The sequence below is a fragment of the Delphinus delphis genome, chromosome 15 (genome assembly GCF_949987515.2).
Source record: "Delphinus delphis chromosome 15, mDelDel1.2, whole genome shotgun sequence".
Taxonomy (NCBI): domain Eukaryota; kingdom Metazoa; phylum Chordata; class Mammalia; order Artiodactyla; family Delphinidae; genus Delphinus; species Delphinus delphis.
Window position 1 is genome coordinate 48,336,928 of NC_082697.1, and position 288,358 is coordinate 48,625,285.

Sequence of the window (288,358 nt, forward strand, 5' to 3'; positions counted from 1 at the left end):
TACCTACCAGGGACACTCTCGCTCCACCTCTGGGCAGGCGGGAGGGTTGGGTGGGTGGGTAGTGCCCCCTCCCCGGGACCCCACCACCATTCGACAAGCCGCCTTCACCTTCACGCAGGTGTTAGACTCCTTGGTCCATGTGGTGCTTTAATGTTCTCTTTTGCTTTTCTAATTAAGAAGGCATTACGTCTTTATACTCAGTTTTAGTGCTTTATATTCCGTTCCCTCTGTTAACATCACCAGTGGGGTTTCTGTCCCCTGACTGGTGAAGGAGAGGGAGTGAGACTGGGAAGAGAGGTGACTGCACAGGCACCCACGGGGAAGAGACCAGGTGGAACATCTTCAAATTGTCCTGACAGGAGGTGAAGAAGCTGGGGTACCTGTGGACCAGCTCCCACCCTTCCTCAGGTGAGGGCGGCCATGGGGCACTGATTCCCTGGCCCTTCTGCTTGTGGTACACGAGGTCTTCTGTGCAGCCAGAGAACATCCCTGGCAGAGAGAGCATCCTTGGCATGTATAGCAACTGTCTACAGGTGACCTCTGGGGCCACCCAAGGAGATAGATACAGGACAGAGGTTGGCAAACGTTTTCTATAAAGGATTATAGGTTGTACAGCCTCTGTTATAACTACACAACTCCGTTGTATTAGCATGAAAACAGCCACAGACAATACAAAAGGAAATAGGCATGATTGCTTCCAATAAAACTGTATTTACAAAACAGGCAGTGGGCTGGATCAGGTGCCTGGGCTGTAGTTTGCTGATCCCTGCTGTAGGACAGGCACCAACAAGGTCTAATACAAAATCCAATTTGCATAGCAGAGGACATGTCTTACCTGGCATCGCTGCTTGTTTTTTCCTTCCCTTTTCATGTTGGAAAATTCCATTTAGCTCTCTCCTTGACTTGAAACTTATATTTTGAGAAAGGATCTTCAAGCAACCACCACAATCAAGTTTATCCTGAAACGGTTGTATCCTGGGTTTGCAGATGGGATGTTGCTGGTGAGAGAAGTCACCTCAAAACTCACACAGCATTTAGCACATTGATGATGAAGAACATTATTCAAACCCCACAACTAGTGCAAATGCTCGACTCCCATCTCTCGTGCTTGGATAAAAGCAAATAAATGCCACAAGAAAGCCACGCTGACTTACGTTTTATTCAGAGACATGGGGGTTTTGAGTAGAGATGTGTATTCTATCTATCAAGAGATTATATCCCTGGTCAATAGCTCACCTGTCACACCTGCCCCTTCACCTGTGTGCTTGTGACCAGGAGTTACCTGGTGGCTTACCTGTCACCTGTGGCCAGTGGCTCCAAGATATGGGATCAAAAGAGAAAAAGATAGGTTGCAGCCTCTGCCTTCCACCCAGCTTGGAGTAGACCAACGGCGTCCTCTTGGGTGCAGGGGAACATCTTCCAGGGCACTGTGATGTGGGACCCCTCCATGCTGGGAAGGTGAGGGTGGGGTGGCCTGAAGCCTCCATGGTAGGAACTGGTGACAGTTCATATGATAACTAAGGAATCCCCAGCTTCATTTGGCTCTTCGGGCATCTGCAACCCTGTGGGCTGAGATTTCTGATTGCCCCCATCCTACCCCACACAGCGCAGGGCTGAATATTAGGAATTTAGCAACGCTGAGTCTGCATCTCCTGGGCCGAACACATTTCTCATGGTCAAGTTCATTCTCTCCTCAGGTTCACAGTGAGTCTCCTCTACGTCCTGAGAGAAAAATGAAGCCGGCAGGCTGGCTTGGAGAATTTGCCTCGGGTCAGATTTTGATTCTTGGCGCCTTATAAACTCAAAACCAAATTCAACCCATGTTTTTGAAACCCAAGGAAAGGGACAATTAAATGCACAAGAGATTAGTGGACCAACTCAAGTACGAGTTTATTAATTTGCAACGCAAAGAGGGAGCCTCCTTTCCTAGAGCTCCAGGAGCTGGCCACCCCCTCTCCTGGTGTCAATGTCCTTGGGAAGCTGATGAAGGCGTCAGGAGGCTGTGTGTGGGCTTAGAATCCCCCCTGGCAGGTGGATGGGGTTTCAGGGTGCTCGTCTAGGGATGGCCTCCCCGTGCACAGGTCTCTGTCCTCAACAGACTTCAGCTCTTCAGAGGATGGAATCCCCCTTTATACCAGCGTCTGCGTTTCCCTACGCTGAGCACTGCCAGATACGATTCCTGACTTCCGGCCTCCACTGTCCATTTCCTAAGCTCCCATGTGCTGAGTACCGGCCCCCCTTTCCCCACAGCTTGTTCCTTCTTTGGAGACAGGGAACCACCTGGCAGCTACAACCAACACCCTTCACTGGTGCCGGACACATCCTGTGCTCATGTTACTTCAAACTCCCCGTGTTTTTCAAACCCCTTATTCTCTCCCACAACTAGTGCCTCTAATCTTGGCATTCTGATTTTTAGAAATTTCTATCAAATTAGACTCTGCCTCCAAAAACTGACTCTGGCTACGTGTTCACCAATTCTCTTAATGCATTCAGCGTTTTTCTCTCTAAATACGAAATGCTTGGCTACGTTTCCTAAAGGTTTTGTAGTGTGTGGTTTTCGACTCCAACCAGTGAAGGCATTGATCCCATGACAATAAAAATGACACATAGTAGTAACTCTATAAGAATGATCAGTTTTTTAACTTAATCTTTGGGAAATCATTCTTTGAACTTAAGTATTGAAAAGAAGCCTTCAGTCTGTCACAAAATCAGACGGGACTTTACACCTTTCAGTATGTGTTTTCAGCCTTTGGCGTTCTTAAGATTTTACAGTAGTGTATCATAGGATAAAACTGGAAATTGTTTTTACAGTGAACTATGATAAATATAATATATTTGTATTTTATTAATACTTATCAAGATTTGCTAGAACTGCCTGTGGTCTCATGGGTAGAGCTGGTTTGTCATGCTCTTCAAGGTACTGTCCTATGAGGAGAGGCTGCCATGTGAATCAGTACCTAAGAATATGTTTTTTCTTTCTTTTTTTTTTTTTGCGGTACGCGGGCCTCTCACTGTTGTGGCCTCTCCCATTGCAGGGCACAGGCTCAGGACGCGCAGGCTCAGCGGCCATGGCTCACGGGCCCAGCCGTTCCGCGGCATGTGGGATCCTCCCGGACAGGGGCACGAACCCGTGTCCCCTGCATCTGCAGGCGGACTCTCAACCACTGCGCCACCAGGGAAGCCCTGTTTTTTCTTTTTTGAAAGAGATCATATCAGTTCTTTTTAATAAACTCCTCCACAAGTCACAGGATTTGCAAAGTTGGTAAAATACCATTTTCCATTTCACCTGGAAGCTTGCTTAATTTTGTGACTACTAAATCCAGTTCTGGATCAGGAAAGTTATAGCAAAATAAGTACCCTCTTGACACTGAACAGACCCTGAAGTCAAGCTGTGGTGTTGATGCAGGGGTATGCTGTCATTACATAGTTTATGTTATAAATACATCCCCAGTTACGCTTCCCTTATATTTTCCACTCACTTTACTTTCTTTACATAAGAATATGTTTTAAAGTGGCATCAAGTTATCTCTATGGTAGAGACCCCAGGGCTCACCAAGCATTCCACTAGTTGTCCTATAATCCCTCAGGTGCTTCCCGTGCAGGCAGGGTCATTGACCAGTACTGGCCAGTGCACGGTGGGTCAAGTGACATGTGTGTCTCCTTCAGGGTGAACGTAGAAGAGTGAACAAATCTTCATGGGTTCTTTTCTCCTGCCTGCTGTCGCAGCCTCGCGTTGTGATGATAAACCTAAGGTTGAAGGTTGAAGCAGCTTGAATCCCTGGGTCACTGAATGGAGATCTCTGGCCTTGGGGAGTCACCCAGATCCCCCGTGAAATTTGTGTAAATCATAAATAAACTTTTGTTGTGTTAAACCTCTGAGATCTGGGGGCTGTTCATCACTGCAGTATAACTTAGTCTAGCCTGGTGAATATATTCTAGAATAGTGTTTCTGAAAGATCTTTGACTGTGACCCCAGTAAGAAACGTACTTTACATTGTGAGCCAGTACACACACACACACACACACACACACACACACATTTCTGAAAAAAAAACTCAGAAAACAATAGTTATCATTAATATGCATGATCTATTCTATTCTATTCCAAAATTGCTGGTTTTAACTCCCTAAATTTATTTTACAACTACTAATGGGGTGTAACCTGAGTTTGAAAAATGCTGCTATAGATCATAATTTGGGTATGATTTATTTGCTAATTATAAATCTTTCATGAATATTTATGAAAGAAAGATTTTTAGATCTCTTTGGCAACTTTTAATGATCTGCTCCCAGAATGGATGGAAGTGTTTTTATGTAATACATATCACATCCCACGTAATTTCTGGAAGGTAATGTTTTATTGTTGAATCTCCTAATTTACATCATGTACTTTTAAATTTACTTAGAAAATTTTGTCACAGGGAATAGCAATGTTAACTTGATTAATTATTATTCACTTATTTTCATTTTTAAAATAAATGACTATAAATAAGTATCTCTCGCATTAGAATCAGGATGTCATAAAAACCTCACTAGGTAGACATATTTTCGTGTTAATACTGGTGTAAAACATGAAGTAGAGACCGAATAGTTTTAAATAGCACTGTATATATCTTTATGGACTGTATACTCATATCAAAACTTGCCATTTCTATTAAGAAGCTGATAAGTTACTCTCTAATTTCACAAATTATACCATAACTGTGAAAATATGGACAACTATTTTATATCTGTGCTGCTATATAAGACACTTAATGTTTATACAGAGAAGCAAGATTACAGAGGTGAAGTAATGGGAGCTGACGAACATTTCACCTGAATTTCCACCAGCCTTTTCCTTCAGCCAGAATCATCTTGATATCCTCTGAATATTCTTTTAGAGATGAATGTGGTGTCTGTTTCTTCAATAAATACACATACACACATTTTATGTATATGTGTGTATATACAGTTATACAAGTGTATATAAAGATATATACACATATATACACACGTGTATATAGTCTACATATGTATATATATTTCTGTGTGCACTTATACACACATGCACACATAACGTCCTTTGGTTTATTTTCAGACTGTTAATGTGAAATGAAATTTTGATGATTTCCATTTATTTTTTCTTTAAGTCTAAACTGGTTTAAAAAGACCTTTGCCACATGTAATAAATTTCTTTTAAAAATCATAAATAGTATTACATTGTAAAGCATTCTACAGAGAAGGTCATATGGTGTTAGAGAAGACAGAAATTCATGCCAACATGGGGGGAAAAAGAAAGAAAACGGGTTTTCCAGACTTTTCCCTTCATGTTGCCCCCTTCAGGGGACGGAACCTCCTGCTCTTGTGTTGCTGGCTTTAAGAAAAGGAACTCCAGGCTGAGCTACCCGCTTCCATGGGAAGAGAGAAGTGTGAACAGAAGTGGTTGATCAGTTCTTTGGAATCAAATCAAACGAGCACATCGTTTCTCGGGAGCGGGTGAGCATTGGGATTGGTGATGAAGAGCCAGTCCTCGAACAGGAAAACGAAGTGACAGCTGCTCAGAAAGCATTTCTATTTGCTGATGAGACGGGGTCTTCGGGGGTTGACTGGGGAAGAGGGTGTGTCACCTTTAGATTACATGTAGAACCCCCTCCTGACGGCTTAGCTGCCGAGATGGTAACTGAGTGCTTCCGTACAGAGGCCTCCTCCTGCTTCCTTCGGGCCTCAGGTTACTAGGGGCTGAGCTGGCTTCAGCAGAGGGGGCTCCATACAAAGGGAGGGTCCACGTGAGATGGCTGCCCCCTCGCCCTGCACACACCTCTTCTGGAACAGAGGCCGTTTCCCCAACTCATCAGAGAAATCACAACACGCAGAAGGTGTTTCCCTCTAGTCACGTGCTTTGGAAATCAAAGCCCAAGCAGAAAGCTCTTGAAAACACTCAGCTCACCTCTCACTTCCATCAGATGAGGAAGCCCCAGAGTGACTGCAGAAAAGGAACATTCCTGTGTTAAAAACCACTAAGCGACCCTTTCCCAGAAGTGTTGCCATCCTGCCCTGCCTTTCTTCTTTTGGATAACTATGGGAGGAACCCCAGAAAATTGGGGCTGGGATGAAGGCTACACACACAGGGTAATTTGGGCATCTCTAGCAGAGTTTACCGTCACTCAGAGCAGCAGCTGGTAAAGGGCAGCCAGGCTACTGAGTTTTTACATGTATCACGCTGGCCGAGTGAGACTAGCTACGATGTGGGCGTTAGTGGCAAGATTTCCAAACCTTCATGCTTTCTGACTCTCTCTTCCCCATCTGGTAATTAGGACACCTTCCCATTCATGCCACCTTCATTTACATCCCTGAAAAATCTTGCTAAAAGTCAAAAGCATCTTTCCCCAAAGGATTTACAGCATCTGTGCTTTAAGAGACTCAGAGCTCACCTCTGTCATAACCTTGGATTCTCCTTTTAAGTAACAGGTCCTCAGCTGAGACCGTGAATGAACGTCCTTGGCGTCACCGCGCCTGGCTTTTTAAATGCATTCTCTTCTATGAAAGAAACCGAGGGGACAGCGGTCCCAGGTTTGTTGGCAAGATATCACCTATCTGAGTGACAGAAATAAAGAACTTCGAGTCACAAATAGGACAGAGGTGTTGGTGGGAACACTGTATTTGGGGCACAGAATAAAAAAGGTTGCTTCCATGGTAATGAAAATAACCACTGACAGTGAGCAAAGCTTCGGAGCAAGAAGTTGGAGTCGCTTGTGTGGGGGGAGGTTAACCGCTAGATGCCCGGCTGGGGCGGCGGGCCGGCAGCGGGGAGCGGGCGCCGAGGGGCTAGTTCTCGCCCAGGATGCTCTTCAGGCTTCTCTCCACCGCTTCGTCCAGCTCTTCCTCCAGCTCCTCCTTCTTGGACATGGCCAGCTTGGACTGGTAATCCCTCACCACCTGGTCGATGTACGGGGCGCTCTGCGTGCCGTGGAGCATCAGTGTCCACTCCTTCAGCACCCCCTTTTGGGGCGCGCTCCCCACGAAGCCCAGCTCCAGGGTCCATGTCCCCCGGGCATCTTCCCCCCAGGTGTGGGTGGTCATGAAAGGCCACTTGTCGAAGCCCACCTTGGCGTCGTCGTCCCGTGGCCGCCGGCTCAGCAGGATGGACTTGGTGCCCATGGGGGACGTCATGTTGATGTTCAGGTCCCCTCGCCTGGTCGCGTTGACCGTGACGACAGCTTGCACGTGCTCCAGGTAGCGCACGAAGTTCTCCTTCCCCTCGCAGGCGGCGGTGGTGAGCTTCAGCACTAGCTTGCCGGTCGGCGGTATTTTCCTGAGGGCAGAGGGGAGGAGACCGTGAGGGCTGGGCACACTCTCCCAGGGGCAGCTCTGGGGAGCGGGGAGAGCAGGGGCTCTGGAGTGAATTCGTATTTTTTTTTTTAGGTAACTGAAAATTTTATTAGAAAATTAAAATGTAGAACTCTACAGTAGGGACTTCCTTGGTGGCGCAGTGGTTAAGAATCTGCCTGCCAGTGCAGGGGACACGGGTTCGAGCCCTGGTCCGGGAAGATCCCACATGCCACGGGGCAACTAAGCCGATGCGCCACAACTACTGAGCCTGTGCGCTAAAGCCCACGAGCCACAACTACTGAGCCCATGTGCCACAACTATGGAAGCCCTCGCGCCTAGAGCCTGTGCTCCACAACAAGAGAAGCCACCACAATGAGAAGCCCACGCACCCCAAGGAAGAGCAGCCCCCGCTCGCCGCAACTAGAGAAAGCCTGCACGCAGCAACGAAGACCCAACGCAGCCAAAAATAAATAAAGAAATAAATTTATATATATATAAGAAAGAACTATACAGTAGGTTTGCATTAGTTACCTGTCTTATACATAGTATCAATAGTGTATATGTGTCAAACCCAATCTGCCAGTTCCTCCCACCCCCTTCCTTCCCTATTGGTGTCCATACATGTGTTCTCTGTGTCTTCGTCTCTATTTCTGCTTTGCAAATAAGATCATAGGAGGAATAGATAAAGATGTGGCACATATATACAATGGAATATTACTCAGCCATAAAAAGGAAACGAAATGCAGGGTTAATTCTTACACTTGCTGTGTGAGCCTGAGCAAGTTACCCACACTCTCAGAACCGACTGTGTGTGGACGGGGCAGGTGGCAGATGCTGTGGACACCGTTCCTGCTTCTCCTAAGTCACTGCTGGGTTTGCCTGCAGCTGAGGCTACTGTGGACCCTGACTGCATCCACCACGGGTAACGGCATCTCCCAGCTTCTCTCCTGGAGCCTTTCCCTGCCTCCTGGGAGCGTCCTCAGCCTGCGTGCGGGCCGGCCCCAAAGTGTCGGGGATTTAACCCCACAGGGAAAGCCCCCTACCGGCGACTGACGGAAGGTGGTGAGTACATACACCTGGCTTCCTCACTCCTGGTGGGGACAACTCAGCGTTGCCCAGGGTGGCAAGGTGTTGGTCAGGGGAGCATCAACGCATCTTTATTGGATTGCTTCCTCTTCCCTGCCTACAGCTGCACCTCCTCACTTGTTTCCCGAGATCATCTCTCAAAACATTGTCAGTACCCAAGTCCCATCAGGGTCTACTTTTGGGACAACCCAGACTGAGACAGGAGCTCATATACTTTTCTTTTAAAGTACTCGCTACCTTGATAAGGAGAAATTATTGCTAATGTGGTTGTTAACACTATCATAAAAAAGCTGAAATTGGGTTAATTAATCCTAGTGAAGCACAGTCCTGTGACAGACCAGGGGAATTTGGGAGTCTCTTCGCTCATAGAGTTGGAGTCCCATGGACGGTCAGTCTAAGATTCCTCAGCTGTCTTTCCATATAACTGATCTCCTTTCTGGAAGTGGCCTCCTTTGGAGATGAGATGCTCAAAGGTTCTTGCACTAGAAACATAATACAGGAAACTCCATTTGAGGAGTGCATGGTATCATGGAAGGACTCCAGACTTCGGGAATAAACCTATTTGGCTTAGAATTCTGCTTCTATGCTTACTGGTCAAGAGAGCTTGGGAAAATTTTTCAAATACTTGAAGTCTCATTGTCATTGTGAGTGGGTTTAAATAAGACCATGTCGGAAAACACTGAGCACAGTGCCTGGACCATGATACTAGCTCCCTTTCTCCGGCCCTTTGTCTATGTTAATGTCCTCCCTGGACATGGCTTTTATTTTGGAGCATAAAATGGTGTGTATTTTTTAAATTTTTATTTATTTTATTTATTTATTTTTGGCTGTGTTGGGTGTTCATTGCTGCGTGTGGGCTTTTCCCTAGCTGTGGCGAGCAGGGGCTACTCTTCGTTGAGGTGTGTGGGCTTCTCATTGTGGTGGCTTCTCTTGTTGCGGAGCATGGGCTCTAGGCACATGGGCTTTGGTAGTTGTGGCTCACGGGCTCTAGAGCGCAGGCTCAGTAGCTGTGGCGCACGGACTTCGTTGCTCCGCGGCATGTGGGATCTTCCTGGGCCAGGGCTTGAACCCATGTCCCCTGCACTGGCAGTGGATTCTTAAACACTGCGCCACCAGGGAAGCCCATGGTGTGTATTTTTAAACACACATCTTGTAGAATACATCTACAAAAGGATGCTGGTCATACGCCCAGCTCAGAGCCAAGCCGTGGTTCCACGTTGCCCTTGGAACCAAGGCAAAGAATCTGAGGGCTTGCTGGAGCTCCCCTGCAGCTCATTGATAAAGGCAATACTCTCCCAAGGAACTTAAAGTATACACATAGACAGTCTCATGGACCGTGTGTGCTCTGCGTGGACTCTGATGCTGAATCATGCATCCACTGGCCATGGAGATCCAGTGATGGTGCAGGGGCAGAGGGTCCCCAGCACCAGGTTCTGGGGAAATCATCCAATTTGGTGGAAAGCAGGCATTAGGCCAGCTTTGGAGATGTGAGCATGGCAAGCCACTACCTGGACCTCTCAAAGAAGATGCTACTTACTCAGAACAGGATCAGAAACATGACAGGTGAGCTGATAAATGATTAACGATCACATGGGCTCCAGCCCCTGGGCAGAAAGCTAGATGGGTAGACTAAAGGTCCAGTTGTGGGTAAGGAATTTGAACTTTCTGAGCTCACTTTCCTTACCTATACAATGGGGATATGACTTCCTACCTTGAAGAGTTGCTGTGAAGATAAATACAGACACACACTCATATACGTTGTACATTGACAAATGTCTAGACCAGTGCTGGCCAACAGCACTACCAATTCCTGCAAGGATGGAAATGTTCTACATCTGTGCTAATACCGTAGCCACTGGCCACATGTGGCTTTGGGCACTCGAAATGTGACAAGTATGAGTGAGGAACTGACTTTTTAATTAATTAAATTTAATTTTAGTGATCAATTTAAATTTATTTAATTTCACTAAGTAGCCACACGTGGCTAGTTGCTTCTGTTTTGTACAGCACAGATCTAATTGTTGAGAAAATAATTGGAGTTTTGCCATCCACCTGGGCAGGTTGGCGTGGGAACAAGCACACACACCTGTTAGGATTTACAAATTGTCCTAGAAGCCTTGGGGTTGGGGTGTGTGCCAGGGTCGGAGGCCCCTCCGGGGACCCCTCGGCCCCTGGGAGTCTGGCTTGTTTAGCGTCTGGGGGACTTGCCTGCTCCCCAAACCCCCATCCCCACCTGCTGGCTGAGGACCTGGGGCCCTGGGGAGAGGACATTTAACTGCACTCTTCTTGGAATGTTGTCACTTTGAAATTGACTTGCATTGTGAATTCCAGAGGCAGCAAGCTTGACAGAGAAAAGAGAACACCACCTCCTCTCACAGGCGACCTGGCGTTCGTTGGTCGGGAGAGGCAGGGAGCAGCTCTCGCGGATTTTTCTTACCCTCTTCTTGCTGCTTTGTATGTTCTGACTTTCCTCCAGTGCCATATATTGCTTTTAGAAGAAAAGGAGTACAACTCATTCTTATTTTAAAAGAACAGGGACAGGTGCTCAGGAAAAGTCAGTTTATCAGAAGGTTGCAGTAGGAGATGGCTGTTTGTGGAACCAAAGAGGCTCTTCAGAGACCCTGATCTAGCCACACAGCCACGTTCGGGAACACACTCGCTGCTGAAAATGAGGCGCCCATCAGAAGGTGTGAGCTACTCTCTGAACTTTCAGAAACAAGTACAGAAGCCTGGTGCTCAAGTCCTATAAAGACAAACATGGCTTATATCTTTGTCTTACTGCATGTTGGTGCAAAATGAGGGCTCAGTGACTTTGTGCCTAGAAATAGGCGTTGCTTCCCAGGGGGCCCTTGGAATGCTCTTTGGGTTCTCAATCCTCAGCTGTATGATAAAAACTGTTATGAAGCCGTAGTTGTTTTGCTAGAATAATAATAGTAACAATGACAGCTGCCCTTTCCCGAGTATCTAAAACACCTGCCATGTGGTTGTCACTGAAGAACACTCAACAGGGGTCACTTGATGTTTGCTCTTCCCCACGTCACAGTGTCAGATGGGCATTAACCCCCACAGAAGACACTGCAGCTCAGAAGTGACCAGTCCACAGCCACCCGGCCAGCTCTACTATGCTGCTTCAGGCATTCGGATCAGGTTTGAACGTTGATCTCCAAATTCACTTAAAATCCGGAGTTCGCCACAGTCTTCAAGGAGCTGAGTGAACAGGGGAGGGTGGAAGTGGCCTGTGCCTGCCAGCATGCTCTGGGGACACGCTGGCTGATGGGGTGGCCTGGGCTTCCTCTGCTCACGGCCCTCGGCTGGTCCAGCACAGATACTCACAGCCAGTTCTATTTTTCCCTTTTATTTTAGTCCAGCATCCTTTACAGACTCTCCTGATAAAGCCTTCTTAGAAAATTGCTTTTCGAATTGACTGCTTCTCTGGGAAGATGAGTGCTGAGGAAACTCATAACCCTGACGGTTGCCACTGACCTGCTCAGAGGCCGTTTCTGTACAGCCCTGCATAGAAAGTGGCAGCTGTCAAGCCTGCGGATCCCTCCGTCCCAGCCCCTGAGAAGTTGGATTCCTGGTGATAGGGCTGCCTCTACCAGAGGCACAAGCTGGCCTGGGTGTTGCCCTCAGGACCCCCTGCCCAGCCTGAGTTCTTCCATGAGCACATCTGCCCCAGACCGCACTCACCTGCATCTGAGAACAATTCAGGTGTGGGTGGACAAGGGGACACAGAGCGCTTCCAACAAGGCTGCCTGCCGCCTGCCCCTGAATCTCCCTGGCTGGACTGGTGGTCCTATTGCCACCGTGTAGACATCTTCCTTGTGCCCAGGTGATGCTGGCTAAATGTTCATTCATTCATTCATCCCACAAATATTGATCCCATGACTACTAAGTTCCAGGCGCTCTTCTAGGCCCTGAGGACACACCAGCAAACGAGACAGATGAGGTCCCTGTCCTCCTGGAGCCCAGCTGAGGTAGTGCTGAAATAGCTCTCGAGTTTCCTCTCATTAAAATAATGCTGCTGAGACCACCCACAAACCTCCATCTTCTGGACCTTACCCCAAACCTTAGAAATAAGAACCTCTGTGGGGTGGGGCGTTGACATACGTATTTTCACACACCAACCAAGAAATCCCTCTATACTTTACATTTTAAAAATTGCTGTCACAGTGTATGTGTACATGTGTATTTTGTTTGGAATAAAATTGTCTCAACTAACAGAAGGTCATTTGTGGAAGGTAAATTCTCAATGGATTTGCATAAAAACCTGTAAGAAATATGTTTTCTATATAGACAAGAACATCTATAGATATTGTGAAATAAATTTAACCTAGTGAATCAACTGAAATATAATAAAAGATTTCTCCAGATTAAAAAAAAATAATGCTGCTGCTATTGGATAAGTTCCCAGTTAGTTGTGAGCCATTGGGACGGTCACATCTCAGGGCCTCAGATTCCTTAACTAAAATGAGGCGTCAGACAGCCTATTTCCAGTGTTGCCTCTGGCTCCGAATTCCAACCTGTACCTGGATTATGACAGAATGTTCAGTGCACTCGGAATTGGGAGAGAAACGGTCATTCATCTCGGCATATACGTTCCGCATCTCCCTCTCCCCTCCGCCCCCCCGAAGCACAGAGCGTGAGGATCAACAGAGACCCATCCTTCTTGTCCAGGGCAATTGCGGAGAACAAGGTCTGACATCAAGGTGAACCTCGACTAAGCAGGCCCCAATGCCCGTTCCCCTAAATACTGCAACCGTGCCACCTTTCTGTTAATCTCGAATGTAGCCAGGAGGCAACTAACTGTACATCCTGCTCTGGTCACACTGCCCATGGTCCCCACCTGCTGTGGCCCAGCGTCTGCAAAGGCACAGACGCCGTAAGTCTTCCCCTTGGCAATCCCTCTTTGTAAATCTCTCCCTTTTTGCAATAAGGGAAAGAAGTTCCAGGCCCCAGGGCTTTGTAGACTGGATACCTTAGAGTTGTGCAACACTGCAGCTCTGCCTGGAAGCTGGTTGTCCCTGAATCAAATCCAGTGCATCTCAGGATGACGCAGAGAGGGAATCTGTTATGGTCACCAGTGCAGTGGCGCCATCTCTGGGTATTTTCCACAAACAGCAGTAGAACTGCTGCCCCCACTTACTCAGGGTCCTGCACGGAGCCTCCCACACAGTGGAACCTCTCAGGCACAGTTTTCCAGTCTTTGGCCATTTTCACCATGGCGCCTGCGTCAAGCACCCCGTAGCCAAAGAGGTGATTAAACTCCAAGCCGACCCCGTTCCTCCGCCACTGATGGACCTCGTCATGAAGCTGGTTCCGTTTGGAGGTGAGCACGGTCAGATGCTGCATGTCTCTCCAGGTCAGACCCAGGCTGGGTACCGGAGGCAGAGAGTTTGAGAGCAAGGGCGGGGGAAGAGGGGAGAGAGAGAGGGAGAGAGACACAATGACTAAGGTAGGACATAGACCCCTGGTAAGATGTTGAAATATCTATGAACCCACAAGTCAAGGGAGGATTTCCATGCACTACTGAGAATATAGGTATAGATATATGTCAATTAAAAATATCTTGCCTTTCTTACTTAAATACATTTCAATTGTGATATCTAACACACACTGGAATGGCTAAAATGAAAAAGACTGACAATACCAAGTGTTGGCAAAGATGTGGAGCAACTGGGTACTTTGGTGATGGAAGTGTAAGTTATTGCAGACACTTTGGAAAATGGTTTGGCTCTATCTTCAGCTCTTGCCCATGCACTTAAGCTATGGCCCAGAAGTTCCATTTTTAGGTATGTATCCAACAAAAATGTGTGTATATATTCACCAGACATATACGTATTGGAATGTTCATAGGCCTAAACTATGAAGTCCTCAAATGCCCATCCACAGTAAAGTGAATAAACCAATTGAGGTGTGTTTATAGGAGGTGGAACACTGCACTGCAATGAGAATGAACTACAGCTACTCAGAATAACAGGGAGCTCACAATTGTGTGAATCTCACAATAAGAATTCTGACCCAAAGAGGCCAGACACAGAGGAGAACATAGAGTATGGTTCCATTTGTTTAAAGTATAAACACAGGCACAATGAATCTGTGCTGTCAGAAGCCAGGTTAGTGGTTGATCTTGGGGTGGCAGTGCCTGTAAGGGACACAGGGGGCTGCTGGGTGCTGACAGAGTTCTGTTTCTTGATCTGGGTGTTGGCTACGCAGGAGTGTTCCATTTGGGGACATGAAGCTGTCAGTTCTTCAAGGGCAGAGACAACAGCTTCAGCATATTTGTCTCCCAGTGCCCAGGACAGCCCTCAGCATACTCTTCATTCGGCAAATAGACAAGTTTGCTTGCAGACTTGTCTTTGGAAATTAATGTCTAATAGTCTGTGCTATTGACATTAGTGTCAATGTCTGTGCTTTTCAAAGTGTTAAGTCATGACCCGTTTGTGGGCTAGGAGGTCAACTGATTGCACAGGCTATGTATCTGGGCTGCACAGTAAAACTGTCTGGTGGGAACATTTAAAACTCCACTGCTCAGGCCACATCTCAGACTATTTAAATCAGAATCTCTGGGAGTGGGACCCAGGCTTTGGAAATTGTTAACACTTCCCAGGTCATTCCAGTAGACAGCTGAGGTTGAGAACCAGAGATTTAATGGATGGGGCCATCACAAGTGGACTAGAACAGAAAAGAATAACAGTGTGCACGTAATATGGGAAACTCTGTGTGTGTGTGTGTGTGTGTTTGCACACACTCGTGTGTGGTATTGTAGTATGTGTTTGGGTTGCAATGCAAAATTAATTTCTCACTGAGAGTCACGGTCACAAAAGTTGGAAAACCCTGCACTACGGTTCTCCTTAGACTCAAATGATTCAAAGAACACCATCACTCATTTGATAAAATCTCAGCACAAGCAGCATTCATTGGTTCAAAGCTTCAAAACAGAGTCAAAAGATGATAGCGATTCATATGCTCTTGAAATGCAGGACCTTTAAGTTCTTTTCCCATTTAGGTTTGTACATAATATTGAGGAGAGGGAAGTCCAGGAAGACCTTCAGCTTTTAAAGAGAAAGTTTCAAGGAAGGTCAATGCTTATTTGAGAAATTTAAGAACATATCTTGGACATATGGTCCCCTGGACATGTGGACTAGGTGAACAGTGTGAAATTTCCTGAAGTTGATTATGGCCGAAAGCTCATTGTTTTGCTGGAATAGGATTCTGAATTCATTTAACTCAAAAGTGTCGATAAACGAGGATCTGGTGACCTCAAGGTGATCCAAGGGCTGGCTGGCAGGTGGAGCATCTCTCATCTTTGCTAGGGGTTCTGCTGCAAAAATGAGCCATGCTTCTAACCCCACTAGATGTTTCTCCACGGATTTATTCTCATCGGGTCCATAAGAGAGAAAGAATGTGCTAGAACAAGGATGTTCTACTTCTAAAATAAATCAGAGCGTGCTCATACTCCAATGTCACTGAATCTGTGACACCATTTGAACAACCATTTGCTCATGTCTGAAAAGTAAAACAGAGTCCCTCTCATTTTCCCATTCTGAGCAACTTCTGAATTGACCGAAGATACCATTGTGTAAAATAATTATTTCACCAACGTGCTTTAGGCTTTAATCCTACCATAGCAGCTCAAGGATTGTAGGTGATACCTATTAAATAATAAAAAATAAATTTACAGAACATCTACAATATAAAAATCACTGTGTTCAGTGCTACAGGACAAGGAACATGACATTTTCTCAAATATTTTATATGATAGCTGGGAAAGTAAGACAGATATATGGAAAGGTATCATGTCCAGGCTCTGCACTAGTTCTGGGCAGGTCATAGGAAGGTCCCTGCCCTCTCAGAGCCTACAGCCCGGGGGACAGACACCTCAAGATTTTAAAATGCCAGGGGAGCCAACAGTGGAACCCTGAGTTATCCCAGCCAGGGAGTCTCACAGACTGTGGTCCTGCATCAGAACCGCATGGGGACTCGTGACAGATACGGATTCCTGGCCTCAACCTCAGGTCTCTGGAATCCTGGGGGCTGTGGGCCTGAGGATGTGCCCTCAAGACAAAGCGCAGGTGGTGCTTCTGCACACGGGGTTTGAGAACACGGGTCTGAGATGGCGGTTCACAACCTCGTCTGCACATGTGAACCAATGCGAACACAGTGACGAAGTCAGACAGGACCCAGAGATGCTGATCCCGTGGGCCTGTCCAAGCATCTGCCAAAGGCTCCAGCAAACCTGCTTGGGGTGGGGGCGGGGGTGGGGGGTGGTTCTTAACTTCCTGGCGGCACTGGGGGTGCTTGTTACAACTGCAGCTTCTGGAGACTCTGAGTCTGTGGACCTGGCGTGGGCTTGGATGTCTGTTCTTAGCAAGCACTCCAGGGATTCTCAGCAGCAGCAGCAAATTTGAGAAACTCTGGTCCAGGGGGTCAGCAAGGGTCTCTCAGGAAGTGGTATTTTTAGCTAAGGTCAAAGGGACGAGTGGGAGTGACTGAGTAAACACAGGGAAGGGGAGTTCCTAGGGAGAGAAGGTTCTGGAAGGAAGGATCTAGAGGCGGGAGAAGGCCTCTTCTTATCAGCACAGCACATATCAGCACAGGAGGTTGGGAGCCCTGTATGAGTCAGGGAGGTAGAGCCAGGAACAGAGACGTAGAGGATGACACAGTAGAATGTAGGGACTTTATCTTAGTGACAGACAGGAAGGGCAGAGAGACCCGTGATCCGATCTCCAGAAACATCACCAGGGAGGAGGAATCAAGACGTGGGACTGGAAAGAGGATGCTGCAGGAACCTGGCCCACAAACAAGTGACCACGAGGAACGAGCCGCGAGCAGTAACAAGGCCATGTACGAGGAACCCCCGGTGAACTATTAGTGAAAATGGTGACATCTGTGCAGCTGCAGGGCACCTATTGGCTGGGTCCAATCACTCATAGGACTCTGTGATGTTCCGGGGTAAACGTTCAGCTGTCAGCAGACTGGTCCTAGGCCACTTGGGATGGGCCATCTGCCTCTCGGTTCAGAGAGAACATCTCCGGAGGTCAAAGCCAAACCCATGGCTTCTAGATAAGATGTGAGGACAGGCCAGGGCTCCAAGGAGAGAGGTCACTCAGAGCCTGGCCAAGGTGGCAGCCGTCTTGAGCAAGAGAGTGTGGGATCTTGGAAAAACCAGTGTGAAGCCCAGGGAGAGACTGACCCCGCATGGCTGGAAGAGGAATCCTGCACCAGGGAGACCTCGGGATGGGCTGTTTCCTAAGCCTCTAAAGCTGGTCCTGGCAAGTGAGTTTTTGCCTGTGAATGATCCGTAGAACCATATCTCCTACAGAGCCCTGCACTTACGATTGGTGTACTAACTTCCCACTGGTGCAAAATAGTGCCCTTTTTTTTCTTTTTTTTTTTTTGAGTTCCCTATTTGTGAGGATTACCCCTGAAAGACCATTGTTTTTCAGAGTTCTTCTATTTATGGTATCAAATTCTCTGGATTCCAATTCACATTTTCCTCCTGATAATCAAGACAGCAAAGGGAATTTAAGGAGAGAACAGCTACAAAACTACATTTCCCATCCTCCCTTGCAGTCTGGGGTGGCCACGTGACAGTTCTGGCCAATAAGAAATAAGTCCCTGGGTGATTTTTTGAAAAATTTTTAAACAGGGATCACTCAGCTGGTGGATTTCTTTTTTCCCTTTGCTTTTCCCCTCTTCCTGCCTGACATGTAAACATGATGGCTGGAGCTCCCGTGGCATCTAGATAACATGAAGGTGTAGAAGAACAGAAATCTAGAGACAGAGTCCCTGATTCTTGGTGGCCACCCTGCACTTGCCGGGGCTCCTCACCTCTGTATTATCTTCTGCATGACAGAAAAATAAACTCCTTCATAAGAAACTTATTAAATAAAATTAATATTCTATTTAAAATATATTGTTACTATGCTATTAAAAAAAAAGGAAAAGAAAAGAAAAATAAATTCCTGTCTCAGTTTAGCTGTTGTTTTTGGATTTCCTGTTTTCAGTCTAATACGGGCACCTAGTCAAAGGCAGAGTGCGATGTTCATATTCCGCAAACGGCACCTGAGTGCTAGGTTCATAGAGCCCTTGCCGTACTCTTGGATGCCACACACTCCAGGCCACAGACCAGCACGGGGCTGGCTGCTCTTGCAGTCCCTGAAAAAGGCATTGAAAAGACAGATTCCTGGGCCATTCATCCCTAAGGATGTGATTCAGTGACCTTCGGCTGAGTCTTGGGAATCTATCATTTTCAAAACTCCCCAGTGCTCAACTTCACTAGTTATCAGGGAAATAAAAATTAAAACTACAGTGCAGTTCCACAGAATGCCCACAAGAATGGCTAAAGTGTAGAAGACAGATAATAGCAAATGTTGGCAAGGATGTGGAACAGCTGTAACTCTCATACATTGCTAGAGGGAGTGTCAGCAAGTGCACCAACTCTGGAAAACTGCTAGACCTGCACCTGTGTATACCCCATGACCCAGCTTTTTGAATCCCTAATATACATCAAACAGAAATGCGTCCACATCTTCACCAAAAGACACGTACAAGAATGCTCACAGCAATGCTACTCACAATAGCCCCAGTGTGGAAACAACCCAAGTATCCACTTATACGATGGAGTAATATTCAACAACAAGTATGAACTACCTATAAGCACACGCAGCAGCATGGAGGAATCTCTCAGACATAATCCTGAACCGAAAAGCGCATACTGAGACTTAGGTAATGGTCTGTTTCCTGACTTGGGTGCCGGTTACATGGATCTGTTAACTTTACAAGAAGTCTTTGAGCTGTACCTAATATTTGTGCACTTTCCTCTGCATCTAGTAGACTTTGATGGAGCTCACATGAAAAAATCCATCCCTTGGAAGGTCAGTTTTGGAAACACTGCTCTAGTCCAGTATATGGGCCGCTTTACTGTGGATGGTTCTCCTGGGTCACAAGTTTGCCGCTTTTGACATCTACCCCTCAAACCCAGCTCAGCCCTCTTGAACCATCCAGAAAGCCTGGGTTATGGAGAGAACCCCAAATATTTGAAGGCAGCAGTAACTCCCCACTAAAGAAATTCTTCAGAATGTCTCTGATATTGGTCTCACTGGGAAACGTGAGCAATGTTCCCGACAACTCAGAAAGGCATTTTCAAGCATTTGGCAGAAAAGCATTTTATGAGATTAAACAACAAGGTGATGACTGGTCAGAACAGAGGCGTGGTTTCCCTTTGTCCCCTGGAGCCACGGGGGTGGTCATTCTCCCTCTTCTGTAGTCCGGATGGGAATTCATTTAGACAGGATAATTTATTTACTGTATTCAAGTTGCTTTGGAAAAGCTTTCTTATTGGACCTCTGGGTGGGAAACAGCCCTCGACTGCTGCCACATATGTCACTAGGGACTCCCAGCTGCCTCATGTGAAGATAAAGAGAGATGAGCTGTAGGAGATGAGCTGTACGAAGTGTTCGTGGAGAGTCTTTCCCTCCTCCGCCCTCCGGGCTCTCTCCTGGGGCTATTTCGTGCTGAGCAGTGGTTTCAGCTGCTGGCTGTTGGAGCCTTTTGGCCCACAGAGAAGACTTGGAGTTTACTTTCCCAGGTGGGGCTCTTAGCCAACGGCCAAACAGTACAAGAATATGGCAGCCCAGCTCCCTTGCTTTGATGTGGAACAAACTCTGAGGCATAATTTACCCTCCAGAGCTCTCCCTGGGATCAGGCTGAGGCCAGAACTTCTGAAATCGCATCCTTGCTCAGCTTCTTCCCCAGCCCGAACCTGCTTCCTCTCCTCCCCAGTGGTCTCTGCCGGGATCCCTCTCTTAATAAATCACTTGCATCAAACTCTAATTTCAGGGCGTGTTTCCAACTCAGGTGATTGGTGTTCTGAGGAATTTTTGAGGACTGGCTCCCAAGACGGGCTTGAACCCCCTACTGCCAGGTATCATTTTTTCCCTCTTTATGCCAATAGACAGCACTCAATTCATGACCATTTCTCCAAAACAAAGTGTGCCTAAGTGGTGATTGCATTCTTTTCTGTAAGGAAATCTGCAAGTGTGCTAAAGAATGGAGACTAATTGGTGCAGAGCCCATGCATCTGTTTAAAGTCCCAGCAGCCTGCTCCATTACTTTGATGTATGTAAGGGGTCACTTTGTAGGCATAGAGGCCTGGGAAAGTGACTTTTTGCTTGCCAGAATCTAAGGAGACTTTGAGTCAAGTTCTGCCCTCTTGGATTTAAGAGGAGGCCAGGAAGCCCTTCTTGTTCCCTGTCCTCTGCAAGGCTCTGCGGCAGGCAGCAGCCTCTCTCTGCTTGTCTGCTCGCAGCTGGAGCGAGCGAGGCTCAGACTCCAGGACCCCACAGGCCCTGAGAGAAACAGCTTCGTCTTCAGGAAATACACATAATACGTAAGTTTTGGTCTCTGTGCTTAATAGGAAGGCTTTGACCAGTGTCCATCTCTTTCCTAAAATTTCCAACTGACTTCTGTTAAAAGAATCAAAGCTTGGCCTGGTCCAAAAGAGAAGTCACTCCCAATTTGGGGCCTTATCTGTGAAAGGGGGATAATGATGTCTTTTCTGCTTAAAGGCAGAGGGGTTGGACTAGATAATCTTTTGAAGTCCTTTCCTATTCTAGGAATCAGCTCTTACCTCCTTTGCAAGTCAAAAAATGCACTGCATATGTGGAGAGTCAAGCAGGGCTGCCTGAAGATTGTTGCTAGAAGCTCCGGTTGCCTAGCAATGGCTGACAGGGACGGGAACTCAACTTCCCTTCCGCAGGAGCCTGAATTCAACTTCTTATAAGTTGCTGGTTCTGTATTCTTGGATAATTCCCTGCCTAGCGGGCATTTGCACTTACACCACATGGGTGGTGCCTGAAGCCACAAGTTCATTGTTCAAACCCAAGGCCAGCCTCTGGTTTGCACTGAGAGAAGACAGGGGAGTGGGTGGGCAGGGACCTCTGCTGATGCTCAAATCCAAGGTGGGTCCAGCTGTACTGACCTGTGGCCTCTGCGGAGGTGGTGAGAACAGAGGGGATGGTCTCCCCTCTCTGGTAGCTGGATGGTTTCCCAGCAAAGCCCATTTCTTGGTCTACGTTGTGTGACTTCGCCCACCTTGTCTCAGCGTTAAAATGGGTTCAGCCTTATAAGTTAACAAATCTGGAGCGAGAGCATCCTGTCTAACACATGTCTGAAAACCTTGCTGGATACCCGGCTTGGCAATGGTTTTCCTTCATGTAGCTGTTTGGGAGTATTATTAGAGTAAAACAGCCACGGGGTCCATAGAAGATAAAAGGGTGTTTTCACCAAGAAAACATCGATGTGCCCCTATGTGTGGTTGGATGTTGGGCTCTTGTGCTCTCTCAGGGATGTAGTTTTGTGGTGTGTGTGTGAGTGTGTGTGTGTATCATTTAGCAATGCCCACCAGAGTTCATTGGCCCTGACTATTTACTGACTCTCACACCCACTTTTGCCTCTGTGGACACCTAGGTGGGGAGACATGTCTCAGTCCACCCTGCAGAACCGGCCCTTGGTCCCGAGATGGAAACATACTTAGCCTCTAAAGCCAGTGCAAACACTCCAGCTGCCTCGGGAGCAGCTGCGGATGTCCCAGAATGCCTCAGGGTGCAGTTGCCGTACAAATCTGTGGTTGCCTGGAGGGGAAGACAGTGAGTAATGAGTGAGTCACACTGCTTTAAACCCAAAACGACCTGGAGCAGAGGATTTTCTATTTCTTTTACTTAAACTCTGCCTTGTTCTGAAGAAGATTAAGATGAAGGTAAGGATAAGCTTGGCACCCATGTATCTATTTTGCCATGCATTTTATCTGAGATTCCTAGTAGCCCGTGCAAAAAGGGAAACACAATCAGTTATAGTTACAGTGTCCACAAGATAAAAGCAAGTCAATTGTTCATAGAAGCTATTTGCAGCTATTCTGGAGACCAGAGAGACATTTATCTTCTGGATCCTAAAAGGAAACATCATAGGTGGAAAGTGACAAGCCAATATCACCACCATAGTCAAAGCAATGGTGAGTTTTGTTGCATTGGGATTGGCTCAGAAAGCTCAGGGCCAGTCCATCAGCAATTTCCTTTCCCTTCAGGAAAAAGGGTGGCATTCCCAAAGAGGAAAGACAAAGCAGGCTCAGCCACAGTTTGCCTAGAGGGACAGGTCATTAAAGAGAAGTGTTACATTCTCTACATCTAAAATCCACGGAGAGAATCTGGAACACACTGAGCGACACCTCCGATACATGAGTGATCACCCCACGGGAGGCTGATCAACTGAGTTTTAAAGGATTTTACAAAGAGAAAGTCCCCATTTGCAGTGTTTGCGAGAGCCAGGGTTTTCATTAAGATCATTTATAAGCCACGAGAATACTCCTTCCTCCTGTTTGTCTGTAGGCTCCTCAAGTGGGCCTATTATTTTGGGGGACAAAGTACCAGGGAGGTTTAAAAGCATCTACTTGAGGAAAATGACAATATTCAAAGAGAACTCAAGGCCCCTCCCCAGCCGTAGTAGAAAGAGAGTATAGACAGGAGCTGAGGACAAAGTGACACCATTGGGAGGCTCTTGGGGCAGGGAGGGGAGCTTCTTCACTTGTCCCTTTCTGCCCATGTAGCTTGTAGGATGAGAGAGGTGAAACCTCCTTCTGCTTGGGAGGAGCTGACACGATCTCCGTCCTCCCCAAGACCAGGGGGAGCCCCAGGCTCATGGAGGGAGTCAGGCTAAGGTCTGTGTCTCCTGTAGGTAAAGGGCTTCTCCTGGGTCACGTGAGAGCCTGGCCAGCTGGCCAGGTGGAGCCCAGGCAGGCACCTGGGACTGCAGGACTAGCTGGTATTGGTGACTGTGTTCCTCCCAACCCCAGAGGAGGCAGTGGCCGGGCAGGATGTATCTCAGCAGGACTCCTGAACCAACCACTAAATTCCAGGCTTGGAAGACTGAGGAAAGGCCCCTATGCGAGTGAAATACCCAGAGAGAGGAAGAGATCCCAAAATGCTCGTTATGCTTTACAGACATACATTTCTAGGGGCCTTGGAAAATTCACTATTAAACCTCGGTGCCCAGGAAGGAAGAGTTGCTCAAAGTGCAGTAAATAAGTTTGTGATTCTTAACCTTTTTGTTTTCTCAATCATGGACCCATTTTAAAATACGTTGGAACACACTACTCTTCCTTTGAGAAAACACACATGTGCCCACTTTGGGGGTTCTATGGACCCAGAAAAGTCCGTCCACGGCTGCTATTTTTAAAATACTGTAATAAATGGACGAGCTCTTGGCTCAGATGGGTGCGGGTGTGATGCCCCAGTTCTTAATATTAGTTATCCTTATAAGTGACGTGCTGGGGGCAAACCAGAGGTCATCATTATTTGTAAGCCAAAACAATGAACAAGAAAATCGATGGTACATGAGCGGGAAGGAGGTCATCACGTTCTTGTTTATCGTGGGTCTCTACCTTGATAACAAGGCATCATCAGCCTGGAAGAGGGTAGATCTCCCCCGGGGACAGGCCCTGACTCTTTGAGGGAAGGGGGGGTGGGGAGCTCCTCTTCCCATGACGTCACTGTGTCTGCGCATGACGTCAGGAGTGTCCACCCACCCGGCCTCGCACTCACCACTCCGGCCTCGGGGTTGCGCTTGCGCCCGTTGCTGAAGGTGGAGGCCAGGGTGGAGGAGCAGCTCTCATCGTACAGGGCGGTCCTGCCGTCGTTGATGGCCGAGTTGATGGAGATGGTCCACATGCTCGAGGCGTAGCCGTCGCAGTTGCAGTCGTCGTAGCTGCCGCCGTCCCCTGAGGCCCACACGTAGATGCTGCCTTTGCCCCCTCGGCCCTGGGGTGGGGGGCGACAGGGAGAGATGCGTGGGCTGCAAGGGGGTCCCGCCGGGGCTGGGGTCGGGGTCCGGGTGGGGACCTGGGCTTCTTCAGCAGCTGAGAGCAAGGACTGGCTTCCTTTCTATCTGCCCTTGAAAACCACTATCCTTCTGGCCGGGCACCGTGAGAATTTTTCTTTTCAGGAAGGATTCAGTAGAAAAGTCATCCGAATTTACAATTTAAGCTGGGGATAACAACGTGAGAAAAACTGGAAGAATCTCCTTAAAACTGACAAATGAACTGCTTTTAAACATAGTACATTCTCATGGTAAAAAGTCAAAGTATATGGAAAGGAAAATGAAAAAAAAATACCCCTGCATGTAATTCTTATATATTCTTTCAGGCATTTTTCAGCAAAAATGCAAATGTACTTGTATATTTATATCAATACTTAGCCAAATAAGATATAAAAGATATTTATAGCTTCTATTTTATATATTATATAGATTTTATATAAGTTTACATATATATGTAGATGTTGTAAGTATAAAATACACATTTTACTTACAGATTATATATATGTTGGGGTGTGTGTGTGCGTGTGTGTGTGTGTGTATATATATATATATATATATATATATATAAAATACACTTTTTTTTTACTCAGTTGGATCATACTAGAATTCTTTTAAGCAAAATATTATATATTGTGCCTGTGTAAGGGAACACCAAATATATAAATATAAGAAGAAAGTCTAATATGATCAAGTAAAACATACAGCAAAAATAATTTTAAACATAATGATATGCACAGTGATTACTGCCATATGCTAATTAGTTATAACCAGCAAGCTTAGTTGTAGGTACCTACAGTTTGCATTGCTTTTCTGTTTAAACCACTTTCTTAGTGCTTCTGTTTTTCTTTTCCTGTTCTCTGTCTTCTAGGAGAATTCTCTCTGCCTCCACAACCTGGAGTGGCCATTCCTTCCGGCTTCCTATCTTCTGACCCCAGGGGCAGGAGGGCCGGGCTACCCTGCTTTGACCCGCAGGCTGGGTGGGCGGTGATGAGGGCAGGGTTGCCGTGTGGCAGGTGAGCAGTAGGTGTCCAGCCTGGCCAGGACTCTGGGTAACCCTCTAGGGCGAGGACAAAAGTAGAAATCATGGCAGAGAAAGTCTGTCCCTGCGCGGCCACCAGCAGTCCTCGGTCCTAACTCAGTGGTTTAAGGGCGGCGACGCCAGAGGAGAGAGGATGATTGGGTCACCGCCAAAGTCTCTCTGCCTCCTGACAATGAGAAGTGACATTCTGATTGCTTCTAACAGGACTTGGAGTTAATTAGCCTATGACTGACTGAGTCAATACATCAACAAAGGTTGATTCAGCCACTAGCTGAGAACTGTCTTCAGCACCTTGATATATGTGTCCTGGAAAACTCTATCCAAATGAGCAACTGCTCTCAGAAACCAGGACACAGAGGGAAACAAACGTATCATCCTTACAGCTGGTGCAGGGCATCACCCTCTCAAGCAGACTCAGATTTGGGCTCAATGTCGGGAAATGGCACCCCGGAAAGTGAAACAGACATGAATCAGGGTAAATGGGTGAGGCTGCCACCTGAGGAAACTTCCTCTGAACCAGCCCACAGGTGGGCTGCTAGTGAGACAAGCAACCTCCGCTAAAAGGAAACCAGTGCTAAAAGCGTTCTCAGTTTGGTGTAGGGAGAAGGATCGTGACTCTGACTTGTCCGGCTTTCTCTGTATTCATGCCCCCTTTACTGTATGATTTGCAGTGCTGCCCATCAAGAGGAGAGGTCCGTTTCCCACTGCTTGAATCAGGGCTGGCCTCCTCTTTTGCTTCGGCAAACAGGATGTGGTGGGAAGTGGTGCTGTGTCGGTTCCAAGCATTGGTTTCAAGGAGATCTACCCACTTCCGCTCTCCCTCAGAGCACCATGGGAACCAACCTGAGTTAGCCGGCTGGTTGATGACCAACAGTCCAGTCAGTTTCACTGTCACAGCCAACAGCTGCCAGACAGGGGAGGCTACCTCAGACCAGAAAGTCTGTAGCTCACCCCGCAGCTGACCACAGATGCATGAGTGAGGCCACCTGAGATTAGCCAAGGATGGCCCAGGTCGGCAGACCTGTAGACCCATGATCAGACTTAAATGGTTGTTATTTTAAACTACTGAGCTTTGGGGAAGTTGTTATGCGGCTTTGCTCACTGATACACAGAGAATAACCATCAGCGTGTTTCTGAAGAGTGAGCAGCAAACATTAGTTTTGTTTTGGATGTAAGACTTGCCAACAAGAATACTTTGATTGCTAGGAATATTAAACATCATTTTCCTAAGATGTGTGTGTGTGTGTGTGTGTGTGTGTGTGTTTACATGAGGCAGTAATAATTATATTCTTGCTTCTAATGATTGGGTATCAGCACCAAATAGTCCCTGGCTTCTGGGGAAGATGGGCCACTGAGGAGCAGACCCTGGTTCTGAGGGCAGGTGAGTGGGGAGGGGCATCTATAAGAGGCTGAGAGCCAGCTGTGGGATGAGCCTGTTATCAGCATGCCACACTTTTCTGTTGAAATGACACCCCAAGATCCACTTCTGCCCCCCAGCTTCACCTGAACAGCAGCTGGGCTGAAACCAAGATAGAACAACTGCGACCCGCATTCAAGCAATCATCCACTGGCGGGTATGACAGATGATAATCACAGCAAGCACTTCTGCAGCACTTACTGTGCGCCAGGGACCGCTCTGAGCACTTTACACAGTAACTCACTGCATCCTCACAGCAATCCTGTGCAGGAGCACAGTTCACACCAGCCACACGAAGGATAAAATACTTAGGCAGAAATTCAACAAACTAAAAAAAAAAATAGGACTTTGAAATTCTGTGGAGGGACACAGGTGGAAAGACACACCAACACTGTCATGTTCTTGGATAGAAAGGCAGCATCACAGAGATGTCAGTTTTCCCCAAGTTAACTTACAAATTTAACTTGATCCCGACAGATACACTGCATTGATCGAGATACTGCCATGCTGGGCAGTTCAACAGAGGGAATTTTATCCAGGGAGCAAGTGGTAAAGAAGAGCAAAACCCCAAACGGGGTGTGGAAGGGTCACCCAGAGATGAGGGGGTAGATGGCCCAGAGCCTGCACTGCGCAGGGGTGGGCTTCCTGCTGGGGGTCTCCCGCCCTTACTCTGTAACGCATGCTCAGTGGAGACTGGTGGGCACACTTGCCCTCCATGTTATTCTGGTTGACAATGGAATTGCCTTCTCTGCCTCTCCTGCCACTCCTGCTTTTTTTTTTTTTTTTTTTTTTTTTTTTGTCAAGTGTATTTATATGTGGTGCAATTCCACTTTGAATTCTGTCTTTGTATTAGTCTTCTGGAGTATAGTGGGACTAATGTCTCTCAAAAGTTTTCACAAAAAGAGAATTTTTCACCAAGGCACTATTGGCGGTATTTAACCACCGATGTTGTCAACCGGAGGTGATTTTGTGCCCCAGGGGGCATTTGGCACCGTTGGAGACATTTTTGGTGGTCACAGCCAGCATCTATTGGGTAGATGTGTGTGGTGTATGTACTATTAGCATCCAGTGGGTGGAGGCCAGGGATGCTACTAAACTTTCATAATGCATAGGGCAGCCCTCTGCCTCCTGTCCCCACCAGCTACCAACTAAGAATTATCTGGCCCAAGTGTCAACAGTGCTGAGGCTGAGTCTTTGCTCTGACCTATTGGCAAAGGGCAGTGAGTTGGAACTTGCCGATTTTAAAAGCATATTCTAAAGCAGCCTTTCACAGACTCACATTTCTTAAAAGTTCTTGCCGATTTTGTATTTTGCTTATAATATAAAATAATGGCACAAATTGCTTACCATCGGCTATAGTAAAGTTCCAGCTTGAGGCTGGTGCGGTGACTCTGTGTACCCTCAGCACATCACCTGTCCCAGGAGGTGAAGATCCCACTTTGAGAGACTTGGGGCTAAAGTGAGTCGGTCCCTTCATCCTCCCCAGTGCCTAGTGACCCGGACTAATGAGCCCCCTCCCCAGGCCCTGGCCCAGTGGTGGTATCTGCCTGCAGACACTGGTGAGGACAACCTGATAAAGTTTGTATTTCCTAAACACTCGATTACACTCATTTTTATTTTCCAGTCACCTCGACATCTTAATACAACACTGACATACTTTAAAAAAGTCATTATATTTTTATAATGAAAACCATATTCATTGTGGAAGAACTGGAATCTAGAGCATGAAGAAGAAAATAAAAATCCCATGTGATCGCCCATGAACAGAAAATCACTGGTGATATGTTGTGTATTCCTGCCAGTTATATATATAAATGCAAAGTATAAGAACAGGTTTAAGAATGAAATTGGGAGTGAAGTAAGTCAGAAAGAAAAAGACAAATACCATATGCTAACACATATATATGGAATTTAAGAAAAAAAAATGTCATGAAGAACCTAGGGGTAAGGCAGGAATAAAGATGCAGACCTCCTAGAGAATGGACTTGAGGTTATGGGGAGGGGGAAGGGTGAGCTGTGACAGGGCAAGAGAGAGTCATGCACATATACACACTAACAAACGTAGTAAAGTAGATAGCTAGTGGGAAGCAGCCGCATGGCACAGGGATATTGGCTTGGAGCTTTGTGACAGCCTGGAGGGGTGGGATAGGGAGGGTGGGAGGGAGGGAGACACAAGAGGGAAGACATATGGGAACATATGTTTATGTATGACTGATTCAGTTTGTTATAAAGCAGAAACTAACACACCATTGTATAGCAATTATGCCCCAATAAAGATGTTAAAAAAAAAAAAAGAATGAAATTGGGATCATAAAGTATATCTACCTTTGTGGCCCTGCTTACAATGTATTTCTCACTTACCATTACATTATTAACATTTCCTCACATAATTAAATATTACTCTACGTTATATGTTTTTATTAGTCTTCTTAAATAGCCATTCCATAATTTATTTACTCTTTTTCTTAGACGTACGTGGAAGGCTGTTTCTAGGTTTTAAAGTGCTGAAATGAACATTATTTTATATATGTCTTTGTATTCCTGTTTATTTCTTCAAGCAGAGTTTTTAAAATAGGGAATTTTGGGTGAAAAGGAATGAATGAAGATTCTTTATCCATAGTGCCATATGATTGCTCTTTATACCTCTTATTAATAATTTATATCTTCACCAGCAGTGCACAAGAACTCCACATCCAGCCTATCTGGGTCAAGATTTAGAATCATTAAAAAAATAGTTTTTCCAGCTTGGTGGAAAAAATTGGTACCTCATTGTTTTGAGTTATATATTTTTTCCACTATGAGCTTATCTTTTTATACCTTTACTGCTTATTAGTATTCTTGCTTTATGAATACCTTAGTAAAGCACCAAGCCCCCAAAGATAATGTCCTGTACCTATTTTTTCTTTCATGATATCCTTTTTATTGATTTGTTAGAGCTCTTTCTATATTAAAGACCTTAACCAAGTTTTTGTCATCTATATTGCATATATATATTTACCCACTTTTTTTTCTTTTGTATTTTGCATTTTGACTTGCAGAAAAATTTCCACTTTATTACTTATGTCTATTATTTTTTACAAATATATATTTAAATACCATATTAAACTATGCATTGATTTACAAGCACTGCTTTTCTGTACTCACAGTTCATGGAACAATTTTATTCAACCTATTCACAAACACATTTGACATTTGTGTGTTTGTCCTCACAAGATCACTGGTCACCCAGCAGTTTTTCTGGGCTCATTGTAGTAGCTATTGGTGCTGATTGTCAAATATTCCTAGCTGCCCACTGTCTAGGCCCATGATAATGCCCCCTTGTGCTTGGGTGGGGTCTTATAAGCTGTGTTAATCAGTGAGTTGTGAGTGGGAGTGACAGATACAAGGTATCATTCCTCAGCTGAACCATTTACCGGTCAGTGCTAGCTGTGCAGAGCTCTTTCTTTCCCTCTGCACAGTGAGTAGCAATGTTCCAGGTGTCGGCTCTGATCCCCAGGAGACCGTGGTGAGCAGAGCCTTCTACTGACCATGATGGCTGAGCAGCTGATTGAGAAATAAACCTTTGTGCTTTCAAGCCCCTGAGCTTTGGGGGCTGTTTGTTACTGCAGCACAATGTAGCCTCTCCTGACTGATACAGTTCATCACATTTGGTTCCATTTAGTTTATATAGATATAACATTAAAAAAAGATACAGCATTAAAAAAACCTCTCTCTTTTTAATATAGTCCCTGAAATATATATATTCAGGGAATATAGTATAGTCCCAGAAAATTTTATCCCAAGCCATAAGTAGCCATTTGTATAATATTAGAACAGTTGCTGTTTTCACTTTTCTCTAAATGTATATTCTGACTCTTGACAACTTAACCACCTACTGAATTGCTTTTTGCTTTTTTAGTGTGAATAAAAACCTTTTAATTTGAAAAACGTTAAGCGTCACGAAAAGTAGAGCGAATGGTATAATGAATCTCCCTGTATCCATTGATCATTTAACAATGACCAGAGTTGTAGAAATTTTGGAAGGTTTTATGAGTAATACTTATTACTCTTTTTTGAGGGGTAAATATTTCCTCTTTTACGTGTAGAAAGTCCCTCTCTGGCACAGTATCAGTGACTGCATTATATTTCTGTGTAGCTGTTTTATGTTTTCATTCTTTATTCCCTTCTTTTCTGTACTTGGAATGTTGGGGGTAGCAGTGAAGTCACATAGAACCTTAAACAAGGGTGACAGATGAGCGGACCCCTCCTGGGAGCGGGGGCTCACTCTCAGAGAACTGCTGGTCACGCCTACAGGGAGAAGCAGTGGGTCCCAATTTATGCCCCTTCAAAAACAGATGCTGAGACCAGGACTTGGGGGGCGATCTCAGGAGACACAAGTGAGCATGAGATGGGGATAGAGGTGGGGGGAGGGAGAAGGGCCAACCAAGTGTGAGCTGATGAGGAGCCTCCCCCCAGCCTCTGGAGACCCCTGAGAACCTGTCCCCAGGACAGCGCGCCGTCGGCCGCCCCACAGTCCGGGCTGCGCGGCCTGGGACTGGGAACGCCTCCCGTGGGGTCGGCAGGTCCTCAGGCAGAGGCGCAGGGAGAGGCGGCTGGTGACGCGCAGGAAGCCGCCCCCGGGCCAGGGGACTGCAGCGTCTGCCTCGCACCCCCGTGGGTTCCACGGAATTCAGCAGGAGTGGGTGGGGTGTCAGATACCCAAGAAAGCCGAATGGAGGGTGGCACTACGTAGCCTCTGCTTAAATCCTTCACTTGAGCCCGTGTTTCCCCACACCTGCAGTTGCCCCTGACTTGTCCTGCCGTGTATCCACCTTGGAGGTAAGGCTCCTGTGCCATCCTGTCTCTTTCTAGCAGGATCCAAACACGCCGTGATGAACCTTTCTGATGTCACAGGGGCTGTTGAAGGCTTAAGTCCACATCAGTCCCTTAACCTGGTGGTTGGGTTTCTCCCTGGGCGCAGATGGGTCGCCACCATCAAGAAGGCTTAAAGGTGAGTGACAACTGCCTCGGTTGGCCCGGGATTGGGTAGTTCCCGGGAAGTGGGGCTCCCAGCGCAAAACCTCGGAAAGTCCCGAGCAACCAGGACGGTTGGCCACCCCACCTGGGGCTGGCCAACGCTTAGGAAGGGTCACCAGAAACCCGCCAGCTTTTCCTCCCGCTTCTCCTTCTCAGAGGTGAAAGGAGGGACTGTAACTGAGAAAGGCGTCTCAGAGGCCGAACCGCAGATTCCAAGCAGCGGCATCCCCTGTGCAGTTGGGAACCTTCGTTTGGTTTCAGAGCATCAATCAGGGCTCCTGGAGGAGTCCTGAGAGCTTCTTGGCAGGAGGCATCGTTGCCGCCGGAGGCCCCGGCACTTGTGCCACTGTGTCAGGCCCACTGCTCTGATTAAATTTCAGCAGGGCACCAGGCTCCTCCTCGCGCGTGCTGATTAATCACTGTCTCCTTGGGCAGCCTCCCCCACCCCGCCCCCCTTCCTGGATGGTGGCTTTTGAGCCAGTCTTGCAAGTGACCCCTAGTACAATATATTCCAGCTCCAGATCTGGGATCTGTGTTTGAGCCCTTTGCAACCTCCCATCCCCCGCCCAGGAAATAAAGTATCAATGCTCTGTCTCATCCGTGCCTGTGCCTCAGAGGATTTTCTGTTCCCTTGTCTTTAAATATTCCTAAGATGTTCCCTCTGGTAGCAACCCTGAGGTGTGATTAATAAGAGGTTGGGGTGTAGTCATCAGAGCCAGCCAAAAACGTGCCAGAGCTGCCCTGGGTGCATTTCCTTAAGATGTGGAAAGAAGTTCATGAGTCAGTCATCACTCTCAAGACCCTCTAGTGGTCTCTGAATTCCTCTTCTGGTTGTCAGAGTGATGTAAGATGCCATATCCCATACCAGCTGGGCTTTGCTCGCCATCAGTCTCTCTGTAAGGGCTACATCCTTTTCTGACCAGCAAACACATCGCCATATTGGTCCTTTATTACCCAGAGAGAGATGACTCCAAGTTCAGATTAGGCTTTGCCCAAATTGCACTTGGAGATTGTGGTAGATGGTAGTGGGTGTCGCCCGTATTCCTTCGAGCTTGTGGCTTCTTCTGCGCTGGGGGTTTCCAGATGTCAGCACAGGCGTCTCTTCGTGTAAGGGATTTCTCCCCAGAGGCTGAAGGCTGCCCTGCACACCTCCCTCCCGGCTGAAAGTGCTGGGACATTTACACCCCTTGGGAACAACCTGAACCACTGACTTTTCCGCCAGCTCCCGTGCCGCCGGCTGGGATAACTTCAGTGTGTGTTCTGCATGGTTTCCCAGTTTCCCCGTGGGATTAAGCTCCAGTTGACGGTAGTAGCTGACTTGATAACAAATCCTTTAATAGCCCCTTTCTTCCCTGTTATACCTCCCCACTCACTCCCTTTACCTCCCAAATCAACTACCTGAACTCAACCCTCACCTCAGGGTCCACTTGTGCGGGATCCTGAACTAAGTCAGTTCCAAGATATATCATAATTCAGGGGTCTCTGTCTGTCATCTACTCCCATATGTAATGTGAAGAATGTCTTAACTGTAAATTCAACACATAGACTATAAAGAGGAAAAAATTGAAATAAACGAACGGGGAAAAGGTTTCCTTCTTCTCTTACTTCATGCCAGCTGCTTGCTGTCTCCGTTAAGTATTTATTGAGAAAATTTAGGAGATGCAAACTCAAATCCCTAAGGAGCCCATTTATGTGAGAAGCAGATGTCATCCGATAGGGAGTGGTGGGGTCCGTGGCAGATGGTACATCCCTGGAAAGTTGTCTTATCCTCTGTTTCCTCTTCCTCTCCCCTTTTATCAGTACAGTGTTGGTCAAACAAAACCTATCTGCAAGATGCTAAAATTCAAAGACAAGCATAAGAATTTCTTTAGTGTAACAGGTAATTATCTGACTCCTTTGTTCAGGTGGAGATCACCTTTCAGAGGTACATTTTCCTTTAGACCTGACCAGTCAGCTGAAATAACTGAGAGGAAGTCTTTTTTGCTCATGTATAATACCCCATTGCTCACACAATTCTATAACACTGTCCAAAAAAATTTCACCTTGAAATAAGGAAAGAACCCTTCCTACAGCTTGGGGGAAAGTCAAATGAGAAACTGTATTTTTCACCATACTCCACTTTGTAAAATATTTACGTGCTGTCAGCTGAAGATAAGTCATAACAAATTATTCTCCTAAGTTCTGGTGTACTTGGCATGCTTTGCAGAACAATCATACTTGAAAGAGCCTTTTTAGTTGCAGCAGGGGACGCTACAGATGGAAAGAGAGAAGTACCCTGCCTTGAAATGTGATGGAGCCGTTCAGAAGCTCATGGAGAGTGACAGGACTCGCCCGGGGATGTACTGCACTGAGCCCATCTGCACTGTCAACCCTGACAGAGGCCAGATGTCACCTACTCTCTGACTCTCTTTTGGCCTCAGGTGTCAAAAAATGCTTCTCAGTGAAAATCCGTGTCTGATGGGGAAGGGGGGCATCTGCCAGGTGTTCCCCTGGGTAATGTGCTGTCACTGTCACCTGGTTCCGGGCCTGGATGTGCAATCTTCTCTCTCCAGCCACACCATGAACAATGCGATAAGGAAATAGCTGTCTGTATGTCAGAAGTCTCACCCTATAAACTCCTAAGGGTCTGGGCATTGAAATGGGGCAGCAGCACTACCTCCTGCCCCTCCCCCACCATCCTATTGGTGACACACCCCCCCACCCCCGTAAACTGCACTGTGCCATTCCAATGCCAGGGATCTTTGTGGCTGTCTCAGACGGGCTGAGGGCAGGGACAGGGCATCGCATCAACCTGATGGAAAGTCCAATCCTGGGAAAAGACTAAGACAAAGTGACTGAGTGCCCCGAGGAGACGGTGCCGTGGCACCAATGGCCAGTAATTCAGCCCCTCGCAGGGGCCTGCAAACACACACCAGCCTGGTGATTCAAGTCCCCAGACTTCCAGCTGAGGCCCAGCAATTGTGGAGCAGGGACAGGCTATCCCCACCGTTCCCATCTGAATTCTTGGACCACAGAGTCCACAAGCCCTAGTGAAACACTGTGCATTATGCCTCAAAGTTTTGGGGCGGCTGGTTAAGAGTCCCTAACGACCCAGGCAAACACCAGCCGTTTGTGGGGCCTCCCAGGGCCAGCACTTGCATGTCTATCTCACACCTCACAGCGACCCCAGGAGAAATGCACCGTTATCACCATTTTACAGGCAGGAAAACGGAGGCGCAGTGAGGTCAGGTCACTGCGGATAGACACTCAGCCCCTGAAGAGCGGACCTGGGACCTGAACCCAGGGAGACTCTGGCCTGGCTGTGGTTTGCAGGGGGACTCTGCCCTGGGATCGCAGAGGCCACCTCCTGCCGCTCCCCACGGGCCGCTCACCCGCACAGGGACCCGCGGCTCCCGGCTGCCTCCCTTTGAGGTGCTGCTTTGGTCCCTGCTCCTTGGCTCTGTCCATTCCCGGACTGACCCCAGGGATGGGCAGCCACGAAAACGCGCGCTGACTCCCCCACGGGAACATCTGGACGCAGCTCCCCTGCTGTGCTCTGAAGACACCCAGTTTGCGCGGAGACCCCACTCCCAGCCACGTCTGCACGGTGGGGTGCTAGTGCAGCTCCCTGTGGGACCCTCCTTCCCCACTCCCTTCGCAGGGGCCAGGATAGCGTCGCCCTCCGGAGGGCCCCCGCCCCCTTGCCTTTGTCCTTCACAGGCGCCCCCTCCAATAAGTCTGGACCTCTAACCCAATTTGGGGTCCATTTCTCGAAGGACCTGAGCTAAGGCACAGGGTAACAGCCCCACCTCCACCGCAGCCCTGCCCCTCGCTGTGCTCAATTGGCACCAGCGATCCGCCCCTCCCCCTCCCCCACCCACACCCCGTACCCCTCCTCCCCGGGTGTGGCTCAGGGCTTCCTGGCGCAGGAACGACCTTACCTTGTTCACGCCGTCCGCCATCGCCTGGAGTGTGAGCTCCCGGGGCCCGTCCACCGTCTTCCCGTTGTCGGTGGGGCCCCAACTGGCGCTGTAAATGTCTATCAGCTGAGGCATGTGGCTGATGGAGGAGGCCTCGATAATGTCCGTCATGAAGGGCTGGTCCAGCATCCGGATCCCTGTGGACAGTGAGGGCCGGGGAGCTCTGGGTGCCGGTCCCCGGTTCACAGGAGGCAAGGTTGGGTAGGGGGCTGGGGTCCTGGGTGTGGTTGGAGGTCTGCCTTCCTGGTGCCCTGGGCTCAGCCGGGCGATCCTGAATCCAGCCTCACGCTGTGTGTGTGATCAGAGGATCAGGCAGGTGCACTGACCGATCCACTCCATCCTTTTGGACCCCACCCACTCCTTTCCTTATGCAACTATTTGAAGACAATTTTATCCCCCTCGCAAAAGTTGCTAGAATTCCTAATGTGGTCTGTTTCTGATGGGAAGCTTGGCTTCCAGGGACTGGGGGGGTGACGGGGGACACGTTTCAGAGGAGAAATAAATCTACTGGGCATGACAGTGTGGGGAGGAGATTGCTCTTAGATATTTAAGGAACAATTCTAGAGGGCAGGGGGCAGGGGCAGAGGGAGGGGCAGGACAGTGCAAGGGGGAGGGGCAGGGAAGGAACTCTCAGTTGCATGGTAGCTGAGAAGGGGCTTTGGCTAGGGGGACAGAAATGTTGAAGGGGTCATTCTAAAATATATTTGCAGTGGGGTGCAGGATACACCCCCTCCTCCTTCTCCCCTAGGCCACCTTTGTAAAGTGTGTGCTTCTATGATGCCTTGTAGGAGTGACTTCTCGCTGGGAACTTTTCTCTGATTGTGTGACTGTGTGTACAGGGACTCAGGAGGAGCCCAGGCCTGTGGCACCCACGGTTCACATCACCCTTGGGCTGTCTGGAAAAAGCCTGTCCACTCAGCAGCAGCCAACGGGAAGGGCATTTGTTCCTTCATCATTACCCTCTAAACATTGCTGTTTGGGGCCAAGATTGTTCTCTGCTTGATACGCTATTTCGTAGCAAGGGACCTAGAGTGCTGCTGAAGCTGACCTAAGTCTTTCCAAACTCCACGGGAGTTTTGAAACGAAGGGCTGGTCTGTACATAGTCGGAGGCTGGCTTCTGACCCTTCTTACTTGTCCCTGGTGGTCAAAGGACATTATTATACAAGCATCACCTAATGTGGTGTGCACACCAACCTAAGGAAGGGAGATTGATATACATTGGTTACCTATGTACCTGTCACCACTTTAAAAAATCTACAGACAGGGACTTCCCTGGTGGCACAGTGGTTAAGAATCCGCCTGCCAATGCAGGGGACACGGGTTCGAGCCCTGGTCTGGGAAGATCCCACATGCCACGGAGCAACTAAGCCCACGCACCACAACTACTGAAGCCTGCGCGCCCAGAGCCTGTGCTCCGCAACAAGAGAAGCCATTGCAGTGAGAAGCCCACACACTGCAACAGAGAGTAGCCCCCACTCACCAAGAGAAAGCCTGTGCCCAGCAACGAAGACCCAACGCAGCCAAAAATAAATTAAAAAAAAAAAAAGGCCCCAAATCTACAGACAGTTCATGTGGATGAGAACTAACTGCTTATTGTTGAATAAAGTTATAGGGCTGCCTTCGCATCTTGATTTTCCTTTTCTAGTTGCAGGTAATAGGCTTGTATATCTTAAAGCAGTTCCCAATTATAGGGTCATTTGCAGAGCATTTCCTAAATACTGTTCCTGGGCCGCTTCTCCCCGGTCCCTGGAGTTTCTGAATATTTGCACGGGGCCTAAGCAGGTATTGGTCTAAGGTGGTTTTGAAGTGCAACCTGACGTGAGAATGGCTGTTTAGGTAATTGGGACATTGGGGGTAAAAAGTTAATGCTTTTACATGCATGTTTTGTTAATTCTGAGATAAACATTTTTCCAGAAAAAAATATAAAGCAGGAAGATTCAGGCTCTTACAGGGCCCATGAAATTGACAGAAAATTGTCTTTTCTCTTAAGGTTCTCTTTCCTCCTCCCACGTCTCATGGCCCCTCCCTTGCACTTGCACTGCAATGTTCCCCAGAGTTCACCCTCCTCCTGTCTAACCTATGATCTCAGTAGGCCTTTCCCCTGAAGTCTTTGTGGGTCCAGCTCTGCAGGTCCTCTGTTAGCACTGCACTGGCAGCCTCCTCTGTTAGCACTGCACTGTCAGCCTTCTCTTACAATTGTTGATTTGTGTGTTTCATTTACCACCAGACAGCAAGGTCTTTGCGTACAGGGCATGTGTCTATTCTGTGTACTTCTATGTCCCTGGGCATCAGCATGGCGCTTGGAATTTATCTTAAGCTTGATAAATATTTGGTGAATAAATGCATGATATAATTACCTAATTTAGTTGAGTTTCTCCCTAGCAGGGATAACAGGTCCAAACTTTCCATCCTCTAGTCATAAATCAGGTCACCGTTTTTGCCAACAAGTCTAATTATTAGTTAATATCCTTTCTCCTGAAGAAAGCTCCTACAGCGTAAGCATAGCCTTTGGTTTCAACTTTCCAGAAGCTAAGTTTTATGGTTCACTTCGTTAGGGATAGGAAATCTAAAACTCCACATTTCACTTTTGGCCCACCTATATTTTGTTCATTTAGAAAGTCTGTTTAACAAAGGTGGCCGACAGCTTACAGAGTAAACTGAAGAGCACAGCTTCTTCTCACAAGTCGTGTCCACTTTGTGGACTGGAAATGTCGCAGAGAGGCTGGTATTCACTCGTCTGCAAGGAGGAAACTCAGATGGTCTTGAACTCATCCAGTGCCCGGATGACCAGCACTGAATAGCCTGCCTCCATTGAAAAGAGGGAGGAGTTCAACTCTGGCCAAAGCGCACCCGGACCGTCCCACGTGCCAAACAGTGGCGACTTTGCATTTTGTCACCAGCTGGTGCCCTTTGCCCTCTCTCTTTGCAGGTCCTGTCTCTCTGCCTCTCTCCCTCTTCATCCCGCCCTCGCTCCCTTTGTGCCGCCCAGAACATCAGAGCTGTTGTGTATTAATCTCCGGACTGTTCAGCATCGAGGGAGGCAGGGGCGGCCACGGGCTGGGAGCAGGGCTCTCATTCACATTCAGGGCCCAGGCCCCCAGCATTCTTTGAATCTCATTAAGCTGGAGGGAATGAGGCATGCATGAATTGAATGAGATACAGTATTAATTTTGGCAGGCAACTGCCCCATTAGTGGCCAAGACCCAGGCTCAGGGTGACCCAAGGGTTTTTAGGGAGGGACTCTGTCCCTGGATGGTCTAGGGGGGTGGGGAGGGGGAGAGAGCGAGAAAGATGGGGAAGGCAAGAGAGTGAGAGTGAGAGGCAGAAGGAGAGTGGGAAGCCCAGGGAGCCAGGACTCGGCATCCTCACGTTTGCACAATGCTCTGCTGGCTGCGGTGAGGTGATGGCAGGAGAGCCTGCACGTCAAGCATTTCTGTCCCCTGCCCTTCCGCCAGCCTGAGCACCGCATTCATGACCAGCAGTGAATCTGTGAGTCCCTCCTGCCTTTTAGAACCTGAGCCTCACGCCTGCTGCATGGCTTGCTTGCAGCCCTGGGCTCTAGGGGCTGCACAGCCCAGGGGTTTGAGCTAAATCCTCTGCCTCTCCTCCTGCTACAAAAGGTGAGCTTGTACGGACACCAGGAAGTGCTACGTCCGTCCGCACACCTCAGTGTCGATCATCGCCACTGTTGTGTTCACTAGTGTTCATCTGCAGGCTAGGGAGCCGACGCATGCTGGTCTAGATCTTAAGGATCTGGAAACATGTTAATCATTGTGCCAACAAGCGATTTTTACTGATTTATTTAAAAACTCAGATAAAATACGTACAAACTCACTGGACTATTAGGAGTTTTATTGGCCAAATATGTGGAAGCAATTCATCGCTGGTAGAGAAATTTCAGGGTACTTTGATAATGGTCTACAGTGCGGTTTTCAAACTCCTCTTAGAATCTTTGCTCAAAGGAGCACTCGTTAGCAGATGCATAAGTCTATCTGCTCTGCCTTCAGAGGAAGGAAGGTAAGGCCAATGCCACCTGGCCTGGCCCCAGCCTGGGGCTGCTCTGAGGGGCTTTGCAGACGCCCAGGGGTGATGCTGTAGGACCTGCCCTCAAGTCACTTGCTGTGCCCCGGCAACCGGCAATCATGATCGGATATTGTCGTGTTTGTTTGCTCCTTGTCTAGGTCTCCCTTTAGACTCGAAGCTGTGTGAAGGCAGGTGTCTTGTCTGCTGGCTCACTGCTGCATCCCTGCCCCCCAGCAGGACCGGCACATGGTGGGCACCCAGCTGCAACTCCTGAGTCCTGGAAGGGGCTGAAGGCAAGAGATAGCATCTCCCAAAAGGCGTGATGCATTTCGAGCCTTTTTCATACTCTCAGAGGTATAAATCTGACAAACTTGCAAGAAACATCATTTGAAGGGTTCATTATTTATATTGGTTGTCCATTTATTTGGTTTTGTGAATTTTGAATAATACACTGTCAATTTCGATTTTTTGTCTCAGTCCCTTTTGGCTAAAGATGCCAAACATTGATTTAAAAATTAAAACTAAGAAAAGAATTAGGTTGTCTTAAAGAGTTACTTTAATAAAGTCATGTTTAAAATAAAAAATGGAAATTAACCTTTCTCTTCAAAACGTATAAATAAGTGGATAAGGAAATGTAAGTAATTAAACTTTCAAAAAAGTTTTGAAGTTATTAAAGCTTTGAGACAGCACCAAGACTTTGGGACAGCCCGGATGTACCGGTCCGCGTGTTACAGAGCATTTACTCTTTGGGAGTAAATGCTCTCTCCTTGCCATGTGTTAGCTAGAAGAAGTGGTAACAGCTGTGCTCATGGAAACAGGTAACAGAAGTTAAAGAGAGAGCTCATCTTAAGGAAGAAGTTTCTAGAGTTACCCATGTCCAAAGGCAGAACAGACTTTGTTGTGAGGGAGTGAGTTTCCCGTCACTGGAGGCGTGCCGTTCCAGGCTGGGTCCAGGCTACATCAGGAGAGCAGGAAAAGAGAAGCTGTTCGGGACTTCCCTGGTGGCACAGTGGTTAAAAATCTGCCTGCCAGGGCAGCGGACACAGTTTCAAGCCCTGGTCCGGGAAGATCCCACGTGCCACAGAGCAACTAAACCCGTGCGCCACGACTACTGAGCCTGCGTGCCACAGCTTCTGAAGCCTGCATGCCCAGAGCCCGTGCTACGCAATAAGAGAAGCCACCGCAGTGAGAAGGCTGCACACTACAACAGAGTAGCCCCCGCTCACCGCAACTAGAGAGAGCCCACGCACAGCAACGAAGACCCAACGCAACCAAAAATTAATTAATTAATTAATTTAAAAAAAAAAGAGAGAGAAGCTCTTCAAATGTTTTAGTGCAGGGACCCAGGCTGCGCTGGATACTAAATTGTTTTACAATTTACTCGCTGTGTGGCCCCATGTTCAGTTTCGTTCTCTGTAAAAGAGGGATAATAATATATAATAAATGTTCTCTTTATAAAATATATAATAATGTATGATAAAACTGTAAAGAGGGTTGAGTTAAGGGTTTTGCATCGTGCCAGACACACTGGAAGAGACAATATGTTATTATTATTATTGCTACTGTTATTGTTGTTATCATCATGCAAGTGTCAGTGGGTGTTCGGACTCAGGGAACTTTAGACCCTCTTTGGGGCCCAAGATTTTGCGATTCTGACAGGTAAATGGAAAAGGTGAGCCGCTGGGAATTCACACGCTCTATTTCCAGCATCCAGATGACACACAGTGGATGGACGGCCGTGATGCTCGTTAGCCTGGAGTGGCCCAGGGTTTTGATGCAAAGGGGTCCCCTGCCTGTCTTCACTGCTGATGGACATTCCCAGTGTGCCCTTGCTGGGGAGGGGAAGTGGGTTATGAGAAGGCCCAGTTCTCTTTGGAACTAATTTGAATGGGATAAAGTAGCAAAGGTGAGACGGTGCTGGTAGAAGGGGAGATACCTGGTAGAAATTCCATCAGCTTTGGGTCCTTAGATCTTTATGCCCTTAATCCCTTAACTCCATTCATCCACCGATTCTTTTATTCAGTGATTAATCTCTACTGATTATCATGGGTTTATCCACAGCCGCTTCCTTCTCTTTATTCCTTCCTTGCTTTCTGTCACTCAGCAAATAGAGTTTGAGCATCCTCTGTGCGCCAGACCCTGCTGTGGGTGCGAAGGTGAGAGAAAACAGACATGGCTCCTGTCTCTGTGGACACTGTTGTCTGCCTGCGGAGAATGATACTGATCAAAGAACCAGGCACAAGAATTTGTGATAACTGACAGTATTAGTGCTGGGAAGAGAAGATTCAGCATCTTTATCTGTGGATGGGGACTGGCCTGGGCAATGATGTTGGAGGATGCCATGGGGACCCGCTTGCTGCAGGATGAAGAGGTTGTGGCCAGGTGGGCCGTAGGGGGCAGGTGTTCTGGGCAGAGGGAGAGCACATACAAAGGCCCAGTAGAGGAAGGAGTGTGGCTACACTTCCTGACTCACAGTTGCTAGGAAGTTTCCTCTAAATTATATTTACACAGAGACTAACCACATGTGTATGGGAACTTAATATACAATGAAGGTGGTACCACAAATCAAAGGGACGGGATGGATTATTAAATAGATGGTATTGGGGATGTTTGCTCACTATTTGGAGAAAAATAAAACTTGATCCCCAGCTGGCATGACATACAGAGGTGGAATCCATTTGGACTAATGGCCTCATGTGAAAGTTTGGGAGAAGATCCTTGCGCTGATTAAAACTGATCAGGGGCTAATATGTGGGACATACCAAGAACATGTGCAAATTAACAGGATAAAGACAGGAACCTCCATGGAAAAATGAGAAAGTGTATGAGTAGAAGAGAAACCCAAAAGGCTCACGGGCCGATGAAGAGATGCTCAATGATTTTTTTCCTTTTTCCCTTCAGAGGACTCATTTTATCATATCGTCTCCACTTTCCTTTCTTTCTCTGGACTGAGATTCTGCAGCACCTTAACTTTAGCCTTTTTTTTGAAGACAAGAGACCCGGGATCCAGGGGGCAGTTGGGACATCGCCTCCCTACCCTGTGACTGAACACCTTGAGACGAGCAGTGATATGGGTCGGCCACCAGATGGCGCTCCAGACCTCCCCAGCTCAGAAAGCTCGGGAAAGGAAAGATTCTCCGGAGAGTATAGCCCATTTATTAGTAGAATGAGGAAAATCAGCCAACTTTTGAAATTACCAGCCAGAATGAACAAAATGTTCCCCCCAAATCTGTAAGGTAGAATTCTGCTTCTGTTGCGATTCCTGAGTGCCTCTCCAGGGCTTTCTCAGGAAGAATTCCTTTCGCTCCCCCGGGGGAGCCCTGAGTCACTGGATGTCCTGCCGGGCACAGGGTGGGGACTGGACCTTCCTGCCCCTGAGCGCTTAGGACCCGTAAGAGTGGCTACAGAGGAACCAAGCTGGGGTTAAAGGAGCGCAAGAAGGCGGCCCCTTTGCTCAGAGCCTCTGTGGGGCTGGGCCTGCCTCACCCCCGGCTCTGGGCTGGGCTCCTGGATCCTCAGAGCCTTGCCTTGAGACCTGTGAGCTATCGGGGTTCACGGACACGGGTCGGGTCGTGTCTTTGAGGTACCGGGCTGCATCCGCTCGCCTTTGGCATCAGGGGCGAGTCAGAGGCTGTCACTCTGCCTGGATCTGCCCATCCGAACGAGGGGCTTGCCTGGGGCGTGTCCTCTGCCTTGCGGGTGGAGCTGCAGGCGGGACAGCCCAGGTGCTCGAGGCTGAGGTCCCGACCCCCACCCGACCCCACCCACCGATGAGGGATGGGAGTTGGTGGATAAACTCCCAGCCTCCTCCTCTCGGGGGGCAAGAGCCCCCCAGAGCTCCAGTTAGGGAGCCCCAGCTCATCTACACACCCTCTGTTGGTCTCTCTTCCCACCATCTTTCCCTCTCTTTCCCTCACTGGCTTCCCAGGGTCACCTTCCAAAGAAACTCCTTGCACCCAGATCCTTGCTTCAGGTTTGCTTTTAGGGAATTCAAAGAGAGCAGGAGAATCAGGTACATTTGATAAGCAGCTTAGATGTTTTCAGAGTGCAAATTACAAGAGAGAAAAAGAAGCAGATGGAGAAAAAGACCCCAGCGGACCTCCAATTGCCATGAGCTAATCCCAACTCTTCATTGTTGCAGGCACTTGTTCTGAGGATCCCTTGTTCAAAAATCCAGTTACTTTGGGCATGCAGAAACTTCAAAACTCTTTTGAAGACCGTCATTGTGAATGAGAAATCCACGTTTGACATTTTCAGTTGCCTCTACTCTGCCCTGCGAACAGGGAACCCCCCCCCACTCAGATAGCACCTGGAGTGTGAGCCTGGTTTGTAAAATATTAACCAGGTGATGTTCTTTCCCCTGAGCTCATAATGCCTTCTGACATTCTGATGCCAGCATTTTGGAGGCACACAGAATACAGAGAGATGAAAGCCAAGGGGCAAAGCCGCCCCAGTTACATTTCAGAACCCTCTGGATGTATTCGTTTGAGGAATTCAGCACCCAGCTCAGGCAAACCTCTTAGCAGACAGTGTTGAAAGAGGTTAATGGTGGGTTTGTATAGGTTGCTCTTGCTTTATTTAGGTTCCTGGAAATGCAAGTGTCAGCACAAAGTATGTTTATGGTTCTATTAAATCACCAGGAAAAAAATATCAAGACAGTTGTAAAAAAAAAAAAGCAAGGTTGGATGACTCAGCCTGAATAAATTAAGAACCAAATTTGATGCAAAACTTGGAATAAGCCAGGAGCCACTCCATTCTCCAGCATCTTGTTGGAAGCTTATGAACCCCTTTCTCTCATTTTCTCTCTCCCTTTCTGTCTCTCTCTATTTTTTTTGGTGGGGGGAGGTGTTGGTTTCTAAATTTCTGGTGACCAGCCACCCTTCTTTCTAAAGGCCCATATAGAGGAATTTGTTAAATGTTTCCCATGGAACTTAATAAAAAGGTTCTAGGTAGAATATTTTCCCTTAAAGATGAGAGGCACTGTGCAAACAAACATACAAAAAACCCCACCAAAAACATTTGGAAGAGTTCTGAGTATGTTTACAATAATCTATACACACCTCCTTATATTCTACCGTCCTTATTTGATTCCTATTAAAATGCTATGGTTACTTGGACAAAATTATAATTCGAAAAGATAGGGAACTCCCTTAACTGTTGGTGGGAATGTAAATTGGTGCAGCCATCATGGAAACAGTATGGACGTTCCTCAGAAAACTAAAAATAGAGTTGCCGTATGAACCAGAAATCCCACTCCTGGGCACATGTCCAGACAAAACTGGAATTTGAAAAGACATGTGCACCCCTACGTTCATAGCGGCACTATTCACAATAGCCAAGACATGGAAGCAACCTAAATGTCCATCGACAGATGAATGGATAAAGAAGATGTGGTACATACATACAATGGAATACTACTCAGCCATGAAAAGAATGAAATAATGCCATTTGCAGTAACATGGATGGACCTGGAGAGTATTATACTAAGTGAAGTAAGTCAGAAAGAGAGACAAATACCATATGATATCACTTATATGTGGAATCTAAAATATGACACAAATGAACTTATCTAAGAAGTGGAAACAGACTCACAGACATAGAGAACAGACTTGTGGTTGCCAAGGGGGAGGGCAGGTGAGGGAGTGTTGGATTGGGAGTTTGAGATTAGCAGATGCAAACTAGTATATATAGAATAGATAAACAACAAGGTCCTACTGTACAGCACAGGGAACTATATTCAATATCCTGTGATAAACCATAATGGAAAAGAATATGAAAAGGAATGTCTATACACACACACACACACACACACACACATATAAATGTATAACTGAATTACTTTGCTGTACACCAGAAACTAACACAACATTGTAAATCAACTCTACTCCAATAAAAAAAAAAGATGTTATGGATACTGACACACAAAGAGTACAGACAGTACAATTCCATTTATATAAAGTTTAAAAACTGGGAATAACTGACATTTGCTGTTAGAAATCAGGGTCGTGACTGTTCTTGTGTGGATAGGCAGTAACTGGGAGGGGACACGAGGGCTTTGGGGTGCTGGTTGTGTTTTGTTTCTTGATGGTTACTTGGATGTGGTCAGTTTGTGAAACTTCATTGACCTATGTGCTCATGATCTGTGCACCTTAAAACTTTTTAAAGTTTATTGATCTTGCCATATAGGTTAAGTTAAATAAATGTTTTTCACTCTTGCTAAGTGTACCACTCCCCGCTCGCCTGCTCCACTGGGAATCTTTGCCACGCAGTGGCCAGGCCCGAGACCCGAGTGTGATGCCTCCTGGGATTGTTTGACAGCCACAGCCTACCTGCGACCTTGGAGCCGTAGGCCACTCCGACCCCGCAGATGTTGTTGTTGGCGACTGCAGAAACTTCCCCGGCACATCGGGTCCCATGGCTGCAGAGAACAGTAAAAACAAGTCAGATACAGGGTCAAACGACTTGGAGAAGATCCCTTAAATTCTATCTATGGTTCTTTTCAATGGTTCAGTTAGCCCGGAGCCCACCCAGGCCCCTGGATTTTCCATCTGTGTCTCTCCTTTCGACCCCTTCCAATTCCCAGCTGCCCTTCCTGACCTTGGCTTGTTTCTACCGTGAAGAGTCTTCTCAGAACATTTTCAACCTTGAGAGGTGATCTTTACTTTAAAATTGGAAGTGTCTTACTGCGGAAGACAGTTATAGGCTTTCTGTGAAAAGGAGACAATCTAAAACAGGTTGGTGCTGGTCGAAACAGCTGATTTTTTTTTTTTTGAAACGCTAGAATTGTGGGCTGGTGTTTATTTTCAAGGCTGGTTCTGTCCACAGGCAGGGGATGAATGCTGCCTGCCAGTTGTGGGATGAAAGTTATTTACCTTTTTGGATTATAGCCTCCTTGAGGACATACTGAATGCTACAAATCCCCCACCTTGCTCTGGAACCAAATAAACCCACACTGGCAACTGTCTGCATTCAATTTCGAGGGGTCCACAGAAACTTTGAGACCGACCAGATTAAGAATCCCAGGCATCTATTAGATAATCTTTCTGAAGTTTGCCGGCCTTACAATTCCTAGCAAGGCCTTCTCAGGGCTTATGTTCTAGAATGTTCTCTGCAATAGACACTGGAATTTCATTAACTTTTTCCCTTTTGCTCCCTTTTCTGTTACACCAAAGGAATCCAAACAGCTCTCCCCTTGAACTGGGCCAGCCTGGTGGCTGGCTTGGACCCATGGGAGGCAGCGGGAGGATGCCCTCTATCCTCTGGGCCAGGGTCCGTACAGAGGAGCTTGGGCTACAGCTGAGGCCACGTGGGGAGTGCAGCCGGGCAGCCCCCATTGTTCCAACATACCTCAGGTGAGGCCCCTGGAGGCCTCCCTCCCCCAGACCCAGACGGGTTACCCCGTCAGCAGCACATGGAGAGAGACAGGTGCCCACCTAAGTTGCAGGACTGTGAGCTAGTAGATGTTCTCTTTTAAGCCACTAGGTTTCGGGGCGTTTGTTAAACGGCAACGGGGAACTGAACCCCGCATAAGCTTGAAGTCAATCAGAATGCCGTGTTTTAACCCCAAACAGCATTCAAGAGGAGGAGTGGTCCAATGTATACATCACTGGAAATGGCCAGTCCCAACCTGGAAGTCCATCCTAATGGCCCATGAAGCAGCTAAATATGAAGTCGGCTGCAAAAGTGTCAGCTTGGCCTGCAGAGGGACGGTGGTGAGGGCTGGCTTCCCCCTCACTATTCACACAGCGGGTGCAGGAAGGGATGTGGGGAAGGGGACTTATTGGCTGCGTAGCCCAAGAAGTCCTGATTTCTGCAGTGTAGACGCTTTGCCACATTCTCTCAGGGCAAGCAAATCTCACACCCGCCGTTAAAAAATCACATCGGAGGACTGAAAATATACGCACATATTTTCTCTCTATATGTGAGCAAAAGGGAATCCTGCCTCCATGAAGGCTACACATCTCACAGACGCAAAATTCCCTTTGGAACAAGAATGAAATCTGTATGTGGTGTCTGAGGAGACCTCGTCGTGACTGCAGAGGTCAGCCCTGTGGTGGAAGCTCTGTGAAGACCCCACGTGCTGACTGAGTAAACCCCTGTCTTCTTGCCTGTAAGTTTTTGGTAGATCTCATGGGAGATTTTTGAGAAGGGACTTAGTTATGGTTTAACTTGATGGGAGAAGCTACCATGGACGTGGATTTCATGGCCCCCATCTTATTCTCAGTGCTGAAGAAAATGGTAAATAAAATTCTGAAAAACAGCATGGAAGTGTACACCCATGTATCTATATAAAGTGAAACATACACATTTTATATTGATTCGTATGTAGACTTTAAATGTATATATTCAAGTATATAGTTGTACTTATATCTACTTATGTATTTGTAATTATATACTTCTATATTCATATGTATATATACTTACACATTATATATAATCCACATATTAGATATTTAAATATATAAAACACATGCCATATTAAGAGGACATGCATATACTTTATATATACACACATATATATTTAAAAATGGAACTTGTGCGGACACTGATTAAATTTGGCTGGCTCCCTTGCTGTTTGGTTCATGCTGAACAAATATTTGTTTGATTCTTTATTTTTCTTTTCGGTATACGGGCCTCTCACTGCTGTGGCGTCTCCCATTGCGGAGCACAGGCTCCGGACGTGCAGGCTCAGCGGCCATGGCTCACGGGCCCAGCCGCTCTGCGGCATGTGGGATCTTCCCGGACCGGGGCACGAACCCGCGTCCCCTGCACCGGCAGGCAGACTCTCAACCACTGCGCCACCAGAGAAGCCCCAAATAAATATGTGAAGAAAAGTTTAAAAAGCAGTGCCACCTCTAATTCGAGTGAGCACTAATTTCCTTATTATTTAATAATCAGCCCTGCCAGGCTCTCCTTTCCGAGGCCTTGCCTGGAACAGTCGATGCTTTGACCGACATCTGTGAAGCACACATTATGCTGGTGGAGGAGGGGCCCTGCTCTGAGGAGCGAGGAGGGCCAACAGCACCTGCTGTGGACGCGGCAGTCGTTCCTCACCAGGGACCACAATCAGTGCTTTTCTTGTCGCACCCCATTTACCCCTCGCGGGAGTAGGTACTGCTCCATTTCACAGATGTCAAAGCTGAGTATCCGAGGATCTGGGCCAGGTCTGAGACCGAGGGTCAGCTACTGGACCCCCCATCACCCTCCCACCCAGTGACAGACCTTCTCTGCCCTAAAACTGCTCACGAAAGACTGGAGGACAAAATCGTGCGAACTTCCTTGAGCAGATTAAAGACACTGAATGCTTCCATATCCTTAATTTTGGCCTTTAAGTGGGGAGATGACTGTCGTGGTCCCTCCAGAGGAACATATGGGAAAAAACACTTCATTGCTAAATTAGGCAACACTAATTATAAGCGGGTAGTGGCTCCCTGTAATTGTTGGTGACACCAGGCCTCTTCGCACCCCTGGGCCTCTGTCGGCTCCGTCGCCACGGCCTTGAGTGCCTTCCCTTCAGTCCTGTTTTCCTGATCATCTCAGAGAACGAGCTTGCTCTTCTGAATATCAGGAGAATCCTTTTCCAAGTCCATATTCATCTGGCCCCTTTGCTCTCCCGAGAACATTCAGTAGCTCCCCTTTGTCTCTAGAGTAAAACACGAGTCTGTCAGAAGTAGAAATCGCTGTGGGTGTGGGGAGGAGGGACAAAGCTCGGTGGCTTGATTGGCCTCCCTTTTTTTTTTTTTTTGAAATTCAGTAAGTGTTTATTGATTGGCTGATTGAATAACACAGTCCAGGTGAGAAGTCTGATTAGCTCACAAAAGAGTGGGATTTGGCAAAAAAAGATGTTATCTAACAAAATCTGAGTAAGTTATAATCTTTTCAAACGTCTTCAACGTATTCAGAACAAAAGTAATTTAAAAGATAGATTACTGAACAGTGCTCCACAGGAAGGGCAAGAAGACTGGTTTTTGGATCCAACACTTGCATGGACCCATCGTCTGGCCCCTGGAAGACCTGACGAGGAAGACCTGGAAGACCTGAACCGCTGACGAGGGTTAGTGAGTACTCTCTGGTTCTACAGAACCAAGCCCATAAATTTGTGCTTTAACTAATTAATGGCCTCCTTCTGACAAAGGTCACCGGGGGCAAGTGACAGGAGTCAGGGGTATCATGTTGCCAGAACGGCCTCGATCTACTGTTCCCCTGGGCCTGTGCTCTTGGCAGTGTGATTTTCTAGCTGCTTCATGAAGAGGGGAAGCACAGTTCCCCTACCTTGAGTCTGGCTGGCCTGGTGACTTGTTTTGGACAAAAGAATGTGATGGGCCTGGCCCTCAAGAGGACCACAGCTGCTCTTTCTCCTGCAACTGCCCTGGTGCCACGTGGACAAGCCCAGGCTGGCCCATTGGATGGTGAGAGACTGTAACCCCTCATGCCCGTCACCCAAGCTGACAGCCAGCTGTCCCCCAGACATGTGAGAGAGGACACCCTAAGCCAGCTAGCCCCCAGCCTCCCTGCCAACCAACCCTGGATGCAGGGGCGAGCCAGATCAACAGAACTGTCCAGCTGACCTACAGACTTGTGAGCGATATCAGTGCTTATTGCTTTAAGCTACTACTTCTGGGATGATTTTTTATGTGGCATTACTTGGCAATAGATAACTGATACTCTGGACAAGCAAGGCTGGAGGGACAATCCCAGGTTAACCTGTGCAGGGTGGGGTTTAAGCCTGGACCCTGATGATGGCTGCACTGGGGCTTCCCTACAGCCGTGGTGGCTGCTGAGATGTCTGAGAAAATCCTGAGGACCTGCTCTGACTCGGGGAGGGGGCACATCTCCAGAGAGACTGTGCCCCTTCTTCCACATTGCTGACCTTTCACTAGAGTGACTCGCCACCCTTCTTGCCCTTTCCAGCCAAAGCATGCATTTCTATGTGACTCCATTCAGGGAGAGATGGACGGGGCAGCATGCATACAGCACCTCTCATTTACTGACACCCACCGTGGGTGGGCACCATGCCGAGAGTGCCGCAGGCTTTGTTTTATTTAATTCTCACAACTATCATTATCCCCATTTTAAAGAAGAGGGAGTTGAGCATCAGGGTACTAAGTCACTTCTCAGTTCAGAGGCAAAACCAGAATTCAGATACAGGTTTGCTGCTTCTGAACCCTGTTCTTAAGCATGACCTTTATAAACAAGATGAAAAGACAACCCTCAGAATGGGAGAAAATATTTGCAAAGGAATTTACAGACAAAGGATTAATCTCTAAAATATATAAACAGCTCATGCAGCTCAATATTAAAAAAACAGGCAACCCAATCAAAAAATGGGCAGAAGGCCTAAATAGACATTTTTCCAAAGAAGACATACAGATGGCCAAGAGGCCCATGAAAATCTGCTCAGTATCATTAATTATTAGAGAAATGCAAATCAAAACTACAATGAAGTATCACCTCACACCGGTTAGAATGGGCATCATCAGAAGATCTACAAACAACAAATGCTGGAGAGGGTGTGGAGAAAAGGGAACCCTCCTGCACTGTTAGTGGGAATGTAAATTGATACAGCCACTATGGAGAACAGTATGGAGGTTCCTTAAAAAATCTATAAACAGAACCACCGTATGACGCAGCAATCCCACTACTGGGCATATACCCAGAGAAAACCATAATTCAAAAAGACACATGCACCGCAATGCTCATGACAACACTATTTACAATAGCCAGGTCATGGAAGCAACGTAAATGCCCATCGACAGACTAATGGATAAAGAAGAGGTGGTACATATACACAATGGAATATTACTCAGCCACAAAAAGGAATGAAATTGGGTCATTTGCAGAGACGTGGATGGACCTAGAGACTGTCATACAGAATGAAGTAAGTCAGAAAAGGAAAAACAAATATAGTATATTAATGCATATATTTGGAATCTAGAAAAATGGTACAGATGAACCGGTTTGCAAAGCAGAAATAGAGACACAGATGTAGAGAACAAACATATGGACACCAAGGGGGGAAGTGGCAAAGGGGCGGGCAGTGGTGGTGGTGGGATGAATTGGGAGATTGGGACTGACATATATACACTAATATGTATAAAATAGATAACAAATAAAAAAATAAAATCTTAAAAAATATATCATGTATTCCTGATGCTCAGAAATGTGCAGATAAAAAGTGTGATGGTTAAATTCATGTGTCAGTTTGGCTGGGACCTGGTGTGCTCAGATATTTGATTAAGCATTATTTTGGGTGTTCCTGTGAAGGTGTTTTTTGGATGAGGTTCACATTTAAATGGGTGGACTCTGAGTAAAGCAGATTGTCCTCCATAGTGTGGGTGGGCCTCATCCAATCCGTTGAAGGTCTGAATAGAACAAAAAGACCAGCCTTCTCTGGGTAAGAGAAAATCCTCCAGCACTGCCTTTGGACTCCAGCTCGTCTCTCCTGGGTCTCCAGCCTGCCAGCCCACCCTGCAGATATTGGACTTGCCAGACCCCATAAACAAATCTCTTTCTTTTTATATACATATCTGATTTGTTCTTTTTCTCTGCAGAATCCTGACTAATTCAAAAAGTAACTTAGTGGTTTAACCAACTTCCACTGGTTCTTTGGCTCACTCACTGGTTAGGGTCATTGGCTTAGGTTTTCTTCTACAACACGGACTGTCTTTGCCACGTGATTTTTGGTGGTGACAGAACATACTAACTGGTAACCAAGCTCATTTTCTTTTCTTCCTGGGATCTGGTTAGGCTCCATTTCCCAGCATCCCCGACACGTGCATGTGGCCAAGTGACTGAATTTCAGCTGATGTTATGTGGGTGACAGGATGTATGCTGCTTCCAGGCCTGGCTCATAAAAATCCCCAGAGCCATTGTCCATGTTCTGTCCCTCTAGTCCGTCATGCAAACCTCCAAGGTGGAGCTTTAGTTCCATTTTACAGATAGGGGAAACTGATTCAGGGATCACTTACTCCATACCAAGCGATCAATATATGGACCTTTGTCCATTATAATCTACTGTATTTTTGTCTCTTAAGAAAAGAATAATTACCACCTGAGGACCATAAAATCCCCCCATATGGCAAACATTAGTTTCCAAAGTAGAAATGATTATACCAACATACAGATATTTCTTTTGCCATCTGTATGATTCTCTCCACAACCCCAAATCTGTGTTACGTCTATTTCTTTTAGCTGAAGGGGAAATTTTAAATAATGAAAACTTGTGTCATCCAGGTAGCGGACTAGAAATTTTTTTAAAAACTCACAACTTTGTGGTATTTCTCCAGTGGCTCAGAAGAGCTCACAAAATTAAACTCTCTTGGATTTCACTGTACTCTGGATTGGCTAGAGAGAGGGGGTTGATTGCAAAGAGCAACCTTTGAGCTGGTATCGGCTTAGGAGGTAGTCTCAACGCTCACATGAAAGAAAACTTAGATTAGGTCTTTGAAGGCAGTTTGGATTTTGTTATTCAGGAGGCAATTTCAGAATTAGTCCATAAAGACAGAAGGGAAAGATGTTTGTCTATTTCTAAGCCATTACGTGTCCCCAGGGTAAAGTATTGGTTTCCATCACTGTGCTAATAACCAACCAGAGAGAGCAATTTTCCCCCCATATTCTTTTTAGGCCTGTTTATTGGGTTCTTCAGAATGAAATATGACTTTTAATTAAAAAAAGTTAATCACTGAAAATCGTTCTTATTTGAAGGTTTAACTAATGCTATCAATCAAACGTGCCCACATAGAGACAGACGGTCCTTGGTATCCATTTATCCATATTTCCCTTCATTTTGGTTGCTTGAATAATAAATGTCTTCTCTCTTCCTGAATTTATAGTAAACTTTTTGTGACCAGGAATCGCATTTAATCCAGAATCTCTTACTCTTTAGGGCGTAATAGATAGAGCATGTTGCACCCTGTGATGCTCCGTAAATATTGCCGACGGTGGGGATGACATTTCAGTGGTGTATGCCTGTCAAAGAAATGCTATGCAAGAGAGATTGTTATGGACAGCAGCACAGCAATGGAATACAGATCTGCAGTGCATCACCAAACATTGACCTAAAACCCAGCAAGGCTGCAAGATTATTGACAAAGTGTGAGCTGCAGACCTTGGGAGAAGCAGGCAGCTCTGAAATGGACAGATGTCAAGGGCACTCAACATCTTGGCATGGCTGAGAAAGTATGCCACCCATCCATCAACCAGCCAGTCAATATTTATTGAATGCCAGAAAAAAATGTGACACTAGATCCTGATACCTCATAGCAAATCAGTTACAGCTGTGCTGCATATTATTGATGCTTATTAAATATGTATTATTTTCTATCTTTTTGCAGTCTGGGTTATTGTTGCTACTGTGGCCGTTATTATTTTGCTTGGTCGTCTGTATTTCTCTGATTGCAAGCTAGGAGGAAATTACACTCCTTTTCCAAATTTCTCAACTGTGTTTCTAATACATACCCGGAGCACAGATACCGCATACAATTATCAAATGGTTCACAGTAGAAAAAATACACTTGCTCTGAAAAAGGAATAATCCTACAAAATCAAATGAGGCACAGGGCGAGGAATTCTAGTAGACAGGTCCCCTAAAAGCTGTTCTGCATATGTATGAAGTTTGCCTTCATGAGGAGTCCTTGGCTTGGAGTTTTAAGTATGTTCTTAAAGAAACGTACACGTGAAGGAAAACAAGTTAACCTATAAGCACAGAGAGGAGATATGATGGTTTAAAGTGTGAGGAAAGCCCAGGGGAGACACGTGGCTATTAAACTCAGTTTCCCAACCAAGGGGAACGTCCTCCTTGCTTGCTCTTGAGAGCGCCCCTGGTAGAGTGTTTTATTTTCTACTTTCCACAGCAGTGAGAAGCCAATGATGGAGAGCGTGGCCTTTTCTGGGCAGGAATTGCCTCTGCGTTCTAACTGGCCTGTGTGGCAGGTAGTGTGGCTAGAGCAGCAGCAAGCCCACTGCTGGTCAGCTTCGGGGAGCCCTTCATTGGAGTTTCGGTGCCGAAACTAGCTTATCCAAGAGCCCCGAGTCTGCTGAGCAAAGATGGGGGAGTTGGGACTGGTGCCCAAGGCCAGAAGAGAACACCTGAAGAAACTGGCAGGCTGGAAGCTGAGACTGCCTGGGCAGTAAACCCTGCTCCAGCCAAGGGCAAGTGCTCAAGGCTCTCAGAGCTTCTGGGCAGCGGCATTCCTAGAGTGCAATGGGAGAATCGTCCTTGTCTAGGCCCCACGCCCAGTTTCCGACCCAGTCACAAGATCTCTCCTCTCTTCTCCTAGCAACCTGTCCAAACCTTTCATGCTCACCTCCTCCATGAGGCCTTCTCAGATTGCTGCCTTCTGCACCAGTCTCTAACTCCAGGACCAGTTATCCAGGACACCTCCTGAACACATCTGTACCTCCTGCCTCTGCTTCTTTGCCTAAATTGTACCCTCACCCCAGAATACACTCCCCTCCCCTCCCAACTCTACCTAGTACCTTCATTCAAATCCCGGACCAAATGCCACATCTTCAAGGAAACCTGTCCCAGTTTCCCCAGCCAGAGATAACTTTGCATTTCTCCACGCTCTCTCTCCAAAGCACTTTATTATGAGGCAGTGCTTGTAACGGCCCCTCACTGGTGTCAAATCCTGTCTCCACCACTTGTTAACTGTGTGACCTTGCACACATTACTTAATCTTTCTGTGCTTCGGTTTACAAAATAGAGATAATAATGTTCACACCTATTTCAGAGGGTTAGATTGAGAATTAATACACGCAAAGCACTAAAACAGTGCCTTAAACATAGTAATTAATAGGTGTTCGCTTTCCTTGTATGATTTCAGCCCTAGCTACACTTAGCACTGTAGTGATTCGGGCTGCTGTCACCTCCTCATGGGACGCTGCAAGCTCCTCAGAAGCTTAACCACCAAAATGAATCATTTCATGAGGACCAAGCTAAAGGCCCAGTTCTGGTTATCTCTTTTTACGTCCTATGCTTTTAAAATTTACTTTTTGTTATAGAAAATATCAGAATAGACAAAAGTAGAGTGAAATCTCATGTAACCATCATCCAGCTTTAACAATTATTAACTCACAGCCAATTAGATTTCCTTTAAACCCCCTTTTATTCTCTTTCCTTCCTCTACAAGCCCCTAGTTATACTGAGAGAAATACTAGGCATAATATTCATCCAAGAGGGAATTTTTAATAAACTTATCTTACACTCAAGGGAACGGTGCTATCTTCAAATTCGCTTTGTGCCAAGCAGGGACCACCTCCAGGACAGACACGACTCTTCGGACCACAGATCCTCCCAGGGCTGTGGCCTGAACTTTGACCCGCCTTCCTCTCATAATCACTTACAACAGTCGTTTTGTTTCGAGAGGCCGTGAATTGAACCGTGGTACCGTCCAGTCAAGCCATGATGCCTGAGGATCTTTGAAAATGACTTGATAATTGTGAAAAACCCCACTTATGGGTCAAAGCGGCCACTGTGTCTTGAGTCATTGGTTCCTTAAGAGGCAAGGATCATACTTGCCTGACTCACGATGACTGTGTCTCAGGCAGTTGGACACTTGGGGATTCTACCTCCGGCAATGAAGAATTTTAGTGCCCTGGGCTTCCCTGGTGGCACAGTGGTTAAGAATCTGCCTGCCAATGCAGGGAACACGGGTTTGGGCCCTGGTGCAGGAAGATCCCACAAGCCACGGAGCAACGAAGCCCTCGTGCCACAACTACTGAGCCCTCGCGCCTAGAGCCCGTGCTCCGCAACAAGAGAAGCCACTGCAATGAGAAGCCCACGTACCGCAACGAAGAGTATTTCCTGCTCGCCGCAACTAGAGAAAGCCCACGCGCAGCAATGAAGACCCAATGCAGCCAAAAATAAATAAGTTAAATAAATTTTTTTAAAAAAAGAATTTTATTGCCCTAAGCGCTCATTAGTCCTAGAGGATTTTAGCCAGTTTAAAATTGAACTTTCAAGAACAAGTTTGTAAATGAAATTATTTAAGATAGAGGACATCTCCATTTTTGCTTTTGTTTTTGTTTAAAGAATATTCTTACAGCTCATCACACAGGGAAACTTACTTGTGGGGGGTTGTGTTTGGGTTCAGAAAATGGGATGGGGGAACCATTCTGTTGGTTATATTTTTGTGCCTGGGTCCATCCATTGAAGATGAATTTAGTGCCTACTAGCTGCAGAGAGAAAGCTAGTAGCTGGCACGCGTGTTGCTACTGCCCTTTTTGATAGCATGTGGACAGCTGGTGACCGATGGTGCTGAAGCCATGGCCACCCTCATTGTCCTTCTCAGCACAAGGTTCCAGGCTGCTGTTAATAATTATGTCTCGCCCCTGGCTTAGTGACTTCTATTTGATGACTTCACATCCCTGTGTCTGAAAATGGTTTATCAGCTAAGGGTATGCAAGGATCTAGGTGAGTAAGAGACACTTCAAGTCAAAAGTTCTCTGGCCTTTTTTATACACCCTCACCCCCTAAACGCACACTTCCAAATCCTGCATGACGATTTTAAAGCTGCAGATGACGTTGATAGAGAGTGAACTGTGCTCTTGGATATTAGCGATGATCTTTTAAAAATGTTACAAATTCGAATTGTGTTTTCCCCTTTATTCTTTTCTGCATTTTCTGTAATTACCAAGCCCTGTGTGCTCTGTGTGTGCCCCACTCAGTCTCTGGTCAACTTGCTAACTGTAGGAACAGAGTCTAAGCTACCTGGTCCAGTGAGGACCCATCCCTGGCCGCTCTCTGGTCATCATGCCTTCTGTCTTTTATAATAAAGATGATGCTTATAAAAGAAGGGTACAATTTGGATTTAGAAACACTCATCGAGCTTGGGTTCAAGTGTCGGCTTTGATATTTACTGGTTGTTTGTCCAGGGAGGTCAGGCAACTTTTCTGAGCCTGTTTCCTTGTCACTAAACTAAGGATGACAGCATTTGTTTCATCTACCTCGAGTTTGTCACGAGAAGTAGAAGCAACGAGTAAAGTGCTGTACACACAATATATTTTTATATCATTAATTGAAGTTCATACGTTCTCATCAGCTTCACTCAAAAACATCAATAATGGGGAAGCACTAGGTTTAGAACTGAGTCAATTTTGACTGAACAAGCCACGTGCCTTAATTTCTTGATATTTCTTTTTTTTTTTTTTTTTTTATTAACATCTTTATTGGGGTATAATTACTTTACAATGGTGTGTTAGTTTCTGCTTTATAACAAAGTGAATCAGTTATACATATACATATGTTCCCATATCTCTTCCCTCTTGCGTCTCCCTCCCTCCCACCCTCCCTATCCCACCCCTCCAGGCTGTCACAGAGCACCGAGCCAATATCCCCGTGCCATGCGGCTGCTTCCCTCTAGCTATCTACCTTACTACGTTTGTTAGTGTGTATATGTCCATGACTCTCTCTCGCCCCGTCACAGCTCACCCTTCCCCCTCCCCATAACCTCAAGTCCGTTCTCTAGGTTCTTGATATTTCTTACGTGTGATAAACAACTTAGGCAAGAATTTTACTTGGAGAAGAAAGAGACTGCGTTTACATGTTTTGTAGCAAAACAGGCCGAAGAAAAACCACACTTTTGGATGAACCATTCACTGGGTAGTGTTGCACGATAGGATGCCAAGAAGTATTTCAAACCCAGAGTTAACAATACTGTACTGCATATTTGAAAGTTGCTAAGAGAGTTGATCTCAGAAGTCCTCATCACAAGGAAAAAAGTTTTTTTATGTGACTATGTGTGGTGTCAGATATTAACTAGACTTACAATGGTGATCTTTTTGCAGTATATACAAATATGGAATCATTATGTGGTACAGCTGAAACTAATTATACCTCAGTTAAAAAAATACCTCAAACCTCTGCCAATTATGCTTACTGTTTTGTCAAAAGGGACTACACGAGCTGTTATAAGGCTACAGCAAAAACATTTTTCAAAAACATATAGACACAGACCCCTGGGGCAAAAGAGCTCTCTGCAGTAGTTTCAACAGATCAAGTAAAACCCATGTGTTTACGATCACCTTGTGGTGGGTTGAGAAAGGTTTCTTATTATTCCTATTTTCTTTTTATCTTTAATAAGGTGGCAAATAATTCCTAGTTCAACAGAACAAAATAGTCAAGAGATAATTCTAGAGGAGTGTTGCCATATTAAAAAAATCAAGAATTTAGAGAATGTAGCCACAAAGAAGGAAAAAAAAATCACCATATAATTTAGCAAGGCATTGAGAGCATTTTGCTGGTGATACTTAAGCCTTAAAAACACAACAGAGCGAAATAAAACCCCACACCTGATGTCCCAGACACCTCAGGAGGCCCCATTTACCTGTTAAACCAGTCATCTGTGTATCGAGGGTAAGGATAGGGGTCGTTGCTGCTGAAGTCGTAGCTTGCTTCGGCGTTCTGCAAAACACAAGGTGTGTCATTAGGTCATAAAGTCAGAGGCACGGGCACGAGAGGATCCGAGAGATGCAGCCGACTTACGTGGACGGTCCCTCCATGGAGGGCTATGTTAACATTCTCTCTGGACCAGCCCTTGAAGAGGTGACAGAGCAGACGTGCGTCCGTGGAGGATTCTATCCTCCTGTTATCCTCTTTTCCAGGCTCCCTCATCCCATCCTATTCCAGGCCCTCAAAGGGTTAGCAAATTTGCGTCCTGTGCTACCCAGGACTGTCTCCATTTTAAGCTGAGTGACACTTGTGGGTCAGTGGGGCTCCCCTGGAAACAAGGACTCTCGTTAAGCTTCCTTGCATTGATGGCCAGAAGGATCTAGTTCTCATGTCACAAGTGAGGCAGGCTCTAGAGTTTTCTTACTTTATGCAGCGCTCACTCCAGCTCCCTGCTTCAGGCTGACAGAGGCTTGTCTCCTTTACATTTACGGGTGTTAAACCCAAGCCCCGAACGTTGGCCATGATATCAACCTCATTTATTCACTCAACAAATATCATTGAGTCTAATATATGCCAGCGACTTTCCCAAGTATGGGACTACAATGGTGACATCCCTGCCCACATGTAAATTACAGCCTGGTTGTCGGGACAGACATCAATCCCACAAAAAATAGATAATTGCAAACAGGAGTCCTCAATGCTACAAGATACAATGAGAAGTTTAAATTCTATTCAGTCCAATACCTCCACTTTTCCCACTGGGAGTCTTTCCCCACAGAAATCAATTACCTATTCACTTAAATTGATTTCAAGAGCAAATTGACAAGTTCCATGAGTTTCTGTTTCCATTTGTTGGATGGCAAAGGGCAGTCAGTAGCTGGAATGACCAGAATTGTAACACTAATTTATTTAAAAAAATGTGCTGGGGGCAGAAGTCACCTTGAAATTTGTTTAAAAATTTTTTAACTTAAAAGTTTTTAGCTTTATTGAGGTATAATTCTTATACAGGAAATTCCACACGTTTAATGTGTACATCTTGATATGTGTACACTCATGATGCCATCACCACAACCAAGGTACTAAACATACCCATCACCTTCAAAATTTCCTTGTGTTCTTTTGTGTCTGTGTGTTCTTCTCCTTCTTTTTTTTTTGGTACGAACATTTAACATGAGATCTATCCTCCGAACATATTTTACAGTGTATAATACCGTATTGTTGACTGCTACATGGCAGAGGTCTAGAACTTATTCATTTGCATAACAGAAACTTCATACCCATTGAAAAATAATTCCTCATTTTTCCCTCCCCCACCTTTTTATTCAAAATTTGGACCAGTCACTTATCTTGGGCATTGAACATGGCTATCCTGTGTTCTAGAATCTAGGTCTTCCTTCAAATCCTAGTCTTTAGAGAGGATGTGTTCCTGTCTCCACTGTCCATAATTATTGGCAAATACCCAGGTCTGCTCCTCTCTACTTAGATCCCAAACTACCTTCATTCACCTTTAAAAGTTTAATTCTCTATCTGGGCTATAATCCCAGTCTTTGGGAGACCCTCTCAGATTTGGCATATTTTTTTTTTCTTGATGTTTCTTGAGCTATTTGGATCTCAATTCTTTTGAGGGATACTATTTTGAAAGTAACTTATTCGTCTTCCCTAAGTATGTTCAATTAGCCCAATCTTCCCTGAATTTTTGAGACAAGAGCATGCTTAGGTAGAGCTGGTGGAGTTGGAATATTAAGAGGAACACAAGTTAATAGTTTTTCTTTGGGGTTTCAAAGCTGAGGTTGAAAGTTAAGTGATAGATCTGGAAGACTATTTGCTAGGCCTGGTTTGTTTCTCTGTAGAAGAAATTAAAATGGCCCAGTCTAAGGTGAATTGAATAGAAAATTTATTGAGTAGCACTTGTGGGGCCCTCAGAGGGAGCCCTGAGCGCGACCTCTCTCTTCTGAGCTGTGTTCTTGGAGTGGGAAGGGGGTGTGTTGGGATGTCCAACCTCAGAGAGGTCTGGGACTCATCCCAGGACAGGGGCGTGGAGCTGAGGACCAGAAGTACCTCCGTGAGGTGCCTTAGCTGAGGGACTCGGGGACGCCCCATTCCGTGTTCCTGTGATGCTCACTGCAGAATGGGAAGCAGCAGAATACTGTGTGGGAGGCTGAGATTAGTGAGAACACGACAGAGAGAACCAGCTGCCCTAGGAAGTCCAAGGGTCCCAACAGTGAGGGTTCAGGCAGGATCTGCGTGAAGTGATGACCAAGGCCATTGGGGTGGGGATGCAGCAGTAGTTTTCATGGTGGACAGATGATGAGACGTGAGCTCTGGGAACCCGCCGCCTCTTCTTGATGCTGTGCTAGTCCTTTGAAGCTTGAGGGTGGAGACAGGAGGGTGGGAGCAAAACCCGTGTTGGCCAAGGACAAATTTCTACCATCAGTGCCAGCAGGTTGTTGGATAGAAATTAAATTCCACGAAAGGGCTTCCCTGGTGGCGCAGTGGTTGAGAGCCCGCCTGCCGATGCAGGGGACGCGGGTTCGTGCCCCGGTCCAGAAGGATCCCGCATGCCGCAGAGAAGCTGGGCCCATGAGCCATGGCCGCTGAGCCTGCGCGTCCGGAGCCTGTGCTCCGCAACGGGAGAGGCCACAATGGTGAGAGGCTCCCCCAAAAAAATTCCACTAGAGAAAAATAAAATCAGAAATTTCTGCACCTTTGTGTTTGCTGCCTAAGCAATTGACCTATTTCACCAGCTTTCCGCCCTGGCTCACCTTTCTTGTTCACAACCTGCGGTCTGGGCCAAGGTCTTTAGCTCTGATTTCTGGTTCTGGAGAAAATGGCTTGCCACGACGTGGGTGGGGGCAGGGGGAGGAACTGGAGAGTTCAGACAGCAGAATTTGTTCCTGAGAATCCATGGGACTCTGAGACCACTTTCACAGCAAGAAGAAAGACCATGTATTGTCTGCAGTCAAATTCACCTCAATGTTGAGTTGGATGAGGACTTAGGAACTCTAATTCGTTGTCTTTACGATGAATTTGATGACTAACGCTCATTCCTTGTGTAATAGTCCAGGCTGAGGCTGAGTATTAAGGAAGGCAAACAGGTGTTCTTTGGCTGTATATTTTCTGGCAAAAAATCCAACGGTTTATGGCAAGAAAGAAGAATGAGCGATTTTTTGCAAGGGTTCTGTTTAGACTTTTAGAGCCCAAACTCGACGAGTCATTTATTGATCTGAATTACAATGTCTTCGTCCATAAAACTGTTTGTGTACAGGAATAAATTAAATTGGTCTTGGATTATAGGGGAATTTTCTAAAATATCCATTAACATAGACAATTGGGAGGAGGTAGAGTCTTGTAGATTTAATGCTCTGGTATCCTAGGCTAAGCCAGAGGTTTGTTTTGGTTTGAATTCTGTAACTTCGTCCTAAAATGCATTCGTCTATTTTCTTTTAGAAAATACTAGCTGTTTAGTAAACATAATTTAATCATTGATGATTCAGTATCAGGATGATTCAGAGTCACCATTAAGAACTTGAATTATCATTGTACCATTGTGGAGAAAGTAGGAAGATTGGGCTGAATCCAAACTGACCTCAGGGCATCCCTGGAAGTTATTTCTAGAAGAAACTTCTGATAATGGCTCATTTTCTCTTTAAGAGTTGAGTGCAGGGGAAAAAAATCCCTCTAGCAATTAGTATTTCTAAGGCTTAGTGTCTGAACACTTGAATGCATACTCAGAAAGAAAGGCTAGATTAACTCTCAGCAAAGAAGTTTAATAATTACGGTTTTGGATGTTGTTTGCGCTGCGCACTCTCCCATCAGATGGCCTGCCCGCACACTAGGCTAAGTAAGGACAAGGGACTTACTTATTTTCATGAAATCTTCTGACTCCGTTATATCTGAGGTGCTGCCATCAAAGGCGCAGGCTGACGTGGCACCTGTCTGATGCTATGGCTGGTCTCACCTTGGAAGCTGGTGGTGGACCCACTGGCAATCATGTTTGTTGCTTTAACATTTTCAGAGGAGCTTCTGAGCCCCTTGGGAGTGAACTTAACTCTAGCACTGCCACCCTTAACCCCCAAATCTGGAATTTACTGCCTCTGGGACAAGTGGACTTTCCTTGCTGGGTAGCACAAGACAGACGTATCTGCAGGTGTCAGCTTGAAGTAGGGGAAGGAAGAGAGGCATTAAATCAAACAGATCTGGTTTTGAACCCAGGCTATTTGGTCTTGGCAATATTCTTATTTTCTGGAAACCGAGGTTTTCCTCATCTTTAAAATGCAGATGATAGCAGTGATTGAGAGTCCGCCTGCCGATGCAGGGGATGCGGGTTCGTGCCCCCGGCCGGGAGGGTCCCACATGCCGCGGAGCGGCTGGGCCCATGAGCCATGGCCGCTGAGCCTGCGCGTCTGGAGTCTGTGCTCTGCGATGGGAGAGGCCACAGCAGTGAGAGGCCCGCGTACCGCAAAAAAAAAAAATGCAGATGATAAAGCAGTAACTGCTTGGTTGCTGTGAGGATAAAAGGACGTAAGGGATGTGGGCCAGCAAGCACACCGTGGATGATGTCTCACCTCTTTCTTCTGCCTTTGTGTCCTCTACTTTCTTTCATCACCTACGGCAAGAGTCACAAAATATGACCCAAAGGCCAAATCTGGCCCACCACTTGTTTTTGTAAATAAGGTTTTATTGGAACATAGTCGTGTCCATTTGTTTATGGGTTGCGTAGTGCTGCTTTCACAATGCAATAGCAGACTTAAGTAGTTGTGGCAGAAGCCTACCAATCTTAGAATATTTACTCTATTTTATAGAAAGTCTTCCTCAACGCTTGACTGACTTCCTGGGCCTTTGGGCGCCCAGGCTGCCTGCTGATAGCCTGAGGCTTGCGCTACAGCATCTCACCCAGTCCTGCCTTCCTAGGAGGCTCCTAGGAACTAACCTCACTATGTTGCTAAGAGTTTGAAGTTTACCTGTCCTGGGCCTCACACCAATCAAAAGTAGGTTATCAGGTGTTCCTGTGCCCAGAAATGGGGGCTCAGCCCACTTGTGAAGGCCATGAGGGCATCCCGCTGGGATGGCGGGGAAGCCCCACCATTGTCCCCACCGCCCCTCTGCCCATCTTGGGTTGAAGGCTAGTCCTAGGGGCACCGACCCTCTAGTTCATCTGTCTTTCCATCTACAATTATCCTGTCCGTGCCCACGGTCAGAACATCACCCTTGGCAGGTGTTTGCAGTAAACGGCATGTGCCCAGGTGATATGGGCACATGTGGTGTCTGCTACACAAGGACTCACCCATCTTTCATTTTTAAAACTGATGTTGCTCTGACATTCTGACAATACCAGGCTCTCAGAATAGACCAATGTATTTAACATAAAGGTCCGTCGGTGTGATTGAATTTTTTAGAGCACTAAGGAGCAAACTCTGTGGTCTGACTATAAAATTAGGCAAGTGGCTTTTTTTTTCTAACATCTTTATTGGAGTATAATTGCTTTACAATGGTGTGTTCGTTTCTGCTGCATAACAAAGTGAATCAGCTATATGTATACATATATCCCCATATCTCCTCCCTCTTGCATCTCCCTCCCACCCTCCCTATCCCACGCCTCTAGGAGGCAAGTGACATCTTTAATCAGGGCTGCCTTGCACAGCTGTGCAGGTCATGCCTTCACAAGCAGCCACGCCCAAAGGGGGCAATGAGGGGCTGCGCTGGACTCACAAGCCTGTGCCCTGGGGAGGGGCTTGAAACACTAATCCGTCCGCCTGCCCGGAGGAGCCACCTTTTCTCATTTGTCTGCCCAGAAGGGGGCACATTTTCTAATCTATTTGCCCAGAAGAAGGTGCTGTTTTCCAATTCACCCACCGGAAAGGGGTGCTTTTTTCAATTTCACAAGAATGCACTTAAGTACTAGCATGTCTATGAGCCACGGCAAGAAATGCGTCTCCTAGTTACAGTCGTGTACAAGCTCAGACCGCAGAGAAATTGAACCAGGGAGACAACGCGGCCCCTGTGAGATGTCAGGTAATACCAGACTCACATAATATCTCAGGCAATAGGAGTTTGTGACTATGGGTACAGCATGGCATAGGATACGTTGCCAATGTAATTCCACAGCTATAGGCACTCAGAACAAGAAAGTACATTGCATATGTCCCTTTATTCCAACTTGCTACTTTTCCTAAAGACATTTAATCAAATAACCCAGCTAGGAGCTGTGTAACGTTATTAGCTGAAATTGCACTGTGCTCACGGACTAATGAAGCGGGAATGAGCTTCCCCAGATAGGCTCTCAGACTGCAACCATATTGCCCCAGAACAAAGCTCCTCTGTATGGAAATTGAGCAGCAAAAGGGCCCAGTCCACCAGAGCCGAAAGGATTTTGCTTTGCATCTACTTGCACTTAATACGGTCACGGCGGAAATTTCCCAACTGTGCCTATTTTGATTTTCCTCAAATAATTCTCCCACGTGCACTGGTTTAATGATCATGTTCAGCTCATTTTTGACTAAAACCAGCATTAAAGGGATTTATGTCCATCTTAAGTCTGACTGTAAAAGTTAATGAAATTTAACATTTCTCCAGCACACACACACACACAAAAAGATGCACAGTCAGAAAATTGTTTGAAACCTTTCTTCTATACTAAGATTTCCAGAGTCATGTGTTTTTCCAGGGATGGAGTGTTCTCTGTGGTTTTGACACTCCTTACCATCACCTCTTTCTTGCTCCTAGACATTCCAGCAACTTCTCTAGTCATTGAATTACTCTCTGGGTAAGGGGAGCGTGATAGCCAGGCCGGGAAGGTACCACCAAGCCTAAGGCACGTCCTGGACCGCTGTGCTTTTTAGTTTCCAAAGCTGAGCGGCTCCATCCTTTAGCCCTAATGTCACTCTTATCAGCCGATCTGAGGGAGGTTCTAAGAACTAAACATAACAGGAGGTAATAATAATATAAATCCCTAATGGTTGCCACAGTGCCCTAAGTTAATAGAGTGCCTTTAAGTTTTTCAAAGCAGGTTACGTTCTCTTATTTTATTTAATATTCTCCAAAACCCTGTGCGGGTAAGAGAGCAGATACATTGAAGGCAGAAGTGGGGCACTTACTACCTCTAAGACACGGCCAAGCCAGCCCCTCTGGATGGCTTTAGAGCTATCTCTGCCTGCTCGCGTCTTCTTAGCCCGTCTTACAGCTTTGGAAGGCCAACGAAGCCTGTCTTAGGCTAGATTGAGGCCAGTTCCCACTCATGAATTTTAATAGCTGCCCTAAAAGCATGAATTCCTAGGGCTGAACTGATGCATGGAGGAGAAGCTGCCACTCATTGTGATTAACCTCCAAGCGCTGACTCTGAGACAGGGTCCAACACTTGTTTGGAAAAAAATTTACATCTTTTTTTTTCACCAGCTGACAACTCAAATTTAGCCTTTCCTTCAATTATGGATGTGGACTACAGGCCACAATATTACTAGCAGTACCTGAGAGCTTGTCACCAATGTGTACTTTCATACACATTGGTGTATGTATTCGCGTTAAAGCTATTACAGATTTGCTGAGATACCTTTTCTACTCACTCCTACCTGGCACTAGATTTTGTTATTTAACGCATTTATAAAGAGGGATACATACTGTTTCGCAAAAGTGTATTTTTAATCTTTTGATAACTGTTTCAATATAATTGCTTTTCCTTGGTTATCCTATGCATTTTGTTTCATGAATTTAAAATATTATCCTGAGTTTGAGAAGAAAGACATACTTGTGTACATAGGTAGGTGGTGTGCAAATTGGTGTAATGTCTTCAGAGAGAAATTTGGCAATATCTATCAGAATAAAAGATGCACAGACTCTTCGACCAAGCGATCCCACCTGTAAGAATCTCTCCTAAAGGTATACTCGTACGTATGTGAGAGATTTGTGTTTAAATGTGTTCACGGCAGCATGATTGTAAAAGTGAAAGACCAGAAATGGCTTGTGTCCCACATGGGGGATGACGTAAATCAATGATGGTGCAAAACTGCAGTCCCAGCAAAGAACAAGGTACATGGCCTGCAATGTACTCCTTCCCAAGAAATATTAAGTAAAAAAGACAACGTGTAGAACAGAGTGCATGGTGAGCCCCCATTAGCATAGAAGAGAAGGACACGCTTGACGGTAAACGCATAGTATTTCTGGAAAGATACACAAGAACCTTTTTATACTGCTTTCTGTCTAGGGAGAGGCCCAGGGCCTGGGGTGGAAGGAAGACAGATTTCATTGCATTGCCTTTGTTTTGTGTATTTTTCTGGCATAATAATAACAACAGGTAACACATATTGAGTGCTTATTTTGTGCAAGGGGCTCTTTTAGATGCTTCGTATGCGTTTGCTCCTCCCTGCGATGTCCTTACGTGGTAGTACTCTTATTATCACTCTCATTCAAGGAGCAAGGAGACTGAGGGAGGCACAGAGAGGTTGACTATTTCCCCTGAGGTCACACAGATAAAAAGGGGGCACAGCAGGGACTTAGACCAGGCAGTCTGGTCCCGGAGGCCTCTCCCCTAACTCCTCAGCCTTGCCTCTGCATTAGAATCACAATGTCACATTCTGCGTGTGTTGTTTAAAAGAAAAGCAACCAGCAAATAAAAAAGAATAATTCAGTGGGTTTATTCCCTGAAATGTCAATGGGTCATTCTGTCCAAATCTAAGCATATGAACTGAGATAGGAATTTACCTCCCGACCCTGGGACACACCTCACTAAAGAGCTGGGAAGCTCATCTCTTCCTTTGTCTGATCCATTCATTTGATAACAGCATGGTTTTATTTAGTGACTTTTCTATCCAAGGCTTAAACCAACAAATATGCCTCCAAAGAGAAAGCTAATTCCCCTGCTTTTGACAGCAATGTTCTGATTTTCTCTGTCGATGATGCTGTTCCTCTTAGAAGTAGGAAAACAAACATCACCCTGTTTACAGACAAATCACATGGATGACTGGATTCCCCAGAAACTGAGATCTAGGAAATATTTCCTTTTTTGCTCCAGAGCCCCATCTGCACTAGTTGGTGACCCTTGGGTTTCCGGGTACAACTTGAACTTCATTGGCTGGGAATGGTGTTCCCTGAGGTGCTTGCACGGGGTGCCTTCAATACCTGGCATTGCAGAACTTGACTGTGACTCCTTGCAAAGCACCCCTCCGATCCTTCTTATTGTGCCAACGACAAGCCTCCATTAAGTGCACCCGTGTCTTTAATTCCTCCCTATTCCTTGCTAATCCATCTTCTTATCTGACAGGGGCGAGTGTTGGCAGGCAGCAACATCCAGCTTGAGTTGCCTTCACTGTATTTATTTTGACAGGTACTTCTATACATGTTGAGGGATATTGGTTGTTTTTCTATTTGAAACAGTGATTTATAGTTTCCCTTTAAAATACATCCATCTGTGTGAAAAAAGTGAGTCAATTTAAGGAAACATGCTAGGTAAGTAATAGCACCGATAGCAAAAATTGTGAAAGTGTATTATGACTGGTGGCTGACTGGGAAACACTGGAATAAAGAGATGGTGATGTTTATGGCTTTGACTCCTCTAGTCACCAGCAGGTCCACCCTTAACAGGGGCTCGAGAACTGAGTATCTATTTGGGGGATTTGTAAGAGTAACGGAAAAAACTTTCTGTCTTCAAATTTCAGCCCTGTCAGTTGTCATTTCAACATTGTGAATTCAATCCTTGACAGTCTGTAGACTGTTGGCCTTCGAAGGTGTTCAATCATTCATGCATTCGGCCGCTCATTTATTTTTTTCATGGAACACGTATTTACTGAGTACCAACTATTTACCAGGCATTGCGCAATAGCAAGTTCCCGTTGGAGAAGAAGATGCCCTTGGCTGGGGTATCTTGCCTTTAGCCCTCACAAGCTAATACATCAGCCAGGGACTGACACCTGAGGTTCCAATGAATTTATTGGCTAACAGTGGTTCTCAACTCAGGCTGCTCAATAGAATAAACTGGGGAGCTTTTAGAAATATGAATACTTGGGCTTCCCTGGTGGCGCAGTGGTTGAGAGCCCGCCTGCCGATGCAGGGGACACGGGTTCGTGCCCCGGTCCGGGAGGATCCCACATGCCGCGGAGCGGCTGGGCCCGTGAGCCATGACCTCTGAGCCTGCGCGTCCGGAGCCTGTGCTCCGCAACGGGAGAGGCCACAACAGTGAGAGGCCCGCGTACCGCAAAAAAAAAAAAAAGAAATTTGAATACTTGAGTGACCCCTAGATTTTGATTTAATTCATCTGCGGTGGGGCTTGGGCATCAGTAGTTTAAAAAAGGACACAAAAACTCTTCAGGGGTTCTGACGAGACAAGGTCGAGAACCACTGAGCTGACATCTCTGTTCACTCCTCAAGTTCTGGCCCCCCTGCTGCTTACGGTGTGGTGTGTGGACCAGAAGTACTGACATCACCGGAGAAACTGTTAGAATTGCAGGACTTCAGGCTGCACCCGAGACTGGCAGAATCTGAATCTGAGTTTTAGCAGGATCTCCAGGGAATTCATGTGTGCACACTGATTTATTTATAAAACGAGTGCATGTTTGCCTTTGGCCCGTTCACTTCCCCTTAATCTCCTACTTTCCTTCCTCCCTCTTCTTCCTAAATTCTATAACAGAAAGAAATTGAATTTGATAAGCCATTCATACTTTAGCATGGGTAAGTTCAGTACACTGCCCTTCCCAATATTATTCGTTTTAACAGAAGAGCATGGACATTGGAAAAAGCTATAGTTCTCAACCTCTAATAGCAGAGATTGAAGGGTGGTATTTTGGGAGCATCAGGAACTTCCTGGCATCTCTTAGGCTGAAGTTCTTTCTATGGAGGAGTTCAGTTCTAAGAACAGAGCTGTTGCAGTAAGTTCCTTTGGTTGGGAAGGGAAGGCCTGATGAACCAAAGAAAACAAAAGAAAGCAAGATAAAGTGTGGCTATTATGCACAATATTACTGGATTCCCTGTGCTCCTGGCAGGTGAGGGCTCTTGGGGCAGTGGGGAGTTGATTCTGCAAGGAAGGAGAGTAAAATTCAGAGTGAAGGGTCTCCTGCTGTTAGATAAATTTTGATGAATATTAAAGTTTGAATTATTTTTGCCTCCTACCGCTTAAAATAAAGTTTCTGTCAAAACTTAAAAAATACATGCAATTATAATCAAACTAAATGCCAAGCCATTTTAACAGCAATAGGAGTTAAAACATTAAACAATGTGTTTATATTATGCTACATACCTATTTCTATGCCTTGCCTCTATTCCTGAAAAGAAATGATATGTTTCCTGGATCCTAACAAATGGTACAGACAAGCTAAAGTGAACAGTATAGCAAGATCTAATTTGGATTCGGTAAAAATGAGGGTGCACCCAGGTAACGCAGGGATGCTGAGATTCTGTGCTCGGTGCTCGGTCTTTCCTTGGCATCACAGTCCGAATCTGCGTATGGATTCAACTTGGAGCCAATCCAAGCTCCTGACCTTCACGCAGGCGAGTACCCTAGAACTGGCCAGTCCTCCCAGCTCTGGGCCAGCCCTGCTGGATTCCTCCACAGCCTTTACTGCTGAGGTCTCTCTGTGTCCCCCACAGTGGCAAAGGTGACCTTGAGCAAGTTGTCTAAAGGCAGCTCTGGGCAGTGATAGGAACCTTCATCAGTTTAGTGCCCACCACTCCAGCAGAGGAGAAGAAAGATGGGGGTTTAAGAAAGGCAGTTGAATTTAGCCTTAATGATGTAATAAGATGGTAAGGGGAGCGATCGCGCTCTAGGGCCCCAGACAGAAGGGGGGCAGCCAAAAAATGGGCTCAAGAAGCTGCTCTTACGGGCCTCCCCGGGTGGGAGATTGAAGGGGTCGGGAGCGGCTGGCTAAAGGCAGTTCGGGCCTGATTTGCACAGTTCCACAAAGACTGAGTGTGCTGTCAAGGCCCTGCGATAGCAACCCTATAAATCAGCACGAGGAGAGAGAGACACAGTTCTGGGGTCTGAATTTGCACTGTCAAGGGGGCCAGGTACAAGTCAATTTGTGTTTCCGTCTCCTGTGACTGGGGGCCCTACGATGCTGCAGAGATGCTCAAAGCTGCTCCTCTGTTTCCTCTTTGAAGGCTCTGCTTGCCTTGGAATGGCTGCCGAGGTCAAGGCCACTACCTTTGAGTACCCTCCCCGTGCGACCGATTATACAACCTCAGCATCACCTGCTTCTCTTTTTCCCAGCCCTAAAAATAGCAAAGATGAGTTCACTGATAGCTGAGTCACCTCTTCGAAGGAGTTGTTCTGTCCAAATATTATTTATTGGAGACTTTGTCTTAAACACATTTACACAATGTTTTCCTTCTGTCAAAGGCATAGCTCTGTGAATAATAACTGTATCACGCAGGAGTCTGTTGCTATTACACATACACCTGTCAGTTTTATGTATAAACTAAGTGTGTGTATAATTCAACACAAATTGAATTCAGTTGAGCCTCGCAACAGTTTTTCTTTCCTTTTCAAAATTAAAAAAAAATTACTGAAGTATAGTTGATTTACAGTGTTGTGTTAATTTCTGCTGTACAGCAAAGTGACTTAGTTATACATATATACATATTCTTTTCCATTATGGTTTATCACAGGATATTGAATATAGTTCCATGTGCTCTGTAGTAGGGCCTTGTTTTTGTCTCACAACAGTTTTGAGAATTGAGAATTGTAACCTTCATTTTACAGATATGAAAACCAAGGCTCAGGGAGGTTATGTAATTTGCTCAAGGTTTTCAGCTAGAAGTGGTTGAGTTAGTATTAAAAATTAGAACTTCTGATTCAGACTCATTCTCTCCTTTCTGTAGTGCATGGCATCTACAGTTCTTTCCTATGATAAAAAATAAAGAAAAAAATTATGAGACTGAGCACTTTGGTTGTCCCAACACCCTTGGAACTGAGTCGGAGCATTAAGACCTAAGATATAGTAAATGGCAGAGAGATGGGGAGTGGGGACCCCAAGGCTTTGGATTGTTACGCAGTTTCAAATCGGTAATAAATCAAACTCAAAAGCTTGTCAGCACCCTTCTCACTTGTCCCTTTTTGCTTCAAAGAGCTAATCTCTGCTTTGGTGATTCTTTTTAGGATAACCTTGCTAAGAGGAGAAGATGGAAAGAGAGTGCTGTGATCTTGAGAGATAAGCAAAGAGGATGACGAGGCACGTAAATATCTCAGTGTTTATGGCTGGAAAAAAGCGAAGTGGATCAGTTCCCTTTCACGAAGAAGTTGTTTGAATCTTACCTTTGAATGAGACCAATTTTATGTTCCCAGCCTATGTGAAATGTGACACAAAAAAAGGACGGATCCCCCACTGTTCTGGAGAAAGATTAAATGCACTTCTGGTTCCTTTCACAGCTATTCATCATTTTAATTGGTTTTGAAGCCAAAAAACTTTGACAGCATTTGTGATGGGAAGCCAACTTCATAATTCATAACCTATGGAAAAGTGATTACAGCCTTCATTCTGAGGCTGTGCACATACCTTATTAAGTTGCTACAAGGATCAAACAGCAGAATCCACATTGATCACACAATCTGTGCACAGGGGTTGCAGCAGTTGAATTATGGACACTAGTCCCTCGGGAAGGAAAATACTCTGCTGTAGACCTTTTGGGGACAACGTGCCCTTGACTCATGGTGTTCCTCGCCACCATCGCTGTTCCCGGCATTTCTAAGAACCATGACAATGCTCATCTGGCCCCCTGGCCCCCTCCCCACCACTCCAACAATTCCCCTTCAATTTCACCCCAGCATCTTCCTTCATCTTCTCATAACCCAGAACAATGACTCTGTTGAAATCACAAAATTCCCCATTTCATTCTCCGCCCTCCACTGCCTGTTCCCCAACTTCTCTCCTTCTTTAATCACCGAGATGTTTCATCGGGGCCTGCAAATCCCTCGCCCACTCCACTTTCTTATTGCCACTTCTCCATCCCATTTTGCACGCTTTCTCTCAACACCGGGCTGCATCCCCCAGAGTTTTCGGGGTCAAGTTCGTAGTTCTTAGCTTCACTCCCAAGGCAGTTCATGATCAGCCTTTTACCAGTTTCTCTCTAGCTCAGGGGTCACCAACCTTCTCCTGGAAGGCCCAGACAGTCAGTGTTTTAGGCCTTGTGGTCTCTGTCCCAAGGACCCACCTCTGCCGTTGAAGTGGGAGAGCCGCCCTCGGTGACGTGTAAACAGATGGGTGGCTGTGTCCCTATAAGACTTATTTACAAACAACAACAGCAAAAAGGTGGTGGGTGGGTGGGCTGTGGTTTGCAGAACGTTCTTCTTGTGAGTTAAATGCGTCTCCCAAAAACCTAACGCCCACACCCCACGTGAAGGTGACTTTATTTGGAAATGAGGTCTTTGCAGATGTAAGCAAGTTAAATGAGGTCCTGCTAGATTCGGGTGGATCCTAAGTCCCACGACTGGTGTCCTGATAAGAAAGTCATATGAAGAGACTGAGACACAAAGACACACAGGGAGGAGGGGGACAGGTGTAGATGGACACAGAGATTGGACTGATGGGTCTCTAGGCCGAGGACACCAAGGGCTGCCCACAACCACCAGCAACTAGGAGAGGCAGGGAGCAGGCTCTCCTTCAGAGCCTCCAAAGGACCAGCCCTGCTGATACCTTGATTTTGTTCTCTGGCCTCCAGAACTGTGAGAGAACCCGCTTCTGTTGTCTTAAGCCTCCCGGTTTGTGGTGTGTGTTACAGCAGCCCTAGGAGCTAACATGCGGCTCTACTGTTATCTTCCCCCCTCCCCGGCACACAGCTCCATCCAGCCGTGTCTGAACTCCATGCTGTGGTGTCTGTCTGGAACTCTCTCCTCCCTCAATTGGGCTCACTTGAGTCAGCTCAGATGTCACCTCTCTTCGAGTGACACTCTGCTGTGGGTAGATGTCCCTTCACAGCCCTCACCTCACTTTTCCATCCCCTCCAGTTCACAGTAAGCGGTTCAAGGGTGTGGAGTGTGTCTTTTGATGCCACAGTGCACAGAGCAGACTTTCATTACACGTTGAATGAGTAAATGAACTAGTGACAAGAATTGTCTAAATTATTTTGTTGACTCCAGTGTCATTTGACGTTATGGGACTAATCAGGTGGCGTGTACTCATTTTCTGTACCTTAACAAAATTATTAAAATAAGACCGTTTGTTTTTGGAATTGGGCAAAACAGCACAAGTATGTTTCCAAGGGTTTCCAAATCTTTAAATATTCACCTTTTCACTACTTGTATTTTTGAACATTAAATATTGATATTCCCAGGCCTCCTTTTATATGCACCAGCCTCGTACCACTTTATTTATACTGTGTTTAGCAATGGCGGTGTCGTCAGCAGCATTATTTGCATATTTTAATTGCATTTTGCACTTATTATTTTAGAAAAACAAGTGGAAAATGGAAAAATAAAATAAGCTGATATTAGAGATAAAAATAGAGGTCTCATAAACTTAATTCAATTGAAGCAAGATAGAAATCATTAGCTTTGCTACAAACAGCAAACCTTTAGCCTCAATCTAACAGTCACTGGATTTAACTCAGCGGTGTTCAACTGTGATAGAAAAGAGGAAACGTTTAAAATATTTATCATTTTGAAGACAAATCATCAACATTTATGTTTGAGTTGAGACATAATAGGGAATATGTAATTATGGTGATTTAGACTTTTTTTAGCTTTCTGGGAATATAATCACATAAATTCACATTTAATGTTCAAATTTGGGGACTGCATATATTTTAAAAATTCAAATGGAAAAATGATCAGACTTCTACTGAAATTTATTTCATTCAGTTAAAAATCCCAATATCTATTTATGCGTAAATCTTAATGAGACTTTTAAGATACAAAAGTTGATGGGAAAAAGAAAAGAAATGGAAGTGTCTTGGTTTAGCTTGACTTAGGGCCTAAAACAAAAATGGGCAAGTGATTTTCTGAACTCACTGGACTGAAGGCATCAGAGTTCACACCCTGAGTTCCCAATCCCAGCTAGAATGGACGTTTACTCCCAGACCCATGCTGTGTGAAAACAATATTCCTGGAGAAGAGCATTCTCACCCTAGAGGCAACAGAAATGTTTCCAGGCTCCTTGCACTCTCGGGACATTTATATTTTCTGGAGATTAACTAGCAGTTGGGTTAGCATATGACACAGCAATCCCAAGATAAAGGAAATCTAATTTTCACACAAAAACCTGTATGTGAACATCTATGGTGACTTGATTTATAATTGCCCAAACTGGGAGTCATCCAAATGTCCTGCAAGTGGAGGATGGATAAACGAATTGTGGTACGTCCACACAATGGAATACTACACAGCAATAAAAAGGAATGAATGCTCATATACACAACTGCATGGATGGATCACAAATGCATGAAAACAACCAGACTCAAAAGAATTTTACTTTTTTGTTTTGTTTTGTTTTTTACTGTAGGATCCCCTGTATATGAGATTCTCTAGAGAAGGCAAAACTACAGGGACAGAAAACAGATCTGTGGTCGCCAGGGACTGAGGGTGGGGCTGCAGTGGGTTGACCACAAAGGGGCAGCATACGGGGATTTTGCAGGGGTGGGGGTGATGGAGGCGTTCCGTCTATCAGTTGTGGTGGTGGTTACGTGATTTTATGCATTTGTCAAAACTCATAAAATGGTGCACCAAAAAGAATAAATTTTACTTTCTGTAAATAAAAAGTGAATTGAAAAAGTAGCAGTTGGTTCCCACACTAGAGTGATTTTAAGCGACATTAAGTGAAGTGCTCTTATCCCGGTGGAGTATGTAATATGATTTCTAGTTAGAGCTTGGGAATATACAGCCGTTTCTCTCAAATCTTTTTTTCCCCCATTCTAAAGAACTATTTCCAACACAATTGACTACTAGGTGGGTCATGAATTCTCTCTGACCTGGTGGGCAAGATGCTGAAGCACTGCCTCTGGTTTTTTTTCCTGTTTGTGCATTTCATCTCAGGGACAGGCTCTGTTTCCTTCAGGGTCATATTCTTTCAGGTTCAGAAAGAGTTTAACTCCACTTAAGAAAAAAAAATACCTTGGGAATACAGCCAAGATGTGTTTGTTGGCAACTGTCCTATTTCCTGAAGGGCAAGCTGTATGAGGCAGGGTTTTTCTGGGGAAGCCGAGGCAGGATGGAATTCTGTGTTTCTGAGAACCCAGCACACATTTTGGAAGATGAGAGCTGCATCCTTTTCTCAGTCTAGCCAGTTCTCGCTATCCCGTCCCCACCAGCAGCTCATTACTCAGCACTTAGGTTGAGACTTGGCTGGCAAAGAGGGTCCCTGTGATTCATCTTCATCTCTGGTTAATTACTGTAATTGATGTAACAGTGTTTCTGTAACTCTGTTAACCAGCAAATGTTCAAGTCATACCTCTCAACTCTCATTAATCTCATAGCCTGAGTTTTTTTTTTTTTAAATGATGTGTTTTATTTCCTCATTATGGAAATTTCAGATCAGCAGTGAAAATAGGGATGTGTTGGCCCCTGCATTACTTTTGTTTTTCAAGGGCGTTGGAGAGTGTTTCAACATTGCAGTATTCTCTTCACTTTATTGTCCCTCTCTTTGAGATCAAAACAAAAAGTGATACTCTTGGGAGGACTGTAAATTAATTCAAACTTTTCAGAGAATAATTTGATAAACTTTATCAAAATTAAAATTGCAAAATTAAAATACTCCTTGACCCAGAAATATTACTTCTAGGAATTTATTCTACAAGGATATTCACACAAGAATTCAGAGATCTATGTTCAAGGCAATATAGTCATTCCATAGTTTATCATAGCAAAACATTGGGGGAGAATCAAAAAGACAATTTTTAGGGGTTCGATTGAACAAATTACGGTGTATCTATTCTATGGGAGAGAAGATGTTGGGACATAACAGCAGATTGCACAATATGATCTACTGTATGATTCCAGTTTTGGGGAAGAAAATCTGGAAGGATCCGCACAAAACAGCTACATCACGAAAACTGAGAAGTGAGCAGGTTTTGTAGAGGAGGAGTAGGAGAGGGGAGAGAAGAGAAATTGAGTTTTAATTTTATTTACACTGCTGTACAGTCTGAATCTTTTTTTATGATGAGCAAGCCTCCTATATTAAAAATGAAAATATGGAAAAAAGCAAGAATAATGCAGTTCTTTTTAAAAAATTTTCAAAATTTTTATACAATTTTAAAAGCTACTTTTCATTTACAGTTACTACAAACTATTGGCTATATTCCCTGTGTTGTACAATACATCCTTTAGCCTATCTTATACCCAGTAGTTTGTATCTCCCACTCCCGCACCCCTATATTACCCCTCCCTGTCTCCCACCGGTAACCGGTAGTTTGTTCTCTAGACCTGTGAGTCTGCTTCTTTTTTTATTCACTAGTTTGTTGCATTTTTTAGATTCCCCATAGAAATATCATATAGTATTTGTCTTTCTCTGTCTGACTTATTTCACTTAGCAAAATGCCCTCCAAATCCATCCATGTTGCTGCACATGACAACATTTTGTTCTTTTTTACAGCTGAGTAGTATTCTATACAGTGATGCAGTTCTAAGACTTCAGAATCATTAAACTACACCCCTTCCAGAGATTGGAGGGAGGAGGGCAGGCACCTGTCTTCTCCCAGGGCCAGTGAGAAAGCACCTCTCCCAGGAGATGGGCTACGTCCCCTCTGCTTCTTCCCACATTCACAGGGCATTTTCAGTAGTAACTCATTTCTACATCAGCTCTTTTGCTAGTAGGTAATTTTAAACATTGTATTTTTAAAAAATTGAAGTATATTTTACCTATAGCAAAATATGTGATGTCAAATGTTCAGCTCTATGAGTTTTGGCAACATACACCCCCACGTAGCCATCACGGCAATCAAGATATAGAACATTTTCACCTCCTTGGAAAGTTCTCTCACGCCCTCCATCCACCTTGGTCAACCCCTCTTCTGATTTTTATCACTGTAAGTTAATTGTGCCTGTTTTAGAACTTGATGTAGATAGAACCAGAGAGTACCGTACTTTTTGTGTTTGCCTTTTTAACTAACAACATTTTTGAGATTTGCTTACTTTGTTGTTTGCATCGGTAGCTTTATTCCTTTGGTTGTGAAACAGTATCCATTATATGAAGATGTTACAATTTTATTTGTCCTTCCACATGTTAGTGGGCATTTGAATTATTTCCAGTTTTTACAAAGATGAATAAAGCTGCTCTGAACATTCTTGTATATGTCTTTTAATGAACATATGTTTTCACTTTCCCTTGGTAAGTACTCAGGGTGGGATTGCTGGTTGTACAGTAAGTGTGTGTTTAACTTTGTAAGACTGCCACGCCTCTTCCCAAAGGGATTGTTCCATTTGACATTCCCACTAGCAATGTATGAAGTTGAAAGTAGGTTTTGCCCCTGAAAACACCTACCTTTAGGTACATCTGTAAATATTGTTTAGAGTAAAGGCTAAAGGAATCTTTCAGCAGCTGTAAACACGGTACTGAGCTCACACCCATTTCATTCCCTGCCCCTCCCCAGATAACTGAGTCCTGGTCCCTGGCCCAGGAGGTGAGTCCAGAAGACTAGTCTTCCTCTGTCTCTTAGCTGGTGGTCCCTGTAGCTGCAGCAGATGTTCACTGTTGTTCACCCGAGAAACCATCCTCTTTTCCTTCTCCATCCTTTCCCTGCACCACCGGCTGTGCATTGCATACTCACAGCTGTGGGAACCCACGACCCTGGCTACACATTCTGAGATCTTTGCTACAAGCACATCCCAGCCCAGCATTTCTTGGGGCGGGCACAGGGGATCTGGGGTGGACTGTATCTATTTTGAAAGATTGTCCTATTTGCATAGAAAGTGAGGTTTTCCACTACCGTGGTAAACATATCATTACCCTTAAAAGCAATGTGATAAATGAGTGAGTCAATTAAGTAAAGATGGTTAAATAAATAATAGTATAGTGGATCATATTTAGAAAACCCCAGCTCTGGTCCAGTTCCTCACTAGCTGTTAAAGACACTGAGCAATGTGGTTCATCATCATAATCAAAAGAGATTTGCTAAGAACCCATTGTCACTCAGGATATAATGAGCCCCAAAGTGGATATAGGTCTCTGCTTGTGACGGAACATCAGTGACGCTGCTACTAAATATATTCCTGTCAAAATCTTCGTAATAGCTAACTGTCCACGGTGTGCGAAAAACCTGAGCGTCCAATTAATTTCCAGATCAATGCTGCGTGCTTGCTGATTAAGGACCATAAATGCTATTCAGAGCTCTCTGTGGGCTGGTCCGGGTTCCTGCTGACAGTGGAGCAAAGCGTTAAGATTGCTACTGAATCCTCTTCCGTGTTTCCAGGACGAGGCTCCTTCTGGACACTGAGCTTACACGATACCTAGTGAGGCCTGCATTATTTAACAATATTTTTGCCTACTATTTAGAAATATTTAGTTTGCAGATACCACCTTATTTTAAATGTTCCTGAGCTGTTTGTTTTTTGAGAGGAAGAGGGAAGTAATATTTAGTTAGCATCTCCTAAATTCAGTGTTACATTTTCTTTTGCTTTCTCTTAAAAAAAAAAAAAAGACAGCTCTTTTAAAAATAATTTCTCCTAGAAAAGTCCCCCTATGAGGTCTCCCTGCTTCCATTCTTGCCCACCCCCGATCCATCTCCAAAGCAGACAGATCTTTGAAAAATACCAAACCCAGGCATATCATTTCATGTCACACCCCCGCTCCACATCGTCACCCAAAAGAAAAATTTTCCCTTTGCTTCTAGGATGAAGTAGAAAATCTTTATGGCCCACAAAGTCCACACAATCAGGTCTCTTTCTGCATCTCCAGTGTCGCTCAGGCTGTTTTCTCCCTGGATTGTTATTGATATGCTCCTGCATCCACCCCGTCCCGCCCCGACACACACAGCAGCTCTCTTCAGATGCTTGAAAGGGCTGAGCATATTTCTGCCTCAAGGCCTTTGCACAGCTGTTCCCTCTGCTGCCAGATACCTGGCTAACTCTTCCTCATACTTAAGGCGTCAGCATAAGTGTCTCTTCTCCAGGGAAATCTTCCCTCACCCAGCAAACGAGATCAAGTTCTTCACATAAAACACATTTACAGGAACCAGTACTCTTGCATCACAGCAAAGCCCCACAGCTGTAAATAAGCAATTGTTTCTGTAATTATTTATTTGGAGTCTATCTGGAGACAAAAAGTTTTTTGAGGGTAGGGACCACAACCACTCTGTTCATCAATGCATGCAGCCCGGCCCCCCAGTGAGTCTGGCCTCCCGGCGTTCATGGCCTTGCACGGAGGCTCCCACAGTGAGCAAGGCTGACACATGCAACCAAAAGGATGCTGCACGACAGCTAAATGGTGAGAGACAGACCTCTCAGATCACAGCTGTCCAGTCATGAGGATTCTCAAGCAGTTGACAAAGACCCACACAGTGGGCAGGGGGGAGCTGAGGCCTCCTGCCAACAGCCACCCCCACGTGATCCGTCTCGGAAGCAGAAGGTCCAGCCTCAGTCAGGCCTTCAGATGATGCAGCCCTGGTGACACCTTGAGAGACCCTGAACCAGAACCATCCAGCCAAGTTGTTCCAGAATCCCTGACCCACAGATACTGTATGTCCAAGTTTTGGGAGTAATTTTTCTGCAGCAAATATGATATAGGTAACTAACATACCAAATATTATATACCAAATATTACATTAGGTAACTAATATACCATAGATCTTGTTATAAAGTATAGCACTCAATAAATAGTTGTTGAATGACTAAATGAAAAGATATTACTATCTTCCTTTTACATTTGAGGAATGTACAACCCAGAGACGTTGGTTAACTTGGCTCAAGTCTCAGGAACTAAGTCAGTAGAGCGGGGTTGGACCCAGAACCACCTGTTTGCATGGACCTTCTCAGTGCCATTTCTGTTGTACTGTTTTATCTCCCTTGAAGAGAGAAATCATCACATCTAGCTAGCCAAAAGAGTTTCTATTCGGAACCTCTTACTGATCACACTGGACAGGGTTACACACTGGCTAGTGAGTGCAAAGGTCTTCAAAATGGGCATGCCCACCCCAGGGGATGTGTAAGATGATCCACTGAGGTGTGGGGAGAAAATATTACAACTTCTTTGTTTTAGCTTGATTTTTAAAATTATGTATTTATTTTCAGTTGTGGTAAAAAAGGCACAGCATAAAATTAATCATCTTAACCCCTATAAAATGTGCAGTTCAGCAGTGTTAAGTATATCTACATTGCTGGGCAACTAGTCTCAGAACTTTTCATCTTCCAAAACTGAAATGCTCTATCTATTAAACAATAATTCCTCATTCCCCAGTTCCCTCAGCTGCTGGCAACCACCATTCTCCTTTCCATCTTTACGAACTTGACTATTCTAGGTACCTCAAGCAAGGGAAATCATACAGTATTTGTCTTTTTCGTGACTGCCTTATTTCACTTAGCATAATGTCCTCAAGTTTCATCCACAGTGTTGCATACAATAGGCTGAATGATATTCTATCATATGCATGGGCCGCATCTTGTCTATTCATTCTTTTCTTGATGGACACTTGTGTTGCTTCTACCTTTTGGCTCTTGTGACTAATGCTGCCGTGAACATGAGAGTGTATTATAACTTTTAAAATATTTATTTTTATTTTATCTTTAAAATTGTCTCTCTCAAGTATGTTTTATAATGTACACAGTCCATTATTACAGTGGTACATACACTGTGTGAATAAATAACTATGAATATACTTGGTGAGCCTGTTCAAACATTTTTATGGATGGGGATGTGTGATTAGAAAGTTTGGAGACTTGTAATTAGCAGATGTTTTTGGGTATCCTATTCATGACCCCTTGCTTTTAGCCTTTCGATTCTGACTCAACTTTCCTCTGCCAGATTTCCATCTCTATCTCAGGAGCCCCATCTGCCCATGACCGTGGCAGCCCAGAAGAAGAGGAAATTGCTCTCCCCTCATCCTGATAGCAGCCCTTGATCAACTACTGATGGGAGTTGGTGTATTAGTACCCCAACTCTTTCCCCCTCATGGTCTAACCCACAGCCCAGGGTTTCCCAGCAGACCTGAGCTCCACGGCACTAACTTACTTAAAACATGCCCTGTCTGGACTTCTTCCCTTGCCCTTGCTTCCTGGAACCACCTCTCAAATAAACTATCCAAGCCTCAGGGTTGGTTTCTGGAGGAATACATACTAAGACAGTAAACAAATGCAAAACTCTCTGAAATCACTCAGCCACAGTGGTTAATGTAGAGAGTGTTATGCGTGGAAAAGTAGCATAACTTTGACTTTATGTCTGTCATTCTCAAAAGCAAGTTAAGTAAATTCAAACTACTTGACAATTTCATTTCCTTAGAAAACTATTTCAGCTTTTGTTTCTTAATCAGTGATATTACTGGAAGGGAGGAGAGTTTCTCATAAGATTTTAGAGTTCCAGCAGACAAGAGTCCAACTTTCTCAGCCTACAAATGAGGACGCTCTGCCCCCAACACGTGGAGCATCTTGTCAGATGCCCCACAGCTAGAAAGTGGTACAGCTCTGATCGGACCCGCATTGCGACTCTCTGGATGTGTGTTTCTAAGATAAGCCATTTTCCTATGTCTTGATGCACAGCAGATTACATCAGGGGATTTCAGCAGACTTTTCCTTAAAGAGTCAAATAGTGAAAATTTCAGGCTTTGCAGGTCTGATGGTCTCTGTTACAATGACCCCACTTGGCCATTGTACTGTGAAAGCAGCCCTAGACAATTAGTCAACAAATGGACATGGCTGGGTTCCGATAAAAGTTTATTTACCCAAAGAGGTGGCCGGCTTATGGATCATAACTTGCCAACTCCTAGATTAGATGATAGAGGAGACACAGGTCCTTTTTTTTTGATATTTAAGGGAAAGATTTTAATTCTTCAAGCTCTCCTTTAATTCTTCAGCTCTTTAGTATACGTGGTATAATTTATTCTTAAATATCATGTAAGTGTGTTTCCTTAGACCCAAAGAATAGCTAAGAGGTATCATTGCCATGCGTCTCCCTCCCCTTATTCCTGCTGTGTTAATCCTGCAAATTAGCCCTGCCACGCACTACTTACAGCACACACAGCACACGCACAGACAAGTCTGCCCCTCCCCAGAATTTCGAAGTAAGAGTGCATTTTTTCACAGTGTCAACATTAATTACTCATAATTTAGTGTTCAAAATTATTTTCTATATTAATTTCAACACAATGGAATGGGCCTAATTTGGAATGATAAGATTCATTTGCATTTAAATTGATATTTTAAGCATTCCCTGTGAGGAACAAAGAGCATCTGTGATTATAATTATAAGCTTTGTTTCCAGGGCAGGTTTGTTTTCCTTTGGAAGGATTTGTATATATGGTGCATTGAGTTTAATATTAATCATGAGAACACATGACACCACGTGTTTCTTAGGAGAGTCCTGTGAGTAGAGGTCCTATATGTCGGGAATTCCCTTCTCCTGGTAGAATAGCGTATAAGCAAAGCTTACCAGCTAAGAACATGTCCATGTACAGCTTTTTATTTTTCAATTTTCTAAATCTTTTAGATACTTAACAGAGTATAAAAAACCTAGGTTAATTTTTTTAGCTTGAAAACACATGCTTGGAGAAGTTGAATGGCTATTGTCAATTGCCTAAAACAAATGAATGAGTTAAACATCAAGACAACCGTGGCTGTTGCTTTTTCTAGTTCCTCTCTTGAGGAACACAAGCCAGCCTGGGTAGAGGGGGGGTTCCTGTTCCTTGGGTTGTGGCTATGAAGAAATATAGCAGTTCTCCCCAGAAGCCGGCAAGTACTAACAAGTGCTCATTTCCTGTGCAGACCATACTCCTGGTGCACTGACCAGAAGCTTCTTTTCATAGTGTTTATGGAGGTGCACATAAATAATTTCTTCTATGAGCAGAACACAAAGAGCATAGCAAAGCCAGGGAGAGGGGTTTTGTGAGGACTAAGCATGACCAGAAAAAATTAGGGGGTGCAGGCTAAAGAAAGGGAAACGGAAAGCATTTCTTCATCAGCCTGTCATCCAATGCTTATTGGTCAAGGCCATTGTGCTTTGTTGAGGGTGAAGAGGTGAATGAGGTAGAGAAGACCCCTGTCAGCTCCTGGAGCTGATATTCCAATGGGAGGCACAAAACCCAAAAACCTAACTACAAACTGTTTTAAGAGCTAGGAAGGGACTAAACCACAGGTTGAAACAGACTCAGCATATGAGCCTTCTAAGTCTTGAATTAGGACAAATCCTGCAATCGTAGAGCTTGATAAATACTGAGGGAGCAGGAGGTAGGTTGAAAGGGTGGCTGGAGCCAGGACCCGTAGACCTTCGCAGGGAGGGAGGGGTATGGCTCTGGGTGCAGAAGGAGCCCCTGGATGGGTTTAATTGGGGGTGTGGCCTCTTGTCCTTTTTTCCCTCTGTAATAACTCTCTGGTTATTTTTTATTTTTCGGCTGCTATGTGGGATCATAGTTACCTGACCAGGGATCGAACCCACGCCCCCTGCATTGGAAGCACAGTGTCTTAACCACTGGACCACCAGGGAAGTCCCCCTCTCTGGTTATTTTGGGGAGATGGCATTGCAGAGGGCAAAAGTGGCAGCAGGAAGCTGGGGCTTTCATGGGGTCCAGGGGGGAGGAGATGACAGCTTGGTCCTGGATACCAGTGGCAGAAACAGAGAAGCAGATTTGTTGCAGAGAGGGGCTAGGACTAGCAGATCTGGTGGCTGAGAGGAGAGAGGTAAAGAGAGGAGTCCAGGACCACTCTTGTGTTCCAGGCTTTGTCACTGGGTCCACGGCGGTGCCATTGGCTGAGCTGTGGGAGCCTGGAGGGGGACTAAGTTGAACAAAGTTGCTTGACAGATGGTGAACTTCACATTTCACCCCTCGCTGGCTGTGTGAGCTAGGGTAGATCACTAACCTCTCTGATCTTCAGTTTCCTCTCTGTGGGAGGTGGATGAGAAAGCGCCTACTTCGCTGGTTTAACATACAGATTAAATGCAATAATACATGCAAAACACAAAACCAGGCACATAGCACCTTCTAAAAAATTGCCAGGTAGAGAACCTCCACGTTTCCAGAGAAGCCGCTCAAGACCAAAGGGATCAAATTATCAGGACCAAGGCAGGGAGAAAAGAGGGATCTTACACTCATTACAAACAGTCAACTCTCCATGTGGGGCGGGGGGGGGGGGATGGATTTGTGAGCTAAGACCAAACAAGAAACAGTGAAAACTCCCAAACCAAACCATCATGTAGGATAGAATAATTGCAATTGCTAACAAGTGACTAGTTTTTGAAGAGTTAATGAGCTTAGGCTATGGTCTTATTCACAGAGAACATATTTCTTGTTTGTAAGGTGCCTGGTAAGAATCCCAGCAAGGTACTGACTGTATCAAATGACTCAGTGCCTGCCTGGTCACCACACTGGCACCCACACAGGGACTGGCTCCTTCCTGCCGAGGCTTCTGGAACATTCTCTACAAGTCTAAGAGAGGACATGTGTGTGCGCCTTTGTGGGGGATGGTGGAGAAGAGGCCCAGGACCAGTACCAGATGGGCATCCATGCCTTTAGTATGCTGAGGAGTTCCATGTATATTTTTTGATAGATCAACGAAGACCCACTGTTCATATCAGTGATATGGCCAGTCATCATATTCCTTTGATTCTGAAGTAGGAAGATCATCCCTGTTTTACAGATGGGGAAACTGAGGACCATGAAGATCAAACACGGCGTTTTCGCTCACAGTGACTCAATGGGACTCCTCAGCTGCTGCTCCCTGAATAGCTGAGATTTACACTAACCCTCTTATTTAAAAAATTGGCAACGTTTGAGCTATAAAACATAAGCCTCCTATTTCCATAGCTTAATGAAAACATCTCCCACACACTGTAATACATCTTATTCTTCTGCATAGCAGAGCACTCAGTGTGGAGGGGCTGTGTGTGCCTGACATTCAAAGTACAGCCCTCCCCACCCTCCTGGAGACAACGGTGAGCAACGTTGCTCAGACCCGAGCCCCTGTTTCCTGCACTTGGCTTCAGGTTTTAATTATCGGTTGGTAATTAAGGGTTCTTTCTTTGTGAAAAATAATTTCCCGTAGGTTGGGAGCCAGCAGGGTTACCGTGGTTGAGAAGCTAATCTTATTTCTACGTCAGAGATTCTCTCTGCCTTGGCCACGCAGGATGGAAAATTCTGTTTTGCCCGAAGCTCCAGACTGCTCAGATGTAAGGAGGTCAGGATTCCCAGTGCAGACTCTGAGATGAAGACTTGTGGGCAAGTGATTTATTAAAGATGTGCTCCCAGGGGAAATCAGTGAAGGAGCCAGGGAGGCAGCCCGGAACAGGGAGGAAGCCAAGCCAGGGTGTGATTTCGGGTGAGTCCGGCAGGGGGCCCTGGAGGGCTGGTTACAGCCCAGAGGTTTCCCAGCCTGAGACAAGGCTTTCACGCTCCCACAGCCAGCCAAGGGTTAACGGGTGCCAAGACAGGGTGGACATGCCCAGTCTCATCAGGTCTCCACGCGTGTGGGGCAGAGCAGTTTCCAGGAGCCCTAGGGCAACCCTCCAAAAGAGCAACAGGTGCTGGGAGCTGGAGGCAAAACCAGACCAATGCCAGGGTGGGCACGGAAATCAGGTTCAGGGGGTTGGAGAGGCAGACGTTGCTCCCAAGGGCTCGCTTTGGTGGCTGAATGAGGGGTAGTAGTGGCAGAGGGTGGGTTGAGAGGACTTGGCAGGGGAAGGTTGTGCTGAGAGGGGCCGAGGGGCTTGAAGCTCCTGCAGAGGGACCCACAGGTGCTTCCCCGCCAGGGCCAGGTTTGGCCTGATGTGTGCCTTCGCCCTGTGGCGTGAACTGTGAGTGGGTGCGGCCATGCTTCAGGATCAGGAGATGCTGGAGACCCAAGTCCAGGACAAGCTCTTCTCTAACCTGCTGTGTGGTGTCCGGCCATTCACAATTGTCCTGGGCCTCAGTTTCCACCTGTGTATTGAGTGAGGGACTGGGCACAAGCACCTCTCAAATCCTAATAGTTTCATTAGCATCTATCCCCCCATCTATCCATCCACTGTCCATCCATCCATCCATCCATCCATCAATCTATCCTCCATCCATCCATCCCCGCTTCTATCCATCCATTTATCCCCCATCCATCCATCCATCCATCTATCCATGCATCCATGCATCCATCCCTCCATCCATCCATCCCCCCTTCCATCCATCCATCCATCCATCCATCCCCTCATCCATCCATTCACGCATGCATGCATGCATCCGTCCATCCACAATTCAGTCATTCATTTATAGAAGAATTTCTATTAATGATCTCCTTGGGGAATGAAGCCTTTGGTTGAGTTTCTCATGAACAAAAGCATTGGAAAATATTATCTTAGTCTTTAAGACACTCACATTTAGTTGAAGAGACTCTGTCACTGACCTTTAGGGAATTTGGGGATAAGAAAATGATTTTAATGGGTTACTTTTAGTCTAGGCTTCTCGGTAGAAACAACGCTCCAGATGAAAACCCAATTATAATCCAATGACCCTTTGCTCAGTATCATATAGATCAAGCTTCTAGGTGAGTTCCTATGCTGTATCGACCCAAGAAAACATTCTTTAAATGCATTTAAGTATCTTCCCACCTCTAAAATTTAGGGCCAACTTGCTTGTTCTTGTTGCTGTTTTCCCATAGTGGGTGGTGTTTTTCCTTCCAGGACAGGACTGGGCATGTCATGATGTAATGATATCACGTCATACTTACTTTGTGCCTCCCCCACTGAACTCTGAGCTTCCCAAGGGCAGGGACCAGATTTTTCACACTTTATAGTCCAGGGCCCTAGCACAATATCTTGAACACAGTAGAAACTCAATACATTTCTCTTAACTTTTGACTAGGTTCAATGGAAGAAAACTAGTCAACTGAGCGATGTGGAAAAATCTATTAACAAGATTTTTTTCCCCTTTGCTTTCGTCTGCAGTTGTAAGTCTAGGTCCAAATAAGTAGCTTCTTTTCAGTTAATCAAGATTCTATTTTCTCCTGTTTCTATGTCAAAGTACGTTCCTGTAAAAATAGAGAGATTCCTCTAGTACATGGGTTGAGTCAGATCACAGTCATTTGACTGATGGTCTGTCCAAATGATTGAAAAAAATTTCTTACCCCCAATATTCAGTCTAGCCTCCTGGTGACCAAGTGCTCACTGTGATCTGGCCAGCATTAATGAGTACATCAAAAAATGCCGGCTCCTTTCAACAAGACACAAAGGTTGTTTAAACCTCGGTTTCATATGCAATATTAATGTACTTATTTAAATATTAATCAGCCTAAAAGCCTGAAGTGATGCATGCAATCAATACTTCATAGCATCTGAGTCACTCAGGGCTGAGGCCTGGCCCATGCCCAGCAGCCACCCTTTCATCATGGCGGCCGTCTGCCACGTGGAGCTCAAAGGCCCCTCTTCAAAGCCAGTCACCAGCCAGGAACCCATCAAAAGAATGGAAAAGTGTGGGTCCTTGTGGGCTTTTTTCTTTTCCAAGAACTTCTGTTGGTGAAATAACAGCCCTGGAGCATAAATGATGTTCCAAATTTTGAACTGAACCAAAGAGCATAATTCATCTTTTCCCATCTGGGAACTTAATTGTATTTCCCCCAACCTGAGGAATTCTAGACATTACAGAAAAGAAAGAGCTCTTGGTTATCTGTAGGCGGTTTTATCCACAATGAGAATCACATTCTCTTCAGGCCTTCAGCCATGGGGGCCTCAGTTAGTTCCGGGGTCTTCTATCCCCTCACTGGCAACACGCATTATGGGGAATGGGGTGGTGGCATCTACCTGGAGACGGTTGACAGCTGGGAGTCAGAGGAAGCTCTGTATGCCAGCATTTCCCATCACCACTGAGAGAGGCCCATCATGTGATTTAGCCCCTGATTTCATTTGCAAAGTATGAATGATTAATTGATATGCAATGCAATTTAACAAATATTTATTAAACGCCTGCTCGGCACTGTGCTAAACGTTAAGAAGGACACAAAATTTAAAAGTTACTCACTGTTGAAGATGGGCGAGTGCAGCACACAGGAACTGATGGAAGAGCAGCTTTCTAAGTCTTGGCAAAAAAACAAGCTGACAATAGAAATCTATCTTTACATTTTTAAGAAAGGGGCAGAGGGGGTGTCAGTGGAGGTCCATCACTTTTTTTGCCCCCCTTCACCCTGATAGATTTTCTGCTGTAAGTGGAACTCTTAGTGAAAAAGAGGGGAGCCCTGCTCTAGGAGTCCCCATAAACATGTACTGTAATTCTTTGTATATAGAAAAAAAATTACCATAAATTTTAACTTTACTCTTAAAAAAAAAAAAAGTTACCCACTTCCCTACACAGAGCTTGTGATCTAGTTGTGATAGAGTCACACGTTTTAGGGGAACAGCATTGTGGAATGAATGAATGAATGACTGAATGAACGAGTGAGGTAAGTGCCGAAATGAATGATGAAGTTAGTCATCAGAATCTGGGAATGCTGTCAAAGAAATACCTGTGATGACCTCTATTCCTAGAGGTTTTGTTTCAGTAGGTCTGGGGTGCGGCCAGAGAAATCTATATTCTCCTTAGGCTGGGATGGGCCTCAATTACCATGAGAGGACCCGGAAGAGGGTCCAGTGTGGGTGACTGTAACAATTGCCGCCTCAAAACCATCACGATGTGTGAGCGCCATGTAACAGCAAGCATGTGTATCACTCATGAGTCTGCAGTTCGGCCGGGAGCGAGGTGACCTAGGCTAGGCGCACGTGGGCAGCTCTGCGGAGCTGGGCAGTGCCTGCTTGCTGCCGGGGGTTGCCTGGGGTTCAGCTGATTTTGGGGGGGCTCGGCTAGGCTGCTCAGCTTCTTCCTGCCATTCTGTAGGTGGATGCGGGGGGCAGCGCTCTAGGCTTTGGCAGCTGGGGGAGCACTTCCCCACAAGCCTGTCATCGCCCCCCCGGGTCCCTGCAGGCCAGCCCAGGCTTGCTCTTCTAATGGTGATGGCAGAAGCCTAGGAAGGCATGCAGGACCCCACAAGGCCGCTTACGGCCTCTGACCTGGCCCACTGACACTTCTGTATTATTCTATTGCTTTAGAAAAGTTACAAGGCCCAGCCCAAAGTCAAGGGCTGGGAAATACACTTCACCCTTTAGAGGGAGGTTCTGTGGAGCCCCATAGCAGAAGCTGAGAGAAGGTTGGGGAGTGGAGTCCAGGCAATCTTCCACATTTGCTGCGTCCAAGAATTTGTGGAAAAACTTCAGGAAGAGCACGTGAACCCGCACAGATTCTCAGCACAAGATCTTGGAGCTGCTCAGAGGGTGACCCACAGTTTCCAAGCTAAAAGGTGGAGGCCCGAGTGTGAGAAGGGCCAGGACTCTCTGCGTCAGGGCAGGAGCCTGGGCTCCGCCCTGTGACCACTTAGGCGTCAGGAGAGGTCGTTTCTCTGGGCTGGAGGAAACCTCATTTGGAAAAATTACTGTTGTACAATTCCTCACCCAGCTAGGGGATGAATATCCGTGAATATCCTTTTAGTTCAAAGGTCTGTGACAGAGAAAAACAGATCAGAAATTCTCTCTCTGGGCCTCCTCCTTCCTTCTATCCTGGCTGCAAGCAATTGCTTCTCTCTCCCTGTTCCTTCTGTTTGCTTCGCTGCTCTTTTTCAGATCAATCTTTTATTTTTTAAATAGATCTTTGAGATTGACTTTGGTAACCTCCACCTTTGCCCTCTGCTTTTCCTAGTCTCACAATCTTATGCTTAGTCTGGGGGTGCCCTTTTTTCTCTTTTGATAACGCTGAGCTCGCTGGGCGTGCCTCGAGCAATTGCACCGCTTTCTGGAGGCGTGTCGCTGCTTCTCCATCGGGACAGGCTGGCTTCGTGTCATCTCAACTCTTTTGAGAAGGAAATGGATTTTTATTGAGCATCTATTATCTGCCAGGTGCTGTACACACGGTATCTCAGCGATACCCCACAACACACCTGATACTCTTTTGGCCCACTTCACAAACGAGGAGATTAAAGTTCAAAGAGGTTTAACAGGTGAGTCTGAGGTTGCACATCTTAGACTCAGGCAGCCGGGAGTCATGCTTAGGTTTCACTGAGTTTCAGGTTTCACCGCTTTCCAAGGGTCAGCACGGCCACCCTGCCTGACCCTACTCTGCGTGGACGGCGGGCAGGCCAGGAGAGCCGGCTCGTGCTTGCTGGGGTCTCCTCCTAAGTAAGCTACTTGCCTCTGAGAAAACCCTCACCCCAGTGGGAAGGCTCCCTCTGGATTTTACAGAACCACTAGCCATCTCTTCACCTCCTTAGCTCCAGCAGCAAAGCATCTCAAAGGATCCTGCTTTTGGAGCAGAGCAGGAGATACTCAGCTTCAGCTGCCCCCAGGCTCTGAAAGCGGCCGCCTCACCCACACTTGCATGTTCTTGAATAGAAGTCTCCCTCTATGCTGCAGGCCTGAAAGGACCCCAGGCTTGGACCTGTACCGTGAACATGGGCCCATGATCATTGCTGCACGGGGGCCACACAGCACAAAGACAGCCACCTCCCGGCCTGCCCACCCCTCACCTGCAAGCCACGCCCCACACTTGTGTCCTGACTGACCTCAGGCTCCTCTGGAGAACACCTGTGTCTGGTTTCTCTTCCTCTGGGGCTTGGCCATGGCAGGCCCAATGCACAGCCATCTGACTGAGCTGGAGCAAATATCCAGAGAGGACGGGGTAAAGGAATCCCAGTTTCAAGTTGGTCTAAAATAGGGTCTTGGCTAAGACTCATTTCATGTTATTACTATCGAGATGAAGAGAGGTGAATGTATTTATTTGGAATAGTGAAAATTTACCAGTGAGACTGGGGTCCTCAGATTAAATTCAATCATAGAACAATAGAGTAACAATAAAAGTGGCCATTATTATCCTTTGCTCCTAACTCAACAGATACAGGCTAGATTTGTTGAATTAAGTGAACACTAATGACTTACATTTATACATTGATTTACAGTTTTCAGAGGATTAAAATTCTCAGTTTAAATAGAACACTGGACGACCAGCCTACCTTGAGTCTTTTCTTTTAATATACAGAATAAACAAGCTTTGAAAATAATTCTGTTTTGGGAAACATTTCACCTGGTTTGATTATGAAGAAGTTTTTGTCATATTTGTCTAAGAACCTCTGATACGGTTTTTACTTCTCACTGAGCACATTTCTGTTTATTTTAATCTTTAATATATTTCCAAGGCATCCTCCCTCTGGCAGACGTTGCCTGGACCCAGCCTTATGCCTCTTTCTGTCATCTCTGCGTCCTTGGTGGGCTCCAGCTGCCTGTACCCACTTCTGTTTGCCGAGGGCGTTTCCCAAGACAGTGGGAAAGTAGGAGCAGCTGGGATGTTAACATCCCCTGTGACCAGCCCTCAGCCAATGACTGATAGGAGTTGCTATATAAATACCCCAGCTTCCCGGGTATCCCATCCAGTGGGATAACTCTGGTGCACATCTTCTGCGTCATCTCACAGATGCCCCAGTGGGATTCCAGCCACTCACCATAGTGACTTGTTTGAAATGCACCCCTTACTGGCTGCCTTCCCTTCCCTATCTCGCTCTCCCTTCCTCTGACCTTCCTTCCATATAAACCAGTTGCCCTGAAACCCTTGTCTTGGGTCTGCTTCTGCAGGAACCCAAACACAGACCTCCCCAAAGTGCATTCCACTGGAAGGGCACGGGGCTAGCTCTCACATCCAAGCCAGTAAGTCACCTAACAAGGTGTGAAGCTGCCTGTTAATCCTTTGCTCAAACAATTTTCGAGTTTATCACCATCCACTGATTTCATTGCCCTCCTGGGCAGGTCTACTCCACTTGCCATGCTCATTCTGTTAATTATAGTGTAAAAATTTTAATTAAAAATAAAGAAGATAAATCTGGTTAGTAGCTTCAAAGCTGTCATTCTCAGCTCTTCACAGAATGAGGGAGACTAGCGAAAACTAGCTGGTTCAGGTTCTCTGCTGAGGAATTAGGGATCAGCTATTTCAGTGTTCAGTTTTCTCACCTATACCAAAGACATAGGACATTTTCAAAGTCATGTGTAATTAGATACAATTGGTTTGTAAAGTTCCAAGGGTTTTGATAATTGCTGAAGACTCAGACCTTCCTTTGGATGGAAGTTGTGAAACTGTGCAGTTTTGTCCAGAGCTCACATTTTCTGGTCAATTCTTAGATGTCATCTAGTTTAAGTCATCTCCTCAACATCCCCACCAAAAGGCCATCAACTCTCCTCGTAAACATTTTCCGATAAGGAGAACCCATTACTTCCTGGGAGAGCTAATTCTTTTAATTTATTCCTTAATCGTTAGATAGTTCTTCCTTTAACTGAACTAAAATCTTCCTCCCGCAATTGTCACCCGTTGGTGGGAATTTTCATGGGAGAAATTACTGAACAAGTTGAATGTCTCATCTATCATGGAGAACTGGAAATGAACTGGAACTGAAAACATATTTAATGTGCTTCTTAAGTTGTGTTTTTTCCAGTTCTTTCCACTCTCCTAAGCATGTTGTGGTTTGGAGACCTCTACCACCCTTGTCACTGTCTGTCACACTCCCTCTAAGAGTGAGACTCCCATTAGAAGCGACCTAGTTGTCCAAGAATTGGGGATTGGAAAGTTTAAGTAAATTACCACATGAGGCAATACTATATAGCCCTTATAATCATGTTTTGAAGATTATTTAATAATATAAAAATGTTCATAACATATCACATGGAAGGGGGTACTATATATGCAACAAGAGCCCAATTTTATTAAAAATATATGCATAGAAATGAAGTCGAAAATATGTTAAAGTATTAAGAATGGTGATATAGCTAGTTTTGAATCTGTTTTATGTTTTTCTACATTTTCTATAGAGCACATTTATTTTTTTACTTTGGTCAGCAGTGACTTATTTTATTTTGTTTTTATTGGAGTATAGTTGCTTTACAATGTTGTGTTAGTTTCTGCTGTACAGCAAAGTGAATCAGCCACACGTATACACATATCCCCTCCCTCTTGGGTATTTTTTAATTAGAAAAGAAGTTGTTTGGAAAGAAACAAAGGGGAAAAAAAGGAAAGCAGAAAACCACACTCAAAGAACCCATAGGGTTTTCAGGTATGTTCTGCTGTGGCAGAATTGGGTGGAGCTGGCACGTCTCAATGGGTATCTTTCCCTTTCCAATTTCAGATTAGAGTTTCTGGCAGATGAATCCCACTGTAGACTGGCATCGTACCTGCAGTTCATCAGAGCCCCAGAGGATTTTTCTCCCACTTGAATTATTATCTCTTTTTAATCTGGTGACTGGTATCGGGGGCAGCTGTCACGGAAACCCCTGGGCTGGCCAGGGATGCCCAGGTCAGTGTCCATGTAAGTGGCCTTCGAAGGAGGGAGGCTGTGCGCTGCCCACCTTCCAGCCTGACTGGCAGCCACCCCACCTTGAAGTCTTAGAAGCTGTGAGAGGAGCAACGCTGGTTTGCAAAAGTGAGCAGACCCTTATTTGGCTTCCCCAAGAGGCACTGGTCTGGGGGATGGTGGGAACCCTGTGCAGTCGCAGCTCAGCTGGGAAGGGGACTGGAAATGCCTCGCGTGCAGGGCAGCCCTGAGGTCGAACCTGCCCCCTCCAGGCTGTTGCTCCTGCCATTTCTCCATGAGGAAGGGCCCCTGGGTATCAGAACCTTGGAGAAAATGAGGCACGTGCATCTCTCAGCCTCCCCATTGGAGAACTCTCCAAGGTCCTGCAGTTACTGGGGAAGCTGGGAAAGGCAGGGCTTTGGAGGGGACAGACAAGGCCCTGTGTGGGGCGGTGCCTCTAAGGAAGCAAAGGAACCTCCAGGCAGGCAGCCCTGTGTGCCAGCAGTGGGGCAAGGGGTCAGAGAGGAAGAGAGAATGCTGTCCCTAGACTCTGCAGATGGTCGTTGAGGCAGAATCTGCAACTCCTAGGTGGTTCTTCCCTGCCTTATCTACCAGAGTGGATTCTCATCTCGGGGAGCAGAGCTTTGGATTGTCTTCTGTCATTTCTCTCTGGAGGCACATTGGTTGCACTATGCCCAGTGTATACTCTCCCAGGTTTGTAAGACCCATGCAGGAAATAGAAACCCAGCACCTTGGTGCTTTGCTTCCCAATTCCCAGTCCACTACACACATGGAAAATCTCCCTTCTCTTTTTGCAATGTGGACACTCACACCTTCCAGGAAGAATGACCCGGAATTTTGATCCCCAAACACTTCTGCTTGTTAACCATCTTTCCTCTATTTAAATTCATGTTCTCCTAAATATGAGTCTTTTCAGCAAATAAATAACATTTTATAAAATACTTAGCCCTGGAAGTTACAGGAGAAATATAACTTAATAATAGTTTGGGTAATTTTAAGTGACCACCCCAATGCTTGAATAGTATACTCCCTGGGGTGAAAATAAAGCCATCGCTTATGTTTAAAAGGTTTGGAGATTTTATCGGGAAATCAGCAGGTGACTTGCTGGGTCAAAAGTCAGAGCATGGGGTACCAGCCCAATAGCATTTACTGTGATTCCCTGTTAATGTTTGTTATGTGTCAAGGGATACTAAATGCTCTACTCAGAGTCGTGGGGAAAGTCAGTGTGGAGTGCGCATCAGCACCGAAATAAGAAGAAGGTGGCATGCTTGACTTCACACAGCTACGGGTGCAACGTGAGTTCCTGCTCTTTTTGGCTTTTGCCATCGGTTTTGTCCAGCAAGAACCCAAAGGGCTCATTCCCACCCACCATTCAACCTCCTCAGCTGGAGCTGATTTTAAACCTTGCCAAGGCTCTCTCTTCCCTCTCCCTGTACCTTTGTTCTCAGCACTTTGTTCTTTCAGATCTCAAGTTTCCTTCTTTTCTTCTGGTGAAGTCACTCACCCCTGCCTGCCGCCAGGCCCCATGCCTCGTCTGTCTTTGGCCTGAGCTGTGGCTTTTATAAGACGGGCAGTCTGGGGTGCATGCACGTGCAGGCGTGCCCGTGTGCCAGCGTGCACGGCCTATGTGCGTGCAGGCATGTGTGTGCGTCTGTGCGAGTTCCCACTATGAGGGTCACCAGAACACTTAGGACACACGCATTTCCCCACACAGGGCAGCTTGCACTTACATAGTTTGAGGCCAGGTCCGGGTGGAGATAGTCGATCCCTGCGAAAAGACAAGAGCACAGGAACAATAGGTTAATACCTGCCACGTATCCTCAGGAAAGCTGCTCGAGAAGGCGCGCTCCTTATGTGCTGGCGCCAGGAGATGTGTGTGTGGGGGGGGTGAGCGCTGGGCCCCAGCTTCGAGTTTCCATCCCCGGGGGAGGGTGCTGCCCCGCCCACGTGGAGAGCCAGTGGCCACCAGATGTGTCAGAGGAGGGAAGCCAGTTAGAGCTTGAGGCCCCAGGATAACACTTCTGACATAAATGCCAGCTTAGTGACCCTAAGACGGATCGCTCAACAGAGAACTGATCTAAGAGAGATTTGTGGAAATCCTGACATTTCTAAAGCATCAACAGGAATTTCTTCTGAAATGAAACCAGTTCTGGGGAGGAAAAGTGATTATTATTTAACAGAGCCCGGACAGCAATGGATTAGAACGTTGCCTGGCACGGAAACCAGAGGAACACGGCTCGGCGAGAAAAGCCATTAGGCAAAGGGCAAGTGATTTCCCACGAGGTGTCCTGGGTGGGAGCTGGTTCTTGTCTCTGCAGAAGGCTTTCCAGGGAGCCTCCCAGCAGGAGTCCTGCACTTTCTCCTGGATGTGGCCCGTCTTGCTGTTGGTCCATGAGCACTGCTGTGTTCCATTAACACGTGGATCTCAGAAAGCACTGTGAAACTTCAAAGGGCAAATTGCAAAGCTCTCATCCAGGTCTGCAGAGCCATATAATCTTTGCAGCAGTGACATCAGAGAATCCAGCCCTCTCAGAAATCGGCTGGCTTCCTGTACTACCTAGCATCACGGTTATGAGTGTAGACTTTGGAGTCAGAGACTCGAGTTTTAATCACAACCACGCTGCCAACTGGCTGTGCGGCTTCAGGCAGGGTGCTTGGCCTCTCTGTGCTTGCTTTCTTCTCAACCTGGTAGGGGTGAGAACAGTGTGGTCCTATTATTCCAGTGGCATTAGTAATTCTATTGGGTTGCAATATTTGAAAGCCAGAAGCGTCATTAAGTCCCTATCATAGTGGTCACCTTCACTACTACATGCACACCGAGGCCAGGCCACATTATAGCTTTGTCCTGTGAAAAAGAACTTGTATCCAAATGTATATTTCTTTTTTTTTTTTTTTTGCGGTACGCGGGCCTCTCACTGTTGTGGCCTCTCCTGTTGCAGAGCACAGGCTCCGGACGCGCAGGTTCAGGGGCCATGCCTCACGGGCCCAGCCGCTCCGCGGCATGCGGGATCCTCCCGGACCGGGGCACAAACCCGTGTCCCCTGCATCGGCAGGTGGGCTCCCAACCACTGCGCCACCAGGGAAGCCCCAAATGTATATTTCCAAAAGGAAGTTTTCCTTTGTTTTTCCTGGTTACACAAGTAATTTCTGGACTGGGAGTCACTGTGCTGCTGATGTTTTCATGTTTTGACATCAGAAGCAATTGCTGTCCTCACGCTGCTTGTGAGACTATAGCCAGGCCCTTCCCCCTCACCATCCTCCTCTCCCCTCCCCAAAGTGGCAGGAGGACAGCGGTCAGAAGATTTAAAGGCTAATATTATAAAAGTTTTAGACCTTTGCTCTGGACCCTGATTCAGAGATGGTCAGTGTAGGCTGTGGGGTGGAGTTGGGGATAAGCACAGGCTACGAGACCAACAGATCAGTTCTGTCCAGGCTCAGACACTGTAATATTTGTGTGGCTTTGGCCGTATAGCTTCTCTGAGCCTCAGCTTCCTCATCTTTGAAATGGGAATATTGTCTACCTCGCAAAGCAGTTTTCGAGGTTGGAGCCGCTTCATTGAAAGTGTTTAGCTTGCAGTAAACACTTAATAAATTACATTTCTAGCATCCTCATTAGAACCTTAATCTACCACATTTTTAGGGTTCTGTGGGTGGTGCAGATGAGCAGAGATATTTGAAAAATCTACTTGGTTTTAGAGTGCTGTGTTGAAATTAAATTTTCCTATACGTTTGTGGAAATTGGTTACATTTTTTGAACTCATTATTAGGCAAAACATTTTATAACATACAGATGAGTTTAAAAGATACAGAGAATACTTTTTTTTCTTAACAGGGAGTCAGTTTTTAAAACATGGCCTCAAGTTCTGATAATGCAAGTTATTTAGGAAAGGAATTTTCTAAGAGGCAGTAGTCTCTTCTCTGTGATGGGAAATATTAAAGCAAAGAGATAATTTGAAACCAGAAGGAAATCAGAATGAAAATAAGATAAATTTAGCCTAATTAAAATAAAGGATCTTTAATTAGGTTAAGTGGAACACTGAATGTGAAGTTAGAAGAGATACAGACTTTGGTCTGAGGAAGAAAATATTATTGATAGATTAAGGATGATAGACATGACTCAGAAAAAATAATAATGAGCTAAGCATAAAAATAATAACCTGGCAATTAAATAGTATTTCAATATTTTTGTATATATGATTATCTTTGAAGGTGGAAGTCACTGAATACATCTTCTTAATCAGTTTGTTTATTTTTCAGTTCTTGTATTATTAATGTATTCACTCTTATTTTCATTCACTGGTTTATTTTCAGCAATGAAAGCCAGGTGCTACGTAGGTCCTGGAAAAACACAATTTAGATACAGAACCTGAGCTGTACAACCATCTAAGCCTCACAGTCTACAGGGGGCACGGACTCATCACCAGCCAATCAGAATGCACACAAATGACAAACACTTGGTTATATTTTTGTTCATAAACCATTAGTATCTGTCATTAGTTTGAAAGTCTAACCTACAACAGTCCATATTCTCAAGAATCACTGGCACCTCTGGAGACCTCAGGGAATCAGTGAGCTCCATGTACATATTCTTAGTTACAATGCTAATAGTTCAATTGAGATGTATAACATCTCTGGACTCTAGCCTTCCGATGACCCCCACCCAGACAACACCTGACCTCAGCTGCACGAGAGACCTCAAGTGAGAACTGTCCAGACTTTCTGAATTCCTGTACCACAAATCTTATGAGCAAGATAAATAGTTACTTTAAGCTGCTAAATATTGGAGTCACTTGTTACACAGCAATAATAATGGGGACAGACACCCTGCTGGACCTTCTGGGGCCTGCAGAGCCCAAGGTTAGGGGAGAAAACACCGCTTTTCAGCATATGACAGAGTTCTAAATCTCCTGGAAGGCTGTGGGTGACTGTCTGGCCCTGAAACTTGTACCTCTGCTTATAAGGATGAGGCCCCATCACAAAGTCTCACCAGGGAGGCAGAGCCACAGGGTGGGTTTCAAGCACTGAAGATGGTGGTGAAGATTAGTTTGGGCAATTTCTTCTCTCCCTAAACCTTAATTTCTTCATCTGCAAAATGTGGATAATAATAACACAAACCTTAGAGAATAATTATGACTGTTTCCAAATGTTAAGTGGAGCCTAGCACATAGTACTCACGAAACGCTAGTTTTTATTTTTACTTCAGCTTGAAAACTCTCTCTCACCCTGCCTCACTGGCCTTCAATCTTACTTCCTTCACTCCAACAGCTAAAGGCCTTGACTCACGCCTTCACTGACCATCTTTGACCTCGATAGCCAGCGCCCGTCCTGGGGCTGGGTGACTCATGTCTATCGCCGCGTCTCATTACGGCCACATCCTACTTTCCAGGTTAAGTTCCCAACACCAAACAATTCCATCACAACAAAAGGGATGAATCGTCATCATTAAGCAGGGTCCGTGCTGACATCAACATGCCCAGAATGTCAGAGCAGACCCTTCAGAAATTCTTTCTGCCCTTTTGGCAACAGTTAGCCATGGAGGTTCTTTCCCAGAGGTATGTAGGGTGTGGCAGTCACACTGGGTTGCACCTAACGAAAGCACCTACATGAAAGCAGTGAGCATCTATCAAATCATTGGATCGAGCAGAGGGGATGATGGCTGAGTTTTTGAGCTGGGCAACCAGAGAGGGGTGAACGAGTATTAAAACTGTGCTTGTCCACAAATCGAACCTTCCACACACAGATCACCAACTATTTCCCACACAAGACAGGCTTATAAAATATGACATTCATTTTGCTCTTAGGTCTCAGGGTCAGCATCCGTGTGTGTCTTTGACCTTGTTTTGGGGTGATGTCTTGCTGAGAGACTAGCTGGGGAACGATTCCACACCATCCACGTGTGCAGGCAGCTGAGAGAGAAGATGCAGCCCTGATACTCCCAGCTCATCATCTCTGCTTCGCGTCTGTGGGTGTTTAGGCAGAAGTGCCCCACCACATGGTGAGAGGCTGTGCGTCTGGACTTGCCCTTGCTGTGGCCGCTTTTGCCCCAGATGCGCTCATCTTGCTGTTCAACGCTGGGTTTGGAGAAGGGCTTAGTCGTCTTCTTTTCTTCAGTTATCCTACTGAACAAGCATGTGCCGGTTTCAAGGTAGCCACAAATCCCTTGTCTCTCTCCACACCAGGAGGCAGGATCTATTGATATTTCTCCTCCCCTGGAATCTGGCTCTCAGACTGCTTATCCAGTGGCAAGGGGCAAAGCAATGCTTGCCCATCCCAGGTTCAGCCTTTGAGAGGACTGGCAGCTCCTGCTTCTTGTCTTAGGATGCCTGTTCTTGGGAGCCCTGAGCCGTCCGTGAGAAATCCAGCCACCTTGCTGGGGAGGCCACGAGGAGCTAGAGGGAGGCCGAGCCATTTTAGCACCCAGTTGAGACTCCAGTTGACACTGGCCCCAGCTTCCTTCTTAGCCCAACTGTATGAGAGACCCCAAAGCCAGACTGTCCCTCTGAGCCTGGTCAACCCACAGAATGGTGAGAGTTAGCAACAGGGTGTTTGTTTTAAGCCACTCAGTTTTGGGGTGGCTTGTTCTGCAGCAGTGGATGACCAAAACAATGGGGAAGTTAGGAGTACAATTGAGGGGCAGAGGGTGCACTTTTTTTTGAATCTCAGAGGCCACTAACTCAGCAGGAGAAACAACATCAAATAGGAAATTCTGCTGAGACTTTGTAACGGACTCGGCTTCTCAGGCCAGGAAATGTGGACCAGAGGCAGGTGACGCCCTCTCCTTAGCTCTCTTCAGAAGGGACGAAGAAAGGTCAGTCAAGGGGTCTGGAGTTAAAGAATCCTGAAACGGGCATCTCGGGGGCTGTTGGGGGTTCTGTGAGAGCACCGTGCCTCTCTGTGGCCACTTTTAAGGGTGCTTCTCTGGTCCCCCCACATCTGTGTGATGAAATGGTGATTACAGAGTATCCCAGGCAGGTTTCCCCCAAACCTACACGCATCTTTCTCCTGGGTGAGCTGGGCTCATCCACGGTGTTTTCTAAGCCAAAGCATTAGGAAGGAGAAACAGGTAAGCTCTCCACATTGGCACACGCGCGCAAACACACACACACACAGACACACTCGTGGGAGCGCCTTTCTTCTTGTGAGAGCCCTGGCCACTGGAGAAAGCTTTTACATCCGTTTCAAAACATCTCACACCTCAGAAAACACTGCGCATTGTTTTTATGTTAATATTTAATGAGCCCACACAAAGACAGTTCTGATTTTAAGCGCGCTGACTCTCCTTGTTTTCCCATCAATCCTGCTTCAAAGGCTTGCTTTAGAGAACATCGTGTTCTTTGAGGATCTTGAGAAGAGAAAGGCTCCATTGTTTCATCTCTGTATAGACTTTATATGTAATTAGACCAGTAGTGCACAGTGGAGCTTTACGGAGGACCCAGACAGCTAACGACAGGCAAGAATACACCCGCGACGGGACGATGGCAGGGCAGAGATGCTCCAGGATCTTGGCAGAGCCAAGGCATGTGTAGTTAGAAACACAGCGATTCATCAAACCCATTGGTTTTCATATCACAAACTATAAAAAAGAAAGTTCTGCTAAATCTCTGCTGGGCAGGCGTGTGGGATAGAATAACATATTGCAGGGGGCACATATAGAAAAATGTCATCAGTTTGCTTCACAACGACTCATTCTGAAAGTAGCAATAAAGTCAAAATTCCCCAAACCCCAATCCCGTTACTAAGAAGCTGTTGCGGGGATCAGAGCCACACTGCCTGATGGAAATTTCTGGGATGATAGAAATGAAGTTCAGTTGAATTGTCACTAGCCCCATGTGGTTATTGAGACCTTGAAGTGAAACGAATGGGATCGAGGAATTGAATTGTTAACTGTATTTAGCTTTAACTAATTTAAACTTAAATGTAAATAGCCACATACTGCTAGTGGCTACCACGCTGGACAGTGTAGATCTAGAGAAATAGATGGTAAATATAAACAGAAGCCGCTTTTTTTGTTTGTTTGTTTTTTTGCGATACGCGGGTCTCTCACTGTTGTGGCCTCTCCCGTTGCGGAGCACAGGCTCCGGACGCGCAGGCTCAGTGGCCATGGCTCACGGGCCCAGCCGCTCCGCGCCATGTGGGATCTTCCCGCACCGGGGAACGAACCCGTGTCTCCTGCATCGGTAGGCGGACTCTCAACCACCGCACCACCAGGGAAGCCCAGAAGCCGTTTTAAAGTAAGGTATAAGCAGTGGCCCAATAAGAAATTACAGTTCAATGATGGTCAACTTTCATTAGTTCATTTAAATATTTTTAAACTTATTAATTCGATAAATATTTGTGAAGGGCATCCTCGAGCTTGAGGACCACTGATGTGGAGAAATGTGAGGATGTCGACACAGTATAGACGACCACGCCCAGCATCTGGCCATTCTGCCTCTAATTTGCATCTCCAAAACAATGAATCTTTTGTGTTCCAAAGGTGTGCAAAGACACACTTGCTTCCAGGTGATGTACAGCCTTTGAAATACTCACCATCGTCCATAATTCCAATGGTAACACCTTTCCCTGTGTATCCCAGCTCCCAGGCTTCTGCCACATTCAAGTCGAGGCCAGGAGTACCATCAGCTTGCCCGGTATTGATCTGGTTCAGGAATTCCAAAGCAGAGAATCTTATGAGTTTGGTGTAGGTGGTAAAGCACCTGTGTAAACGTTTACTTGCCACACTCCTCAGACACCTGGTATTCCAGGGCCAGATAAAGGGCAACATCTTCCATGAAACAGTGCTTTGGGGTGTTTTCGCATCCACCTCTTCTAGTCTTCTCCCTCCATTTTTTTGATATACACAAAATCAATGTTTTCTGTTTTACAGAAATATGCAAACACAGTTTCAATCTTCCTATCTCTTATGACTAGATCATTATCTTTAAACTCCTTAGAGCCAACATTGCAAGAAACCCTCCGCAATTTAGAATTAAATGCTTGCTCTTGGAGCTCTTTATTTATCCCTCACTTTCAGAATTTAGTGCATATTGTCTCAGATTATTCTTATTTGAATGTAATTTCCTCACTAAATAACAATATTCTTTACAAGAGGGAGCATGTTCTATTTATCTTTGTAATTTCAGTACCACCACACCAAGTCTTGCTTAAAAATATTTGTTGAACTGAATTAAAGAGAGTTGGCTCAACTTTGGTGCATGTTCTAATGCAAAAAATAAAAATGCCTTCCCCCTAAAACATCAAAAAAGGAAGGGAAAAAAAGGAAAATTCCATACAAATATGTTCACTACCCTCTTTTTATGCTTTTTTGTCCTGTGCAGGTTTTCTCAAAGATAAATCATAAAAAAATAGCGAAGTCAGAGCTTGTACTGGTAGAAGTCCATAGTAATGAGCTGGCTGTTACCGTGTTGCTGAAACATTGTGTGAATGTCATTAGTTCTCTTTATAAAAATGACTGCTCTTCCCCTTCTAGGCACATGCGAAGATGACACCTCTCCAACCCCTTGGAAGCTAGAACCACATGACTGGTTTTGGGCATTGGAATGTGAGCTCATGAACCATTTGTCACATCCAGGCAGGAGCTTTAAGAGCCAGAGTGTGATTTGCCCCTTGCCCTCGTTGAGATGCCCGTGAAAGCAGGGGTTGGGATGCAGCTGAGATGGAGCTCGGGTCCCTGGGGATTACAGAGCATTGGCTGTGAAGCACGAGTGAGAAACAAGCTTTGATCCTGTTAATCCACTGTGATTTGGGGATTGTTTGTTATTGCAAGAAACATAGCCTGATCCTAATACACATAAGCTCATTCAGTTATGCAGATTGGATTTGTAGAATTCCATGCCCCAAAGCGTAAAGCATAGTCAAGCTCTAAGCCCCAAGAGGGAAGTTGTGATGCATTCCTACAATGGGCAGTTTATAAATTATAAACATTTATAAATTAGTCACTCCTTTCCCTTCAATATGCCCCGCAGTTTGGGTTGGTTTGGAGACACTGAGCCCCTTTTAAACATAACCAACTCACCCAAATAGATCAAGAAGGACTGCTGGTGTGTGAGAAAATATTCACTTCACCAGGCAGATGGGGTTTCCATCGCTAGCACCGAGTCGGGTGCTATCAATACCTATCAGCTAGTACCGAGTGCGGTGTTAGCTGACATCCCACGGAATCATGAGGAAATAGAAACCCATCTTCTATCTGAAGTTCCAAGCTGAGAAACATTAGGAATGATACCGAGATGCTTACCAGATACCACTGCTTCGTAAAAAGAGGGTCGTTCATGTTGATGTAGATCTCGTTGATGTCTCTATACCCTCGCTTTTTTCGGTTGAACCCTTCCTGTTGCAAGGCCCTCTTTACCTGGAATGACAATACTGGCATGTTACCTGAACACCCCTCTTCTGGACTTCATTTCTACAAATTCAAATTCTATTTGTATAGAATGTGTTGGGTTTTTTTTTCCTCAGCAGAAACCAAGTTCATTTCATGCACATTCTTACTTTATGATTATTTTCCAAGATCATTTACTTCTGCTTGTACTCAACAAAGAGGCCTTGGGGATGGCTCAAAGTGAGTGTCCTTAAAATAAGAAGGAGATGGAGAAAAGTATTCTCAAGGGAGATGAGGCGGTAGGGGCATTAGTGAACTAAAACAGTGAAGCACTTCTATTAAGGAAAGGAATGTGGATTCATAAAGGGAAACAGTGGAACTGGCACAGACTATCTTTCTGGAGGGCTTCCCAGCACCCATTTTGGGAATCGGCCAAAAACAAAACAAGAAAAACCTGCCTGACAAGCCAGCAAGTCCACAGCAAAGTTCTAGAAGGTAAGTGAGGGACCTTTGAAGATAAATTGATGCTGTCCTTGCAATGAGGACACTTCATGTTGGGACAGTCAGACAGAACCCCAAGCCCTTGGACGGAAATGAAACTTAGGAGCTGAATTAGGAGGCTCCTAGCAACAGCTGGGCTTTGTCCCAGACGGGACCCTTTCTTTCACTTGGGCAATACCTAGTTCATTATCCAACAGCTGTGGCTGAGCGTCTACACACTCAAGGACTATGCAAATGGATAACAGGGTGTGTGCTGGGTGCTTTTAGTTTTTTTAAGTTATATTTTGCTTCTGAACATTCATTTCTCCTTCTGCCAGGACTCCCCAGTGCATTTGGGAGATTACCTCAAGCCCACCGGGTTCTGTGTTGGTGGGAGTGAAATTCAAGGCACCAGCCTCCTGAGCCTCTCTCTGCCTCAGAGGTACCTCAATGGGTATCTCTCTTCTAGGGTATGAACCTTGGGAAAGTGATGTGAAGGCAGAAGGGACCCTTGGAGGCTATTTATCTCAGAGGCTCACTCACCAGGCTCTCCCCATAAAAGATCCTGGCCATCGTTCCCACAGCCCAGCCTGGAGCTCCCCTAAGACCAATGCATCAGCCTCCTACAGACTGTGAGCTCCACATCCCTTTCCAACAGATTCACTTTCGTTCACATGACCCAGAATCAATTTCTGTTGCTTGCACCCACAAACTCTGACATGGGATGAGGGAAAATAGAAGACTCCAAGTCAGGAACAAAGGGACCACAGAAGTGGCCGATAACCCTCCCCTTCCTTGCTACCCTGGAAGGCGGGGGAGGCTGTGGGAGAGTAGTTCCTCTGTGCTTCCCTGCTCCACATGCAGATGCCGGAAGGCCCGGGGCTCATTTGCAGAAAAACTCTAAGTCTACGAGAAATTCTACTTCTAGAGAAGTAGTGGGTATGGCATTTGCTCTGTGAGTTCTTTGAGGGGGATTCCAACAAGAGACATTCACTGTGGCAGAGTTAACCCCTGCCCCTGAAAGAAATAGCAAAGTAATTGGGAAAATGGGATGGATGGTTATTTTTATAATATGCCACAAATCTGGGCACAACTAATGTCCGTCAAATGGAGATAACTTATGATGCAGATATACCTACCCATATATGTATGTGAGTGTGTATACACGTGTATCTTCTGAGAAGCAGAGGCCAAGAGGAGATTAAATGTGTAAGGATTTTGTTGGGAGAGAAAACACAAGGAAGTGATGCAAGTTTGACCCCATAAAGAAGAGAGTGAACAGGCAGAGTCCAAGTGTCCTCCACCACCCGTCCACTGCCCCATCGTCTGAGGCAGGCTTGGCAAGCCTGCTGGGGATCAGAGGCAGCTGCTGGAGGAACCCTGAGCCTCTCAGGGTAGAACTGTGTCAGCACACTTGCATCTTCCATCCTTGGCTGGAGCAGCCGTGGAAAGTGTGGCCTGTGGTCAACACAGTGCTGGCTTTCAGAGGACGGCAGCTAGGGGCCCTGAGGTCACAGGTCTACAAGGTGTAGTCTCACAGCTGCCACCATATATATGCGCATGTATATATGTTATATATATATATGCTTATCTATGCGTGTGTGTGCATTCATTAATGTACAACATTTAAAATGTTGAAGTAAATGTAGCCTTTGTTGGAGCCCTGGGGGGGCCACCCCAAATTGTGCCTCAATGGCATATTGATTATCTATTAAAGTTACTTAAGAAATGGCCAATGCAAGAGGGACACTCTGACCCTCCTTCCTGCCTCCCTAGAAGCAGGAAATAAGTCTCTCATAGGAAAGGTGCACTCCCTGCAACTGGAGGTAGAAGAACACCCTATCACCAGAGACAGGGAATTCAAAGCCAAGGAGCCTGTATAGACAAACCTTCTTACTTCTTTCATTCACTACCTCAAGCCCCAATTCTGTTTAGATTCTTCACTAAGTGGGCACCCAAAACCTGAATTTCTTCGTCCCGTCAATTTTTCCCAAATTTATTGTTTCTTTGTCTAAAAAGTATAAAAGCTTCTATGAGACCTGCGTGTGCATGAATTAAATTGTGTTTCTTTTCCTCCCGTTCATCTGTCTCATTTCTGTGTATTATTAGTCCAGCCATAAGAACTCAAGAGTGGTAGGGAGGAGATTCCCCATCCTCTACATTCTCAACCTGTAAAGAACCACAGCATGCCCCCTCAAAACTTCCTGTTACTGTGGAAGCAAGTATTCAAGCACCTTGGGAAAGAAGGAGCCGGAGCTGGCCGTCCATCCTGAATTCGCAACTTCCCATTTCAGTCCCACAACCAAGTCTTTACCTGCTCTGCTCACGGATGGGAGCCTTGCCTGACTTCCCCAGAAGGGTCCCCATTATACTGGACTCATGTTGGAAAACTCCTCCACAAGTTGTTCCCAGCAGCGTAAGGACAGGAAGACTTATCTCAGATTCCATCTTTTCCAATAACAGTGGAGGAATGGCTATTACAATACCACTCCAAACTCAATTAGACCAAGTGCATTCTAACGAAAGGCTGTTTAAATTCATTTCCATAAAATTAATTTTTAATTCCATAAATTAGGTTTAATGGAAACCAGTGATGTTTTGGGATGTTGTGCTCCCTGGACAGCACCCTCCTTGCAACTCAGAAGCACCAAAGCGTGACTCAAGGGTCTGCCATTTTGCACCTCATGTTATTAAAAATCAGGAATCCTAAGACACTGCAGAGGGCTTTCTGAATCCTGTCCTCAATGAAGATCACAGTTACAATTCCAAGAGAGATGAACACCTTTAAGACGCATATTTTTACTTGGTACACACAAAAAACTGGAGAAGAGTGTTCGCCCCCCACAATGATGCTATGTACTGCCATCAGTTGTTTTCATCTTTTTGGGTTCTTGTCCAACCCTAACTTGCATTTTAACCTAATTTTTACATAATAGTAATCATACTATAGATAAAATTGTGTATCCTTTCTTCATTAAGTGTCTAATCGTAGAAATTTTAATATGTTGCTACATAGCTCTCATCTTTTATTTTATTTTTTTGGCCGTGCAGCAGGTGGGGTCTTAGTTCCCTGAACAGGGGTAGAACCCACACCTCTTGCAGTGGAAGTGAGGAGACTTAACCACTGGACTGCCAGGGAAGTCCCTCTCATCTTTTAATTTTTAATGACTACCTAAATATTCCATAGAGGAATGTACCATAACTTACCCAACGAGTTTCCTCTTCCTGGTCATCTGGGTTTCTTTCTATTACAAGTGAAATTGCCAGGAGCTGAGGGATGAGGTTATAAACTGGTTTTAAAGGCCTCTGGGGAAGATTTCAGTGTTACAGGTCTATGTGTGATAAAGCTCTTAATGTCAAAGAAGTATTTCCAAGCATTTATAATCCTCCCTCACATTATAACTAAAAGGCCACTTTCATTCTCTTTTCTCCCACCTCTGAATTGTGACCTTTCACAGACAATTCCTTTCACTACCGCTTAGATATAGTACCAATGACATGCATACAACTTAACCATAGCTTCTTGCCTTCTCAGAAAAAACAAAAAACAAAAGTAAAAACCATACAGCTAGCTTCAGTAGAATTCTCCCCCAAGTTGGCCCATTGACCTAAAATTTTTTTTTTTTTTTTGCTGTACGCGGGCCTCTCACTGTTGTGGCCTCTCCCGTTGCGGAGCACAGGCTCCAGACGTGCAAGTTCAGCAGCCATGGCTCACGGGCCCAGCCGCTCCGCAGCATGTGGGATCTTCCCGGACCGGGGCACGAACCCGTGTCCCCTGCATCGGCAGGTGGACTCTCAACCACTGTGCCACCAGGGAAGCCCTGACCTAAACATTTACACAAATAAAAAATATAAGAAAGCAGGTGTGTGTGTGACTGGGCATTATTTTATTAAAAATGAACAGAGGGATATTCTACAATTCCGGTTCAAATTTTAAACCTGAATTTGACACATGTGCAAACACAGATTTTACCCGAACAACACCCACTGCCTTTGCTCTCCTGGTGTCTCTCCTTAATTAAGAATTTTTCAGTCAACAAACGTTTTTGTGCATCTACAGTGTGCTAGATACAGATGATACTAGGGTGAGAAGACACCGCCCCTGCATATTGGTATACTATTTTATAACTTATGTTAACAAGGTACTTTCCCTACATTTAGCCTTCTCAGCAGAACTGTGGGTGGGTATGGTTACAGTTGAGGAAACGAAGGTTCAGAGACCGTTGTCCAAAAACTGAAAACACAACAGTCACCCAGGTTGATCAGTTCTAAATGCCATGAACTTTCCACTAAAGCACGCAGTCTCTCCCTAAGGCACGGAACACAGTCAACCTTCCTGTATCTGGGACAGCATAACTTCATAAAACTCTCTAAGGATCAGGGCTGGGATCACTTCCCTGCTGGGCTGATAATTAAACAGCTGCTAATTAGCACCGACTGTGCAGGGCCAGGGAGGGGCCAGGAGAAGGGGGGGCAGTCCAGGGTGCTGCCTCCAAAGGGCGTGCAGAACGTCTTGGCTTGAAGCGAGCATGAGAAGGAAAACCACAAAACACAGAACTGATATGTTGCTGAGAATACTGGTTTATGAAATCTGTGATGCTGTCGCTTGTATCACACTATTCTTTTCTGTATTACTCAGAATTATTTTGTTTACCACTATTATGCGTTGACTTAGTCCCCCTAAAAGATATATTGAAGTCCTAGCTGCACGTAAATTCAATGAAGATAGAACATGCCCTCACACCATGCGCAAAAATAAACTCAAAATGGCTTAAAGACCTAAATATAAGACAAGACACAATAAAACTCCTAGAAGAGAACATAGGCAAAACATTCTCTAACACAAGTCATACCAATTTTTTCTTAGGTCATTCTCCCAAGGCAATAGAAATGAAAACAAAAATAAACAAATGGGAGCTAATCAAACTTACAAGCTTTTGCACAGCAAAGGAAACCGTAAAAAACAAAACGAGACAAAACGAAAAGACAACCTATGGACTGGGAGAAAACATTTGCAAATGATACGAACAACAAGGGCTAATCTCCAAAATACATAAACAGCTCCTACAACTCAACAACAAAAAACCCAATTAAAAAATGGGCACGGGCTTCCCTGGTGGCGCAGTGGTTGAGAGTCCGCCTGCCGATGCAGGTGACATGGGTTCATGCCCCGGTCTGGGAAGATCCCACATGCCGCGGAGCAGCTGGGCCTGTGAGCCATGGCTGCTGAGCCTGCGCATCCGGAGCCTGTGCTCCGCAACGGGAGAGGCCACAACAGTGAGAGGCCCGCGTACCGCAAAAAAAAAAAAAAAATGGGCAGAAGACCTAAAGAAGACATACAGATGGGCAGTAGGCATATGAAAAGATGCTCTACATCACTAATTATTAGAGAAATGCAAATCAGAACTACAATGTGGTATCAATTCACAGCAGTCAGAATGGCCATCATTAAAAAGTCTACAAATAACAAATGCTGGAGAGGGTGTGGAGAAAAGGGAACCCTCCTATACTGTTGGTGGGAATGTAAGTTGGTGCAGTCACTATGGAACACAGTATGCAGGTTACTCAGAAAACTAAAAATAGAATCAACATATGATCCAGCAATTCCTCTCCTGGGCATATACCCGGACAAAACTGTATTTCAAAAACATACAAGTACCCCTATGTTCATAGCAGCACTATTCACAATAGCCAAAACATGGAAACAACCTAGATGTCCATCAACAGATGAATGGATAAACATGTGGTATACAATGGAATACTACTCAGCCATAAAAAAGAACAAAATAATGCCATTTGCAGCAACATGGATGCAACTAGAGATTATCATACTAAGTGAAGTAAGTCAGACAGAGAAAGACAAATACCATATGATATCACTTATATGTGGAATCTAAAATACGACACAAATGAACCTATCTACTGAACGGAAACAGACTCATAGACGTAGAGATCAGACTTGTGGTTGACAAGGGGGAGAGGGGGTGGGAGAGGGAGGGCCTGGGAATTTGGGGTTAGTAGATGCAAACTATTACATTTAGAATTGATAAACAGGGACTTCCCCGGTGGTGCAGTGATTAAGAATCCACCTGCCAATGCAGGGGACACAGGCTCAAGCCCTGGTCCGGGAGGATCCCACATGCCACAGAGCAACTAAGCTCATGTGCCACAACTACTGAAGCCTGCACGCCTAGAGCCCATGCACCGCAACGAAGAGTAGCCCCCGCTCGCCACAACTAGAGAAAGCCCGCGCGCAGCAATGAAGACCCAAAGCAGCCAAAAAACAAATCAATTTAAAAAAAGAAAAAAAATTTTTAATTGCAAAAAAAAAAAAAAGAATGAATAAACAACAAGGTCCTACTGTGTAGCACAGGGAACTATATCCAATCTCCTGGGATAAAGCATAATGGAAAGGAATATTTAAAAAAGAATGTCTATATGCGTAAAACTGAGTCAATTTGCTGTACAGCAGAGATTGGCACAGCACTGTAAATCAACTATACTTCAATTTAAAAAAATATGGAAAACAAAATATGTTGAAGTCCTAACCCCCAGTACCTCTGAAGGTGACCTGATTTGGGAACAGGGTTGGTGCAGATGTGATTAGTTAAGGTGAGGGCAGCCTGGGGCCCAGTGCGTCTTAATGCAGTGCGGCCGGTGTCCTCATAAGAAGAGGATGGATAGACACAGGAGGAAAATGCCACAGAAAGACACACTCACCCCCTCACCCATACACACCGCCACCCCCATAGCCACACAGACACAGAGTGAAGCCACCTCTGGAGGGGGGAGGCACAGGGCAGACTTTGCTACTAGAGCCAAGGAGCACCGGGACTACCAGAAGCCAGGAGAAGCAAGGGAAGGGCCCCAGCCAGAGATCTCCGGAGCACAGCCCTGCCAGCACGTTGATCTGAAGTCTGAACTGCTGGCCAGAACTGTGAGAGAGTAAATTTCTGTTGTGTTAAAGCCACCCAGTTTGTGGTACTTGGTTATGGAAACTGTTACAACAGCTAAGAATTAAACTACGTCCCAATGCCTCCTTCTTATTCGTAAGCTTCATTTGGTACGTAAAGTGCTCTTGTAGTTTCATTTGGACAAAGATAGCTTTTTACCATATGTCACTTCTGCAAACAAACAAAAGCAAAATGTTAGTAAAATAAATTGGTTAAGAAGTTCCTCAACTCCTTCACAGACGGTGTCTAACTCAGAGTTGTCCGTGTCTGTGTTTTCCTCCGTGCCATCCAGCACGTTGGTGGTCAGCCTTTCTTGAGAAAATGCTTCACTCTTGTCTCCAGGATTTTCCTCCAAGCTGCCCACACCTATTCCACACGTTTTGTTGCACCAGGGGAGGCAATGAACATTTTGTCACTCTGGCATTTGCAGAGAGCAGTTGTAAGGTGCACTTAGGAATAGGTGGTGTATGATAGTTTTTGCTTTTCTAGATTTTCTGATGGTAAACTTTTCTTTTTTAATTTAATTTATTTTATTTATCTATTTTTGCCTGCTTTGGGTCTTTGCTGCTGTGCGCAGGCTTTCTCTAGTTGCGGCGAGCGGGGGCTACTCTTCGTTGCAGTGCGCGGGTTTCTCATTGCGGTGGCTTCTCTTGTTGTGGAGCACGGGTTCTAGGCGCACGGGCTCAGGAGTTGCAGCACACAGGCTCAGTAGTTGTGACTCGTGGGCTCTAGAGTGCGGGCTCTAGAACATAAGCTCAGTAGTTGTGGCACACAGGCTTAGTTGCTCCGCGGCATGTGGGATCTTCCCGGACCAGGGATCGAACCCATGTCCCCTGCATTGGCAGGTGGATTCTCAACCACTGCGCCACCAGGGAAGTCCTGATGGTAAACTTCTGAGGGGTTAATCACAGTGGAACTTCTCTCAGTTTGCCTCACCCCAGGACTGGAGACGCTGAGAAGTGGACTGGGAGACAGTCGTCTATGGGAGCGATGAGGTTTTGCGGGCAGAGCCCTGGATCGGGGTTAGGAGCTCTGGGGTAGGCCTGAGGTGTAGCCATGGACGTGGGTTTGAAACCGGCACCTGTCCCTAACCCTGTGTCTTTGAGCATCATAGCGATCTTTCTGAGACTCAGTTTCCTTACCCCTAAAATGGGAATCATAATTACCTCTGAGGGTTGTTTTGAGAAATGAATCATGACAACTGCTGTGACACACCCAGCACAGTGCCCAGCACATGGTAGGTCAGGTCCCACAAATGCCAGTTCCCTTGGTCGGTCCTCTAGTCGGCTGTCCTGGACCCGGGTGCACATCAAATCACCTGAGAGCTTTAACAATCCCCACCCTCAGGCCATACCTGGACCCAAGCAGACCCTCTGGGGCTGGGGCCGAGCATCGAGGTTCTTCAGAATCTCCACGTGGCCCCGCCCTGCACCAAGGTTGACTCTGTCTTAGAGGCCAGTTTTCTTCCTCCGTAAAAGACCTGCCTCCACCTCTGGGAACTGTGATGAGGCTCTGGCCGGATGCAGGCTGTGGAATCCTCACTTGGTAAAGAGCTCTGCAGACGTGGGACTCGTGCCATCACCTTGCTGAAGGTGTCACCCCAAGGTGGGGCGGGGGGATGCCCACTGCCCTCAGCCGGCACCCCTTCCACTGCCGGGCCTGGCTCTTCCTCCCTTTCTTTCTGTGGAAGGATGGGGTCAGATTGGATCATTTATTCTCTAACTGGGCTGAACAGCTGAGTCACCGGGGTGAGCCGCTTCTTAAATTAAAAACTATTTTAAAACAGAGAAGAAGGAAAGAAGAAAAGAAAAAACATGATTTCCCCCTACCTCTCCATAATTCCTGTTGACACTAAAAAGAAAAAATAAGGTAGCACATGTGCATGCTTAGAAAATAAAAGAGGTACAGAAAGTTACATGATGGAAAGGGAACATTTTATCCTTCCCTCCTCTTCTCGGCTCACAAATAGCTCCCCTCAAAGGTAACTGCTGCTAATAATTTCTTGGGAGCTCTTCCAGGAAATGTTTATACATACGCTCTAATACATATATATACAGAAAGAGGGAAATTTTGTTAAAATCAGTGTACTTAGCATGATCCTTTTACAGTGTAGTGAGTTGAATGTTCCCTCAAAATATATATCCCTCAAAAATGTTTTTTGAATTTTATCTGTCTATATCTATCTTTCATCTATCTATTAACTATCTATCTATCTCTCTATCTATCTCTCTATCTATCTATCATCTATCTTTTGCGCCACATGGCTTGTGGGATCTTAGCTCCCCGACCATGAATCAAACCCAGGCCCTCAGCAGTGAAAGCACGGAGTCCTAACCACTGAACCTCCAGGGAATCCCCCTCCCTCCAAATTTTATGTCCATGTCCTAAACCCTGGAACCTGAGAATGTGACTTTATTTGGAAAAAGGGTCCTTGTAGATGTAATTATAGATCTTGTGATGAGATCATTCTGCATTATCTGGGTGGGCCCTAAATCCAATGACACGTGATCCAGAACAAGTATCCTTACAAGAGACACAGGAGAGAAACACAGAGGAGAAGCCTCGTGGAGGTGGAAGCAGAGAGGAGAGCGATGCAGCCCAAGCACAGGAACGTGACAACCAACAGAGGCTGGAAGAGGTGGAAGGATTCTCCCCCAGAGCCCCTGGAGGGAGCACTGCCCCGAGGACACGTTGATTTTGGACTTTTGGCCTCCAGGACTGTGAGAGACTAAATAGAAGTTGTTTTAAATCGCCAAGTTTGTGGAATTTGTTATGGTAGCCATAGGAAACTCATACAACGTAGCAAATTTAAAAGAGAGATTTATATATACACATACATATATACAATATCAATATATAATACCCATATGTTTAATATCTAAATATAGATATTATATAGTATATAACTAGCAGACTTACATATATAATACGTATATGTTATAATCTATATATTTCTACATATCTGTAGATATATCTATTGTAATATAGATATAATATCTGGTGGTATCTTTTAAATTTACTATGAAAGGATCATGCTAACTATGTATACTATTCTTTTTTTTTGATGAACATAATAAAGCTCTTATTTTTTTTCCACAACATAATAAAGCTCTTATTTTTTTTCCACATCTTTATTAGAGTATAATTGCTTTACAATGTTGTGTTAGTTTCTGCTGTACAACAAAGTGAATCAGCTATACATATACATATATCCCCATATCCCCTCCTACTTAAGCCTCCCTCCTACCGTCCCTATCCCACCCCTCTAGGTGGTCACAAAGCACCGAGCTGATCTCCCTGTGCTAGGTAGCTGCTTCTCCCTAGCTATCGATTTTACATTTGGTAGTGTATATATGTCAATGCTACTCTCTCACTTCGTCCCAGCTTACCCTTCCCCCTCTGTGTCCTCAAGTCTGTTCTCTACATCTGCATCTCTATTCCTGCCCTGCCACTAGGTTAATCAGTACCTTTTTTTTTTTTTTTTAGATTCCATATATATGCGTTAGCATACAGTATTTGTTTTTCTCTTTCTGACTTACTTCACTCTGTGTGACAGACTCTAGGTCCATCCACCTCACTACAAATAACTCAATTTCGTTTCTTTTTATGGCTGAGTAATACTCCATTGTATATATGTGCCACATCTTCTTTATCCATTCATCTGTCGATGGACACTTAGGCTGTTTCCATGTCCTGGCTATTGTAAATAGTGCTGCAATGAACACTGGGGTCCATATGTCCTTTTGAATTATGGTTTTCTCAGGGTATATGCCCAGGAGTGGGATTGCTGGGTCCTAGGGTAATTCTATTTTTAGCTTTTTAAGGAACCTCCATACTGTTCTCCATAGTGGCTGTAACAATTTACATTCCCACCAACAGTACAGGAGGTTCCCTTTTCTCCACACCCCTCCAGCATTATATATACTCTTCTTAACAAAAACTCTTTCATTCCCTTTAACAGATGCGTATTATTTCGTCATGTGGTTAAACAAAATTTCTTTATTTCGTCACCTGTCGAAGGATGCTCTGGTTGGCTGCATCTTTTGTCGTTGTTATTTTGCCATTCCACTGAGTGCTGCAGTGAATATCTACACACACAGAGAGGTGATGTTTCGAAAGTGTGTCATCAGGATAAATTATAAGCAGTGGGATCGCTGGGCTGATGAAGACAACTTTAACGTTTCATCAGGCAGTTACTGCCAAAATGCCCTCCAGAAAGTCTATAACACATTGCATGCTCACTGACAGCGCATCAGAGTGGGGGGAACTTTAAAAAACTATGGATCTCAGACACTGTCATGGGGCTATCCTGATCCAGGGGCCTGGGGTGCTGCCCGGGAACCTGTACTTTGAAGAGCTCCCAGGGGACTGGGCTATAGACCAGGGCTGAGAACTTCAGGAGGCTCCAAACTCCGAGGTCCCCTCTGGTTCTCTGATGCATCCAGAGATGCTTCTGTCTGGGGAAGCAGAGGTTCCGAGCCTGGCCTCCCAGAGCAATCGTCTGGGAAGTTGTAAAACGAGTCCCTGCGGGTGGGTCATGGCCTCTGGGTTTCTCGAGCTTCCCAGGTGATTCTGAAGAGGCCCCGGGCTTGAGAAACAGTGTGCTGGACTCCTCTGCTCCCCTTTCTTCTCTCTTGACCCCGTCCTGACACAACAGAGACAGAGAACTGAAATCAAATTAAACTACGGCTGAGAGAGGGACAAGGTGCATCTATACTAAGCAACTTCAAGACTGCGCTCTCTGGAGGAGAACAAACCCAAATCCATAAGAAAATATTCGATTTACTCACTAAAAATTCATCTCTCCTTATTCATCTCGGGCTAGTTGCTGGGAGTGGGGGAGGGCAATGTGGGGGGGTGGGCAGTGGGAGGAGTATCAAGAAGATAGCAAAGTTTCCAAAGAACATTGTTCTTTAAAAAATAATTAAAACCCTCTTAATTTGTGAGGTAAATTACCTAGCGTTTATTATGGACCGAGGACTTCCTTTCCCTGATAGGTTCAGACAAAACAAAAATAGCTCTTCCAGAAACATCCTGCGCAATACATCAGCTAGAACATCCGTGGGTGGACTTGAAGACGAGTCCACATGGGAGGCAGGATTAAGGCTGGAGCAGACGGACCTCTGGCCCCTGGCCTGACCATCCTGTCTGTTGTTACTCTCCTGGGGAGGAGGGGAAAGGACCCGTCCTTTCTGGTGTGTCAGCCAACCTGGAGAGAATCTGTCTTCCTCTTGTGAGATGCCAGAGGTGTGCCGGGGGGCTGTCCTTTTAAGATTTGAGCTGCTGGGGAGAACTGAAATGGATTGAGTTGGGCTTCATCTCACGGAAAGGACAGTACAGCTTGACTTCTATTTAGTATAAATGTGGAAGAGGAGGCTGCGTGGCAATGTGGATGAGTTGGTCTTTGGGACAGGCAGGCATGGAGGCCCTGATGTACCTACTGTCTACTGCTGTGACATCTCGAGCAAGCTACAGAAACTCTTAAAGGCTCAGTTTTTTCACCTGTAAAATGGGGATGAGAGCTAATAACAACTCACAATGATGGAGGGCTGACTGTGTGCCAGGTGGTGTTTAGTCCTTTTCATACCTCATCTCAGATAGTTTTCACAACAACCTTGGGACGGGGGCGGGGGGCTAGGAGGGAAGGCATGAAGAAGTTAAGTGGTTGGAAAAGTCACACAGTTAGCCAAGGGTGGAGTCATGAGTCAGATCTGTTACAGGCTGAATTATGTCCCCGTAAAAAAAATCATACGTTAACGCTGGAACCCCCAGTATGTCAGAATGTGATCGTTTTTGGAGAAAGTGTCTTTAAAGATATAATTCAGTTAAAATGAGGTCATTAAGGTGAGCCTTAATCCAGTATGGCTGCTGTCCACGGAGTGAAGACAGCCACCTTCAAGGCACGGAGAAAGGCCTGGAATAGGTCACTCTCTCATGGCTCTCAGAAGAAACCAACCCTGCCGATACCTTGATCTTGGACTTCCAGACTCCAGAACTGTGAGACATAAGTTTCTGTTGTTTAAGCTGCCTGGTCTGTGGTGCTGGGTTACGGCAGCCCTAGGAAACTCACACGTTGCCCCTGCAGACCTGTTGCACAGTCTGGATATACCCCTACTGTCCCAGGTGGTTGCTTTGCTCCTGCCTCATATTTGGGTTGTGGTGAGGGTGAGGCTCAAATGAGACAATGCAGACACACATCTGGCCCCTGGTATATACTCAGTAAACGCCAGCAATTGCTACCGGAATTATTGCCAGTGTTGTCATATTTCGGGCCCTGTGGAAAGATAGCAGGGTGGTGCCTTCCCTTGTTCCATCCTACCTCAAGCCAGGGTTGTCTTTTCCCAAAGCAGCCCAGAGAGTCTTTGATTCATTCTTTTTTTTTTTTAAATTATATTTTATTTTTGGCTGCGTTGGGTCTTCCTTGCTGTGTGCAGGCTTTCTCTAGTTGCGGCGAGCGGGGGCTACTCTTCGTTGTGGTGCGCAGGCTTCTCATGGCGGTACCTCCTCTTGTTGCGGAGCACGGGCTCTAGGTGCGCGGGCTCAGTAGTTGTGGCGCACGGGCTTAGTTGTTCCGCGGCATGTGGGATCTTCTGGACCAGGGCTCGAACCTGTGTTCCCTGCATTGGCGGGTGGATTCTTAACCACTGCGCCACCAGGGAAGTCCCTGATTCATGCTTCTTGCTCTTAGCTAGTGGAAGACAAATCAAATTCAACATGGCCAGAGAGAGCAGCTGGAGTCCATTCCCATGTGTGTCCTGACAGCAGAAGTCCCCGTGCAGGAAAAGCACATCGCCACTTCTTTGCCTTCACCTTTCCAAGGCAGCACGTTAGCTCAGTGTTTGAACCGAGGAGCTGAACACAGCTCATCAAACGAGAAACCCAGAAAAGCCCTCATTGCTGGGGTGATGAGGGAGATTATGGAGGAAGGAGGCCATGGCTAAACTCAGATAGTCCAGTTCCTCGCTTTCTACGAACCGTTGGCCTTGGCTGTCAGGATCTAGAGATGGAGGTTTGGGGAGGGAAGACTTGACCCAGGGAGGTCCATCACAGGCAAGGAGGGTGAGAGCAGGCAGAGAACAGTCAGAGAGTCTGGCTGCTTAACTTCCTCCTTGAACAGGCAGGTGTGACTTTTTGAAAGTCCAATTATAGGCAAATCACAGGGCTTAACTTTTCAAAGAACAGGGAGTTAAGCAGCAATTATGGTTGAATGCACCGTATTGATTGCCCTCATTTAGAGAGGTTTGCCCGTCTTGAGAGAATGAAGACGATCAATTGAGGGGAGAGGATATGGCTTCGTGCCTCTGGCCACAGTTCCAGCCACTGCGTCTCAGTGACAAGATATTAACAAATTGCTATCTAACAACTAAAGCTGTGTATACAAGCTATGCTACAAGATAAGTCGGTGTAATTAGGGAGGGATCGAAAGATGCTTCTAGTAGAGTGAAGGGCAGAGGCCACTGACAGGAATGCCTGTAGAAGGTAAAATTCCAGCTGGAATGTGTGTGTATCATCATGATCTCCATCTTCCTCTAGCTCCTGTTTCCATGGTGGTGGGGAATGTCACGAGTTGGATTTAGGGGATTATATTACGGAAAAGGAAATTAAAAGACAGTAGGTGCTGTGCCAGATGTTGGGACAGGGATGGTTAGACTGGGGTACATTTGAGAGGATGCCAGGAACCCCTAAATGCTGTCTGTGGCCACAATGACATGACCCTTTCAATGAGGTTCTCCTGAGAAGTGAGTGTGGAAAAGAAGCAAAGCAAGTCTAAGTCGCTTTAATATATTAATAGCTTTAGGTATTGATCCAGAGCCTGTTGGCCAGGTGCACGGCTCTGATTCCCGTTGCAGGTGGGTAGAAGGACCTCAGTCTAACAGAGCAGTCTCCTGGGAGGCCAAATGGTGGGGTGGGGGGGAGGACAGGGAGAAAAGAGGAGTGAGGCAAAGGCTCTGCCCTGTCCACTCCAGGTGTGGCCCCCTCCGACTGTCCTCACACACGACCAGCACACTCAGTGCTCCAGCTTCCTAGAAAGGCACCGGGAGAAAGAGGTGAAGAGAGGCCAGCAGGGCCCATAGAGAAAGTGCTCACGGCACCCAGGTGCGAGTGAGTGGCTACATCCCCTGCAGAGCCTCCAGTGTGATGCTGGTACATGGTCCAGTTCTGCTAGTGGACCAGACAGACGATACTGGGTAGGATGTATTCAAGATATCCCTGTTCTTTGCTGGACTGAGGGTTCAAGAGTGTGCTTCTGGAAGGAATGGGTGAATCTGACTGCATATGCAATGCAAGTTTCATTAACCACGTGTCTACTGCTGGTAAGCCTCTTTAGGCAGAGCTACAATGTCAAGGGCACCTGGCTTAGACCTGTAGGTTAGTTACCTTCACTTTGCTTCCATGATCGCAGGGTACTAATGGTACCCCAGCCCAGCTGCTGCCCCACAAATGTTTGTGGGGAAAAGGGGATGGGGGGAGTGTGGGTGATACAAAGTCATGGCTCTACCTAAGTGCTAAAGACCATGCAGTGTGGTGCAGTGAGCAGGCACTAGACTCAGAGCCAGAAAGAACAGGGTTCAGTCCTGGCATGGTGGTTTGCTTCTTACTTGTGTGTGTTCTGAGGTAGGTCCCTCTAGGTCTCCGAGTCATGATTTCTTCATCTAGGGCAGAGATGTTTTCGTAAATAAAGTTTGTTAAATGCAGCGGTGCCCATGTGTGTACATCCTGCCTCTGGCTGCTTTCACTGCAATGGCAGAGTTGAGACCACAAAGCCCACACGCCTAAAGTAAGTGCTCTCTGGACTTTTACAGAAAGCCTGTCGACCCCCGATGTACAGCGTGGAGATGATGGAATTCTTGACCAGACAGGCTAATGGTGAGGGTCATGTAAAATAATCTTTCCTTGGTGGGCACTACGAGGCATGCAATAAGTGTTACTCTCTATAACCAGGATGAATAATATGTTTTCGGAATCTGTCTCATCTATGAGAGTGGAAGCAGCGGCAGAATTCTGAGTAGTGGCGCAAAGGGTGTGATTTGAGGGGCACAAAGAAACCTTCTGGGGGTGATTCAAATCACCTACCCTGAGCACAGGCACACTGACTCAGTTCCAGCCACGAAGAGTTAAGCTTTAATTTTAAGCCTTCATCATCCAGGTTGATTATGGATTGAAAAGATCTGGAAAACAAGCCCTCTGGGAAAGGCAACACATCCAGGTGTTACCATTTACCAGCACTTGTGCATGAACTCATTAATTAGACGGCTTTTCTCAACGATGCTGGTTGAGATTGGTGCAAGGAAAGAATGGGAGTTTACGGAGACGTTTGTGGAAATTCTTAGGCAGTTTCTTGCAAGCCAGGGAGAAGTGCTCACCGAAAGCAAAAACAAAGGATCCAGGGCTTAGAACTGGGTGCACCTGGAAGAGGGAGGATTAAGATAAAGGAGGAGGGCTTCCCTGGTGGCACAGTGGTTAAGAATCCGCCTGCCAACGCAGGGGACACGGGTTCGAGCCCTGGTCCAGGAAGATCCCACATGCCGCAGGGCAACTAAGCCTGTGAGCCACAACTACTGAGCCTGCACTCTAGAGCCCAAGAGCCACAACTACTGAGCCCGCGACACAACTACAGAAGCCTGCACGCCTAGAGCCCGTGTTCCACAACGAGGGAAACCACAGCAATGAGAAGCCCGCACCGCAATGAAGAGTAGCCCCTGCTCGCCGCAACTAGAGAAAGCCTGTGCACAGCAACAAAGACCCAACACAGGCAAAAATAAATAAATTTATTTAAAAAAAAAAGATAAAGGAGGAGAGTGGGCAGTGAAAACCCTCTCGGACTTGTTTGCTTCTCTGGACATCCTTTGCGCCTGACGTGTCTTCAGCGCAGGATACGCTTACTGATTATTCGCTATGACAAAGCTTGTATTGTTTCTTCATAACTTTTTCAGTGGGGGAACAAACCAAAAAGCTGTCTTCTAGAGAGTATAAATGGATTCTTGAAAATTCACAATCTCCTTTTCTGAAACTCACACATGCTAAAGGTTTGACTTTTGGATTAGGACCATAGACAAAAGAGTTCAGGAAGAGAGAAGATTCCCTTCCTCTTCTTCCTAAAGGACATCTATTTTTTTTTTTTTCGCAGTACACGGGCCTCTCACTGTTGTGGCCTCTCCCGTTGCGGAGCTCAGGCTCAGCGGCCATGGCTCACGGGCCCAGCCACTCTGCGGCATGTGGGATCCCCCCAGACCGGGGCACGAACCCGTGTCCCCTGCATCGGCAGGCGGACCCTCAACCACTGCGCCACCAGGGAAGCCCAGGACATCTCTTTTTAATCTTCCTCAAAGGTTAGCCTCCTTGTCAACAGCAATGCCTTGTCAATTCTTTCCTCCTATCGGTATTTCATCAATTGCCAATGGAAAAATTCTGGGCTGACAGAGTGGAAAAGTAGATGTGTGTTGAAATTACAATTGGCGTATGTCTGAAATATTTGGGGGCTGGTTACTGCGCGTCCCCCGCACCAGGCGGCTGGAGAGTAATTCATACGTAAAGACAAGCGGCCCACGAATGACAAAACAGCAACAAGGCATAAAGGTTAGAGTGATGGATTCTTAAAACCCTTCTACTTAGGCACAGAGCACCTAGTGCCGAGCATTAACGAGTCCCCGAACGGTGATGCAGGGCAAATGAAGAAAGTAATGAATTGACTTTGCAGTCGTGCTCCTGGAAGGTAGAGGAACAACCATGAGCTTAGATCTGCCCTCTGAGAAATGCCAGGGGAGAATAGCTTTTCATTCTGCAGTGTCTTGGTTTCCTATGGCCGCTGTAACACATCACCAAAACTCAGTGGCTTAAAGCAACATGAATTTATTCTCTTACAGTTCTGGAGGCTAGAAGTCTAAAATCAAGCTGTCAGCAGAGCTATGTTCCTTCTAGAGGCTCCATTTCCTTGCCTTTTTTGCTTCTACAGGCTGCCTGCATTCTTTGGCTCATGGTCCCCTTCCTCCACTTTCTAAGGAAGCAACAGTGGGTCAAATTCTTACATGGTATCACTCTGACCTCCTCTTCTGCCTCCATCTGATAAAATCTTTGTGATGACCGGGCCTCTGGATAACCCAGGATAATCTCCCTATCTTTTTTTTTTTTTTTTAAAGAAGATGTTGGGGGTAGGAGTTTATTAATTAATTTATTTATTTTTGGCTGTGTTGGGTCTTCGTTTCTGTGCGAGGGCTTTCTCTAGTTGTGGCAAGCGGGGGCCACTCTTCATCGCGGCGCGGGCCTCTTACTATGGTGGCCTCTCTTGTTGCGGAGCACAGGCTCCAGACGCGCAGGCTCAGTAGTTGTGGCTCACGGACCTAGTTGCTCCGCGGCATGTGGGATCCTCCCAGACCAGGGCTCGAACCCGTGTCCCCTGCATTAGCAGGCAGATTCTCAACCACTGCGCCACCAGGGAAGCCCTAATCTCCCTATCTTAAAGGCAGCTGTTAGAAGCTTTATTTATCCCTTGCCATGTACCATAACATATTCATGGACTCTAAGGATTAGGTCGTGGACATCTTTGGGGGCCATTATTTTCCCTACCACATACAGGAAGGGAGCTAATATTCATGCTGGGGAAGTGAGGCTGAGTGTTGACTAATTCTACTGAAGATACAGGGCTGAAGGCAGTTTGATGGAGATACAGAGCACCCAGAATTCTTCAGAAAAAGAAACAAAGCAGCTACACTGTTGGATGAACCACAGTGGGCAAAGTGCTGATGACGGTGTCTTATCTCGTGGTGAAAAGACAATAGTGGGGTAACTGGAACTGTTTCTGTCAACAGCTGATGCATGATACTAATTCAGAAGGATGGCCAGTCTGTGGGTGAGTATCTTCACCCCAAGAGATCTTAGCAGGTTGAACTGATTGGCTTATACCAACTAATCAAAATTTGACAGCACAAGCAGGTGTACGATGCTGTTCTTAGGTTAAAAATAATCCGCTGTACGATCACAGGAAAGAGAAGAGTGTCTTGGTGGGATGGTAGTGTTCTAGCGACGACCAGCTTAACATGAAAGAATAATAATAGTTAATGGGAAAAACCCGAAAAAGCAAAGTCAAACTCTGGGTGCTTTAGGAGAAGTAGGGTCCCAGATGAAGGACAAGGCAGATGTTTTTGAGACATCTGGTCCCGTTCTGGAGTCCACTTTCAGGAGGGCACTGGCAAATTTTGTGTCCAGAGGAAGGAACTAGAGTGATGACACACCTGAGAAACATCACATCTAGGAAACTGGAGATGAATATACAAAGCCAGCTCATGGGGTGGACTGCAAGTGGGGTTACTCAGACGGGGGGCTACTGAGAGTTCCAGATGGTGACCCCACCGGGCACAATCTTCCAAGGCCTGTTTCAGAAACTTTTACCAGTTGAACTATACTATTTGTATCTATTTACCCGCCTCTGACCTCCCACCTTACTTACAGGAGCGTATTCCTCTGCTCCATTGATACTGGGTTTGGCTGTGTAAATTGCTCAGAACTTATGCTGGAAGAAGTCTACTTGTCCACTCCTGTACTTCTTGCCTTTCAGTCACGGCCATGAGAAGATATGCCCGGGGTGGCCCATTTTACTTTGGGAGCTGTAAATCACGAAAGCCCAGTGCCATCTGTGTGGGTAAAATCTTCTAGGAAGAGCCCTGGTGGCAGTGTATACAGTGGATTGCAATTTGTAACCACGTCGTTTGTTCAGAGTGTCAGAGAACTATGCAGGGAGGGTCAGAGGAGATTCCATCTCAATCCTGCAAGTCCTTTAGACATTGGAAATTTGGCAAACTTTGTGCTCCCAACACTTTATCACTTTAACTAATAGCTCCAAGGGCAACCCAACATTGAGTCAGCTGGCAAATGCTGGGTTTGGATAGAGCTTATTTCATTCAGAAATAGCCATAAAAAAGAAAAAACAAAAACAAAAAAGAGTAACCCACATAGGAGAACTGGAAAGAAAAATACTAGGAAAAGGGAGCAAGGTAATGCTGAAGACTTAGGGAAAAGGATTGCACGAGAAAGTGACTCAGCATCAGCGCTAGAAGGAAATTCTTTGATACATTGATTAGGACATAAATCGAGATTTTCATGAACTAGATAGTCCACATCCATAAGACTGAGAGGAAAAAACACCTCAAGACGAAAAAGGGAATTGTTGAAACATAGAACAACTAAGAGGATGCCAAACACAAAAGCAAAATGAAAATTTGTTTTGAAAGCAGCAAAGAGCAGAATTGACAATGCAGAAACAGATCAGTAATGATAAAGGTAAATTTTAATGGTTGTACCAGAAAGAGGTAAAAACGTTGAAGAGAAAATTATCGATGTGTAGGACATAGAACAGAGAAACAGAGATTCAAGATAGAAGTTATAGTTAACTGGGGGGATGGGAATATCCCTGAATGCTTTCTCAGTAACAAATATTACTGACCTCTAGTGGGAATAATTTAAGGTCAAATACCCAGTTCCTGGTGCCCTGGAGGTCTCCATCTTTAAGGTACCTGTGTGTTTTCACTTCAGAAGCTTCAACTCCTTACTGAAAAGCCTCAAGAGGAGGAGATATGGGTGGGCTTTCTTGTCTTATTTGTGTTTATTGGTGCCAGCCTTTTGGGTGGGTATCTTGCTTAGGAATTTATGGCCAGAGAGCCATAGTTTCTGAGATCTAAGGGGAGGAGTGTGTTCCGTAACAGGCAGTGTCCTGTAGGGTGGATTACATGGATGTTATAAAGGACAAAGGTTGAGCCTCAGGTTCTAAGAGGTCCAAAGTGTTAACTGGAGACCCTTCCACTGCTGGTATTCGCTGTGATCACAAGTAAATTGAGCCTGTAGTCAGCACATAGCTAGAAGCTGCTGGACTCTTTTCTGCTGCTGGTCCTTAGACCTGGAGCAGTAACAGGAGGTGGGCAGCAGAGTGAGGTGGCTTGAGCTGAAGGTCCCCAGTTCACCAGGGAGCCAGCTCCTCAGCTTGGGAGTGTTGCTAACAATATTCTTGTGGGGAGACAGCGTTCAGAGCCATTGGAAGAGACAGAGACACAAAGCAAAACACTTGAGTATATAAATGGAAAGGCAAGAGTCATAATGTGAGATCTATACTTAGCCATATTCCAGGGAATATTTGAATTGCAGCAATAGAGACAAAATCTCAGAAGCATCCAAGGAGAAAAAAAATACATATTAACCACAAAGGAATAAAAAAGTCAAACCAAGCTGGGCCTTCTCTGCAACACCAAATGCCAGAATCCAAGGAGGGAATGTAGCCAGCTCAAGAGGTCAGTGTTTGTGTTTCAGCTACTGCTGCTGCATAACAAATTGCCCCAAGGTGTGGTGGCTTAAAGCAACCGTTTCCTTACATTCACAGATTCTGTGGTTTAGGATTTTGGAGATGACGCAGGAGGATGGCTTGTGTCTGTGACATTATTTTGGGGTCTTGGCTGGAATGACTCAAATACTGGGTGTGACTCAAGGGCTGGGGCTGCCTGAGGTGTAAAGATGTTCATTCCAAAGACCAAATACTTTGGTCTCCAAAGTATTGTTCTTTGGAGATTCTCCTTTATTGTTTCTTGAGGCAAGTTCTCTAGGAATTGATATTGGAAGCAGAGCCATTTAGAATCCCGAAGGGCCCTTCTCCACCCCTAGTCACTGATTTCCTTTACAATGGTGTGAGTTGCAGGTGATTTCTAATCTGCCTTCCTTTGGCTGCCTGGGGGGAACCCCCGGCTTTTTTTTTCCTGAGCAGGGATAACCACACCTTAATTTCCCTGGGAGTCAATGGCAATATAGTGTCTATGGGTGGTTTCTTGAACTTCCTCTATATTAAAAAATTCTGGTTTATCTGTCACCACTGAGATAGACTAAGACAGACCTTCCTTATCATTTCCAAGGTTATTAGCGATTCTGCACTGACACCTGGGATGCATACCCCATCCTCAGAAGTGCACAGCGCTACCTGTCATTCCAGATGGGGCTGGAGCTTCGTTTCCATGGGTTGGTTGGGGATATTTTCCACGATGCCACTTAGTGAGTTGTATCATCAATTGGCAGATAATGAAGTGTGAACAATGGTGTGTACCTTCCAATCTAAAACCAAAGTTGGGGAGCACCTGAATGTAACCAGCTTCATGGTCAGAAAGCCATAGAGGGCTTTGTTGCTCCTTACTTGACCTATTTCTACGTGGTCTGCCATTTGCCTGATGTTTGCTCAGCACCTGGTAAGCAAAGAGCTTTCAGAAAAGGTAGAAAAGAAAATCAATATCTCTGCCCATTTAGACAGCCTCTCACCATTCAGCTACATTCACACAGTGCTGGGGAGGAACGCAGGAGATCTGTGCATTGTAGGGACCTGGAGAATGCATTCAGTCAATTCATCTAAGCGATCGATGGATTAGTTGCTAGCCTGGATTCAAGAGACTAGGATTTTATAAAAGTGTGGCTTGAAGAAACTATACCATCTACCCGTGTTTCTCTCCTATAACTGCCGCTCTGACTGATGAGAAGCAGCACCCTATCATCCTGCTATGAGCCAATAATTATAAAAATCTCAACAATAACGCTAGATGCAAGATACAATTACTAGATGTCTAGTCATTTCAGCAATCTTATAATATGGTGTTATTACTGTGGCAACTTTAAGACATGTCTGTAAATTCTTCAATGGTCCTCTCATCAACAGGGAAGACCCATGTCCCTCCCTGTGCTCTGAGTGGGCTTGTGACCGATTAGACCAGTAGAACGTGGTAGAAGAGATGTTGTCTGACTTCCAGTACCAAGTCAGAAAGGCCACCTGGTCCTTTTGACCCAGGGAAGCCAGTTGCACGTAAGGAGATCCAACCACCCTGAGGCTGCCATGCTGGAAGGTCGTGCACGAGTCCTCAGGTCCTGTACCCACAGGAGTGGCCCATCAGGCTGCAACCCTGTGAGACCCCAAGCGGGAGCTGCTGAGCCCTTTCCAAATTCTTGACCCACAGAACAATTCTTGACCCACAAAACAATAAAACTGTGATTGTTTCACATCTCTAGTTTGAGGGTGACTTATTACACAGCGATGTTAACCGGAACAATTATCCACCACTTTACGAGTGAAGAAATTGAGCCTCACAAAACTTCAGGAACTTGCCCCAAATCACACAATTTCAAAGTTGCCATTTTTTTTTTTTTTGCCAGATTTGTTCTAGTTTGAAACCAATGCCCTTGACTCCATACCATAATGCCTTTCTAATTAGCCAGGTATATGCAGGGGAAACACAACACCACTGAGAATGTGTGAATAAAAAATGAAATCTCGGGCTTCCCTGGTGGCGCAACGGTTGAGAGTCCTCCTGCCGATGCAGGGAACACGGGTTCGTGCCCCGGTCCGGGAGGATCCCACATGCCGCGGAGCGGCTGGGCCCGTGAGCCATGGCCGCTGAGCCTGCGTGTCCGGAGCCTGTGCTCCACGGCGGGAGGGGCCACAACAGTGAGAGGCCCGCTTACCGCAAAAAAAAAAAAAAAAAAAAAATGAAATGAAATCTCGCTATTTTATATGCTTCCCTGAAGATCCAGTTGGTGGTGAAGATCTACATCCCAGGCCCACGAGTGTGTGAATGAAAAGTCCTGGTCACAGGATCCTAGGTCTTCTCTCAGGGCAGAAGCCTTGGACGCCTTCTCCCAGGTGTTGTGCTCCACCCCACACTGGCGCTTTCCTGTTGACTCCACCAGCTGGACATTTACCATCAGCTTCTCTGCCAAAAAGTCAGCCATCCCCCTTTCTGGAGGCAAAGGACCAACCATCACTGACCACCGTGGCCCCAGACACATCCCCCAGGAGTCATTGCATTTGATCTTCGTCACCACACTGAGAGAGAAGTACTGCCACCCGCCTCTTGTGGATGCAGAAATCGGGGCTTAGAGAAATTAAGTGATTTGCTCAAGTTAATTGGTAAATTTTAACCCACAGTTTTCTGACTCGTACTGTGCTCCTTCTCAATGTCCTCAAAATACTAAACATTAAAAAATGAATTCAGTTCAGTGCTCCTGTGGTGCCTGACACTTCCCCATTCTGATGAGTCTGATGAGAAATATTATTTCCATGTCAGGGGTGTCTGGTACCTTAAGGCAAAGCTATCTCCTACCTGAAAACTTTCTCTGGAAAAGCAAAGAGCGCCCTCACCACTCCCTTCCAAACCCCTAATCGTGAGAGTATGCTGGCGGGCAGAGAGATTTCAGGCACCGGTGACTTGAATTGGTAAGTAATCCTGACAGGCTGTGTTCCCTCAGGCAAGTGATTTAACCTCTCGGGTTTCCTTTTCATCAGGTGTAAAGTGAGAGAGTGACCCAGATAAATTCGAACATGCTGTGAACTTCCAATGGATTCACAGCTATCTGGACTAGAAGGCATAAATATATGAAGTGACTTATAATGAAGACACATATGGTAATAACAATGTGAGATTCTGTGAAATCAGTTGCATGCACACTGTCATGGTGATTCTATTTGCTTTTCCTTTTTGAACTTTTATTTTGAACTAATACAAAAAATTGGAAAAACAGAATAGAATTCCCACTTATTCTTCACTTAGACTTTCCAAATACTAATACTTACCACATTTGCTTTATCATTCTTTCTCTCTCACCACACACACACACACACACAATTTTTTTTCTGAACCATCTGAGAGTAAGTTGTAAATACTATGCCCCCTTACATTTAAATATGTCAGTATGTGTTTCCTAAAAACAATTACATTTCAATTGTGAAAATCAGGAAATTAACATTGAAACACTACTATTATCTAATCTCCACACCTTATTCAAGTCTCACCAGTTATCCCACTAATGTTCTTTATGGCAAAAGAAAAAAATGATTCAGATCCAATCCAGGATGATTTATATAATCTTCAAATGGGAAAATGTTGCCAACTTTCCATCTCTAGAGAAACCAAAGCCAAAGATAATACGAGGTGGGGTCCTCCTTGCAGGGCACTGGCTAAGAAGACTATAAGCAAAGCCATCCTCTGTGTATACAGTAAGATAAAGGCAGAGCTCACAGAACCAAGAGTCTGGAAGCCACAGTAGAAAACCGTTAACCTTTTAGCGGGTCAGCAGTGGTGAGCGCTGCACACAGCTGTGTTTGTCTGTGTTCTCAGAATCCCTTAGAGCAGTGGTTCTTATATTTAGAAGCAGCATCAGAAGCCTCTGAAAGCTTGTTAAAACACAAATTGCTGGTTCCCACCCCCAGAGTTTCTGATTCTGTACGTCTGGGGTGGGGCCTGAGAATCTGTATTTCTATCAAGTTCCCAGGTAATGCTGGTTTTGCTGATCCAGGGGACCACAATTTGAGATCTATTGCTCTAAGAAACCTGCGTCAGGTGATGCCCCCACCCAGGAATTTCACATGCTGGCTTAATCAACAACCACCTCCTTATCAAATCCAGTGACCTATTCTCAATGCCATTCCATCCTGTGACAGAGGCAGACATGGGGCAATTTCTCTACTTGCTGGCGGCCTCCCATTTGTACCCAGACACTGGAGTGACTCCAGTTCCCATTCAGGTGTACCGAGAAAATACTATTTATGTGTGAGGTCCACTGACTGTGAACCCTACAGGCAAGATGTTATTTGTGTTAATCAGACAGACAGACACACGATGTAGGTTGGTCTCTGTAAATTCCCTGAAATGACGATAGAGATGGCTGTAAGTGAAGTAAGTCAGAAAGAGAAAAACAAATATCGTATATTAACGTATATATGTGGAACCTAGAAAAATGGCACAGATGAACCAGTTTGCAGGGCAGAAATAGAGACACAGATGTAGAGAACAAACGTATGGACACCAAAGGGGGAAAGTGGCAGGGGGTGGTGGTGGTGGGACAAATTGGGAGATTGGGATTGACATATGTATAAAATAGATAATAAGAACCTGCTGTATAAAAAAATAAATAAAATTAAAAAAATGAAAAGATTAAGCAAAGCTGGAAATTGAGACAGTACCCCCCCCATTTTTTTGTTGTGCCGTATGAATTCAATGTTAAGGAAGCGAAGCATGTTCTAGACAGAGTGAGTCCTATTCATCTTTCAATCACTACATCTCAACTCTAGCACTTTGTAGCTGTGCAACTTTGGGAAACTTTCTTAACCTCTCTTAATTTTAGTGTCCTCATCTTTAAAAAAGGAATAATAATACAATTCGCCTATGGTAGATTAAATTACGGTACAGCAGATAATCATCCTCTCCCCCTCAAGCTCCATGGGAGGAGCATACTTCCCATCCCATTGATTTTAGGCTTGCTCGTGTGACTTGCTTCGGCCAATAGGATGTGGGTATAAGTATGGGGGCTACAGAAACCCAATATATAAGTATAAGGAATCATGTATTTCTGTTTTTCCTTTGGGAATTTTTGACTTCTGTCAGATAAGCCAGTGGTTATTAAGTGATGAGATAATCGGAACAAACTTGAACCCAGCCCTTGGCTTAAAGCCACGCCTAGCTGAGCCTACCCTAGATCAACTGAACCACAGCCAAACCACATATACATTAATGAGAACTGGGCGTCTATCATAGATCCCTGAAAGTTTGTTTGTTATGCAGAAATAGCTGACTGATACACAACATTATAAAACTATTGTGAAGATTAAATAAGATAACAAATGCAAAGGGCTCAGAACAGTGTTGAGCACATCATAGATGCTCTGTAGGTGTGGGCTCTAATTATTATTACACCTAGTGCCTAGCCCATTGGGAAGGTTTTGATAGTAGGAGAAATGGAATCCTCCCTTCACCACTGGCATCCAAGCCTTTCTTATATGTTCTGGAATCCAAGACCTGGGTCTTAGTTCACATATTTGATCTTGACCCAATCACTTTACTTCTCCAAGCCTCAGTGATAATTAATTAAGTAGAGTTAGACATTTCTGCCAACCTCATAGGTTTTTCTTCTCCTTTTCAAATCACATCAGATGATGGACATACTCATCGTTAGGTTTTTACGATGAGATTTTTACCTTCTCTTCAAGAATAAAAATATCCTGAGCAGATCACAGTAGAAAGATCATTCAGTGCCCCAGGATCTGTCTGCCTAGTGCTCAGACAAGGACTGGGCACACAGGGGTGTTCACAAATACCAGAGATTATGCCAGGAAAGGACTGAAGCTTACAGTGTTTTCAAAACGGTCATAAAATTAAGTTTGAGATTCTTTAATTATGCATTCAGTTTTCATGAATGATTCTTTACTGGTCAGGCAGATCTCAGCTGAGAACAGAAGAAGCAGTGAGTCTGTCGACAGAAGACCTGGATTTAAGGGATGGTTTGTGGGAGAGCCTCTCCTTGTCTGTGACCTGGGGAAGTCATTTAACTTCTGGGTAAAATAAAGGCAATGTTCATAAAGGTATAACCTGTATAGGGATGTTTGAGAATCCAGTCATGCCAATGCTGCTGCAGATGTGGTGAAACAAAATTTTTTTAAATCCATTTTTGGAGGAAGTGTAAATAGCCCACGTGGGGTGTGTGTTCAGTCCATCTGACTTTAAAGTGAGCATGCTGTTTGAGCCAGGAATCCCACTCCCAGAGCTGTACATGATCTCTGGGTGTCTCCCCGTTACCCATTCCTGAGCCCATTCTCCTTTTCCAGCTTCTCACTGCAGAGTCTAAAGTAGCCAGACACTGTTTACCCAGTTTTCCTGTGACTAAGGAAGGCTATGTGATCTGTTCTGGCCAATGAGCTATAAAGGGGGAATCTGGGAAAGGCTTTTCCCTCCATGAATAGAGGGAGAGCCTGTTCTCACTTTCCCAGCCATCCTGCTTCCTGTCTTTGGAGGCTGGTGGATGAAGATGTGCTCTCTGGACTGGCAGCAGCCATCTTGCAACCACAGGTAAGGTTGAGGGAATTGCAGAGACACCAACCCAGACCCTGGATTGTTAGTCGCTGGCCCAGCCTTGGAAATGGCCGACTTGGAAATCTAGATTTCTGTTACATGGGCTAATTAGGGCTTTTATTATTTAAGCTATTATTAGTTCTGTTACTGGCAGCAAAAGAACTCTTAACTGATATACCATCCTACACCTCTCTCTCTTTCTGTTTCACACACACCCGCACACATACACTGTACTCTCGATACATATAGAAAGAAACTTCTAGAGCTGCACGGTCCAATAGAGAGTCACTGCCCCGTGTGGCTACTGCACATTTGGTCAGTGTGGATTGAGATGTACTGTAAGCGTAAAATGCACACTGGGTTTTGAAGACCTAGTACCAGCAAAGAATGTAAAATATCTCACTGTAATTTTATATCGATTGCATGTTGAATGATAATATTTGGGGTATACTGGATTACATAAAATATATTATTAATTTCACTTTTACTTTAAAAAATGTGGTTATTTAATATCATGCACCCATTTATGGCTCATGTTATAGTCTACTGGACAGCACTGTTCTAGAAGGATAGATACCAAACTAATGACAATGGTGACCTCTGGAGTGCAAAAGTGAAAGAGGGGCTCGATATGGAGGGAGATGTTTTTCTATATATATTTCTTGAATTTTCTACAAAGAGCATATCTTCGTAGGTTAATTCTGTGAGTTTTAGGAATATAGGACAAAATGAAAATAAATGACTTACTTGCAATCCTGCCTTTTCAACTGTGAAGTTATGCATATGTGAGCTGTAAGGACACAGCTTTTAAACCTGATAATCACCTATGTTGGAACATTATTTGCACTTGAATATAGGTACCAGGCATTTTAACTCTCTACAACTTTTAGACAACACATATACGGAGAAGTACTCAGGTAGTGTTTATGGTAATGAAAAAGAGTGTATCTGTTTTTTACCAGAAAACTTTATATATAAACTAAGTTTGCTTTTGAAGAATTGGGGACATTTTCATGAAATCAACATCAAAAAACTGAAAAGGTGACATAAAGAAGTTAAGGTGCTTTGGGGTTAGCTCGTATATAACTAGCAATATTGACGATAACTCTGTTTTCACTGGTAGAACTCATCCTGGTTCTTGCCTTTTTGTGATGCCTTGGGAGGTTTATTTTTCTCCAAAAACTTCTGAGTCATTGAATTTCAGATTTAACATTGATTTATTCCTTTTGAGAGTTTGCCAAATACAAAGATAAATTGCTCGGCCTAAGTGATTAAGGTAGAATAATGGTTTGTTTCTAGTCAACACTGTGTTTAGTCCTTTAACTATTATTATTTTTAATTAAAAAGTCAGTACACAATTCTCAACCTGCTCGTGGGGCTGGAGAAGAAAATAACAGCTAGGATCCTGGAAACCAATGGCGGACAATTCACTGGCCTAGCTGTGGGGAGGGAGGAGACCCTGCAGGACGGCCTAGTTGCTGCTTTCTGGGTTCCGGCAAAGGTTTGATAATTGACGTTAGGTGTATACAGTGGAGGCTTCGAGTGTTTTCATGATTTCCCACAATTCAAGCAGAAATCCAAGTGGTTTGCTTGTTTCATCGTTTCACTCACAGCTCAGTCACGGGCTGGCTGTGTGATATTCCCCTTTAGACCTCATCCTCCAGGCCAGTAAAACAGATAATCTCAAAAATCATTTCCAGCTTTGAACTTGTCTTATCCTGCCCTCCTCTTCCTTTCCCTTCTGCAACACCCTCTCTCTCCAGATGTTCAGTGTAATCAGAGAAACACGCGCATCGTCTGACATTTATACATTTATTTATTTATTTATGGCTGTGTTGGGTCTTGGTTGCTGTGCACGGGCTTTCTCTAGTTGCGGCGAGCGGGGGCTACTCTTTGTTGCGGTGCGTGGGTTTTTTTATTGCGGTGGGTTCTCTTGTTGAGGAGCATGGGCTCTAGGCGCGCGGGCGTTAGTAGTTGTGGCATGTGGGCTCAGTAGTTGTGGTTCATGGGCTCTACAGCGCAGGCTCAATAGTTGTGGCACATGGGCTTAGTTGCTCCACGGCATGTGGGATCTTCCCGGACCAGGGCTTGAACCTGTGGCCCCTGCATTCACAGGTAGGTTCTTAACCACTGTGCCACCAGGGAAGTCCCATTGTCTGACATTTAAAGCCACAGTTAATTATCTGCATTACAGATGTCCCTACTACTAAAATATATATCTTATGTATATTAAATTGTATGTACTATATATTAAGTTATATATACTATATATTTATATTATATATTAAATTATAGACTAACATCAAAATTATATATAAGTATGTACAATCTAAAATATTATACATTTAACTTTATACACTTTATGTATTTTATTATATTTTAATAAAGATGATTTATCAAATATTTAATAACAAAAATTTATATATAAATATAAACAAAATAGAAATTTTTAATTTAAAAATATATTTCATATATTTTATATTATGTATAAAATCATATATTATATATAATCACATCTAATTATATACTATATGTAAATATATGTATGTATATACATAAATACACATTCACGGGGAAGAAACTTCATTGTGGAAAACATACACATAAACTCCCAGACTGCAAAAATTTCTCCGGGAAAAGTCAGAGAAAAAAACTATGTAATTATATTTCCAAATATGTAATAAAACCTAAGTTTAAAAATGCTTCATAACTGTTGTTTGGAAATTGAATTTTAGAGAATGGATGGTACGCTTAAATTCTCCTTAACCTGCTTTGTTTTTCCATTTCCCTGACATCTCTAAACTAGAACTCCTTGAAGGATGAAGAGTTCTTTGCTAGCATTCATTCCACTATCTACTAGAATTTCATTACAGTTGCTCTAGGTGTATAGTCAGACTCAGGACCCAACAAACACAGCCTATTAACAAACCTCTTCTCAACATGGGCATGGCGTGCATGTATAAAAGCATGATTTACTTGGATTTATTGAGGCGGCAGTAAATAAATTTGGGAACCCTGAATTGCATTAGAAAAACATGACTGAGCATTTAAAGCTTTTTCTCAGTAAAATAAATGGTGTGTTTTCTGACAATCTCTTTCCCATGCATTAATATGGAAAAAGTAATTTTATCAAGAAATGGTAACAGAAACCAGCAAATACCTTAATTTATGTTATTATCCCAGCAAATATAAAATTCAGGGAAACAGAAATGGCTCTGGTAGAGATCAGCGGTAGCAGCTGCTCCACGACTCCATGGAGCGTGGTCTACTTGAGGGATGCCAGTTGCCATAGCAGCAGCGATGCCAGTGAGTGGCCTGCAGCCTCAGACAGCCGGCTCTGCCCCAGGGAAGGGGCACAGAGTACGGGCCCTTCCTTGGGGTTGGCAGGGTGGAGGTGGGGCATATGACCTAGCTCTCCGTTAATCTTTGGCGGATACAGGATGCATTCAAGTTGGTCCCTGCCTCCAAGGAACTTACAGTTAGGCTGAGATGCCCTAACACAGGTATGTTATGTGATATAAGGGCTTCATGTGTCCAGAGGAAGGGCAATTGATGAAGGCTAGGACAGTCAAGGAAGCTTTCTCAGAAGGAGGTAAGATTTAAATTAGATCCTGAAGAATAAATGAAACTGAAGTGGCCACCCTCATGCCATCGTAGCTGTGGATTTTTAAGTTAGCCTGTTAGCATCGTGTAACTCCAAAATCTTAGAAGTTCGGTGTTGGGTCTAGAACTTTTCCAGTCTTACTTTACGTACAGCTGAGGAAACAGAAGAAGGAGAGGAACGAGTAGAGGGTTTAGGTGCTGAGAGGAACGAGACTGCAGTGGCACAAGGCTGGAAGGGACCCAAGGGCAGGCATGTAGACCCGGGGATAGGGTTAGGGTTAGGGTTAGGGTTAGGGCTGGGGACCAGGCAGGCAGCTGTTTCCTCCTGGCTGACAGTAGCCCTCCACACATACTTTCAGCCCCTCTCAGGTGAGTGTAATCACTGGTCCTAGAGTCTCAGAAAAGGGGGTCCTCCCCCTCCACAACCTCCACCACTCCCCCCCTCCCCCAACCCCCGGGTCAGGCAGCAAATCTGACATTTGTAAGACAGTAATAAGGTTAAGTATTTGATGAGTCTGGACAACAGATTATTCTTGCTATCATAAACCATATTCCATACCCGACTGCTTTTTTGTTTCAGTAGAATAGTTTACATTTGCAGAGAAGTTGCAAGTACAGAGAGCGTGCATATTCCCCACACTCAGTTTCCTATTATTAACATTTTACATTAGTTTGGTACCTTTCTCACAACTAAACATTGTCGTTAACTAAAGCCCATACGTTATTCGAATTTTCTTAGATTTTTACCTAATCTCCTTTTTCTGTCCCATTATCTCATCTGGAGTTCCACATTATATTTTTTTTCTTCCTTTTTCCTGATTCTTTCTTGGATGTGACCATTTATAGACTTTTCTTACTCTTGATACTTTGACAGTTTTGAAGGGTACTGCTCTTCACAGGAATTTAAACCTACATACCAACTGAGGAGACGATTGTCAACTGACCATTTGTTTTCCTAAATGCATCTGATCGTTTACTTGACCTCTGCCCTTGCGGTCGATTGAATTGGTGGCCTTGATTTTTCACCCCTAAATGCAGGTATTTCCTGTATTTCCCCACTACTTGACTTTGGGTTTGATCACCTAAGTTGTGCTGGCCAAAGGCAAGTGGGCAAAAGTGGCAGGGGGCCAGGACTGAGCCGAGGCTTTTAGAGGACCCTGTGATTTCACTGACCCCCCTGCTTTTGTCATGGCCACGAGGAGAATGCAGCCAAGCTAGTCCACTGCTGGAGGGAGCAGAGTCGCCCTCAGCTGTGCCGGGCTTAGACCAGCTCACCCCACCAAATGCATGAATGAATAAATAATATTCAAAGCTTGTCATTTTTAGCCTCTGAGCTCTGGAGAGATTTGTTATGCAGCAACAGTTAACTGATACATGCCCTGAGGCTGAATATACTTAAGATATAAAAAGCTTTTTAAAAAGTTAGTTTAAAAAAATCTTTCTCTGGGCTTCCCTGGTGGCGCAGTGGTAGAGAGTCCGCCTGCCGATGCAGGAGACACGGGTTCGTGCCCCAGTCCGGGAAGATCCCACATGCCGCAGAGCGGCTGGGCCCGTGAGCCATGGCCGCTGAGCCTGCGCGTCCGGAGCCTGTGCTCCGCAACGGGAGAGGCCACGACAGTGAGAGGCCCGCATAACCCCCCACCAAAAAAAAAAATCTTTTTCTGAGAACATATAATCAAGACAACCACAGGCCTCATTGGGTTATTTTAGTGTCTGTCACGAGAGGACAGGCTTCTCACTGAAAATCTGAGTTGTCTCACCTCTGAGCCCAAAGGACAATGTCTTCAGCTAAGCTTGATTTGGGTAAAATCTAGATTGAACTGTTGAAGAATGTGTTCATTCATTCCTTCAACAGCTATTTATTTTGTGCCTAATATGTGCTGGGACTTCTGCTTGGTGCTGATCACACAGGGATGAGCAAAGGGGGACAGACATGGCCCCCGTCCCCAGGGAGGTGACTTCAGGGGAGAGATGAGTACGAATGCAGTGATGAGGGGGTGTAGTTCTCCAAAGAAAGCTATTGTGCACGCGTTTGTGGGGGATCTGACCTGTCTACAGTCTCAGGAAAAGCTTCCCTGAGGAAGGTGACCTGAATTCTGAATCAATGGGAGTTGACTGGGCAGAAGAGGGAAGCAGAGCACAGCACTTTCTACAGCAGGAGGAAGGGTGGGCTGGACTTCGGGGCAGGGAGGGCCCGGGGGCAGGAGGGGCAGTGCACACTGCCTGTTTCGGGTGTCCCTATTGCCCGCTGTGCATGCCAGAGTGGGCAAGTTTCTTCTCCTCACATCCTGGCACCATGCTTTCTTTTTTTTTAAATTGGGGTATAGTTGTTTTACAATGTTGTGTTAGTTTCTACTGTAGAGTGATGCGAAGTACAGTTCCCTGTGCTATACAGCAGGTTTTCATTAGTTATCTATTTTATACAGTTTAGTGTATATATTTCAATCCCGATCTCCCAATTCATCCCACCCCCCGCTTCCCCCATACATTTGTTCTCTATGTCTGTGTCTCTATTCCTGCCCTGCAAATAGGTTCATCTGTACTATTTTTCTAGATTCCACATATATGCGTTAATATACATTTGTTTTTCTCTTTCTGACTTACTTCATTATGTATGACAGTGTCCAGGTCCATTCACATCTCTACAAATGACCCAATTTTGTTCCTTTTTATGGCTGAGTAATATTCCATTGTATATATGTACCACATCTTCTTTGTCCATTCGTCTGTCAGTGGGCATTTAGGTTGCTTCCATGACCTGGCTATTGTAAATAGTGCTGCAGTGAACATTGGGGTGCATGTGTCTTTTTTTTGTTTTCTTGCAGTACGCGGGCCTCTCACTGTTGTGGCCTACTCCCGTTGTGGAGCACAGGCTCCGGACGCTCAGGCTCAGCGGCCATGGCTCACGGGCCTAGCCGCTCCACGGCATGTGGGATCTTCCTGGACTGGGGCGTGAACCCGTGTCCCCCTGCATCGGCAGGCGGACTCTCAACCACTGCGCCACCAGGGAAGCTCCTGCATGTGTCTTTTTGAATTATGGTTTTCTCTGGGTATATGCCCAGGAGTGGGATTGCTGGGTACAGATGACCAAGAGGCACATGAAAAGCTGCTCAACGTCACTATCATTAGAGAAATGCAAATCAAAACTACAGTGAGGTATCACCTCACACCAGTCAGAATGGGCATCATCAAAAAATCTACAAACGGTAAATGCTGGAGAGGGTGTGGAGAAAAGGGAACCCTCTTGCACTGTGGGTGGGAATATAAACTGATACAGCCACTATGGAGAACAGTATGGAGGGTCCTTAGAAAACTAAACACGGAATTGGTGCCGTGCTTTTTAAACACGCCAGGCCTGCAGCTCTTTCTCAGGCTATAACTCAAGGGTGAGCCGAGAAGGCACATGAAGGTTGGGGACTTTCCCATGGGGGCTGCTGGTGGCTGAGCGTTCAGTGGTGGGGGTGTCTAGCCATGGAAACTGGCAGCAGAAGAGTGATCAGGACAAGGTGAAAACAGGGTGTCCAGGGGTTTCCTGCACAAACGGTTCTTCCAGCAGGACCGTGACTGCTAACCTCTGAATTAGCCTGGTTCCCTGCCTTCTAGCTGATTCTGTAAGAGAGGCCTTTCTAATAAAGTACTTTTCTGCTTTAGTTACCCAGATTCTATTTCTGTTGCTAAAACTAAGAACCCTGACAAGGAGCAGATCATGCTGGGTCTTCTAGGTCAGACTGAGGAACATGCCTCTAGCCTAGGAGAACTTGAGGTCCACAGAGCTGCTAGAGCCAGGAGTTAGAGCTTCGTGTCTCCCGTTGAGTCCCTAAGACAAGGAGTTGAGTGCAAACAGCTTATTAGAGAAATGATCCCAGTGAGCACCAGTAGGGGACAGATGGCAGCCATAAAGAGTATGTTAACAAGCCAGTTACCTCTGTGGACAACTGGGGGTCAGTCCTACTGGGAGCTGTGGGAACAGAGTTATGCTACTTGAGGGAGGCGGGAACTGGGGTATTTACCCACCAACTCCCATGGGTCATTGGTTAAGAACTGCTCCAGAGAGGAGGGTATTCACTGCCCAGAACCTTCTGTCTGCCCTGAGCAAGGGCCAAATGGGCTACAGTGGCCAGGGAACCCACTCAGGTGAAGAGTTGCAGGTGTTGGCAGTTGGAAGTCTCAGAATCTCTACCCTCAAAAGAGGTCAGTGCTGGAGGGGTGTTGGGGGCTGGGTTGAGGGAGAGCAGGAGGCACAAGAATGTTCTCAGCATCTGGTGCTTATATCTTGTAAACTGTAAATGTTAACCTAGCCTGGAGGCTGTAGGAAAAAAACCTCCATGGGTGTCCAGTGCTGTCCCCTGCCCCGTGAAAAACTAACCATTCGATAAAAGGTATAACAAAGCCCATCACAGGATAGAACCCATGTCCCCTGCATTGGCAGGTGAATTCTAATCCACTGCACCACCAGGGAAGTTCCTTTTTTTTTAAATTTATTTTTATTTTTGGCTGATTTGGGTCTTCGTTGCTGCGCGTGGGCTTTTTCCAGTTGTGGCGACTGGGGCTACTCTTTGTTGCGGTGTGCAGCCTTCTCATTGCAGTGGCTTCTCTTGTTGCAGAGCACGGGCTCTAGGCGCATGGGCTTCCGTAGTTGTGGACTTCCCTTTGTGTGTGTGTGTCCCAATATTCCCTTTTTATGAGGATGAAGGTTCACCCACGTGAGCTCATTTGACCTCCTGACAACCTCTTCAGAGGCCCTATCTCCAAATATGGCCTCATCCTGAGGTACTGGGAGTTAGGAGGAGACTCACATAACACCAACTAAACAGCCTACTTATCAAGATTACCTCAGTGTGCTCACCAACCTGAAGTAAATAATAATAAAGTCATGCATTTTGCCCAATTCCAACAAGTTCTCTGCCTTGCAGGATTCACCTCCAAATCACCTAACTCAGTTCTAAAACCATTCTCTGTCAAGAGAGCATTCTTCCTTACTGCAGCAAGTCTAGTCAGTGTAGCTTTGCTTGAGCAACACCTTCCTCTGGGGATCTTTGGGGAGTTTGATGGGATCAAATTAAATGATAAAGGAAGACCCCATGATAATACCTGGCACTTAGAGGTACTCAATAAATGTCAGGGTTTTTTTCTCCTGGTCCGATCTCATCACAAGAGAAAGGATTTTCAAAGCTCGGAAAAAAAAATTTTATTTTCTTCTTTTGGTCATGCCCAATTGACAAAATAATCTCACTTCAGAAACTTTCTGTCTCTCTGTTTGGTTTGAATAAATCTGTGCCTAATACAAGTCAACAGTTTCCAAGTTATTTTCAACTCTTATAATCTTCAGAAAGTCGGAATCAATTAGAGCTTAGAGGCTTTTTCATGTGTAATACGGTTTCCTTGAACATGGCAGTTGCCGGGAACTTTGCAGACTCCAGCAGTTGAGTGTGAATTATGGAACCAACTACTGTTATGTAAATTACAGGAAAATAGAGAATATTTTCTCCCTGTAAGATCGGAACATAGCACTCTTTATATTGAAAGCAATACCTACTGCTACCTGATTTTATTAGTTACTTCTATATATGTCTGCCTTTCTGCAAAGCAGAAAGTGACTGGAACAAAGGGTTATGTTTTACTAACTCTATACCTCCCTTATAATCTAAGATGGATTTTTCACACACAGTGAGGCTTCGATACAAATTGATGGAATAGAATAGAATTTAGTCTTCCGTAATGAGGAGAGCCTTGGAGAGTGAAGGAGGAGGGCATTTGTGTGCCTCTCTCATGGGTGAGCTGCTCAATATACTTCTTTTCATTCAGTCCTTACCCACGATCCTGTGCAGACAGAATTGCTCTTCTCTTCTAATAGATGAGGAAACTGAAGCTTGGAGAGGGTAACCTGGCCAAGGTCACAAATGAGCTAAATGACAGGGACAGAGTGAGGTCCAGATCTACTATTGCTTCCTAATGGAAAGTAGTAAAAATAATCTTTGGGACTTCCCTGGTGGCACAGTGGTTAAGAATCCGGCTGCCAGCGCAGGGGACACGTGTTTGAGCCCTGGTCCGGGAAGATCCCACATGCCCCAGAGCAACTAAGCCCATGCGCCACAACTAGAGTCCACGTGCTTAGAGCCTGTGCTCTGCAACAAGAGAAACCACCACAATGAGAAGCCCGCGCACCGCAACGAAGAGTAGCCCCCGCTCGCCACAACTAGAGAAAGCCCACACGCAGAAACGAAGACCCAACGCAGCCAAAAATAAATTAAAAAAAAAAAACTTTGCTTTCCTGTTGAGATTTAGGTAGATAACTTTGAAAGTCAACCAAGCATGTATTATTGAAGGCAGCCAAGGCATTCTTAGTTTGCATAAAAACGACGACAACAACAACAAAATAAACCAACCAAACTGTCAATTCAAGAGGAAAAAAAAATAACCAAAAGGGTGGTTGTCAGAAGGGTTTGCTCATTTTAATAATGTTTTGCTTTTCCTGTGCTTCCCTTGGTTTTACTCCCAGGTTTTATACATTTATTTCTGCCTTTCTGGTTAGTTCTCCAAGGATGGCTAAGGCGGAAGGACTCTGGGCTCACCCACACGCCTTCTGCTCTGTCCTCTACAAGCCGAGAGCTGCCTCTGTCAACAAACTCCAGTGACTCTACCTGAAGGCCTTTCTCGAATGCTAGGCCCCTGCCTCAAGAGGCCAAATGTGCTGGAGAATTACTTCTACTGGGAGCCCCCTTGACTGGTGCCTGCTAGGGATTTGGTATAGACACCCTCACCACCTCCCTGAGGGCGGGGTAACCCCAGGGCATGTTCAGCACAGTCTCCCAGAGGTCCTCACGGGCCTGAGCCCCTGTGCCATGGCGGGAATTTGCTTCACAACACACACTTTACGGGAGTCAGTCCCTCCCCTGTCTCACTTCCCCACCCCCTCCTGGTGCTTCCTGAGGCTCTCCCCTCCGGTACAAAACCCTTTTAAACAAACTGGCCTGGACAGGGAGTGGGGCCGTGAGAATCGAGGCTTCCTCTGCCTCTTCTGTGGGTCATAAATACAGTGATGAAAGGAGGATGCCGATTCCGGGAGGAGGGGACGTGGGGAGAGAGGAAGGAGTCTCACTGAGGTACGTAGCGAGGGGAGGAATCTTGGTTTCAGGATATGTCTTATGCATGCTATGTTATTTTGGAATAACCTGGGTGAGAATTAAGTGTCTCCTGGGCATTCACCTCTCTCACTAGGAAGGGCATTGCAGTCAGATTTCTGACGTGTTAATATGGGAAGTGGTGATGGCAGTGAGGGGAGATGAATAAAGGTTGAAAACAAAGATGAGAGATGAGGAACTAGGTAGACAAGACCAGCTTCTAGACCTTTGCCGCCATGGTCCTTACACCAGCAGTATCGGTCTCACCTGGGAGCTTGTTAGAGATGCAGTCTCAGGCTCCGCCTCCTGAATCAGAATTTGCATTTTAACAAGATCCCAGGTGATTCATATGCATACAATTTGAGAAGCACTACCTTATAAATCTAAAAAAATAAGAGGAAAATATATCTTGAGCTTTCAATTGGTTTTCCCTCATTACATCTACCTATTCACCTGCCTACCTGAGCGCGGTCTTTTCTTTCCTAAAATATTTTCCACACTATCTAGTCCTGATAGGGTTTCTTTTTTCCCCACTAAAAATCATTTTACCTACCTTAAACACTAAATCAAACTACTATATCAGTGATTCTAGATGCTTTCCAAAGTCTTTATAACTAATGGATTATCAAGTTAGTCATGTGATCTTGGGCAAAAAAGTGACCTGTGTGAATTTAAGTTGCCTCATCTTAAATCATGACTGCCTGATTCTAAGTCCCCTAATTTCAGTCTGATAGAGGCAGATAAAAATGTTTCCAGGAACACTTTCCTGGTAGATTGTCAAAGTAACGGTCCCAATTTATTCATCTCTCCCTCTCTCTCTGTAAGCACACCTTTGAGTATCTCCTGCCCACCCTGACCCTGGGCCTGACTGCATAACTTGCTCTGGCCAATGGGATAGAGCAAAAGTGCCTCATGCAGAGGCTTGAAAAGTGCTTGTGCCCTGGGGCTTGCCCTCTCTTGCTGCTCTCAGGAACAGTGTGACTACCAACATGTGAACAAACTCAGCTGGCCTCTTGGAGGTGCAGGGCCCATTCACCCCTCCCACCCCAGCCAACAGCCAGTGCTAAACACCAGCCATGGGAGTGAGGCCATCGGAGACCAATCAGCTCCCAACCACGCCACCCTTTGATAGCACCCACTTGAGTAACCCCAGACAAGGCAAGCAGCTCTGCCCAGCTGAGCCGGTCCTGAGCTGCTGACCCAGAGAATCAGGAGTTAATACAAGCTGGTTGTAAGCTACGGCACCTTGACGGCTGCAAAAGCCAATCTGATATGACTTCTTTGTCTTTAATTCTCCATTACAACCTCTTAAACAGGGCTTGGTAGTTATTTACAACGGGGACAAAAAATCATTTTTATCTTCAGAAATTAGTGCCCTGTCCCCTTACGACGGACCCTTTAACCGCCCACTCTAATGATTGATTCTTGGTTGACCGTTTGATGAAAGAAGAAGATATATTTTTCTCGCGAAGTTAGCAGCATGCTCCTTCCTCAGACACTGGTGCAGAAATAATGAGATGGGGATTTTCTCTCTCTTTTCCCTCCCTTCTTTTGATCGCAGCTGAATTGGATGGTCCTGCACCGGCCGTTCTGATTGTGTGTGTGCTGTTCCCATGGGCTTCTCGTCTAAAGTAGCAGATGTATTTCTCTCTGTCTCTCTGAAGAAATGACAATAGAAGTAAACTGTGGCCCTGTAGCTTATTCAAAGCTCTGAAAGCAGAGGCGGGCTTCAGAGAAACCCGGCGGAACTCTGACATTCGTATAGGCGTCCCAGCGGACGTGGCTGTTGGGTGGAATGCCCTGTGGAGATGAAAGACCACCAGCCCCAAGTGGTTTGGGGCCATATCGGTTAGAAAATGACAAACATACTCATTGTTTCCTGACTCAGATGAAAACAAAACAAAACAACTCCCACGCTGCAATCATAGCCACTTGACATTATCCAGCTCATATACAATGCAGAATGCATTATCCCTTTGAAATGGGCTGGTAATGTTGTTTTCTGTCTATATGGGACCAGGGCAGATGAAAAACATGAAGGCAAACACGGCAACTTCAATGCATTTTGGATATTAAATACCTTTTCGCCAGGGTCCAGGCACATCTCTCGCCTCTCACAGAGGGCGGGCATGAAGCCACGTCCCCGCAGAAACTCTGAATGGCAAATAACAGATCGGAGTGCCATTCTGAGGACTGCTTTTATTTTTACACATTGTGGTTGGAATGGAACTGGACGTGTTCTGTCGTCTGCTTTCTTTGGCATTCGGAACTGTGTTCCTGCCGGGAGCTCAGAATTTTTCCTCTTCTGATTTATACCCTTCATCTTTGTCGTAGGCTGTCTTCCAGCTATTTAGTTATTATTCATCTTTCCAGCCATACCCTAATTGTCCTTCCTGCGTCTAGATCTTTTTAAAAAAATTCACTTTCTTTGTTATTTCCCAATATTTCCCATGTTGTTTACATGTTCTTTTTTCTCTTTAAAAAAAACTCTTTCCACGTCTCTTTTATTTAGGGGTAATATTTTTATTAGTAGTTCTATTTTGAGTTACTTCTTATTTCTCTTCTTTCAAAAGTTGGCTGTCAATTGAATGCACAAATGAATAAAGAACAGTGAATAGAAATATCTCAAGAGGCTGTTGGAGGGAAAGAGGATTATTTTGAGGTGGAGAGGAACAGATGGCAGCCGCTAGTGAAAGAAAAACACCTCTAATAAATGAATATTTAGTTACCCATTTTCCAAACCCAAGTTTGCCAACAGGGGCGCTAACGGACACAGCCAGAATCAGCCGGCCAGCACACCAGGAAACTGCGAGAAACTATGCCCACTCGGGCGAGAAAAGTCACAGAGAGACAGGTCAAAAGAATGGAAGGGGCTTCTGGAGAACCTGAGTAAATACTGGACCCCTGATGTACAGAACCAACAAGGATGTTCCAGGGAGGAAAGTTTAACAGGGGCTAAAATTATTAATGCGTAAATATTAACATTTCTCCCTTTTCATGCTCACCACCTTCATCTGGGGATCAGTCCAGTCGGCTCCCAAGCTCTCCATTATTACGGAGACTTTGGAGACGGAGAGAAAAATTCATGCACGTGGAGACGCTAAGTGATTCCCCTAAGAGCTGGCTGGGGAAAGAGTTTGTTGAGAGAGAAAAAAAGCCTTTTGGGCATGACGTTCAGGGTGCTGGGAGATGTGAGGGCAAGTAGAGAGGATGTGACACCCTCGACAAAGTGGAGAAAAGCAGAGCGTATAGCAAAGGTCTGTAGGAAATGCTCCCGTCAGCATTCTTTGCGAGAGGTCGAGAAAGGCTAGAATGGATCTAAATTGGACTGGGAATATGCAGTGCTGGCTGAGACTGGACTAGGTGGAGTTACCTGTGTAACAGAAAATCTCCTGGTTCAACTCTTAGGACCCAGCTGTCACATCACAACACCACACATCACACATCAGAACATCAGAAAATGCAGAGAGTGGAGAGGGGCCACTCTTCCTTTAATGATCAACACAAGTTGAAGCTATTTTATGATCCTAACTCTCTTGTAAGGATGCAGGTTTTCTAGCACCTGAATTCTGGGAAGGGACGCTATGTACCAGCACGCTGATTCCCCTGGAATCAGACCCTGACACGGGATTCGAGAGCAAGGAGCTTATCTGGAGGTGGTCAGAAAGCTCAGGTAGGCGAGCAGGGAAGGGAAGGAAACCAGTGGTGGGTATGTTTTCAAGCCTGATGTCTGAAGAAAATTGTACAAAGCCTAGCTGAAATGGTATTTCACTTATACATGCATTTGTAAAGCGACTGAAACACACAGTCTGATATATGTATATATAATGTATATATATACATATATATATATATACACAAACATACATGTTTGTGTGTGTGTAGACACATACACACACACATATCTGATCATTTCAAAACCCTTGAATGACTTGGATACATCACTCTGCACTCCTGGTGTGTTTTGCTTCCATCAGCCTAGCTTTGGGCCAGTAACAGTGCGTCTGGAAATGTGTCAGTGCGGCAGAGAGAGGGCTGTGGGGATGGGGCTAATATTTACCGAGCAGGGGCAGCTTGCCCACACACGGCGCCAGTGTTTGGGGTGCTTCAGTAACCCTGTGAGGTCAGGGCTACTGCCATTCCCACCGGATCGCTGAGGAAGCAGCCATAAGGGGATGAGGTCTAGAGGTGACACCCAGGCAACCTGACTCCAGAGGCTGAGTCCTTGGCCACCGAGCTGCACCTGCTCCTGGGGTGGGCGGCGGGGAGAGGCTAAGAGGCGGAGGGGCCGTGCTGGCAGCAGGGACACTGGAGTTGTTAACAGAGAAGAGCGTGAAGCCCTGTGGTTAATCTTTAACTCTGGGAGATGGACGTGGCCGTTGTGTCCAGGGAACCCCCAGCTACCTTGCCCTGCCCTCCACGCAGGCTTGCAGTCACTCTGGTGTGGTGCCTGGCCGTGGGGTGAACCCACAGGAGAGTGGGACGGTCAGAGGAGTGGGAGCCCCAACAGAGGCCTTGAAGTCAATTTATATTCACCAGGTCCGGCTTCCATATACGTGTCTCTGGACAGTTATGTGAGGAAGGTTGGGCACGTTCATGGCTAGAAGCCCTGCCCTGATTCTCTAGCCTGTTTGGGGCCCACGGTGCCATGTCTGGGGCCTGGAGGGGGCAAGGTTGGAGACACAGGGGAAGGGGAAGGAAAAAGGCAGCTGGCATTGCCTGGGGTTGCAGGACCTCTGCTTTGGCCTCAGGGACGTGTGGGGACTGCACCCTGCAGCATTGCTGCTGAGGAGCAGCTGGTCTGGGGGCAGGAACTTGCTTCTCCAAGAGGGATCTGCCCAGCGGGGAGAAGGGTCAACTGTCAGCCAAGCTCACAGTTCACTTCAATAAATAACTTCGCCAAGACCAACATTTATTGTGCTTTTCTAGGTTCTGAAAAAGCTAATTTCCACTTCTCTTCTTCTTCCTCCACTTCTCCACTCAACTCCTTTCCCCAGCCCCTCCCGCCCTCCCCAGCCATCACATCCAAAGATGCACACCACCAGCACCATCAGGCTGCATCTGAGAGTCAGGCAGTTACGTCAAGTTCACGTCAGGAACCACCCCTTAGCATACCCTCAGGTATCAGGCTGGTGTTCCAAACTGGGGGACACACAGGGAGTACCATGTGGACTTTTCAGGGAAGCCCCACTAGAGTGGTCCCATTGCTTCTTTCAGAAAGGATTTGAGAACTTCTTGTTGGAAGAAGTCCTTCCTTATGTCTACTCTAAATCTCTATTGCTGCAATTTTTAACAATCAGCACATCCCCAGAGAACAAATTTGCGACCACAAAGAACATTAGACACAACAAACATGAAAAGAATCACATTTAGATTAGTAAATATTTAAGAAACATCTGATAGCGTTAGTGACAAAGGCAACATATGAAAAGTTAATTCTTGAGACCAATGACTAGCAGAGACTGGAGAATTGGAAAGGGTTTTTAAAAAAATCTATAGAGCAAATCAATATCCTCTACTAGAGATATTGTTTTAAAAATCATTAAAAAAGCAAAACCCTGCATCTTTGAGTTTATCTGGTTTAACGTGCAGTAAGAGAAAACAAGCCAACCCGTGCAGACCAGCCAGAAACCATCCTGCACCTTCCTTTGGGTCACTGTCCCTTCCCCAACATGGTCACACCCAAGGCGGTGACGGAAAGTTGCTCAGAGCATAACTAGGGCAACACCCTTTTAGTCTACAACTGCCAAACCAACACGGTCTCCTCACGGATGGTAAACACTGCCGGAACTGAAGTATTGATATTTCACTGACCGTAGATTTGGAAACCTCTGCCCACTTGTGCTCTGGGTTTGCATCTCAATGTCCTGGCAGTGTTCTCAATCCTGGTTTTCCCTTGATATTGCAAAGTTGGTGCTGGATGAAACACAAAATTAAAAAGCTACATAGGAAGGACATTAAGGAGGATTTGAGATCCTGGACGTTGCTTGGTGGAAGGTGTATTTATCTGGTGAGGGGCTGTTTTAAGACAGAGTTTAAGTAGCTGCAGTTGTTCGGTGTTTGGTCATCTGCACGTTTGTTTGGTGACATATGTTAATGCTCAGAGTTATCCAGCTTTTTTGGGGTGGGGCGGACGTTCAGGTCTGTTTCCGACTGGAGAGAAGCACTCAGTCTTTGGTAAAAACACAAGTGAGTCATTCATCCCTGCTACCTTGGCTGAAAAATGGAGTTTTCAGAGTTTACCTTGTGCATGCGAGCTATTCATTTACAATCAAGTACACATGATTTGTGTCTCATTTATCTAGTAGGAAATGTTAATGGCTTTGGGTCTGGGTTTCTCAACGGAACAAACATGCATCCTTTTATTCTCCAGTCTGTCAGCATCAACGTTAATGTTGAACCACCATTAGCCAAAGTCGACTTGCAGAAAGAAACCTTATAAATTATGGTCCATTGTTGGTTGAATCAACCAGCAGTGACCCAGAAAGCGGCTATGAAGGCTTCTCCCCTCTCCAGGATGGAAACAGGCTGGGGACGAGGTTGGTGAGGGGGAGGGACAGCGATTCCTTTTGCTTTCCCCACGAAGACGCCCCTCTAAGGTCTAATGCCAACTGTCCTCCACCCCTGGCCTTAGTGCTGCCTGTGGCCTCCTTGGAAACAATAATATGAGACCTTTTGGGGTTCCCTCTGGTGATGGGGGGAGCAGCAGGGGTGGGAAGGGCAGGGTGGGCACAGCCTTGAAGAGGCGGTTTTATGAGATCTGAGGCATGGCTCATGAGAGCCCTTGAGCTGTGCTGTCAACCACGGGCCCTGTCACATGAGGCTCTGGGCACTTGAGAGGCAGTGGCCCGAACCGGGGTACACTGTGTGTGTAAAGTACACACTTAGTAAGACGTGGGAGAAAATGAGAATGTAAAGAGCTCATGAATATATCTGAGAAGATTGAGTACCTGTTGAAATGATAGCATTTTGGATATATTGGATTAATAAAATCTATTATTAAAATTACATCTTAATTGTTTTGTCTCCCTTTTAAAATGTGCCTGCTAGAAGTTTAAGATGGCCTTCGTGGCCCACTTTACGTTTCTAGGGGACAGTGTTTGTCATGATGGTGAATTCAGAGGGGGAAAACACTTTGACTAGAGCAAGTGACCCAAAGTCTCCTTTAAGGAGATGAAGTTAGTACTTGTGGGAAGAGTCTGAAGGAGGAGGAGAAACCCTGAATTTGGGACAAATAAATCTAACGGTGTTAGAGTTCCAGACACACAGTTGTACCGGCTCCCTTCCCTAGTCTGGAGGCAATTCTTCAGAGCAGGTTGGTGGCCAGTGCTAAGACATTACAGCAAGTCCCCTACATACGAACCTTCAAGTTGCGAACTTTCAAAGATGCGAACGTGCATTCCATCAACGTCAGGCGCGAGTGACATCGCAGCTTGCCCTCCGTCTCCTATTGCTGACGATCCTTCAGCTCTACCACCTCCCACCTCCTCTCCCTCCTCCAGTCAGTAACTCTTCTTGCCTGTTCACTCGATGCCAGCCCGTGTGCCAGTTGTTGTACTGGACTACTGTACTTTTCAAGGTACTGTACTGCAAGATTACAAATGTTCTCTTTATTTTTTGTGTTTGTTTGTTTTTTATGTATTATTTGTGTGAAAAGTATTCTAAACCTATTATAGTAGAGTACTATACAGCCAATTGTGTCAATTGGTACCTAGGCTAACTTTATTGGACTTACGAACGTGCTCTCGGAACAGAACTCATTCGTATGCAGGGGACTCACTGTATTGGAAACACTCCACACTAGCCCACTGCTGGATAAGACTGCACCTCCTCCCTCACAGTCTTGAAGAGAAACTGCGCAGAGGAAGAGGGTGGAAAAGCTCCCAGTCAGGGATCAGGTCAGATTTTGTTGTCCTGGTGATGCTCCAGTTTTCTGTTCACTTTTGGGTTAAACACTTGAACTCTCTGTGTCGCACTTTCTCATTCACTAAAAGTGTCAATATTTGTCCTGCCAACCTCATAAGATTGATATCTGGATCAAAGGAGTTCCTGGGTTTGGAAGCATTTTGGAAAGTATTAAAGGTTCTTAAAGAGTGATGGTCCAGGAAGAGAGAGGATTTAATTCTTGAGAAATTACAGGAAATCAGAAGTCCCCTGTTTCCCTGCCCCTGAATTTGTTGTCACTCTGATTTCAGAATTTACTCCTGGCCAGAGGTCTGGGCTGGATTGGAGAGCTGACATCTGAGTTTTGAAGTTCGTAAAATCTAATCTCTAAAATGGAAAAAGGAGAGACTGCCTTTCAGTGTCAACCCCTTTGTTGACATGACGTGTTTGCAGCCGAAATAGATAATTCTCAATAAAGAGAGGTTGCAGCGAAAAGCAGTCACGTTATACCAAATGAAATATCTTTTATTTATTTATCTGGGTCCCTCTGTTTAGTTAGCCATGAGTGCCTACTGAAGGAAGAACCAGGAAAAGTGTTATCTCCACAGATCTTTGGAGCAAGCTGGTTTTAATGGCATTTGGAGTATATGCCAATTACAGAAGCAGGGAGAGAGAAAGAGAATTATTCTCTAGAGTTATTACTAAACCTATAAAATCAGGTTTGGAGCCATTGTTTTATGTCTTGTAAAACTCACAGCCTATTTCACTCCAGCCCAGATTCCTTGCAGGGTCATCCAGGGGAGTCATGCTTCCTGTAAAGACACTTTACCAGAGCCAGAAGACGTGGGTTCTTGTCCCAGGCCTGATCTATCCATTTTAAACCACATAATGAAGGCACATCCGTCATGGTCAACATGCACTTTAACGGCACAAGTTGCATCCGAAAAGCCAAGAACTTCTTCTCATGCTCCCAGAATGAAATGATACATCACCCACGTTTAGATTCAGTCTTCTACTTTCTGGGTCACCTTGGAAGTCCAGCAGTCTACAACATCAGTTCAATGGTACCGATACCACCCGGCCCTTCATTGCTCCTATTGCAATAACAATCAGGCTATTTATGTTTAAGCTCTTTAAGAAATATATACACATGAGAGGAATTCCCTGGTGGTACAGTGGTTAAGAATCCGCCTGCCAATGCCGGAGACACAGGTTCAAGCCCTGGTCTGGGAAGATCCCACATGCCGTGGAGCAACTAAGCCCGTGCACCACAGCTACTGAACCTGCGCTCTAGAGCCCGCAAGCCACAACTACTGAAGCCCGTGTGCCTAGAGTCCGTGATCTGCAACAAGAGAAGCCACCGCAATGAGAAGCCCGCGCACTGCAACGAAGAGTAGCCCCCGCTGGCCGCAACTAGAGAAAGCCCGCGCATAGCAACGAAGACCCAACACAGCCCCCAAAAAGAAAAAAGAAATATATACACATGAGATATTCTTACAATATTTTTCAGGAAATAAATTATTCCAAATAAGTGAATTTTCCAGGAACTGAAACTGATCTACTTATCACTAACGGGATTTAAAAAGTAGGTATTTTTCAGTGGAAATCTTTCCAAAATCTATTAGAATGCAGAATAGAAATTAACGCTTTTCCTTAAAGGTAGAGTATTTTCATTAAGATGCTCAGTTAATACACAGTGATGAAATCAGAGTTTCTCAGAGGATATTTGCCCTGCACTTAATGGCCTCAAACTACTCTGATTGTTGAATCTTTCTGGTGGCTTTTAAATTTTTTATTTATTTATTTTTTTAAATTGAAGTATAGTTGATTTACAGTGTTTCAGGTGTACAGCAAAGTGATTCATTGAATCTTTTTCAGATTCTTTTCCACTATGGGTTATTACGAGATATTGAATATAGTTCCTGTACTATACAGTAGGTCCTTGTTGTTATTTTATACACAGTATTCTGTATCTATTAATCCCAAATTCCAAATTTATCCCTCCCCACCTTTTCCCTTTGGTAACCATAAGTTTTTTTCTATGTCTGTGAGGCTATTTCTGTTTTGCAAATAAGTTTGTATCACATTTTTAGATTCCACACGTAAGTGATATTATATGATATTTGTCTTTCTCTGACTTACTTCACTTAGTATGATAATCTCTAGGTCCATCCATATGGCTGCATATGGCATTATTTCATTGTTTTTTATGACTGAGTAATATTCCATTGTATATATGTACCACATCTTCTTTATCCATTCATCTGTTGATGGACATTTAGGTTGCTTCCATGTCTTGGCTATTGCAAGTAGTGTTGCTATGAACATTGGGGTGCGGATGGCTTTTTATTTTTATCTCCTCTATTCTCAAGGAAAACTTCATTCATTTGTTCCACAAGTATTTTCTGATGACCCACTTGGTGCAGGGTGTTATGTGACCACCTGGGTACATGAAGATGAACGAGGCCTAGTCCCTGACCTCAAGGAAGTTATGCTGCAGTGAGGAAACAGACCACTTTTGAGAATTACGTTTCAATAGAAGAAAATATAGTTTGAATAATCTGACATGCATTGATTGGTAACATTTATTTTTGGCATTTCAGAGGTCAAGGTAAGATGAACAAGGCAAGTTCTCAACCAGTGTTAGTGATTATCATATTATTATTTTATTAGCTCTTTTAAACGGGTGGGTATATTAGATGATAAAATTTCCACATAAAGGAAATATAATCATGCTTGTTTATTATCATCAATGTTTTCCATCTTATGATAGCAACCAAACTTCCGGACATAGTGCCTGGGGGAAGAGGTCAAACTTTAGACGTCTGCTTGTGCATTTCTCAGCCTCTTAGGTGACAGCAAATGCTGCAGTGTCTCTAATCAAGCAGTCAGCATGGTGGATGGAACGACTCTTGGATGGAAAGTAGGAGACCTGCTTTTAAACGTCAGCTCATCTGTTAACTCTCTGGAACTCAGTGAGGAGGAGAAGATCGCATTCGGATCAACAAAGCCTCTTCCAGCTTGACAATTCTAGAATGATCATCATTAAGGCTTTTATTTCCTCCTTGTTACCATAGTGCTAACCGTCATTTTATGATCATACGAAAAGATGCCCTCCCTTCTCTTCTGGTCATGAGTTAAGCAGCAGAGGTTGCTAAGCCCTTCGTGGTCTCTCTCTGGCCAGTCTCTGCGATTTTATGGGAGACTGTGCGAAACTGGCCATGACACTTCACTTCTCTCTTTATGCTTCACTCACTCTCTTTGCGATGTGATTTTTTCCCTCTTTTCTTCAAGAGGTAAAGTCTATTTCCCCTCTCCTTGAATGTGAGCTGGTCTTTTCACTTGCTTTGATATTTATTCTGCAGCAGAATTTGGCAGAAGTGATGCTGTGCCCGTTCTGAGGCCTCAAGAGCCACGGCAGCCTCTGCCTCCCTGGGACCCTATGCAGTCACCAAGCGGGGTTAGCCTACGGGAAGATGAGACACCACAGGAGCAGAGTTGAGTAGCTCAGATGTCCCAACCGAGGCCCCATACATGTTAGGGATCCTGGCTAAGATCAGCAAAGTTGCCTACATAACACACAGGTATCCACAGATGTATGAGGGATTCACCTAGCTAAGCTCAGCCTGAATTATTGATGTGCAGAATAGTTAGCTGAATAAATCATTGTCATATTGAGTCAATAAGTTTAGGGATGGTTTGTTATGCAGCAATAGCTGCCTGATATATATATATACAAAACTCCCTACATTCCAGCCACCCTGGCCTCCTTTCTATTCCTCAAACACATTAAATTTGTTTTTGCCTCAAAACCTTTACACTTGTGCCCAAACGCTCTTCCCTCAGATCTTTGCATGTCTGGCTCTCTTTTTGTAATTGAGGTATCAGCTTCACTGTAACCTCTTTGGAAAGGATTTCCCTGACTCTACTTCCTAATTGTACCACCTAATTATCTTCAGTCATATTACCCTGCTTTAGTACTCTACATAGTATTTACTATTTCTTGATATTTTCTTTTTAATTTATTGCTATTTTGGTTATTAGCTATCTTACCTAATTAGGATGTAAACTCCATGGAATCAGGGAGTCTGTTGTATTTCCAGGGCCTAGAATCCTGCTGGTACATGGTAGGGCACTCAATAACACATTGGTGAAGGAATAGAAGGCATTCTATAGCTTGCTACAGTTTGGCAGAAGCAATATATAAAATATGGGTAGTCATTACCCACGGGTACTAGCAGAGTTCCTGTAGCTCTTGTTCTGGCCTGGCCATCTCTCTGTCTGCTTCAGACACTGCCAACACCACCCTTTGGCCACGCTGGGCTGTGTGTCACATTCCCTAATGGCTCAGTACTTCTGACCAAGCCTTCACTTCAAAATGGGCTTTGATACACTCCCATCCATCCCTCAAGGCTCTTGGCTCCACTTTCAGTTCCTTCCTCTATTCATCCCTGGTCACCAAGGAGAATTAATTATTCCTTTACATTTTTAGACCTCATCACAAATGTTTCTATGATATTTTTCTCCATTAGCCTGAAAATTCACTGAAGTTAGAGACTATTATTTATTCAACTTTGCATTCCCCATGCTTGGCAAGAAGGCTGTCCAAAAATATGTATTTGCCAAATTAAACAAGACACAGTCTGTGAAATAACTCTGTGTGGTAGAGGGGATTATAGTCTTACAATTTAACATGGTTGTTTCTAGGGCTGACCTAGCTGGGTAAAAATATTGAAAAAATTAACATCTCACTTCAGTCTTAGTGTAATGAATGAGTGAGGCACATTTGGAATATTTTTCCTCCCAAATTAGCTATCTAAATGAGTGATACATAACATTTGGATTTCAGAGTTTCTTCTAAGTATCAATATAGTTTTAAGAGAGACTTTCCTCTAAGACCTATGGCAGAGTTATAATTATTCCAACAGCAATTTCTTCAGGTGTGGTATCAAGACTGAAAGAGTTTGTATGCCACTCACTACATATTGCTCTGAACTCTTTACATGGGACATAAATATCCTGGAGTCACTGACAGTTCTGTTAATGAACCCAATGGTCTAACTAGGCCTTGTATGGGGGAGTGCTAATGAGAAACAGTGGTGGGGTAGGAGGACATATAATACACATTTAAACTTAGAGAAAAGCAGTTTCACCTTCCAAATCCAATGTCTGTGACTTACAGACACAGTAAGTCATCACCTGTCTGGGGCCGTCTGTCTGAGGATTCAAATGCGTCTCCTTAGGAAGCTTCCACCTTTTATAATCAGGCAGTGTGGAGGCTCACTCACCAAAGGGTTCATTTTAATTAACTTATTTATTTTGGCATACTTCACTCATTTAGTGTTGATGCCAAGATGAAAACAAATCATCTGCTTAACATGAATAATTTAACGGCAAACCAAGAAAGAACCGTGGAGCTGGAAGTTCACGTAAACTTTGCACAAATGGCATTGGCTATACTCTTTAGCTAAAGGGAGATAAGATTGTATTGTCCATCTTATGTCCATATAATTATGTTTTAGAAAGCCCTATAAAAATAGTTCATCTTAATAAATCAAGTGGTTAGTACTAAAACACTATTCATGCAAATTCTGCCCTCATTTTGGAAGTGACACTTTTGCAGAAAAATGTCTGGCTATGAAAATACTGTGGCACTTACAATGGAAAGGCAACAGTAATGAAATGTATCACGTTCAACTTAATGACAGTAGTAATATTCTTTTCAATGTTTGTGTATATGGCACCCTGCTAAACTTGCAAAAGTTTGATGAATTACCCATTCAGTGAATTAATAAAGCTTTTTTTGTTCATTTATTTGTTTTAAGAAAGATTTAGTAAGTGCTTACTGTTATAGATGCCATGTCAAGTGCTAAAAATGCAAAGAATAAATAAGGTAAATAAAACCGTTTTCTGTGCTTATTTTATGTTTTAAGTTTCCGTGTCCTGAATGCACATTTAATAGGCTGTATGCTTCATCTTTTTCTAATTAGGTTCTTATAATGATCCTTTGAGGGATCTTGTACTATATTCATTGCGAAAAAAGAGCAAAGCTAGAGGTATCACAGTCCCTGACTTCAGACTATACTACAAAGACACAGTAATCAAGACAGTATGGTAGTGGCACAAAAACAGACTCACAGATCAATGGAACAGAATAGAGAGCCCAGAAATAAACCTGTGCACTTATGGTCAATTAATCTACAACAAAGAAGGGAAGAATATACAATGGAGAAAAGACAGTCTCTTCAACAAGTAGTACTGGGAAAACTGAACAGCTACATGTAAAAGAATGAAATTAGAACATTTTCTCACACCACATACAAAAATAAACTCAAAATGCATTAAGCACTAAATCTAAGACTGGAAACCATAAAACTCTTAGAAGAAAACATAGGAAGAACACTCTTTGACATAAATTGTAGCAATATCTTTTTGGATCTGTCTCCTAAAGCAAAGGAAACAAAAGCAAAAATGAGACCTAATTAAACTTAAAAGCCTTTGCATAGCAAAGGAAACCATCAACAAAACAAAGAGACAACCTATTGAATGGGAGAAAATATTTGCAAATGATGTGGCCAATAAGGGGTTAATATTCAAAATATGTAAACAGCTCATACAACTCAATATCAAAAAGACAAAAAAAATGATTAAAAATTGGGCAGAGGACCTGAAAAATTGGGCAGAGACATTTTTCCAAAGAAGATACACAGATGGCCAACAGGCACATGAGAAGATGCTCAACATTACTAATTATCAGAGAAAAGCAAATCAAAACCACAATGAGTTATCACCTCACATTAGTCAGAATGGCTATTATCAAAAGCCTACAGATAACGAATGTTGGTGAGGATGTGGAGAAAAGGGAACCCTAGTGCACTGTTGGTGGGAATGTAAATTGGTGCCACCACTGCGGAAAACAGTACGAAAGTTCCTCAAAAAACTAAAAATAGAGCTACCATATGACCCAGCAATTCTGCTACTGGGTATATATCCAGAAAAAATGAAAACACTAATTTGAAAAGTTACATACACCTCAGTGTTCAGAACAGAATTATTTACAATAGCCAAGATATGGAAGCAACCTAAATGTCCATCAACAGACGAATGAATAAAGAAGATGTGGGGGCTTCCCTGGTGGCACAGTGGTTAAGAATTCGCCTGCCAGGGCAGGGGACGCGGGTTCGAGCCCTGGTCTGGGAGGATCCCACATGCTGTGGAGCAACTGGGCCCGTGAGCCACAATTACTGAGCCTACACGTCTGGAGCCTGTGCTCCACAACAAGAGAGGTCGCGATAGTGAGAGGCCTGCACACGGCGATGAAGAGTGGCCCCCGCTTGCCACAACTAGAGAAAGCCCTCGCACAGAAACGAAGACCCAACACAGCCATAAATAAATTAATTAATTAATTAAAAAAAAGAAGATGTGGTATACATATACAATGGAATATTACTCAGCCATAAAAATGAATGAAAATTTGCCATTTGCAGCAACATGGGTGGACCTGGAGGGTATTATGATTGGTGAAATAAGACAGAGAAAGATAAATACTGTATGACTTCAATTATAGGTGGAATCTAAAAAAATTTTTTTTTTAAAGAATGAATATAACAAAAAAGAAAAAGACTCACAGATATAGAGAACAAATCAGTGGTTACCAGTGGGGAGAGGGAAGGGGAGTCCGGCAAATAAGGGTAAGAGATTAAGAGGTACAAACTACTATGTATAAAATAAATAAGCCACATGGATATATTATACAGCACAGGGAATATAGCCAATATTTTAAAATAACTTTAATAATATTGTAAAATAATATTGTAAAGCAACTATACTCCAATTTTAAAAAAAGATGAGAAAACAGAGACTAGTTTAATCCACATGGTTGGAAAGTGGCAGAGTTGGGATTTAAAGCAAGAAGTAAAGGCCTGGAGAGGAACAATAAACACAAGAAGCAAGAGTGAACAATAGGAACAAACAATCTGGGAAAATGTTGGTAAGTTTAATCGTGTTCAGGGATAAATGATAAAAAAAAATTGATGGAAACTGGCATGGGTTGGAGGGGGGTTGAGAAGTGGGTATTGGTTCATGAAATTCTAGGATTAAAGAAAATTTAGTGTCAGATAGCTGTGTTGACATGAGCAGGGAGCCCCTGTTGGAACCCAACAAGAAAGTTCTTGGTTTCCTCAAGGCTTGGGGTTGCCTGAAGTTCTAGGTTAAGCAGAGACAGCCTAGGGAGAGAAGTCAGACAAACGTGTGATTTTTTTTTTTTTTGCCTGTCTACCTTCTAAACCTGGCAATCTCTAGGTTCACACATATTGACTTGATGTGAAGGTCAAGGTTATAGTACCAAGAAGCGAGTGAAAGAGGAGAAATCTATCTGTATATTTATTTTTGATCTTTTGGATCCTGGTTGTTGGAAAATGTAAGGGATCCTTCAGTTTGAGGATCCCAAACAACTTCACCGTCAGCAATATTTTTTTGCCAGCACCAAACAACCATCATCTTTCGTTACCCCTTAATCGAAATTAAAATCATCAAGACACTCCATTGGGAACATATTGCAACTTGCTAATAAGCAAGGAGGACAACACAGAATCAACTATACATTGTTCATAACCTTGGTGTTTTATAAGGTCATAAACAGAATTGGGCTATAAAATGAAACGAAAGGGCCACTTCTGCCTTGCAATATTTGGTTTTATGACAGTGTTTATACTGAATCTGTCCAAATAAAAGGTGACCTCAAATCTAAGGCGAGGCCCCATTTTCCCTTGAAGAATATCCAAAAAATGTCTTAAGGACAATGTGAATATAAAAGCTTTTTGGAATATAGATGAATCAGTCGAATGTCTCCTTATGGTAATTAGGTTATTTGTTTACGTGAATTTAAAATGACATCTATAGAATATTAATGTAAAACCATTGCTTTCTCACTTGCATAGTCTGTGACACTACTTTTTCCAAACTCTTTGCAGGTGCCTCGGACATCATATCCTGACCCTGACCCTCCTCCTCCAACTGCTTTTTGAGTCATCATAGTTGTCAGGCAGGGCTTCTAACATTTCCACTTCTACCGTGAGTATCTGAGATACAGCACTTTTGAATCCACATAAGATGCCAGTGCTGGAATTTTTATCCTAAGTCCCCATTCCTATTCATACAACATCAAACTGCTTTCCTCTTTTCATTTATCCTGCAGGTCACCATCTCCACTCTTAGTGTCTTGCTTTTTACATTGATTTTTCAAAGGCTTGTTTACAAGTAAGCTTGGTAAAATCCCAGCTCACGTTAGGACAAATGCAATATTTTATTAATTATTTTAAATAATATTACTGAAAATCCTTCTAGTCATTATTAATCAAAAAAGTATGAAAATAAGAAATGAGAAGAATAAGAATATTCTCACTTTTTAAGCCATTGAAACATAAATAAAAGCTCAACTTTCCCCTGACCACCTCTGAACTTCTTAAATCCAGAGAGTGGGCTGGACACAGACATCAAAATCTCATCCTGCCAAACTGCTGTGGAAATCACCAAAAGGGATGAAAAAGAGAAACCGACACATAGGCTGTAAACTAGGGAATGTTCCAGGATGGGCCTGGATGGACCGGGCAGGGGCCCTCGGGGAGGACCCAGCCAGCCAGGCCCTGGGAGATGCACTTTAATCCCCTCAACGCCGCTCACTTGGGAGCAGCCGCCCACAGCAGTGCAGACTCGCGACGGGCGCAGATGGCCCTGCCGGGAGGACAAGGCTGCGGATGTGTAATGAGGGCAGCTGCCCCCAGGGGCGGGGGAGACCCTGCTGGGGCTAATTCACGGCTGCTCCGCCAAGGGGACAGGGGGCCTTGGGCTCGGGCACCTTACCCTGGGTCTCTGAACAGGTGGGATCCAACCAGAGTGAATCTCAACTTTTCACTCCTTCCTTCCCTGGCCCCAACGTACGTGGACAGCAGTCTCTCCGGGAGCCAGGGAGGTAGATACACCTGCTTCCCCAGACTCTAAGAAACCTGAGTCATTCATTGCAAAGACTTAGTGCTGATGCTTTCCACCAAAATAGATCCATGGCCAGCGATGGGAGGAAAGAGTGAGGTATTTTTTAATTCCCCACCAGGTTTGTGAAAGGAGAGCTGACAGTCCCCAAAAGGAAATGCTTTGATATCAGGAAAGATTGCATGAAGAGCAGAACAGAATTATTAAATTCAACACTGCCATGCCAGAAGAAGGGCAGATAAAGTAGAAAATCGGATTAGTGAGGGAGAAGGTAAATTTGAAAAATTCTTCCCAAACTCGGAGGAAACGATGAGGACATAAAAATGATGGGAGAAAAGAGAGATGGAAGATGGATCAGGGATATATCCAGTATTGCAAAGGTGTCAGTCCTTCACACATTAATTTCAAAATTTAATGCAATTTTAGTCAAAAGTTCTGAGGGATACTTTTTTGGAATTGGATAAAATTACAAGAGATCTTTTGGAAGAATAAATGGGCTGGGAAATCTAAAAAAGATGGTTGTTAACAGTAACTGTCGTGAAGGAAGACTGGCCAGTATGAAAACATATTTTACAGCCAAAATAATTAAAACAGAGAAGTTAGTGCAAGAAAAGTTAGGTTCAATGAAACAAAACATAAACTCCAGAAACTGGCCCTTGTATTTAGCACATGATAAACGTGGCATTTCATATTAGAGGGGCAAAGATGGATTTTTTACTAAACCATATTGTGAGAATTGCTTAACTGTTTGAGAGTATTTCATGATAAACACCCAGATAAATCCTGTTGGGTTAAAATTATTGCATTTGAGAACATAATTTGAGACAAGTAGAAAACTATCTGATCTCAGGATGCAGAAGGCCGTTCTGGCAAAAAAGTAAAGGAAGAAATCATATAGTAAATTTTATTTTTAAATATTTTAATACTTATAGTGTTTTTTTGCTATATGTCATTTCAAAATTTTTTTAATTTTTTATTTTTATACAAGTTTTAAAGGTTACTTTCCATTTACAGTCATTAGAAAATATTTTAAACATATACACACTACCATATATAAAATATGTAACCAACAAGGACCTACTGTATAGTACAGGGACCTCTACTCAATATTCTGTAATAACCTATAATGGAAAAGAATATGAAAAAGAATATATATATGTATATACATATATATATATACATATGTATAACCAAATCACTTTGCTGTACGCCCGAAACTAACACAACATTGTAAATCAACTATACTCCAATAAAAAAATTTTAAAAGGACAATATTGGCTATGTTCCCTGTGTTGTACAATACATCCTTTAACCTATCTTGCACCCAGTAGTTTGTGCCTCGCACTCCACCCCTACAATGTCCCTCCTCACCTCCCCACTGGTAACCACTAGCTTGTTCTCTAGATCTGTGTTTGCTTCTTTTATGTTATGTTCACTAGTTTATTGTATTTTTTAGGTTCCACATATGAGTGATATCATACAGTATTTATCTTTGTCTGGCTTATTTCACTTAGCATAATGCCCTCTAAGTCTATCCATGTTGCTGCAAATGGCAAAATTTCATTCTTTTTATATGGCTGGGTAGTATTCCATTGTGTATTTATATATATATACAATGGAATATATGTGTGTGTGTATATATATATATATATATATATATATATATATATATATATATATAGGGTTCCCAAACAAACTTTTTGGCTAACCCAATATATACTATGTTTTCTTTATCCATTCATCTGTTGATGGACACTTAGGTTGTAAATTTTTAAAGTAAATTAGAAAAAATAAAAATTTAAACTTTCTGTACATAAAAAGTCTGAAATATGATTAAGATAGCAATGATATCTTAAATATCACAGATTAAATATTTGTAGTCCATATTGTAGACATTGGGCTACTACTCATAGAGAATATAATTGCATAAGAGACAACAGAGATAGAAACACGGGCAAGCGAAGGACAGGCAATGAATGGATAGCAGTGTAAAATGTGCCAATGTATGGTGAAAACATCTACCAGGAAAAGACCCCTTCCCAGAGGAGGGGCGGCAGATGAAATAGTCTCATCTCCTTCGGGTGAGTGTGTCTGTGGAAAATGCTCCAGCACTGGGAGTTTCGGAAAATAGAGTTCTTCTCTAAGGTCTGTTTGACAAAAAAAATTACTTGAAAACATTTTCTAGCCAGTCAAAGGATAAATAGCAATGGAAACTCTTTAAGAATGAGGGTATAAAAATACTGACACTAAAAATAATTTAAATATGATAAGTAATATTAACTTGACCGTCACAACAACAAAACCTCTAGAGCTCAGTTTCTCAAGCTCAACACTGTTGGCATTTGGGGTTTGGATAACTCTTTGCTGTGGGCTCTGTCCTGGGCACAAAGAATGTTGAACAACATCCCTGGTCTCTACCCGCTGGATGCTAGGAGCAACTGGGACAATCTTAACTGTCTCCAGGCATTGCTGAGTGTCCCCTGGGGGCCCACATCACCCTTCTTCCCCCAGGTGAGAACCATTGCTGTAAAGCTAAATTATAAAATGTCGCAATGGGGTGGGGGTGGGGGCTTTAGCTAAGTCTAAGCCCCAGCTGCATCAGTTGAAACTGGAAAGTAGCCAAGCGGGGAGGCAGTAACAGCCTGCTGAAATGTAGTATCTGCCTCAGGAATGATTTAATAAATATTGCTTGATCGTTGACATTTTATAATTAGGGAAAAATGCGTTCATATATATTTTAATTTTTACAGGAACCCTAAAGAGAATAAAGATGGATTACAGCTTTCAAAGCCCAAGAGGAAGGAAAAGAACAATACAATTATAATCCATAAAATAGAAAACAGAAAAAAGGAACTAGTGTAAAAGTCATAAGAACAAATGTACTAGTTTCGATAATAAATAAAAATGCCTTTGAGTGCTTTACTAAAAGAAAAATACTTTTAGTTGAGACATGTTATTTTTAAAAATTACCGAAAAAAGGAATTGACTCAGGAAGGCAAAAGCATAAAGGGATTACAAGACAAACCTGGCTCACGTACTAATATGAGCAAGGGTGGTGATATTTATTGGACAAAGTAGACTTGAGGGCAAAAAGCATTGAATAATATGACTTTTTATTGATAAGAAATTATGTTCACAATGAGGATACGACAGTGGTGGCCCTGAACCAACTAATATTATGTCAAAGTACATAACCCACTCTTGCCATTTGCCACGTGCTATAGACTAAACGTTTGTCTCCCCCCCGCAAATTCATATGCTGAAATCCTAACCCTCAGTGTGAGGTGATGGTATTTGGAGGTGGGGAAGTGGCCTTTGGGAGGTGCTTAGGTCATGAGGGTGGAGCCCTCAGGAATGGGATTAGTGCCCACAGGGTTCCTTGCCCCTCCTGCCACGTGAGGACACAGAAGACAGCCATCTATGTGAGGAAGCTGGCCCTCAACAGACTGAATCTGTGGCACCATGATCTTGGACTTTCCAGCCCCCAGAACTGTGAGGAATAAATGTCTGTTGTTAAGCCATCAGTCCATGGTGTTTTTGTTACGGCAGCCCCAACGGACCAGGCACCATGAAAAGGGCAGGCTTCAGGGAGCCGCTAGTCCTGGAAAGAGAGACACAGGGACAGACTTGAACCCAACTTGCAGGCTGAAGCGCGTAGCTGAAGCGCCCTCAGGCCCGCTGCCAGCTAGTGCTGCTCAGAGATGGCGGCACTGAGCCTGGCTCCCCCTGTGACAAGTCCATTCCCAGCTGGCCAGATGATGCTCCCATGCTGAATAGCCTCTCTGCCCCTTCTGCCTGAGGAAGTCAACCTCAGCACCCGGCCACTCACCAGTGTCATCCTGTTGACGTCCACCCTCTTCTAAAGTCTCAGCGGAGCCACCAGACTAGTCTCCCAAATCCCATCTCTTCTTACTTCCTTCTCCAAACTAAATCAAAGCTCACTGCCATCACTTCCAAAACCCCAGGTCTCTACCTGACACTCAGTCCCCTGTCGCCTCCTGCTCCCTCTTCTCTTGCCAGGCTGGCCTTTTCCTATTTCTCTAATATAAACAGATCCTTTTTGACTTTGAACTTGGCAGTCCTATAGTGTACAGCACCCAGCATGTACTTTGCAAATTTGCACGTTCACTAAATTCTCTGTTCAAATGCCAACTCTTAATTAATGTAGCTTATGCAATTGTAATTAAATTTTAATGTCATAAAAATATTGATCCTCTAAAATACTCTTAAAAATAAATATAAAAATACAAAGGGGCCACTTTGAATATTATCTAAGCTTAGGTTGCTCTTTAGGTATGTTGCTCCGCGATCTGCAACCAAATATATTTTACTTTCATGTAGCATCGTTGGGCCAATGAATGGAACTTTTTAAAACACATGTTAACATATTGTTAGGAGCTGTCACCAGTGAGCCTGCTGCCTACCTTTTAAAGTAGAAATGAATTCACCAAAACTATTAGGGTTGAGGTGACTTTGCCATAAAGAAATCCATCCCACACCTTCTCCTTCTGATTAGAAAAATTATGATAATTAATTTTAAAATATGCAACACAAAATCTGCCAGAAATACAACAAGACCCATTTTCAAAGCAGTGATTTGAGCTCAGAGGTTCTTTTTCCTCCTTACAAAAATGTTATTGAAATAACCAAAGGAATGTAAATGTAAGATAAAATCTGCAACAGAGCTGAAAACCCGGAAGGACGGACTTGACAGTACAGGTTGGAAGAATTTCTGGAAGACAGGAAACAGATGGCATCAAGGTGAGTCCAGGTGAAGGGTGATGGGGCGCATATGGTTTGTCTGCTTCAAAGGTAGGGATGTCAGCAAAGTGTCACATGTCGCAGGACACTTGAATTTATTCTCTATCTTAAAAAATTGATCACTCTTTTTATACTTTTAGATTTTTTTTAAAAACCTGTGATTTAGGTTTCACAATTTATGTAGGTGATTAGCTATCTCTTGTTCTGGGATGTTGGGAGTCTGCTGTGCGAGGTGTAGCACATTCTGTTGATGTCCTGCTCGTAGGCTGTTGGCACTTACCCTCCCCGCTCTATGTCCCTGGCCCGGAAGGAGTTGCCTGCTGTGCTCAGACAACCTTGCTGCGTTGCGCTGACAGTAGCATCTCTGCCCGGCAGACATCAGGGGCTGGAGCCGTGAGTCAGACAGACACCAGGTCCTGGGGCTCTGGAGTGGCTCTGAGCGCTGCACCCTGGAAGCTGCACAGCTTTGCCCCAGGGCTCATCATCACTGGAGCAAGCGCTTCGCAGATTCCCTGCTATCATTTTACCTCGCTTAGGGTCACACTGGTTATTGATATGAATACATTTTAATTTTTATTTATGAAAACGAGGCAAATAGAAAAACCATAGACATATATCTATAGAAGCAGCAGCTTGAAAAAAGAGACCCTCCTGAGCATAAAGAGCAAACGCCAGGCTTGCACGGTGGGTGGTGGGGCTTTTAAGGCTCCAGAGCCAGATGGCCAGGGTTGGCATCCAGGCTCTGCCCTGCTCTCCTTGTATGTGAAATGTTGGTAATGATAACCTCAAGAGTTGTTTGGGATTCAACGAGTTAACATACATAAAGCATTTCAAACAATATCTAGAACACATTTAACTCTCCATAAATGTTACCTGAATATAAGTGTGGACCTCACTGAAACAAAGGAAAAAGCAGAGGGGATTATCCCAATTTTGAATTCATAACCTCAGTGAAGTTTGAGGGCTACTTCTATCAAAATGACAAGAACAATTTGCTATGCGAAAAGAATGGACAGGAAAAAGAGAACCTTTTAAGAAATTTGAAACGATTGCTGTCCCAAATTTAGTTTAGGAATAAATTATACATTGCTAAAAGCCAAGTTTATGAATAAGAAGATGAATTCAAGGAGTTATCCCAGAGAACACAGCAAAGAGAGAAGAAGAAAGAAAGCAAGCAAGGGTCAGAGGCATGGACCCAGAATATCTCATATCTCTATTACATCACTTTGAGAAGAAGAAAACAGAGGCAATGGAGGAGAGTAAGCAAAAATATTTTTGATCTTCAGAAGTTTTGTTTCAGATTGGTAACCCTCACTGAATGACAGACAAGATTATTGGAAATAAATCATATCATGGGAAATTTCTAAAGTTCCAGGATAAGGGTAAACTTATATAAACTTTTAGACAAGGCAAAAAAAATTGTAAAGGAGAGAGAAACTGGACTTAGATATTCTTAGATTCTAGACTTCTTTTATTTGAAATATTAAATGCTAGGAGAAAACATAATAAGGTTTACAGAATTAGGCAGAAAAGAGATTGTGTCCCCTGGATTCAGTTTGAAGCTGTAACTTCCATGTGTGAGGGTAGAAGAAATAAACTTGGTTTTCCAGCAAAAGACTGGAAAGGGAAAAAAGGAGATATTGGAAAAGTATGTACAGACAACTTAATATGAGAGGAATATGATACACATAAATCAGTGGTCATCATGAATATGAATGATTTAGACACCTAATAAAAGACAAAGGTTGTCCAAAAAAATAAACCAAAGCAAATGCCAGTTATATACCATCACCAAGAGACACATCTATAAGAGAAAGTTTGAAAATAGATGGTGAAAGATTTGCCAAACAAATGCAAAATGACCACCACCTCAAAAAGAGAGCTGGCAATGTTAATATCAGGAGAAACACAAACGATGTGAAAAGTACTAAAAGGAACGAAAGGGAATATTTCATACTGTTAAAAGGAACCCCTACCAGAAGCCACAACAATCACAAACTTTTACACAGCTTTGGGATGTGCAAATCAACAGCTCCTAGCAATAAAAGGAAAAATCACCTGGACATCAGTTACAGTGGAGACTTTATACATACTTCTTTCAAAAACTGGCAAACTAGGAAGAGCAAAAAATCATAAGGATACAGAGGACTTATGTAGCGCCATGAACACATCGAATTTTATTATACTATTTTATTTTATTATGTAGAAAACTGCAATTGTCAAGGAGTTACTGCACATTTTCTTCAAATACTCACAAAATAATTGTAGGCTACTGAGAAGGGAATAATAACGGAAGATCACATTTCAAAGCCTGTGAGATGAATCCAAATCTTGATTCAAAGGAAAACATTTTAATAAAGTATATATATATAAATAGAAAATATACAGCTTTTACTGCAAATAAAATAGCATAGCATTATATCAAAAAACAAAAACAATAATTTCAAAGGAAATATGGAAAAGGCATTAAGAAAAATCCACCCCCTCTAAGAGTTGTATTGAAAAATAAATCCAAATTTTGGTTTTCTGAAAAGGCTAACGTAATAGACAAACCTTTTGAAAGTATAATAAAAAAGAAAGAGAAAGTAGCAATACACTACATTAGAAATAAAACCATATAATTATAGATACCGAAGAGATTTTTAAATGGTAAGAAAATACTGTACACAAGTTTACAGCAACAAATTTGATAATTGAGATGAATAAGTACTCTTCAAGGAATACATAAATTACCAAAATGGGCTCAGGAAGTGGTAGAAAACCTGAATAGACAATATGCATCTAAAAAGAAGTTGAAAAGTTGTCAAAGATACACTTCTAGGGCTTCCCTGGTGGCGCAGTGGTTGAGAGTCCGCCTGCCGATGCAGGGGACACGGGTTCATGCACCGGTCAGGGAAGATCCCACATGCCACGGAGCGGCTGGGCCCGTGGGCCATGGCCGCTGAGCCTGTGCGTCCGGAGCCTGTGCTCCGCAACGGGAGAGGCCACAGCAATAAGAGTTCCGCGTACCGCAAAAAAAAAAAAAAAGATACACTTCTAAAGAAGGACCAGAATAGCCCTGTTTTAAAACAAGTTCATCTTTAAAACATTGACCTTCAAGGAGCATATTGTTCTTTTGTTATCAACTGTCAAGAAGCGTTAGAAACAGAAAGTTTCCAGTTCGTTTTATGGACTTAACAGTTCCTAAGAAACAGGCTGCCAAAAAGGGAAACCACAGACAAATATCTTTTAAGAATATAGATTTAAAAATTCTAAATAAAATATTGATAAATTAAATCCAGAGTATAATAAAGTAAAATTTAATCAAGTAACTTGGGGGTGCTTTTATATTAAGGAATCTATCAATATAATATACTTTATTGAATTAATTGTTTAAAGGAAAAACAGACAATATGATCATGTAGATGTATATTGCAAGTATGTTTGATAAGGTTACCGTTTCTGATACTTTTTATAAATCAGAAAAATTTTAAATGTTTTAAAACATGATAAAGGGTATTTGTTAGGAACCAAAAGACATAAAAACAAAGCTGAGGCATTCTCATTAAAATCATGAACAGCACAGGGACACCCACACTGACAGTTTTTGGTCATTTCTCTGGAGGTTGTAACCAAAATGTCAAGAAACATGTATGAGATATAAATATTATAAAAGATATGACAAATGATCATTATTTATACTTCATCTGAGTTTCTTCCTAGAAAACTCAAGAGAATCATTTTACGGGCTATCATAATTAGTAAGATTCAGCAAGCTGGAGGAAGCCAACATTTAAGAATTTCCCAGCTCTCCTATGCACTAGCAATAGTCTTTCAGAAAAAATAATTTTTAAAGTATTCATAATAACAATGCAAATGATAAAAGCGCTGGGAACAAATCTATAGAAAATACATAAAAACTAAATAAAGAAAACCATGAAATTTTACTGAAGGACCCACGTGAAGAAGTAAATAAATGGGGAGACATACCACGATCTTGAAGGGGAAGCCCCAATATTTTAAGGGTATCGATTTCACCTTTTCCCATAATCTGTAAGTTTAATGTCCCGCTTCTTCTAGCCTGAAAGGGAAGAAACTCATCTGGTGGAGGGAGATGGGGGGGAGGGCAAAGAACCTCCGCTTTGCTCAGCGCCTTTCCTGTGCCACACGCTACAACTCCTCCCCACTCTGCAGACGAGGAACTCAGGCCAGAGGGGTGAGCGTTTCCTGTGAGTCACACAGCAGGTGAAAAGCAAAACTGGGATTCCAACACAGGTTATTTAGCTGGAAAGCCATTGTTTTGGAAGCAGCCCACCCTGCCTCTTTGAGATTTCTTTGGGAGAGGTGGGGTCTACACAGGGTTGGCTTCATGTGGGTGTAACTCGTGTGATCACAGGGACCCTGCCCTTGGTTAAATCGGTTCTGCGGTCACCACCCTTGAGATTCTTAATAATTTTTGAATAAAGGGCCCTAAAAATTGTGTGGCTAGTCCTGGGTCTACGCACAAAAGGCTTTAGGACCAGATGTCTCTAACTGCAGAGGGCTTTGGGCCAGTCACTTCTACTAAGAGTCCATATCTGCACCGTAGGAGGCTGGATGAAAGGGCCAGGCCACGCGAGCATCACGTTCACAGGGCCTGAGTCAAGTGGCCTTGGTGAGGCCCTCTCGGGGAAAGAAGGACCCTGATGGAGACAGAAGCTGGGGTCAGGGAAGACCTGGCACCTGGTTGAGCTTTAGAGTGACAGACAGCCCCTGGAGACCAAAGAAAGGGGACACAGGAGCCCTCCTGGATGCTGTAGGTTGGTGGAGGCCCTCACCAAGAACCCAAACTGCTGGCTTGATCTTAGACTTCCAGCCTCCAGAACCATGAGAAAGAAGTGTCTGCTGGTTAACCCACCCAGTCTATGGTATTTTGTTATAGCAGCCTGAACTAATGAAGACAAAAGTTAGACTCTTTAAAAATATATATTGATTTATAGATACAGATAAATTAATGGGTTCCTTTTTTAATAGTAAAAGTGTTTTTTAATTGTTACTATTTCAGTTCTTTTTTAGAATTGATTAACATTATTTTTAGAGCAGGTTTAGGTTCACAGCAAATGGAGTGGAAAGTACAGAGGGTTCCTATACACCCCCCTCGCTACCCACACGCACGGAACCCCCCACTACTGACATCCTGCACCACCGTGGAACATTTGTTATAATTAGCGTGTTAGTTTTTAAGAGAGGGTCATATTGACCCTCCAGTATACATTTATTACCTCTTGTACGGTTTTTGTATGCAGAGCTAATTTGGTTCATCTCAGATGTACAAATCTAGATTTCAAAAGGACAAACTCCACCACCCATTTTGCCTTTCAACCTAAATATTGACTAATCCAACCAGCTTACAGTATCAAGCAAAGGTGAGAGGTAATAGCACTGTATACATTTACCTTCAAAATGGTAAGGAATTTTATCACTATTGATTCAGCATTGCCTGGACTCTGCTGCGGTTCCCCTTTTGAGTGAAATGAAATGTCTCCTTCTAGGCACCAGGTGTTTTGTAGCAACATCTGCATCCTTATTTCCTTCTATGATCCAGTAGCACAGCCCAAGAACCCAGCTTTTCATTTCCCACAGCCTTTTGGGATAGCTTCGTGCAGTCTTTTAGAACTGCTAACTCTAATTTGATTTAGAGTGAAGCCGGACACATTAGCTTGCTAGGGCTGCTGTAACAAGGTACCACGGATTGGGTGGCTTAATAACTGGCCTCCCTGCAGTTCTGGAGGCCAAAAGTCTGAGGTCAAGGTGTCGGCAGGGTTGGTTTCTTCTGAGATCTCTCTTCTTGGCTTGTAGACGGCTGTCTTCTCCCTGTGTCTTCTACATAGTCTTATGTCTGTGTGTGTCTGTGTCCTGATCTCCTCCATCTGTAAGGACACTAGTCATATGGGATTAGGGCCCATCCCGATGACCTCATTTTAGCTTAATTAGATCTTTAAAGACCCTACCTCTAAATGGAGTTATATTCTGATATAATATGGGGTTAGGACAGCTACATGAGAATTTTGGCAGGACACAATTTAGCCTGTAACACCGGCATCTTGTTGTTGGAGAGACCCACCACTGCTGCCTATCTTGGGTTCTCTCGGGCTCTCTCGTTTCTCTCTGCACCCTTGGACTCGTACCTGCCCTTGTCTTGTTGCCACCCTCCCCTGGGCCAGACCATTTTGCAAAGTCCTTGTTAGTCCCCTTTTTGAAGGGTTTTCCTGGATTTCCACTGCCTTTGGGAGCATTCTCATATGTCTGAGGGTAACAGGGTACCTACTGAGATGGAGGTTAGCTGGAGGCCCCATTAAAGGATCTCCTTGTAATGGTGCTGATGTCATCTTCCACAAGAAGGGCTCGCCTAAGAGCAGAGCTGTCTGTCCCAGGAGGGGCCTCGTGGAGGGCTCCTGCTTGGTCAGGTGGAATGGGTCAGGAGGAGGGAAGGGCAGGTGCAGCCACAATCCAGAATGCAGAGCCAGCCTGGGGGCGGGGCAAGGTCATTTTACTTAAGGAATGCAGGGCATTATAGGAGAGAAGGAGAAACCATCCAAATCCCAGATTCCAGGTCAGGTGGCTCTCTCAGGCTGGGCTGGGGTGGGCTGGGGTGGCAGCTGTACGGCAAGGGCAACAAGGCCCCCAGAGTAAAGCCACATTGAGGATAAATGCAGGAAAGCCTTCAGGCCAGATCCTACATGGCCCAGGGGCTCTGGGAGGCTCACCCAGCCTCCCCAGGCTTCCCCAGGCCTCCCTAAGCCTCCCCAGGCCTCCCCGCAGGGTGCCCTGGGAGAACATTGCATGGCCAGGAGTGGGAATTTTACCTACAAGGAGCTGTAGGTTTGGTGCCCTGCTGCCCTGGAACAGTGGCACCTACGGCTGCTAGTGGCACTGCTGCCACTGAAGCTCCAGGTTCTTGGAGAACCGAGGACCTCTTTCCAGTAAGGATGGGGATTCCCAAGCCACCAGTTAAAGAATATACACCCACATTTGCTGCTATGCCTGAGGGACAAATCACACTGGACACAAAGAATAACCCTTCTTCTCCTTGGCCTGTTTACCTCTACGGGGTCATTTGTGTCACAGGAGCTCACTCCCCATTTTAACACATGAGTGCGCACACGTGCACACACACACACACACACACACTCCCTCTACATTAAAAACATTCTGGGGACTTCCCTGGTGGCTCAGTGGTTAAGAATCTGCCTGCCAATGCAGAGGACACAGGTTCGAGCCCTGGTCCAGGAAGATCTCACATGCCGCGGAGCAACTAAGCCCGCGAGTAACAACTACTGGAGCCCGTGCACCTAGAGCCCGTGCTCTGCAACAAGAGAAACCACCACAACGAGAAGCCCACGCACCGCAACAAAGACCCAACGTAGCCCCAAAAACTTAATTAATTAATTAAAAAAAATAAATAAAAACATTCTGGACATGAAGACCCTTGAAATGTCCCCCTTGCCCCCCTTTTTGCTGTGGTTTACTCTCCAGTTCATCACCTTCTCTCTGCAGCCCTCCCCAACACCCCTGCACATCAGTTGCTATTTGATTTGGTGGCCTTGACCATTGGACTGTGTGATGGTTTTAATTTTATGTGTCAACTTGACTACATTATGGTGCACAGATATTTGGTCAAGCACCAGTCTAGATGTTGCTGGGAGGGTATTTTTTAGATGTGATTAACATGTAAATCAATAGACTCTGAGTAAGGCAGATCACTCTCCATAATGTGGGTGGGCCTCATCCAATCAGTTGAAGGCTTTAAGAGCAAAGACCAAGGTCCCCTGAGGAAGAGGGGATTCTGCCTCCAGGATGCCGTCAGAATCAAGACTGCACCACCAACTCTTTTTGGAGTTTCCAGCCTGCAACCCTGCCACCCTGCCACCCTGCCCTGAAGATTTAGGACTTTTGAGTCCTCCCCATCACATGAGTCAATCCCTGAAGATAAATCTCTGTCTCTTTTCATATGCATCCTGTTGGTTCTGTTTCTCTGGAGCACCCTGACAGATACAGACTGTGAACATGACCCCCTCCAGCAGGGTGGGGACAAAGGCTGAGGGTGTTGGAAAGTGAGGCCAGGACCCGTCTGCAATCCATGAAGCAAAGCAGGTGGGCTTAGAGACATTGCAAACTCATTGAATTCTTGACAAAACCAGGATTATATGTAAACATCTACCAAAATATGGTGGAAGGGTAATATTCAAGGCATCGCAGCAATTCCTACATTTTTCTCCCTTCATATGCATCTTAGTAGATTTTTTTTTTTAAGCTTAAACTCCTGGAACGGTATTTAGTACATTTCTTATAAAGCATCTGACACATTCTAGGTGTTAAAGAAAAGGTTAATTTCCTTTCAAAAACGTTCTGTGCAGAGCTTGTTCTTCCAGTGCATGGAGGCTGCACCTAACTTCCCCATTTATCTTCAACACTCTTCCTCCTGCCTTTGAAACTCTTTCATTTAACATTAGCATTTGATTAACGTTTTATTCAAGAGGCATCTGGGTTTTGTTATACACTATTATGCTGATTCTGGCTTGGTTTTATTTCAGATAATTTTCAAGTAGCCTCATGGACCAGGTAGTAACGTCTTCTTTTACTGCCAATTTTTGGCAGGGGGCTCCAGGAGGAGTAGTTTCCTCATTACGTGGAGAAAACAAGAACAACGGAGAGGAGATTTTATTTGGAGGACAGTCTTGGCCATCTTTACCTTATATGTATGCATTTTCTGCAGGCTTTGAAAATTATATTTTCTATCAATTAAAATTCATATAAAATACAATTTAACTGAAAATACCAATGATAAATCTGCAGTTACTGTCATATGGGAATATTTGCAGCAGTTCCCGTGGGTTCTGGTAGTCAGATTGTTTTCCAAGCATCCTCTGAGGCCACAGTGCTGAGCCACAGGTGGGCCTGTGATGTGCTCGGGCCTGGACGATGTAGACTATGGCCTGACGTCTAGATCTGGAGGAAGGAGAATTCCACTCCTGATTCTTTAACTGTAATGATGGGTCATGGTTGCCAGGGACAGAAGAGACCCAGGATGTGTGCAAAGCTTCGGTCTGAAGGTTACTCATTTCATGGGGTCACTCTATCCACCCTTGTCCAAAGGAGGAGCTCAGAACACAGTCTCCTTAAGAATTCAGGGCAACTGAGAGATTTACAGCTTGTGTGAGCCTGCTCTCTCGCACAAGGAAATGACAGGGAAAATGCAGCAGATGTAACTCCTGGAAGGAAGAGCCAAGTGGCCATGGTGGCAAGTAGGAAATGCCTCAGGGAAAACTGAGAAATGCTTCATGGATAGGATGAAAGGCACTGCCAATAATAGCATGCTGAACCTTACAGTTAGCCAAACGCCAGGGGGCGTCCCAGGAGATTCGGTCAGTCCTGTTAGCTAAGAAGTAGTCAGAGGCCAAGACTGATACCAATGAAGACGTGGAGTTATTCTCACTCTTCGACTTGTTAGCTCCATAAACCTCAGTCTCTCTTCCTAGTGGGAACACTGTCCCCAAAGTGGGGACAATGATACCTTCTGGATCATCTCACACAGTGCTCGGGGAGGATGGAGAGCTTTGTAAACTCCCAATCCCACTGAGATGCTGAGGGTGGGGGTGGAGGTAATACTATGGGATGCCCAAGAGAGGCAGGGCTACATGGGTGCTATATAGATGCCTGCCAAAGATCTAAATATCACCCGAGAATACAAGTGCAGCCATACACACTGCAGATGGCGCTGTGGGTTCCAGCCGCGCAACCAGCAGTGGTAAACTGGGTCATCTCAGGAAAGTCAGAAAACTTCTGCGAGGCTCATTTTGTTCATCTGTGCCATAAAGAGAGGCTTGAGTAGCAGTGAAGTAGATAACGTGATTTCTCTGCCTGTTGATCCTGGTCTGGGTGTGGCTGCAAATTCAGTTTGGAGGGTGGATTTAGCAACTTGAAATCTGATTGTCCTCTGCCTCTTTCCTTAGCGTGACAAGACGGCTATTAGTTCTTCATCACAAGAAACTGTCAAAATTGCTTACCCTTGAAATCATACAGCGATCATACTCTGGCTTGATAGAGAAATAGAAATCAGGCCTGATCTAGCATCTAGATACCTAATGTGAGGAAATCAGCCTCAGCGTCCCTCCTTTTGGTCCAGCAGTGATTGTGCTCAATGAATTGGCCAGTTTCTTCTGGAGCTTCCAAGGCCGTTTCTGTGTGTAACCATCATGATGGGAGTGGGGTAGCAAAATGAAATCCAAATAAGATCTCAGCTTATCATGCAAATACTAGACATTACTCCGCACCTCCTTGAAACCTCCTTAAGGATTCACTCAGCCTAAGCTCCCCTATCTGTGAATACCTTTTTTCATTATAGGTCTTTCTTCAGAGTTGAGTCTTCAATTATTCTCTAGTCTCTTTATCTATGTATCTATATCTATCTATCTATGTATCTATCTATCCACCCATCCATCCATTTATCTATTGTAGCACCTTCTCCTTTCCTGTTTGACTGTAGCATCTTGAGGGAAACGGTCATCTTCCCATCCAGGTGCTCAGTGGGGAAGGACCCACAGAAGATGCTATTAGCAAGTGGTTGATCAGTTAACTGGGATGATGGGGTCTAAGCCGCCACACTTAGGTCTGACTCCCTAAAGGGGTTCCCAGTTCTAAACATCCTTCACAGAAGACCATGAGCAGTGAAGAAAACTTTTCCCTAAGAACAGGGAGAAATAAGTAACCTGAGATCTGAATTATCTTCAAATCATGGTAGCTTATCTACAAGACTCACAGACTCATTTTCTCCAGCCTGGTGTGATAAACAGCAAAAAGACAAAAGGTGTTACTTCATTAAAAAGAAAAGCCTGGCATAACACTTTTTTCACAGCATGTATGCCCTTTCGAAGGAAATATTTCCATTAATGAGTCTCCTTTGCTCGTCCATTCGTTATTAGACACTTCTTAGGAAGAAAACAACTTTCCTTTAATTAATGTGGCTGTTCTTGAGGCCTCCTTTGGAGATTTTCTTTTTAACCTGAGCTACATAAAAGAGATGAGGACGTATTATACTGGCATGAGCTTATCTGCATTTGATACAACAATGGGGCGCGTCCCTCTTTCTTTCCCCTGAGTAAGCTTGCCATGGCTTACAGATTATATTTGGGTCAAAAGCAAGCACAGCCAAGGAAAGACATGGATGTTCCATATTTAAAGTTACACAGGAGTCAGTACAAATAGCACACTGAGAGCCACCACCCCCCTTCAATTCCTTAAATATTACAGGATGATAGATGATACAGAGATAGATATTTTTAAAACCCTTAACTGCATTGGAAAATAAGAAAGGGTTCCCTTGGTAGCATATGCCATAAGGAATTTCTGAAAGATGAGTCCAGAGTAATAGAGAATTATAGGGCAGGAGAGTGCTGTTATGGGCTGTGCACATGGCACTGGGAAGCTCAAAGTTTGAGAATGGATATAAGGATAGGGCGGTATCCAAGGGCAACAGTCAAGTGGTTTATTGGGCATCAGAGTAACAATAGCCAAGTAGGATCCCAGAGAATTCCCTGCAATTCCCAGAGAAAGCCTCCATCCACAGGCAGGAACAGTGTGCCTGGGAGTCAGGTGAGAGAGGAGGGCAGAGGTTCAGAGACATTCTCATTCCTACAGGAAAAGGTACTTAAATATCCTGCTTGGCTAACAGATACAGCATGCATTGGGATTCACAGCAACCAACAGGGAGCAACCAATATAAAGATGACTCTCCAAGATAAGAAGCCATTCCACCCATGTTAAGTGGGCAGATTAATTCGAATAAAGAGAAACATTGCACAGGGCCACTTACATGCCCGGACCAACCACCCTGGCTGGTAGAAAGACCTCCCTGTGTGGGAGGTCTTTGAGACATTCTCAGCATCATCATGGGAACCCAGGTATAGCAAAGGCTGGAACTAGATGTATAAAGCACGCAAGTCTGGGATCCTGACCTTACTAAGGTTTTCCCCCCAGGGGACAGGAGCACCTGACTTCAAAGTTCACTGGCTTTTCTTCTGACCTCCAGTCTTCATCAGGGTCAGGGGAAGTGTCCAGATAAGAAGGGAGTTCCAGGGGGGCTGAAACCAGGTGAGGGGCCATTGCAGGTATGGGAGACATCTGATTCCACCGCACAGTTAGAAGGATAAAGAGGTTGCCTCCAAAGTCTGCGTAGCAGATGGGAGTCAACACGAGCGGTAAATCAACTAAGAAGGAGCATCACGTGGCCAGTTTGACCCAGATAGAGAGGCTTGATGGTGAACTTCACCAGGGCCACTTCACATTCAACTAAAATGGTTTCAAAAAGGACATAAAGGAAGTCATCAGGGAAAAGAAGGAGAAGGCAAAGATGGCGGAACATCAGATTCGGCTCCGTGCTGTATTGACATCACTTGCTCGGCCTGCTGAGCATGCGAAAGTGCATTGTGCAGAGTGGAATAATCCAGTGAGGCTACTGAAAAGCAGATCAGAACAATTGATTTTTGCAGGAGACGTAAGGTCCCCAAACTGTTGACTTGGGAGTTTATGATTTGCTACGCTTTACTTGCAAATATACCTATTTGGACAGCTAGAAAGTCTCATGGGACATGCAGAATGGCAACTAATTCTTTAGGTTACTTCTGACCTTAAACACCTGGCACTAGGTATACCTCATTACCACTTCTTGAAGGGAGGAGTAAATGGAGAATCTTCTATTTGTCTCAGATAGATCTGATAGGTGCTGGACTATTTTCCTTACCAAAGAATTCTAGAACAAAGCCACCTACTTATTATATATGTCCCGCAACACTTAGGCGTAGGTCCTCTGTGACTTTCATAACTCATTACTCTGTTCCATTGCATGCGATGCCAGGGTGTACTGGATGCGGCATCCAGTCTGATGGTCAGCATTAACAGGTGACCACTGATGCTGGGGACATCAGAGATCAAGTGTCTCAACAGCTGGGAGGTGAGTCCATCGCACAGTGGGATAAAATTAAATGCAAACAAGGCGTAATTAGTTAGGCCACCAGTGAACTTCCTTTGGGTGACTCTGAGAATGAGAGGAAGGCTCTGCCACACTTTCTGAAACACAAAGGGCCCAGGTCCAAATTCTGTGGGATGAAGCCTAACCCTCAGTCCAGGGTCAAAACACAACTTTGACCCATCAATTCCATTTCTGGTGGCTACCCGAAAGAAACAATTGCACACGTGCTCAATTGCTCAATCGCACATGTGCTCACTACATGTAACATGTAGTAACAAGTTTGAAACAAATTAAAAAAAGAAGGAAACCCTGTCATATGCTACAATGCCGGTGAATCTTGAGGACATTATTCTAAGTGAAATAAGCCAGTTACAGAAGGACAAATGCTGCATGATTCCACTCATATGAGGTATCTAAGGTAGCCAAACTCATAGAAGCAGAAAGTAGAACAGTTGTTGTCAGGGGCTTGGGGAGGGGGAAAGGGAGAGTTCCTGTTCAATGAGTATAGAGTTTAAGTCACACAAGACGAGAAAGTTATCGAGATCTGCTTTCAGTTAACAACACTGTACTGCACGCTTAAACATTTGAAAATAGGGTAGACTTCATGTTATGGGTTATTTACTGCAGACAAAAAAATGTCATTGATTTAACTGAGCTGGGAAGCTGGAACCTAAGTGTACGCCGAGGGAGAAGCTAACAAGATGCAGCTGACTCAGACCGTGCCATCCCAGAAACACTCAAAAATCAGAGGCACCAGCCACATCAAAGGCAAGGAGAGGTGTTAAAAATCTGTACGGAGAACAATTAGGGTTACTATTTTGGAAAATGAACCAGAAAGTTTCCGTATTGGAAATAACAAACACGTAAAGAGCTGGGGATAGGCGTTATATTAAAAGCGGGGATTAACTGAAATGGTCTCACCACTGCACCATGATATTCCCTTCTCATGATTAGATCCCAGAGTGCAAGCAGCCAGACTTTGCTCTCCAGGCTGGATGTGGGCGTATTCCTCTTTGGAAAACTGACATGATCAAGAGATAGGACCTACAGTTATTTGGGGGTACTCCCCCAAAAAGGCTGTGTCTCCATTCAGGCACACAGAGGTTCAAATCAATTTTTAAAAATGAATGGACAGCTAAGGATAACCAGGCATTTGAGAAGATACGCTAAAATAAAAGTTTAAGCAAATAAATACTAACTAAAACCATAAAATAGTGAACTCAGAGGAAAAAGAAAATGCAGGGAGTAGAACAAAAGTTTAAAAGAACTAGGAGTTCTATGTGGCAGAAACCTACATGGAAGGGTGCCTTACAAGCATTTTCTGAAACTTTAAAAATTAAAAACCCAATATATAGGAATATTTTAAAGAAAGTCATTCTCAGTTGGGTTAATCCATTCTAGATAGTTAAAATACTAGACTTGGGACACATGGATAGCAAGAAGTATATAACAGTGTATTCTTTTAAATCTTTTTATGTTAACCTATGCATTAAGTGCCACAGAGGTTACTAATAAATACTTTGGTTGAAAACAAAAAAAAAATTAAAATAAAAATAAAAGAACTAGGAGGAAAACTCTGCAGAGAATAGAAGTCGCAGCAATGAAACAAGAGCATGATGCTATACAAAAGGAACAAGAAAGAGCTCTTGCTGTTAAAAAAAATCTGTATATATAAACACACACTACATATATATGGATATATGGACACACATAAATCTTCTCAAAAAGTAGAACAAAAAGACAAAGAATATGGAAATAAAACAAAGAAAAATAATAAAACTATAAGATTTATCCTATAATTTGCCCAACAACAAACTGATAGGTCTCCAGAAAAGAGACAGCAGAGAAAGAAGTTATCGAAATAATAAAAATATCAAAATAATAAAAATACTAATAGTACAAAATACCAATAATAATCATCTCACAGCGTCCCACTCCATCCCACGTCCATCCCTTAGTCATTTGGTTATCAGATTGACTGTCAAGGTGTCTTGGTGCTTGTGTTCAAGTAACTTTTGTTTTATTGAATAATGGCCCCAAATCAGAAGAGTAGTGATGCTGTGTTGGCAATTCGAATATGCCAAAGAGAAGCCATAAAGTGCTTCCTTTAAGTAAAAAGGTGAAAGTTTTGTACTTAATAAGGAAAGAAAAAAAATCATATGCTGATGTTGCTAAGATCTACAGTAAGGGTGAATCTTCTATCTGTGAAACTGTGAAGAAGAAAAAGAAATTTGTGCTATTTTTGCCGTGGCACCTCCAACTGTAAAGGTTATGGCCGTGGTGAGTGGTAAGTGCTTCTTTAAGATAGAAAAGGCATTAAATTTGTCTAATAAGATCTTTTGAGTGAGATAGAAAAGAGACCATGTTCACATAACTTTTGTTAAAGTCTATTGTTACAATTGTTCCATTTTATTTTTAGCTATTATTAGTCTCTTACTGTGCCTGATTAATAAATTAAACTTTATCATAGGTATGTATGTGTAGGAAAAAACATAGTATATATAGGATTCAGTACCATCTGTGGTTTCAGGCATCCACTAAGGGTCTTGGGACATATTCCCCAGGTATGACAGGGGACTACTGTATTCAAAAGCTGGAAGAAACATAAATGTGTGTGTGTGTGTGTGTGTGTGTGTGTGTGTGTGTGTTGCATTTGAAGAAGTAAAATTCTCATCCTCCATAGAAGAAAGCCAATAGACTATATCTGAGATGAAATAGCACATTTCAGCATACACATATTATTTTAAAATGTGGACTTAACACAAGGAACAGCTAAAGCATTGATGGAGAATGCCTCTGAGGGACTGGGACCTGGTAGAGGTGGGGCAAAAGATTGCCATCGTTAATGTTAAGGCTTGTATTTAATTTTTAAAACTGTATTATTTTGGCAAAATTACAGTGAAAATAAAATCACCTACTCAACTAAATGTGATGGGTTCATGACATATGTGTAAAATTGTTAAAGGACTGCAGTGAATAAACGTGCTAAAACAGGTGATTTTCAGAAATCAGTATCAGTCACTTTGTAATCATACACTGCAGAGTAAAATATTACTAGTCACGGCTATCATCTTCTGATCACTTACCTTAGCATCATCTCATGATATGTTCACACCAACCCTTGAGGCAGGTGCTATTAATACTAACCACACTTCACAGATGAGATTATGAGAAGCTAAATAACTTATGTAAATTTATGCAGTTGGAGAATGAGGTGGTGGAAATGAGATTAAAACCTGGATCTACCAAAGCTCCTAAACTTGACCACAAGTCTACAGTCCAGACAGACTAGGAGGTTACAGGAATTCAGAGAGTGGCAAGACCAAGCAACCCAGCAGACGGCAAGTTTCCTTGTACTTCAAAGAAAATTGAAATCCAATGTAATTTGGTAAGGCACAGGTTTGCATTTTAAAAAATAATTTTGAGGTTCTTTTAAACTCACTTCCTACATGTTTTTCATCAGGTTATTTTTAGATTTTTCAGCATGAATCTTAAAATGCTGCCCTGAATCTCTGAACAATAACAACACTTCACATTTTTCAGAAAATGTCTGTCTCTCATCTTCTTTGATCGCCACAGTAACGCCACGAAATGAGCAGGGTCGATGTCATTCATCATGTCACAGATGGGGCGTTGAGGACCATAAAGCCAAGTAGTTTTGTGTAACCCACACAGATGATAAATGACAGACCTGTGATTAGAACTCACAACTCCTGATTCTGCCTTCACCACTCTTCCCACCACCATGCAGCTCTTCACGTGGCTCCTCACGTGGCACCCACTAATGTCTCTGCCCCGAAAGGGTCATTTTGCTTTTGTCTCACGCCAAAGTTCGTGCTTTGGAGAAACCCACCTCTTTTAGATCTTTTTCAAATTCATTAATTTCTTAAACTTGAATAAACCTAAACAAGGGGGCTTCCCTGGTGGCGCAGTGGTTGAGAGTCCACCTGCCGATTCAGGGGATGCGGGTTCGTGTCCCGGTCCGGGAAGATCCCACATGCCACGGAGCGGCTGGGCCCGTGAGCCATGGCTGCTGAGCCTGCGCGTCTGGAGCCTGTGCTCCACAACGGGAGAGGCCACAACGGTGAGAGGCCCGCGTACCGCAAAAAAAAAAACAAAAAAAAAAAACCTAAACAAGGAATGGACTCTTACAAGGAAAACCATTTTTCCTTGGCTTCCCCATCTTGGCAGGTTATTTAAAATATACACAAAATAAAATTTGGTAGCAACCCTAATGCTTATACCTCCTGTATACCTATGAAACTAACACAAGTTTACAAGTAAAATATAAAGAGCATAATATCCAAAGAAATATCATTGACGAAAAGACCCTGCGGATATGCTACAGACCACTGAGGTGTAGTGTCTCAGGGATCAGCCTGTCTGTCCATTGTAACAGGCTCCACGCCTGACTCAGTCCTCCACGATTCATCCCCAGCTGAATGGTGGGAAAATTATCTATTGCTGTACGATCAACTACTCCAAAAGTGAGTGCCTTGTATCAACTCTTTTATCTGGCTCAAGATTTTGTGGGTCCGAAGTTCAGAGGAGACACAGCTGGGTGGTTTGTCTCCAGGTAGTAGCAGATGGAGTGGCTGCCGAGGCTGAAGGGACCACTTCCAAGATGATTCTTCATTCCCACGTCTGTATCTGCGTGCACTTTAGCATCCCTCTCTCCTCATGGCATACCAGCCTTTCCATCTGGCTTGGCCTTCTAATAGCAGGCTGTTCTCAGGGTAGTCACACTTCCTCCATGGTGGTTGGGTTCCAAGAGGCCAGAGTGGAAGCTACCAGGTCAGGTAAGGGCTATATCAAGAACTGGCATAGCATCGCTCCTACCACATTCTACTGCACAAAAAGTCACAAGCCTGCTCAGATTCACGGGATGGAGACATAGACTCTAGCTATTGATAGAGAAGGGCCAGGTCACATTGCCAGAAGAGCACACGTGATGACAGCTGTTGTTGTAGACATCTTAGCAAAATTCAAGGTCCCCAGTTTGGCACAAATGCCCCATCTGTTCTCACTAGCCAGAAACTGCATGGTAGTAATTGCTGCAGATATAATTATAAACGTGAGTGCCAAGCTTATAGGAAAGCCTCAGTCCCAAGGAGTCACCCATAAAGTTAGAACATGCTTTTATTCATATTTTTATTATGGTTCTGAATAAAAAATGCACCATACAGGGTACTTCTACTGTTCCCCACGTCTAGTTTTTCTCTCCTTCCTGAGCACATTGGAGCGCTCCACTTCTCGGCTTCTTCACGCTGACTCAGGCGTGGTGTCTCTTTCTGGCCCACGGGTGATGAGAAGTAATATGTGTCCTTTTCAAGATGAAGCATTTAAGAGCGGGTTTAGCTCATCATGCTTCCTCTTCCCCTTTCTCTTCCAGTGCCCTGGGAGCCATGTTAAGGTGGTGGCATCTCAAGATGCTGGAACCTTCAATAGCATCAGTTACTGAAAAATTATGTTAATCAGGGCCCCCATGGACGCGTGCTGGTCATGCAGCACGAGTGCACGGTAAACATTTGTATGTCAAACCGTTGGGACGTGAGGGCAACATAATCTAGCTTGTCTTAACTAATATTTTTATTATTCACAGCATTCTGGTAGAAAATGCAAGGACCCCAACATAATACAGTTTGAAGAACACTGATTTAATTCACACTAAAATTTTTCATGGAGTAGAGGTGGGCAAGGAGAATAGTGGAAATTAAGTGGGAGAAAATGCAAAAGAAGTAGATGACACCATCCCCTTTTCTGCTCTGGCAAAAGTTATAATGTGTTTGTGAAACAACTATGTACATTCAAGGATGAAGTCACCCTTATAGTTTTGAAATCTTAGGCATTCATTTGTAGACGTTTGCACTTTCATCGTGATTCCGTGATAGAGATGAAAAATTAAGGCAATTTATTTCAGACATTTGGACTTTCATTGTTATTTAATGATACAGATGGTAAAAGAGAGGCAATTAGTGAAGGTTAAGTGACTTGCCCATGTCACATAAATAAGTGGTAGAGGAGTTTTTTGGAGTGCTCTGATAGAAGTCAAATGACAGGTTATGTTTTAGCCATGGAGAATATGATCCTTAGCTGAATTAGTCTATTTCTGAGATGTCTTCACTTACTCATTAAAAAGGAATCACTGTATTAAGTTTTAGAAAAATCTGATTTGGTCCACACATGAGTGCCACCTGGTACTCTCATGATTAGCATTGATGATTACTCATTGATTTTGGTTTTTTGATTAAAAATTTTCATGATTAAACAACCATTTGCAGATGTGTGGACAAATTATCAAGTGAATTCAAATTACCTCTAAAGACGAGATTGAAAACTGATTGGTCTGGTGATTTTGGTCATGTGAATAGCTGAATTAGATTGCTCCATGGGAAACGAACTGATTGCTCAGAGAGCAGTGTACACAAACAAATCAACTAGATTCAGAGTGATGCAGTTAAGCTATATAAACCCAGTCTTCAAATAGCCTCCCTGGTGAGACACTGTTTTTCATTTAACCTGAATGCTGTTTTGGGGGCTTTGGGTACTTTATAATTTCCTGTCAATATGAGGTCAGTGTGAGATACTCCGTAGGGTCTATAGTAATAGATTTATATCATCCTGGACAAAGGGTTTTGAGCTTTGTCATTTTTTTCTGTTCTATTCAACCTTTTTATTAAGAACTGGTTGAGAATATTGATGTTGATCAGAATGAGAGATGACAGGAAGGAGACTGAATCAGGATCCAATAAAGCCTTGACAGGTCATAATGAACTCTAAGATGAAACATTCAAAAATTAAACCTAAGTCCTTGCTTTAGGACCAATATCCCAATCTTCCAAGGACGGATTGATTTGCAGCATATTTGAGCAGAAACTAGAAGTTCTGGCTAGCTGTAGGGTCAGTATTCGTCAATATAAGATCCGTGACCTCTAGAGAAGGATAAAGTGATCCTATGGTATGTCCATAGAAGAACAGCTTTCAAAATACGGGAAATAAGATTCTAGTGCTACTCTGACATCATCAGAATGTAGCTGGATTGTCTGTTTAGTTCTCAGACAATGTTCAGAGAGGTGTGATGAGGAAGGCCAGGAAATAAGACCAAATTCAATGAAAACATCTGAAAGAACCAGGAATGTTTACACTGAAGAAGGTCCAGGTCCATGGTAACTATCTTCAAATGTTTGGAGCTTTCTCGAATGGAGGAGGAAATGATTTGGCCCCAGAGAGCAGAGCCTGGATTGTGTCCCAATGCTTTGGGGTTGCCTTAAGGAAGAACTTTTATGCGAACCACCTTTGCAAACTGTGAGGTCGGGGGCTTGTCATAGAGGTGACTTGCCCGATGCCAAGTCATCTTGTTTTGGGAGGTTGAAGAGGACAGATCACAAAATGGAGTCCCATGGACTAATCTGTTCTGCTGACAGATTTTCTTCAGTTTTTTCACGTGTTAAGAATTTTTTATTTAGTCACTAATACTTTTAAGAAGCACAAAGATTTTGCACAAAGGTTGGCATTTTCTGATTTTCTTGAAAAACTGGGATATCTGGCAACCATGGACCTCCATTTTTGTGAGGTGACAATCATCTGAGGAAGAGGTTCTGCTTCCTCCTTTTGACAGGGTTGTAACTCTGGTTTTCCACAGTCCCCACTACTCCCTATTGTATTCCCACCTAGAGGCAGAAGAAAATGTGATCATTTGTCCTCTTGCTTGAGTTACTGCTTTGCTTAAACCCAACCCACCTCAACTGGTAACTTATTTGCCCAGTCTCTCTAGGCGTTCTGTTTGTGATCCTGATCTGACACACTGATTGACTGGGTTGGAGAATAGAACTTAATTAGAAATCACTAATTTTCAAACTTAACTTTTTTAGTTGAAATACCTCTGCTCCATCACACCCAGCTTGCCCAACGAAATCTTACACCAAATCCCAATTCATAAAACAGGATAGAGAACCTGTTATCTTTGAGGTGGATGAAAAACCTCCACCTCATCATCTAGCATTTCCCTTGAGGCAAGAAGTGGAATTTTAGGGCTCTGATGAACTAGTTTGAACAACACACAACGTGAAATTTTCTTGTAAAAGATGAGGATACTAACATAAACGCTAGTTCTTCCAAACACTTTAGAGTATTGGTTTAAAGAAAATCCCCATTTCTCAGATGAAAGTAAAGATATGCAAAGGAAGGATCACAAACTAGCGGGAAATCTGGGTTTTAGTTCTGGCTTTCACATCAACCAGTTGGAGGAACTTCAGAGTTGCCCCTGGAATCTCAGCTATCAACACCTGAAGGGACATTTCAGAGGCTAACTACTCTACACTCTTTACTATATTGACAGGGAAACCGAAGACTGGGGGATAAAACGGTTTGTCAAGGAAATGTGGCTAGTTGGTATCAGAGCTAGTGTTACAACCCAGAAACAACGTCAAGCTGCATGTCCTCCTTCACACTCCTTTTCTCCCTGTAGGCAATTATTTGAGTCTGTTTCCACACAATAGATTTGAACCACTCTGGTTTTCTTCTGCTCTCTGGGAGGGCTTTCTCCTGTCATTTCTCTGAGGTGTCCTTACAAACTGACATCCATTAAGCAATTCTTTACACGGGGTGGGCTGCTCTTCCTTTTCAAGGGGAATGGAAAATAGAAAATTGTTTTGTCTTACCTGTTTTCTCTCAGGCAGTTGGTTCTTTATTGCTAACTGGGACATACTTGCCAGAGAGAAGATGGAAAACACAGTATTTTTGGTACAGATAATGGGAAACCAATTAGATAAACTCCAGCAATTGGATTGTTATTCAGACCTGAATCTCTTTGTCTCGCTGCTTTTTACTCTTTTCCAGACCTGGCTTCAGTCATTTCCTCTCCTCAACCCAAAAGGGTTTGAAACCACATGAAATGGTAAGAATTCAATTCCTCTCATTTTCTAAATTCCCTTGACTTAGATTTAAGAGCACAAAGCTTGTTTATGGATGAAGATGTGATCACAAACATGTCAATGGACATCATAAAAGGAAAATGGCTAAACCAATTTAAAAATAGCCGAAGAGGGTTTTAGAGTGTTTTTTTAAAAAAAACTTTCTGAGGCTTATCCAACTCCAAACATAACTTTGTCTCATGAAACATGATCTTAGCCAGATGGACATACTTATTTTAACCATTTGTTCATGTCATCATTAAGGAACACCGATAGCCTCCTTCAGCTAAGCGTTGAATACAATTCACTTTGGAGCAGTGGTTTAAGGAGTGAGGAATTACTTTCTAGATAGATATTGAATCTTAACAGGGAATTATTTTAAAGAACTCTATCTTTCTGAAATCCATGAAAATGTGATCAAGGTTGAATCAACACAGCTTGAATTTTTGTATTTCTTAATTGCAGATTAAGGTTCTTACCTTCGGGTCTACAGTCAAACTTGATCTGTCTCACAGCTTTTATAGTCCCTTAACATTAAAAAGAAATGCCCAACTCAGATTTTCCTCTTGCCACGTCACACAGAGGCTGTTTCCCGGTAACTTCACCCAGCAGCTCACAGAACTGGGTCTTGGCTATGAGATATTGCCTAGTTGGGCTTGAGGTTTTAGAAGCTTGGTTCTTATCCATTCTGAGTCGAATGTGACACCATCCAGCCCAGATACAGCAGTGTCTGGTTGAGATAAAATTCATGCCACCATTTTTATTTCATAATCTCATGTTTGCACCATTGAAGTTCAATACTCTTTCAGAAAAAATAGACTAGAGATGGAAAAACTGAAGAAGTATATTCCATTGATATCTCTAAGTGGTTCCTAAGAAATAACTATAGGGACGGCCAAGATACTCTGGTAAGATGTGAACAAGGTAGGGCACATTGACTAGATTAGTCTTTGCTTGAACTCTGGTCCTCTTCCTCTATTATTTGTCCCTTCTCTATCTCCTCCGCTGGTCCCCAGTCGTCTCCCAGGCTTCTACATTCTAGAATGCCCTAGGGTTCCGTCCCACGCAGCTTGTCTTCTCTAGTTCCACTCATTTCTTAGATAATCTCAACTAGTCTCATGGCACTGAGTGCTATCAATCGGTGGGCGACTCCCACTTTATGTCTCCAGCTCCAAACTCTATCTTAAATTTTTAAATCCCTTCACTTATTTTACTTCTCGACTCGGATGCTCAATGCAACCCTCAAATGTTAACATGCTTAAAACTACTCTCTTGATTCCCTACCCATTCCCAGTCAACCTGCTTCTCCCCCAGTCTGTCCATCTACATAAATGCTACCTCCATGTGCTAATAACTCAGGCCAATAGCTCTAGAGTTACCTTTGCCTTCTCTGTTCCTCTCCCATTCCTTATCTAATCTGTCAACAAAAGAATCAGCAAATTTGAAGTCTCTACTTTCACAAAATATTCTTAAATATTGTTTCTCACCACCTCGACCAGCTTCTACCCTGGTCTAAGCCAGCATCCTTTCTCCACCGTCCTTCCAGAAAAGTTGCCATCACCTTGCACTGATCTCCCTGATTTCCAGAGTGCACCCCCCATGCCCACCCCATCATCTATAATTCACCCCAAAGTAGAGAAATCCCATCTCATTCAGTCAATCCAAAGTCCTTACCCTGACCTGTAATGTCTTCTCTGGTCTTGCTTCCTTGCTGACCTCATTTCTTTCCCTGTTCTTCCGGGCTCCCATCTTCCCAGCCTTCCTGGTGTTCTCACTGTTCACAGAACACATCAAGTGCCCCTTGGACATGAGACATTTACCTTTGCTGGTTCCTCTGCTGGGGATGCCCTTTCTCCACAACCATATGGAAACCTTCCTTACCTCCTTCAGGTGTATATGTAAATGTCACCTTACCAGAGTAGCCAACCCTGGATGCTTTTTATAAAATAACACCCCTCCCCTGCCACTCCCTCTTCCTCACAATTTTCTCTATTTATCCTCATAACACCTTCACCAGCAGTCATGTAATTGCTTTATTCATCTGGATTTTGTCTCTGTCCTTCATCCCCACTAGCATATAAGCTTCACGGGAGGAATTCTTGGTCTGTTTTGTTCCCTGCTGTGTCCCAGTACTTAGAACAGTGCTCAGCATGTAGTTGAGCTTAGTAAATACTTGCTGAATAAATAAATGGTTTGCTAGCAAGCAACTAGATAATGGAGTTATATTGTGAGTTTAATGAGCGTACACAAAATGTTTATTTTTAGGTGATACAATAGAGGCCATTTAGATATTTAAAGGCATTTCCTTTGCATCTTGGGGAAGGCTGGGGAATGAAAGAGGTAAGGCAGGTCAGAAGAAATCTGCCTTAAAAACATTGAAGATTTTGGTAGAAAATCCTAAAAGTTTGCCAGCTCACCATTCGAGGGTCATCATCTTGTGAGTTATGAAGATGATACAGAAGCACTTTCTTCTTTCCCTGTTGCTTTCCTCTGCATTAGAGCTTCTTAGAATTCTCCCAAAGACAGTTAAGACTCCCCGGAGATCCCTGGGCTTGCTGGAAGGGTGTCTTCCAGAGTGTCCTTCCCTCTCTTTTGGTACGCGTGGCAGCGTGAGCAGGAGTGATCATTTAAAATATGCTCACAACAACTAGAAAAAGCCTGGCTTACTCCTTAGCAGATTTGCCTGTGCCTTTCTGAATCCATAGTAAACACTCCTCCCCTGCTCCCCACAAAGAGTTAATTATATCACTGGCAGCAGTTCTTTGAGGCAGGAAGCCAGGCACATCTGCAGCGCCCAGAGGAGATACAGAAAGTCCTCCCTGCTGAATAATAAAACGAGCAGATTAGGGCAGATCAGCTTTTCCCACAGGTTAGAGCACCACTGAAGGCATCTCTCCTCTGCTTCCTCTCGCAATACACCTTCCTTTCTCCAGATGCCGTCAAGTCACTCTCAAAATGTGTAACCCATGAAGGTGTACACTTGCTGAGCCAACCTCTTGATGAGGTGTCTAGAAAATGAATTTGGTCACCAGCTGGGATGCTAAGTCAGAAGCTGCTCCACGTGGGTTCTCAGCTTCACCCTTTGGGCTCGAAATGTGGTCAGGGTTGTATGCCTGCAAATTCATGCTTCCCTCTGAGCTAAATGCAATCCCAGGAGCAGGGCAGTGCGGGGGAGCTGGGCTGCCTGGAGAAAGCTGCTGACCCTAGAGGCATGCCAACTCTTCCAGAAAGACCACGGCTCAGGGCAGAATTTTGGCCCCCATGTCTCCAGACCCTGGCGTTACTCTCATGATTATGTGATATATCACATGGTAAAAGGGACTTCATAGTTGTAATTAAGGTGACTAATCTGCTAAGACCAAGAGAGGGAGATTATGCTGGGTTATCTAGGTGGGTCCAACAGAGTCACAGGAGCCTTAAGCAGAAGAAGAAGCAGAGAGATGTGAAGCACAGGAATGATTTGATGTGTGTTGTTGCCTTGAGGATGGAGGGAACCACAGGAGATGAAAACACTGCACACCACATTCTTAGAAACATCTTTCATACATGCAACTCCCCACCTCAGAGTCTGTTTCCAGGAAATCCAAGCTAAGATACCATCTTTGTTTACTTTTTTGTAGAGAAATCACACCGCAGGGATAGAGTTCTGAAGTGGGTAAAGTGCCAACTATGCACGGTCAAAATGAACTTTGAAAATTTCTTAGGAAGTTAGAAATCAATATACTGTGCCTCAATACATCACAAACGTGTGGCATTTCCTTCCACAGGAATCTGGTCCTGTCCTATTGTTCACACAGCAGACGAACACGTTGGCTCGCGCTTAGGAAATATTTTGCATCAAAAGTATTATCTTTAAACGCTGGAGTCTCTCACCCAGAAAGGTGAACTTCTTCCGCTTTGAGTCAGGATGGAAAGAGGCCGACCGCATTCTCAGATGACTCTACTATTCACACCACTTCAGGGCATATCCCAGTTGAGCAGAATCGTGAGCAGAAGTGCCCACCTTGCTATTATTTCCCCTCCTTTTTCACTTTTCTATTTATAGCTGAGTTCATTGAATTCACATAAATCACATAAGCCAATGATGTAACTTCCTATTTTCCCATTACACTGTTTCTGATTTAGAGAATCCAGTTATTATTTAGTGAGAACAAGGTCTTAAAGAATCACAAGTCCGTAAGCAGTATCAATCCTCATTTAGCTTTTATTTATTTATTTATTTATTTTTGGCTGCATTGGGTCTTCGTTGCGGTGTGCAGGCTTCTCATTGTGGTGGCTTCTCTTGTTGCGGAGCACGGGCTCTAGGCGAGCGGGCTCAGTAGTTGTGGCGCGTGGTCTCTAGAGCGCAGGCTCAGTAGTTGTGGTGCACGGGCTTAGCTGTTCCGTGGCACGTGGGATCTTCCCGGACCAGGGCTTAAACCCGTGTCCCCTGCATTGGCAGGTGGATTCTTAACCACTGCGCCACCAGAGAAGTCCCTCATTTAGCTTTTTATTTAAATCAGATCTGGTGTTGCGAGGAGTCGTGAGTTTTATTATTTCTTCCCCATCAGTTATGGTCGTGTGACCCCAGAGAAGTCATTTACCCTCTCTGGGTCTATTTTGTCTGAATTATATTTTAAAGCTTCAAGGCAAAGCGTTGAATCAATGTTTCCTTTGGAATCGTCCTGCTCTACTATTCTCTTTGTGCAGAGGAGGAGGGAAATTAATTTATAAAATCTAAGTCAGTGACAGAGCACCACCATGCAGTGTGAGGACCCCTTACAAACCACAGGATGGTCAGTAAGTCATGAGCCTCCCTAAACTCGCATCTCCTCACCCGTAAACTGGGGATCTGATACCACTTAATTCGCAGGAGATATCTGAGGTTTAATGAGATGATGCCTGCTACATCCTTAGCACAGGTTGGATGGTAGGATTTGCAGCAAGAGTTCACCTGCCACTGCCGACAGCTTCTTACACCAAGCATCTCCATCTGCCACTCGGCTTGGGGACTTTCTCCAGCATCCTGAGGCTTGTTCAGCCTGTGCACAGGTCAGTTCGGAAGTGCCAGGGATTTAACATCCCAGGTCAGCTCAGAAATGAGAGACAGAGCTAGTAGATTACTCATCGGGCAACCTCCTTCCTTGTGGGACTGAAGGGCCCACAGTGGGACTGAGTCTCAGCTGCCTAAAATGCAGACCTGCTAAAAATCTCACACTCTATTTGCTTTCCTCACTTCCCTCCACCATTTTACTCGTTCTCTTGCGCATCTGAGAATCAACCTCCCAAATAAGTGACCCTCTTCCAAGTTCTTGTCTCAGGGTTTGTTTTTTGCAGGAGCCCAAACTAAGACAACAGCATTCAACAGACACGAACTAGTCTTACAATTGTTATCAAATTAAACTGAGAGGAAGCCCCAGAGAGATCCCCTCTGGCCTCTTCTTACTCAGTGGTCTGGTTCCTGCAGAAATGTCAGAGTGTAATCTTGCTTTCTCCTCACTTATGTGTGGAGGGTCACTAGCTGGCTGGCTGGGCGTTGAGAGGGATAAGCCCAAATGCCCTCCTAATGGATTGCGCTGTACAGGTATTCACTCGCATTTGTAGTTCAGTTTTTGTAAAGCAGCTTTCCTCTTGAACCCTGAGACACACATTCTAAAAGCGTGTGTTTGTTGCTGCTGGATTCTTGAGGAGAGGAAATAAGGTGGAGAGAAGCAGGGAGGGAAACCAGAGGGAAAAGGGAAGAAATGATGCTAAACTTTGCTAGGCACTCCTTATGGAGTGATTTGCCTCTTCAAGGTAGGCAATGTGGTTCCCTTTTTTATGATAGAAAATTGAGTTGTTAACAGAACAGGAAAGGTCCAGGTCACTGAAGGGGTCACATGACAACTGTTGGGAGGTGGGTTTGGGGCTGAGTCGCACCCTATAATTTTTTTTTAAATGTTTCCTGTGCCTCTGTCTCTCCTTCTCTATCTTATTCTGCGCTCTCTGGCATCAACATCACTTTATTTCTGTTCCATATGTCCCCAGTTTATTTCTCTGTTTGCAAAAGACATGCCAGATGCACCCATGAACCCTTGTTATCCCATGGAGGAGTCTCTCTTGGGAATTCCGGGTAATCTGTGCCTCTAAGGCCCCAAGAGTTAAGGGAATTTCATTCCACTTTCAAACCCCAACACTGGCCAACTCTATACTTGCACGGCTTTATTCATGGACCATCAAGCTCTTATGATCGTGCATCACAGACAGTCTTTTCCCCGTGAGAATCCCAATTCCAAATAGGTTGTTCCCTTGTCTGACCAAGAGACCTAAATCCAGGTTGGAAAAGATGGTCACCATTGTTGGGGACCCGAACTGCTGTTTTGGGCTTTCAAACTCATGTGTGACTCAGGCACACGTCAACCTCTTTGTTACCTCCATTTCAAGATGGAATAGCATCTGTTGGTCCAACTCATGCTACAAGGAAAGGAGAAGATGAAGAAAAGGCAGCCACGAATGCCCTCTGGAATAAAAGCTCTACAGAAATTCAAAATACTATTGTCTTTGCTATACGATTTATAATAAACGCACCATGTCTGTGTTTCTAAATAAAATATAATTAAATCTATCGGCTTTCTTTTTTTCCCTAAAGAAGACATTCAGAAGATAAATTAGGGGATTTCTATACATTTCTTAGAGCAGTATCTCAAAACCTCAAACCTCACCATTTTAGAGTTAAGTATGAGACTAAAACACAACCTGTTAGGGCTTCCCTGGTGGCGCAGTGGTTGAGAGTCTGCCTGCCGACGTAGGGGACATGGGTTTGTTCCCCGGTCCGGGAAGAAAAACAAAACTTTTTAATAAGGTATAAAAATCAAAACCAACCAAATAAACCAACCTATTTTTTCTGGAGTGGGGACTTATACATTTTTTTTTATTAAAGGCACTAAAATGATCTAATTTCTATTTTTACCAGTCCCGCAGGCTGACACTCTCATACGTCACTGTGACGTAAGGAGAGGACACACCCACTGGAGGAAGGTTTGGTCAAAACCAAAACAAAAAGTGAGGGAAGGCGTTTTTCTCCACGACATTTTCTATTTGAAAGTAGATTTTCCAGAACATAATTGTGTTTTTTCTTCTCTGCTCCAAATTTTAATCGAAGTACAGTCAGCCCTCTGTATCCGCAGACGTGGAACCCGGGGATACGGAGGGTCAACTTCGCAATGCCATTTACATAAGGGACTGGAGCATCTGCGATTTAGGTATTCGCGGGGGTCCAGGAACCAATTCTCTGTGGAAACTGAGGGACGACTGTGATCAAACAGTTATCTAATATTAATCCAAGGAAGGACACAATACATCAAGTGGGTTGTCCTTATCATTACAAATTACTGTGACTGATGTTAGGTATTTGAAAACGATTGGAAGCTAAGAGCTTAGCGATTATGACAAAATTTCATGTAACTTGTGGAGGAAGAAGGTAAATGAATTTCTTTGCTTGTTTGAACTGCTGAAGGACCCAAAGCAATTACAAGCCATTCCCAGCTTCTGTCAACCACCTGAGTTTCAGCTATGATAATGAATCCATTAAAAAAATAATATCAATTATTGTATTATTAAGTCCCATGAACAAAGGAAGCCTGATTCACTCATTATTCAGATTTTTACAAACAGATCACACCAGTCATGTCCAATTAGTTTTAAAGAATAGGCAAAATTCTTTTTTGTTCAGATTGTATCGTTCTGTGAGATTTTTGAAGACTGTCCAGTGAAGCTAACTTTTGTGGGTTTTTGGAGCGCCCTGAAAACTCACAAATACCCTCAGAATAGACCTTTAAAGGACAAAAGTGAATCACTATGTGATCATATGCTGATACCTATGGTCATAAGACATGTGAATACACCTGGATGAGGAAGAAGCTAGGAAGATACAGCTCCTGTGTACAGAACACAGAGGAAACATGAAACATTCTTTGAGACCAGGGAACTGAGAAAAGGTTTCAGTGGACCGATAGGAGTTTCTGACTTGAAACGGGTGTAAAAATGATCCCAAGGGATATGGGAACATATGTATATGTATAACTGATTCACTTTGTTGTAAAGCAGAAACTAACACACCATTGTAAAGCAATTATACTCCAATAAAGATGTTAAAAAAATGATTCTAAGGGATAATTGGATGGTCTAGTAGCATTGCTGAGAAAAGGAAATAAACGTTTGTAATTCTTGAATCAAATATAACTTCTCGCAACAAATGACGTTCAGGTTACTTTTTGTTAAATTATCTGGCTTCCATATAACTGGTGGGTGTTATTGAACGATGTGAGTCTTTATGTCTCTGAACGTATTTCATTTCAATGCTCACTATGTCAGATGAGCAGATATGATTCAACAGGACTGTGAAACAAATGTCTTAAATAAATCTATTCCCCAGCAGCTTTTCAAGAACTTGTAGAACGTATGCGGTTTGATGTGTAGACTGTGGACCACAGTTAGGTTTGACTTTAAGATCTGTTGATGCTGCTCTTAGCTAAAGTTTCACAAATGTCACAGAGGTTTTGAACATGGATTATTTTTCTTGACCTTGATGCTGAGAAAGAATTTTTGGTTTTATTATTTCATTTCAGCTTTGGATTTACTTATTACATCTTCAAATTATCTTAGCTATCCACACACTTTCCAAACATGTTCTTGCTACGGTGGTTGCACTGTGACTTTGAATATGATCAGAAACACAGAGTGACTTTGGAAATTAAAAACTGGTTCCTCATAGGATTTTCAGTGACAAGACTTGAAAATGATGAAATGAATTGGGTTTTTACCCACAATTAAGAATGTATTTAAAGGAAGCGTTAGAAAGAAGGCTATACTGTTTCCTAGTGGATGCACATTTTAGAATAGCGGTGAAAACATAAGATGAGATGAACAATATTATTTCATAGATTAAAACTCTGAAAAAAATCATTAACCATCCATCTATTCGTTCGACAGTCACTTTTTGAGCATCTACTGTGTGCTCAGAGCTGCACTATACAAAGATACCCAGAAATAAAAAAGACACAGTTTTTGCTTTTTAGCATCTAAATGATGTTACACGGCATTATTCTAAGCTTTTTAGCAGAAAGAAATGGAAAGGCAAGAGAATACCTTTAAGACAGTCTGCACCAGAATCTTTTTCTTAGCTATTGCCCTAAATATTGATGAACAAATATAAAGATATTGAAAGCAGCCCTGTATTGGCCTGGACAAAAAGTCCATGTGATCCCTTTCTAGTCGTTTTCTTCTTTTCCTTAAACATAAAAGTTAGTCGTGAAATGAGGGACAAACATCCTTGAAATTTCTGTTCTGAAGCCAAAACAAAACCAAAAGTAAGCTTGGTCCTCTATCTTTTTCTTCTCTATTTGTTGGGTTGATAGGAGATCTTGGTAATTTCTTTGGCTAAAAAGCTACCTAGGTAGATTGAGCCCCGAGAGTCTATAGAAGCTGAAACCCTCCCGGACTTATGTACGTGGCTCCTTGGGCTCTGTATTGTCGTTCACAAGCCAGGAGACAGCTAGTGAGAGAGGCCAGGAAGTAATGCAGAAACAGGGGGAGAAGGAAGCTGGGGCTGCGAGCACGATTAAAGCTGATAAGCCCAGGAGACAACATGTTTCAGAGGAGGATAAAACAACTTGCTCTTAAGATCTCGATTCATGAAAACTAACTAGCAACGTCTGTGCAAGAGACAAAGGATCCTTTTCAACTACCTGATCCTTCCCCTTTCCTCTCTATACGTCTATTTACTTCTCTTTTTGAAACCTGTTTGAATGTGCTTGGGTAACCCCACGTTGAGGTATCCTAACTCGATATATTTGCCCTTAGTTTAAGGTCTAGAAACCCACAGGGCTTCCAGAATCTTCATAACACTGCTGTTGTACGGTTCATCATCAATGCTTTTTGTTTAAGAGTAGCCACCCGATTCCTGTCAGCCGATGCCAAAATTAGGTGACCACAAGAACACCCTGCAAGAAAGACTGAGACCTTAATCTAATGTGTTTTTTGGAACAAGGCAGTCATTACTAGCAGGGCTTTTTGTTTCTTGGGGTTTTTTTTTCATTTTGCAAAGAATTATGAGGTTTTATGCTTTATTTCTTTTCCTAAAATGGTTTTATTATTGACAGCAGCCCTGACATTTAACCTTGATGAGAAGGCAGATAAAAGATACGGGAGATTTACGACCTTAGTTTTGCTGCTCTCTTCTCTTGGTCTTTGTGGGCAGGTACATGGATACCCCCACCAGGTAGAGGCAGATGGCTACCGGGACCTTATAATGGGCAATGGGGACTGGATGCTCCTTTTGGTTAAAATAGATACTATTTTGAGGAGAAAGACAAATGATTAGAATCACCAATACATGATTTCCTTCCTTATTATCCATCCCATCTTTCCTTCTCTTTCGTAAACACCACTCTACACTTCAAGAATCAGCATTTCAAAGATCATTTCAAGTAAGTGCAAAAATAAGAAAATCTTAATCTAATGGGCCTGGGGAGTCTCTCTGAACCAAACAATGGCTTCTTAGTTTCACTGTTCCTTGGTTCTCTTTCCCTAACCAAGCCTTTTAAGCACCACTTTCCTTCTGCCTCAATTTCTTTTATGTGCTTCTCTGAATGATCTCGGGGCAATGTGTTTAATTGTGGAAGAAAAGAAACCAAAGGAACTTTTAAGAATCATATAAATAAAAGTAAAAAAATTGGCCATAAAGGGTAAGATCATGGGGCAGGTAGGAAGCACAGGGAAAACCAGTGTCACTCGCCCCGAGTGGTCATTGTCTGCTGGTACCCACTCTGGGTCCACAGGTGAGACAGGCAACATCCTTGTCCAGGGCTTCTCAAGGGCATCCCCAGACACTGAACTGATACAGCCAGGCCAAGGCTGTGATGACAGAAAGGAGAGCTCCTCCCTTAGATAATGGTGCCAACTTCTACAAAGGACCCTTTACTAATGCTGGGCATGGGCTGACAGCACCGGCAGCTTGGATCTTACTGCAAAAGCAAAGATAAAGTGGCTTCTCAGAGCAGTATTTTCACTCTAGGGAATGCGGGATCCCCTGGGTTGAGGAGTTAAAGGAAAATTGCCTGTGGCCTGTCAGTTGGTGATCTGCGGGGGAGTCTGTTTCATCTGCGTTCCTAATTAAAGGCCACATTAAACCCAGTCAAACGTTCACATGAAAAGCCCCACATGAATGATTCCAGATTCCATCAGCTCCAAAGGAGTCTCATGTTAAACCTCTAACTCAAACGTCTGACCCTCTTCACATCCACTGTCACCCAAGTCCTGGGGAAGAGGGTATGAAGCCTTCAGTGTACAGAGAGTAAACTGCCTGGGTTATTCATTTTCCTCTTGGTGAATTGCATATGAGAAATCAGAATCTCCCAGTTGAATGAGGGTGGGGAGGGCGGAGGAGGTGGGGACAGTCAGGATTCAACGACACGCAAAGTTCTTATTCTGAGAAAACAGGAAGTGGGAACACTGGAAAAGGAGCTGCTTTATGGCCAAGATGATAAGTTTGGTTACAAGAAAGTTGAATTTAGGTTTCTGAGGGGAAAGGGAGTAGAAAATGAGAGCTGGTGAAGGTAAAGATTGGAGGTAAAAGTGGGGGCCATGAGCATCCAGAAGACATGGGGCACGCGGTGACTTAGAAAGAACAGTGTGGGAAGAGGGGCCGAGCAGGTCTTGTGGCTTCAGTCATGCTTGGACACGGAGAAGCCCACTGCCTATTGTGAGCTGATCGCTCACTGGCCATATGGGGCATGGCAGTCTCCTCAGAGCATGTGGATTCACCAGTAGAAACTGTCCATAAAATGACTTATTAAACTGCTTGGTGTCTTCCCATCCTTCGCAGGCCAAAGCATGTCCCCGGGCAACCAGCAGTCCTCACGCGGTAATGCAGGAGAAAAAGCCAGAAAAGAGGTGGTACTCCTGTTTACACCCCCACCTCTGGCCGATCGAGGGTTTAATTATTACGCATAAGACAGAGGAGCAGAGTCCCCAGGACCACTCTGCAAGGGATCCATTTGGCCTACGTCAAGTGCCTTAACTTCAAAATTCCTGCCTGCTCCCTTGTACACCCCCACAACGGGCTCATTTGCGGCAGCAGAGGTTAGAAGGCAGGTTTCCAGGAAAACTCACCCTGGGGTCTCTCTCCAGCTGATGATGATGGGGCAGGCTGCGTCTCCTCTTGGCCTTTGCCAGGCCATTGTGATAAAAATGATACAGGCCTTCAGCAAAGGGGAGCTGTGGAGAATCAAACAGACACAGGCGTGGTTAGCTTCTGCTGGCGCCCTAGAACAGGGACCCCAGAGGTGGGGTGCATGCCGGGGCTCCCTGGGATGGGAATTATGCGAGAAAACCCCTGCTAACCCCCTATCAGACTTGGCGCTCTGGTTCCCTGTCACTGCTCTCCTCCCCATTTCCCTACCTTTTCTTATGTAATGCTGTTCACCTCCCCTCCCCACAAACCTTCTATTCTTTCCTCCATTACTTTAGTTTTTATCCATCTTTTAATCTTCTCTTCTCCTCCATGGAGCCTTCCCTTTATATTCATCCCCACACCAAGTTCTCCATTCTCTTCTCTTAGGTATCACAAGAAGAGAAAACTACAGACCATTACCCATTAAATGGGCCCCATGTGGACCACAGCAGGCCATCCACACCGTACCCTGTATGAATCTTTGATCCCAAGTCCATGAACATAATAAAATGGTTGTTGTTTATACTAAGAAGTTTGGGGTTGGTTTGTTACTCAGCAATGGATAACAGCAACAAATAGCTAGCTGAAAAAAATGTTTTATTCCTTCATTTTTTTAGGACTGTGCAGACTCGAAACTCTACAATAATATTGGCTCTGTCTGTCAGCTGGTGACACCAGCCAGGAGCAGCCCAGATAAGGGCCCTCGAGGGACATTCCTGGCAAAGGAGGAGGGGGCCTGAGGCCAGAGAAGCAGATACTAGATGAACTTCAAGGGCACAGCAAGTTTGGCCAGGGGTCTGGTGTGCAAGTGAAAATCTTTTAGAACACTGTAGCATTTGTGATTTTGTTCCTGTTCATTAAAAACCACATTCTTCAGGGAGAGTTAAACATAAATATTTCATGTGCATTTTTCCAGGCTCAGTGATTCTTGAATGTTTTCTCTACTTAACCCTGCTGCTGTACTCAGGGTAATGATAAGACTTGATCAAAAAGGTGCAGGGGTGGAGGGAGAAGGAAAGAAAATGTAAGTGTGCTTATCTTTTGCTCTCCAAAGACTTGTGCTTATGACCACTGTCAGGTGGTGTGAACTTGGAGTTTTACTTCCTATTCTGGAGGGCATGAAGCATCTGAGAATTTTTAACACAAGAAAGGAAATTTGGGGCTACTGAGCACCAGTGAGCTTTGGAGGGACATTGTTCTGGCTCGGTTTTATTGATTTTTTTAAAAAAATTAAATTTGAATAGAGGCAAATGGAAAACTCTTTCTTACAGTGGAATTCCAATTAACAAAAGTAGAAGTAATGAACAGAAATTGAATATCACCATTTGGAAACACCATAAATAATTGTGACTGGCAAGTGTCACCAAAGGATGCTAAAATTAGTGAGAGAAATATAATGATAAACAAAGAGAAATAATACTTTACAGTGGAGAAACCTGGCAGAGACGTCCTCAACCAAGTGATGTAAGTTAACCTCACTACGGATGAAACATATCAAAATCATGTGCCTCATGATACAGTGCACTGAGAAGGAGACATCACGTACATAATTTCCTTGCCAGAAATACATAACCTGTATGCAGTCAGGAGGAAACATCAGGCAAACCCATAACTGGCTAGTACCCTTCAAAACCTTCAAGATCATAAAAGACAAATAAGGACTGCAGAAATTTTTGAAACCAGAGGAGACGAGGGAGACAGGACAGTTAAATGTAACACATATCTTGGATTGGATCCTGGATCAGAAAAGAAGGACATTAGTGGAACACTTGGAAAACTGTGAACGAAATCTGTAGATTAATTAATAGTGTTATATCAATGTTTTTCCTGGCTTTGATAACTTGTACTATGGTTTTGTCAGACGTTAACTTTGGGAAAGCTGGATAAAGGGTATATGGGAACTTTGTTGCCATTTTAAAAAGAGTAATTTTTTTATTGTGGTAAAATATACAGAATATAAAATTTTTTTCATTTTAAAGTTTCATGTGTACAGTTTAGCGACTTTAAGTACATCTCCATTATTGAGCAGCCATCACTGCTATTGATATCCAGAACTCTTTTGATCCTACACGTTCAACTCTACATTCATTAAATGATAACTTCCTATTCTCCCCTCCCCTCAGCCCCTGGCCACCGCCATTCTACCTTCTGTCTCTAAGAATATTACTACTCTGGGACCTCATATGAGTGGAATCATAAAATATTCATTCTTTTGTGACTGGATTATTTCACTCAGCTGAATATCTTCAAGGTTCGTCCATGTGAAGCACTGTCAGAACTCTCTTCCTTTTTAAGGTTGAATAATAGTCCACGGTATGTATGTACCACATTTTGTTTATCTATTCACCAGGCGATGGACACTTGGGTTGCTTCCACCTCTTAGCTATTGTGAATTATGCTGCTATGAACATGGGTGAACCTGTGTGCAATTTTTTGCCAACTTCTTAAGTCTAAAATTATTCCCAAATTGAAAGTTTTTAAAATGTAAAAATACTTGTAAAATTAAATTTGAATGCCCTTAAGAGGGCCATATATTTAAAAATCTCAAGCTGGAGGTCCCACCACTTCCCTTTGTCACATACTGAAGTCACTTCACATGGTTATGTTAACTGAAGGCAGTTGAATGGCACCCCTGGCTTGGTCTAAGTGCCTTATTTCATAGAGAAAGACACTGTGGCTCAGGGAGGGGCAGGACTTGCCCAGTCAAGAGGGAGCTCTCAACGGAAATCCCTGGTCTCCTTGACTGTAACTCCAGACGCTTCCCACCCACCGCTTCCGTTGCTGTCTCGCTCTATGTCCCGTCCCCCTTGATAACCCTGGTTATGAATCCAACAGATTGCAGGCTGGAATTCCTGACAAGGAGGAGTGCGACTCAGGGACAGCCAGGCTGGTGAGTTACCCTCTGGGGTGTACTTGGGACCCACGACCCGGGATTCTTTGATTAGAAGCACTGTCTTGGCTATGGAAGAAATGGAGTTAATTGGTCTCATAGAGCTGAAATTGGAAACTCAGGCAATAAACAGGTAAACTGACTGACCACAGAAGATTAACCTGCAGGCATTGGTTATTTTTCTGAGCCCTTTTTGCCTTTTGTCTTTGGAGTGTAGACCCCAAATCCACTGCCCTCTGAGCCTCTGAGAAGCAACTGTCTGGGGAGATCATGTGCAAAAGCACAAGCTCATCACGGGCAGGGAAAGACAGATGCCGTGTGCCTTACACTAGTGCAAGGTGCCTGCTGCCCACACAGACCTCAGTGAAGAAATGCTTGTGCCTTCCTCTGTTTCTTAAGTAGAATGCTGATCTTCCAAATAGAAAAGACATATTAAAAGCAATCTTAGGTCCCCAAACCCTCACCTGTGTCCCAGTAAGAAACCTCTCATATATTTCAACACAGTATATTCTCAAATGTTTCCTTCATTTAAACACACACACACACACACACACACACACACACACACACACCCTTCTTTTCTTTTACACCATCACCTTTGTGTCTTAAGGCAAAATACACATGGTTCCAGAAAGAAGGAGAAAAACAGAAGTGAAAGAAGAATTCACAGCAAATTGTCAGCTTGAAGGTTCAGGCTGGGTGACAGTATAATAACGTTGCTAACTCAGACTTGCAGTTTTTAGAAATTCTCATTATGCCGCGAAATTTTATGGATCCCAGCAACGCTTCTCATTGCCTCTCTTCTGTCCCGCCTGCCTCCTTCTCCCACTGATAACCATGGCTCCAAGCTAAAGCTCCTCTCTGAACCCACACACTGGCTTTCCTCATCAGCCAGGAACCCCAGGGAACTGGCCGCCGATTGTGAACAGATAATAAGGCGTGTTAAGTCCTCTTGGAGCCCACTGCCCACCTTCCTTTAGACCAGAGTTCTTTCCCTCAGGCAACCCCTGGACGCTGGTCTGCGAACACTGTCTCCACCCCAAATTCTGTGCTTCTATGCATCTGCTTGTTTCAGGAATGACCACTGCTTCTCACAGATTCTCAGATGGGTCCAGAGCCCCCAAGCAGTTAGGACTCTGGCTCAGACCCATCACTCTTCCTTTAGCGGCTTTGTCCATTGCGTTGATTTTCATGATGCCCAGTCATGTTTATTTGGGAGTCTAGTTTGGTAAAACAATGGACTTCATTCCACATAGGAAGAAATTTATAATTTTATTTTCAAGGGGAGCTGCTGTCAAGAGGTTCAAGGAATAAAAACCGGGAAACAAAATAATACATCAAGGATAGAAAACTGGTTCAGCTGATAACTGCTTGTCAATTTCATTTAGGGGTCCTGCATTTTACAGGGAGGGCTAGGCTCTGCATTTTACTGACATTTCCTGAGACCATTCTTAATTTCCCCGGATTGCATGCAATCTCTTACGGGTGGGGGACTGCACTTTGCAATAAGGATGAGGGAGAAAGGGAACTGGGTGGAGGGGGGTGGGGGTCCCAGGCTCTGCCCTACTGGTACTTATAGGCCAATGAGGAAACACACGGGAAAACTACATTGTGCAATTGACAGAAACGTATAATATTATAGAAAGAAAGAAGGATAGAAATAAGGAGATAGCAGCTGTGCATTAGACAAGAGAAGGTAAGGAAAGGGGAGAAGGAGAGAGGAAGGGGGACCCTGAGAACTTCTGGGGGAGAGGCAGTGTCAGCTGGTGAGGTTGAGATAGCATTAAAAGGTTCCCACTCAGCCCCATCCTAACTTTAATCTGTGTGTGTGTGTGTGTGTGTGTGTGTGTGTGTGTGTGTATGGAAAACTAGCACTAGTTATCTCTGGGGGGATGGGGGTGGGTAACACCCTAAGCCACGGTCAGCTAAATGCCTCACTGAGATTTGCTGACAGGATGGAGGTTCCTAGGGCCAGAAAGGAAGAGAGAATTGAGAGAGGAAGGAGAGGGCACCGAAGGCATAGTCCTGCTTATGTTACAACCATGCTTCAGCCTGAACAAGCTCTTGTTTACAGGTTCTCAATGCTCACCTGTACTGAGTTACATCTTAACCCCAACCAAAGTTCCTCCTCCTTAAAGTTTGGACCTAGGATCACACATCTCAGCTATTTGAATACTCTCACCTCTTTCTGTCTTGCTTTGAAAAAGGGTCTGGAGAGGGGCTTCCCTGGTGGCGCAGTGGTTGAGAGTCCGCCTGCCGATGCAGGGGACGCGGGTTTGTGCCCCCGTCCGGGAAGATCCCACATGCCGCAGAGCGGCTGGGCCCGTGAGCCGTGGCAGCTGAGCCTGCGCGTCCGGAGCCTGTGCTCCGCAACGGGAGAGGCCACAACAGTGAGAGGCCCGCGTACCGCAAAAAAAAAAAAAAAAGGTCTGGAGAATAACAGGGAAAGAACACCTCCTCTCCTGCACAAGACTCTTCCTTTCTCTTCTGCCTCCACAGGACCAACATTAATTGCCTCTGTTGTCAGGCTCTTAGGTGACTCACAAAGAAGCTCAGAGAACATGATTAGTGACTGAGAGTTGGAGAGATAAGCAAACCCATGGAGGTAGTCTGCGGCTCTGGTGGCTGAGGAGCCGCAGGGGTCCTCATTAAGGTTCTCTAGCCTTGGAGAAAGCCTCTCAGGCACTTGAGTTTCATTCCTGTCTCACCACGATAATGTGTGCTACAAACCACCAAAAATCTTAGCAGCTCCAAACAGAAACCGATTATTTAGCTCACGATCTCCTGGGTCAACAATTTAAGCTCACTGAGTAGTTGTTCAGGTATTGACTTCATTAAAATTAAAAACTTCTGTGAAAGACACTATCAAGAGAATTTAGAAACCAAGTGACAGACTGGGAGAAAATATTTTCAAAGGATACATAAAGGATTGCTATCCAACATATACAAAGAACTTTTAAAATTCAACAATCAGAAAACAAAGAACCCAATTTAAAAAGGGGTCAAGGACCATAACAGATGCCTCGCCAATGAAGACATACAAGTGGCAAATAAGCATATGAAGAGATACTCCACATCGTATGTCATGAGGAATTACAAATTAAAACCACAATGACACAACATTACACATCTATTAGAACGGCCCAAATCTGGAACGCTGACAACACGAAATGCTGGTGAGAAGGTGGAGCAACAGGAACTCTCATACATTGTTGGTGAGGATGCAGAATGGCACAGCCGCTCTGGAAGACAGCTTGGCGGTTTCTAACAAAGCTAAACATACTATTACCATATAATTCAGCAATTGCACGTCTTGGTATTTATCCAAATGAGCTGAAAACTCATGTTCAGACAAAAACCTGCACACAGATGTTTATAGCAGCTTTGTTCATAACTGTCAGTATTTGGAAGCATCCAAGATGTCCTTCAGTAGATGAATGGGTAAATAAACTGTGGTACATCTAGATAATGGAATATTATTCAGTGCTAAAAAGAAACGAGCTATCAAACCACAAAAAGACATATTACTAAAGCAAAGGAAGCCAGTCAGAAAAGTCTCAATGAGTCCAACTATCTGAAATTCTTGAAAAGGCAAGACTGTGCAGAGAAAAATAAGACCAGTGTTTGCCAGGGGGTGCAGGTGGGGGCAGAGAAGAACAGGCAGAGCACAGAGAATTTGGGGGAAGTCAAGATATTTTGTATGATATTATCATGATAGATATATGTCATTAAACTCGTGTCGAAACCTACAGAATTTACACTAAGAGTGAACCCTAAGGGAAACTATGAATTTGGGGCAATTATAATGTGTCAATGTAGGTTCATCTTTGGTAAAAATGTACCATTCTGGTGAGTGATGTTGATAAAAGTAGACAGTATGCGTGTGTAGGAGCAGGGGTATATGAGAAATCTCTGTACCTTCCTTAATTGTTGTCCACTTAAAGTGGCTTTTAAGAAATAGTCTTAAAAATAATATAGCCCATTTCAGTGGATTCCAATTGCTATAATTACCCCAACGGAGAGCAACGTGTTGGAAATGGAATATAGAGTATGTGGCTTTTATTGTTTTAATTTTTATTTATTATTTTTATTTACTTTGATCATTCTTTTCCTTTTATTTTTTGAAGGGGCCTAGATGGGCAGTGAATAAAATGGAGAGGAAGAGCTGGGCATTTTGAATATACCCAATGATTCTAAAATTATGAAAGGATATAATAATGGGAACTGTTCGATAAGAAGTCGTTCCATTCTTAGCACAGAGGCATACGGAGGCACAAAAAATACGCTATCTCATAAAAATCAATCAACAAGAAACAGGCCAAGACAATTTCATATTGAAGGCACATAAGCCACATTATTTAGGTGAGTAAAGTAAATATGATTTCACTAGAGGAGTGGAAGGCTGGACAGCTCCTTTGAACAGATGCCGCTCATACAGCAGAGGAGCCTAATTGTCTACTTGCACCTCCAGCTCCTCTGTCAACGGAAGGAGGCCTGTGGTGTGAGGACTCATTTCTTTGAGTAACCAGATGTGACAGAGAATCTTATTCAGCCTGAACTTCTCAGGGCATATTGTAAGGTTAGCCTGCTCTGAGGAGGTCCTTTGGGTATAGAACCAGAAACCAGTTGCTAAACAGAGTTTTCCACACCCCAGCACGTAAAATAGGTAACTTGTAAGAGACTGGATGGAGCCATCAGATCAGGGGAAGTCTTCTAAATGGGTCTAGAGAAATATAATATGTCTTTTGTTGCACATAAATCTAAATACGTTACCTTTCTGTCTGTAAAATCCATCCCTTTCAATGTGCTCTATCTCTGCAGGGCTCAATAGAAACTTGTCAATAAAATATGACTGTATGGATGGATGTTCCTTTGGATTAGCTATTTGTAAGGGGGGAATTAGCTATCTGAGGGGAAGTGAGAGGGGAGAGTGGAAAATCCTTGACCCAGCACTCAGGACACCTGGCTCTAGGCCCACCTTGCCCATTTCTACGCTTCTCCTAGGTATTGTTCTCCATGGACAACACTCAACTCTCTTCTGTGATTCTAAGAGCTGCTCTTCCCTATGACCAGGAGCACAAAAATGCAGAACGGCTTGTGTTGTCCAGGGTTGTTTGTTTTTGTGGAATGGAGCTACTAGTCCACAGTGGGATTCAAACAATGATATACTCCCAAGAACCTACACAACTTATTTATATCAAGTCTAAAATGACAGTCAGACAATGAGATAGGTGAAGAATAGCTGACCCTCAGCCTCATTCACAAACAGTTCCTTTCTAACCTAAGGCAAAATTTCCATGTATTATCTCAGAAATGAAAATGTAAAAACATGCATTCTTCCTTTGGAATATCAGGGAGTAAGCTACTTATCAGGTGTGCTGGGATGACATTACTGTCCTGGCTTTTCTTTTTGGCTTCTAAGTTAGGGGGCTTGTTTTAGATTCAAGTATCTGTGTGTCTGGGAAGAAGTAGTATGCATTTAGTGATTTTGTTCTTAGCTGGAATAAGTTTCATGCACAGAATTGGCCACCTCTACCAGCCATCCACTGTGGCTTCAAAGACAATAATTAAGCTATTATTATCCCTGATGTCATCAGCCAGTGGCAATAGAATCAAAGGCATGATTCCCTAGTAGTAACATCTGTTAAAAGGGATGGTGATACCTGCTTCCAGGATATGAATGATTCCCTAGGACAAAGGAACAAGGCTGGGAGATCTAGGCCCCTCTACTTCACTACTAGCTCAACTTGTTTTTCTAGGGTTACCTGTATATGGCCACTCTGCTATACTTTCCAAGTATCCTTCAATGTCTCCTTCTACTTATCCACAAGATCCACGTTCCTAACATGGTGTGGCTGACCCCTCATGAACCATCCTCAGTCCACGTTTTTGGTTTCATCTCCCAAAAATGTTGCCTAGTCAGGCAACACTAATTGTAATCCTTCTAAAATTCCGGTGCACTTTGTTTCATGTGCTGTACCATCCTCGATAAACCCCCTTTTATTTTAATTTGTTGAAATTATGAGCCTCAGTGCAAACTCACCTCCACATGGCACTGCCTGCCTTGTGAAGGCTTCCCTTCTGCTTCACATGTCCTATATCACAGATCTCTCACAAAGCATATTGCCAGTACTCATATAGAGCACTCCTACTTGTCTGTGATTTCTGTATCTTATCTAACCTGTGCCTCTGTGTAGCAGATGATGTTTTGATGGCCTTCCTGCATTCCTTTTACCTACCCTGGAGGTCCCCTGTACACAGTGCCTGTACATGCCACAGTCTTCATGCATCCCTCTGCCTGAGGGTGTTAGTCTGACTGTGGAAGCAGGCTTGGCCTGCTTGGGGCAAGCAGAAGTGCAAGGGATTTGATGCCCCTCAGGTGTAACCCTCAACCGAGGAAGAATGGAAGGTGGTGGCTACATTTCCTAGCTTCCTCGCCCTTGGATGGGATAACTCAGAAATGCTGTAACTCCCAGACTCTTCGGGAGGAGAAAGTTGCAGAAGTGGTCCTCGTTTGTTTATGTCTCTCCGTATCAACTCCTTAGGAGAGTTGCCTCCTGCACTGACTCTGAGCTTGGCCATATGGCTTGCATTGGCCAATGGGACTTAATAAATGTGACACAACCAAAGACTTGAAAAGGGTTTGCACACTGGAGCTGGATCGCTCCTTAATATCTGAAAACTTTCTTACTTGTCCCCAAGTCCGTGTCTTGGTGCCTGATATCATACTTGCTTATTGAATGTGTTAACTACGTGTTTATTGAATGAACGGCATATTCTTCTGCTTCTGCGCTTCCCCCGCTATGACGGTGCTCCTGTTACTTTGTTTGTCCATTGGTTTCAAACTTCCATAACTTTTCTTTGGTCCTTTCCTCCTTCCCAAGTTAATGGCCAGAGTGGCTTGTTTCGGGCTTCAACTTCTGGGTCCAAATTTGCTCCATGCCAAGCCTCATTGGAGACACACTCTCCAAGGTTCCCTTTGGCTTGATTCCGCACCCCACCCCATGTTGCTGCCCCTGGACTTTAAGAGATCCACGGTGGCTTGTTTCCCATCCTTCTCCCCCCATCTTAGGCTCTGCAAGCTCTCTCTTGGTCTCCCATTCCTGGTTGACACTCCCTAGAAACACAGTCAACAGGAACTGACTAGAATTGACTCTTTCATGCCAACTACTTTCTTATGTTTGAACTTCCATCATTTTTGAAGAGAACTGATAGCCTTCTGATGAAACATATTTTCCCCTCTTCACAGAAGTGAAGAACAAGCTAAGGGCAAGGAAAGATAGGATTTGTGGATCTCCTTGTTCTCCTCTGTCATTGGCTTCTGAATTTCTCATTAAGTCACAAAATTTTTAGGCTATTAATGACAGTTAATTAATCGAAGTCATTTAACACAGATACAAATTAGGATATTCTTATAACGTTTCCTCGCATGCGTGGTCTTCCTGTTTGCAGTATCTCATAACACATCTGTCTGTCATTTAGTGAGCATCTGATGACAATGCTAAGCCTTTAGAATGTTTTCTAACCATTGATTTTGATATTTATTAAGTGCTTGCTAAAAGTACAGCACTGTGCTCGTCACTAAGGGGACAGTCAAAGAAATATAAAATTCTTATTCTATCTTTTATCAAGTGTTAATCCAATAGGTTTTTGTTTTTTGTTTTTTTTCTGCACCATGCAGCTTGCAGGATCTTAGTTCCCCGACCAGGGATTAATTGAACGCGGGCCCACTGCAGTGAAAGCCTGGAGTCCTAACCACTGGACTGCCAGGGAATTCCCCAGGAGGTTGTTGTTGGTGTGGAATCCCTGAACTTATAACTTTCCCAGTTTTGTTTGGGAAAGTGGAATCTGTAAAAATTTTAGGGGTAAATTTGAGAAAAGCAGACTAGGAGGACCTGAAATGAACTGGTAACCAACAGGTTGGTTTATATGGCTAATCGCTCATAGAAATCCCTCTCAATCTGGTTCTCTCTCTCCAGCATGAAAGGCTGGTGCAGTGGTTCTGATGATGCAGCGTCTGAACCACCGTCAGGGAGCAACAGGGTTCCAATGCTCATTGCAAATAGTTGGGAACAGAAACATCATGTTTGATCTCCATTTCCTCATGTATAAAATTAAGGGTTAAACTAATGGCTTTCCAAGGTCTCTTCCTGCTCTGACAGGCTGTAACTCCATAATTTCAGTTACAATTTGTTAAAATTTAAATTAGTCTGGATAAATCAGTCAGAATAATCAGTCAAGTATGTCACAGTATTTTGGTGGGGTACCAATCTCCAAGGGGTCTGACAAGTGTTTAGAAACCATTATCATAAAAATCATTAAAACCACATAAATTTGTCACCATAATAATACTTTTCTTCTTGTCCTCCCTTTACCACTATATTTTTTGAAGGAACTGTCTACACTTGATACCTCTACTTCATCATACTTACTGCAGGCTTCACAATTTGGCTTCCTTCCTGTCACAGACACTATCACTTTCCTGCTCACATCCCTTTGGGCCTTAGCATTTAGTGTATGAAGAAAGCCTCTGGATCTATTTGTCTGAGAGTTTTCTCTGGCGGCCAAATTCTGCTCTGTTTGAGCATTTGCCAAGTCAAAATGCTGGAGAGTCAATGCCACCCAGGAAAAACTATCAATCATGAAACAATATCTGATTGCAATTGGCATATAAATACAGCAGTTCCCTCACCCCTCAGGCAGAATGACTCTCAGACGTGTTCTAAACCATCTCCCAGAGTTTCCTGGTAGGATTGAGCCCCGGTTACCCACAGTGACAACTTGTGCTGTAATACACCCTTAATTCCTGCCTTCCCTTCCCGGTCTCAATTCCCCACTCCCCTACCGGTATTTACTAGAATCATGCCTTGGATAAACAACTTGCATTTAATCCTTGTCCCAGGGACTGCTCCTGGGGACCCAAACCGACATATTGTACTTCTCCTCTTCCCATGTGCTATGTGCCTCCTCCAATCACACCAATGACTTCATCTCCAAAACCAGTGGCCACCATTGCCCCATTCTTTCTTTCTTAATCCTCATCTCCATTCCTTTCACAGCCCTGCACTTTCTCAAGTAATCTTCCATATCCCTAACTGTCCAAGTTCCATCTCCTCTTTCTCCCTCCACGTCCAAACTTCTCCAAGATTTTGTGCTAGAACCTCTTCTCTTCGTTTTCTCTCCACACTCTCCCTTAGCAATGCTATTTAGCTATGGCATGACTGAGGTGCACAAGGATGGATGCTTGTGCATTTGACTTTCAGCTCCTTGACCACCTCCACCTCTTTTTGGCTTTGGTAACTCACCTCCATGGACCTCATCATTGCCTGGAAATGCTCAATTTTGGGAGTCTTGAGTTTCAACACCCTACTCACTAACCGTAGCTTTCTCCCTTTCAACTCTCTCACTACTAATCCCAATTAACCTTCTCTTCTATTTTATGGATATTCCATTTTTTAAAACTCCATTTCCTTCTCTCCCTACTTCCACCACCTCCACTTGAGTGCTATTGAAGAAAATGACTCAGTTGCTGCTGCTATAAATCCATGCTCTCCCACTTGGCCTCTCAGTACTGGCCAGAGGTCATTACCGGTCCTTTGTCAGCATCCTCTCCCACCTCCATTTGCAGAGCACAAAATTTTATCTCTTTTGAAGCCCCCATCCCAGCACCACTTCCCTCACTCCAAGAATTGACCTTGCCTCCTACACCTTTGAAATAACTGTGACTCCCAAGTGGATATTCTCCTGATATCCTCCTCTGTGACCTAAAAACTGAACTTCATCTGCTCATTCTTCTCTCTTTTATCTCAAAGAGAGGAGAGTTCCTTTTTCATGTACAGGCTAATCCCTTCACTTTTCAATAAAACCCAGCTCATCAAGAGATGAATGAAAATGAAGAATTTGGGTCTGAAGAAGTTCTGGTAAAAGGACTTGTGATGAAATTAGAATTTAAGAAAAACTAGGAGAAGAACTGGGTGTTTAGGGGAGTCAATGCCACATTTAAAGTTATAAATGAAGGGCCACTCTAGGATCCTACAGTTTTCTTCATGTTCTTGTCAAATTTCTACAAGAAACTATCAGCATGTTGTAACATTCTTAAGTCTATTTTACTCTATATCAGAAAATTAACAGTTTATGTCAATGTTTCACTTTCAACCTAAGAGTTTATTATTTTCCATTATTCTCATCAGAGGATATCAACATATCACAACATTATCCAAAAAGCCATGATCAAATGAGCTTTAGGGACAAAAACAATTTGTCAAGAGAGTTTACTGCAAAAGTTTATTGCTTTTTCTATATACCTCATGTAGAAGCCATCCATTAATATGCAGTCATTACATTTAGGATAGAAGAGAGTTAACTCAGATGTAATTTCTTGATTCCCTAACCATTAGAGGATTTTAGCCACTGAATCATCTTTAGCTATAACAAATACATCTTAGTAGACAAAGTCAAGCTGTAATTCCTGTTTTTCAACTGCCCTGTGATTCTTTGAATATCAACTAATATATCCCAGAAATTTAGTATAGTATTTCTTTTCAAAATGATGAATCTGAGCTCAAATGTAAAATAAAGCCACTGCTATAGTGGGGGGAAAGCATTTGAACTTCAGGTTTCACGTTTTATTTTTAAGCCTGACTTCTCTGAGCAGTTATAGCTGAATATATAACTATTGCAAATTTAACTATCAGCATTACTCTCTGATGTGCTATAACATTATGATAAGACCTTTTGAAATAGAAATTGATTTCTAGATAGTCATTCATTTGAGAAAAAGAGGTGTAATTTCCCCCCTTCTTTTGTATTTATCAAGTTTTGACTGCAGGCTTTATTTTCTCTGCTCAAACAACTCATGTATTCTACTATTGATAATTTCTAAGTTGGGAATTTTAGGGAAACACAGGAGTCTGTCAGTCAGTGATTTGCTGGTTGTTAACTACTTCTGTTTCCTAGCTAAATTTCTGCCTATTAATAAATGGATATTACAGGGGTAGTTTCTTAAGACTAGTTCTTCAAGTACTTTCTCTCTGAGCTGACAGCTTAAATCATCATCTTGTGACCCAAGTGTCTTTATCAGTCAAGAAGCATAGAATGAGTATCTACTATGAGTAGGGTGTATTGGTTGCCAGTGCGAGCAACAGAGAATTGAATGGATTTTATATTCTTGCTGGAGAAGACAAGTCACAAAGACCTGAAAAGTTGGTTGATGTTATGAGATGAAAATCTAAGAACTCTCATAAGCCTTTAGAAGATTATTGCTGTTGTGATTTGCCTTGGTTTGGTTGCAAAGTTTGGAGAGTCATTTCAACAGCCTGAGAAAAGGAACATTTATGGAGAATGTATTGGTTTAGGTAATACTGGTTGTTCTAAAGATAAACTCCCAAATCTCAATACCTTAATGTAATAGTTTAATTTCTGCTTCACGTAAGGAATGAGAAATTCTAAGTCAGGAATCAGGGACCTGGGCTCCTTTCATGTTGTGACTCTGCCACCTTTAGCATTTGCTTCCAGAGTTACTGTTCTCAATCACATCAAGCCTCAGAATAGAAAAGAGTGTGGAAAATCAACCTACATGGAGTTTTTATGCATCAGGCATAGAAGAAAAGCACATCACTTCTGCTTACAATACATTGGCTGGAATTGTCATATGACCACACTTACCTGCAAAGCAGGCTGGGAAATGTGGTCTTTCTGTGGCTCGTGTAGAAGAGGAAATTAGTTTGGTGACTAGCTTTAAGCCTCTGTCACAGAGTTCTTTGGCTGGGAATTTGGGCTGGAAGTTATTAGAAACTCAGATGCAATGTTTGCATCTCCCACAACCTGGATGGGCTTTCTCATGCCAACTAGACTCCATTCTCCATTCTATAGCAACTAGTGGGTCACATTTCCTAAAGAAGCCAGTATGATTGGTTGAGATAATTACCATGGTCTGTAACAAATTGTAGACCACTGAATTATTTGGGCCAGGCCATCTCATGGACCATGGTTGACTCATGGATGGGTTGCCATTGGGTTGAGTGTCTATTCCTCGCTCAATCAGTTGTCACCCCTGAGAAAGTATAACCCACAACTGCTTTCTTGAGTAAAAAAAAAAAAAATGTGGCTAGGTCATCACCTTATTATTATTACTACTACCAATAATAGGGTTTTATTCTATGCACTCAACACTGTGTCCAGAACCTTACATGCACTATGTTATTGATTTTTCACAACCCCCATATTTTATTAACCATTTCAAATAAAATAAGCCTCTGAGGGATTTCATAACTTAGCCAAGTTTCTGGTGCTGTCTAATCAAAATCCTGTCATCTTTACCTTTTAACATCACTGTTCCTGGTTTCCTTCAGCCACAGAGGGGCTTTGGGCATGGCGAGTGCTGTGACAGATATGACTGGTGACTGGTCCAAGGGAAAGGAACAGATTATATGCAATAGAAGTTCCAAAGAGATCCAAAACAACCAGAGAAGGCATGAAGGATGAACTTGGACTTGACCTAAGGCATAATGTATTAAGTTGGGATCCAAAAGGAATTCATGGCAGTCATGTTGGAGAAATGGGCTCTTTCCCTTTAGCTATCATGATAGTAGATCTTGTAGTTCCAGAAAAACTGTCCCTTAAGGGTTTTTAAGATAGGAATCCTTTCGGAAATACTTAGGATCAAATCTTTTTCCTGTTATTTCTGCCTTCATCCCCCAAACTATGTTAAAAGGACGGGGGAATATGGTTAGAGAATTCTTTTGACTGACAATTGATTGTGTGTGGAAGTGAAAGTAAAATTATATAATATGGATTCAATATTGTTGGGACATTAAAACACCATTAAAAGGGTGAGAATACATATTCAAAATACATATATCTGACAAAAGATTCCTATCCATAATAGGTAAAGAGCTCCTACAAACCTAAAGCTAAAAGCTACCCAAGTGAACAAGAGGGGGACTTACAGAATGCTGATAACATTTTATCTCTTGATTTAGGTGCTGGTTACACATGTGTGCCCAGTTCATGAAAATTTATCAAGTTATGCTCTTTCCTAAATTATATTATACTTCAATAAAATTAAAATGACCAGAAGTTTATTCTTTCATTACATAACAGCACAATTATTAGATTTAAAAAAAATTTTAACAATTATACATATAAAAGCTGTCACATGACTTTACTTGTGTAATCATCCTAGCCTCAGTTCTACATGGATAAAAAATAAAACATATTATAGTAAAAGAAAAAACTTAATTGTCAGTTGTTTGGATGTCTACCTTAATTCTCACATGATTTTTGGCTAACCCTCAATGCATTAATAAATAATTTTCATTTTCTTTTTCAAAGGAATTAAAATTAGTAGTGTATTGAGAATTTTAAGGCAATCTTTAGAATAACGTCTTTGTCATTATTGCAAACTCACTCATTCTCCTAGACATATGCACCTTCTCTGGTGAACTTACATCTTTGGGCCACATCATGATAAAATAGAAAATTTTAGTCTCAACACACTTCTCTGAGGGTAAAGTTATAGGTATTTTTATTCCTTTTGAGAGAGGAAATATAATTGTTTGCTTATGGTCTCTAAGAGTTAGGCAAAATAGTCAAAAAATATTCATTGAGTACCTTATATATAGGACACTGTGCTAAATATAGAGTTATAAAAAGACATAATATATTATCTCTTGGGAGATTTACAACTTATCTGAAGAAGTGTATACTCGTACACATTAGTTAACAACATAAGTTAATACCAAATAAGTGTTAAATATATTGTAGAAAAAAGAAATAAAGGAAAGGATAAATATCTGAACTCTAAAATGGTGCCCAAAAGGCAGAGTTCTTGGCAGTCAGGGAAGGCTTCCTGGAGGCAGCATGATAGAAAAACAAAATTATTTTCACTTTAAATCTGAGTTTTTTTCACTTTCCAGATATAAGCAGTTACGTTTAACCTCTTAGAGCTTTAAGATTTTCATCTGAGAATTAGAGCTGATGCCAATAATTTCTACCTCACAGAGTCATGAGGTTAGATAACTTTGTAAAATAGTAGGTCCCTCCCTTCTTTCATATGAATAAATAATTACTGAGAATCTTTGCTGTCTGACACTGAGCATCTGGAAGGATGGGGCGGTAGGGAGTTGGGAGGTATCCTAGGTGTTAGAAAGAGGAAGGAGAAGGAGGTATTGGGGGTTTTAAATGAAAAATGAATAAGAAATATTGACAAAAGTACAGTACAGCATGACAAAAAGAAGACGGGACAGTGTTTGGGAGACCTGGAGGAATAAATAAAACTAAGGAAGTTTTCTTACAGCCTGGCAATAATATGCTGGCTCTGGTGAGGAAACCAGAAATATAGACGATCCCATCCCTGAATGTTTAACTTTTAAGTGGGTAGATAATGCTTACACCCGTATTTACTTACATATATGAACTGACTAGAGGACAAGTAATGAAATGTCCTAGCTTATGTCACGTAGTCTTTGCTTCTTTATCCCACAGGGATTTGGAGAAGGGAAAGCTCATGGCATCAGGGAAAGTTTGGAGCTCAGTCTTGGGGGATGAGTGGACATGGATCCAAAGGAGGAAAAGAGGGTTCATTCCAGACAAGTGTAGCTTCGTGCAACAATTCATCAGAAGTATCTTGCCATAGACTGATTTTTACTTAAATAGATATCAGAGCAAAAATCATTTGGATAAGAGTGCTTCTGAGAGGTCATGGACAGGTAACTAGGAGATGGCAAGGTAAAAAGCCCATTTCTCCTGGATGGGAACTGCCAGTTTGAGACTGTAATGCAAAACCAGTGGGCTCCTCTCCAAGAAAGGATGGGAAAGAGGCTTAGGTATCTGATTTCACCCCAAAGTATGAGTTCCCTGAGATTTTAAGGTAAGTGTATTGAGAGGATTCAGATTCATTTATGATGAGATTGTCTCTACAGCTCCTTGCTCAAGTTCCATCACCAAAACTGTAAATCCTTTATTAGGCTGTTCACCTCTATACAAAAAAGAAGGAAGCTTCTTGGAGCATATATGCTAAGCCATTATCAGTCTCAGCTACACAGAGATCAAATGTTAAGGGCATATTTTCAATAGGGGAAGTAAAAGAGGATAGTGATGTCTGCCCACCCCATGGAAAGGGCCCTGGTATGGGGAGAGAGTAACAGGTATTTCTGCGTCAACCGCAGCCCTTTCACAGAGCTTTTGTTTTGTTTTTGTTTTTTTAAGAGGCTTTTTAAAGAACCTGATGCCACATCCCTTTCCAGCATACCCTAAAGGCCAACGTACCCTGCAGAGCACTTAGCTCGCTGTGGCGTGTACTAAGGGGGTGAGAACATAAGTTCATCTCTGAAAGATCTGGGCTTAAATTCTTGGCTGTTTTCATCTTGGGCCTTTATCTGAGCCAATTTCCTTATCAGAACCATAGGCTTAATAATAATCGTAGCTTCCTCAGAGTTGTTGAGAGTATTAAAGAAAAGTATTAAAGTAAGGACTCCATCACATAAAGGTGCCCTATAACTGTCAGCTAATAATAATCACCACTATATTTATGGCGCCTGGGTCCTGGATCTTGCCAAGTTTGGGGCAGGGGTAAGGGTGGGAAGGAAGGAGGGTCTCCTTATTTATTGTATTGGCGGCACTCTGTAAACAGCCCCCAGGCCCTGGGCTAGAGCGGCGGCGGGCTGCACCCTCAGCTGGCGTCTCCTCTCCCGTGCTCCACCCACACTTCCCGGGAGCAACAAGTCCCTCTGCGGGACCCGCCCGCGCGCCACAGGCAGACCCGGCGCCGCCTCCCAGACCTCTGTCAAACTCACTGTCAAACCCATTTGGGGTCGAAATCGCGGTGGCCAACGCCCTACGGAGGCGGGAGAACCCGCAGCAGGTGAAGGAGGCTTGCAGCGGCTAGGAGGGAGGCTGGAGACGTGGGAAGTCCGGACCGAAGGGACTGAGTCCCAGTTCGCGCTGCCCTTGCGAGGCAAGAGCAGCACCGAAGCACCCACAGCTCAACTCTAGCTTCTCTCCTGGGATCAGGAGGGAGGAAACGGGACCCGGAATCCCACAGACCTCCACCCGGTCAGCGCTCTGGTCGACAGATCGCATCCCTCCGTCCTGCAGGTTCAGATCGCCCCGGTCTCTCCTTGCACCCTCACTCCACCGCACCCTTCGCCAGGTCCCCTAAGGACACTTGAGATCCCTGGCGAGATATTTCGCAGGAAGCAGGTAGGTCAGCCACGGCCCCCATCCAGTGATCTCCACTCCCTTCCCTCCCAGACTGGGTACCCTGGCGTCTCCAAAGGAGTCCCGAGGCATCCGAGGCTGGGAACATCATCCAGCTGCCCAAACGGTTGAACTCTGACAACTTCTTGGAATGGGGATCCCCGCTTTCTTGTGGGAAAGCCAAGCCGGCCGCCCACATACCAAGAGAGCCACCCCGAGTTCTCCGTAAGGAACTCCCCTCAAAATCTACCTCTCCAGCGTCAACAGCTGCGAGTTGAGAACTAGAGAGCTGAGTACGCTTCGGGGTGGGCGGGCGTGGGCGTGGGCGGGGGCGGGGGAAGTTAAGCCCCGATTTTGGAAAGAAAAACCAGTTATGTCTCCAAGTCTCCTGGAGCCAGAGAGCTGCCTTCCCTGGAAGAGAGCCGGGACAGGAGTCAGGGAGGGAAGTCCTCCTGGCGCCGGGTTCGAAAAGCGCGGAGACGAATCGCAGTGTCCAAGCTTCCAGCCTTGTGCGTCGGAAACTACCCGTTCTCCGGGAGGCAGGGGCGGGGGATACATCCCTGACGAGTCTGCCAACGCCAAGACCTGCTGTTCAGCACTTCGTACCTCATCCCCAGGCAGCCTTGAGAAGTTGGTAGCTCGGACAGCAGCCCGGGCGCACCGCATTGTTTGAAAGGTGTTATCCTGTTTTTGCCACCAAGTCAAAGAGCAATAAATTGTTTTTATGACCTTACGAGTACAATTTGAAGGGCATTTTAATTACATAACCCGTGAAAGATCACCGGAGGCAACGTTGTGTTAAGGAGCCGATGGCAGAATATCTGCATCGCACAAGAAAGAGAGAAAACTTGCAAATCTGCAATGAGATTGCGCAGGGCTGCCCCCGTTTTGAAACAACATGCGAAATCCAAGAGAGGTCTTACCTTTCGGACTCCAAAACCGTGTTCTGCTGCAACTTGGCGAGCTTCTTCCTCTCCTCCTTTATGCAACTCCACAAGAAAATGATTCGTGAAGACTGGTCTCTCGGCAGATGCAAAAACCATGACACAGAAGAGGAGCCCGGCGGCCGCCTTCCACTGGAAGACACAGCCACCTTTCATCTTTCTTTGGGAGTGAAAAGTGGTGTTAGGAGGCGCGCAGGCTGGCGGAGCAGTGGTCCCGCAAGGAAGGTGCAAATAAAAAAAAAAAAAGAAAAAAAATATATAGTTTTTGTTGTTGCTTGTTTTTAAAAAATCTTTGTGTAGAGAAAAACACTGATTAGGGGTTTGGAAAGGAGCAAATCAGTGTGTGTTCTCTAGCATCTGGCTGGCGGGGAAGCCGTGTAGTCAGGCAGCCCGGCTTGCTCGCAGAGGTGCTAATGTGGAGAGCTGTGTGTATCTCAGAGAAAGAGCGAGTGTATCTGTGCCTGATGCTAAATCTGCATTTTCAGCTCCTCCTCAGCTCCAATTCCACTGGGGCGGGAGGAAGGCTCCAGCCTGGGTGACGTGCGCCCGCCGGCAGCCAATGAGGGCTGCAGAAGCGGCGGGTCCCGCCCTGGGCCGCCCCGGGCCCGCCCCTGCCCGCCCCCGACCCGGCAGGTCCGCCTCCGCCGGCGGGGGGCGCCGCGCGGCGAGCCCGCGCCCCCGCCCCTTTCAGCACCCTGGAGAGCGCCTCCACCTCCACCCAGGCCCGCGCGCTCCCAGGAAAATCCCCCCAGCTGTAATCTGGTCGGCGGCGCCGGAGTGATGTCATTGTTTGTGGAATCTGCAGGGCTCTGGAAAGGGAATTACGGTGTGTGCCGCTCTCTGAGGCCCCGAGGGGAGCTGGGGCACCGGCCTCTCCCGGTTCTTCTTCCCTGTTTATTTTCTGCTGCAGAACAACTCTCTCTCTCTCTTTCTCTCTCTCTCTCTCTCTCTCTCTCTCTCTCTCTCTCACGCGCACACACACACACACACACACACACACACAAGCACTCAAGGCATACTCTCTTCCCCTTCTCTCAATAACAAAGCAAACATCAACCCTCCTCCCGCCACTTTGGGCAAATCCCAGGGCAGGGCTGCTCCCCTTCCTGGCAGGGGAGGGGGGCGTTGGGGAAAGTAGCCTTCTTGGGGTGACTTATGGGGGCAAGAGTGCAGAAGCGAGCTATTTTTTAATTATTTTGTAGGCTCCAGGCGAGTCTGGAACTAAACAACTGGGAAGCCTGGTAGGAGATCAGGCTCGCCCCCATCAGTAAGTGTGAAGAGATGAGACCCCTCCAGAAGTCTGGGTTGCTCCGCTGAGACTGCCTTCAAGAAAGCCGCGGCCGGGATCGCCATGCCTCGAGGTGCACTCCCAGACTTGAGGACGCTGCGCAAGGACAGCCAGGCTGCGCTTTGGGAAAGGCGCAGCCACAGATCCCAGGCACTGGGCCGAGGCTGGTTGAGCGTCCTCGACCGGGGCGAATTCAGGCCAAGTGGCAAAGGGTCAACTAAGTTATCCAGTTAAGAAACGTGCACTCACAATCTAGGAACTGCTTACTACTGACTTCTTCTTGCCCTAGTGAGAGGAAGCAGGGAGGCGATGTCTGCAACAAAATGAGAGCGATTGTCTTAAAGCAACTCAAACAGTGTTGAGTTACAGAGTATGTACACTGATCTTGACTTTGTAGGCTCGATCTTGACTGTGTATCTCCAAAGTCCAAAATCCTGCCTCACTTGGGTAAGAGGTAAGAGATTTTTTTGCCTAGAGGCTTAAGTGTATGCAATACATCCAGAGAGAGAAGGAGAGGGAGGGAGGAGCAAGGCGGAGAGAGAGAGAGATAGATTATAATATTGACACATTACATATGTGTGTGTTTCAGACTTCCTCCTTTTCACTTTAGCATGAAGTTAGAATCTACACAAGAAAAACACTAATGGTAGAAATGAATACACAATGCCATGGGACACACCGTCTTTGAAACAGAGCTCATTGTTGACAGAGCTGGCTCCCCAAAAGCCCTTTCAAGCATTGCCAAGTAAAAATGTAGGGATTACTGAAGACTTTGATACAAGCACAAGAAATCTGTATGCAGTTATTATTATCATTTGTATTATTATTACTTGAATTTCTTTAAGAAAAGCTAAGTGAGATGCTGAGAAAGTGCTAGGACACAGGCTAAAGATGAAAGGGGCCAGAGTAGAAACAAAGTTTCTGGAAAAGTATTAATAAAAGGGAACTGAGCTACTCTAGTTTCCTCAGTTCTTTACTGCTCAGAAGCTCATTTCTGCCAAGATTAAAAAAAAAAAAAAATCACCCTATCTTACTCTACTGCTTACCCCTTAGAGTCCATCTATTTGATTCTAACACAAGGTTTTCTTACTCAGAGACCTTCAACTCTTCCTTTCTCTTACTTCCTTAAATTTTACCCATATTTTGAATCAAAGTACTAGACTGGTATGAAGAAATACCAAGTGGTTCTTCCTGCCCTGTATTGTCATTTGAGAAAAATGGCACCAAATGTGAAAATTACATTCAATGGATTCACAATCATGGAGAGCATTTCAAAAGCAGCAACAGAGATAAAAATCTAAGCCTTTAGAAAAATAGATCTGAAGAGCATCAAATAAGTCAATTTAGAAGATTATGGGTGTTGGGAAATAGTGCTGCTAATGTAGCTAACTCTTTCTGAAAATGAACACGAAATTACCATCTATTCAGAGATATTTATTAATTTTTTCCTGAAACCACAGAGCAATACTTCATTTCCTAAATAAATTCCACAGATGAAATGCTAGTAAATGTTGAATCTTATGTATCTGCATTTTAAGTAATTAAAACCATGTAAAATTGGATACAAGCTAAATAAAGCCCGGATAGCTGATTAAAATAAGCCATTTTTAGTGGTTTACATAGAATGCAGCTCATCGTAATATTGTCAGAACAGCATAGCAAATGAAAATAGAAAATTTTTGTGATGCAAATGCTGAATTTCTAATGCATAACAATGTAGTAAGCAAGTGGAGGAAATGTATTGATATTATTTGAAATACAAATATACATCCATGTGTTTTATATAACTATTTCTAGCTCATTTTTTTGATTAACAATAGTTACTTTGGTGTAAGCAGGTGAACCGGAGAGTGAATGGCAGCAGAATATTTCACGGACTGAAATGGAATCCAGTTGACAGGAACTCTATTGTACCCTCTGCTGTCACTGGCTACGCCACTGGGGTCAAACAATTGCATCTCTCAAAGCCTCTATCTCCTTATCTATAAAAGGATACAGTTGAATTAGATAACTTCCAGGTCTGAAAGCCTACAATTCCAAAGAGATGTCAAAGTACAGACTGTGATGTAGAAAGCGTCACAAATAGCTTGAGGAATGTTGAGGATAATCATGCTTTCTTAGGTAACATTATGGTGACCAATAGCTCTATTTATTTTTATATAACCTCTCTCAAGGAGTCTTGTGTTTACTAATTTTGTGAATTTGAGGAAAGAGTAACTGATACAAACTGGCTGACACTCAGATTCAGACATGACAACCATCAGTACTGAGGTTCTTACTATTTAAGATACTGTTGTATATGTAGAGAAAGCATGGGTATTTGGTTCTGGTTCATATGTGGCACATACCCCTACAGTTTCTTTGAAGACATTGTCCTGAAAAGACCAGAATATTCCCATTTTATGGCCTCATGACTGTAAATCAGTAGGCTTATGTGTAATTAAAAGAGTCAAAATCACCCAAAGTAGGATTGGGATCCTCCCATTCAGATGTATTTCTGGGGAGAATTTTGAGCCCAGGGAGCTTCAGGTGAAGGGAAACCCATCACTGCGGAGGAGAGAGAAAGGTAGAAGCAATCCGAGGAGAGGTTGCTGGACCTTTGAATATTCTTTGGACCATTAGGAAAAAGATCTTATGTTTCTATTCATTTCTCTTCAGTTGGATGGGTGTGTAATCAAATTGGGTGAGATGAAAGGGAATAAGGTATGAACAACAGGATGTACAGTTTAAAATACAGCCTTGTTAAAAATCAGGTTGGGCTTTTCCATTTCTGTTGAGTTCATTCTGAGCATTTTAAGTGCAGTAATAATAATTTCTTTGGGTGCCACAACTCTCTACAATCATAGTGTATTACCAACCTTGTCAGGTAGATTCCTCCTAATGACACTGCCCTGCTTCTCCTCTCCACCCTAGTCCATATTTGGGCTTTCTGAAGTACTATGATTTATCACCTTATAGGTTTCTACCAAATTTTGAACTCAATACTGATCAAGTTTTTTAAGTTTTCTCCAGATAATTCTTATTTTCCAAGATGTCACTTCACTTCCCTGTAGTATTTATTGACATTCTCATATTTGCTATAACTTAAAATTTAGGTGCTCAAAATTTTTTATTTCCTTGGCATACGCTCACTCCTTTTAAATCACTGGGACTCACTTGGTCCTACCTCCCATTCCTATAGCTTTTACCAACTTATACCATTTCCTTAAATGACCTATCTCTGTTGACTCTATCTCAGCTGACTTTTGTTATCTAAGCTGTCAAATTAATATAGCTCGGAGGACTCATGGGGCTTTCTTTACTGAGAGTTTTATTATCAACAAGGCATTAAATCTAGAATGCCTTGGGTTGTATTCATTTTATAACTTCATCAACGAGCCATCAAATTTATTCGGACTAATCAACTCTTCATAAACAGAAGCTACTCATTGCTTCCTTATTTTTCAGGACAGTAAAAAATTATTTTTTGTGCTAATTTAGGTTCTACTATTTTGCTAGGATTTGAAGAAGCTAAACAATGAGGACCGAGGGCCCTTTTAATCTTCTTTTGAAAATTAGGAACACATTACTATTCACTACCTTTAGATTCCTCTTTAGGTCTACAGGACTACAAAATAATGTTTTCTCACTTGGAAAATTAATTAGTTATTTCTCAGGCTTATTGGAAGATTGCTTATTGTCTGTAGAAAGTGATTACCTATTCATGAATTCTCTACCTTGTGTTATTTCCTTTTCTGTTTCATGGTCTTTTAAAAAATACAGCAAATCTCCCTCAATTCATTTTTTTTCAATGATTATGGAAATTATCTTTAACAGGGAGATTTTTTTGAGCTCTTCAAACTACCTTTAACATAGAAATAATTCAGAGAGAACAAAGTACATGGCTTGTTAGCAAATATAAACTGGAATTTGAAAAAATAAAAATTTTATACGTAAAATAATAGTTCAAACATTAAAAATGTATATACTAATTTTTTAAGGTTAATTCTGCCATTGCAAAAAACATCTGATTCGAGGAAAGTCCTTACTTAGACCTAAATTCTTTCGTTAATTATACAACCTTTAGTACTGGTTTGGATGACCTCATCTAAGTGGAGAAATTGATGTATGATGTTATTTAACATGCTGGAAGAACATCTATAAAGTTATGGCTATTCTCTCGGGTATCCCACTTTCTATTTCTTCTAAAAATATTCTAAAATTTCATGGTTTTGGAAACATGGCCTAGTCTATTTTTATGAAACTTCATCATATAATATCCATTTTATCTTCTTATGATACTAAAGAGAGTGAACCAAAAAGTACACCTTAGAAACATATTTCTAGAACGAGCTACTCAAAACCGTACTTAGCTTTATTTATTTATTTATGGTTTCATTGGGTCTTCGCTGCTGCGCACAGGCTTTCTCTAGTTGCAGCGAGTGGGGGCTACTCTTCATTGCAGTGCGCGGGCTTCTCATTCAGGTGGCTTCTCTTGTGGAACACGGGCTCTAAGGTGTGCGGTCTCAGTAGTTGTGGCTCATGGGCTCTAGAGAGCAGGCTCAGTAGTTGTGGAGCACGGGCTTAGTTGCTCTGCAGCATGTGGGATCTTCTTGGACCAGGGCTCAAACTCGTGTCCTCTGCATTGGCAGTCGGATTCTTAACCAGTGTGCCACCAGGGAAGTCCCTACTTAGTGGCTTTTACAGAATTATTTTCTCTTTTAAAATTCTACAATCAGGAGATTATAATTCATATAGGACCTAATCACAGTACTCGTAATGTCTATAACACCCTCTATGATGTATCAACTTATGCTAGTGGCATCTGGTTCACAAACATTTTTTGTATGGATCACAATGTTAAAAAAAATAGTCACCATCCTTTAAAAATGGATCATTTCCCATAAAAAATCCAAGATGTGGCTTCCTTTGGAATAATTAAAGATTTGGCAATATGGTCACAATTAGCTAGAGTTAGTAGTTACCATCACCCACCCCCAAATGTAGTAGGGCCTGAGCCGCCCAGTTTGCTGGAATTCTCACCCAGCTTTCTGATTCATGTGTTTTACATTCCTGACTTGGATCATAAAGTCATCTGAGTTTGTGACTTCTGGTTTAAACAGTCTATGAGGTCTCAATTACTTTTGCTAGAAAGATTTTTATAATGCCTTTAATGGGACACATTCAAATAACATGGAAATAAGAATGTATCCTTTAAAACAACTATCATCATAGATGTAAGAAAATCTAACAAATTATACTCAGATTTCCAGACTACAGACTTTCACGGAAATGGAAGCAGTCTTGGCCAAAGGCACTCTTCATCCACATTAGATAACACAGAGTAGACATATTGGGATTTCCTCCCTTCTCTTGTAGTGAAAACCTTTGCAAATGTCTAATAGGGTTAGTTTTTCTTATATTCTACATTCTGCTATAGAATGGTTCTTAGAGGAATGCCAGAGGAAGACAGAATCGGGGTTGCCAATGTGAGAAGAGTGAGATATTGAAGTAGAGTATGAATTATTAGTCTATAAATACTGAAGGGAGGGTAGTAGAGAGGCTTTGTGGGAGGATCACGAAGCTGGAAGTAAAGATTCCTTTGTTTAAGGCTCGTTCTTTGTCATTTTAGCTATGTGACCTGAGGTAAGTGGCCTCATCTTCTAAGCTTCAATGTAAATTGGGTGTAGTATTTGCTTAGACTGATTGTGCCTAAGATTCTGTTTAAAGTTAATTTTCAATAATAATATTCTAGACCAAGCACTTATTTCTCTTGTGCCTGTCATATCTCTTAAGATCTACTGGCTGCATGAGCTATGCTATGGTACATGAAGCACAGCAATGTGGTTATACAAAGTATAGCAGTCCAGTATTGCCACTATAATGCTGTGTAACAAATCACCCTAAACTTAATGGCTTAGAGCAAGTGTTTTATTCTTATGTTACAGTTGCCTGTGGTTTGGCTGATCTAGGCTGGGCTTGGCTGAGTGGCTTTACTTCAAGCTGCAGGTTGGCTCAGCTTGGCTCTAACCCATGAATTTGGTTTAGATCTTCTCCATGTGTATTTTTTTCTGAAGCCCAGGTTGAAATGGCGCTGGTCACCTGAGCCATGCTCATCTTATGACTTATCAGTGGAGCTCAAAACCCAAGCCAAGCCATGGAACAACACTTACAGCCACCATTGCATCATGCCCACTATTATTCTATTGGTCAAAACAAGTCACATGGCCAAGCCTAACTCTGTCCATAGTGGGAGAGTGAAGGGAAAGAATAGTTGTTGAACAGTAATCCAGACTTTAACACTAAGCAACGTCCAGCATCTATAGACATTTTAATTGAAAAGCATATTTTCACAAGCCAACTTAAATGATTGAAAACCAATTTGAACAACTGACTCCAGAATCATTTTAAAGGGTTAATTGTAAAATGATATCTATAATGTATCTGCAGTATGTTGTTTTAAAGTGTTGGGAAAGAACATTTCAATAATTCAATTTGTGTGTGGAAGAATGAATCACTCTCCTCTTAGAGACCTCAAGAATTAGAGTCCTTTTGGACATTTTCTTCAGAATAGCCAAGTAAGCATTGCTGGGGTCTGAATCTGACTTAAATGGCAATGTTCAGTTTGAGGATGATGGAAGTAAGGCTGATCTTGGCTCAAAATGATCAACTCAGACTAAGCCGTAGTGCAAGATATGAAGCCCAGAGTTGAGAAAAGGTAATGGAATCTAGTTATGTGACCTGAGACTTTTGAACACATTCCAGATTGTATTAATCAGAATAATTCCTATTTTTCTCCCTCTTCCCCCCTCCCCTCCCCCACCCTCCCCTCCCCTCCCCTCCCCCACCCTCCCCCTCCCCTCCTCCATCCTCCCCCTCCTCTCCCCCATCCTCCCCCTCCCCCTCCCCCTCCCCTTCCCCTCCCTTCCCCTCCTCCCCTCCTCCCTCCCCTCCCCTCCTCCCCTCCCCCCTCTTCCTACCCCCCTTCCTCCTCCTCCTCCTTCTTCTTCTTTTTTTTTTTTTTTTTTTTGCGGTACACAGGCCTCTCACTGTTGTGGCCTCTCCCGTTGCGGAGCACAGGCTCCGGACACACAGACTCAGCGGCCATGGCTCACGGGCCCAGCTGTTCTGCGGCATGTGGGATCTTTCCAGACCAGGACACGAACCCGTGTCCCCTGCATCAGCAAGCAGACTCTCAACCACTGCGCCACCAGGGAAGCCCTTCCTTTTTTAAAAATTTATTTATTTTATTTATTTTTGGCTACATTGGGTCTTCATTGCTGTGTGCAGGTTTTCTCTAGTTGTAGCGAGCTGGGACTACTCTTCATTGCAGTGCATGGGCTTCTCATTGCGATAGCTTCTCTTGTTGTGGAGCACAGGCTCTAGGCACGTGGGCTTCAGTAGTTGCAGCACACAGGCTCAGTAGTTGTGGCACATGGGCTTAGTTGCTCTGTGGCATGTGGGATCTTCCAAGACCGGGGCTTGAACCCATGTCCCCTGCATTGGCAGGAAGATTCTTATCCACTGTGCCACCCCTTCTTATTCTTCTTATTCTCCTTCCCCTTCCCCTTCCCCTTCCCCTTCTCCTTCTCCTTCTCCTTCTTCTCCTTCTTTTTCTTCTTCTTCTTCTTCTTCTTCTTCTTCTTCTTCTTCTCCTTCTCCTTCTCCTTCTCCTTCTCCTTCTCCTTCTCCTTCTCCTTCTCCTTCTCCTTCTCCTTCTCCTTCTTCTTCTTCTTCGTAGAACTACAACAGTAGCTGGCTTAAACAATGAAGGAAACTTCTTGTTTTGCATACTTAAACAGTCCACAGGTAGAAACAGATTCAGGTACGACTTAATCCAGAACTTTCTCCATCTTCATTTTTAGGATCTATTATCCTCTTTGTTGGCTTAACCTCAGAGGAAAGGGAGATTTTTTCCCCAGTAATTTTTATAAAATCTTGGCATAGAAGTTCATTAACTTGACTTATGGAATGAGACCAATTCTTCCCCAATTACAGGGTCAATTATTGGAATCAGTTACTGGCCAGGCCTGTGTGTTGTGCATTCTCCTGGAGCTGACACGTGACATGAACTGCAGGAAATAAGTATAAAGACATTTTTATTAGACAAAGGAATATAAGAGGCTTTTCCCCAGAGAAAGGGGCAAGGATGTTAGGTGGGTAAAAACAACATGTGTCTATTAAAATTCCTGTTCAGCAAAGATGGACAATGCATTAGGGTGAGGGACAATTTATGAAGCAGAACTATACTGAAAAGTGTTGACTACAATAAAGCTAAGATGTAAATCGTCTGGTGCTATATTAACACATTCTCTAAATGCTGGGCAGAGAGAGAGATTTGATGCATCAGTTATTTGTCTGCAGATATTAAGAAAGATCATTCCATTTTCATGGGCCCAACTGGCAATGATAGTTCCTAGTCCTATGTCACAAACTCATATCTGGTGGCTTGTTGGTGATGGGCTGACTCAGCTGTTCTGGGTACAGCTGTAGCAAAGTCAAATCATGGGTTCAGTCTTTCAGAGGGAAAGTCAGAGAGTCATTTTACTATGTAGAAGTATGTAATTCCAGGATTCAAATGGTGATAAGAATAAATCTTTGCAAAGATATACATCTATGCTAGAATGAGTCTTCATATTTCTTTCACTGACAGGGAGAGGAGGGCTCTTGTTCTCAGTTCCACATGAGATGCCTTGCCCACAGTACTTTATGTATAATTACAATGTTTCTTCAAGGTGCCCTTATTATTTCTCCTCTCATCTTTCCCAGGAGACATGCACCAGGAGGCGTTGGCAAGTTCACTTGGCAAGAACAGACGAATAAATAAGAAGCATGAGCTTGCGTCTTTTAGCTGAGGTGATTTGTCAAAAACCACAGCACTGTGGCTATGTTCAGATTTTAAGGGTTATGTTTGGCCTTAATCAAGGGGAATTTTAAAAGCTAAATCATTGAATGAATTGAAAAGATTTTGGTAGAACATGAAGTCAATTGTTCTCATGCAGCTGAATGTATTGCCCTGAAGGCATTTCAAACATATGTTAGAGTATTAGACAATGGTGAGTTATGTACTCATGTTTCTCTAATTTATTGAGTGAGTAGTATTGAGTGAAGAATCCCATGAAGAATAATGGGCTTTGATACTCAAGAGAGAAGAAAATGGGACTTCCCTGGTGGTACAGTGGTTAACAATCTGCCTGCCAATGCAGGAGACATGGGTTCAATCTCTGGGCCAGGAAGATCCCACATGCCATGGAGCAACTAAGCCTGTGCACCGCAACTACTAAGCCTGCACTCTAGAGCCTGTGAGCCACAACTACTGAGCCTGGGTGCAGCAACTACTGAAGTCCACACGCCTAGAGCCCATGCTCCACAACAAGAGAAGCCTCCGCAATGAGAAGCCTGCACACCACAACGAAGACCCAATGCAGCAAAAAAAAAAAAAAAGAGAGAAAGAGAGAACAAAATTTCTGAACAAGAGACCCCTGAGGTCAGCTACTTGTTATAAGGCCATCAGGTGGTGAATATGGGTACATTGGGTTCTGTAATACAATCTGAGTTTATAATATCTTTGTAATTTTCAACATTGTTATGTTTTATTATGTAAATGTCAACTATGCATATTATATCTGTCTGTTAATTTCTGTTTTCCTCTTCAGATCTTCGCTCCACCTTTCTCCAATGTGTGCTGTGCCCTGGGAGATTGACTTTTATGGGCCACATCAATGAGATTCATTGCTTTATAGCATCCCATTGGATTCAGCCAATGGGAAGAACCATTTGAAAAAATCGGAGAGTAAGGCAAGAGAATCAACTCAAGGTTTTTATTTTCTAGGCTCCCTCCCTTTTGGGTCACTATATATTGACTTCATCCCTTTTCTAAATGCCACAGCTTTGTTGGGGAGCCCTCTCCGTACAAACTCCCTCTCCAAATTCCACTGACCACTCCCTTCCCTTGTCTCTTCAGCCTGAAGGGATAATGGCTCCTGTAGATTGCTAGTCCTAGAGACTTGACTACGCTTCGTTGGACTTGCTTGATCCTCCCATACATTTGTAAACAGGTCCTTAATATACGCTCCTTAATTATTCCACCTGCATATTCCATCTCTTTGCTAACATCTTGACTGACATATTACCTACGTAAAATATGACACACGCTACATATTTTCAGGACATAGAATACATTTACATTAAAGTTATTTATGCTGCACTTAGGACAAATATAACCAAAACAAATCTCAGCCTTCTGGGAGGTCAGCTGAATAAAAACAGTAGCCAAGGTAAAAACAAACAAGAACAAAAATGTAACATATACTCAGGCCAGTGGAATAATATTAAGGAAAGCTGTGTTCAGAGGCATAGATAAAATGGGAAAATCAGGATTTCGGGGGAAAGTTCCCAGGACCAAACACCAGAATTCAAAATTGTGAACAACCAGGAAATCTTAATATCGAGGGCTAAGAAATGAGAGAGACAGAAAAAGAGATAGCGGGGGGAGAGAGAAGAGACATGTCAGTAAAGATGTGTGTGTGTGTGTGTGTGTGTGAAGGGCATAAAGTGCTGGGATGGAGGTTGCAAGACCCCGCACTCAGAATCATCTGAAAAATCTGCCTGGTGGCTTTGTCCATGGTGCTGGCCGAGTCCATGCTACTGCATGGACTGCTCCTCTCCCTCTGAGGACCAGGTGAGCTGAAAGAATTCTTAATACTTGACTGATGTGCCTTCAGACTTCCTGGGAAATTACTTTGTACTAAAGGCATCCAACAGTACCAGGCTAAAAGAAGGGGGGTAATATCATCTGCCTCCCAGTTATTACGCGTTTGTACATGATTGATACTAACATTACTGCTGCTGGGAATTGATCGAAGCATACTACCATGCTAAAACAATTTACCATGAGATAGGCGTGAATGTGAGAGCTCTGAAGAGCAGTTTCAAAATAAGAGGCCAGGGTGAAAATAAGATCATGGGATGGAAATACTCAAATGTCTGTACACAAATACAGGACTGAATTTCTGCTATTTCTTCTGTTATTTTTTTCTGGGCTGAAAAAATGATTACTCTATGTAATGACGTGCCCAAAAATGATTTTAAAAAGTTAAAGGTTAGGATAAAAGTAAATTAGCTTACACAACAAAGAATACTTTTGTGTTTTTGGAAGAAATCGAAATTTAAATCTAACGTTTTACCTTTTACATAACTGTTACATGTAACAACACTAACCAAGGGAAAGAAATAGGTCTTTTCTTTAAAGTCTGATCGTTATTAAAGAAACAAAGCATGTAGATTCTCAGGAAAATATCGAATGTATAGTCAATGAGAAAAGTTTATGCATCTGGCAGTTTTGAGCAGTTTTGCAGCTCTGATATTAAAGATCTTAAGTTTAAAATGTAGCATTTAATATTAATAGGAGCACTGTAGTGACTTCGTAGATTAGAATGAACTGGTGTGAAGAGGGGAAAATAAACCTGGAACAAATTGCAACAAGGAGGAGAAAATTAATCTGATGAAGTCAACAAACAGAAGCAGGAAGTGTCTTCCAAGTTTTGTGATCATGTTCTCAGAAAGCACAGAATACCCTCACAATCACAGTTCCAACCATCATCACTTGGAAATGCAAGCACTTGAAAGCCACCTTGTGTTCAACCTTATGCCTTTCATCCTCTGATTTTGGAGAAGTCTCTGGTGTGGTGACAGGAACATTAAAGTATCTCAGGACCCAGGTTCCCAGCCTTATCAGAAAGATGCTGGACAAGCTGTGTAACCTTTTGCAACTTTATTTTGTCCCCAAAATACATGAGCTATCTTGTTCACAAGGTTATCTTGGGTTTTAAGAAAGCACACATGAATGTAAAAGAGATAAACATGGATAAAAAGTAACCCAGAGATCACCACTGCCTCTTCCAGCCTTTGGGACCTGAATAGAATTGTCCCAAGCCCCAGCTGGATGTCCTGGAGGAATCCTAATCGTCCTCAAGGTGTCTGAAAGTTCCTGAAGACTACTTTCTCATACTTACCTTCACTGCTGGACTCCTGGTACCCATTGACAGCTTTTCACAGCACTGTATTAACTCAGATGTGGAACTCAAGACTGCCTTGAATTTTCTCTCCCAAACCATGCAGGTACTCAAGAGTATGTTTGCTTGTGGACTTAGCAGGAGCCACTCTCTGTAGAAAGCAGGTGAGCTACAGAAAGTAAAAATACTTTTCCTGTTATATTGATTTTAATGACCACTAATAAACTGATCACACAACAGAACCATGGAAACTTTCTTAAGATGACACAAAAATAAATAACAAGAATTCATAGACTCTACTCAAATAAAGCTACATAAATACTGACTGGTGCAGTCCAGTGAAATGTTACAGGGAGAAAACACTGAGAACTAGAGATAGACTTATTCCGTCTCTGTCATGATATGTTCATGTCAGTAGAGGATAAATCAAACAATCCTGTGGTATGCCCATCCCTTGACACTTAGCAGACGCTTTAAAGAAAAAATATGTTCAGAGCACATGGTGCAGCCTTTGGACTTAATTTGCAAGTTGTTTTTAGATAACAGCTCCTCCTTTTCTTAGAAATTTGGGTTAGTAGAAGTTTCTCTGGGGACTTCTCCAGGCGGTCCAGTGGTTAAGACTCCATGCTTCCAATGCAGGGGGCTCAGGTTTGATCCCTGGTTGGGGAAGTAAGATCCCACATGGTGAGCGGCCAAAAAAAGAAAAAGGAGTTTCTCTGCTCATGAACAAAATAAAGTACAGTGCACTTAATAAATTCCTTTTTGAAACTGGTGATCTGTCCTAAGGGGTTCCTGGGGTCTTTGTGGAGGGTCTATTTTGATGATTTTGGTCATAATTTTTTGGATAACAGTGTTACGGAGGATGCAAAACAAAGACTACCACCCTTCTTTCTTACCATGCTTCAGTCCAGGTCATAGGTACCTTGACCCCATTAGCAGAATGAGAGGCTGTGCTTTTTAAATCAGAACAAAATTCCACCTTCTCACCAGAGTCTGATGTATGGAAAATAAAACAAAGACCTTAGTTATGCAATCGCATTAAGAACAATATATTAAAAGAATGTCTTTTTTTTTTTTTTTTTTTTTTTTTTTAGCTGCGTTGGGTCTTTGTTGCTGCGCGCGGGCTTTCTCTAGTTGCAGCAACCGGGGGCTACTCTTCATAGCAGTGCGTGGGCTTCTCATTGTGGTGGCTTCTCTTGTGTGGAACATGGGCTCTAGGGCACACAGGCTTCAGTAGTTGTGGCACCTGGGCTCAGTAGTTGTGGTGCACGGGCTTAGTTGCTCCGCGGCATGTGAGATCTTCCCAGACCAGGGATCAAACACATGTCCCCTGCATTGGCAGGCAGATTCTTAACCACTGCCCCACCAGGGAAATCCTAAAAGAATGTCTTGAAATGGATGTGTGACTGGGCACATAATGTCCTGGCCCAACTCACGGACTGGGTTTGTGAGACTTTGAAGTAGGAGGACTTCAAGAGTTTAGCTTCCCGGGCATACTGAGATGAATTCCCAGAACCATAATGTCAGTGGCAGCGTGCTCGCAGCTCTAAGCAAAGCATGTAGAGTTTCTCATCTTGCTATTACACAGCCCTGGCAGGGTGAACATCCCAATCCAGTTGCAGGATGTGCTTGGCCTTCAAATTCCCCTGAAAACTCCAACACACCCACTCGTGGCAGTGCTACCAGAGGCCAGCTTGGCGATTTCCCCCTGATCTTCCTTCTCTCCTTTTTGGACCCTTTCTTCCCCAGCACCTCTCACAATTGTGTAATGTCAAATTCCTGTAAGAAGTTCCTTATTCCACAGCACTCAGAGAGGTTATGCTTTCTGAATTCTGCCCTTGTATTACATGGGATTACTGTCAGGCATCATTCTTAGACCATATCAGCTTAATCCCCTCAAGAAATGATTTGAACTGAAATGGATTTTGATGTTAACCTCTCAACTTGTTAGGCAAGTTCCTTATTAAAAGATCCATGTAAAAACCTGGTCAGCATTTTTAAAATGAAATTGGTATCAGGAGACCTATCATGTCACTCAACATTATCTTCATAAGATTTCACATGAGAAAAATATCACTATTTCTGGCCAGTTTAGACTTTATTTCTTTTGAAGCATTGGTATACTTCTTCCTTTTTGGAGCGTTCAATTTTTGCCCTGGCTTCTAGGAGGCTCAGAGACATATATGATACCTAATTAAAGGAACCATCTTAGTTTCCAATGTATTTGGTTATTCCTCTCTTCCATGCACTTAATTAGTTCTATTTAACTAATCTTAGAGTATACTTGTCCTTTATTTTAACTTGTGTCAAGTAGGAAATGGTTGAGACAGAACAAAGGATTGACAAGATCTGTTTATTTAGTACCTACCTAGTGTCATCTGGGCTTGCATTCTCTCTATCTTATTTTTTTCTTCCATTTCACATACAAGGAAACTGAGTTTCCACTAGATTAGGGGATGCTAAATGGACAGTGACAGAACTGGGACTTTCATTCTGTCTCCATTGTGTCAGGCTGTCCTAAGGCCTGAAAGAGTCAGATATAAACACAAGAGACACACTGAAATAAGAAATAAGTATCTCTGTCCCTCTCAACCTGACTTGAGAATGGAGACCTCACCATGGGTCCCTTCTTTGTCTGGCAGAGAAGTTTGTGAATATAAGTGAAACAGAAAGCAAACGTGTTTTGAAATGGAAGTTGGTGATGAGGATAATGAAATTGATGGTGATAATGAAAATGATTAAGATGATGGCGGTAATGAAGAGGATGATGTATCACTTTAGTTGCAAAGAAAAATTGTGATTATTTTCAGTCACTTTACTCCCTCATTAAGTATATATTTTCAAGAGATACAGCATATGGGAACTTACATCATGATTCAGAGGTTTTTATTACTGGATGGAATATATTTCCTGACTTCAATAATCATGTAAAATAGCTAAAAGGATTAACTGAGTGTTCACTGTATGTCAGGCACTGTTCTAGGCACTTTCCACACATTAACTCATTTCATATTTGAAATAGATATTTTCCTTATCCCCATTTTACATATGCTAAAACCAAGGCAAAGGGGTTAAGTTACTCCCGTGGTTAAGATCACTGAGCTACCAAGTGGTGGAGCTAGAATTCAAACCCAGGGAGTCTGGCCCCCAAGTCTATGCTCGTAAGCATGATTTTGTGCCTTATTCTCTTTCCAATGTCCAGGAAAAAGAGCAGATTTGGATTCATATCTGGAGTCCATAACTTCCTAGCTATGTAACCTTGAGCTTAATCTCTTTAATTCTCAGTTTCTCTGAGGTTCTTTTCAGTGCCAAAAGATAGGATTCTTTTGAATCAACCATTTAGTTACTCACTGAGCACCTATGAGCAAAGAACTAAACTAGGTGCCATGGGCTGAAAAATTAAACCACCAGTCAAGAGTTTTGCTCACGAATACAAGTATAAAGATGCTGAAAATACTTGCTTAATTGGAATAAATTTTCTGCAGCTGGTCCTCAAACATTCCAGCTTCCCGTAAGAAGACAAGTAATGCTCTTATTGAAGAAACTCTTCTCTTTTGCTCTTCACTTTCTCCCTGCAATCCACTGCATCCTTGTCTTAGAGAATTCTCTTTATTGTATTCCTTTGACAATGTTAACTCCTTTGAACATCTACCATCTACATTCACCTTCACAGATCACTAATGCACCCCAGGCCCCTCACTATGAATGGCCCTCACTGTGAGACCTGGACACTAGGACTTTTCAGAGGGCTGCGAGTAAGTAGCAGAGCAGGAAGGATGTCATTTCACATCCCTATGTTAACACTTTTGGGAAAATAGCATCCTGGCCGTGACACGACAGCAAGTGCTAGTGTGGAAGACTGGTTCCTGGAAGATATGAGAGGCTGTGAGTTGGCTCTGGGCAAGGGGAAGGCAGCAGTTCCAAGAGACAGGTTGTAGCTGTTCTTTTTTACCTCTCTTCCTTGAGTTTGGTGGCAATAAGGCATATGGCATGGATCACCCAGCCCGATCAGTCTCAGGTTGTTAAATAATCTCCAGGATGTATGAAGGCAACACTCACATACCCAATAAAGAGAAGCCACAGGACAAAGAAGGCACTTATTTCTGGCGACGGAAATTCTGCCCCAATCTGTGTAATCACCAAGACTTTTTAGACAAAGGGAGGGCAAATGAAAGAGAAAGGCTTAAATGAATCTGCCATCTGAGGCCTCTGGGTTCCTGCTCAGTTGGCAAGAATTGAGAAGCAGACAGGAGACCTGGTTTATAAAGGATGTGCTCCCGGAACACTCTGATGAAGGACTGGGGAAAGCAAGGCAAGGGAGAGGGATGTAGATGGAACAGTTGTGTGATTTCAGGTAAAATCTCCACCTGGTCCTGCAGGGAAACTCTGGAGTATAAATTACGTCTCAGAGTTTGTCTTAACTGTAGGCAAAGGAGCTGTTTCCTTTGGATGTGCTCTAGAATTTGCCAGTCTGTACCCAGTCCACTTTGCTCATTCCTGCACTTGCTACTCTTGCAAGGTTTAAGCTGATAAGAGAAGAGACAGGTAATTCTGAGACCTTTGCACTTTAGTTACTGCTGTTAATGAACTTAAAATGATGAATAACTTGAGGAACTAAAAGGGATTGGAGAAATCTTTGTTGTCAGTTCTTGGAAGTTTCCCTAGTCTTCCATTATTGAAAAGCTGGGTCCTTTATGACCTGCTTTGTCTATGGGATGTGTTTTTTTCTGCCACTCCTTTGGGCTACATATTTCTTAAGCATTGCATTGCTAATTAGCATCCTCTTTGAGAGATGGAGGGGAACCATGCAAGAAGCAAAAAGAATATTTTTTGTGGAGGTAAATCTGAAACTGACCAGTTAAATTAAGCCTTTGCCTAATCTGTAACATATTTTCTCCTGCCACTCTTCCGTTTTATCAGTATATTTGAAGAGTTTATCCTCATATAAAACTATTTTTATGAACACACACATACACACACATCAGAGTTTTGTATGCCCTTTGCTCAATGTGGGTATAGTTCTTATATTTTTCTCTGTGATGCAACAAGAAGAGATGGGGATTAAAACATCTAGAGATCTGCTGGTTTGCCTTTAAATCTGTGATGACCATCATTTTGTCACTAAATCTCCTAAGGTTTCAGTTTCTTATTTAGTCAAATAAATAGTGTGGGAAGTTGGAAATGATGCTTAGTTAAGTTCCTCCTGGATTTAAAAGCCATATGATATCCCAGCTCTTCCAAGATCACCTGACAATCTAATATTTAAGTTATGCATTGCCCTATATCTTGACTGTGAGATGCCCAGATCGCAGGCAGCCAACCCCCAGAGGAGGTATCATCTAGTTATAGCTTAAGTGACTTTGACAATAACTTCAAAGATGGGAGAAAAAGGGCTAGAAATTCTTTTCTGTAATTTTACCATTTTTAGGTACCTTCCTGTGGTATAGCTTCTTCCACCAAGATTCTACTTTATTGAGGTGTTATCACATGAATAATGATTGAAATATAACTTAAATATATGCATCATTCTTGAAAATATCAACTTTATCCTAAGGCTCTTCCTAGTACAGGCCAGGTCCTGCACATTTTACTACCAGACATCAACACATTTGCCATGCCAAATTCAGTTCATCAATCTCATCCAATCAGAATATAACTGGAAAAAAAAGAATAACTCAACGGAAAAATAATGAATCTGAAAGTAATTTTTTTTAAAGACGGGAAATAAAATCAATTTGGTGTTGCTTTAATTTTTGATGATTTACAGTGAAAGTTCTAATGCCCAGCAGGTACCATTTGACATTTTCATCTCCAGTGCTGTGAAAAGATTAGCGCTTACTGGTATTGATTTAAACTAGGATTTATACCAGGGCTGTCATTTTTATGGAAAGCACAATAAAAAAAGATTAGAAAGAAATTTCCAGGCGGCCTGGGTCTAATCAATTGTAGAATGCTTTCATTGGGAATTTGCAACTTTACCAAGCAGCAAGTTAACATGCAGGATACGCAACAGGAAATGAAATTCACCTCACGACTTAAGAATTGTGGCCAGGCCAAAAGCACAGCACAGCACACAATAAGACACAGGTTATGGTTCAGAATCACTCTGCTCATTTTCCATGGAGTTTGTGAAAAATCTGTAAAAGACAGCATTTTAAAGCCGACTGAAGTGGAGCAGACCCCTGCCAAAGGACTGGGGGAAACACTTACAATGGATTTCAAGACAGAATATTTGAGGAGAATTTCTTAGAGCTGAAGTCAATACGAATCAACAAGGGTATATGACTTTTATTTGGTTTTGACTGAGAAGGAAGAGTTAGTCTAGGACTAGCTGGAGGTCAGGAAGGGTGGCACCAGTGGACTCAGTGTTCACTACTGAAACTGAACTCAAAACCCAGGAACGGCAGAGAGAAAGTGAATATGGGGGAGGCACTGATAGCTAAATTCTGAATCCTAGCCCTCCAGCAGCTGACAGTGCCATACGTGAACACTGAGACAAAAGCATCAAAAGGATACTGTTGAGATTCCTGGACATTCCAGCCAAGAGATACTCAAACAATCTCAGGCAATCTGCTTTACTGGAAAAATCACGCAGAGAGAAAATTCTATTTACTATACAATGAATCACAAATTAAACACACACCTGATGGCAGTAATTATGCAGAGGGCTCAAGATAAAAAATTAAAACATGGGAACTTCCCTGGTGGTCCAGTGGTAAAGAATCTGCCTTCCAATGCAGGGGACGCGGGTTGAATCCCTGGTCGGAGAACTAGATCCCACATGCTGCCTGGCAACTAAGCCCGCGCGCCACAGCTGCTGAGCCCAAGCACCCTGGAGCCCACGCGCCACAACTAGAGAGAGAAAACCTGCACGCGGCAACTAAAGAGAAGTCCACACGCTGCAACAAAAAGATCCCACATGCTTCAACTAAGACCTGAGGCGTCCAAACAAACAAACAAAACCATAGGAACATTGCACATAAGTGGCTCACAAGGTACAGGACAGAATGATAAATATGATTATAGTTTTATGTCTCAGAAGAGGAGGTAGTTACGTCTTTCTGGGAGGGGAGAAGGAAGGGGATCAAGGACAGCTTCTACGGAGAGTTCACAAAGCAGAGTTTTGGATAATAAATGGAAAGACAAGGGAGAGAAGAGGATTTCAGGGCGAGGGAGCAGCGGGTGGAGGGGTACAGAATCATGACCTCTGACAGGGTCATGTAGGACAGGAGTTGGGAAAGGGGTCCAGAGTTTGACTTTATTCTAGGGGCAGCGGAGAAAACTTTGGCTGGTTTTAGGTGTGTGTATGCGCAGTGCATGCAGGGGCCAGGTGGGAGTGACCTGCTCAGAACTGTGTTTTAGAAAGACTGTCTGCTGCCATGCTAATCACCACGTGGACCCATGCAATGATCTTGTACATTGTCCCTCTGCTTCCCCCTTGCCTTTTCAGTGCGATTTTCTAAAAATGTCGCCCCTTTGCTTAAACCTGTCAATCATTCCACCTCTGATATGGTTCAGCCTGTGACAGCTGCTCCAACCACATCTCCTGGCACTCAGAAGAGATTCTCTGCCTTCTTACTGGCTCACAAACACGTCTGTCTCAGAGCCTTTGCATGTATCGTTTTCTCTTCCTGGAATGCTTCCCCACCCCACCCCCAAATCTCCATGCTCACTCCCTCAGTTGTCCCAGCTGCTCAGATGTCACCTCTTCCGAGAGGTCTTCTTCAGCCACTCACTCTGTGTACTCAGCATGATTTTTCAGTGGATGCCTGGATGGAAGGATGGATGGATGGATGGAAGATAGATGGATGGATGGATGGATGGATGGATGGAGGCAAAGTGTCCCTCAGGAAGTTTGTAAGAGTCTGAGAAGAAGTAATATGAGCATATGGGGATTCAGGATAATGAATGGTGCTTGGTGATTACATAGCTATGGCAGAGACGGGTATGAGGAGACTGAAGGATTAGAAGGTGCAGAGGGTCCCTCCCAGGTTCTGGACTGGAGGACTGGATGGATACAGGAAGAAGGGAACCTTTTTGAAGGGAAGCAGGAATGATCAGAGAATAAATTTAAAAAGAGTATTATCTAATTGTTATAGGGCACATATGTGCCAGTCACTGTACCTTATGTATATCATCTCACTTAATTCTCTAAGGTAGATAGATACTCTTATCATCGTCATTTTCTTTTGAAGAATCTGAGGCTCAGAGAGGTTAAGCAACTTGCCCAAGATCTCACAGTGGAAGGTAGAGCCCAGACCTTAGGGCAGGTCTATCTGATATAGTTCACATAAACTTAAGTTACTTTGGTTACTGCTATTAGTTTTGATTGTGAGAATCAACTGCAACAATCTATGCGAAAATCTAGAAGGTATATAAATTGGATATAGCTTTGTATCCTGAAGAGTGTTACAAATACATTGCGTCTACTATTATCTTGGAATTTTTTAAAGTAAGAAGTTCATATATTGTTTAACTTGAATCTTTTATGCAATAGACTTAATCCGTTCCCCTCTACTTGAAACCCATAGAAATATTAATGCTAACTCCTCTGCACAGTGCTAGCCAGGCTGCTGCATAAGGGGAGTGCTCTGAGCACTGCACAACTACAGAGAGTGGCATGACGTGAACCATCCCCCTGGAGCTGTGCAACATGGCAGCTCCGAAGTTCTTCTGACGCATGAACTAAAACTGGCATTCACTATACTAATATACCTTAGTGAAATAAGGTTCACTCTACTAATATTCCTTAGTGAAATAAGGTAAGTGGAATATTTTCAGAGAGATAGAGGAAATGAATCAAAGAATGAAGACCTTGCCAACGGTGGAAAAAAGGCTCAACTCCTTTAGAGAGGATGTGGCAAAAATATCTCTGAAAGGCACGGAGACCAGGGCAAGTCTTTAACACATTCTAACTCTGGATAGCTGGACCCAGGTAGGGAAACAAAGAAAGAAAAGCCAAGGCTATTTTCATAAATATTTTATTCACAGCAAGAACACTGACCTTTTCTCCAAGCTAAGCCCTTTATAAACATATAAATGGGCAGTCATTTCCTATGAAATTACCTATCAAATCAAAGAGTAGTTGAAAATATTGCCTAGGATTTTTTTTTTTTCATTTAGGCAAGGAACATCAGTCTTGCCAGTGGGCTAAATTATACAATTTCTTCCCTCCCTCTCTCCTTCTTTCCTTTCCTTTTAATTTGCATACAATTCACCTTTTAAATCTTTTTTATTATAAAATAGAATACATGTACAGAAAAATGCATAAAACATACACTCACATTTTAGCAAATTTAGCAAACACTCAAATAACAGTCGCACAAGAACTCTGCCACTACTTCTGAGATGCAGTCCTTCCCAATTACATTCTCCTCTCTCCCACCTAGAAGTAGCCATTCTTTTGACATTTATGGTGATCACTCCCTTGCTTTCCTTTATAGTTATACTACCTAAAAATGTGTCCTGAAACTATAGATTGTTGGCTTTTTGAACTTTATGTCAATGGAATCATATTGGAGTTTTTCTTTTGATCTTGCTTTTTTTAGGTTGAATGATGTACGTTGAACATCCAACCTTGTTGACGTATGTAGGTTGGGCTCATTTATTTTCATTTCTTTGTAGCAAGCGTCAGCAAACTTTCTCTGTAAAGGACAAGAAAGTAAATATTTTAGTCTTTGTGGGCCACAAAGTCTGTCATGTATTAGCTATGGAAAAAGCAGGTCACAGGCTAGATTTGACTGAACCCTGCTCTGTAGCATTCCACCAGATGATTTAATACTCATCCTAACGATGAAGGCCATTTTGATTGCTCTCATTTTTGGGGGGCACATTACAAATAATATTATTATTATCATTATTAGTGTCTTATGCAGTCAATCATCACTTAGATTTACCTATGTGTTTATCTCTTTCTTTGATTTTCATATATTCTAGCTATTCCTATTTATTGCTTCTGCTGATTCTCATTTATTATGCCGTGTCTTTTTGTGTGCCTATTTATCTTTGACTATGTGCTGGGCATTGTGTTTGAAATATTATTTGTAGAAATACTTCACAGTATAGGATGACTTTTCTTTCCTCCTCCAAAGATTTTCTGTTGACTTTTGTAGGCACCTAGGGGCATCAGCAGCCTGGGATGATCTTAACCCAATTTTAAGATTTGCAGTTTTCTGGACTACCCAAAATAGTTGAAGCAAGGCTACCATCTGTGTAAAGGCTGGTTTATTTTAATTTCACTCTTACCCTTGGAATCTTAGACCAAAATTGGGGGTGGTTTACTGTGGCAGGCTCAGAACTCTGGCATGTGTAGCCAGGTGAGATTTTTCAAAAGTGCAATTCAGATTGTCAGCCCTGTTTTTAGGACTGGCAATGGTCCTTGGGATGGAGGTGGCCTGGAATGCTGGGCTTACCTTTCTGGATTCCCTTCCTCTCCTGGATCTTGATCCAGAAATTCCTTACTTTTGTTAGCTTTTGGTGCTTTTATGTATTTTTTTTTCTGCTTGTCTAGTTTAGATATTACCTAGTCATTCATTACCAGGAACAGAAATTTTCCTAACTTACATTTTTCATTAAAAAAAGGACAAATTTTAAATTAGTTTTCACATGAGAAAAAAGTATTGTAAAAAAAAAAAATAGGAAGTAATTCTGATAGGATTAAGCCCATAAAACAAAATGCAGTATTCCATATCTTTAATCATTTTCTCTTCCCACAGTGAGTTCTAGAATATTTTCAACCTATAAATTATTTTATTATTAATTTTTCTATCAAATCTATATCAAATCTGTTAGAATTTTTTTAATTAATTTTTTTACCTAAATACCAAAGAAATTATGCTAAATCCCACATTCTGATTATTCTATTTGTGGATTTTTTCCCCTTGAACTGTTTATGAATTCAAGGAAAGAATCTGATCCCATAGGTGATTCATCTCACACTAACGAATACAAACACCACTTCACCTTGTTCTGATTTACTTCCCAAAAGAATTAAACTACAAAGTGAACTCAAGGCTTCAGGTGAATAAAAACCACTGTGAATCCTAAGCATGTACTGTCACTACTTTTAAAAGTTTCAGGGTATGTAATGAAAGGTTCAAAAGAGTTAAGATTTGGAGAGAAGACTGATATGACAAATCAAATAAAGCTTGATTCCCAACAGAACCATAAAACAAGATGTGGATGATAGGTTTCCAGGGCGCTTGTCCTTTATGTGGCCAGATGAAAAGCACAGGGCATGTCAGATCATTAACATTGAATATCATGTTCAGATAGACAAATTATTAACTTGCACCAGGTAAAAAATACTACAAACAAAATAATGAACAAAATCACATGCTGAAAGCCACAAAAATTTCATGGAGACTGGAGTGAAAACGACACAACAAGCGTGAGTTTTGTTCTCCTTCCTTGTCGTGTGCTCTAAATTCATCTTTCCCTCTATTTCACCCTGGGGATCAATGATCTTCGGTATACAATGGAAAAAGCTAGAGAACGAAGGTTTCCACCTCGCCCTGGGCCTTTAATGCATCCAGACTGAATGAATGTTGTGGCTTAAAGTACCAATTTGCTGGTAATAGAGTCCTTATAGCTTTCGCTGTGCATTATGCGGCTGAATCAAGGACTTCAGTCGTGAAACAGAAATAAAACTGTGCAGTACTCTTCCTGGTCAGCCTACTAAGCAGCAACTGGCTGATAGATGAGTTGAGGTTGAAAGTCAGAAGATGCTCCCATTTTGGAAGGCTTCTCAGATGCCTTTGGACAAATTGCCTCACTCTTCAGTATTCCTGACAAATGCTTACTCAGTGCTTATTAATACTCTGTGCCCAGGACCGTACTGGATGCTGAAGATCATGACCAAGGGCCTGGCATTTGGAAGCTCACTGTTTAGTTGTGAAGCATAATGTAGACTTTGGAGCCTGCTGTCCTGCATTCAGTTCTGTGTTCTTCCACTCCCTGAGCCTTAGTTTGCTCATCTATAAAGTAGGGATAATGAGTACTACCTTATAGGAGTGCTTTCAGAATTACAGACCCAAGTAAGCATGGGATAAACACAACTGTTGCTGTAGTAGCAGCAGTTGTTATTATTATTAGCAGTAGTATTAGTAGACATTCGCACCAGATATGTAATTATCAAAATAGGCCATAAATAATAAATGATCTATAAGAAGTATAAAAGAAAGACGTTACTTGAGAACCAAACCACCTATGCCCACACAGCGTAAAGCCTACATCGTTATGACTTTAGTATTCCACTGTCTTTATTAACATGCTGTCACTATTTCAGGTAACTCTTGCCCAGGAAGTTGCAAATAACTTGATTGATCATTCCAGAAACTTCCTGAAAGACTCATCAACTCTTCAAAGAAAAAATCGAAAGACATTTTTATACCCTGAGGCTTTGAACCTCACAGATTTAACCTTCACCACGAATTCCCTACCCTGCTGTATCTACCAATCCTAAAGTATGATGTCATGATCCTTACCCATTCCTAACCAAGCCCACAGTCCCTCCTATTGAAAGATTCACTTTAAACTAGATTTCAAAACCTCATAAGTACCCCTACTTTGCCTTGCCCCCTCTGAAATGCTACAAAGGCCTGCTAAGTAATATTCTCACTCACTGCAGAAGAATAAACTCAGCTCTGTCTTATCAAATAAATTACAACTAACACTGGGCCTTATTTCCAGGAATAGCTAAATAATGACTGGATGAACATCTGAAGTGACTGAACACATAAATGCTATCTTCAAAGGGCACCTTCCCCAGATGAACTTAAAGTGTGACTCGAGCCATTTTAAATATTAATAAAATTAATACTATAAAAGCTAATATTTATTGAGTATCTATTATGAGCTAGGCATTGTTCAAAGTTCCTATTAAAGGGTAATTTTTTAACAGGTAAAATCGTGACACTTATACAGATAAAAATGAGCACCAAGCTTCCCTGGTGGCGCAGTGGTTGAGAGTCCGCCTGCCGATGCAGGGGACACGGGTTCGTGCCCCGGTCCGGGAAGATCCCACATGCCGTGGAGCAGCTGGGCCCGTGAGCCATGGCCGCTGAGGCTGCGCGTCCGGAGCCTGTGCTCCGCAACGGGAGAGGCCACAACAGTGAGAGGCCCGCGTACCGCAAAAAAAGAAAAAAAAGAAAAAAGAACATCTGTCAAAGATTTATTTAACTCATAGCTCATCCATCTTGGTTATCTTCACCTTCCGTTGTCTTTGAGTTTTTTCACAACTCTGTAACTTGTAGAAAACTGATAATAATACAAATGATTCTTGTCCATGAAATGCAAATTCAGTCCATGGAATGCAATTGATTAATGTCTTGTGGCTACTAACTGGTTTTGCATCTAGCTGTCAATTAATTTTAGCATCTTTTGTCTATACCTATGTGTGGTGTTTTGGATTCTCCTTTGAACTGGTTGTAACATCTTCCCAAACTCTTTTCCAAGGTGGTTGGACCATGGTTGGACCATTTTACATTCCCACCATTAGTGTATGAGAGTCCCAGTTCCTCCACATACTTACCAAAACTAGGAGTGGTCTAAAATATTGAGTGGAGAAATAGCCATACACGTGTGTAAGTGTATGAGAGCACATACACACGAGTGTGTCTGTATAACGATCACCAGAAATGTGAGTCTTCAGATTCCAAGCGGCAGAGCTTCCTGTCTTACTCCTGACCACTTTTATTTCAGATGCCCAAAGACAGCCCTTACATCTTTATCAAACCACGTACAGCCTATCTAAGGAAGAGTTAGTAGCTCAATGTAAATGGCTGTCAGGGATGAGAAATGTTACCACAGAAAGTCGATATTGCTAGGTATGAGATGTGACTGGATACGTTTATGCGGCACCATCTATGATCTGTGTCTGGTCTCTCCCATCACCTCTCCCAGCAGACCCCAGGCAGAACTTCCTCTCACACAGTTCCCTGAGAGTTGTGCAATTCCCTGAGCCCCATGGATAAGCCATTCTGCTTTAAAGGTGAAGGAGGAAGAAATGCTTCTCTTTCTATCCTTAGCTAATTTTGATCTTAATAGAGACTTCTGCTGCCGTGGATGCCCCCAAGATGGGAATCCATCTAGACTAACTGGAAGGAGGGTGGATCCCTTTCTTCCCACGAGCTCTGAAGATACCTTTAAGACTGGGCAGGTCCTGCGACACTTTGAGAGCTCTCTGGGTGGAGTCTGTAGTCTCTGAAACAATGCCAAAGACTGATGTTATCCCGGAGGTGATTGACAGGAGCCTCTTTCCACATTTACTGTGACAAACAAGCTAGCCTCTCCTGCCCATCTGCATTTGCCTGTGACAGGCGTCTAGCTAGCTGACTTTATTTATTTTTACTTTTTAGAACAAGAAGTCCTGCTATATCGAGTCATATTATGCATGCCTGTGCATTCAAAGAGGCTTAACCGAATGAATAAACAAACATGAAAAAACATTAGGGGAGCTGCATAAGGCGTAGAACACGGCAAGATTTGTAAACAATCACGGGAAAGGGATGTGTCAGAGAAAATGCTTTATATCTCCCCTCCCATATTTGGATCTATGGGAAGCAGGGGGCATTGTGTCCCGCTGCTGTTTTTAACACAATTCAAGTCTTTGATGCTGAGAACTCAGTTGACCCTATGTACCACCTTATTTTTCACTCCCAGAATGGCTTTAGAGATTTCATGTTTCCTGTGGCGGGAAGCTTAGAGGATTCCCGAGACATCCTGTGGCTGTGCTTGGCTATGTCCCCAGCCCAGACTGTAATTTTGTATCTGTGTAACCATGTTGGCAAAAACAGTGATGGTTTTTATTCATTTATCTCCCATGTGCCCCACAATTGTGCTGACCCGACTTCTCACCGGTCCCTTCAAAGGGACTCTTTCCTGAGGCCAAGTGGAAGGTGTCCTGTAGCTAGTTTCCCTCATGACCAGGCCCTTCCCTTGCACCCTACTTCACCAGGAGGGTGGGCAGGAGCTGAAATGGCCGTCAGAGTGCAGCCTGGTGTTTGTGCAGGATTTCTGATGCTGTAGGGTCCCAAGTATCCCTCACATCTGGTCTGGGAGCCAAAGGAACAGGGGACCTGATGGTGGCTGGCACATCAGCCGTGGGGGGACTCGAACACCATAACCAGAATTCACTTTTTACAGCCTACTTTATTTTATTTAAAACAATGTGTAGAAGGAAAGATCTCTGTAGCAAAGAGAAAGTCCTGAAATAGACCCAAATACATAAAAAAGATTTAAAAGATGGATCATTTATAGTAGTATTAGGACTCCAGGTTAGATGTGTGGAAAATCAATTAAATTTACTTTAACCTTTCATACCTAATACAAAATTGAATTCTAAACTAATCAAAGATTTCAATGTGAAAACTGAAACTGTTCATAATTAGAAGAAAGCGCTTTCAAAAATAATCTTGGGGCTTCCCTGGTGGTGCAGTGGTTGAGAATCTGCCTGCCAATGCAGAGGACACGGGTTCGGGCCCTGGTCTTGGAAGATCCCACATGCCGCGGAGCAACTAGGCCCGTGAGCCACAACTACTGAGCCTGAGCGTCTGAAGCCTGTGCTCCGCAACAGGAGAGGCCACGATAGTGAGAGGCCCGCGCACCGCAATGAAGAGTGGCCCCCTGCATGCTGCAACTGGAGAAAGTCCTCGCGCAGAAACGGAGACCCAACACAGCCAAAAATAAAAATAATAAAAAAAGTAATCTTAATGTGGGAAAGACTTTCAAAGCATGATCCAAAAGCCAGCAGCTATAAATTTTTTTTTTAAATCCTGTATCGGGGCTTCCCTGGTGGCACAGCAGTTAAGAATCCTCCTGCCAATGCAGGGAACACGGGTTCGAGCCCTGGTCTGGGAAGCAGCGGAACAACTAAGCCCGTGCGCCACAACTACTGAGCCTGCACTCTAGAGCCCGTGAGCCACAGCAATGAGAAGCCCACGCACCGCGACGAAGAGTAATCCCCGCTCTCCGCAACTAGACAAAGCCTGCGCACAGCAATGAAGACCCAATGCAGCCAAAAGTAAATAAATTAAATAAATTAATTTTTAAAAAATCTTGCATGGTAAAAATCCTGTATGCAAAGCAAAGTCAAAAGACAAATGACAAATAAAAATTAATTGCTACTCATATTCAGATTAATTACTTGAACATATAAAGATTCATACAAACTGATTATGCAAAATATAAAAAGCACAGCAGAAAAATGGCAATGGATGCAAATGGATATTTCAGAAAAAAGAAATACAAATGACTCTTAAATAACAAGCCCATGAATAATAGAAATTCACATTAAAACTATAATTAGAATATAATTTTTAATTTTATAATCAAAGCATTTAATAACTTTGTGATAGCAAGAGTGTTAGCGTATAGAAGCTTTAAACCTTGCTGGTGGGGCTTTTAAGTGGCCACCATGGGGGGCAATTGGCAATACCTATACTATAAAGATTATAAATGGACATTTGTAGGACAGCATCTTCTGAGTATTTATGGTAGAAACATACTCACATATATGTACGGAATTTTTGTATGTCCAAGTATGCTAGATTTCTGCGGCTGCGATAACAAATTACCCCAGACTTGGTGGCTTAAAACAAGAGAAATTTATTTTCTCATATTTCTGGAGGCCAGACGTAGGAAATTAACATCACTGGGATGAAACCAGGGCGTCGGCAGGACCACACTTCATCTGGGGGCTCTAGGGGAGAATCCATTCCTTGCCTTTTCTAGCTTCTGGTGGCCGCTTGCCACATTACTCTAACCTTGAATTTCAGCATCTATGCTGCCTAAGCAACTCTGTCCACAAAACTGTCCCTTTCCCTCTGAATAAGATACAGTGATACAAAGCTAAGGTCAAGATAACCATTTGGGGGTCACCAGATATTGGAAGGGAAGGCAGTAAGACATTAATTTTATGACAACATTTTGAAACTTGGGCCAGGATTCTCCGGCTTAAAGGGACTTGGTTTGCAGGGGAGCTCGGTGAGATGTAAAATGCAGGAGGTCAAGGAACACAGGGCCAGGCATTGCTCCCTAGGATCTGCCTCAAGTTAGGGCATCTCTGTAGCTCACTTCTTTATCATCAGGACTATGGTCTCTTTAGCAGGAATGGGTGTGCTGCTGAGAGAAACTCTTTGCACAGCAGGGCCCTTTCTATTTGGATACAGGAAAGCCGCTTCCTGTAGTTGGGGGTGGTCCATAATCAGAGGAAACTGGAGCAGAAAGATTCAAGATGGAGACAAACCCCACGACCCCCAGAGACGTTTGGGCTCAGGGCTGCCTTTATGCCTGTCTTATGAGCTCTTGCTTCAACCCCTTTGGGGCCCAGGTGAGCTCCTTGCCTTGGGACCCTCACACTTATCTTTTTTTCCAGCTAAGTTGAGTTTCTCCTTGCAACACTAAGAGAACTGACTGGAACATGGGTTCATTTTTCAACATTCCTTTCCCAAATGAAATGTATGCATAACACACAATGTGAAATCAATGCTTGTAACACTGAGAAGGGATCAATAACATTGTTACGTGAGTGCAAAAGTGTGGTCGCAACAATGTGAGTTGCCAAATGCTAACGGGGGCGTGTGAGGCAGTGAGAAGACACATACAAAATTGAATTCTAAACTAATCAAAGATTTCAATGTGCCTTTAGACTTAGGCACACCTGCGTCCTAATCGTGACATTACCATTTCTCTCACCATTTGAGCTTACTGAGATGATTTTTTCATCTGTATTTTGGGGCAATACCGCATGCTGTTTTGCGTGGAGGATTACAGATGACATTTCTGTTATCTCTGAGCAACGTGTCTGCACCTAGTAGGTGCTTGATAAATAGTGACAGATCATTGTGACAATGAAAGAGCAATGAACTATTTGGTCAATTGTGACTGTAATGGCAAATGTCGGAGTGAAATGAAAACCACATTTATGTGAACAGACTAATCTGAAAGCAACACGTAAAACTGCCAACGACCAGGTCTGTAAGAAGGGTTGGAGTCTATGTGGAGATGGAAGCAGACTCTGGTTACACGAGGAAACTGCCTAACAAAGAGTAAGGATGTCGAGGAATTAACTGACAAAATGTACTTTGCGTCACATGGAAAACTTAGGAATTACCTCACTTGGAGCAGTGCATCGTGAAAGCCGACGAAGCAAGAAGTGGAATTCCCACACGCTGGATAAAGGAGAGACACTAATGACGGTTATTACAGTAACTGTGGTAACTGTGACAGAATCATGCAAAACGGATGGGTTAGCCTCCAAATACACTTCGGGTATTAACAGATCTCCTGAAAATCAAAATCCCAGGCTTGTGTGCTATTTCATCTAACGCTCTAAGCCCATGGGATCTTGAATCACAAAAGGTATTTGTTCCCCTTGAAAAAGTGGAAGTCCTTTGCTCTAGATTTTTAAAGTGCATAATATTCACTTGAGATGCAAATCCTGTTAAAATGCAGATCCACGCACAACAGGCCTGGGTGGGGCCTGAGATGCTGTGTGTCTAACATGCTCCCAAGTGATGTTGAGGCTGCTGGCCCACTGATCACAGCTTTGAGAAGTAAGGCTCTATGTGACAGAAAATCTCATGGGTGGGGCTTCCCTGGTTGCGCAGTGGTTGAGAGTCCGCCTGCCGATGCCGGGGACGCGGGTTCGTGCCCCGGTCCAGGAGGATCCCACATGCCGCGGAGGGGCTGGGCCCGTGGGCCATGGCCGCTGAGCCTGCGCGTCCGGAGCCTGTGCTCCGCAACGGGAGAGGCCACAGCAGTGAGAGGCCCGCGTACCGCAAAAAAAAAAAAAAAAGAATAAAAAATTCATGGGTGAAAATAAGTTTTACCTGTTCCTCTAGTTTTTCCACCTCCAAAGGACAGTGTTTACATAAAAGGAGTTGAGAATGTAATAGATCTCAGAACAACAGAGTCCTCAAACCCCCTTGCAAAAGCCTGGGCATCGGAGGACAGCTTTGGCGTTGAAACCTGTGAGCATCAGTCTCACTCTTCCACTTGGTGTCCAAACTGAGAGGCCACTGTTTGCGCTCCGTCCTTCCACACCTGGGCACTTTCTCCGACCTTGCCCTGCTCCTTAATACCTGTGCCATAGGTAGGAAATGGGTAGGTATGATTTCTGGGTAAGACAGGAGGTAGCCTATGGAATCACGTCACACTAGGGTCTGTAATCCTTTCGGCTGTGACAGTTCATTGTCACTTAGCAGAAATTGCTGGTTATGAATGTTTCACAAATCTGCAATCAGCTCATCTACCAACATGATCACCGAAATGGAACAAGCCATTGAATAAAGCTGGTAGGATTATGTACATAATGCCTTTCTGATTATACATGCTTACACATCTGTTTTTGTTTTTCCCTCTCTTCTGGCACCGTTCTTACTAACGTTTATCAAACCACATGCCACACCTCTCTGCCTTCCTACAGTCTCACACTATGCTAAGTAGGTAGATCAAGGTATTTTTCAGATTCTTGGTAGAAAATTTAGTCTTAAGCCTTCTGAAGTGACCCCATCTGATGCAGGGTTACCCCACAGCCAGAATGCCTGGAATCTTTCCCTAATTTCTCACGGATGTCATCTGCGGTCCAATTACCAAACTGTCCAAGATTTTTTCTGTTTCCAAAAGGGCATCACATATTATCTGCTTGATTCATCCTAAGTGGGTTGTAACGCAGATTAATTACAAACAAATCTAGCGGGGAGGGGAGAGATCACTGGATCTGAAGTCAGGAAATCTTGCAACTCACTGACTACCTTGTGATCCTGGATCCAGTCCCTTCATCTATCTCCCTGGGCTCCAGATTCTAAACCAAAGACAACCATTACTTTCTGGTATTTAATTATTAACATCGTAGGTTGTCCTCTTTATTCTGTTAGAAACAGCTTCCTGCTACTCCTCTGGAGAAGTCAAAGAAACACCAAAGAAAAGTAAAGGGTTTACTCTGTGATGGGAAGTGGTAAGAGTGTCTTATCCAGTGGAGGCTTTTTCCTCTGTCGGTGAAAACAAGTCTGAGCGGCCGCATGAAAACACTTGTGTTTGATCCTGGAAACAAAAAGAAAGCATTGCACCACTCGAAACAGACACGATTGCTCTGCTTTGACAATGAAACAGTTCTGCCGGTAAAGATTTTAATTTCTCCTACGTGCATTTCAAATTGTCATTGAGGCAGGGCAGGTCATGTTACCTTTGAGCTCTTTGATGACTTGTGCTGTCTGCCTGGTTGATAGATCTTGTACTTTTTCTTAGCTATTTTAGAAAATAATCTTGATGATTTTTCACATGCAGCTTGAATTCCTAAAAAAAAACACTGTTCCAGAAGTGCAAGAGATACTCAGGAATAGTACGAGTTACCAGAATCTGCTGATAATAACAGTCACACCACTTTGTGTAGGAGCATATAGGGATTTTACGTTTCCAAGATTCTTCCATGGGCATTAGGTCACACATTCTGCTGATGCTTGCAGACACCTCCTGCTTTTTAGGATGAGTTTTTCCCAGTCCTTCTGCTGATGGAGTCTGGGTCTTAGCATTTGGAATCATCCCAGCACTGATTACACCCTAAAGGCCAAACATATGAGTCAGAAACCTGCATGTCTCCCCATTTCTTTCCTATTGCTTATCATTAGTCCTAAAAGAATATTTGAACATTCATTTGCTCATTCACTGAGTAATCAATAGCATCCGATATCTGCAATTTGCTCTGTTGTAGGGAAACAGAAATAAATATGATACGGTTCCTGCTCTCAGGGAGCTCAGTGTAGCGGCACGCTTAGACAGGAAAGGCAAGGCCCCAGACAGCTGGGCTAAGAGTCTTGCTGGAGCACAGCATGGACAAAGGCCCCCCCACCCCAAACAGTTCAGCCTGGAGTGGTCAGCAAATGCTTCCAGTGGGTGAGTGCCATTAACCAGGAGAATAGGTGCTGTATGAGAAGGGCGCTTCCCAGAGAAGGACTGAACAGCAAAGATCTGGTGCCCTAATAGCATGGCCCATGAGCACCTGCATTCAATGATGCCGTCTGTATTCCGCTAGGGTCCAAGATCCAGTACTTGCGCAGCTCTTTCTTATGGAAACTAACAAGCATACACAAAAGTAGAGGAGATGGTATAATGAGGTCCTGCGGGCCCATCACCCAGCTTCACGAATTTTGTGTTATTAAAGGAAAATGAAATTCATGTCTGCTGTCAGCTTTACGGCTCCAAGAGATCACACAGTGGAACAAAAGAGAAGACCCAGAAGCAGGTCCACGCCCACATGGAAACTTGATAAACGGCAGAGTAGGCAATGCAGATGTACTGAGAAAGACAGTAATATTCAACCAGTAGTGATGGGATAAGTAACTGTATGGAAAATTTAATTTCAGTCCTTCCTCCCTAATGTATGTAAATATAAACTCCAGGTTGGATTAAAAACAAAAATCAAGTCGTTAATTTTTTTTAAAGAAACTGTAAAAGAATATCTTTATGGACTTGGAGTAGGGAAAGATTTCTAGAGTTAAAAGTCACAAATCTTTAAAAAAGTGGTAAGTTCAACTATACTAGGGCAAAACATTTATGTTCATTGTAGGCCAAAATGAAAAATTAAAAAGACAAGCCACCATCTGGGGAAAAATATCAATGTATTTGATTGTAATATAATCAATATACATGATTAGGATTCAATTCCAGAATATATAAAGAACTCTTACAAAGATGAATACTCCAATAGAAAAATCAATTAATTACGTGAGCAATTCTTAGAATAGGAAACATGAGTGGTCAATAAACATATGAAAATACATTCAACCTCACTACTAATGAGGAAACTCAAATTAAAACCATAATGTTCTGGATGGGTTACACAGGAGGATTTGCTGGTATTTTTAATGTTTTATATCTTAAGCTGGATTGTGGGTGCATGGTGTCCATTATATTATTCTACTTGCCTTGTTGTGTATCTGAAGCTTCATATATATGTATATACATATATATATGCATATATTTATATAATATATTTATGTATAAAGAACACATACAGGGACTTCCCTGGTGGTCCAGTTGTTAAGGCTCTGCGCTCCCAAGGCTGGGGGCCCAGGTTCGATCCCCGGTCAGGGAGCTAGATCCCACATGCCACAAATAAGAGTTCACGTGCCACAACTAAGGATTCCGCATGCTGCAACAAAGATCCTGCACACGGCAACTAAGACCTGGCGCAGCCAAATAAATAAATATTTTAACAAAGAACATATATATGTTCTTTACGTATATGTTGCATTTCATTAAGTAAATTAGCTCAAAACTCTTTGCAGTGTTTAATTATCTACCATGAGCACCTTAAGAATTGTATTGTATGAGAACAATGCAGTTGAATTTGCTTCTTCCCCAGAAACCAAAATTGGTATAATTTGATAGGAAAGTTTAGAGGAAAAGTTCGAGGCCTGGGGTGCACTGTGCAGTAACTAGATGGGTGATCCTGAGGCCTGTCATTAAACCTCCCAGACTTCAGTTCCCTCACCTGGAAATGGAAGGAATTCTATAAAAGAACGGCACTGCCTTCTGCGAGCTCTGTTACCAAACAAGTTGGAAATCATTTATCACTGTGGTGCTCCATTCTTCTGGGAGTGTGGATGTGCCGTGCGGAGGTGGGGAGGGAACAGGGACACTTCCTGGTGGGAGAGAGGAGCCGGGGGTGGGGACTGAAGCACCTCGGGCGCGTTCCCTTGTGCTGTCCCACTTCTGGCTCCGGGGGCGTGGGAGTCTTTTATGTGACAGGCACTTATTCAATCCTTTTGTGCAGCCAAAGGTAATGAGAGACAGGAGAAGGGGCAGGGAGACCTTCACTTCTATGCTTCCCAAGTCCTTTCTCTGGAAGCGCGCTCCGGGGAGGCCATATATCGCTTTGGCCTGTGAGAAAACAAAGCCAGCTGGCTGCACCTGCTTCCTGCCCCAAGTTTCCCAGATGTACTGAAGTCAGGAGGGGCTCACACGCGGCATGGGTGCCTTCCTACGCGAGGCTGGTAAACGGCTTCAGCCTGGGTTTTTATTTTCTGCCAAAAGCAACTGTGCAGCGAGCTGGTGTGCGCTCTTGGGTTCCTTGTCCTCATCTTTAAAAGAGGAGGTTGGATAAGATTATTTCTGAATCTTTTTCTTGTTCGTTCATTGCATAAGACATTTATTAACGTGGCCTTTCAAAAGCTCTTAGGACTTGGTTGAAGACATTGGGGTAGGAGTTTTCAACAATAGTTCAGTAAGACATTCATCAGCATAATAATTATTGAGGACCTAGAATGTGGAACACTGTTTTCAATGCTGGGGAGACAGCAGGGAACAAAAGTAGACAAAGTCCCTTCACTTGTAAAGGTTAAATTTTAGTAGGAGTAAGGACTTCGCTGGTGGCACAGTGGTTAAGAATCCGCCTGCCAATGCAGGGGACATGAGTTCGATCCCTTGCCTGGGAAGATCCCATGTGCCGCGCAGCAACTAATCCTGTGTACCACAACTACTGAGCCCACGAGCCACAACTACTGGAGCCCACGCGCCTACAGCCCGTGCTCCCCAACAAAGAGAAGCCACCGCAATGAGAAGCCTGCACACCGCAACGAAGAGTAGCCACCACTTGCCGCAACTAGAGAAAGCCCGCACGCAGCAACGAAGACCCAACACAGCCAAAAATAAATAAATAAAACATAAATAAACTTACTTTTTAAAAAATTTTAGTGGGCGGAGATAGACAATACACAAAACCCCAAAAGTACCTATATCAGGTAGTGCTAAGGGCTAGGAAGAGTCAGGAAACAGGGAGTGTGGACAGGGGGGCAGCAGGGGTTATTTTGTACAGGAACTTCGGGGAATACCTCTCTATGAAGGTGCCATTTGGGTAGAAACTTACATGAGGGGAAGGGTGAGCCACTCTTGGTGGGAAGAGTGTTCCAGGTAGAGCAGATGATTCCTGCAAAGGCCCTGGGGTGGAAGTGCATCTGGTGTGTACAAGGAATGGTGTGGCGGTGGGATCAGAGTGGCTGGAAGTGAAATGGGAGAGCCGGTGGGAAGTGGTGAAAATTCTGAATTTCATCAGAATGGGATGCTAAGTCAAAAGAGAACTGAGGGGCTTCCCTTGTGGCGCAGTGGTTGAGAGTCCGCCTGCCAATGCAGGGGACGTGGGTTCATGCCCCGGTCCGGGAGGATCCCATGTGCCGCGGAGCGGCTGGGCCCGTGAGCCATGGCCGCTGAGCCTGAGAGTCCGGAGCCTGTGCTCCGCAACGGGAGAGGCCACAACAGTGAGAGGCCCGCGTACCGCTAAAAAAAAAAAGAGAGAACTGAGAAGACAATTGACATTTGAGTAAACTTTTGGAGGAAAGATTTGTCTGGCTCTTGAGAGCAGAACAGCTTGTGGAGACAGGAGCAGACGGAGGGCTGCAGGGACCAGCTGGACACTACACAGTGGTGTCACAGTGGCCCGTGAGAGGCGACGTGACTAGGCTTTGGGGGGAGATTTTGAAAAACCCCAGGGAAGGACTCCGATTGGCTCAGCTACAGTCAGAGCGACAGGATTCTATGACCAGCAGCTCCTCCTTGAAACCCCAGACTGGGTCAGGAGACGTAGCCCCCCAGAGGAAGATGCGGGTGTGAACAGAGGATGTACACTCAGCCATTGCAGAGATTAAAAAAACAAAAACCAAAAACGCGACGGGAACAAAGAGTAGAAGACATGTAAACTAAGAGTTATGCTCAAAACTATTTCCTCTCATAACCATTATAGTTTTTTCAAAGAACATAGGGTTGCAACACATTGATTCTCCCTGTGGCATCATCAATACATGGATGTGCACTGGTTTCTTATGTCCCAGGTGCTGGGTGAGGGAGGAGAGCTCACTGATGTGAAGACAAAAGGGAATTAATAGTACCGAGCTGCTTTCCATTCTTCCTTGAGTCTTGGAATGGCGCCATTTCTTGACTTCAGAAAGTCCATCTGATTCATGGTTTCCTTTATTTCTTTTCTCACAGCTACCACCCTCTGTTTGGAAAACACTTCCTTTCTCCTTTCAGAAAATGCAGGTCCTACAGGACCCCGTCCTCGGTGAGGCCACTGACATAGCAAAAGAGGAGGTATTCCTGGGCCTGCCCTGCACGTGGGGATGCTTTGGGGCTGGGGGTGGCATGAGGAGTTTGGATTGGAAGGTGTGGAAACCAGGCAGAGGTCTTAGGCTGTGTGCAGCGGGGCAGGGGTACCGCGTGTGGTGAGGTGAAAGCAGCACTGAGCAAACAGCACCTGGGACAGCCTGGAAGCTCTGGGACGGCAGGTGTGCAGAGACAGAGACCACCTGGGAAGTTACTGCACCAGCTTCGCCTGAGGAAAACCCTCGCTCCTCGGGTAATGGCCGTGAGAAGAGAATAAAGGGGACAAAGCTTAGCTGCATTTCAGAAAACAAATCTAAAAGTTCTGTTATAAAAATGGGAGAAACAGCCTCCTTGGAACAGCAATGTAGAAGGAAAACTAGTGTAGCCTGGCCAGTCCTTCAGTGTTGCCATATCTTGTTTTCTAGCTTGAGGCCAGGCAGTGTTCTCAGCACCCTACCGGTATTAGCTCACTGACTACCCAAACAATCCCATTTTGCAGATGGGGACACTGAGGCACAGAGAACTTACACAATGGAGCTGGGATTTGAACCTAAGCCATCTGACTCCAGATGCCACCTTCTTAACCACCTTCTTTCCCACGGGGAACTCTGAGAGCTGAAACTGTGTGCCTTTGTAGTTTCTCGGGCTTCATTTTTGAGAAATGTCAATTCCACATAGTTCCTTCACTCCCCAGTGGTTCGCTGGATTGGAAATCACAGACATCCTTTATAAGCACATCACTTCAAATTCGGTGCCCCCTCTCTCACTCCGTCTATAGTAAAACACTGTTATTAACATGCATAAGAACATATATGGAATCTGCTGAGGCGTATATGTATTCGTATGAACACACACACACACAAGAAAAACCAGCATCAATGGCAACTGGGGAAATTCTTTGGGTTACCAGGAAAGGGCTGAGTTCTAGTTTTTAACCTCCTCTTCCATTGGCTTCCACCTCTTCAACACACCATTAAATAGTTGCCATTTGTCAGCCAGAGCCTCACGAGAAGCGAAGCCACAATCCCGCAAGCTCATGGCTCTGGAGCAAAGACAGCAGTGGCTGTGTTTGATGTGTGGTCCAGGCTAGACACTTACCTGTAAATGTGTTGAGGATTTAGGACTCTAAGAGCTGCAGTGCACAGCTTGTTTGGAAGAAATGCCAGCCCCCTTGTATTTAGATTCAAAACACCTGCATTTGGGGAAGCAGAAATAAACAGCGGGTGCTTTTTTGTTTCCTGAAAACAAGGTGCAAACCTTGCCTTCATTAGCCATTTTTCCAGGTTTTAGCCTCCATACTTGCTAAGACTGGAGGCAATGTTCCATCAACCAAATCTGCTTCAACTTCTGAATATCCCAGAAGTGTTTCTCATTCCTGTCATTCCTCTAGATCTACTCAGATCCACAATTTACATTATTGGGATTCAAAGAGATAGGAATCTGGTCTTAGAGGCAAAATTAAGAGAAAAAAATAAATAAATAAGACTCACTCCAGTACCATAAATATCCCCAACAAGCAAGCCGTTAAGGCAGGCAGCTTGTCGGAGAGGAAAATTCTGTAAGTAAAAAAAAAAAAAGAAAAGAAAAATTTTAAGAGTTCTAAATATCACCTTCTTCTTATGGTAGGTATGTGTACCTACTACCACACTTGGCACTGGTGATTGCAGTGGACATCAGGGTTCACATTATTGTCTGTCTGGTGACTTATTGGAAGAGGAGGCCCCTGGCTGGCAGCTGGAATTCAACTTCATTCTTATTTTGATTTCACGTTTTAATTTAATTAATTTTATGAAAAATGTCTTTTGTCTTGAGCCACATGAAATTCCCCCTCCTTTTTTTTAGCAGGTAGGATTTTAATATATTTCATGATTTTAATGAAGGAAAAAGGTATTATCTATAAATTTTAGGTTTGATTTTGGCAAAAAAATGATCAGGTACAGAAGCAAGTGGGAATTCTTTCCCAGAAATGTAAATAAACAAAAAAAATTCCTTTTGCTCCGGGGCTTTGAGAACATGAGGTGTGATAAAGTGGCATAAAGGGCTGTGAACATTAGCGTCTTCAAAAAGCTGTATGTTTTGTTTGTAAATTCTGAGACAAGCAGATTTTAGAAAATTGATTTAGAAGTTGCTGAAAGGATTTGTTTCCGTAATATTAATTGAACATTAAAAAACCATAAATGGGGGTACACAGGACTGCTCTTTAGAACTGGGACCGCTCAGTGCTAGAGCTTTAGAAGGAGAGGTGAATGATGGAGAAAGTGTCCACAGCATCCCTTTTTAGCCTGTTCACTCTGAGGTCCATGCTCCTGGATCTGTGAGAAGAAAAGAGTCAGTCACAAGGCAGGTACCTGGCAACACAGTAGTGATGTCATTGATTGGCCTGTTTTGTTATTTTATGTTCATTATATCTGTGAGCCACCTTTAGTTTTGCAGTTTTCTGAAACTTCGGAGGCTAGCAGCTCATTAAATTTTTGAAGGAGCTGAAATCCACACACAAAGCTGATATATGTATTAGAAAACTAATATGTTTATAGAAACTAATATATATAGAGAGAAATATGTTTATATTTCTGTAAACCAATTTTCCCAAGTCCCTTTCATTTTTTCCATTTCCCATATTAATTAGAAGAGAAAACAGATAAATAGAATAACATTACATTCATAAACAAATGATACAAAAATGAACTTCATTTCTAATTAGTTTACCTACCTGTCTTCATTTTGCTTAAATAAAATGTAATTAGTATTTTGTCATTTGAAAGTTAAGCCTTGGCTATAACTGTGCCTTTTAATTCCTAAGTAGGTCATTAAAAAAAATAACCAGGCATTTTCCTTATTGTTCTATACTATACTGAGCTTGAATTATAGTTTGGTATTCACAATTTCTTTGCCCATTATTATTTGCATGTCTATTCAATGATGTGTGGTTAGCATTAGACAGTGTTTAGTGTTTAGATTTGTTTCATCTTTTATTTCACACTTATTTTAATTTTACTACAGAAACTATAAGCTATACATCTGGATTTCTAATGTCCTTAAATTACATGTGACAGCCTCAGATTTCATGGTTTAATTACCCTGAAAGCTTGATATTATAGTCATAAGAAATGATAGAAAACTCAGTCATCCTCTATTGGTTATCTATTGCTGAGTAACAAACCACCCTAATGTGTAGGGCACAAAACAGCCCTTTTGTTACACCGTGAGTTCTGCAGGCCAAAAATTTGGGCAGGGCATAGTGGAGATGGCTCGTATCTGTGCCAGGATGTTGGGGATCTTAGCTGAAGAGGATAGAAGGAGACGTGTGTCTGGATGGCTAGGGCTACAATGACCTGGGGGTGTCCTCACTCACCCGTCTGATGGGGAAACTAGCTGTTGGCAGGAACCTCCACAGGACCTGTTCATGAGATTCTCTGAGTTTCCTCACAGCATGGCAGCTGTATTCCAATAGGAGTACCCCAAGAGAAAGTCTGAAAGCTATATCACCTTTTACGACCTAACCTTGTAAGAAACACAGCAGCACTTCTGCTGTAGTCCCAGAACCTACCCAGAGTCAAGGAGAGAGACATAGACCCCATCTCTCCACGAGAGGAGTGTCAAATCACCATGCAAGAGGAGCATATGGGAAGAAACCCATGTGGCCATTTTTGGAAAATGCAATCTACCACACACTCGTAGTTTATTCTGACATTTTTTTTCACTAGTTCTTTGGCATTTCTCCCGTGAGCAGCCGACCATCTTATCCATGATAAATGTCCAACAAATTCTTTTCAAATGTTTAATGTCCGAAAGACTTCTGCTCTTGATCTGCTACAATGAATCACACATTTGTGCAAATCTTTGCTGATTTGAAGCTTGATAATAAGCTCTAAATCAGTTATTCCAAGAGTGAGATCACATTCAACATTCCTAATTTGGGGTGTGGAATTTAGATATTTAAGTTGCTCTTTGCACTCCCAAAGATCCTCTCTTGAGAGGGTTAATCTTCCTCCAACTCTTCTCCACTCCAGGCCTCCCAACTCACCAGGGAATTGAATGTTCACACAGCTGAAACCTGTTACCAAACCAGCTTTCTGGAGAGCACGGCATCTGGTCTCAATCCATGTGCTATTTCTACAGCTCCAGGAGCTGAGTTTGAAGGATCTGGGTAAGAATAACACATGGTTCTGTTATCAAATGGTTTGTTCATGCTTTCAAAGTCTACAGAATTGATTGACTGTGTAGGGCAAGTCCTGGTGTCATGATATGGGCTATTCAAGGGGACCCTTAATCAGCAGACTTTATAAGTGAAGGGGAGAGGATGGAGCAGTGTGGAACCATCCTGAAGACGGAAAACAAACAACATATTTTAGCAGCAATTCACAGACAGTGTGCCTCAACATAAATGTTCTTTGCCAGGTGCGCAGTTGTTGTTGTTGTTTTTTTAACACATTGTCTTCCAGAGAGGTGCTTCTGGGCCTTGAGTGCACAGTGACAACACCTGGAAATCAAACTGGGATCCCTGTGAGACAAGTCCAGGTAATTGCAGGTGCACTGAAGGCTGAGAACCAATGCTAGACGGGGTACTCATTTCTCGTTCTTTAATCCTGGGCCCCTCAAAGTGTGGTTCAGGACAAGTAGCATAAACATCACACAGGAGCTTACTATAAATGCGGAAGCTGGAGCCGCGCCACTGCAGACATACTGACTTACAATCCACGGATTATATCTGCAGGTGAAGTTCTAGAATCCCTGTTCTGGTGCATTAGTGCTAAAACTTGACTACATGTTAGAATTAGGTAGGGAAATTTTTTAAATCCAGAGGCTCATATCTCACTGGGTCTAGACCAGCTAAATCAGCATCTCTGGACATAGGATCCAGGAAGAATCCTACAAACAGATCAGTTAACAGTTGCCAGTGCTCAGGACCGCTTTGTGTTTCTTGCATAAACCGTGCCCTGATTCACCTATCAGTTCCAATTTTTGATCTCTTTAAAGAGGGACAAGAATAAAATTACAATGACAACAGCAGGAACAACAAGACGGACATAACCTGAGTGTGGAATCTTTCTGCTTTTGACATTTTCTCCCCAATATTTCACACTGAGGCCACTTTTAATTTGAGAGCAATTTTTAAAGTCATTCATCTTTACTGAGATTTTCCAAAGTACTCAACTTAGTTTTATTTTTAAAAATCTCTTTTCAGTCACATTTCGTTGTTTTATATGAGTTTTTAATAGCTTGCATGATTTTAAAAATTGAGAAACGTGGATAAACAAGTTTGGGAACAAGCACAATTGACTCGGTAAGGACAGGACTCAACTTTTGGAATAAAAAAGGACAGGGTACTTAGAAAGTATTCCTTAATAGCTCATGTTGACCCATGAACAGCAGCTATAAATACAATTCTCCAGGTGAATTAAACTCAGCATTTCTCCCTCCATTTGTGAACTGCCTCCAAATACAGGAATTACCAGAAATGTTGCCATCTTTTATGTGAGGACAAAGTTGCCTGCTCACATTTTATGTACAAATGTGTTGATGTTTTTGGACATTAGCTCCCAACAAACACAAGGGCCCCAAGTTTCCTCATACATTATTTTCAGGAAAATACATCTTTCGAGTTATAAATATTAACCTTAGCTAGAAATACGTAGCATAGGTGGAGAGAGTTGGGAGGACACATCAGGTCTCGTTGGATGCAAAGACACCTCAGGAATCTGGTTTAAATGTGCACTTAGCTATTTTCGGATCTAATTCGTTCCCCAAGCAAAATCTAGGCAAAATCCTGAATTCCTCCCCAAGCCTCTTTGGAAATAAAACACTTGGCATGTGTCCTTTTGTCTGCAGTCCAAACCAACAACGATGCTTCTGCCAATTGCTATGGTTTAAGCTATTATGGTGAGCAAATGAAACAGTGACAGAAATAGAAACTCCAATTAAAAGATAATGCTATACCAGATCATTCTTGTTCCACACTTACTCCACATCCATAAGCTCTGTGATACCGAAGGAAGACGCAGTAAGAATGCACTGCACATGTTAAGCCGGGCTGCGGCTCTCTGCTCTCTCTCCAAATGCATTGCATTAGCAGGTAAATTTCCTCCTTGTGGGATCCAGGAAGAACTGATGTCAGTGAAGCATGTAGTTATATTCCAGTGACTATGAAATATGTATTTAAATAAGCATGCAGAAATTGTAGGCACAATGATATATCAAATATTGATAAGCAATCTATTTGATTTTTTTTCCTAAGTAAAAGGTTTCCATTTTATTTTTTTTCTATTTATTATTTATTTATTTATTTTAAAAAATTTTTATTCTTTTTATTGGAGTATAGTTGCTTTACAATGTTGTGTTAGTTTCTGCTGTACAGCAAAGTGAATCAGCCACATGTATACATATATCCCCTATTCCTTGGATTTCCTTCCCATTTAGGTCACCACAGAGCATTGAGTAGAGTTCCCTGTGCTGTACAATCTGTTCTCAGTAGTTATCTATTTTATACATAGTAATGTGTATATGTCAATCCCAATCTCCCAATCCATCTCGCCCCCGCTTCTCCCCTTGGTATCCATACATTTGTTCTCTACATCTGTGTCTCTATTTCTGCTTTGCAAATAAGTTCACCTATTCCATATGTATGTGTTAATATATGATATTTGTTTTTCTCTTTCTGACTTACTTCACTCTGTATGACAGTCTCTAGGTCCATTCACGTCTCTGTAAACGGCACAATTTCTTTCTATTTTATGGCTAATATTCCATTGTATATATGCACCAATCTTCTTTATCCATTCCTCTGCTGATGGACGTTTAGGTTGCTTCCATGTCCTGGCTATTGTAAATAGTGCAGCAATGAACACTGGGGTGATGTATATTTTTGAATTATGGCTTTCTCTGGGTATATGCCCAGGAGTGGGATTATTGAGTCATATGGTAGTCCTATTTTTAGCTTTTTAAGGAACCTCCATACTGTTCTCCATAGTGGCTGTATCAATTTACATTCCCACCAACAGTGTGAGAGGGTTCCCTTTTCTCCACACCCTCTCCAGCATTTATTGTTTGTAGATTTTTTGATGATGTGCATTTTGACCGGTGTGAGGTGATGCCTCATTTAGTTTTGATTTGCATTTCTCTAATAATTAGTGATGTTGAGCATCTTTTCGTATATTTGTTGGCCATCTGTATGTCTTTTGATAAACAATCTATTTTAACAAGAACCTTGAAAGATAATGTGTATTAAAGCCACCCAATTCTTACAGATATTTTCCTATGGTTTGGGGAAATGCTTACAAATTTTAATTTTATCGCTAAAGTTTTGCCTACAATCAGTTTACAATCACAGAATAAAAAGAATATCTATTAAATTGTGAGACTATAAATAAACCCATTTGCAAATGGTCTGGCTCATCAATATCTTAAAAAAAATTGTCAAGGATGTATTCACATGCAAAAACTGCCTAATTCAGAATCGAAGCCAAATTATAGTTAATATATAAATGCTCTTACTGAATTTCATAACAGTAAACTCAAGCACAATTATGTTGATTTAAAAACCTCACATTGAGAGTATACTTCATTTCAATAAAAACATCTTTCTTGTTTTTATTCTCACTACAAATAGTAAAAGTATTCAATATTAAAAAAGCAGAGAATGTAGAAAAATGTAAAACAAAACTGAAAAGTATTTGTAATCCTATCACTCAGAAGTGACTCCTTTTAATATATCGGTATATATCTTTTCATACATTTTTTTATGAGCAAACACACACACACACTCATAATACACACACACTTATTAAAGGATATCACACCATAGAAACTGATTAATTTTTAAATTTAGCAGTATAGCGTGAACAACATTTCTTAGTCAATAAACTTAGATGCAGATTATTATTTGTAATTACTGCAGGGTTCTCCAAAAACTAAAATGCATCTATTTACTTCATAAACAACTTATTTTGGGACATCTAGATTATTTCTCAAAGTCATTTTAAAAATTAATTATTCTTAAATGTTTTATCTCAAAAATTGTATTGGAACTTAGAACACACTGTTTAAAACTTCAAAGAAGTCGTTAAAAAATTTAACTTTGTTTTTACGCTGAGCCATGATTTTCTTCACGTTTACATAGGTCTTATTTTTCTACATTACATGAACATAGAGAATCAGGCCAGCTCAGCATCAAAGAAAAAAATCACATAGTGCTAGACCTGTCCGACACCTGGCTTTTTTTTCCTTAGAGAAAGGGTATGCTAGCATTTTGTCCTCTGACATGTCTTACTGTAATAGGATTGTGAAACTGAAGTTCCTAAAAAGAACCAAGGCACAATAGAAATGGAATCCAAATTGAGGATTTAATTTACACATAATAATTTACTTTCTAAAAATATTAATTAATTAATTAATAACCATTTAATAAAGAAAATAGAAGATAATCAGTTTCAAGACTTCTGGGCATCTCATCTAGAGGCTCAAGAAGTGTGCAGATGTAAAGAGAGGATGTTGTGATGAGTACTTTTTAGAGAAAACTGCTCCTGAGAGGTGTAGAGAGGTTAGCGATTCCCGCATCTGAACCCTAGTTGCTTGCGGGGAGGGCTCAGTGGGACCCTTCAGAGAACTTGAGATATATCCCCTGAGTTTTGGAGGCCCAGGAGCTGGAAGCCTGTCTCCTACCCTCCAGGAAATCTGGAGGTCAGGGGAAAGCTGGTGAGATTCTTTGATGTTCATCTGTGAGTAGCTCTTGCATGTGGGAAGTAAGTATACTCCATTCACCCCTGGACATAGCATGTATGAGTGACCCCCATGGACCAGCTATTGACCCTGGAAGAAAGAGACCCTCCTGGAGCCGTTTCAGGTCCGGGGCAAGAGGACCGCCTTGAAGGGATGATGAGACCCTCAACGGTGAGCATGTGCACCGTGGGCTGGACATGGAGTATCTGGGCAGAGGAGAAGAATGGTCTGCGTTGTAAGATCTGCACCTGGAAGGACCTGCAAAGGTAACTGCAGAGAGAGGTTGTCAGACATGGGTTCTCACAAGCCCAGCTCTGCCTGGGCCAGTACCTTCAGGAGGAGAGAGCAGGGTGGGGTAGGAGTGAAGAAGGACCAGCCCCGCCTCCACCCCTGAAACCTGACAGGCTGCAGTGGCTGAGCTGGGAAGTGGGAGATTTGACACGAAATCATCACGTTCAGATATTTCGTTACTATCAAGGACGGGTCCTTCTAACTTCTATGTTGAAGCTTTGTGTGTTGCTTAAAGTGGCCATAAAACTGTCTATTGCCTAATTCATTAGACCTACCCCAATATTTACCAACAGGCAGGGAATTTAAAGGGAAATGGTAGAAAAAATTAAATTGTGTTTTGAGTATATTCTGTGAATGGTGAATGTTCAATGGGCTGGTCGCCTACTTTTTGGTGGTTTCCAACCGAAAACATCGTGGGTCTTCAGCAGCTCTGGTACCAACACTGTCAAGTGGTGGGGGAGCGGGTGTCAGCATTTAAAGTCTCTCGTGTATCATGAAAAAGTCTCTAAAAGGCAAAGGTAGAACTTTAGAAAAAGAGTACAGGGTATACCCCACTTGGATATTCTTAGTGAAGTATAGTTTATGTGACGAAGACAAAAATAATGTTTCTTGTCAAAGAACAATTCAGAGACATTTGTTAGTTTATTTTGCAGGCAGATTGTTTACTCACATGGGAAGGAGCTGCTTGGCTTGAGCTGAAGAATGAAGACAAAAGCAGGAGTCAAAGACAGAAGGGAGAAATGAGATCGATGCATCTTGTACCATATCTCGTTTGCACCATTTTTGCATAAACTGATTATCTGGAAGCTAGCAGAGGGAGGTCCATCTGGGCAGACTGTTTTGAGTAGGCCAACTAGGGGCATCAAAGATAGCAATTTCCATTGTTTAGGAATTCTCCAGAAAGCCCTGGAGGTTGGGCCTGGAGCAAAGGGATGGACCATCTTTCTCCAACGTCCGCCATCTTCCTTCCCTTGGCCCTTCTTCTCGGTTCAGCCGCACCTGCACCGTGTGACCTGCTAGAATTCCTCATTATTCACAACCTCCCCCACCCCGCTGCATTTGTACTTTCTAAAACGGTCACACCCAGGACGTTAGGGAGGAAAACGAGAGATGTTCCTAAAGGCTAAATTTTTCTACATTAGAAAGAACTGAGAGCTTTGCCTCTCTCTAAAAACGTGTATTTGTGCAGGGAGGAGGGGAGGGGGGGACAAAGGAGACAAGATCAGCTTGGAGTTCATTTTGGGAGAAAGCTTTGGGGAGCTTTATTTAAAAGGATGACTCTACAATTTGGGGGCAGTTGCCGTGAGGTGATCAGTAGGCTTGGGGAAAATGAATGAGGATTTAGGGGCATTTTTACTGTACATAATGTAGTATATTTCCCCTGTGGTGTTTTTCAAGAGTTCTGCAATAAAGATTTAAATTGCTTTTCAATTCTTTTGTAGCTCTTCTGAAAGCAATGCTGTGCCAAGAAAGGTAATGAAAAGGGCCAAGCTTGTTCCCCTTTTACATGTTAAAGGTTTGTTAAGGCTTCAATAAAGACACTCTTCTTCTTTTTAAACCCAGCATTCACCAGACTTTTTTGAGCATACTATCCTAGTTTTAGAGAATGCGATTTCATACGTAATTATTTGGAACACACTTTGGGAAATGTGAGTCTCAGCTCACATTATCTCAAGGTAGGTCACGAATTTTTTTTTAAATCACTCTCTCTTCCCAATTTTTTTTTTTTTTTTCCAGTACGCGGGCCTCTCACTGCTGTGGCCTCTCCCGTTGCAGAGCACAGGCTCCGGACGTTCAGGCCCAGCGGCCATGGCCCACGGGCCCAGCCGCTCCGCGGCACGTGGGATCCTCCCGGACCGGGGCACGAACCCGTGTCCCCTGCATCGGCAGGTGGACTCTCAACCACTGTGCCACCAGGGAAGCCCCCCAATTTTTTTTTTTAATGTATTTTTGGCTGTGTTGGGTCTTCGTTGCTGCCCGCGGGCTTTCTCTAGTTGCGGCGAGCAGGCGCTACTCTTCATTGCGGTGCCCCGGCTTCTCATTGCAGTGGCTTCTCTTGTTCAGTAGTTGTGTCTTGCGGGCTCTAGAGCATGGGCTCAGTAGTTGCGGCGCTCGGGCTTAGTTGCTCCGTGGCATGTGGGATCTTCCCAGACCAGGGCTTGAACCCGTGTCCCCTGCATTGGCAGGCAGATTCTTAAACACCGCTCTCTTCCTAATTTGATTTAACAGAGCCATATAGCGTTTAATGGGGAGGGATGACTGTACTTGGGTGCATAATGTCTCCCCAAATTCATCTCCTTCCTGGATCCTCAGACTGTGAACTTATTTGGAAATAGAATCATTGCAGTTGTAATTAGTTAAGATGAGGTCATACTGGAATAGGGTGAGCCCTTAACCTAATACCACTAGTGTCCTTACACGAGGAGGAAAGACACAGAGACACGCACATGCCACGTGAAGAGGAGGCAGAGACAGAAATGCTGCATCTAAAAGCCAAGGAACACCAAAGACGGCTGCAGCACCAGGGGCTACAAGAAGGGCACGGAACAGATTCTTCCCTTTAGTCCTCAGAAGGAGCAGGGCCCTTGATTTCAGATTCTAGCCTCCAGAACTGTGAAAGAAAAAAGTTTCTGTTGTTTAAAGCCACTCAGTTTGTAGTAATTTGTTAAGGCAGCCCTAGAAAACTAATACAATGGACAGGTCTCAAAATTAAGAGGTACCTGATTTTGCAAACTTGCAAACTTGAAGACCACTCGGCAATAAAAAGTAATGGACTGGGCTTCCCTGGCAGTGATTAAGAATCCGCCTGCCAATTCAGGAGACACCGGTTCGAGCCCTGGCCCAGGAAGATCCCACATGCCACGGAGCAACTAAGCCAGTGCGCCCTAAAGCCCCTACTCCGTAACAAGAGAAGCCACCGCAATGAGAAGCCCGCGCACCGCAGCAAAGAGCAGCCCCCATTCGCCATAACTAGAGAAAGCCTGTACACAGCAATGAAGACCCAACGCAGCCACAAATAAATAAATAAGTTTATATATAAAAAAAAGTAATGGACTACTGACATATAAAAAACACAGATGAATTTCAGAATAGTTATGGTGAGTGAAAGAAGCCAGATAAAAAAAGGGTACATACTGTATGGTTCCATGGATATAAAATTCTAACAATGTAAACTAACCTATAGCAACAGAAAGCAGGTGGTTTCCTGGGACAGGGGTGCCAGTAGCAGTGGGAGGAGTGATGGATATGGTCACTCTCTTGATTGTAGTGGTGGTTTTATCATGTATACATATCAAAACATCAAAATTGTACGCTCTATTATATGTGCAATTTACTGTATGTTAATTATACCTTAATTAAGTTGTTTAAAATGAAACAATGTAGGAATTCATTACTTTAAAATAACCAAGAAAACATTGTGCCAGTTTATATGGAGAAATGGTGGTGGTGACACAACAAAGTACTTTCACTGTTGGGTATGTGCTCAGATTCATTCTCTCTGTCTCCCTCTGTCTCTGTGTCTCTGTCTCTGTCCCTGTCTGTCTCTCTCTCACTGTATTCTTGTCCTTAATTGAAAGTGGTAAAGCATACGCATTATCAAAACAACTCTAATTATTTTCGCTGGACTAGTCTCCAGAAAATTAAGAAGAGGGAGCTGAGAAAGCCATTTCAGCCCTGAAATAACACACGAGCGCTACATCACGTGCCCAGGGGACATCCCCACCACCGTGTTTAGAATGAACCTTGGGAGATGTGCCTTTCCCCTCCTGGTGTTGAGACATTTATTTTCTCTCTCACTTTCCCTCCTGGCTTTAATTAAGCATCACAGCTGAAGAAGATTACCAAAGCAAATGACAAGAAGAGTTGTGCTGTCTTCTACCCATCCTTGAAGACGCGGGCCAGTCTGTCTTCCTCCATCAAGGCTATGCTCACTTCTTCTGCCTTGCTGATTCCCCACAGTGTTTACTCTCGTCCATGCCGTGTACAAGAGCTCTTCTCACATGCCGGGTTCTGCCATTTTATGTTAGTCTTCGCTCCTCAGTCAAAAGGAACCCTGTATCTTTCTACTTTGACGCCCTCTTGTCCACTTCTAGATTCATCCCTATCCAGATATTAGGACCTATTCCACCTCCAAAGGGCTCAACAACAGCCCACAGGCTTTCCTCTTAAGTTTCCCTTCCCTTTCACTCTAGGCCCTGGAGGCGTCACTTGTCTGCCTGGAATTCTATTATGTCAACAGACAGCTGATGGCTTCAGATGCCTGCTCCTGCATCTCTCTGTGACTGGAGACTTTCAGTAGGGCTACTCTGGCTCAGGACAGGCCAGAAGTGCCTGGGTATTAAGCATCCCCCAGGAGGACACTTGACAAATGAGTGATGGGAGAGGGTGTACAAATACTCCAGCCCCCTCGCCCCTCAGGTGAGCTAGCTCAGAGGTGTGTTCTACAGTTTCCTCAGGCTCTCCTGTGGCGTGAAGTTCCAGTTGCTCATTGTACAGCTAACTTAACAACACACTCTTTGTAGGCTGCCTTCCATTCCTGTATTAGGCCCCCACTTCCTGGCCAGTGTTGAAGGAAACTTCCAGGTAAACTGCTTGCCTTCAAATTCTCATCTCAGTGTCTGCTTCTAGAACGCCCACCTGAGATTAAGACGTTGTCTTAGAGCCCATTGCACACTCGCTGACCTCCCTCCACACGCTCCATTAAGCCAGCTTTAGCTGCCTCCTTCTCTTCAGAGCTCCCTGTCCTATGGTCAAGGCCCCACTCGGACCCCCACCTGTCGCCTTGTGCTTGCTCCCTGAAGTCTGATTTCCTATTTTCCTTCCCATCACACATAGCTTGGAAGAGTAGAGAGACTACAGTTGTTTCTCATGGACCAGCCTCACCACAAGAGAAATAGATCTGGTGTGGTGTTGAAGGGGTGAGAAGACCTCAGCAGGAACGTGCTGGACAAACCTTGCTGAATGCACAGAAGCCGAGAGAGGAGTGCATTTGACCACGTGGATAGAGTTGTACCTTCTTTTGCTCAAGAGAAATGTAGACCCTGCAGAGATTCTCTGAGGAACCCATGAAAGGGTCCTTTCACCATTGGCCAGGCCAGTGAGTGAAAGACCCACAGCCCAGTGATGACTGCACTATCTTCTTGGCTTTCCTTACTCCAGGGCTTGGACCCTGCAGAGGGGGAGTGGAGAAGGGGAAGGAAGAATAGGACTACCCACGTGCCTTCTCCACCACAGGGCTTCCAGCTCAAAGAACATTTCTGTAGCTGAAATGCCAACTTGATCCCCAGACTGTGAGACCTAACCTGTGCTAGGTCCACCCCTTTATCCCACTGTGGTTAGCAAAACAAAGCTTTCCCCCAAAGGTTCCACACCTTAGCGCCTGGAACTTGTGAACACATCACCTTACACGGATGGCAGAAGAGATGACGCAGATGTGATTAAGGTGATGCAGCTGGAGATGGAGAGAGAAGCCTGAATTATCCAGATGGGTCCTGTTTAATCACATAAATCCTTAAAAGCAGAGCACTCTCCCCAGCTGGGGAGAGATACACTGGAAGCAGGAGGAGTGATGTGAAGCATAAGTGGAACTTGACCCCCCACTGCTGGCTGTGAAGATGCAGAAAGGAGGTCATGAGCCAGGGGACATGGGTGGCCTCTAGAAGCTGGGGACAGCCCTCAGCTGACAAGAAGCAAGGAGTCTTGGTCCTACAACCCAAAGGAAATGAATTCCGTCGACAACCAAATGAGCAAGAAATGAATCTCCCCCAGACCCCCCGGAAAGAAACACAGCCCTGCCCACACCTTGATTCTAGCCCAGTGAGCCGTGTTGAACTTCTGACTTAAAGAAGTTTAAGAAAATAAATTTGTGGTTCCATGAGCCACTGTTTACAGTTATTTGTTCTGGAAGCAATGAAAAATGAATACACTGACCATCTAAAGAGTTTTTCTCCCTGCTTGGGAGTCCTCTGAGAGGACAAAGCAAACCTTTGCAAGTAGCTCCCTGCAGGTTGCTAATACAGGGAGATTAATACTTTACCAGATCACTTATTGCACTTCTGCTTATCAGGAAAAAGAGGGAGAGAACTTGGGTGCGTGATTTGAAACCAGTGGATCTGTTCTCAGTGTTTCCTCTAACTGGACAACACCAGGACATACACCTGGCTCTTCCTCTTTTCCCATTGTTCTCTTCTGCTTAATCTTATTGACCCCCTAGAAGCTGCATGTACATCTAGACTGTTGTTCAGGAAGGGTCTCTGGAAAGTTCCAGTTGATAAAAACAGTATTTGTTCAGTTTTTACCCTGCTGTTAAATCCACTCTCTAATTGGATAGAAAATCCCATCTCTTTATTGTATCCTGTAATTAATCCCAGATAATATACTGAACTGTTTTTTTCCTTCCAGAATTTCAAACCAGTGATTTTCCAGGCATCAAAGCAGAGTGGAGAGGCCTAATTAATTGATAGGACTGGCAATTATACTCCAATAAAGATGTTAAAAAAAAATCGATAGGACTGTGGTCACCTGTGCTGGGCTTGACACTGTGTCAGACTCAGTACACAGCCTCCGTAAGAACACTTCCTGCCTCACACTCGAGATTAAGGAGGTCTGAGGAAAACCAGCTGCCTAAGAGTACATTTATTAGACCTTGCAATTTTTTAAAATTTATTTATTTTTGGCTGCATTGGGTCTTCATTGCTGCGCACGGGCTTTCTCTAGTTGCGGCGAGCAGGGCTGCTACTCTTCGCTGCAGCGCGCGGGCTTCTCAATGCGGTGGCTTTTCTTGGTGCAGAGCACGGGCTCTAGGCGCATGGGTTTCAGTAGTTGTGGCTTGCGGGCTCAGTAGTTGTGACGCACAGGCTTAGTTGCTCCGCGTCATGTGGGATCTTCCCGTACCAGGGCTCGAACCCGTGTCCCCTGTATTGGCAGGCAGATTCTTAACTACTGCGCCACCAGGGAAGCCCCCTAGACCTTGCAATTTTATTTGCACATATTGTATTGGTTTTGGAATCAGAAAAAAAAAATCCATAGGGTTTTATTTAATTTATTTTTTAAAAGAACATTCTAAACAAACACATCCGGAGATATGTAGGTGTTTTTATCTCAGGTATTGTCATGTTTTAGAATGGTTTTTGCTTCTCCCAAGAATGGTATTATTTTAAGAGCAAGCTTTGGTGCCTGCTGTTACTCAAAGCTTCTCTAGCCTATGCTTCCTCCGCCTTCCCCCTTTTCTTAATCACTCAGTTACCGAGAAGGGAGAGTTAAACATCCCCTACTACTATGGTAGATTTGCCAGTTCCTTCCAGCCTTCTGAAAAATGTGTTTGTTTTAGAGCTTTGTCACTAGTATCATACAAATTTACAATTCCTATAATATTTTTTGTGAATTGCAAGTTTTACCAATTTTTAGTGACCCATTTTACCTCTGAATAACGCTTTGCCCAGAAAGTCTATTTTGCTTAATATTAATGTACACCAACTCTCCTTTAGTTAGTATGTACGTAATATCTCATGTCATTTGTTTTAGGTGTTTATAAATACCATTTGCTTAACAATTTAAAAGATTATATGGTGCTATGTAAATATTTTTTTGGTGGTCTGTAAATTTATGTCTTTTAACAGACTGTAAATTTTTGTCCTTTAACCAAATTTACATTGATTGCAATTACAGGTATATTTGAATTCTCTTTTATTATCTTATTTTATATTTTATTTTTTATTTTACCTTTTCATGCTTCTTTTCCTGTTTCACTTTACTTTTTACCTGGTTTACTGTCTTTTGTATCATGTGTGTGTTTTTCTAATGCATTTGCTTCTCTCATGGTTGGAAAATTATATATCCTATTTATATATTCTATTTGCTCTAGATATTTCCATCCTTATATTTTAACTTGTTCCTGAAGTATAATTCACATATAGAAAAATGTACATATCATAAGTACACAGCTTCCTGGATTTTCACAATATGAACACACTTATGTAACCAGCATCTAGATCAAGAAACAGAGCCCATGCCCAGAAGACCTCCTTATACACCCTAGAAAATCAAACACACTTACCTAACATAAGCTGAACAAGTTCTAAAATTCAGCATAATCTTTATGCTTCTTCCATACAAAATAAGATTTTACTTTAGAATATTTTACCTCCAATCACTATACCTCCTGATCTCTATACTATTGTTGTCAAGAATTTTAGTTCAACTTTATTTTTTAACACCATTAATTTACCATGGTGTTAAAAAATCAATTTAAATTACCATTAATTTACCACCATGTTTATCATTTTCTTTGCTTACCGTTCTCTCTTGTATCTTAGATTTTCCAAGCATGACTTTTTTCTTTCTGAAGTTTATTTTCTGAAGTTTCTGTGGTTAGAGTCAATCGGTAGAAAAGTCTCCATTTTTTTTGTCTGTAAATGTCTTTATTTAATCTTTTTTTTTAAATTTATCTTGGCTGGCTGTACAATTTTATGCTGGTAGTTATTTTTTTCTTAGTGCTTTGAAATATCTTATTCCACAGTCCTGTGCTTTCTATTGTCATTGATACAACAGCTCTCTTTCTAATTGTCATATATTTTTCTTTTATTCTGCCTATTTAGATTTTTTTTAAATATGAGAATATATAGTCTTATTAGGATATAGTTACATATGGTTTCTTTTTCTTTATTCTGATAATCAAGATCAGTGTGTTTTCTGAATCTGAGGATTAATGTAATTTTTTTCTGGAAATTTCTTAGTCATTAGTTCTTCAGATATTGCCTCAGTTTTTTTTTTTTCTGGAACCTTGATCACATGTGTTAAACCTCTTTACCCTCTCCTCCTTCGTACTGTCACTGTACTGCATTCTGTACCTACATCTCTGGGTACTTTTCTCAGAGAGATTTTCCATTCATGAACTCTCATCTCAAGATGTGTATAATCTGCTGTTTTCCCCATCCATTGAATTTCTCATTTTAATTACAACAATTTTCTTACGAAGTTCCATTTGGTTCTTCTTTCAAATATGCTTAGTCAATTTTGAGTGTCTTTTATTTATTCCTTCATCATATTTCTAACTCTCTTCTATCTATACATTTATTAAACCTATTTATTGTAGATTTTATCTCTGTTAATCCTAATGTCTGCTCTCATTACCAGTCTGATGATCTCATTTGTTGTTTTTCCTGACTGTCACTCATGGTACCTTGTTTCCTGTGCATCTGGTGTTATTTGATTGTGAGCTCTTTTCTTTGGAATTTCATCTCTGGGAATGTTTTTGGATTTTTGAGTCAAGATAATAGTCCTCCCAATATGATGTGCCCTTGTTTCTGTCCGCTCTTAGGGTACTACCAACTCAGGAACACTTCACTTTACAGTCAGAGCTTAGATTATTTCAGGAAACATGGGTTATATAAATTTTGCCCCCAGCTTGGTGATGGTGGCTTATGGTTACAGATTTTCAAGTTTCTTTTAAAAATTATTATTATCATTAATGTTTCTCCCATTGCCACAGCCAGACATGAATGGATCACCACCCTCTCTTCCATTGGCAGAGTGTTTTTTCCTGGTCTACACCCCAGAACATTGTCTTCAAAAGGGCTCGACTTCTTGTATGGCATTTTTGATTAAGTCTCCCACCCAGTCTGGGCCCAAGTTTTGTCTCTTGTTCCCTATCACATGCTTGCACTAAAATGCAAGCACCTGAGATCAGAGATAACTGCAGAGAAAATGTTGGCATCAGCATTGCTTACTTCTTGGGATTTGGCTTTTCATTATTTCTACTTTTTAAAGAATTCCCTCATTCCTTTGCCAGCTAACTTATCCATGAGTTTAATTTTTTTGCTTTATTTTTTTCAATCCAGTATTGGGTGATCCGTGTACTATTAACTAGAAATTCTCCTCATATTTTATTATAGCAAATTACTGCTGCATTTGTAACTATGTATATGATCAAGGAGGTTACCTCTTTGGTCAACTGGAGTGCAATGTAGCTGAAGAACTCTGGGAGACTGTGTAGAACACGCCTAAAGTTATCGTAAGTGAAGGATTAGGAAACTGAGATCATTAGGGACCAGCTCCCCATTCATCATTGGTTGAAGACAATTCCAGAGACATGGGAACAGGCTTGCTCTGGCTTGCTCTGTTCATAGGCAAAAAGAGAGCCTTCAGGCCAAGAATCACTGGGATTTGCTCTCAGCGTGTGGAGGTGAGTATTGAGAGGTTATGGAAGGGATTCTCATAGTACCTGCCACAAGACATTGGGTGACATCAAGATTAAAGCAAACCTGAAACTTTAAGCACTTAGGCTTTCAGTTTCTTGTCCTCAGCAATTCAGGGACATATGGAAGGATAATTTTTTTAATTGAACAGAACAGACTTCAAGATCACTGATGCTCCAAACAGCTGGCGGAGCCATCTGACAGTATAATTGATCAACTTCCAGGGTAAGGTAGGAATGTGCGGAAGACATGGAATTCTGTGCTATGAGAAGAATGATGTAAAAGGAAGAGACAAAGCCATGGACCTGGAGAAGGATGGCGACAGCCCGGGATATTTTTGCAGATCAGAGCTGATAGTAAGTGGGTGCACACAGTGGGACTCTTTCTTATAATGGGAGACTTGTGGCTTTACCGTTTAAAGGTCAGAGCCTGCTTGAAAGACATCATGTGTGACTAGGGAAGCCACCAGGGACAAGCTCTGTTTACCCCCAGGCATAACCATGTGGTAAGTCCAGGCTGCCCTGCCTCAGTTGCTCTGTCTTTATTTGTAAGAGAACTTCCCTGTCTGAATCACAGACGTCCAATAATCAGCAGCAGATGAGAAACTTGTCACAGTTCCCCACCTCTATTTCCAAACTCATTGCTTGATTGAACTCCTGTGAACTGATTTAGGACTCATGTCAAAGGGTTTGTTTATAAAACGCAAGTGTTGGCCTGAGAATCAAAGTCTTGTCCTAATACAGAAGTTACTTTTTCTAGCCTTAAACACTGTTGAATATGCCCAATCTTCCTGACAAGAAAAACAGCCACCTGTAGGGAAAAAAAAGCAGACTGATATATAAACAACACAGTGACACAAGAAGCACAGCTCATTTGCTGCTAATTGGTGTAGATTTGCCAAAACTTGGACCTAAATTGCTACTTGTTCAAAGACATCAATTTCCATGGTACCCAAGACTCTGCAGTCAAACGCTCTACCCCTGAGCTACACCCCGATCCAAGGTACCCAAGATTCTGAATGACAAAGGAATTTCTTGAGTGTTCTTGAGATAATATATTTCTCATCTTACACAAATGGCAGCACACTCTATATATTATCTCACTTTTTGCTTTTCCCACTTAACATTAATTATTGGCATTTGACCCAAATCAGTACACAGAAGGTCTCCTCATTCTTCTTTGTGTCCATGTTCTTTCCTATTCTATGGAGAACCCACCAGTCCCTTATTTATAGGTATTTAAGATGTTCCCAGTCTTGCTTGATTAGAAACTGTGCTGTAATCATTAACTTCAAGCACATGACATTTTGTACTTGGGAAGATAAACATGAATGATATTTCCTAGACTTAGAAAGACATTGCTGAATTGAAAGATGTGTGTACTTGTGATTTTAATGGATTTTGCCAAATTTCTCTCTATAAAAGCTGTACCGACTTCCCTTCCCACCTGCAATGCATCAATCAGAGCACTGATTTCCAATGCTCGGCGTGCTCTCCATTGCAATGTGTTGTCAGGCTTGTTGATCTTTTCCACTTTAACAGGAGAAAGAGGGTAACTGCAATTTTAATATGCATTTCTCTTCCCATGTACAACACTGAGCATCTTTCCTGATATCTAAGAGCTGTGGGCTGTGGCTTCTATTCCTTAGGCTGTGATGAGGGTGGTTTTCCACTTTGTGGATTCCAGGAACTCACTAGAATTGTGTCTGGAGCAAATTGAAGCTGACTTAGGCAGAAGAAATTCAGGACAGACCTAATTTGAGAGTCAAGCTTATTTGTGTATGTAAAAGCCACAGGGAGATAAACTATGCTGATAAGATGGTGCTTAGATGCATATTTAATTACATGGAACATATATTTATGATATAGTATTAAAGGAAACAAAACAGGTTAAAATAGAGTACAGTGTGATCTCTCTTCCTCTTTTTTTTTTTTTTTGCAGTACGCGGGCCTCTCACTGTTGTGGCCTCTCCCATTGCGGAGCACAGACTCCGGATGCGCAGGCTCAGCGGCCATGGCTCACGGGCCCAGCTGCTCCACGGCATGTGGGATCTTCCTGGACCAGGGCATCCCTGGTGTCCCCTGCATCGACAGGCAGGCTCTCGACCACTGCGCCACTAGGGAAGCCCTCTCTTCCTCTTTTAAAAATACATTACAGCTCTACCCACCACCAGTCCCTCCCATCAGGAAACTTGCACAAGCCTCTTAGATAGCCTCATCCACCAGAGGGCAGACAGCAGAAGCAAGAAGAACTACAATCCTGCAGCCTGTGGAACAAAAACCATATTCACAGAAAGACAGACAAGATGAAAAGGCAGAGGGCTATGTACCACATGAAGGAACAAGATAAAACCCCAGAAAAACAACTAAATGAAGTGGAAATAGGCAACCTTCCAGAAAAAGAATTCAGAATAATGATAGTGAAGATGATCCAGGACCTCGGAAAAAGAATGGAGGCAAAGATTGAGAAGATGCAAGAAATGTTTAACAAAGACCTAGAAGAATTAAAGAACAAACAAACAGGGATGAACAATAACTGAAATGAAAACTACACTAGAAGGAATCAATAGCAGAATAACTGAGGCAGAAGAACAGATAAGTGACCTGGAAGACAGAATGGTGGAATTCACTGCTGTGGAACAGAATAAAGAAAAAAGAGTGAAAAGAAATGAAGACAGCCTAAGAGACCTCTGGGACAACATTAAATGCAACAACATTCACATTATAGGGGTCCCAGAAGGAGAAGAGAGAGAGAAAGGACCAGAGGACCAGAGAAAATATTTGAAGAAATTATAGTTGAAAACTTCCCTAACATGGGAAAGGAAATATCCACCCAAGTCCAGGAAGCACAGCGAGTCCCATACAGGATAAACCCAAGGAGAGACATGCTGAGACACATAGTAACCAAATTGGCAAAAATTAAAGACAAAGAAAAATTATTGAAAGCAGCAAGGGAAGAATGAAAACTAACATACAAGGGAACTCCAATAAGGTTAACAGCTGATTTCTCAGCAGAAACTCTACAAGCCAGAAGGGAGTGGCATGATATACTTAAAGTGATGAAAGGGAAGAACCTACAACCAAGATAACTCTACCTGGCAAGGATCTAATTCAGATTCTATGGAGAAATCAAAAGCTTTACAGGGCTTCCCTGGTGGCGCAGTGGTTGAGAGTCCGCCTGCCGATGCAGGGGACACGGGTTCGTGCCCCGGTCTGGGAGGATCCCACATGCCGCGGAGCGGCTGGGCCCGTGAGCCATGGCTGCTGAGCCTGCGCGTCCGGAGCCTGTGCTCCGCGACGGGAGAGGCCACAGCAGTGAGAGGCCCTCGTATCACAAAAAAAAAAAAAAAAAAAAAAAAAAAAAAAAAAAAGCTTTACAGACAAGCAAAAGCTAAGAGAATTCAGCACCACCAAACCAGCTCTACAACAAATGCTAAAGAAGCTTCTCTAAGTGGGAAACACAAGAGAAGAAAAGGATGTACAAAAACAAACCCAAAACAATTAAGAAAATGGTCATATGAACATACATATCAATAATTACCTTAAACGTGAATGGATTAAATGCTTCAACCAAAAGACACAGGCTTGCTGAATGGATACAAAAACAAGACCCATATATATGCTGTCTACAAGAGACCCACTTCAGACCTAGGACACATACAGACTGAAAGTGAGGGGATGGAAAGATATATTCCATGCAAATGGAAATCAAAAGAAAGCTGGAGTAGCAATACTCATATCAGATAAAATAGACTTTAAAATAAAGAATGTTACAAGAGACAAGGAATGACACTACATAATGATCAAGGGCTCCATCCAAGAAGAATATATAACAATTATAAATATATATACACCCAACATAGGAGCACCTCCATACATAAGGTAACTGCTAACAGCTATAAAAGAGGAAATCGACAGTAACACAAAAATAGTGGGGGACTTTAACACTTCACTTACACCAATGGACAGGTCATCCAAAATGAAAATAATTAAGGAAACAGAAACTTTAAATGACACAATAGACCAGATAGATTTAATTGATATATATAGGACATTCCATCCAAAAACAACAGATTACACTTTCTTTTCAAGTGGGCATGGAACATTCTCCAGGATAGATCACATCTTGGGTCACAAATCAAGCCTCAGTAAATTTAAGAAAACTGAAATCATATCAAGCATCTTTTCTCACAACACTATGAGATTAGAAAAGAATTACAGGGGAAAAAAACATAAAAAACACAGGCATATGGAGGCTAAACAATACGTTACTAAATAACCAAGAGATCACTGAAGAAATCAAAGAGGAAATCAAAAAATACCTAGAGACAAATGACAATGAAAACACGACGATCCAAAACCTATGAGATGCAGCAAAAGTAGTTCTAAGAGGGAACTTTATAGCTATACAAGCCTACCTCAAGAAACAAGAAAAATCTCAAATAAACAATCTAACCTTACACCTAAAGGAATCAGAGAAAGAAGAACAAACAAAACCCAAAGTTAGCAGAAGGAAAGAAATCATAAAGATCAGAGCAGAAATAAATGAAATAGAAACAAAGAAACAATAGCAAAGATCAATAAAACTAAAAGCTGGTTCTTTGAGAAGATAAACAAAATTGATAAACCACTAGCCAGACTCATCAAGAAAAAGAGGGAGAGGACTCAAATCAATAAAATTAGAAATGAAAAAGGAGAAGTTACAACAGACACCACAGAAATACAAAGCATCCTAAGAGACTACTATAAGCAACTGTATGCCAATAAAATGGACAATCTGGAAGAAATGGACAAATTCTTAGAAAGGTATAACCTTCCAAGACTGAACCAGGAAGAAATAGAAAATATGAACAGACCAATCACAAGTAATGAAATTGAAACTGTGATTAAAAATCTTCCAACGAACAAAAGTGCAGGACCAGATGGCCTCACAGGTGAATTCTATCAAACATTTAGAGAAGAGCTAACACCCATCCTCTCAAACTCTTCCAAAAAATTGTGGAGGAAGGAACACTCCCAAACTCAATCTATGAGGCCACCAGCACCCTGATACCAAAACCAGACAAAGATACTACAAAAAAGGAAAATTACAGACCAATATCACAGATGAATATAGACGCAAAATTCCTCAACAAAATACTAGCAAACAGAATCCAACAACACATTTAAAGGATCATACACCATGATCAAGTGGGATTTTTTCCAGGGATGCAAGGATTCTTCAATATATGCAAATCAATCAATGTGATACACCATATTAACAAATTGAAGAATAAAAACCATATGATCATCTCAATAGATGCAGGAAAAGCTTTTGACAAAATTCAACACCCATTTATGATAAAAACTCTCCAGAAAGTGGGCATAGAGGGAACCTACCTCAACATAATAAAGACCATATATGACAAACCCACAGCAAACATCATTCTCAATGGTGAAAAACTGAAAGCATTTCCTCTAAGATCAGGAACAACACAAGGATGTCCACTCTCACCACTATTATTCAACATAGTTTTGGAAGTCCTAGCCATGGCAATCAGAGAAGAAAAAGAAACAAAAGGAATACAAATTGGAAAAGAAGAAGTAAAACTGTCACTGTTTGCAGATGACATGATACTATACATAGAGAATCCTAAAGATGCCACCAGAAAACTATTAGAGCTAATCAATGAATTTGGTAAAGTTGCAGGATACAAAATTAATGCACAAAAATCTCTTGCATTCCTATACACTAATGATGAAAAATCTGAAAGGAAACACTCCCATTTACCATTGCAACAAACAGAATAAAATACCTAGGAATAAACCCACCTAGGGAGACAAAAGACCTGTATGCAGAAAACTATAAGACACTGATGAAAAAAATTAAAGATGATACCAACAGATGGAGAGATATACCATGTTCTTGGATTGGAAGAGTTAATATTGTGAAAATGACTATACTACCCAAAGCAATCTACAAATTCAACGCAATCCCTATCAAATTACCAATGGCACTTTTTACGGAACTAGAACAAAAAATCTTAAAATTTGTATAGAGACACAAAAGACCCCGAATAGCCAAAGCAGTCGTAAGGGAAAAAAACGGAGCTGAAGGAATCAGACTCCCTGATGTCAGACTATACTACAAAGCTACAGTAATCAAGACAATATGGTACTGGCACAAAAACAGAAATATAGATCAATGGAACAAGATAGGAAGCCCAGAGATAAACCCATGCACCTATGGTCAACTAATCTATGACAAAGGAGGCAAGGATATACAATGGAGAAAAGACAGTCTCTTCAATAAGTGGTGCTGGGAAAACTGGACAGCTACATGTAAAAGAATGAAATTAGAACACTCCCTAACACCATACACAAAAATAAACTCAAAATGGATTAGAGACCTAAATGTAAGACCGGACACTATAAAACTCTTAGAGGAATACATGGGAAGGACACTGTTTGACATAAATCACAGCAATATCTTTTTTGATCCACATCCTAGAGTAATGGAAATTAAAAAAAAAAAAAAAGGGACCTAATGAAACTTTAAAGCTTTTGCACAGCAAAGGAAACCATACACAAGACGAAAAGACAACCCTCAGAATGGGAGAAAATATTTTCAAACAAATCAACGGACAAAGGATTAATCTCCAAAATATATAAACAGCTCATGCAGCTCAATATTAAAAAAACAAACAACCCAATCCAAAAATGGGCAGAAGACCTAAACAGACATTTCTCCAAAGAAGACATACAGATGGCCAAGAAGCACATGAAAAGCTGCTCAACATCACTAATTATTAGAGAAATACAAATCAAAACTACAATGAGGCATCACCTCACACCAGTTAGAATGGGCATCATCAGAAAATCTACAAACAACAAATGCTGGAGAGGGTGTGGAGAAAAGGGAACCCTCTTGCACTGTTGGGAATGTAAATTGATACAGCCACTATGGAGAACAGTATGGAGGTTCCTTAAAAAACTAAAAATAGAATTACCATATGATCCAGTAATCACACTACTGGGCATGTACCCAGAGAAAACCATAATTCAAAAAGACACATGTACCCCAATGTTCATTGCAGCACTATTTACAATAACCAGGTCATGGAAGCAACCTAAATGCCCATCAACAGATGAATGGATAAAGAAGATGTGGTACATATATACCATGGAATATTACTCAGCCATATAAAGGAACGAAATTGGGTCATTTGTTGAGACATGGATGGATCTAGACACTGTCATATAGAGTGAAGTAAGTCAGAAAGAGAAAAACAAATATCGTATATTAACGCATATATGTGGAACCTAGAAAAATGGTACAGATGAACAGGTTTGCAGGGCAGAAATTGAGACACAGATGTAGAGAACAAACGTATGGATGCCAAGGGGGGAAAGTGGCAGGGGTGTGGGGGTGTGATGAATTGGGAGATTGGGATTGACATGTATATACTGAAGTGTATAAAACTGATGACTAATAAGAACCTGCTGTATAAAAAAATAAATAAAAATTAAATTTTAAAAAAGTATACGTGAAATCTCTATACTTTCCTTTTAATCGTGCTGTGAACCTAAAACTGCTCTAAAAAATAAAGTGTATTTTAAAAAAAATACATTACATGTTTGTAGAAAGATGATTATAAGGAAACATATGAAAAATTAACCATGATTATTTCTGAATGGAAGGACTATATGATATTTTAGTCTAATTTGTGTTTTGCTGTATTTTTGAATTGTCAATTACTAATTGCTGCCTTAAAGAATTAAAAATAATATTATAGGGCTTCCCTGGTGGCACAGTGGTTGAAAGTACACCTGCCGATGCAGGGGACACGGGTTCGTGCACCGGTCCGGGAAGATCCCACATGCCGCGGAGTGGCTAGGCCCGTGAGCCATGGCCGCTGAGCCTGCACGTCCAGAGCCTGTGCTCCGCAACGGGGGAGACCACAACAGTGAGAGGTCCACGTACAGCAAAAAAAAAAAAAAAAAAAAACCATAAAAAATAATATTATATTAAAATACATTCTGCCTCACTGTCGTACCAAATATACAAAATGATGAGAAGAGCATTAGACTAGAAGTCCAGAAACCCAATTTTTATCCCAGTTCTGCCATTAATATGCTCTGAGACGTTGAGCTTATGGTTTAAATTTTCTGGGCCTCAATTTCATTATTTGTAAAGTGGGGGAACTGAACAAATTTATATTTTTTAATCTTTATACTAAAATCCTCTCATATATTGAGATGAGTGGGACACTTTTAAACTAATGCTTACTGAGTCTTTCACAGATATATGTTTAAATAGTTGCATTCCATAAAATCAAGGTGATTCCACGAGCACCTGTTGTCCTTACGTGGATGTGTTGTCTGTGAACTGCATTGGTGTGCGATGCAAAGCAAGTCTTCACACAGAGTAATTCTCCTCTCAAGACTTTCTGAAAGAGGTTACCTTGGTAACAAGAAATCAAACTCACCCACCTCATCTTAGGGGTCAAAACAAGGTTCTCAATGTAATCATTTCTACTCTTCAGGTACAAACTGAACCAACCTTCATGAGAATATTCAAATATTAGTAACAAGTACTTTTGTTCTCAAAGACACAGTGCTTTGAATTATTCTCTTATCATTTTGTATGAGCAGGTTTACTCACAGCATCAGAGTGCAGGAAAGTCTTTGAGGACACAGACATCACTCTTACTTCTTTAGTACTTTGCCACCCAACGGGATAGTAATGGCTACCATCTGTGGAATATTTAGTATATTCCAGGTACAGTACTGAATGCTATATTTGTGGAGCATCTCTCTAGTTCCTAAAACAACACAAGGTGTATCAGTGAGCTTTTGCTGTGTAACAAACACTCCAAACTTGTTGGCCTAAAACAAAAAACCATTTATTTAGCTCATGATTCTGTAGGTTGGAAATTCAGGATAGGCTTAGCCAAAAGTATATTCTGGCCTGAGATGGGCTTACTCATGTGTCTGAAATCAACAGCTAAATTGTTGATTTAGCTAAGTTGACTGGTCTAGCGTAGCCTCATTTGGAATGGCTCTTTTCTGTTCTATGTGGTCTCTCATCATTCAGCAGGCTAACTTGGGGTTATTTGCATCACCATTGCAAAGTTCTAAAAGTGACAAGAGATTGTGCCCTAATGTGCAAGCATTTTTCAATCTTCTGCAGTATCCTTGCTAATGTTCCACTGGCCAAAGTAAGTCACATGGCCAAGCTCAGAGTCAGTGTGGGAGGGGACACCCAAGGCCATGGGTAAGGGAGCTGTTATTGCAACAATTTACCACACAGATGGTTTGATAATAGGTCCTTGATAAATGGTAGACCAACAAGAGCCATAGGATTAATTCAGTGCATGTGGTCAGAGGGGTAGAAAGCATGCAGTCACAGGAAGCAAGAAGAGGAGCAACAGTGAAGCACTTATCTGGGTAATCTTACCCAAGGGATGCTGCTCTCTTGAGATGACCATTTGTCCCAGTTTAAGTCTGTTGTCCTGGTGGAAACATTAAGAGCCCTCTCATTCATTTTCAGAAGTTTCCTAGTTTGCATGAAAGACTATCCTTATCCCTCTACCTCCTTAGCACCTTGGACAGTTCTTATCCACCCCTGTAGCTGAAAGGATCTGACAGCACTGATGTTTCTCCTTTGGCTTCTACCCGATAACCTCACTGATCAAGAACAACTAGCATTAACTATTCGGGGTGCATTTCTAGGAATCTCAGACCCAAGAGGCAGTAGAGATTAGATAACTCCCTGCCGTGAGTTCATAGATGAGGAAGCTATAATAAGATTAGCAACCAAGCTTCTGAATCCAGGGGTCTTTTCCTGCCAGCACTTCCACCAAGGAAATTCCAGCCCTGAATACTCCCTTGTATGTGATTCCTGCCTCCCCCTCTCACAGTAATCAAGGGTTGCTGCAGAACTATACAGAACCTCTCCTTTCTTTCCTTTTTATACCAGGAGCACACTGTGTTCACCATATAGCCTCCTACTCACTTCACGGAACTGACAAGGGAAAACAGTGTGCTGGGGCACCAGAGCACAACACAGGCAAGTGACTTGAACAGGGGTGAGTCTGGGACAAGCTCGCACTGGGCACCTTCCTGCCCTCCCTTCAGGTTCTCTGCTCAAGTTTCTGAAGGCTCAAGGCCAGAGCTGGCAGCACCTGTCTGGGGAGACCCAGCCAGTCTCCCACCTGCACAGGCAGCCCT

At 43.7% G+C, this 288,358-nt stretch overlaps 1 protein-coding gene across 2 annotated transcripts; it reads right to left on the reverse strand.

Moving 5' to 3' along the window:
• Positions 1-4,136: 4,136 nt before the first annotated feature.
• PCSK2 (proprotein convertase subtilisin/kexin type 2) lies at positions 4,137-221,012 on the reverse strand. 2 transcript variants are annotated; one of them, XR_009522214.1, is made up of 13 exons: positions 220,549-221,012; positions 200,478-200,582; positions 104,724-104,837; positions 103,016-103,124; positions 96,217-96,254; positions 59,048-59,124; positions 46,052-46,140; positions 35,660-35,835; positions 23,994-24,209; positions 21,931-22,031; positions 13,541-13,768; positions 6,411-7,291; positions 4,139-5,962 (listed from the first exon to the last, which is right to left on the reverse strand). XR_009522214.1 is itself a non-coding variant. In XM_060032951.1 (12 exons), exons 1-12 carry the CDS (start codon positions 220,723-220,725, stop codon positions 6,805-6,807), a joined length of 1,917 nt encoding a protein of 638 aa, XP_059888934.1. In that variant the 5' UTR covers positions 220,726-221,012; the 3' UTR covers positions 4,137-6,804. The 2 variants fall into 2 exon arrangements, 1 of the variants encoding a protein (XP_059888934.1); XM_060032951.1 differs by having other exon boundaries at positions 4,137-7,291.
• Between the last annotated feature and the right edge of the window lie 67,346 nt (positions 221,013-288,358).

Bases quoted from the DNA above. Each gene is read 5' to 3' on its own strand.
- PCSK2 (XM_060032951.1), bottom strand. From the start codon at position 220,725: ATGAAAGGTGGCTGTGTCTTCCAGTGGAAGGCGGCCGCCGGGCTCCTC. The intron at 200,583-220,548 runs GTAAGACCTCTC...GATTCTCCACAG, and splicing joins ACGGTTTTGGAGTCCGAAAG to CTCCCCTTTGCTGAAGGCCT. The intron at 104,838-200,477 runs GTGAGTTTTCCT...TTGTCATTCCAG, and splicing joins AGCTGGAGAGAGACCCCAGG to GTAAAGAGGGCCTTGCAACA.